This window comes from Periplaneta americana, chromosome 15, assembly GCF_040183065.1.
Source record: "Periplaneta americana isolate PAMFEO1 chromosome 15, P.americana_PAMFEO1_priV1, whole genome shotgun sequence".
NCBI classification, from domain to species: domain Eukaryota; kingdom Metazoa; phylum Arthropoda; class Insecta; order Blattodea; family Blattidae; genus Periplaneta; species Periplaneta americana.
The window spans coordinates 179,727,660-179,955,255 of NC_091131.1; the positions used below are offsets into that span (position 1 = coordinate 179,727,660).

The 227,596-nt window shown below is 35.3% G+C and overlaps 2 protein-coding genes and 1 long non-coding RNA gene across 5 annotated transcripts; 2 read left to right on the forward strand and 1 right to left on the reverse strand.

Annotated features, from left to right (window-relative positions):
* Positions 1-5,189: 5,189 nt before the first annotated feature.
* LOC138715559 (delta-like protein 3) lies at positions 5,190-47,912 on the reverse strand. 2 transcript variants are annotated; one of them, XM_069848629.1, is made up of 5 exons: positions 47,701-47,912; positions 43,979-44,212; positions 36,336-36,512; positions 21,297-21,427; positions 5,190-5,966 (listed from the first exon to the last, which is right to left on the reverse strand). In XM_069848629.1, exons 2-5 carry the CDS (start codon positions 44,187-44,189, stop codon positions 5,955-5,957), a joined length of 531 nt encoding a protein of 176 aa, XP_069704730.1. In that variant the 5' UTR covers positions 44,190-44,212; positions 47,701-47,912; the 3' UTR covers positions 5,190-5,954. The 2 variants fall into 2 exon arrangements, with proteins under 2 accessions (XP_069704730.1, XP_069704729.1); XM_069848628.1 differs by lacking the exon at positions 47,701-47,912 and adding an exon at positions 46,215-46,422.
* Positions 30,319-31,196, forward strand: LOC138715699 (uncharacterized). The gene is made up of 3 exons (XR_011336553.1): positions 30,319-30,456; positions 30,557-30,807; positions 31,071-31,196. It is a non-coding gene; the product is annotated as an uncharacterized lncRNA (long non-coding RNA).
* A 12,535-nt stretch (positions 47,913-60,447) lies between the features above and the next one.
* Positions 60,448-195,449, forward strand: LOC138715560 (uncharacterized). Of its 2 annotated transcripts, XM_069848631.1 has the most exons (9): positions 60,448-63,978; positions 81,876-81,920; positions 103,950-103,994; positions 110,154-110,198; positions 119,539-119,583; positions 125,237-125,281; positions 143,998-144,042; positions 162,527-162,588; positions 189,378-195,449. In XM_069848631.1, exons 1-8 carry the CDS (start codon positions 62,737-62,739, stop codon positions 162,581-162,583), a joined length of 1,569 nt encoding a protein of 522 aa, XP_069704732.1. In that variant the 5' UTR covers positions 60,448-62,736; the 3' UTR covers positions 162,584-162,588; positions 189,378-195,449. The 2 variants fall into 2 exon arrangements, with proteins under 2 accessions (XP_069704732.1, XP_069704731.1); XM_069848630.1 differs by lacking the exons at positions 143,998-144,042; positions 162,527-162,588; positions 189,378-195,449 and adding an exon at positions 129,100-129,794.
* The last annotated feature ends 32,147 nt before the right edge of the window (positions 195,450-227,596 follow it).

The following is a 227,596-nucleotide window of genomic DNA, read 5'->3' on the forward strand; positions in this document are numbered from 1 at the left end:
ATTAGTTTCACTAAATATAGCCCAGATATTAAATGACAAGCTATACTCAATGCAACCAAAGCAAAGCACCTAAAGACGGATGAATGTATTCGGCAGAAGAAAAATAAATATTTTTTTTTACTTCGTCACAAATTTAATTACTTTACAGCTAGTCTAACCTAATATGAAATCATGTAATTCAGTGCTCACCAGGTGATTTCAAGAGAGACGACGTATGTAACTAATAGGAGTAAAATATAGGAAAGGTAGTGGCGAAAATTAAAAAAAAAAATCCAATAATTAAGTTATTGAGAAAAATTCATTTGAAATTGGAATTAACACACAGAACTTTTGAAAACTGCAATTATTAAAACTACAAATAACCTCTCAGGATGCAACATAATAATTAAAGAATGGCACTAATAGAAAGTTACTCATGATCATAACTCACCACATTTATTGAAACGATAAGATATTTACGATTAACATTGTTATCAGAAACAACAGGAGCCACAACTAGCTACACTTCTTTTCGCGTGATGGAGACGTCATGTAGTCTAATATAATTTGAAACAAATATTGATCTCACACGTGTCTCGCAACTAAGCAGAGGCTTTTGCAGAATAAAACTGTTCTTACATTATTTTGAACAATAATGACAAATTGTGTGTGATGCAAGTGCTAACTTTCCTCTTTGTTAACAAAAAGAGCCCCACGCATTAATAAAAAGAAAATTGGAGTAGGCCCTATAAACACAATAAATACTAAACTCTTGATGGTACAAACTTATTAATACAGATATTTCGCTTATGCTCAGTCCGTCTTAACTTATAATTCTCTGGGGCAGTGGTACCTGTATTGAGAGGGTTTAATTATCCAGCAACGAATATTATGATTTACGGTACATTTCATTTAAACCCGAGAGAATGAGACATGGAATGGAAATTTTAAAGTATTAATTATTACTTTTTCATTTATAAATCAGCTTTTTACAAAACCTATAGCGAAATGTTTAAATTAAATATTGATGTATCCGAAAAATATAATAATTTATTTTATCCATGACCATAACGAAAAATATGCCTTTACTAAATACTTTTGCGTTTGTAAAGTAGGCTTTTATTCAACATTACTTTATTTCACTAGTGAGATAAAGACTTTACCTCATAGTTTGAACTTTATCCCACAGTTCATTAGTATTTTCCTAGTACCCGGGTACACACGTATACTTTTCCATTGAACTGTTACTCAAGAAGTTAATATATTAGTTACTAGATGTCACTACCTCTACTTCTTTATTACCATTTCTTAAATATACATACACTCAATCCCCTTCTCTTTTCTCTATCTGCTACGTCGTAATTTGTACATTACATCTATATCTAATATGCATCTTTTTAAAATTTTGTAATAATTTACCGTTTGGGATGCGAGGAGACTTGAACCTACGAAGTTGGCTTTATAGGATTTTAAAACAACACGCGTTAGCCAACTGAGCTAAACAGACACCATTAATTATGTTTTAATATTCCTCTTAAGTTTACAGAAGTAAAATGTGAAATTATTTTAATCACATTAGTCCCATGAACACTTCTAAATAATTCCTGAAACTTCAAAAAGACGAAAATACACGTTTAAAGTGAAAAAATATATATTAAAATTATATAATTAATTATAATTTGCTATTTATCCAACGCCTTAGATACCATTCTTTACTAATCATGGCCTCCTACATCATGGCCTACCTAGTACACGTATTGATTCTAAAATCCATGCCATGGTATGTGATTACATGAGGACTTATTTTCAACATATTTTCTTTTATAAAACAGAATTTTTCGTTATGGTCATGGATAAAATTACGTATGGTACTTGCGAGCGTGATCTTTATTGCACTCGTGTAATTTAAGCACTCAGCTGACGCCTCGTGCTTAAATCTTTCCACTCGTGCAATAAAGATGCACTTACCTCACAAGTACCATAAATAACTATTATTTTACCTGGCAGAGTTAAGGCCTGCTCTTCCACCGACCCAAGTCTACAATTAACACAAATACATAATAATAATAATAATAATAATAATAATAATAATAATAATAATAATAATAATAATAATAGATATGTTGTGAAATATTATTATTGAAACTGTATCATACAAGAATATGAAATAAAGTATTTATTGGAAACTACGGGACAGCTTATTATTCAAAGTCTCCCGTTGTTTCCGTTTGCCACATTATAACCAAATTACTACTTGACATAATTTCAAACTTGTAATAAGTTTAAGGTGGTCCCTAACCCTCCATCCCTTTGCTATGCGACTGTTAGTATAAGTAGCATGATTATTTTGTTAATTGTAAGTTGTGTACGACCCAGCAAAGATTACAAAAGAAAGAAAATAATTTGAAGGTTAACACAGATGAACCTAATCTACAGTAATTATTATGCAAAGCTGGTGTTAATGTAGGTTACTTATATAGGCCTACGTGATTTATTTAAACTTACCTGTAGGCTTTAACATTCTCGGTCGTTTCGGCTTTATTTTCATTAAAGCTGCTCGAAAATCAGGAACAAAATCGTCATCTTTAAAATGATCAGAGCATAATCTGCCTGTATCAGGAGTGAATTTATCCTGTCCTTTGTACGCAATTACCCATTTTTTTCTAATTCATAAATCTTTAGGAATGGTAAAGAGAGACAACTCTTTATTTTTATCGTTAGAATTGTTGCATAACGCAACAGCACACCTTTGACCTGGCATAATGCATTCAAAACAACATAAACAAGAAAAAAACACGAGATATTGCTTTGAAACATTTGAGCTTTGGCGCGCTCAGTTATCTTGTAACGTCAGAATCGCTCTCCTTTCCCCGTCGATCCCTCGCCATCAAGTTCGATAATAATGCAACCTATGAGAAGTTTAGAAGCCTCGACTACTATTGAATATTAATAATATTATTACAAAATTAGGTTATAGTACAGAAGCAATTTTTGCTAAGACCTTTTCAATATAAAACTCACTGTGTATTTTGAAACATTAATGATATTGGTTATAGTTAGTTGAAAAGAGCCAGTATCATAGAATCAAGAGTAAATAATAGGTGCTCTTTCTGTTTGTAGTATATTGAGGTCTGGTTTAAATTTCTCGTAAAATTTTGAGGCCTACTTGTTTTGAAAATCTATATTGTCAGAAATTGAGTATCATGCATAGTATATAAATCATCATTCCTATGTATATTCATCTCTTGCAACTTGCAGTTTATGGGAACATGTTGTCTTGCAGTATTCGAACATATTTAAACTTGAAATATGTAACAGACCTACTAAAATCAAGTCATCCATAATTAAATATTTAGACAGGACTGTAATGGACTTTAAATAATAATGGATGCGAGAACTATTGGGATTAATGTAAGGCTGAGGGATGACTTGTTAACACGGTGGAATTTGTTTATTTATTTATTTATTTATTTATTTATTTATTTATTTATTTATTTACTTACTTATTGTTTGTTTGTTTGATTATTTATTTATTTACTCCTAATACAAAATATAAAACAGACTACAGAATACAATTATAACAATAGAAATAGAATAAAATAATACATAAATATAAAAAAAGAGGATACAATAATATTAATAAGTTTGAGGACCGAATGAGCAGCGCTCATGTTCGGTCGCAGTTCGGATATATTATTAATATAAGAGGACTGTATAAATAAAAGAAAATAGGAACTAAAAGTAAAATTACAGTTACAATGAAATTACATAATATAATATTATCGTAGAGAAGAATAATATCGTACGTGAATCAAGTAGGACAATTTATGAAAAATATATATTCCGAAATTATAGAACATTAATATAATACAGGGTGATTAATTCATACATATAGACTATAATATTTATTTAATCAAACTGAATACATTAACACGTCTTTAATTTTCTTATATTTTAGTGGGTTACATTTTAGAAGTTCATTACATTTTTGATATTCTAGTGATATTTATCTTATTTTATCTGTTTTTGTTTTCATCATATTTCCCGATAATGGTATATATCTATAATATGGTCGACCTGGTTGGCAAGTTGGTATAGCGCTGGCCTTCCATGCCTACGGTTGCGGGTTCGATCCCGGGCCAGGTCGATGGGATTTAAGTGTGCTTAAATGCGATAGGCTCATGTCAGTAGATTTACTGGCATGTAAAAGAACTCCTGCGGGACAAAATTCCGGCACATCCGGCGACGCTGATATAACCTCTGCAGTTGCGACCGTCGTTAAATAAACCATAACATTTTTCTATAATATGATGACTTGAGATCATAATTTTCCTTGCTGTGTGTATGTAAAAATAGTGTTCATTATATAATTTGTACTTCACTATTTATTATTATTATTATTATTATTATTATTATTATTATTTTCCCTATTTTTATTATTATTATTATTATTATTATTATTATTATTATTATTATTATTAATTGTTTCATATTTTTATACTTCGTATGTCTAATTTATTTTGACTTACTTTTCACATTTTATTATGCCTTTTCCTTTCTATATGTTACATAATATTATGTCTCATTTCTACTGACTTCTTGTTCACATTGTATGACTGTCTACTTCAGTTTGTGTGCGTGCGCTTTGTAAATTTGTAGTGTTTTTTTTGTATCGCAGTTTTACTTCTGGTTGAGTGTTGGAGAAGGCACTACAGTCTTAACTCTGCCAGGTTAAATAAACCATTATTATTATTATTATTATTATTATTATTATTATTATTATTATTATTATTATTACTACTACTACTACTACTACTACTACAAAGTGCGTTTGTAAATATTATTGCTCTAAATAACTGTTTATAGATCTAAGAAAAGTGATATTTTTCTACACCTGAGAAAAGATAATAGATTGTATTCCATCCTACATAATGTTTATGTTTGTCGTTCAAGCGAAGGTTTATTTTTTTTCCTTGCTAGGTCTGTATTACCCATTACAACAACTCCATTGGACTGACAGGGTATGTGTACGAGGGCAGAGGATTACCTTGCCAGTTGCTTTTGTAAACACTTCCGTCCTGTGTTCACATAACTTAAGATATAATGTGCCTCAACTTCGAACTCTAGTTATAAAGGACCAGTGGTAGTGGTGGTGGTGGTAGTAGCAGTAGTAGCAGCAGCAGCGTAGAATTCAAGAAAACACAATTCAGTACATGTTAATGTGTAATGTTTCATTTAATTACAATTTTGTTACATTAAAGACAAATTACTATTAAAACACTTTTCTAATTTGAGGTTATGAGAATCATCTATCCACTTAGAGAAGTCTCTTTGGCTTCACTTAACGACGATTTTAAGACGCAAAACGGATGAAGTCGGGAGATCCTGGAGCTAGAAGTAAACTATAAACTAATATGACACTTGTTCAGAAACAGCAAAAGTAGTCAACATTGATTCATCTCTCCATTTTAAAAGTTCAATGAATTGTACAGAAGACTACCATTACCTATTAACTACATTAGACTAGACACGTCTGCACTTTGAATGACAACTGGCAGTACAGTCCAAAGTCTGTTATATTTGCCAGTGTGTCTATGATAAAATTGCATTGCTGTGAATTCCTGCAACATTTTCAGTAAATAATTGTAACACTTAACACACAGTGTCAGCCATTTTGATCACAACCAGTTTGAAACAATTGAACACATCACTGATGTACGAAAATTGGCTACATGTATTAATTTGTTATTCACGGCGGAAAAGTATTGTTGTAACTGATGTTCTTGAAATGTTTCAGTAGATGACATTTCAGATGTTATATTCTTTGGGTGAATAATGTTGGATGATGCAGACATCTCTAATCATCATGTAAGATATTAATAAACATCCAGAGAGAGTGAGTTTCATTTGTTATTTCCTGTTCCAGCAGGATCTGTTGTTAAATGTTCTGGTCGATTTCGGTGCAGCCCTGGAGACTAGCTTGGAGCCTGCAACAATAAAATAAAATTGCAGAGTTTAGTTCGTGTACATTGCGGTAGAATATTGGACTATTTATTCATATCTACTCGTTATTCATGTTAAGTATGAATAAATGTCGTTTATAGAAGGTGTTAAGTTAATTCTTCCACAAACGTTGATGGTAGAGATAAAGAGGGATGCTTTAGACCACACGGGAAAAGCGAGGTAGGTCACCTTTTCTGCGAAATTGATATATTGCTTTCATTGTGTTCTCCAGTGCCTAATTTATCGTTCCATAGCAACTACTTGTTGAAAATGAGGTTAGTCTCTTGTACAAAATTTATATTAAAAAACTGCACACGAAAAGAAAGAGGTAAGTCGTCTTAGAACATAAGAATGAGGTAAGTCACTGCAATGGTTTCTGTCATGACGTGTTATTGGTTATTACGACGTGCATATGTAACAATGAACTATTAGCACTGTTGGCAATCCTACTAAGAGAATCTGCGATACTTTTATAAAGCAGGTTTTCAAAATGGGCTCTTTTCAATTAGCCTACTTAAGAAGTAATTACAGTAGATGAATAAATTAAAATATTGAGAGAACGAACACTATTATCAATTTTATAAAATATTCAGATCTACAAAATAACCGTACTTTATTTTAATTTTGGATATACTTACTTACTTACTTACTTACTTACTTACTGGCTTTTAAGGAACCCGGAGGTTCATTGCCGCCCTCACATAAGCCCGCCATTTGTCCCTATCCTGAGCAAGATTAATCCAGTCTCTATCATCATATCCCACCTCCCTCAAATCCATTTTAATATTATCCTCCCATCTACGTCTCGGCCTTCCCAAAGGTCTTTTTCCCTCCGGCCTCCCAACTAACACTCTATATGCATTTTTGGATTCGCCCATACGTGCTACATGTCCTGCCCATCTCAAACATCTTGATTTAATGTTCCTAATTATGTCAGGTGAAGAATACAATGCCTGCAGTCTGTGTTGTGTAATTTTCTCCATTCTCCTGTAACTTCATCCCTCTTAGCCCCAAATATTTTCCTAAGCACCTTATTCTCAAACACCCTTAACCTATGTTCCTCTCTCAAAGTGAGAGTCCAAGTTTCACAACCATAAAGAACAACCGGTAATATAACTGTTTTATAAATTCTAACTTTCAGATTTTTTGATAGCAGACTGGATGATAAAAGCTGCTCAACCGAATAATAACAGGCATTTCCCATATTTATTCTGTGTTTAATTTCCTCCCGAATATCATTTATATTTGTTACTGTTGTTCCAAGATATTTGAACTTCTCCACCTCTTCAAAAGATAAATTTCCAATTTTTATATTTCCTTTTCGTACAATATTCTCGTCACGAGACATAATCATATGCTTCGTCTTTTCGGGATTTACTTCCAAACCTATCTCTTTACTTGCTTCCAGTAAAATTCCCGTGTTTTCCCTAATTGTTTGTGGATTTTCTCCTAACATATTCACGTCATCCGCATAGACAAGCAGCTGATGTAACCCGTTCAATTCCAAGCCCTCTCTGTTATCCTGGACTTTCCTAATGGCATACTCTAGAGCAGCGGTTCCCAAACTTTTTCAGCCACGGAGCCCTTTCTGAAGCAAAAGTTTCTCGTGGAGCTCCAAGAAATGATTACTTTTTAGTTTTATCTGTCTACGTTCTATGAAGCATATTTCACTCGGTACATAAACGGAAGTGTGAATATAAATATATATATTATATATATATATATATTAATAAAGAATAAAGGAAACAATAGTAAAGAAGTACTGGATATAATTTATTTAAATCTACAAAATGATATTAACAAGTAGTTAAGATATTTAAAAAATGTACAATGTTACATGTACACCAGAAGGTAATGTGAAGAATATGCCTGTTTCTTGCGACTGAGTGTCCGGTGTCATAGAAGTCAATTGAAGACGTATATCGTCTTCTGTGTCCAAACAAGTTCGATATTTTGTTTTTGTAGCCGTGTACCTCGAAAAGGTCGTTTCACTGAGGTACACAGTACCAAAAGGCAGTGAGAGAAATTTAACTTTTGAACTTAATATCGAAAGATTCTCCCCTAACTTAGCCCAAAATTTAGGAAATGGTTTGCTTTTAAATTATGCCTGACAGTGGCTGTTCGAAACCATGTCTATAAGGACCTCATATCTGAAGCAGTGAGGGCTGCTGGTTTTGACATCACTGGAAAAGGATCTACAATCCACTCACATTTCTTTAGAATCGATTCCTGAGTGTCCCTTGGAAAGTATGAATTGATATTTTGAAGCAAATTGACAAGGTGTTCTTTCATTATTGCTATGAATGAGACATTCATTGTTATGTTATTTTCTTCTATAAAGTTTGAAGTCAATGAGAAACGTAAGATCCTTATTGTCGACGCTTTCTATGTAGAACGCTATCTTTTTCTTCAGTGTGACAATTCCGTCATCAGCATCGAATATAGTCTTTCGTTTACCTTGTATGTATGTATTATTTTAATGTACCGAAGTACATATGATATTTCCATGCAGATATTCTGCGTCATCATACGATGAAAGAGTAATGGAACGGAGAAAAATTCTCTCCGGCGCCGGGATTTGAACCCGGGTTTTCAGCTCTACGGGCTGATCCTTTATCCACTAAGCCACACCGGATTCCACCCAAGAGTTGGAACTTAATCTGAAATGATTCTGTCCGACGCCGGGGTGGAATCCGGTGTGGCTTAGTGGATAAAGCATCACCACGTAGAGCTGAAAACCCGGCGCCGGAGAGAATTTTTCTTCGTTCCATTACTCTTTCATCGTTGTATGTATGTGCTGAATTCATTTTTGAAACATGTCTGCCAAGTAACATAATTTGTGCGAGATCGTGCGTATTTTCTTGTTTTCCGCACAGAACCAATACGCGGTAAGTGTGAAATACCACATTCAGTATTCCCAACGTAACACACATAACAATTTCCCTCTTCTTACCGCTTAAGCGCGACATTCATTTTACTGCTTTAGGCTTTTAACATATTATTTTTAGAGACGTTTAACATAGTAATAATTATAAATTGGAAACTTACCACTGCAATTTCACCTAAATTGCAATGTTAATTATTGTTTTTAAATATTTGCAAAAATTAAGTAAAGCCTACTACTCCACGAAACTTATTGCATTCCTGATACAAGTAACATTAAGGAAGCCGTGAAAAAATCAACAAGATTCCAGATGCCGATGTTATTACTGCAATATGTTTTATATATGTATATATATGTGTGTGTGTATATATATATATATATATATATATATATATATAATATTGTTAAAATATTAAAATGAAAAATAAATCATTACATAACCTTACCGTTTGTTTTAAGTTCGCATTTATAGACTGGGGGGGGGGAAAGACAGACGTATATCACGGCCTGCTGGAGTATAGTAAACACAGAAAACATTTTAGAGCAACAATGTTGAAGAAAGATATTTTGGTTTTCCGAAGTTGCCGTCATTGAACAGAAACCAACATGGAGATTTCATTGCAACTAATTAGAAATTCGTCTTTCAGGTATGTAATAAACGATCTTCGCACAAAATAATGTACGATACACGAGCGGTATGTTTGTTTTCATGTTCTCGGAAATTAAAAAAGCTCAACTACGTTTCGCTTTTTCAATCTTTTCCTCGACCATGAAAACGTCAACATATCGCTCTTGTAACGTATATTACTATTGTACAATCATTCCTGATCATTCAAATAATCTGCTAGCAAACTGTTCTGGTAATTCAAAAGCAGTGACGGTTCGTGAACTTGTGGATTGGGGGCGCTGCAGTAGATTTTGGTATATACAAATTTCACTTCAATCTTCTCCGCAAGAGAAAGTTGAGAAAAATTAATATTCTGTAATTCACACACTCATGCTTGCACATTTGCACTGGTTAAGTTACGGTATTAAGATGTCACACCAAAGCAACACTCGGATATACTTATGGTCAACAATTTTCTAAAACTGGAAAGAGGTCTCTTTCGTATTTTACATGCTATATCAAAAGGATTCTACTCGCGCAAACATTTTGATTTAAGGAGGCTGGATATATAATAATAAGGCAAAAGAGGATATTAATTTCGTTATATTAACTCGATAAGATTCTACAACAATAAGTATGTGAAGAGAAAATAAAAATTTTGTCATTAAGTTTCAAGGGAATAGAGAATCCATTTGACGCAGCATTACAATAGCTGTGTGGGAAGGGAGGAAAGATCTTCCATTGTAGCCTGGCTCTGCAAGCCACTGCAGCGAAATATAGGTTTTAAACAGCGGCAGTTTCCCTCTGCTTCCCTTCACCTCTCTACCCCCTGAACATGCAAGACACACTATCTATGATCTGTCCCACCCTGCAGATCCCAGAACGACTTTGAATGCAGTGTCAATTCCAATACAGTCGACGCGCAAAAATATTATGCATCAGATAATAGTACATATTCCCGGTCAGATGAAATATAAAGCAATTTACTTAAGAAAGGCTATAAAAAATTATTCTACAAATTAAAATTAAAATTAGTTTTATTTTCTTGACAAAGCAGGGAGTGCTGCAGCTCCGCAGCTCTTATGGGCGAGCCGTCCCTGTTCAAAAGAGAAGAAACCTCCGTTCATGCAATCGGGACAACGCTTTACCGCGCGACAACCATCGCACTTCTGTGTGTAATATTACTAAAATTGACTTATGTATACTACCCATATCTTCACACAGGATTTTAAGTAGCCTACACTGCGAAGGTCGTGCCTTAACAAAGTTGATAATTTTGACGGCGTTGTCTAGTACCTGCTTTAATAAAGCTGGCATTTTTTTTTTCGTTGCGAGGGCGTGTCGGTGTAGTGCACAATGACTACTTGTTCAGTTTTTAAAACTTTCTTGATCCTTGTAACAGCGCCAGCAACAGGACCTACCATGGCCTTTGCGCCGTCTGTGCACACGTCAATGCAATTGTCCCACGGTATCGAGTTTTCAATGAAGAAAAAATTTCAGTACCACTTGTAGAGGATGGCAATGGCTGCAGAACAAAATATTTCATGAAAGAACCCGAAAATTCATACCGCACAAACATCATTAACATAGCTAATCCGGCAAAGACCGTGGATTTGTCAAGTTGTAACGAAAATTTCGTTTAACTGATACGGGAAATCATGATATTTTTTACGTCTTTTCATAGATTCTGGATTCGATTATGCAGTGTTATTTGATAAGGACACACTGGAAATCAAGTTTGCAGTTTTCTCGTTCATCATGCACTTCACTACCTTCATAAGAGTTTCTACAAGGGTGAGGTTTACCACCAAGAGTCTGGTCATGACTAACCAAGTACGACGTTTTCAGTGCTTTCTCTTTGTTTGTTTTTACACGAGGTAAAATTATGTCTGAACTGCATAGAGTTCGTCACTTTTTCTTCGAAGTAGTTTGCAGTTTTATTTGTGAATTTTTGAATTGAGAAATGCCGTCTAAGCTTGGCAGGGAACATAGAAGTATTGGGAAAAACTTTGTTACATATCACACACTGTGGACGTTCATCAGCAAACTCAGTGCATCCCATGTCCAAATATAAATCGCAATGAAATACATTAAAGCTGATATGATACAGTTGTATGAACACTACTTATTAGTGTTCATACAACTGTAACATTCACCTTTAATGTATTTCATAAAATCAATGAACACTGTATTATTGACCTAATATGTGTGTTTTATTATTAAATATAAATCACAATATTTTCGTTTGTTACATTCAATACCTCTGCACTAGGCATCGTAGACCCTGAGACAGGATCATGTTCAACATATTCCGAACTCAATACCCAGGAATTCGCACTATCTTCTTTGAAAGTAATGTTATAGCTGTTGTTATCTCCCTTTGACTGAGCACTGGTTGATGGCTAATGACTCTTCGGTCTTAGGGAGCCCGTCTTAAGCCACAGTTCCGGTTCAACGAAAGTTTAGCTAACACATCTGCTATCAAATTAACATGCAGATATACAGTATATATATATATTTTTGAGGTAACGTAACAGTCAGTAGATTGTAGATTCCACGTACCACTAATAACAAACGCTGCCTCTCCAGGATATAAAAAATAATATAAATTTCGAGGATCATTGAGTACTTTGCAAGCAAGAAAGATCGTGATAGTTCCAGTGACGAGTAGATCTAATATTAATGCTTCCATATGGCAAGAAGAACGCAAACTACTTTCTCAGAAAGTATTTTTCGCTTGATGGAAGTAGTTTCCGTTTTCCCCGCTAGAGACTAGATGAAATTAGAAATTTTTGTCATCTTCATAACTTCCGCAGACGGAGCCCCTGAGAATCATTCGCGGAGCCCTTAGGGCTCCGCGGAGCGCACTTTGGGAACCGCTGCTCTAGAGCAAAGTTAAAAAGTAAAGGTGATAGTGCATCTCCTTGCTTTAGCCCGCAGTGAATTGGAAACGCATCTGACAGAAACTGACCTATACGAACTCTGCTGTAAGTTTCACTGAGATACATTTTAATTAATCGAACTAGTTTCTTGGGAATACCAAATTCAATAAGAATATCATATAAAACTTTTCTCTTAACCGAGTCATATGCCTTTTTGAAATCTATGAATAACTGATTCACTGTACCCTTATACTCCCATTTTTTCTCCATTATCTGTCGAATATAAAATATCTGATCAATAGTTGATCTATTACGCCTAAAACCACACTGATGATCCCCAATAATTTCATCTACATATGGAGTTAATCTTCTTAAAAGAATATTGGACAAAATTTTGTACGACGTTAACAAAAGTGATATTCCTCGAAAGTTACTACAGTTAGTCTTGTCCCCCTTCTTAAAGATAGGTACGATTATGGACTCCTTCCATTGTTCTGGTACAATCTCCTTTTCCCAAATAGCAAGTACAAGCTTATAAATTTCTTTAGATAATGCGCTTCCACCCTTTTGTATTAATTCTGCTGGAATTTGATCGATACCTGGAGACTTATAATTTTTCAGATTTTCTATCGCAATTTCGACTTCAGAAAGTGTGGGTTGGGGTATAAATGGCTCAGCAGTTTGTATTTCAATTTCGTCCCGATCATTTATATTTGGCCTATGTATATTTAGGAGTTGTCCAAAATAGTTTTTCCATCTGTTAAGGATTGAATGAGCGTCTGCAAGCAAGTTACCATTCTCATCCTTGATCACATTTACCCTTGCCTAATATCCATTCTTGAATTCTTTTATGCCCTTATATAAATCACTAATGTATTTATTTTTACTATTTGTTTCTATTTCCTTCAGTTTTTCCTTCAAGTAATCTCTCTTTTTATTCCTAAGCATACGATTTGCTTCCCATCTTTTATTGAAATAATTATCTCTATTCGCCTCAACTGGATCCTGTAAGAATTTCAATTTTGCCTGTTTCCTTCTTTCTACTACCATGCAACAATCTTCATCAAACCACGGTTTCTTTTTCTTAGTTTCATAATAACCTATGCTCTGTTCAGCTGCAATTTTGATATTATCTCGAATATTTTCCCACATGCTATTAACATCTAACTTTTCCTCAACTTCGTCGGAACTTGCTAATACGTCAAACCTATTTGAAATTTCGACCTGATAATTTTGCTTAGTTTCCTCGTCCTTTAATTTCGGAATATTGAATCTTCTAATATTAACTTGTTGCTCTACTCGCTTGGCTACTGATAGTCTTTCTCTTAGTTCACCAATTACCAAATAATGGTCAGAATTACAGTCTGCCCCCCTGAAGGTACGAATGTCTACTATACTAGTATGTCTTCGTTTATCTATCAAGATGTGATCTGTCTGGTTATGTGCCAATCCATCTGGAGAAGTCCAAGTATATCCATGTATATCCTTATGGGGGAATGAATATACTGAAAATGTAATTAATATGTTTGAAGGAGATAATGTTGATACGTAATAAACCTTTCTTAAACTAATTTTGTGTAGGCTATACTGGTAATATTAGAAAATTTAATTAATGTTGCAGTTTATAGACAAGGGAACCAAGATTGTTAAAAACGAAAAATTGAAGAATATTGAGTTTAGTAATAAGGTGTAATTAATAATTCTTTCTTTGAGCGCCTGTCCTGGTCGAGGTGGATTTGTTAGATTAAATTAGACTGTGTTCTGGAAACCATTCGCAGTAATGAGGGCTTCTATGCCCAGATCATCGATGATTTTGCTGCTAAAGAGAGGAGAATTGCTTTAGTCTTCAAATATATTTAGGCAACTTGGCTGCTATCAGTTTTGTACTATACATATAAACAATTTGTATTATTCCTTCCCTCACATAAAATTGCACTGCACGCCACTGGATGCAAGAAATCCCAAATTCTTGTATAATATGCCATGCCAGAATTTTTAAGATTGCGTAGAAAATGAAGAAAATATGAGGAATTAAAGTTATTTCCTACTTTTGAGAAACCCTAAATATGTGCATATTTTGTACGTTGGTGCATATTTCGATGTTAAAGAGTTAGATTTCTTGCATTCGAAAATAATGGCAACATAGTTACTGTTTCACACTAAATTTATTCAGATTACATTTGACATTACATACTTCAAATACGGTATAGTCTCCTGCCATGTCAACAATACTGTACGCTGCCAAATTCTCGGAAGACAACGGACTCCATCAGCAGCAGAATTTCTGGATATCTCTCACACTGATCAATCTAAAGCTCTTCGGATGTCAACTCTTGATTGAAAGTGAATGCCTCGCTTCCACCCTGTTCAGTATGGTAGGATTTCTCTCCCACACACTTCTTGTAATGCCCTAAAGCAATGAGTTGCATGTTTTTCTCTTTCAACTTGGATTTTTATGAAGCACCTTTGTTCGTACCTTTAGGGCTGTATTGTTTACTACAAATCAGAAACAGCCACTGTATTTGCAAAATATGTCTACTTCGAGACTTTCAATATTGCAAATCTATGAAACAGTCGCTACTCTATAATGTAGTACAAGATTTCAATGATCACCGCTAGAAGCACTGATTTACAGCATTATTGCCATTACTTATCGAATGCCATAGTATTTGTAATTTTTAAAAACGAATGTTGCTTTCTACGGTGTATGGATTTTTAAAGCATTTTGTGGGCAAAGAATGGATGTGAAGGAGGGTTAATCGTGCTATTAAATGATTCAATCCCTGTTATGGTGAAAGGTGCTGGTATCCCTAATGACTTAAGGCTGGTTCACAAAAAACCGGAAATGAGAATCGGAACGAAAACGAAAACGGTAAAATTGTTAAAATGTGTTCATTTAAATGTGAGCATTCACAATTAACGAAACGCTTGCCGAACCCCGGGAACGGAGAGTTGGTTAAGACTGGTTCACAATGAAACGGGAACGGAAACGACAACGAGAACGAAAACGGAAATGTTAAAATAAATGTATTTAAATGTGAGCATTCACAATAGATAATTGAGAATGCCCACATTTAAATGCATTTATTTTAACAATATTTCAGTTCTCGTTCTCGTTGTCGTTTCAGTTTCCGGTTTATTGTGAATCATCCTTTAAGTTTCAACTTTGGCGTTCACGTTTCCGATCACAGCTCACTAGATTCATTTTATTGCCATCTAAAAGCTATTTCGTCGTCGTATATTTTGTAGCAAGAAGACCGTGACATAACCTATGCATTATTTTGTTCTGGGCTGTGCATCATGGAGCAAGTTTTATTTGATAAGATTCTAACATTGAGTGTTGAAGAAAAACCTCACGTTTAAGATAAGCGGCGCACCTCGTATAAAGATGAGAAAATGAAGGAGAATACGTGGCTTTCAATAGTTGCATCTTTGAATACCCATCGTAAGTGAATCATATTTTATTACTGTATTGTTGTATTACACACTACATATTCATGCTTCAATTCAATAGCTACTGTTGTGTTCTATTATAAATGTTTCTTCTCTAATTATTTTACGTTATGGTAGACTTAAAATAGGTTGTGATAATAAAGATGCATGGGCATATCTATAGTACCGTACCTAATGAAATGTTTCAGTTGAAATTTCGAAGTTGGTTAACCTGTGTTTATAATAATAATAATAATAATAATAATAATAATAATAATAATAATAATAATAATGATTTATTTAACCTGGCAGAGTTAAGGCCATACGGCCTTCTCTAACACTCAACCAGGAGTAAAAACTGCGTTATAGAAACACTACAAATTTACAAAGTACACACAAAACTGAATAAGATAATAATAATAAAATGTAAACAACAAGTAAGAAGAAATCAGACATAATATATAACATACAGAAAGAAAGAAAAAAGCATAATAAAATGTGAACAGCAGGTCAAAAATAAATGAGGCCTACAAAGTATAAAAAAATAAGACAATTATTGATAATAATAATAATAATAATAATAATAATAATAATAATAATAATAATAATAAATAAGAATAGTAATGATAATAATAATGGTGATAATAATATTAATAATAATAATAATAATAATAATAAATAAAATAATAATAACAGGCCTAATAGTAATAATAATACTAATAGGTAAAGGTAAAGGTAAAGGTAACCCCGTAACATGCCATGAAGGCACTTGGGGGGCATGGAGGTAGAGCCCCATGCTTTCCGTGACCTCGGCACTAGAATGAGGTGGTGTGGTCGGCACCACGCTCTGACCGCCTTTTACCCCCGGGAAAGACCCGGTACTCAATTTTATAGAAGACTGAGTGAACCTAGGGGCCGTTCTGAATGTTTGGCAACGAGAAAAAATCCTGTCACCACCTGGGATCGAACCCCGGACCTTCCAGTAGTAATACAATAGTGCAGTACAGAGCATACAATGAATACAGTATTTTTAAGTATACACAGTAAGGAAAATTATGTTTATATATAGCTCAACTTATCACATTAGAGATATATCATTATCGGAAAATATGAAAAAAAATATATATAAAATAAGTTAAATATCACTAGAACATAAAAAAAAATGTGAATACGTGGAAACATGCAATACAACACTTGTCATAATAGTAAGTTACTTTGGCAACTCGTCATAAGATAATTTTCTAACTTGGATTTGAAAGATTTCAATGTTCGGCAGCCCTTGACTTCAGGCGGCAGAGAGTTCCAGTGACGAGAGGTAGCAACAGTGAAAGATGAAGAATACAGAGATGATGTGTGAAGTGGAATTTCTAGCGTGTTATCGCGTTGTGATCGAGTATTAATATTATGATAGCGAGAGAGAGTATGAATACGAGCGAATAAATAATAGGGGGATGAAGTGTGCATAATTCGATATAGGAGAGAAAGTGAGTGCAGATTTCTCCTCTCATGTAACCTAAGCCATGATAACTTCTCGAAAGAAGGTGAGATATGATCATAGTATCGAACATTACACATGAAGCGGACGCACAAGTTATGAACACGCTGTAGTTTCTGAGATCACTGAACAAAACGTCGCAATAATCGAAGTGAGGTAGAATGAGTGTCTGTACCAGGGTCTGTTTTAATTTAGATGGATAATGATACAATCTTTTTAGTGAATGGAGAATAGAGAATGCCTTCTTACATGTATATTTAATATGCGTATCCCAACTAAGATTAGATTCGAAATGCACTCCGAGATTTTTTACGGTAAAGCTAAACGGGATGATTGTTTTATCCAGTTTCACAGGTGGAATATTCAGGTCGTTGACTTCAGGAATTAATCTACGGTTCGCGAACAGAATAGCCTGTGATTTACATGCGTTTAGGTTAAGCCCAAATTGTTGAGACCAGGAAGAGATGGAATCAAGATCTTCATTAAGACTATTAATGCTATCATTTAGTGCATCAGTACGCGCTGAAATATACAATTGAACGTCGTCTGCATATATTTGATATCTGCAGTGCTTAAATGATTTAGAAATTCCATTTATATAAATAGAGAAGAGCAAGGGGCCTAATACTGATCCTTGAGGAACTCCTGTATCTACAGTACGCCAGGATGAGAAACGATTATTAGATATGACACGCTGCTGGCGGCCAGTAAGGTAAGAGTACATCCAGGTGATAGCACTATCAGAAAGGTGTAGCGTTTGTAGTTTAGTCAATAGTAGATCGAAGTCAACAGAATCAAAGGCTTTGCTATAGTCCAATAAAACTAGTACAGTAGCCTGTCGTTTATCCATGGCTGCGCGTATGTCCTCAGTAACATTCAACAAAACAGTAGAAGTGCTATGGCCATTTCTGAATCCTGATTGTAAAGGGTCTAAAAGATTAAATTCTATTAGGTAGTCTGACAACTGCTTATGAATGATGCGTTCCAGGGCTTTGGATAAAACGGGAAGAATGGAGATTGGCCTATAGTCTTTTGCAGAAGTTGGTGAATTTATGTTGGCTGCCTTGTACTCATGAGAGAACGCCATTGGTCAATTATACACAAATAACATCAGAATGCGTAATATCGACTTACATACCGTAAGCAACGTTACATACCGTAATTTCACACAACTATGGTCCAAACACACGCGCTCACGAAAACAGTGATATCTCAGTTCCTAGTGATAGTTAGTGATTATTTAAATACTAAAGCATAGAGCATAGATATAGTAATATTGTGAGGGTTATGAAACGCATCCTGTCTGCCATGTTTTGTCGCTAGTCAACTGTCAAGTGGAGTTAGGTTTTGCATGTTACCTCGTCCACTGGAAACTTTCTCTGCCATCAGTTACCACAACAAGAATTTCTGTGTTCTTGATGGTCTATATGACAGGTAATTTAGTATTTACATACATTTAATGAATATTTTTACAGTTGCATATGTATTTTCATATTTATTGGAAGAATAATACAAAATGGTACTTGGAGTTCAACTATGGTCCTATCATTTTTGTGGACCATAGTTGTGTTCCGACTTCAGGTTTCGGTTCTTACATTACAGAATGTTTTTATAGCTTCTGGTGGTGCCACCTAATAAAATTTTTCGTAGAAAGTTGGCAGGAAGGTCCTATAAGCTATATGATGACAGAAGTATGGATCTTTGTATAAAATATATCACCAACAAGGTACTGACGCAGCGGGAAGCCGCAGAAAAGTCCAAAATACCTCGTAGTTCTATAATACCTAAATCGAGAGCACTGCATGAAAATAAACTAAACTCACCTGATCAACAATGGTTCTTCTTTCTTCAGAAAAAAAGCATTCGTGCATTCGTTGAACATGCTATATCCATGTCCAATCTTGGATTTCTGATAACGTTATTCTACTTCAGGTGTAATGTGAAAATGTACCTGGATAGCCAAGACCGCAAAGTACCAGCATTCTCTAAGAATCTACCTGGAAGACGTTGGGCAAAATGCTTTTCAGAACGTCACAAGAATGAATTATCACAGGTTTTGCAGTCTCCAAATGTGACCGATCTGATGCAACCACTAAACAGAACTTGTTTTCGAAATTGAAATACCATTGGCGGCAAATACTTGACGAATGAAAAGGGACACCAGATGGTAGAAGCATGCCAACAGATTCCAAAAATGTATTTCCTCCATTATTAAATAAGCTCTGGAATAAAGTTACTGTATTCCAATATCGCAAGCAAATTTGCAGTTGGATTCAGGAAAGTTGCAATCTTTCCTCTTTGTGCAGTTGAAGTTCTAGGAAATATGCCATCATGTTCTGATCCTAAAGTCAGAAACCCAGAAGGAAGTGCTGTTTCAGACACATTCATAAAATATATAGAAATGACAACGAATCAAGCAATAGAACAAGGAACATCATAAAGAGGAGAAAGAAGAAACTTGATGTTGAGTCAAGTAAAAGTAATTCAGCAGCAGATATTGAAAATTTTGCATTACCATCTACCTCCAAAATTGCAATTTGCTCAAGCAGAAACAAAGGTTATTTGCAAGGGGAATGCAGTAGAGAGTTCTACCGTGAAAAATGAAGATGGATATTCCTTGCATCAAATCTTCATTGAACTTGTCAGACATTGAAGAGACACTCGAAGATACTTCAAATCATCCTTAAAAGATATTAAACGATCTATCATTTTAAGCCAAAGTAGCGAAGTACGAAAAGGAAGCTTTTCCATGTGCCTGAACTTGAAGGTCTATGGAGTTAAACAAAAAATTAACCAACTGATTATGTACCTATCTGTTTGAGAATGTTTGATTTTGATTAAGAATGGTTGTCTTAATTTTTTTTTTGGGGGGTTTTATATTGATTTCATTATTTGATACAAATTGTATTTTTCTTAAAGAAACAGCGGTTATGTTAAAATTAAGAAATAAATAATTTTTCTCACTGTCTTCTGCAAAATCTGTATTTTATATTAAAAATTATTGACTGCTGTATGACACAGTTGCAAAACATCCCCTCAACTGTAGTCCATGAGCGATTTATATTAGGATATATTCAATGGACAGCCACCGGCGTGGCTCAGTCGGTTAAGGCACTTGCCTACCGGTCTGAAGTTGCGTTCGGGCGCGGGTTCGGTCCCCGCTTGGGCTGATTACCTGGTTGGGTTTTTTCCGAGGTTTTCCCCAACCGTAATGTGAATGCAAGGCAATCTATGGCGAATCCTCGGCCTCATCTCGCCAGATATCATCTCGCTATCACCAATCCCATCGACGCTAAATAACCTAGTAGTTGATACAGCGTCGTTAAATAACCAACTAAAATAAATAAAAAAATATTCAATGGACTATAGTTGTGACTTCATAACACAACTATAGTCCACAGTTTATGAAAAGATGTTCCATATACCAACTACATTTCGAATAACAAAAGTGTTTGATATTAATTCCTGGCCTTTCTAAAGTTGATATCAGCAAAATAAATTCTTCTAATAGTTTTATTTTGTAAATTACATTGAGAAATCTAAAAAGTGATGAGATATTGGACCATAGTTGTGTGAAATTATGGTATCGTTATTGACATGCATATCGATATGCACAGTCGTCTACATTCTCGGTTTATTGTGAATAAAACATTTTCATATTCACGTCCTCTGTTTCTCGTTTTCATTCTGGTTCACAATAAATCGGGAATGGAAAGAACGAGAACGGAAATATTGCTAAAATAAATGTATTTAAATGTGAGCATTCACAATTAACTATTGTGAATGTTTACATTTATATAGATTTATTTTAATATTATTTCCGTTTTCGTTCTCGTCGTTTCCGTTCCCGATTTATTGTGAACCAGCCTTTATGCAGCACATTGGCTCCAAGGAGACTCGATGAAAGGAAACTGCTATAGAAATGGATCGATATACTTTATATGAATCGTTGTTTCTGTTTTCAGCAGTAAGAAACTTTTCCTAGTCAGATGTTACCTGGCTATGTCAACTGACCTGCATATGCTGGCACTTGGGCCCTGTGAACCCTGGCGGGCAGTAGCACACGGCCCTGTCTCCCAGCACCATGCAGCGGCCTCCATTCTCGCACATCTCGTCCTGGCATTTAGCACGTTCACAGAACTCTCCTGCACAGACAAATTACACCATCTACATGTCCAGTTTCTCAAGATTTAGACATGGAGTGAAAGTCTTGCAAGTAAGTGAAGAATCGTTCTTAATTGTTACCATGCATGAGGAAGGTTATATGTTATTGAGATCGGACCCAACCAAGACAGATGAAAGTCGTTGGTACAAAGTCTTTTAAAAGAAAGCAAATATTTCATTTGTCACCGCTATCATCCTCCAGTAATTTTATCCATCATCCCTAAATAATTAATCTATGTTTAATTTGTATTTCAGTAACTAGTCCTTTTTTATATCTATTAAATTGAGAAAAATTCGTTCAGGCACCGGGAATCGAACCCATGACCTCTCAGCTCTGTGCGCTGAGCGCTCTTTCCAACTGAGCTATGCCGAGATACGATCCATGGCGCCAGCCAAACTCTTCTCATTCATATCAATAGCCCACTACCTGCATTTTTAAGACATACAAGTCACGTATGCATGAGCGCATATTTAAATGACTCTCTGGCCATTTTCGACAATATTTTATAAAAACTGTTAACGTTTGACATGTACATATATATAGTATATTTAGTGCTGTCATGGAGGCCATATGAGGACATACATTGTATGGGAACCTACAATTTTTTAAATTTATTTATTTATTCTGGTGTAGTTAAGGCCATCAGGCCTTCTCTTCCACACAATAGGAATACAAATACAATAATAGAAATAAACAGAAAAAAATACACTATATACAAAGTAAAGCTACACAAGAAATAAAGAGAGAGAGAGAAAAAAAACACTATAAACAAAGTAAAGCCACACAAAAATATACACAGGTTGCAGTCACACAAACTTTAAATGAGTGATTAAGTATCATAATTAATTGTATCCTAACTAATTTAAAAAAAAAAATTTTTTTATTGGGCTATTTTACGACGCTGTATCAACATCTCAGGTTATTTAGCGTCTGAATGATATGAAGGTGATAATGCCGGTGAAATGAGTCCCCCCGGAAAAAACCTCAACCAGATAACTTGCCCCGACCGGGATTCGAACCCGGGCCACCTGGTTTCACAGCCAGACGCGCTGACCGTTACTCCACAGGTGTGGACCCTAACTAATTAACTAACATAAACAAGAAACTTGCAATTTTAATCTAGATTAAAAAAGAAAAAGAAAAAAAAAACACAAATAAATACTTCTAGCAATACCTAAAAAACATTAACTAAGACAAAATTTTCCAATTTAATTTTGAATTGTGATAAAGTCCGGCAGTCCCTGACGTCATTAGGTAACGAATTCCAGAGGTGAGGTACTTCTACAGTATAGGAAGATGAGTATAAAGACGTTCTATGATGAGGGATAGAAAGAAGTGCTTGATGTCGGTTAATCGTATGGGGAAAAGAAAATTTTGTCTGTATGGAGCCACACGGCATATGGGTGCCTAAGTTTTGTACGCGGAGATCTGTACAGTTCTTAGATCATCTCTTCCTGTTCCTAATGTATTTTGTTTGATATTCATGAACAAAATTGTCCACCTCTGTAGCACTGGAATACAGAATTATATAAAATAATGGTTGGAAAAACTAGAAGTGCTGCAAATACACACTCCAAGATTCACCGAGACAAGTGTACATCTATGGTGGAGCTACATGGTGTATTCTTTAAATCAAACTTGTTGTACAATTAAAATGTAAAGCAAAACAATTTCTTTGCTTCTTCTTTAATATTAAAAAAATCATTAAATAACAGTCAGAGATAGAGAGAGGAGAGTAAAATAAATTTCAAAGGAGAAAACAAGGGGTGGGACGTATGGCCAAGAAAATATTTACCATGACAGCACTGAGTATATTCATATATGAGGTCTCGCTGTCCTCAGTGAATACATTGACTGCAAGGGTTACCTGGTTAAGGTTTTTTTCCGGGGTTTTCCCTCAACCCAATATGAGCAAATGCTACGTAGTTTTTCCGTTTCCAGCATATACTGATTCATTACTGGTAATAGCACTTCTCCCTACTGATGTATTATTTCCCTTCAACAGGGACAGCGCCTTCTAGAAACATTTGAACGTCATTCTGCGCAATGCTGTTATACCAGCTCTAAAATGTTTGATGCTTTCTATATCAAATTCAAGTCTTTGTACTTAAGTTCTTGTTCCAGGGAACGCCTCAATTGTAATCGTAAATTTAATATTTGTAATTATACAGAATTAACAATTGAATTGATCAGTAGAAAAAGGGTTCATCTACACATTTTTCTGAAAATGATTTTATTACATTAAAATACAGTTCATATGAGACGCACACATTGACCAAAAGAGAGGCACACTAAGTCGATTCCAAGCCTTTTACAGTTTGCAGAAAGGTGTGCTGATGCATAGAAAATAATATGTACTGCTTTCAGTTTTTTCTCTCTCCTGCACATATTTACTTTTGTAGACGGATTCTTTTTCTACTGACCTATTAATTTGTGTACAAAGCACGAGGTTTTACTTTTCGGCTCCAAATACTTTCCACAGAGAACCTACAGGGTGGCTATAAAATCTGGACCTGTGTATTGGACATGTTTCCTGGACGTTGGATTGGGAGAAGGAACTCTGTGGAATGGGCTGCATTGTCACCCGACCTCAACTCCATTGACTTTGCTGTAAAAATGAGGGATCTGGATCATTTCCGGGAAAGAAGAACCACTGCAATGGCTGATGTGGACATTCACATATTGAAGAAAATTCAAGGAAACATGGTAAAACGTTTGAGGAATTGTGTTGAAAATGATGGGAACATGTGGAATACGTTCTATAGTAGAGAAATGCGCTATTCATTTCTCCTATGGTTTCAAACTTTATAGCCACGCTGTAGCTAGAACTATTCACCTGTTGTAGGCCTACATAGTAATGAATAGATGTATCACAACCATAATGGCAGGTGCTGTTGAGACAAGTAATAATTTAATTACCATGTAATCTTCATCTTACGATGTTTGGGTGACGTATATATGTCCGTTGATGTGACATATTAATGAATTAAATACTATTATAGTCACAATCATGCCATGGTATGAAAGAAAAATTTCACAACCTCGAGCGGGAATCGAACCTGCGACTTCCTGGTCTCCGGTCAGGCGCCTCACCGGAGACCAGGAAGTCGCAGGTTCGATTCCCGCTCGAGGTTGTGAAATTTTTCTTTCATACCATGGCATGATTGTGACTATAATAGTATTTAATTCATTAATTACCAGTACTTAATACTGCTCGAGAGATCCAGGGCAAATTTCTGGACAGTGGGTGTTTGGGAGCTTAGACCGCACAAGCAATGAAACATTTTTAGTGGCAGTGGAGACAGGTTATTGTTAAAAGAGGTCGTATTTCGACATAATTAACAATTATGTTATACATTTAAATGGTGGTACTTTCGCTCGTGCTATCTGATATGGACAGTATGGCGGTGGTAAATCTATTTATTATTACGTACAACAGGTGAATAGTTCTAGGTTACTTTGTGGAATGTATTGAATACCGGAAAATAAAACCACATGCTTAATGCTGAATACTTCAGTATTCGTAGTACGCAATCATTGTTAAAGAAAAATGGTACCAACTTTGGCCTTGTTTTTCTGTAGAATTATCTTAGTATTATCCTAGATCATATATATAACAGATTGCTCATCCTTATGTTAAAATCGGTAGCACTTTGAAGAGAGCAACCGCCAGGATCGCCACCTGTCCGCCATAAACGAACACGAGATGGCAGTACAGTCGATAATGCAATTCAAATTGGAGTTATGACGTGACTCCTTATGTAACAACTAGATGGCAGCATAGTATAGGGAAGACCAGAGTCCGTGGATATCCAGAGTACCGCAATCGTTTGAGCCGGCAAATGCCGACAAATCCGCCATTGTTAGTCCAGCGCGCGCTATGCAGTATACAGTTGCATAGGGAAAGAATGTAATTTAAATGCGAGAAAATGCAGTGCTGCTGTGTTCAGAACTGTTCACAAAGAACTGAAAAAAGAGCACATTTGTTCTCTCTGTGACAAGGTGAAAGAAATAAGGAAAAAGGAAAGAAGTGACTATAAATATAAAAAGGAACGATCCGCTACCTAAGCGAGCATACATTGTGAGATTAATGAATGACTATATTTTGATATTTATTTTTTCAAAATTTGGGCCCAAAAATATTTTTATAAAACTAATCTAGAATATAAGTTGTTTCAGCAATGATATTTCTACATCAAACAAAGGAAAATCACGTACCAATTAGGTTCAATGTCAAATTTTTACCATCTTCTCCCTTTCAAATCAAGTATTTCTGATTTTAATCCTATTTGCTATTTGCAAGAATGACATAATATATTTGTGAAGTTCTGAATTCATTCTTGAGACAACATTGTATTGTTTGGCTCGATTGGAAAATACAAAGACCGTAGAAACTAGAAACCATATTAAGGTTAGACTGATGTGAAATTTCAGTTTTCTAAACTACATATTCTGGGTAGATCTATGAAATTTTGTACTTTTAATTTGTAATTTTAAATTGTGTAAATTTAGGTTTTCAAAAATTGCTACTATTTTGGCCAGAATTTTTGTCTACATATGTGTCAGAGCTTCAGAAACGAAACTTAGTATACAATTTTCCTCTTTATTTTACTAAAAAAATAATTTAAAATATTTAATGCACTAAAAGTGTAAAAACAGAAAAAATTCAACTCGAGCGTAAAAAAATTGATATTAAAAAAATACCTCTTCTGGCTGATACGCATATATATATAATCAGGCAGTACATCTCACTTGACGATATGTGTCAGAGGAAGGACAATTGTTTGTAAGCATCTGAAGTCTGATTAGTGGAATATGTAGCTAATCGGCGAAGTATACATTGGAGGGGGAAAGAAACTTGCCTCCCTACCCCATTATCTCCTGACCTAGTTATCTCATGAGTGATGCCTTATTCGTGATACTTATGAGGTTCAAACCTGTCTTTGGACAGTTGACTAAACAACAAAAAAAAAAAAAAAAAAGAGTGTTCGATATAATACTGATAGTAAGTTTTGTCAAGAACATATTGAAAAACCTCTACAAAAAATCATGCATGTAGTAAAGAATCTGTAGAAAGAGTAGTATTTTAGCAATGCAAAATTTACAGAAAATTAAAGTGGAGAAAATTGACTTCAAAAGTTTGGGATAATAATAATGAACCAGGTCTCTGTCTTTTTTTTTATTTTCTAGGCATTTTGAAACATATAGAACTAGCATATTATATACAGAACTTATCCTTATATACACTACCACGCTGTGCACACCTAATCTATACTAGTAAATAAAGATGACTAAAAAAAATATGAGGAGCATCGTTTCAAAACGTATTAAGTCCCCCAGTTGACGAAATTAAATTTATTACTTTCTATTTATTTATCTTTCATGCTGTGAAGTCTGATGGTTCCAAGTCGTCCTATTTGTAAACTGTTAAACCAGTACTTAAAAATGGTTTTGTGTAGTGTTTTGAAAACTTCTCTGGTTTACGAGTAATCCAGTTTTTCGTCGTTCGTGTAAAAAAATTGTAAGGGGCACATAATACTTTTTGAAACTATGCTCCTCATATGTAATCTTATGAAAACACTATAATAGATAAATATTATTTACAAATCACTATGGACTGTAGACACTATTATAACACTAACAATAAAACTGTTAGAAACTTGCAAATATTTCTTGTATCACAAACAAAAACCAAGCATGGAAAACACGTTGTTATGGCTAGTGGAATTTTTCTTTAAACAAGAGTTGTGCTCTCCTTTGTAACTGAATATCTTTTAAAGGAAAGCAGCCTTTGAAGAGGTCTAATGCCTGTTGGATTCAATGAAGAAATATTTCGAGAAGTCGAGAAGCTACACTGGCTCAATCGGAAATCTAATATAATAAATAATGTATGAAATATAGCGTAATTTCCAAAATGGTTGCAGAATTCAGTGTGGAGGTCGTGGACGGAGAATTTAAATTAACAGTCAGAGGCCGCAGCCTTTTAAAAATGTGACCCTAAACAGCTGATAGACCAGTCGTATGGTCATGAAAATTGGGAGAGGGCATCTTTAGATCATAAATGAATTTTTAAAGATAAAAACAGAGAAACGATTTTTTTTTTACCAAAAATGACAAAATCTCACATCAGAGTATCCTTGGGGACATTATACTGAAATTACTAACTTCCATATTTTTAAAGCTATATTCACAAAATGTTTATCACTAGTATATCTGGTTGATAATAACACATGTACAGAATTTCGTCTCTCTCTATGATAAGTGGTTTTGCATTTTATTAATAACTTATTATATAGTGTATTTCTTAATGCAAAAAGTTCCTTGCGTCACAATTTACATTATTTTTCATTGATATTCACTTATAAAACTCTTTATATACATTGGAACAAACATTACTATTGGAATTTTCTGTAAAGCGAATGGGTAAATTACTTGAAATTTTTATGAGTATTAATTTTTCTATTTTTTATAATAAAAATTTCTAGTAATTTACTGATTAACTTTACAGCAAAACCTTATAGTAAGCTTTGATTCCAAATATGTAAGGAGCCATATAAGTGAAAAACACTTAAGAATAATGTAAATTGTAGTGCAAGCGACTTTTTATATAAAGCGGTTCAATATTTTAATAAAATAATTAATAAAATGCAAACCATGTAACATAGGCGGATGCAATTTTGTACACTTGTCCACTATTAAGCAGATATACCAGTGATCAAAATTTGGTGAATCTAGCTTCGTAAGTATGGTAGTTATTGATTTCAATGTTGTGAACTCTTAAAACTAATGAACTTCGAGAAATTTCAGTATAGTGTGCGCTTAAATGCGGAAGCCGGAGAGTTTGCACGAGGAATGCAGTTGGAAATGTTTAGATTTTATTGTTATTTTATTTGCATCATTGTTGTTTTCATTTGTTACTTGTAATTTATTAAGTTCTTCTTGCTGTAATACCTATGACTGTAGTGTTTATGAAGGAGTGTATTGAACACTTAAATGCGTATTTATGCTGTAATAATTATTAAATGAAGTTTTTATACATTAGTATGTTGACTGACAATAATGTTCTATAATGTAAGAAGATCCTTTAGACGTTTTTGCCCTTCAAATTAAAAATATCTGAGTTTTACTTTAAATATTCTTATCCCTAGCGTGCTGAAAAGGACTAACAATGGCGGCTGACTCGGTGATTGCGCTACTCTGGTATATCCACGGACTCTGGGGAAGACCAGATAACTTGATACCCTAAGGGTGAAACCTAACTATTTTTCCCCCATTACTACATATGCTAGTGGATTGTGGTGATTTTCTAGTTTGAAGGTTGAATTTTCTTTTGCCAACTTCGTTTCGAATTTCGGTACTGACAAATACTACAACTGGTAGTGTTTTTGTAACTGTTATGTTGGTGTTACTGTCGTACTCGTTTTAAACGGCGTCAGTAGTGGCGTTCTTGAAAATTTAATAGTTACTAGGTTTCTGAGTCGGTTATTGGAAAATAGTGAAATTCGAACTTATTCTTAATTAATTAATATTAGTATTAATATTAATGCATAATAGTTATTTTATGTGTTGCGTTGTGGTTATAATTCCAGACTAGTCAGATAAGTACGAATAAATATAATATGCTTGGGCGTGATAATGCACGTGGGTAATCGATAGAAATATTATTTCACATTTTAATGAATTTCTTTCGTGTTTAGATTTTTATTACAATGTCAAAAAAAAAAATGAAATAGTGTGGCAGTGACTCCTCCAAGGAAGAAAAGTGTGGCATTCAGAGTACGCTTCAGAAATCTGTAGTTCACATGTATAATGAGTTGAAGAAAGAAGATAATGAAGAAGGAATTATGCTAATGGAGACAGCGATTACACCCAGAATAGCAACATTATTAGGAGTAAGTATTCTTAAGCATACATTTCAAAGTGGTATTCAGTTTTAGGAGTTTGCACTAATAATTTCATGATTGTGATCAAACAAAACAAATTTTTAGGTTAGGCGTAGATGGTTAATCAAGTCAGTGATTTTCTTTTTTCCAAACTAAATACATTTAAGATACTGTAATACTGCAGTAGTTGATAGCTTAAATACATTTACAAATTAGCCTAGACGAACAAATAATCAAACAGCACGGAAGTAAATTTCCAGTTTTCTCTTTTGGTATTAAATTAACCGTTCAGATCACAATTTACATGCCACATCGGCCGAAGAAAATACAAGTCATATTGTAATTATTAACTTGATATTCCAGCAAATATTACATGAATGTTGGCCTGTTATGGTGCTTAAAATAATTCAGTTTTATATAATAACTATATAACATACTCTATAAAGCATAGGAACGTTGACTCTGGCTGAATAATTTATTCATGACTGGTCTAAGTAATATTAAATATGGTGTTTCTTCAGAAAAGCTACCCCATCCAAAGTACTTGTTAAGATATAACACTCGAGAGGACGAGAACGCACTACTGGGAAACTAACCATTTCTCTTCGTCCTGGACCTCTCGCATGTTATATTGGTAATTAGTAACAAGTTTGAGGGAGAGACTACAACAGTGCATTAGAATATACAGGTAAGTGTCAAAGGATTTTTGTGCTGAAAGTATTTGTGGCTGTGAACTAAAACCACGTGTTTATCGCTATGTAAATATCACAGAAATCAATTAAACAAAATAAAATTATGCTTTCTTTGATGTAGCTTTTCTGGAGAATTACCTAAATATTAGCCTACTTAAACCTATCGTAGACCCTACCTAACATGTTGATCATTTTCTATTCATATAGCTGTAAATGTTGGTATCATGCATGAATTTTATGATATAACAATTTTTAGAAGTGTTATGTTAACTTATTGTTTGTTATTACAGCTAGGAAATTGATAACAAATTCACAGAAGGGGACCCCACTTGTGACACCAGGAAAACATAGACTACGTAAACATCCAGTGACTGATGCTGATGATTTTACGAAAGATGCAATTGCGAGATTTATTTATGACAAGTTACATAAAGGTAGGGAAGTTACAGGAATTATTGTGTTGATTTATGCGATGTAATTCTGATATTAGTCATATGTATAAAAATATGGCATAATTTTCATTTATTTTTACAGGGGAAGTACTAACAGCAGCAAAAGTTCTGGAACATATGAATGATAATTATGAAACATATTTATTTAGAGGATCCTTATCATCTGTGAAAAAAATTTTGAAAGAGATGAAATTTCTATGGAGCAAAGGGGATCCTTATACACATGTACGAGAAAGTGATGTTATTCGTTTTTGAGAGAGTATATAAGAAATGTGGAGCGTGAGAACCCTAAACCCGTAGTATTCTTGGATGAGACTTGGATTTTTATGAATGGTAAATTTCAATGTATTGTGAGACATTGAGTGATTGAATTTTTTTACTAACAAATAGGTTAACACTTATGTGGAATATGAAATTGCAATTAATATAGGCTACTAGTAATGAATTCAGGTGGGAACAACATGTTTTGCAATTAATAGTTTCATATTGTAACTAGAGGTTAGTTATAAAATTCTTGAATGGTTTTCCTGTGTTTAAAATTTTAGTGTCTCTTAGAGTGTCAATGTGAATTGCTTATCTCTCTCTGTTTTTTTAAGTAGGATCACCCACTTATTCATGGAATAAACCAGGTGAAGTTTCCAGTGACGTGAATGGTGTTATTCGTAGACCAACAAATGAGGGTGGAAGATTAGATGCCGGAACGAAAGGTGGATTTTTACTCGGTAAGTTATATTGATTTATATTTTACATAAATTTGGCAAGAGTAATGTTTTAAATCAGGGTACAAAAATATAAAAATTGGTGACTAAATAAAAACGTGGGAAAGCCTTTCACCAAAGAGGATCTCATGTCATGTTTTATTTTCTTTATTTAAATGCTGTGAATTCATGTGACGTAATTATATGCCCAGGTATAATTTTTATTGCAAGTGCTGATTTAATTTTTTCATGCACTTGAAAGAAAAGTCAGGACTACCATAGTGCTATGAATGGCCCTGTAGTTGAGAAGTGGGTGCAAACACAGTTGTTGACCTGAGAACATTAGGGCAATGCGTTATTGTCATGGATAGTGCTGCATATCATAGCAGACTTGTGGAAAATCAGCCAACAACAAAATGGAGGAAAGAACAGCTACTGGTGATTGCAACTGAATATAATAGATTTGTTGTACTAAATGATAAGAGTTGATGGTGTGAAATCACCTTTTGATATTACATTGCAATATTAATTTCCATACTTTACAGTCATTATTATTATTATTATTATTATTATTATTATTATTATTATTATTATTATCATCATTACTATCATTACTACTACTACTACTACTACTACTACTACTACTATTATTGCAACTGTTTCTCTTATTTCTCATGATTAGGCATACATATAGATGGTACTTTTTTCTTTCAGTTGAAATTGAATCTACAGTACATAAGAATCCTAAGACAACAGAGCCTTGCCAATTACTGTCCTGAAGCGGCCTTGTCTTATGTGTTGTGTCTATATACAATTAATTCTTTCAGTTTTTTTTCCCCCTTAATGTAATGAAGTTGTTGGTTGATTGATACCAAGTGTTCAGCAGTTGATGTCATTTGTTATCTTGCACTCCAATATTTAACCAGATGATTGAAATCTGTGTAAAGTTGGACAGTCAAGACAATGATCCATATCTTCATTGAGATTTCAGAAATGGCACTGGGAGATTCTGAAATATGAGTTCTTTGTAAATATTTGAGACAATCATGGCCTGTGATAATATGAGTACTGCCACTGTAGATTTTCATAGAAGTTCAGTTATTAAATTAGGTGTATTATTTTTACTATGTATTGTACTATATTTTTGTTTCGCTTAATTGATGAATTATATATGCTGTAAATTGAATAGTAGACTGTAGGTCTATAGCTTAACTGATGAATTATATGTGCTGTTAATTAAATAGTAGGCTGTATACCACAAGTGATGAATTGTTTATGTTTGTAATTTGAAGTAATTTGCATGATATGTATTATCAGTTTCTGTATATTTCAACTGATTGAATTGTTTATACTTTTAAATTGAATTAACTTGCTTGCTATGTATTATATTTTATAGCTTAACTGATGAATAATTGTTTAGATTTGACAATTTAATAATCTGAGTGCCATGTACTTCATATTTTTAGTGGAGCCACCAATGTAGCTTAGTCGGTAGACTCGTTGGCCTGCAAATTCAGAGCTGCACTCGAGGGTAGGTTGGATCCCCCATTTGGTCTGATTAGTTGGTTTCTTCTGAGGATTTTCCTCCATCGTGGAGCGGATGCCGGATGGCCTATTGTAATTTTTTCATTTGCTTTAGAATCATTCCGATTTTTGTTACCACATTGTCATGTTCTGATCTTGTTATTCTTTTAACATGTGGTAAGATGCAGGTATAGATAACCTTACAGTAATTTTGCTACCTTTCAGCTACCTCATTACCTCCCACTCCATAAAGTTCATGGATCCACGGAAGTACCAGTCGTCGATGTAATTCGACCATTTTGCTTAAAATTTTAAAACACTGTAAAATATTGAGATTTCATGCTGTTACGTCCAATACTGCAGCAAGAATATCTGATTTTGAATCTGATAGTATGACAGCCTTCTCAGATTTATGAAGTTGATACTGGAGATTTTGTAAGCTTAAAAGTGTATCTAAATTTTCACTATCAAAATTAGTCAGTGTTTGAAGTTAGTTAGTTAGTGGCGTTTAAAAAGGGCGCGTCAGCTACTATGGCTATTTGCGCCCTTATCTAAAATCTTTCACTAAACACAAACACAATACAATAACCAGAATGTTTAAAAGAACTAAAAAGCATTGTCACGGTTAAAATGGGGCAAACAAGTGTTTGAATATAATTCCCTGTAAAAGGGAATATACTGGTATTGTACTACAAACCACTACATCTATGGCTTGGTAAACAGGATCCATCTATAAAAAATACTGTATGTAGTCACTCACTGACCAGATCATTTATCGTTTCTAATGATTTTTAAAATGTCTGGAGAAGTATCACATTTCTTAACATCATCTGTTAAAGTTAACTTATATACTATTCATTTTGAAATAACTTGGGATTGTGTTTTATTAGTAAAGTTTCCCTTAATTGAGCAAGTTTGAGTTCTCCAAGTAGAGTCAAAAAGTCTGTTGGGATTTTGGCTCAGTTTATTAATATTTGTGGACTGTGATTTTTTGTTCTAGACAACTATATTATCTGCAAATGATGAGATTATCTTAAGATCTATTTCTTTAGTTAGACCATCGACATTAATATTGGAAAATGTATTCCTGAAAACAACAATGTGGGAAGCCCAGATGAATCTGTCTCTATTTACATATTTGTGACAATGAATCAAATAATCAAGTCACTGACCCAGTGTAACACTTTATCATGGACACCCTAAGTTTGCAATTTCTTAAGTGATTTATATCTACAGAGCCATATGATCCTTGAAAATAAATTAAAATTGCTAAGGTGTTTTGTTTTCTGTTTAAAATATCTTTAATATCTTGACTAAAATTTAAAATCTGGCCATTTGTTGAATGTAATTCTCTAAAGTCAACTCAATAAGATGAAAGTTAGTTACTAGATTCCAGGAACCAATTCAATCTATGAAATCATCTCTTCCATAATTTTGGCTATCATACTAGTAAGTGGTATCTGTCGATAACTCGAAAAGATATTAGTTGAATAATTGCTTTTAAAAATTGATGTTATGATAGATTTTCTCCAGACAGATATTGTATTTTAGATGAGATTACAAGATAAAAGTAGTGAGTTTGCTTGTTAGCCAACATGTTTAAGAAAATCAGCATGTGTATTGTCTGGACTTGGAGATGTTTTGGGTCTTATGTTATTAAATTAATAGTAATATTCAGTTCTTGATTAAATATTGTTATATAAAGAAGATAGTAGATTTAATATTTCTTTCAGTTTTTGCTTAATAGTCTGACGTACACAGATAAAACTAACAACCACACCACCAACTAATCTAATAGAAATTAAAATATAATTAAATGTAGAAAAAGTAATTAAAATTATAAATACACGTAATAAACTATAACCCCCTAATTTCAACAATATACTATTTTATTCCCTTTTACAGCTTGTAGATAATTATTAATTATAGTTATTACTTATTTTCTATTTCACTTCGTTTGAAAGATGTTATTGTGTACAAAAAGCATTTTTGGATGATCGTTTCATGCTGTATGTGGTGTATAAATGTATGATTTCTGGCCATCTGTTCTGTGTAATCCATCTTTTGTATAGAATTAATAAAATACTCTTTTGGTAGTAATTATTTTATTAATTGAGTACTTAATTTTCACCAACTCACATTTCTTGAATCATTTGTTTTTTCTTATTTAAATTTAGGACACAAGAGCCAAAAAGAGACTTCACAGTTATGTATCATACATTTTTTCAATGACAGACGTGGAGTTGCAGAAATAATAAGTGTAAGTGTAACATTATTAAGAATTTACAAACAAATGAAATCTTTAAAAAGGTATCTAGAAGTGAAATTACTTATGGCTTTTAAGGACCAAAATTATTTTTGTAGGTTGATTTATTATTATTTCAGTTTTAGCCTAGCTGTATTATCCATTTCCTTACTAACTTCAAAAGATAATCAGAAGTTCATTCGAATTCCAACCAAAAGTCAATTGGTTATTAATTTATCTACCTTTAGGAAGTACAGTATATGTACGCTGGAATCTTTGAAGTGAAGTGACAATAATTTAATTGGTCTTGGAGCAGATGTGATTCTTGAATATTATATTATATACTATACTTTGTTGTATATTTACGTCTAGTAACCTATTAATGCTAATACTAATAATAATGTAAAGGAATAAAAGAATAGAACATAGCAATACACTTCTCATGTGATTCATTTCCTCCATTTCTCATATAGTTTGCCTACGAAAATATATTAGAAATTATTATTGAAACTATTTAGAATAACCTTCCAACATAAAGGTAAAGTACGGTGAGCAAAGAAGTCATTCAGTACATAGGATCGTGATTTTACTACATGTGGTGATATCTGGTAACAGTTGGCAACACTGACAAGACGGAAATATTGGCTGTTTGGGAACTGAACTTACGTGATCCTCACTATAAACCTGACAAAAGTTTTTACCGTCAAAGCCTATAAGGCTTAGCAATCTGGGTATATATGATCTAGGGTATTATTTATAGTCGAATTGTAATTTTAATTGTATTCATAATTTTGTAGTTGCAATTCCTTGGTGAAAGGAAAGAGAAGGCATCATGGCCTTAATCACTAGAAGGTTAAATAAATAAATATATATAAGTAAATAAATAAATAAGTAAACACGTAAATAAATAAAAAATAAATAAACAAGTAAAGAAGCAAATAAATAGGCCTAAATAAATAAGTAAATAAGCAAGTAAATAGGTAAATAAATATATAGATAAAAGTAAATAAGTACATAAGTAAATAGATAAATAAATAAATTAATTAATGGATGGATAAATAAGTAAATGAATGGATAAATAAATGAATGGATAAGTAAATAAATGGATGGATAAATAAATGGATGAATAAATAAATACATAAACGGGTAAAGAAATAAATATTTATTTACTTACCAACAATATGTTACTTGGTCAACATAGATATGGTGACGAAAAAGTAACTAATATTTCAGAAAAATAACGATGGCTATTTTGACAAAGTAATTTCTTGGAAACTTCTTATGACACTTATTGAAGTATTCCATTTACCTCCGCAACCTCCCCTTGTAAGAATTTCACGTTTCAAACATAGACAAATCTGTGCTATGAGAATAACTGAGTGTATTGTGTGTACCTTCTCTGTCAGGGGGACAGATGCAGAGCATGGGTCTGCTGGGATGGGGACCGTTTAGACAGGTACCTCCTCCCTGACAAGGATTGGCCCAGCACGGGGCTCTCTTCCTGTGGTGTCTCAGAGGATGGCGATACTCGGCATCTGCCAGAACCAGCGATGGTAAGCTTCCGGCTTCAGCTGTAACATGTAAAATATTGTAATGGGACAGTCAAATCAATAATTTAGGACTAACATAACCTGGTGGTGGCAATGAGGCAACATCAGTGATAATTACAATGATAGTAGGATTGGTGGTGATATAGTGTAGTGGTATTGTGATGACACTCATGGTGATAGTGTTGGTGCTGTAGGGAGCAGCCAGCAATGGTGATGGTGGTGGCGGCGGCGGCAAGGCAGTTGAGAGTAGTGATAATGGTGATAGCATTGATAGTGTGGTGATGAGGATGACTATTGCGAAGATAGTGATGGAAGAATAGCCGATGAAGTATACTAGACATGATGCAAAACCAACATCAGAAATCCTTATACTGACTGATTGAAAATCGTGTAATTATTGTTCACATTGAAATGCATGTTGTGTGTTTGGTAAAATAGTTGCTTTAAGTAAGAGAGCTTCTGCATACACATCATTTTGAAGAAATACTTTAATTAAGCCTATATTACACTATACAATTTCTGTGTCATAGAAGTTAGATAAAATATGTATATTAAAATCTTTTACAATGTAATATGTTGTTGTTTTCTAATGCAGGCGTTTGACAATAAAGTCATTTGACCTCTTGCACTCCAATATTTTTCAAAGATATTATCATGGTCAGCCACTGAAGCACAGATTTTGAGGTGTTCCGAATCCATTTCTTGGTTTGAGTTGCACAATGGGCAGTTAGGGGACTGATATATTCCAATTCTATGCAGGTGTTTGGCCAAACAATCATGGCCTGTTGCCAATCTAAATGCAGCTACAGACGATTTTCGTGGTAAATCGGGAATTAACTGTGGATTATGATGCAGAGAGTTCAATTTTTTCCCTTGTGATTGTGATATCAAATTTTGTTTGTTGAAGTCTAAGTATGTAGATTTAATAAATCTCTTCACAGAGTAATACGTAGATTTAGTAACAGGTCTGTAAGTAGCAGTGCTGTCCTTCTTTGCTAATGCATCCGCATTCTCGTTTCCCAGGATGCCACAGTGGGATGGTATCCATTGGAATACAATTCTTTTATTGAGTGATATTAATTGAGAGAGCATTTTAGTTATTTCTGCTGTTTGAGATGAAAGTGTGTGTTTAGAGACTATTGATAGAATAGCTGCTTTGGAGTCTGACAATATAACTGCATTCTTAAATTTATTGATGTGGCGTAGAAGATTCCTGATGTAATATAGCATCTTTGATCACATCTAGCTGTGACATAGTTCTGTGATAAGTTATGGTCATCTTCATACCTTTGATAAAATCTGTGACTAAGAAGAAAGAAAATTGCGGACATTAAGTATTGTACTCGCCAAACTTAGACCACCCCAGCTCAGAGGAAAGAAGTCAAAGAAATCACATCAACATGCTCTCGATGTTTATGTTATGCAGCTGGCTGCGTCCGATAACTGAATTGCTTTATAACAGCGTTGCCAAACATAGATGGCCTCAGCCAGAGTAGAGAGGGCAGCTTATCTTGCAGCAAGAGATAATTACAAACTTCTCTGTTAAAAAAAAAAAACATTGTAATTGCCTCAGCGCAGCGGCTGGGTTAATTCAGAGCAGTGGCGGCTCCTGCATATTTTTTAAGAGGAGGAAAGAAGTTAACAGCACTAAATGACACCTTCTTGAATGAAACATGCTACAAATTAGCCTACATGCATACATGTAAGACCAGGTAGTGTTGGGGTTGGCCTTCCCTTCTGTATAGTAATAATCTGTTCTTGTAAACTGAGTTTCCTAAATTGTCCAAAATATATTATGATTTCACTTGCATTCATTGTTGAATAATTGCACAAATTAACAATTACAAGGAAATTCACAACCTCGTAGCATTTTTCGAGCACACTACAGCATCACACATGTTGGAAGAGACTAGCTACTATCTTGTAACCGGAACCGTTTTACGGAAATGGAAATGGGAATGGGAAATAATCTGAGGAAAGTGAGAACACTGCTCCCACCCACGTGGTCTGTGTTGCCACATGTACATTTTACAAGTTCAGTATCACATACTTTTGAAGAATGTCAGTTCTTGTAAAGTCATACTATCATTATTGTTCAAAGCTGCCAGTGGCCGATTATTTTTTATGATAAAAATGATGTAGTTTGGAGTACCTACTTTCAGTTTCAAATATATTTGTACAAAACTGACAACTTGGCTGTTGCCCTGTCTAGTAAACAATGAATAGAAGTGAATTTCAGGGGCCAACTATATAAAACTACTTCCTCTTTGTTTCACATAAACCAGACTTTAACTTTCAAATATCCACGAAAGTTTCAAACCATGAATAGTAGCCTATATAAAGTGCAATGAATAATATTTTTTATTTATAATTTAAAAAAAAAAGTTTACATGGTGTCTTTCATAGCTTTGCGTTAAAACAATTTTTGTTGTGTCTCCTCCTATATGTGTTATAGTCCGGTTGAATGCAACATTGTTAGGTGGCAGCGGTAGCGAGCTTGCTGCACGACCATTCGGTTTCTATTTCCCGCCCATAACTGATACAGAGGAGGATCTCCTCCCTCTCCATTTATTTACTTGCTTTAAAACTCTGCTTCTTTCTCTGGCCGCTAGTGCGCTGTTGTCTATGTGTGTTAACTGCAGTAGAGGAGGAATGGAGTGCCTTTCCTCTACACAGACAATCTCGCATCTTTATCACAGTTTTCTACAGCACTTGAGCGCGCGTCGTTTAAAACCCGATTAACCGAGTTTTTCTTATAGCTGTGAACTTAAAAATTATCGAATCTTCCTCGAATTTCAAGGCACATATTTTATTTGATACTTACTTTCAAAAGAAGAAAATGTTGTTGTTGTTTTCTAATGCCAGGCGTTTGACAATAAAGTCATTTGACCTCTTGCACTCCAATATTTTTCAAAGATATTATCATGACCAGCCACTAAAGCACAGATTTTGAGGTGTTCCGAATCCATTTCTTGGTTTGAGTTGCACAATGGGCAGTTAGGGGACTGATATATTCCAATTCTATGCAGGAAAGAAGAAAATGTGAGGAGGACGTTCCTCCCTTTCCTCCCCCGAGGAACCGCCACTGATTCAGAGTCATAATGTGACAATGCTGCATAACTAACAGGCATGCACCGTATGATTTATTATGTTTTGGGTAAGGCACGAGTCAGCAGAGTGGTGTGAGTGAGGTGGTCTGAGCTTGACGAGAACATTACACATGGTCTGTGAAAAACACAAAACTTTTAATATCATATTATGAGTCACATGAAATGTTTCACACTTATGTTCTCTCAATAGAGTTTGATGGATTCCTTTTGTATATTTTCTCTAATCCAAATAAATTTTTCTTTAATTTATTCTTTAGTATTATTGCAATAACCATTACTCCACTTACAGTTGCAACATGCATAGAACTGTCTTGGATTGATTTATTAGAACTGTGATGAAAGATATGATAAAAGATTTGACATAATGTAATATACTCAAAATCTGATATTGAATCATATATGTTTGATAAAAATTTTTATCATATTCTGTGACACAGATAGTAACAGTATATTCCTATTACAAAAAAGAGTAATTCGAATAATAATAGGTGCGAAATCTAGGGAACCTTGTAGGACTATTTTCAGAAAAATACAAATAATGGCCATGGCTTGTCAGTATATCTCTTCATTAATAATCTTCCTCTTATATAATCGCGAAAACTTTGTAACTAATTCAACAGTTCATAGCATAAATACACGTCAAAAATGACTTTCATACTCCATCGGCAAGTCTATCATGCTATCAAAAAGGAGTGCATTATATGGAAATTAAAGTTTTTAATAGCCTCGCTATCGATATAAAAAATGAAGCTCAAAACATAAGATTATTTAGGGCCAAATTAAACAAGTACCTAATTTCTCACGCCATCTATTCTGTAGGTGAATTCATGACAGTCAATAACGCTTCATGAAATTGATACTAAAACTTTGTGTTGTACTAGTAGACTATATTGTAAATCTCTTCTGTATACATTTCATCTAGACTGTGACTATAAATTAAGACTTTATAATAGTATTAAGCAGTGGCGAGGCGTGACATTTCAAATAGGGGAAGCTCCAGGTTATACAATATGATAGAGTATGATATATTTCATGTAATTAATTACATCTATGTAAAGTGGACCTCACAATTTTACTCCAGGTTATACATATGTTTCACTGTAAAAATTCTTAAGAGAGCATAGTGCTTGAGGTGACGGGTGTCCTTCAGCTCGGAAACAAGTAAATAATTGGATCTAAATTCGTGCACATTAATAATGAATAAAATATGTGCATAATTAAAAATAAATTAAACATTATCGTACCTTATTTTTTGTACACCAGTTCAATCCTCCTGTTTTTTCTGGCAAAGATGTCAATCACCTCATCGTAGAAGGATGGTCTCTGGCGTAATGTAGCAAGCAGGGACTTTTCGATGCTCAGAAGAGCTAGTGAAGATAGTCTCTCCTGACATTGAGTGTTCCGAAGATAGGACTTAATCCTCTTCATTGCTGAGAATGATCTTTCCGCAGATGAACTAGATGCGGGGATGGTGATTATTAACAGCACAAGTTTATGCACTTCTGGAAAAACTGACACTAATCCTTCTTCTGTCAAGTACTGATGTAATTTCACAACAGTGTCCTTATGCATTTCACTATCTTTGTATAATACACTCAGTTCACCTCTCAGACTTGAAAAATCAAAGAATTTGCCATAGCTCTGCTTTAAGCTCAAAAAGCCCTCTTCTGGAAATTGTTTTGCAAACTCTTTAAAGTGTCTTGAATCTAAAATACTGAGGAATTTGAGTGTACTCAAGTCAGCAAATCGATATGCAATGTTTGTTTTCATTACGTCAATAACTTCCAAAAATATTCTTTTATAGGACATAGATCTGCTTTCTCCTGAAATAGCATCAATTCTTAGTCTTTTACTAGGAGCAGGCTTATTACTGTTGTATGAGACTTTATTCCAAATAGATTCAAAATCTTCTCTGAGTTTTGTAAGATGGCTAGAAAATATCTCAACTTGTTTACTGCAGAACTCGATATCAACAGCCTTTTTCTGAAGAACTTGAAACAATATGTCAGCCTGAGGAAATATGGAATAGAACACGTTAAGGAAAAAATTGAAATTAAAGTCATGTACTGTTGAAAGAAGACCTCGAGCACTACAGACTGTTTCTGGATCCCAACTATCTGAATTTTCAACAATTGAAGTTAGCAAGTCTTCTATTTGCTGTTTGTGTTCGTACACAGTTTGTAACAGCCTGTTACTGTAAGTCCATCTTGTTGGAGCTAATGTAGGAAATCTTTTCTTTATCTCATTGTCTAGTGCTGCCATTCGCTTTGTCGATTTTGAAAAGAAAATTCCAAAACCAGAGAGAGTGACAAAGAATATTTTGCACTGCTTAATAAAACTCACTGCTTGTAACAAAACTAAATTCAGTCTATGTGCATAGCAGTGCACAAATATAGCTTGTGGGCATTTTTCTCTGACCCTCCTCTGAAGACCATTGTGTTTGCCTGACATTACTGCCGCCCCGTCATATGTCTGTGACACCAATTTTGTTTCACAGTTAAATTCATGTAAGACATTAAATACATTGTGTGCTAAAGAATTTGCCGTTCTGTCGTCACTGACGTCTCTGAAATACAAAAATCTCTCCTCAATATTTCCAGCTTTTGTCACATACCTCAGTATAACAGATAATTGTGGTTTTGTTGCATAATCTGTCGCTTCGTCCATAATAATGCCAACAAAAGGAGTGTCAGAAATTTCCTTCTTGATTTCTTCTGTCATTAGCTGCAAAACAGAGAAGATAATGTCATTCTGTATGTCACTGGACAACCCCGAAAAAACCGTCGAATTTGACAAATGATGAGATAACTCTACATCAAAATCTCCGAATTCCTTCAACAGTTCGACATAATTCCCTCTGTTCAAAGAACCTTCGGACTTGTCGTGGCCTCGAAATGCAAGCTCTTGCTTTCCCAAAAAACATACTACCTTTATCATATGAGAAAGTATTCTTCTGTTTCTTCTTACATTCTCATTGTGTTTCTCTATTGAAAGCCGGAATTGTTCACTTAAACACGATTCGATCCTTGTTTTCCCGAACTATGTAAATTGTTTTAGACACATTATGTGATTTTGTGTGACTTGATGTCTTTTCTGAGATTTGTGCAAGTTATTTAAGTCGTCAAAGCCATTGAGACTCCAAGCGCTTTTCTCTTGCGAAAATAATAAGCATGGCCAGCAGAACAATTTTCGCAATCTATGACATCCACATAACCATGGAACTGTATCATACATATTTTCATTAAAATTACGCACAAACGCTTTAACACCTTTACTCTGTACACCGAGGTCATTATTAAGAAGTTTTTTTGGTTTGTCACTTTTAATTATATTCAGTTTTTCCTCGTAAGGGAGAGAACTAAACCCACTTTTCAGTACTCTTTCTATTGCACAGTCACACGTAGGCCCTTCTTCCACTGCAACGCTGCCCACGCTGCTGTCAGCAGCCATGCTGTCCAAGGGGTCCAAAATTTCACGGAGCTGGCATTCGCCCCATCAACTCGCAACCTAAGGTGGAGTTAATGTGTATTTCCTACACTTTCACCAATCATTAGCAACTTAAAAAGAAAACCCTAGTTTTATCTACTAAACTCTAGTGTACACATAATACGAGAATCACTACAATTAAAAACATACTTACAGTTCTTTTTAATAATGTCACACAATATAAAAACAATAAAATATTCTATGCCACTACAAATATTTCAGCGGGCCGATTTCTGGAGTCGCTTCCCGTTACCGACAACTCCCGAATTTTTCCGAGCAGCTACAATTGTGTCGAGTCCAGCTTACCACGACATGCTCAGTTGTCAATGTGCACTGGTCACTTGTTCCTGTGCTGCCGTTCGCTGCCTAACATGAGGCTGTGATCTTCAACACGGCTAATGTTCCCAAATGAATTTAAAGATATAAAATGAATATTATTTCTCCTAAAATTTAAGGGGAAGCAGCGCTTCCAGCGCTTCTAAGGACGCTTCGCCACTGGTATTAAGTTTTTTGACTTGTTCCACATTCTAGCTGTGAAGCAATGTATGAATACCATGGAATGTTAATAACTACAATGCAATACAGTAGTGTAATATGGGCCTTACAAAGCCATTTCAAACTTAGATTGAAATAGGCCTAATTTTCAATTCCTGTAACTGCTCAAAAGGCGAAGTAATTATTTTGTCATGGATCCGTATGATGTATCATTTCGAATATACACTCTTTTATCTTTCTCTGATTGATTATGTTTAATTTATTAAGCCTATTAACTTCTACAGTTATTCTATGTATTTGATGTATTAATAAGCAATACATAGTTTCCCGGTACTGTAAATAAATGTAACTCTTGACACAACACAGAAATGTGCGTAATTTGGGAAGATCACTCACACTGACAACTTGGATCTGTGGTGCTGTTCCAGAAGTGTGATTGACATCTTATCACCGATAGATGCAACTGTGACTGTGGAACGAAGTACCCAGGATCACAGTCGTAGCGGCAGGTGGTTCCCTCTTCCAACAAGTCTCCACTGCTGACGACTTCAGTACCTTCTCCACTACCAGGTGTTTCACAGCTCAGGCGGCCATGTTCCGGACTCATGGGTAGTGGACATCCCTTCACAGCTGCCAACACATCGTCACATTTGTCTGTACTTAGTACTGAGTAATTTATTTATGAAGCAATTTTCTTTTTGGTAATATATTCATAAACTTCTGTATGAACCAGTCTGACATAGAAGAAATACCGATAATGTTATTAATTTCAGGGTGTTATTCTTTGAGATATTTCAAACAAAAAAAGGTAAATTTACTTTTGCTCGTTTTTGCTTCTTTTTCGAGATAAAAATTGTTTTACTATATGAAACATTTCATAGCATCTTTTGGGCAAGCCATTGATTTAATTTCTGATATGCTCAGTCAGTTTAAAAGAGCAATGTTTTATGATAATGAATGATTGAAAGAATTTTAGTTTTGTCCTAAATGTGCAGAAATTTGATCCAAACAAAAATGTTACATCGTAAAATTCCTTTACAGAGCGAAAAGTTACATTTGTTCCGACCAATTTTCTGCACATTTAAAGGACAAAACTAAAATCTTTTCAATATTTTATTATCATAATGCACTGGTGTCTTAAATTACTGAGCATTCATTCATTCATAGTGTTCTGCCCAAGGGAGGTCTTTTACTGCAAACCCAGCATTCTTCAGTCTTTTCTGTTTTCTCCCTTCCTCTTTGTCTCATATGATCCATATATCTTAATGTCGTCTATCATCTGATATCTTCTTCTGCCCCGCACTCTTCGCCCATTCACCATTTCCTCCAGTGCATCTTTCAGAAGGCAGTTTCTTCTCAACCAATGACCCAGTCAATTCCTTTTCCTTTCTCTGATCAGTTTCAGCATCATTCTTTCTTCATCCACTCTTTCCAACACAACTTCGTTGTGGAAAGACTCATCATGCCATGTTTGCAATTTTTGCTGGGAAAGGTAAATGGCTTTCCCAAAATACTCTATGAAATGTTTCATATGAAACAATTTTTACTTGAAAAGGAAGCAAAAACAAGAAAAATTACATTAAAGTTTTTGTTTGAAATATTTGAAAGAATAACCTTCTGAAATTAATGACATTACTTAGAATTTACTCTGTATATTACCTCTGATTTGAGGTTCTGGTTGATAGGTAAGCCTACCTCTATTATCTAAGTTGACGATATGTGTTAGAAGAAGAACAATATATTGCTTGTGTGCAACTTAAGGGGAGGCAGAGGTGAAATTTTGAACAAAACTGAAGAAAATTTGGTTCTTTCCATTTTTATTATCTTTATGCACTATATTTTCATATTCCGATGTTAGTTTTTGATTTTGTTCCCTTTAAAGTATGAAATTAAAACCAAGACAACTGTATTACTATATTATTCCCATAATAAACTAATACTTATCATTATTTATATACCTTCTCTGAACATATAAATAAAAATAAATATTGCAAATTTCTTACAATATGGTGCATGGAGCATTTTATATCAAACGATATAAAGTTTTATAAAATTATTAATATTTACAGAACTATTGTACTTAGAAAGTTGAAACTTGGTATGTCCATTACTAATAACATACTTAGTATCCATGATCAATTTCAAACAAATCGGATAAATTTTGTGGATTTTGAAATATTCACCTCTGCCTCCCCTTAAGTCTGATTAGTAAAATGTGCTATTAATCAGTGATGTATTAATGGAGGGGGAAAGGAACTGGTCACCCTATCCCATTATCTCCTGGATTAGTTTCCTTATCAATGATGCCTTATTGGTGTCACTTATGAAGTTTAAACCATCCTGTCTTCGGACAGTTGACTAAACAAGTAATCAGTCATTAGGATATTCTAGAAACCTAAAGATGTCGAATATGAAGCAGAAACTAGTTAACTAGGGTAAAATACCATAATAGTTTAACTTAACACAGAAAAGTTGTTTATATAACAAATTTTATCAAATCATTAGTGATAAAAGTGTGTAATTAGAATATATAGTGCAATTTTGAAGATGTAATCTGTTTTATATTAATTTAAAGACTGCATGCATGTTACATTGAAGTAATTTCAAGTTATCAACATTATTTATACCGTACCCACACAGCGAGGCATGGGATTCGTCCATTTCGTTTTGTCCCCACATTCAGTGACATCATGACCCACAAGTTGGTGTCCTGGACTGCAGGTCAGCTGACATCGAGAACCCCAGGCATTGTTGAGAGAACACCTTAAGGTGCGTACACACATAGCAAATGAACAACGAACGAACGACAAAGGAATGCATTCGCTGATTGAAATCGGAATGTGTGTACGTTGCAGCAAAGGCAAACCAAACGATCGGTTTGCCTTTGGAAGTGATCCGTCGCTTGTCGGTACATCAAAGGAAGTTGGTATTCGTTGTGGATGCGATTTGCCACCAGTTTGTAGTTTGCAGCAGAACGCGGCGCTTAGTTTAATTTCCCTATCAGGATGTCGAAGCTCGAGTGGACAGAAGACGCCGTTATTAATCTTATTAATGTATATAGGGAACAGGAAGCGTTATGGAATCCCAAGCATCCTTTTTATCATAATAAATTAAGAAAACATGATGCTTGGGAAGCTATTGGGAAGATGTTCAGCTGCAAGGTAGGCGAGTCAAATACGTGCAAAATTTGAAAATTATTTTTGTTCATTTATTCTTAGTGGATACATATTTGTTGTTTATTGTAGGCAGAAGAAGTCAAAAAGAAAATTGAATCCCTACTTACGTCATTCCGGAGGGAAAGGCAGAAGTCTACGAAAAGATCTGGAATGGGGAGTGACGAAGTATATGTGTCGACTTGGTTCGCATACAAATATATGTCCTTCCTTTTGGAGAAATTCACGCCCAGGAAAACAATTGACACATTTGTAAGTATTACCAGTAAACGTATTTATTTATTAATGAGTTTTTCTAAGATTTATTTGCTAATTCTCCAGAGACACTACACCAAAGAACACGTGGTTCTAGTTTGTAGTCACAAATAGGCTATACTTTCAACATAAAAAGAGTTGATCTTTACTTCTATTGTTTTAAGTATTAAGCTTACTTATCATTAATTGAGGGGCTTAGAACAAGAAGCAGGTAAGTGACATTATTAAAAAAATGATGTAAGTGCGTGTTGTGATAGCCTAAAAAGATGTTTCTTTGGGATAAAATCAGGTAAGTGATCACACTGTGCAGTGCTGCTATATGGGCATCATTTCACCCAACTAGTGTATAATATTCCATTGCATGTAGAACTTTAACTGTAATTTCCTCAAAACTAGGTTTCCGTCACTTACCTGCTTTTTGTTCTAAGCCCCTCAATTAAAACCACGTGTTTATCACTATATAAATCTCATAGCGCCAGTCAAGGAAAAGGAAATATACTTTTTCTTTTTTGGTGTAGCTTTTTTGGAGAATTTAGTTACAGTATATTAAAACCTATTTTAACTTGAAAGCAAAAAATCACAATTGAAAATGTTTCACATTGCTACATCTCTGTTATTTGATAACAGAGAGGATTATCATAAAAAATACCTCCTACTATTACTACTATTCAAATGTTTCTTAATGCTTACAAACAATAATAAACAACACTGTAGGCCTAATCACTGTTATCACGCATGACGCGACTTAACCTCATTTAGAATCAGCTGACAACCAATAATATTATAATCTTAATCTTAACGTTGTAAGTTAATGGAATTTATGTTGTCAGCAAACAGCTGGATACATTAAGAAGATTGATTAATATTATTAATGAAGCTTATGTATTGTATGAGTTGTGCAAAAAATTTTTGAAACAGAAGTTAGTGAAGTAATAAAATTATTTTATAAGTGTAATAATATTAGGTTCTTACTTCTCGAGTGTTATATCAGCAGCATTGAGAGGCTGCAACAGTAGAGATAAGGATCAAGGATTTTTTTTATGTTGAAGTATATTTGTGACTGCAAACCAAAACTACGTGTTTATCATTGTAGGGCCTATACATCTCACAGAAACCAATGAAGCAAAAGAAAGTTATGTCTTCTTTGGTGTAGTTTTTCTGAAGAATTACCTTACCGTATTTGGGAAAATTTTAGAACACGGATTGCACCTACCAAATTATGTCTTAAAATACTAAAAAGAGCAGATTTGTCTGCGTTTGTCGAATGCGCATCATTATATTTACGAAAAGGCACTTTTTAGTGCCAATAATTTATTTTGTGTGCACAAGGTTGGAATTTTGAAGTAAGAGGGAAAGGGTGCAATCCATGTTCTGGAGTTTATCTGAGGTGGGATATGATGATAGAACTTGGATTAATCTTGCACAGGATAGGGACCAATGGCAGGCTTATGTGAGGGCGACAATGAACCCCCAGGTTCCTTAAAAGCCATTAATAAGTAAGTAATCTTCTCCTGAACAAAGGTTGCCTATAAAGAATACTATACATACCATTACATAAGTTAGTTACAATATTAAGAATTTGGGTATAAATGCAAAAATTATTTTGCAAAATTCAAAGAAACAACGTTGTTATACAAAGGATGGAACCAGACAATTAATCATTTCTGTTGTTTGACACAGTACATCTATTATAATGTGATGAGACATTCCGTTTTGAATGCGACAGTCCCATTTTAGACATTCCGTCCCAATGTCTCCACCATTTTTGTTGGGATGCCTATTAGTCACATTTTATTGGAAAATGTAAATGTCCCATTTTGAGCTTCAGAAATTCTGATCACATTATCCAATAAATTGTTGACCATTAGTGTAAGGAAAATAAAAGTGACTGAAGTCAATTTCAAACAAATCACTAGTTTGGATACTTTTATCTATAGGTTTCTAATAGGCATAAGCTAGATTTCATGCACGTATTTTCTGAATGGAATTTATTAGTACATACTGCTTGTGAACAAAATGAAGCCAATAATTTAGCAACAAAGGATGCCAACAAAGAAAACAGAGGTGGATGAGACAGTAAACTTACAGATAAACAGATTACCTAAAACCATTTTATTTTTGTTCGGGAGGAAAAACACGTATTGCTGCCAAAATCTACAGCAATTTGAAACTGTTGGTTTCAGGACAGTGCTTCATTCCTTGCAGTGGAATGTTCCAACATGTTACCAATTATTCTCCCAAGCACATATGTTTCAAAATGTTATCTAAATCTCTCATTGTTTCATATGTTTATGTATAATTATAATATATTCTTCGCCTAAAATTTCTTGGAAGACAAACATGCACTCCCTCTTGTCGCTATTTCAGTCGGAATGTTGTTTCCACAGTTTCCACTGTATGTATTTTTCACCAAAATGGAATTTAGTTAAAGATACACTCATGGAAATAATTCTAATAATGAGTGATTTCTATTGCTTGTGCTGTTTTGTGAAACATTTTACTGATATTATTAGATTGGTTACTGATATTACGAGAATTTTGGCAATAATTCTGATTTATTAATTTTATGAAGCAGGCCCCTGAGGATGCAATACTAGGGAAACTGACTATTTCCCAAGTAATTCTTCCTGGACTTCTTGCATGTTACCGGTATGTTGGTAATTGGTAACAAGTGGGAGTAGGCTGCAGCTGTGCAATAGTATATATAGGAAAATATCAAGCTACTTTTATGTTCAAAGCAGGGCTTGAGGTGGGGCAAGGTGTGACAGGATGGCATCCCTGTTCCTTTTGAAATGGCTTAAAACCATCCTGTTACTTCTTAGCATTTCTTAGTATGTAATGCATATGTGACTCTATTTTAACGCATGCTACATAAACTACTGTAATATGTTTGTAGGTCTAAACTGCACATCACACAGTATATTTTCATAACTTATGTCTATGAATAAAAAGGGAGAAACCATCCCGGTTCTTTTGTCCATTCCACCTCAAGCACTGGTTCAAAGTATTTGTGGCTACAAACTAAAACCACGTGTTTATCACTATATACATCTTACAGAAACCAATGAAGCAAAAAAAATTGTGTCTGATTTGATGTAGTTTTAATGACAAAATACCTACGTAAAGATTAATTTTTGGTCTTACAGAATGTATCTGTTATGGTAACCGTTGAAGAAATACCATTTATTTCATTATTGGAATAGGCATACACAATATAAATACAAATAGAAATGTAATACATTTGCAAATATGTTGAATACAGAAGGTAATTCAATAAATAATAACAATAATAATACCAAAAAAACGTAAAAGGAACTTGAAAAAAAAATACATACTAAAAATAACATAGTGACATAAATGCAATACAACATAAATCTATTACGTGGCTAACGAGAAAGACGGGCTTCGGCACAAATCAAGTCACATGGTTATCATGGTCTAATCATGGCCACCATGACAATCGCCTAATAAAAGTACATGTTCAAAGTTCTAAAAAACAAAGGAATTGCTATATTAAACTCATGTTAAACGTACATTTATATATAAACTTGTTCAATGTTGGCCTTGTTACGACTAAGAATGTGATGTCGCGCTGTAGCCTGTCTTTCTCATTAGCCACATATCTATTACTACTATAAACAAGATACACAGATAGTTTTGCCTACGTTATATAATTCTCAATGTGAGCTATTTGGAAATTGAATGCACTGTATATGGGAAATCAGGCAAATATGGGCACTTTTAAGGGGTTAGGTACAGCTTACAGCAGTAAAATTTTGGAAAAATTCAACATTTTTTTCCTCCATTACTGTATCCTGTACAATAATGAAAATTAGCATGTGTAAAACACTGTCCTTCTGCTATGTGAAAAACATATTTTTACGATTTAAAAAAAAACATTATTTATTTATTTTCCAAAATTCAGTTCACTGTGCAGTGATGAAGCATTTCCCACATAACTCAAAAACTATCCAACATTCTGTCATGAAATTTTTTGTGTGTATTTATGCATGTCGTATCTACAATATGATGCAAGATCACTTCTCTATCTTTGATAGATTGTCTGATAAAAAAAAAATTCATTAAAAAATGGTCAAATATCAGTATTTCCTTCTAACAAAAAATGTAGTTGAAAGAGCATGATATTGTACACATGAGTTTCAGCAATAAAATAAAAGAGAGAGAACATGAAAAAGTTATCAAGTTTATGAGTTATGAGGGAAATGCTTCATCACTGCACAGTGAACTACCACCATTACGAATTTTGAAAAAATATATATATGATAATTTTTTAAAAATCTTAAAAATATATATTTTTTTTTTCATACAGCAGAAGGACAGTGTTTTACACATACCAATTGTCATTATTGTACAAGTTACAGTAATGGAGGAAAAAAATGTTGAATATTTCCAAAAATTTTACTGCTGTGAGCTGTACCTAACCCCTTAAGGTAATGCCCATGTCATCTAATTCTTCGTGAGTTAACGAAGCATCAAACAGTATATTTGTATAACAAACACTTTGACATTCTCTTAGGAATACTTTCGCTGCCATGGTACTTCTCCCAATTCTGTCGTGAAATAAGTAGCATACTCATCTCTGATCGACTGACTACTTACTGCCGACTTCCTTGGGACCCTCCTAAAGGGCAGGAATGATGTAAGTGCAGTATCATTCCTCCAGTAACATTTCCTGCAACTTCAGCATCCAATGTTCCATTAGGAGTGTAGAGATTCCTAGAAGAATCACTTCTACGCATAAAATTATGCAAATACAAGCAACACCATACTACAGTGCATGCTTTTTCTGGCTGAAGTAACATTGGCTTGCGAAGAACCCTAAATACAGCAGAAAGAATTCCAAATGCATTCTCTACTACACGATGTGCTCTTGATAACCTGTAATTAAATATTCGCTCTTTGCTGCCATTTTCTTGTACACCTGGGAAAGGCTTCAACAAATTGTTCTGTAGAGGGAGTGCATCATCTCCTATGAATACATATGGGACTTTCTCCATTCTGCCTGGGAGAAAGTCATCAGATGGAATTCCAAGTTCATTGTTCTGCAGTTTCCTGTAGAATGAAGTATTCCTTAAGACCCCACTGTCTGAAATTCTTCCTTGGCATCCAACATCAGCATATATAAAGGAATAGTTAGCATCCACAATTCCCAACAAAACTATACTAAATGTCCCTTTATAGTTGAAAAACTCGGTGCCACTATTAATCTGTGATTGTAGAATGCAGTGTTTACCATCTAATGCTCCCAAACACTGTGGAAAATTCCAGTCTTCATTGTAGCGTTTTGATACTTCACGCCATTCTTCAGGACTAGACGGCATCTGAGGGAGAGAAAGACATCCATAAAGACATGATGTTTTTTGAAATTCTAACTACTATTATTTTTATAGATCTTGATTACACAACTTTTAACACTATATCACTTCGGAATATATAGTTTATATTGCTTTCACGTGTTCAAATACTAAATTACGATAACCCACAGGCTGAAACTAGTCAACAAGGTATCCTAACCTAGTATTTAACAAAAAAAGCAATATAAACTATATATTCCGAAATTATTTTTATGTTTAGGAGTTATTAAAGGCATTTCTAAGGGGAAAAAATTGTAGTTGCGTTTTTAAATTTGGAAACTCGTAATGATATATAATAATTTTTTTCTTAGGAGGTTTTAGGTCACGCGAACGAGGATGAAGGCCAGAATAACAATGTGCCTGATGAAACGTCGCGAGATTTTTTTGATGACATGGATTCAGCTTCAACTCAAGTGCCTTCTACTGCAATTCCTGTTGCATCTGAGGGATTGACATCATTCTCAACTCCAGTGTGTTCCACTGCAAGTCCTCTTACATCTGGGGGGTTGAGGAAAAGAAAATCAAAAGAGGACACAAGAATATCAGAGGCCTATGCCATTTTGCAAGCAACAGTAGCTAAGCACCAAGCTAAAGATACAAGCACCATCTTTGGAGACTTTGTTGCCACAAAACGTCGCTCATACAGCGAAAGAATGTGATGCATTGTGGAACACATGATTGGCAACATTCTGTTCCAAGCAGATATGGGACAGTTTGAGCTAAGTACACAGGAACAAGTTAGCTCCAACGCCCATATTCTGCCGGAATACATTGACAACCCTGTAGAAACTGAATCTGGGAATGTAATTTATGTAATAAAATCTCAGGAATGATTAAGGCTAAAATTAGTAAAATCAGAGAAAATGAGATAGGCCTATGTTTCCCAGATAATTTACATTATGTATTTAATTATTATTTTTTTATATTAACTTATTGTTAATGTGTAGATTGATATTACATAACTGGCCACGCGATTATTTGAAAGATGATTTTATTTTATTGTACATTTTGTATCATAATGTCAGTTCTGTGATTCATGATTAACCTTCCTTAACAACATGAAAAATCCTACATGCTTTTATTTCACTCCTATACTAGTTTATATGACATAACTCTTTCAATATTAAGGCAATTGGTTGTATCTGTTGAGAAAGAAATAACGAAATAAGAATTGTAATAAATCCCACAGAATCGACAAAAGACAAATTTGAAACTGGATAGATCCCCCCCCCCCCCCCCAGCACAAGATCTAGTTAATTGCATTTAATGCAATGTTTGATCAATATTTTGATATCTGTAATATAACCTTTCACTGTTCATTCCTCTGTATGAGTTGTCCATTGGAAGTATGTAGTGTCTCCTCGATTGTGTAGATCAATTTATATTACCTTTTCAACTACTTCCGATTTTTGTTGTTTTATGAACATTTTTTTTTAATCTTTGTTTTAATCTAAAACCTCTTGTATTTTTCTTTTCTACATTTCAGTTTTTCCAATTCTTCTTGTGAATTTTTCAAATCTCTATAGGCTTTCAATTCTCCCTGGTTTTCCTATCTGTTATTTTTATAATGTTACGTGCTGGAGCCTTAGTATATCTCTTCTTTCCTTCGATGTTTCTTGTTGTTTTGCATTGTAATTTTACTTGTACTTTCCACTACCCTCCATTAGATATTTGTAATGTATCTTGGGTATTTTCTTCACTTTATATAATTTTCTTTAACTTTCTCACTTTCCTTTGTTCTTCATTCTTTAATGAATATTTTACCATAGCTTCCTTCTTGTCTTTTTTTTTCAATTTAGCAATTAACCTTTCCTTTTTGACAGAATTCATTGTCCAGATATCAAGAAGTGTGGAAAGTGTCAGTGTAATGTGGGCTTATTACAAACGGGTCATTTCAATGCCAGAAATGTCACTTGTGAGACACATGGTCATTTCTGTGACACCGTGTAATTATCTGTGACGTCTGAGAACTGACGAAAATCATTCTCAATTTGTAATCCCTCTAATCTCATGTTGATTACTGGCTTTAAGATTGTGTTGAATATGCACACCATCATATCTGACTGTTAACATAAATTTACAAGACATACTTTACATATTTTAGACATCCCAGAACTGACTAGTAATAAAGATACTCTCAGGAAAACAGGCACTTATGTTTTCTTTTCTCTAATGTAAAAACTACAAATCACCCTTTCACTGCAAACTGTCACACTGTGGTCCATACCAAACAACTGAAGAGCTGTTCAGGACTTGTGCTACCATCCAGTGGATAGTTTTATTGCTTGTAGTAAGTGTCACAGAACATATTATCCATTAGGGACTGATGTAAATAATATTTGGAGCATTAAAGAAACAATTCTATGATTATCTTTTGCAATAAAATAATAAATGGCAGGGGCATGCTACAATTTTATCCTGTTAAAATATATTTCGTTTCACTTTTTAATTTCTAAATAACAATAAAAATGCTTTTGAAGATGTGGTCAGAGACACGTCACAGAACTGACATCTTCACACTCAGAGTTGCTGCTCAGGCATAATAATGGTTAGTTACAATTGAGGGGCTTAGAACAAAAAGCAGGTAAGTGACATTATTAAAAAAAATGATGTAAGTGCGTGTTGTGATAGCCCAAAAGGATGTTTCTTTGGGATAAAATCAGATAAGTGATCACACTGTGTAGTGCTGCTATATGGGCATCATTTCACCAAACTAATGTATAATATTTTATTGCATGTGGAACTTTCACTGTAATTTCCTCAAAACTAGGTTTCTGTCACTTACCTGCTTTTTGTTCTATGCCCCTCAATTGTCCAAATTCATTTACAACATGGCTTTAATATTGTAATGTTTTGTAATGTATATTTTTCTTTGAAATATAACAGATGTGTTGATTTGTGTAATTAATATTCATCTTTCCTTTGCTCTTACTTACATGTTTCCCTTTTTGGCGTATTCAATTGAAGAGTAGAGGAGAAAAACCTTGATATGTCACGTTTTACTATTTTTACAGGAAAGCAAATTAAAAGTGTCAAGACACATTAGGCCTGCAGTCTATTTTCTTTGGGTTATCATTCTTCCAATGTCTTTGGACTAATGAGGTTGTTATTCTGTGCAGTTAAACTACTATAATCTACACTACCTGAGCTATTACATGGACTTCTCTCGTTTTTCCCTGTGCTATTCAATTGCTTTAAACAATTTGCTCAGTTTAAAGCAGGGGTCGTCAGCACAGCACGCTGGGGCTAGCCTCTCTTACCCGCAGAAAACACAGTGAACTATAGTGCTCTCGTAGCTGCTAGCGGGTATGCTATTTATCTCTCTCTGTTGCATGACGGTGCACACAGGACGGCACCGCGTACCCATTGTACATTTCAGCGAGTGCTGACGACCACTAGTTTAAAGGATCCTCTACAATTTAGATGCATTACTTCTCTTGCAAAAATCATTATCATACAATCAGCAGTTTTGTAAACACAAATTTGAAAAATAATGCGAAGTTATAAAATAAAACACGTGATTGCATAAGCAACATTTTCATTATTATTACTTATACTGTCTTGGGTTAAGTTTCAGAACACGGATACCTTCCTTTCCCTCTTACTCCAAAGTTCCAACCTTGTGCACAGAAAATAAATTATTGGCACTGAAAAGTGCCTTTTCGTAAGCATGATGCGCATTCGACAAACACAGACAATTCTCTCTTTTTAGTATTTTAAGATAATTGTCAGTGAGGTATCCGTATATTGAAACTTTCCCCTGTCTTGCAGTCTTACCTTAATAAAATCTTCCAGTTCCTCAATTATTGCTTTGCATACTTCTGGAACGATCCTGGTAATCAGCTGTTTAGACACTTTGAACAAATACATTAAACTTGTATATGAATCTCCTGTAGCGAGATATCTAAGTGTCAATGCTAGCCTTTCCTGTATAGGTATTGCTTCTCGCCAGCTTGTATCTTTCTTCGAAATTTTCGGCCCTATTTTGCACAGTAATATTTCGAAGTCAGTTTCTGAAATCCGATAGAAGTTGTGAAACTGTCCTGATTCCATTCCACGCAAATCATGAAGCAAGTCAGTGCCTCTATATTGTTTGCGATTTTCGTAGAGTGGCGTCTGCCACCATCACCTTTTCTTTTTTAACTTTTTTTTTGTTAAACTGCCTATAACAACAACGGCTGCACTTGCTATAATTATATCTTCGTCCGCCATTATTCCGGATAATCAACGAACGTGAATGTTTTCTGATCACTTGCTGATGATTTGTACGTTGCTCCAAACTGTGAACGAATAACGAAGTTTCGCTTCATCATTCGTTCGTTGTTCGTTCGCTATGTGTGTATGCACCTTTACATGAGCGTGTTGAGGAAGATGTAATGGCGGGCACTTGCGAACTGTGAAATGGTAACAAAGATTTGTAATTAAGTTGGCTTTACAGAAAGCACATGTGAAGAGGAGGAGGAACAATTATTGAGGAATTAATAAACCCTTTTTTTGGACAATATATTCATCTAGTGTACACTTTCATTTGCAATACATTACTTCAGGAGCATTGCTTCAGAACGGTTTTTCTCAATTCTTAAGAAACTGAACATGCAGCATTTTCTGTCCATTCTATGAAAGCAGAGCTCAAATCTGCAACGATAATGTAACAAAACGAATTTTGTCCCATCTTAATGTGATGTTAAAGAAGAAGTGTTGATCGGAGGAGACTGGATTTTTTTTCATTCCACAGAAAAAATACAAGGCTGGAGAAAACTATTTTAAAATGATGCTCCTCATTTATAAACCTTTCCAAACTAGATAAGTGTCGAAATTATACTTGAACAAAACCATTGTCTTTTAGAACTGTTAGAGGCTGTTCAGATGCTATGTTTACTATTAATTATGGCAGATAATAGAAAAAAGAAGAGAATATACTCGTCCAATGTATGTGTATTCTTTTCATTGAGTATATTATTATTATTATTATTATTATTATTATTATTATTATTATTATTAGATGGCTAGGTAGCATAGTTGATAGAGCATCTGGCTACAGATTAAAAGTCCTGGGTTCAATTCCATTGCCAAAACTTTCAGAACAGCAAGTACCGAACTGGGGTCTTTTTCGAGAGTAAAAGATGATCGGAGTGTGGTTTTTTCTTGTATCTTAGCTGCTAGTATGCAATAAATTATGTTCTTTTCTTGAGAGTATAGTGTATGTGAACAAAAATATGAATGAATATTCATGCTAAATTGTTGAAATTCAAATTTATTTAATAATATGTAATGCTTAGTTTACCTAAGTTTTCCACTCTAAGAATACAAATATTGTCTTTTTCTTGAGCTGTTTTTTTTTTTTTTTTTTTTTTTTGATAGAATATATTATAAGTGGTGCCCACATTCTCATTTAAAGACCTTCCCTCTTCTCGTACTCTCATTGTCCCCCTCACATAAAATTTTCTGGAAGAAACATTAACAGAATGAACGATAATAATAATAATTATCTAACATTGCTCTTTATGATGAATGAAGAGATTGTAAAAGACAGAAAAAGAGAATGCTTGAGTTTTATGGGATAAGAGTAATTTTCTTTTTATTAATGGCGGACATTTGACTTTCTTCATTCACCCAAGACAGAAAAAGAGAATGCTTTAGTTTTATGGGATAAGAGTAATTTTCTTTTTATTAATGGCGGACATTTGACTTTCTTCATTCACCCAAGCTCCCTGTCTAGTGGGTGAAGCACTGAAGCTTGTATGTCTCTCTCCACCGCAAATTCCAGTTGGACCCACCGGGATCATTTCTTTTTTTCTTTCTTTCTTGCTTCCTTCCTTTCTTTTCTGGTTCCTTCCTTTTTTCTCTCTCTCTCTCTTTCTTTCTTTCTTTCCTATTAGGGCGATTTAGTAGACATTACAGTAGAACCTGGTAATATTTAACTTTTGATTTGTGAAAATTTCCTTCTCTTTCTTCTCCTCCTCCTTATCATCATCATCATCATCAGTTGATTCTCTTGATTGACTTTTCAAGGACTCTTTAAATCTTTCAACCAACGTGATACCATGGAAACCAAAGGCTGAAGCTGTAAAATATCTTGGAGTGCACTTAGATCGCCGTCTATCATGGAAACATATCAACAACAAACTTAAATTGGCCTACTGAAGACTCACTAGAGACTCTAAAAGCTTTTGCCATCCAGTCTGCTCTCAAGAAAGCTGCAAGATAGAATTTATAAAACAGTTACCGTATATTATCGGTTGTTCTGTATGGTTGTGAAACTTGGACTCTCATTTTGAGAGAGGAACAGGGGTTAAGAGTGTTTGACAATAACGTGGTTAGGAAAATATTTGGGTCTAAGTGGGATGAAATTACAGGAGAATGAAGGAAGTTACACAACACAGAACTGCACACATTGTATTCTTCACCTGACATAATTAGGAACATTAAAACCCAGAGATGGGCAGGGCATGTAGCACGTACGAGCGAATCTAGAAATGCATTGTAGAATATTGGTTGGGAGGCCGGAGGAAAAAAGACCTTTGGGGAGGCCGAGACGTAGATGGGAGGATAATATAAAAATGGATTTGAGGGAGGTGGGATATGATGGTAGAGACTGGATTAATCTTGCTCAGGATAGGGAACAATGGCGGGCTTATGTGAGGGTGGCAATGAACCTCCGGGTTCTCTAAAAGCCATAAGTAAGTAAGTATATAGATGTATTGAATAAAAATATGTTACTACTTTTATTTTATTAATGCGAGTAATTGAAGCCTGGCACATTTCCTACGTAGATCACAAATAATGAAATTATTATTATTATTATTATTATTATTATTATTATTATTATTATTATATTTTGTCACAGAAGGTCTGGAGTAATATTTATAAGATAGACATAGCAACGAAGGTTTAAGACCATGATTGTCCTAGGGATCTTACAATACAATAGTTGCTGTGTTTTCAGGGTATATGAAAGTTGTACCACAGTCTAGTATATACAGTCATGAAGCTCAAAACGTAGGGAATATGCATCCACATATATACCTGGTAAGGTTTATCTTGTCTCAGTAGCAATAAAACCAAGTCCCTTCAAATGAGGGTGGAGATTATAAGAGGGTTGTAAATTTTCAGTATTCCTTTCAAAACCTTGTTATTGTGCAGACTGCCGGAACTCAATTTCTTGAAAGACAAGCTCAGAGACGGAACTACACAGTACAAAGAGAGATATTTTGTAATTTTATTTTGCGCTACAGAATGTATCAACTGGTCCCTTCCGCCACAGGATGGATGGACGGCACCGCTCCACTCGCCCATTGCCATAACAGTACAGACGAAGTAAGACATATCTCCTTTCTCTTTTCACAGTGAGACAAGATACATCACACAGACTCTAGTTGCTAACCACTAGGAACGATAATATCGTCTCATTACAGACAATGCGAAATAGTACCTGCACAGTCTATTGTTCCTAGCAACCTCACAACTCAAGCGTCGCCGTGACTGTATATACTAGACTGTGGTTGTACTATAAATTGTGGGACTATTACAGTATATTACATCTGATAGCAAGCTCTTTGTGTAACCAGAACCTAGATGCGACTATGCTGAGATTGAGGTTGTCACATTGTGGTTTCCCTATAGTCCCTTCATCCAGTATAATGTACTTAATACGGCATCAGTTGTTCCTTGTTGTGTACAAGGCGAATCAGCATGTTGTAGCTACCCTCACCAACAGTGGTGCCTGGTCGGGGCCCAAAAAGGGAATCAACTCGCACCTCCGACATTTTGGCCCTGAAAAATACATTGAGACATTTTATCATCATCATCATCATCATCATCATCATCATCATCACTCTTTTAAGTCATAGGTTTATTATATGTATTAGCGCTTGGGCATGGGTTCGAATCCCGCATGGTTGAGATTTTTCCCTTTGTTTTTACCCAATTGTATGGAAGATATCAGGCAATTCTTTATCGAATATTTGGACCCTATCAAAATTCCATCTTGCTGTTACATATTCCAGCAACACTAAATAACCACGAAGTGGACGCAGTGTTGATAAATAAGCGATAAAATCATTATTGCCATATATTCATGTTTTCTAATGTTAGTAGTAGTCTTAAGCAATGGAGTCTTCCGGTCATGGGAAAAGAATGAAAGAAGAGATGGGCAAAAGAAGTTTGATAATAGACGTTCATTACTGGTTAAATCAGAGTGACCGGTGGGGCAGAATTCTCTTTCCCTCGCATGGATTTGAGGTGTAAACAATTTAATTTCGAGCATTTACGACATGTTTAACATCAAAACAACGATTCTTTTATCGCTGTCGGTGGTATACTGGCTACCATGCTTGTTAATAAATGCAAACAATTTTTTTTCACGTGTAACTATGTCTTTCTCCTAACTAGGTTTGCGGTTAACTTGCGAATTGACCTTGTCATAAAAATTTAACTCCACCTTGTTCTCCTTGTATTCCCCCCAGTTCTCCTCCTCTTCCAGTTTGTTTTTCTTCCATTCTTCTTGTCATCTTCTCGTTCTTCTTTATTCCTTTCCTTCTATTTAATCTGTTATCCTTCTACTCCCCTTGTTCTCCTCGTATTTCGCTTGCTCTCCTTGCGTTCTCCTTGTTTTCTTCGTCTTCCCCTTGTTTTCTTTGCTTGTCCTCCTTGTCTTTCTAATGTTCTTCTTGTATTTCACTTTTATTCCCCTTGTTCTCCTTGCATTACCCGTGTTCCCCTTTTCTTCTCCTTGTTCTCCTCGTTTTCCTTGTGTTCCTTGTCTTACCCTTGCTCTCCTTGTCTTCTCCCTTTTCATCTTTCCTTATATTCGCATTCCCCTTTTCCCCTGTTATTTCTCTTATCTTTGTTCTCTTTGTATACTCCTTGTTCTCTTTCTCTTCCCCTTCTCTATGTATTCTGCTTATTTCCCTTGTTCCCCTTGTCTTTCTTTCGTATTTCTCTTTTTATCCTTGTCTTCATAATGTTCTCCTTGTATTTCACTTTTATTCCCCTTGTTCTCTTCATACTGCCCTCGTTCTCCTTGTCTTCTTCTCCATGTTCTCCTTGTCTTTTTCTTGTTTTCTTCGTCTTCCCTCTTTCTCCTTGTTTTTCTCTTTTCTTCTTTTCTTATACTCGTATTCCGCGTTTCCCAGTTATTTCTTTTCTCCTTGTTCTCTTTCTCTTCCCCTTCTCTATGTATTATGCTTGTTCCACTTGTTTTTCTTGTCTTTCTCTTATATTTGCATTGTTCTTATCTCCCTCATGTTCTCATATTTTACTTTTATTTGCCTTTCTTTCCTTTGTTGCCCTTATATTCTCCTTGTTCTTGTAGCCTATTCCTCTTTTCTTCCGGCACAACGGAGTTTCATATGTAATGATTGTAATGGTACCGTACATAACGAAGGCAGTGTCTAAACCAATCGGAGGCGTGATTTAATTTACGCTGTATTAAGCAGTTGTCCCGCGCCGTGGCGTCGTGTCCTCATGGAGGAAGAAATTTTATCATGAAATTTCGGGCAGTGTATGGGACCGGTACCCACCCAGCATCGTGATGCACTTGGGGAGCTACGATAGGTAGCGAAATCCGCTTGCAAAAGCCAGCTATTACGACTGGGAGGGATCATCGTGCTAACCACACGATACCTCCATTCTGGTTGGATGATCGTCCACTTCTGCTTCAGCATGTTGACGTGAAACCAGTAGCCGGCTGGTCGGTCTGGGCCCTTTATGGGCTGTAGCACCACGGATTATTATATAGTGTTAGACAGTTGCGTTAAAGACCAGTAATGTAGTTCGTTTGAGTCATCAAAGATAGGCAAAACAGATAATACATTTTAATATACCGAAAATTTCTCTCTCTTTGCAGCACTTCAGAAACAAATCAGTGATGCCATAATGTATCATGTACTGCCCAGTTGGCTTTTAGCGAAAAATACTTAGCATCTGAAGATGTCAATATATTGGAAGTTCGAATATACGTATATAATTATGCAGAAAATATCAAGAACTTAAGAGATCGTTTTATAAATAATATAAATTCGATCAAGATAGTAATTTCTTAGTAACAAACTGTAGGTTGCGGTAGTGGCGTTACTGAATGTTGCGACTAGTCAATTCTGGTCAGACATCTGTTCAGATCAGAGTAATCTTACATCAGACGTAAGTTAGAGGTGATACGGTAAAGTTGGATTCTCCCAAGAACCGCTTAATTGTGTTTTCTAGCGAATACATGTGTTTAATAGAAGTGCTCGTAATACTGATACTTTCTTTGAGTGTTTTGTAACTAATTAGTGACCCCACTCAATAGTTTTGAAGGTTCAGGATATTCTTGCGGAGTTATCCCTCCGCAAGGTGGTAGGGGAGCAGGAAAATGGAGGTCGATGTTTACGAACAGAAAGAGACTTGTGATCATGTAGGGTCATCACGGGTAGTGGAAGGGAATAAAGCAGAATGTAAGATGAGTATAGGACCTAATGTATTAACATCAAGTCAGGGAAACATAACATCAGTGGTTACAACAGATAGGCAGGTTTCCGGAGATCATTCTAGACCAGATAAATCGGTGCAACAACCGGAAGAGATGAAATTGACCCAGGCAACACTTGGACAGGAAATATCACCAACCATAACCTCACAGAAAGAATTATACTTGTACAAAGACTCTGGCCCCTATTTAGTGATACTTAGGGCTCAAGAGGGACTAATTAGTAATATACATCCTCTCAAACTAGGTAAAATACTTTTTGACTATAATATACCAAACATTCATGTGGTTAAACCTGCGGGGAAAGCAAAATTCGAAATACATTTCAAGACTTATTTGGACGCCAATAGATTTCTGTCGTCAGACTTCGACAACAAATATAACTGCAACACATTTATACCAACATATCACATACACGTGAAGGGTATTCTGAAGAATGTAGCAGTAGAGGTTACAGAAGAGGAAATTAGGCAACATAGTATGTGTTCAGAGAACTATTCTATTAAATCAGTGATCAGATTTAATAAAAAATGCCAAAATGAAAGCGGCGAAATAGAATGGCGCCCATCCACCACAGTCATGGTCACATTCAGGGCGCAAAGATTACCAAAGGAAATAAAACTTTTTTATATGGTATACTCAGTACATAAATATAATAGCACAGTATTACAATGTAGACAATGTTGGAAGTACGGACATACCAAAAAGTTTTGCCGAAATGATGTAAAGTGCCTAAAATGCGCGGGAAGTCATCAAATTCAGAACTGTACAGAGGAAACTGCAACATGTGGAAATTGCACACTAGCCCATAAGGCTAATAGTGCTGACTGTCCTAAATACAAAATAGAACTTGCAATAATCAAAAAAATAGATGAACTTAAGATTTCCAGGTATGATGCAATAGCAATACACCAAGGTAAAAAAACTTTTACAGAAATCGTGGCTCAACAAACTCTGGTGAAAGACTCCATTGGGGAGGCATTCCCAAGATTATCACCGGAACGTGAGTATACCAAGGAGCAGCCCCAGGATGTCCATCGCCCCAGTCAACGAAGTACCACAACACAAAAATGGGGAGGCCACCCCCAGAAGAGACGATATGAAGCTCAACAATCGACGCCATTAAAGGTAAAAATTACACAAGATAAACCTAATTTATCCCCTGAATTTAAGAAGAAATACGTGGCAAACTTGATCCCAAATCAAAGAAACCCCATTGTGGTTCCAGCAAGGTACGGAGAATCGGAAGCCCAGCAGACAAATAACCACCAGAATAGAACGTTAGAAATCCCAGTCTTCAAAATGATAGAAGATAGCGTTTTAAAAAAGACCCCAGCATCATTGGAAGTAATTATGACGACATGTGCGGAAACTGAGAAACCACAAATTAAAGAAATTATCCAAAACTTAACAGCACCATTCAACCTATAACATACCGTTTATTACAGTGGAACTGTCGTAGCATATCTAACAAAATCGACGAAACCAAAAAACTTATACATGATAACAAATTAGATTTGGTCCTTATTTGTGAGACTTGGCTCACACAAAATATCAAAACTAGGTTTCCCCCATATCGGCAGATCCGTTTGGACCGCCCTGAAAAAGGAGGAGGAATACTGGTGCTCATATCCCCAAAATTAAAGGTGGAGAAATATAGGACAATTACAAACTATAACAATAAATTCCAAGCCATTGAATTAATCTTAGCCACACATGGTCTTCATATAATATGTGTGTATAACGCTCCACAAAATTATATATCAGAAATGTTCTGGACAACTCATTTCCCGCATGGTAATACCCTAAACTACATAATTTGCGGAGATTTTAATCTTGGCTACTCGCCTAGCTACCTAAATAATAACCTGGGTAGATTCCCATTTCTGGCATCACTGTATCGATCAGGGATGAGTATTATAAATTCAACAAGGCCCACACGTCTAGGCGCGGGTAACCAACAACACTCAGCACCGGATTTAACACTAATATCCAGACCGCTAATACCTAAAACTCAATGGAGTATACATATGGATACAATGGGCAGCGATCACTTCCCGATAAGCATTACCATAAATGCACAGCAAGAATATATCCAGTGCCCACATGGAACTACTCAGAAGAGGAAGGTTGAATGGAACAGGGTAGCAGCTGACCTACAAGATAAACTAGTAGACTGTACATCTATAGACGAATTTCAAAACACTATTTATCACCACCTAGATGTAAATTACCCGCCTACGACCACGAAGAAAATCGCAACGAAATTAAAACCAAAGTGGTGCAATGGTAACATCCAAAAAGAAATTGCAATAAGAAGAAGGTGCATACATATGTTTCAGAGACAGCCCTCCTTATCTACATTTATGGCCGTCAGACAACAATACGCTAAAGTTAAAAGAATAATAAATAAATATAAACGATCAGCCTGGAGGGCCTACATGACCCAAATTACGGCGCACACATCAACAACAGACATATGGAACAACATCAAATGGTTTACTGGATATAAAGCACGGAACACCTCACCTATAATGCTCAACACAAAACTACAATATGACTTCCTTAAACTTATAGCACCAGATGATATAGTACAAGTATATGACTATCCTACAAATAACACTCCATCAGAATTATTACAGCCTATTTCCAGTACAGAAATCCATAATATACTAAAAGCCCATAGAAGTCATTCTGCCCCAGGACCCGACAACATCACATACAACAGCCTAGAGATATTTCCGGAGCAGATAATACACCACATGGCACACCTATTTTCGCAATTACTAGTTCAGCCGAGCATACCGGAAAGTTGGAAAGACTTCAATGTACTGCCAATTCAAAAACCTAACACGGTAGGGGACCAGGTAACACATTATAGACCCATAGCTTTGGGAAACGTTATCAGAAAAATCTTCGAGAATATTCTGGCAACAAGATTATCCTTTCACCTGGAAAGATAGGACTATGGCCGTCCAACCAATACGGTTTCCGAAAAGGGTACAATACAATTTGGAACGTTATCACAATCAATACAGAAGCAAAAATAGCCCAACTTTTAAAGAAAAAAATGTCGGTTGTCTTCCTTGACTTGTCTAGGGCCTATGATTCGGTCAACATAGCAATGTTAACACATATACTACAGACCATACATCTCCAACCGAGGTTTATTAAATTAATAAATTTACTAATGATTGACAGAAAGATAAGACTACAACCAGTGTTTGCGAATACAGAAACAAGGACATCTTCCACAGGCTTACCCCAGGGATCAGCCCTAAGTCCAATCCTTTTCACTATATACATAGTATCTTTGAGCACATTACCACTTCAAACTACAAAAATGATATTATATGCTGATGACATAGCCTTATATTACACATATCATAAAAATGAGTTTCAGGAAAAATCAAGTCAACACCAAAGTGATATAAACAAGGTGATCTCAGAATTAGAGAGATTAGGATTGGATGTTAACCCTAGGAAAAGCCAACATCTACACCTGACACCAGCTAAGACCCGACAAGAAGAATGCCATTACATCAAAATGGGGGATCATATTTTGCAAACAGTACTAAAATGTAAATTCTTAGGGGTGATCCTGAATGCTAGGCAGACAGGATCCGACCACTACAACTTTGTTATCCAAAAAATTAATAATAGGAAGAGGATTTTCCAACATATTACAGTCGGAGATGGGGAAATCACCCCAAAACACTAAAATTACTGTACAGTAATATGATACAATCGGTCCTAGAATATGGCATAGGGGCACTCCCTCACCCAAATAAGTCACTTCAGAACAAATTATCGACAATGATCTATGGAATAGCCAAACAAATACTGGGAGTGAGAGGGAAACCCAAAAAAATAAAAATATTTCAGGAATTACAACTGGCAAAATTCTACAACCAACAAATAAGAGCCTGTCACCAGATTATGAGAACGGTATTCTCCAACACAGAGTCTTATCTATACAAAAAGCTCAAATGGCTGTTCCTATTACTAGTACGAAGAGGGGGAGAGAACAGGATAGGGAAGAGCCCGCAATACATCAAGATCTTTGGGAAATATTATACTTCCTCGATAATTTATACATCTCCCCAATTCCCAGTTTACTGTACGAGCTACCAAGTTATCATAAATAATATACCAGAAGAGATGATACCGTTCACAAATCGATATACTAGTAAGGCAGAATTCCTAGAATATTCCCAACAATCGAAAAGGAATCATCCAAATGTACAGGAAATTTTCACTTATGGATCGAAAATGGATGAAGGTACGGGAGTGGCATACTATAATAAAACCAATGGAGAACAGAAAGTTATTGGACTACATAAATATTCCTCTATTTTTATGGCAGAAATTAGGGCCATGGAAGAAGCACTGCTCTCCATACGTAGTAGCCAAGAAGCCTGTATACGGATACTCATCGATTCAAGGAGTGCACTACAAGCCATTAAAAACACAACAGTAAATACTACTAGATCTATGGCCGAAATACATTGCAAACAGCTGATATCAGAATTACAAATAGCGAACAATGACATCCAATTGGTCTGGATCCCAAGTCACACAGGCATACAAGGAAATGAATATGTTGACACGCTGGCAAAATCCGCGACACACATAGCCTCAACCACCAATGAAAGGATAACGACGAAGGACTTTCAACTACTACATAATCAGTCAATACAAAGAAGGGGAGGAAAAAAACAGAAACCGATATATTTATCAAAAGCACTAACCAGATATGAGATAACAACCATAATGAACATCAAACACAAGGTAGCACTGACTCCAGCATACCAATATAGAATACAAAGGGCGGATTCAGCAAGATGTGTATGTGGACAGTGGGGGGACATTAATCATGTCCTACTAGGATGCAACCTTATCTCCTCTCAAGCACACAAATTTATATCGGAAGTTAGTTCAATACAGGGGAATGGTCCATTTTCAATACCAAACCTAATAGATACTAATAAGATCCCAATATTGAAAGCACTTCTACGACACATACGTAGATGCAAAATTAAGTTATAAGTTTTTCATGTACAAATAACTCGATAAGAGAATAATTCAGATAAGAAACTAATGCTAGTCCATACGGACGTTGAAATTGCCTTCCAGGAGAAAAGGCTATAGGACGTCCTTAAAGAAATCATAACAACAACTAATCTTACATAATCTTGTTTCGTATGGATCTTTTACGGATTTTTTGGTATTTCAATGTGCGTAAACTAAAAATATATTTATTAATGTCTTACGGTAGTGTGTTTGAAAGTTGAAACATTGTACCAAGAAGAGTTTAAAAGATGTGAGTGTTGGAGATGGGCTTCGGGGAAAGTGCAGTTGTCCGAGAAGTGGAGTCTATGTTGGAGGCCATCTGACAGTATTACAGTTTTCAAGTTTATTTGCTAGAATACAAGATTCAGTGTAAATATTATGGTGATTGGATTCTTGTTATATTTAGGCCTATTGTGTATTGTTATATTACACGTTTCTCTAGATGTTAAACATTCAAGGAAACAGTAGAGAGTCGTAACTTATTGTGGTTCTAAAATAGTAGAAGACTGATTTTATTGCTAACTATTGGGTTGTGGTTTGATTTTGTACTTGACAGATGTACACAATCTTGAACAAGCTGCATTTTTCGTTAGGATCTCAGGCACTATGCGGAATGTATCAGAAGAAGCAAAAGAACATGCGTGATGCAATGCTATTATTTTTTGAAGATTTTGAAATAAATTTACAGTGAATTTTTAACCTTTGACATTTGTGTAGTTTCATGTGATTTACATAAACTTTTCATGATCTTGAAAGACAGGAAGACTTATTTTGTGTTGAACTAGTGGATCGTAGTAGAATGTTGGATAAAAACAGACGCTCTCGATCAGCCCTTAACGTGATGCATAAACGTTACGGGTTTCGTATAGTGTGTGTCGGAAAACATTACAAACAGTTCAAGTTGTGGTGATACAACATAGCCACGCAGTGTATATCGACAATAAAACAAGGAATAATTAATAATGCAAAAATAATAAATATTGTATGCTGTGATACACGAACATTTTCTTGCCACTAGATTTATTACCAAAATGGAAAATGTTCATATTATTGTGCCAAATGACATAAATGCATTCATTTGTTTTCCAAACAATGAAGACCCTTGTGTAGTACATGTAACTGCTAAATCACGAACTTAAAAAAAATTAACAGTGCCATTAAGAAACAAAATATTGCAAATATGTTGTGACACACGAACATTTCTGTTATGTTGGTTACTAATTGTTTTAAATGCACTATAAATATATCGCTTCTTGTGGAAGACTTATACACTATGCCTACAGTTCTTATTATACAAAACAACACTAGATTACACTAAAATACACTTTTAAATTTAAAATATTCACAGTTGTTTACAACCATATGTGGTGATATTTCCTGTGTGATGTCATGTGACGAATATACCAATATGTCAGCCATTTGTAGTAGTGTATTTTCCTTCCTTGGACATCACAGACACTTTAAATTCTTCACCACCACAAGATTTTGTAACTTCACATGTAGCCTATATTTGACGTCTTTTTTTTTTTACTTGGTCATTTAACGACACTGTATCAACCACAAGGTTATTTAGTGTCAATGGGATTGGTGATAGCGAAATGGTATTTGGCGAGATGAGACCGAGAATTCGCCATAGATTACCTGACATTCGCCTTATGGTTGGAGAAAACCTAGGAAAAAACCTAACCAAATAATCAGCCCAACTTAAATTCTTGAAAATACTATCAAAAAATGTTCAAAATATATTAATATTTATATCAATAGAAAAAACTAATATAGATTTAAAAAGGCCTAACTTTTAGAATTGCTAAATGATACCTAGGGTAAATTAATTAATGTTATTAAATAAAACAATTTTAAATTAATATCAGAAATTTAGTACCATTTACCTAATGTGCAAATAATTACACCAATTTATTTATACATAGGCCTAGTATGGTGGCTACCTATTTACGATATAAATGTACTACATAAGCTTGTTTTTTATATGAAATAAATTAACATAAACCAATTTTTGTAAGTTTTTAATGCAAGCAATTAAAAAAATAATAAATATTTTCTTATACGAACTTTAGGCATAAATTGTGTTATGCTAATTTTAGGCCTACACACTATATTTTTACAACAGTTGTTGTTTAATTTGTCCAAAGATAGGTGTAAATCTCACAAGTGATACCAAGAAGGCACCACTTATGAGGCAACTAGGCCAGGAGATAATGGGATAGCGTGGCCAGTTCCTTTCCCCGTTACAACAGTTATGGAACACATATTTTCAAGAGTGTTTAACTTACAGTTTATGTAGGCCTACATTGAAAAAAAAAAACGCACAGGTGCGTGTGCACGCACACACAATTATCTAAGTCAACAATAAGTATTTGAAATTCCACTACTAATTATGTTTAGACGTAAAGATTTCCAATAACAAGAAAAATTGTAACTGGATTTTAGGATAAACTTTAGTGACACACGAACATAATGTTTTTGTTCGTGTTTCACAGTCATTGTGTTACGTGTGTCACGTGTTTTCCTTGTAGAATACGTGCATAAATCAAAATGTTGTCCATATAAGAAGTTGATTGTTATGTGATGTTTCTCACTTACATTTATGAAACATGAAAAAATTAAATGGGTTTGAAGAAATATAAACAAATGTCCATTTGAGCGTGACACACGAACTCTCAACCTTTCCTTGTAATAATTGCAATCAAGCACGAAATAATCATTGTATTACGGTTTCTATGCATTGTAATTATTAACAAAGGTCCGCACTTCATTATTAATTGCATTTAATATACAGAAGTAATGATTTATTTGCCTGAAATGTGCATTCAAATATGTGATTTCTAGTAGATAATTTCGCGCTCTTAAACCACAGACTTCTTGGTGCTTTTTCTCCCAAATACGTGTTGTTACACAATGAGTGTTAACAGATTCAAAAAATTAGGATGATAACGAAAAAAATGACATATACTTAACAAGGAGACATTCGTGAAATTTTTATTTTTCGTGAAAATGTCGCATTTTCGTGGAATGACCTCTTATAAACAAAAGTGCAAAGTGCAAGGAGTGTGGAGAAAATGGAAGTCTTGAGTTGGTTGAGGTCACAAATGGAAGGAAGGGAATTGCATCAGAATTAATCGTCAAATGCAATTCCCGTAGGATGAATGAATCAGGTTATTCATCAGGGCTAACCAGGAAGAGAATCTACAACACAAATGTGAAATTAGCTTATGCTATGAGATGTATCGGAAAGGGTCACAAAGCTGCACAAACCTTCTGTGCTGTCATGGACTTCCCACCACCTCCACGGTTTGACAGGTACAATAAAACCTTACTTGAAAGCTTGTTAGAAGTTGGCAATAAGAGCATGAAAAACGCTGTTCAAGAATCTGTGGAAATTAATGGTGGTGACTTTAATAATATAAGTGTTGCATTGGATGCTTCTTGGCAAAAAAGAGGACACACCTCACTCAGTGATGTGGTCACTGCCACATCTGTAGACACTGACAAGGTAATTGACATGTAGTGTCTATCAAAATACTGTCCTGATTGTAACTTGGGAAATAATACTCATGAGTGCATGAAAAACTTCAATGGTTTCAGTGGTGGAATGGAATCAGAGGGAGCATTGAAAATATTTCAGAAGTCAGAGGAGAAGTATGGTGTGAAATATACACAGTATCTTTGGGATGGGGATTCAGAAGCCTACAGAACTGTGTGCGAAGCCAAACCCTATGGTAAGTTCAAAATAGAAAAAATTGAATGTGTAGGCCACGTCCAGAAGAGATTAGTCCCACGTTTGAGAAAACTGAAAAAAGATCTCAAAGGAAAAAAGCTTCCAGATGGAAAATTTATTGGTGGACACGGCCGGCTTACCGATGATGAAATAGATAGGCTGCAATATGATTATGGTCTAGCCATAAGAAGAAACCCTGGTAATCTAGAATCAATGCATAAAGCCGTATGTGCTACCTTTCTTCACAAAGCATCCACTGATAAATATCCACAACATCAATTTTGTCCAAAGAAACCTTACACTTGATGCAAATACAACAAGGCACAGAGTGAAGGTACTGTGTACAAACATCAACATTCTCTATCAAATGATATTTTGGAAGCTATTAAGCCTATATATAGAGATCAGTAATTATGCATAATGGCTACAGAAGCGATTTTAAATTTTATTCTTTCCCAAAACCCTACATTTTTACCCCCTTTTTAAAAAAAAACTTAAAAACAAAAGTAGGAAAACAATGTAAACCGCAAAAACTTAATGTAATATTTTTTTATCAAAAACCTTAATTTTCACTCCTTTTTCAAGAGGACAAATATAAGCAGCAGTAACCTAAACTAACCTAACCTAACCAAAATAGCCACACAAAGACTGAATTAATTTCATAAATTCGTCAAACATGATGAACCTTACCTTAATAATTCGGAGGATACAGGGCTGCAGCTGCTCTAAGGAATGCACACACATTCTCTCTTCCATTAGATATTTACACTTAAACATATATTCTCCCAAATATCCAAAGACGCAACCAAACGAAAAACGTTCACAACACTAAGTTTACTATGTGCCAGAAAGGTACCACAACGACCAACTTTCTTCTCTTTCGCATACTTCCGATATAACCTCCCACAGCGGAAGTTCAGATCTGTCTTATTTGCTCTCAACTCATGGCAACACTCTTCGCAAATCATGCAATCCTTACTAATACCGTGATTCACGAAATAATCTACAATATCCTTCTCTCTCAACTCTATACAGATAACGAAATTCTACATCCATTACAACTCACAGCGATAGACCACCTGCAAGATGAGAATAATACACACATCAACTATGACAAACTACAATCATACAGCCAACGACTTAGAAAAACTATAGTTCGTAACATACAGCTATCACTTAACCACAACCATCCAATCATACCGGAAAAATCATCACGCAATAACAACACACAACACTTTATGACTTAACCACAACCATCCAATCATACTGGAAGACATATCACCCAATAAGAACACACAACACTTCAGCCAATCAAATCACGATACATTAAAAGTTATGCACTCAACAACATACGTGGTGCGTCTAAAAAGTTCGGTGAATGGTGTCATATCTGAACGGCAACTTGGCGCATGTGCTTGCGCATGCGCATGGTTCTTCAGAGACTTGGGGAGAATTGATACACAGCATGCAATGCATGTGACTGGCAGAGTAAACAGACTGCGACCAGTTGAACGTAGTCAGTGTGAGAGGAAGTGTCACAGCGCAATGGAGCAACGTGTAAACATCAATTTCTGCTACAAATTGGGGAAGACTGCAACGGAGACACATGGAATGTTGGTGCAGGTGTACGGGAGGGAAGCCGTGAGCAGAAAATGTTTTTACGAATGGTTTAAACGCTTCTGTGAAGGGAAGGAAACAATTAAGGATGAGCCACGTTCAGGTCGGCCATCGACAAGCAGAACCCCAGAAATGATCGAGAAAGTGTGACAAATGCTGGCACAAGATCGGCGACTGACTCTAAGATTGACTGCGGAGGAATTGGACATTAGCAAGGACACGGTGCACACCATCGTCCGCGATGATTTAGGTAAGCGTAAGATCTGCTCCCGATTTGTGCCACACAAACTCACAGACGAGCAGAAAGCAAAACGGATGGAAACTTCTGGTAATTTCATTTCCATGTGTGACCAGGATCCATTGCTTCTGAAAACCATCGTCACGGGAGATGAGACCTGGTGTTGCCAGTTCGATCTGGAATCAAAACGGCAATCGATGTCATGGTGTTCACCGACTCTTCCACGCGACCAAAAAAAAAAAAAAAAAAAGGCGTCTGCAAAAATTCAAGGTGAAAACACTGTTGATCGCCTTCTTCGACAACAACGGCATCATCCACAAGGAATTTGTTCCTGCAGGTCAAAGCATTAATGCTGCAATTTACCAGTCCGTTTTGAACCGATTGCTACAGCGTATCCGGCGGGTTCGGCCAGAGTTGCACAGGACTCGAAAATGGATGCTGCTCCATGAAAATGCCCCTGCACACTGTACGATCCGTGTGCGTCAATTCCTGGCTCAGAAGATGGTAACTGTTCTTGAACACCCTCCGTACTCCCCTGATCTGGTTCCTGCGTTTCTTCCCCCTAAGCTTACATATGGAGCATTTCATCTTAATTTGAGAATCCATTTTCCACTCTGATATCTTATAGGCCTATATCTTATTTTATCTTGCACAAGTTTTATTTTAAGAAACTCCAAGCACACACACACATGCAAATGCACACACCCACACAAAATTACTCTCCTCACTTGTATATAATTGGATATATTATACTATAAAAGTTACTAATGATAGTCAATGCACATGACCGTCTCAAGATTAAAATGTATAACTTCGTGATTACTGACTGTGTGTATGTTGTACGATAGCTACAACCTTGAGCTAACGCGGTGCATCAGAACGAAACAACAGATATCCACCCTTTCCTAAATCATCCTAGAACTAAATGAGCCACAGACTTGAGGTTTGTTTTAAAAATAACTTCCATCTTCGAAGGACATGTCTTCCACTTTGACTGCTTGTACCAGTCAACACCAAAAAAAGTTCTCCACTGGCAGAATGTATCGTGTTTCGTGTAAAAATTTCTGACTATGACTGAAACGAAAGAGACATTCTGCCTTTTCTTATCATTCAAATGTAGATTTAAACTTATGTATGTGGAGAGTGAATGTTTTTTTACCAAGTGTAAAATAAAAAAAAATTCTGACGGATTTAATATAGGATTTATGACGTGATATGTTTTGTATACCGAAGATTTTGCATGTGGGGTAAATTTTCATTATATTGACATTTTAACCCTTAATTACTATATAAGACATTTTTCATTAACGCCAACAGATGCAGCTTCAAGTTCTGTACATAACTATATATTCACGCGTTTTTATCGATTACGGAAATATGGCAATCTTGTTTGATTCGAAAAGGATAGTGCTTATGGTGAAATTCGTGAGAAGGTAATAGATGAATAGATTCCATTCTCTGCTCTACTGCAATTTAAGATCCGAATACTCTATAAATTCAGAAAGCAATGGAAACATCTCAAGAATATTCTAAAGGTTTGTAATGCATGTGTGACTCAATTTTATGAATGCTATTTAAACTACTGGAATGTTTGTAGGTCTAGATGAAAAACAGACTGTACATCACACGATATATTTTCGTAACTTATGTCTGTGAAATAAAAGGGGCAAACCATCTTGTTTCTTTTTTCTTTCACCTCAATCACTGTGTGTGTTTTTTCTTTATCCGCATGCTGCATTACATCACGTAACACTACATGTTTTCTTATACAATTATACACTTTTATAATTCATCAAAGTTAATGTTGTGAACGAACTGTACAAAATCCTTGAGATATCTCTGAACTAGTTCTTTGTTTGTTCCTGGCCAGCGGCCTCTTTGTGTTATTATGTTTCTTTCCAATATTTCCCTTTGGTTGTTTAGGAGTGTGCACTTAAATAACAAATGGTTCACTGTCTGATATTCTTCGTCACATTTGCACAATGGACTGTCTAAAAAAATTATGGTTTATTTAACGATGCTCGCAACTGCCGAGCTTATATTAGTGCCGCCGGTGTGCCAGAATTTTGTCCCACAGGAGTTCTTTTACATGCCAGTAAATCTACTGACATGAGCTTGTCACATTAAGCACACTTAAATGCCATTGACCTGGGCCAGGATCGAACCCGCAACCTCGAGCACAGAAGGCCAGCGCTATACTGACTGCGCAACCCAGGCCAACTGGACTGTCTGTGATTCCAAAGCAATGGTAATACTCCCTTGTCTTCCCATGTCTAGATATTATGGCAGTTATTATTTGTAGGTTAATTGGCATCTTGTTCTTCAGATGTTCCTTCACTGATGGGAAGAATAGTTTGCAGCCATTCCCTTTGACATTGTCAGGTGCTTAATCCTTTTTCTTTTGCTTCTCTGATTATATGGCTTTTTGGTATTTTGTTGTATACACTATCTAGTATATCTTCCACGGCTGCCTCCTTAGCAAGTCTATCCACCATTTCATTACTGTGAATTCCTACATGAGCTTTAACCCATTTCATGTGGATTGTCCATCTATTATCTTTGAGTTGTTTAAAGTTTTGCTTTATTCTTTCTGTTAATTCAGTTCAGTTTTCATTACTTTTAAGTAGGGCTATGGTTATTTGACTATCAGTATATACTGCAGCCATTCTCTCTGTGATGATATTTTGTGGATTTTCTTCCAGTGTCTGAAGAGCTTGTAAAATTGCGATTTGTTCCGTTCGGTTATTGGAACAAATATTGTTTATTTTGCAATTCGTTATGATTAATTTTCAGAAAAGTCTATGATATATAATACGAATATTTATTTTCAGTAAATGACTTATTAATATATGTAAGGTGCGAGTCCTTACATTACAACCAACATCCAATGAATACACACGCTCATATACAAGTAAGTTTCACATATTTGTTTTCTCAAACTGACTTCTCTTTAGATAACACATTCCAAAAGCTTGATTTATGTATCCGCTAAAATTGTAAATGCTTTGTCATTATTCAATAACTAGCCGTACCCGTGCGCTCCGCTGCACCTGTTAGGAATAAGTACGAAGTAATTACATAATTCAAATAGGACGTTTGATCCAGGGAACATTCGTGTTTGATAGAAGGTTAAATCGTTTAATATGTTACTTAATTTAAATTGTAATTAAGTAATTAAAATGCGGTCATTTTGGTCCAGAGAGCAATTATTTGGTGCAATGACAATTCCTTTAACATGTTTCTTAATTGTTATCACATGTAACCATAGTTTAATGAAGATTGACATATCATTTAGTTTTAATGTGTATACTTTATATTACTTGCTATACGTTTCAGAAGTTACTGTAATAACATTGTAGAATTATGTCCATATAGAGAAACTACACTTTCTAATGGTGAAATAATAATTAAACAATTAATTAGCTTCCGATATTACTTCATACAAACACAGAAACATTCTCTTAGGCTATGTTTAATAGCTTTCGATTGTTGTTGTCCAAGGCCCCTTATAGACGAAGCCGTTTGTTTTTATTTCAGTACAACGCCTTAGATGGCGTTGTTATTGTAATTTTAAAACTCATTTATCTCAATCAAAATTTTGTATAGAACACAACTTATCGGAAATTATTTTTAAAGAAACTTTTGTTTCATAATGTTTTTCATGAAAATCAATAATAAGCGAGATATTTCGATTTATTTAATTCAGGCCCCCTTATAACCACCTTTTAAATAAAGTATTTTGAATGCCATATAGCCCAAAATCTAAGTTACAACGAACTTAATTTATATTCCAGTTTTCATATAAGTCGTTCAGCCATTATCGCTTGAAAAGGTAACAAACATCCAGACAGACAGACAGACATACAAACAAAAATTTCAAAAAAGCGATTTTCGGTTTCAGGATGGTTAATTATACATGTTAACACCAATTATTTTTGGAAAATCGAAAATTACCAGAAAAATTTTGGCTACAGATTTATTAATAGTATAGATACACGTAACTTATCTACTATTGTAACATAGCTAATTATCCAATTTAACAGCACAGAATGCTCTTATCATTTATTATTTATCCTAACTTAAATTACATAGACACAAACCCCTGATACATTTATTTGTCTTATCAATGTATTAATATTAATTACTTCACATTTTATCTTATTCCAGCTAAACTTGAATGCTGACATTCACCTTACTATAATAGTCCACAACAATTACAGTATTTGGATACCATCCGTAAATTAACTATGTAAGTTTCCATCTACTCAACACGTCACATGAAATTTAATTAATCTCATAAAATTTTCAATAACGCTTCATTTAAAGTTAAGTCATCAACTTATTGATAATACACATTATTTAATTTAATTACATAACTCTATTACTTCCATTTTAGATTGAAGAGCATCACCGTTCATAATGCACGTTCAAGTATATGCTGCAAATCAACATCATAAGACAACCTAATATTGAAATATATCGCCGGATACAAATGATATCCATAACAACTTTGAATAATTAGACTCAAGGCACAACCTCAGTCTATATATTAGGACGTACATACATTTAGAAGGTGAAAAAACGTGCAGTAATGATAAAACAAGAATACAGGCATGAACAAATCAGTTAACATAGTTCAAAGACTGTAATGCATCTCTTCACATAATATAGTATACAGATTTAATTTAATTTTTTATTATTTTATCAGTGAAGACCTGCAAACATATTTGTACAAGTATTGTAATCACACGTGTGCTTTTTAATCATTTGACAGTAGGGTGTAGTCACACAAGAAAGACATATTTATGTCCTAATTATGTTGGTTTTTACCATGTTTTTTATCATATTGTATGCTTATTAATATATATTGTATTTTGGTTGTAGAGACATACTGTATGTACCTGTTAGTGATGATATTGCTATATAGAATGTTGTATCTGAGGATGTTGGTATGAAACCAGCGAAAATGTTCATACAATATTAAATCATGTAATGTAAGGACTCTCACCTTACATATATAAATAGTAAAGTCATTGACTGAAAATAAATATTTGTATTAAATATCGTTTAGTTTAAATTTCGGTTTGTGAATTACTTTCTCGTTTTGGAAGATGACTGCTGCAGCACCAACTCTCTCATTAATTTTGCTGCCGTCAGTGTAGATTTCTTTTGGGTATTTTATGTTATCCTGTGCCTCTTGAATGGTCACCCTGTCTGTAGGGTGGGGCCAATGTCTCAGTTGAGAGGGAGCCTCAATTTGTGAGGGCATACCGTGTACATTGTGAGTTGCCTTGTAGATTTCTAACATCTCTTGTATTGTAATGTTTATAGGTTTGGTTGCAGCTAATATGCATGATGCTTGATGGGAAATAGTTCTGAAAGATTTTGATATCTTAATATTCATTAGTCTCTGCACTCTTATATATTTCTGCATATTCTTTTGTTTTAAGATGCCAACTTGCCACACCAGAGCAAATATACAATAATAGTAGTGGAAGTATAGGACCTTTATAATTTGTTTTAAGGGCCTGATATCCAAGTCACTAGTTCAGTCTTGCTGATCTCGCCAAAACATTGTTTAATGTTGTGCATTTATTACTGACATATTGAATGTGTTTATCAAATTACAGTTTATTGTCAAATATTATTCCAAGATATTTTGTCTCTTGAACTTGTTCCAGCATCCTGCTATTTAAATAGATAGTTACTTGGCTTTCGTATTCTCGTGTTTTTCTTGTGATTAACATAACTTTAAATTTAGTGTCGTTAAATTGAATTTTATTTTCTTTTGACCAAATTTCGATCTTCTTTATGTCTGTATTAGCATACATTTCAGCTTCTGTCATGTTGTCGTCTGCAGTCAGAAATATTAAATCATCCGCAAATGCTATAACTTGACTGTGGTTTGAATAGTCTAGATTGAGTAAGGGGTTGTACAGACTGTTCCACAGTTCTGGTCCACAACAGGATCCTGAGAGCAGCCTTTGGTCACTTCTCTTTCTGTCTTGCTGTAGTTTTATGGCTAATGTAGCTGTTCTATTATTGAAATAGCTTTGAACTAGTTTATTAGATTTCTTGGACATTGGAGAGTTTGCAGGTTATTTAGTATCCCAGACCAACATGCTGCATCAAATGCACCTTTTACATCAAGGCTGATTAAGATGACGCTCTTTTTCTGATGTAGATTATTCTATATGAAGTTTTTAATTGCCAAGGCAGCTTGAACAGTATTTTTCTGAGGAATAAATAGGCCTACTGATTTGTATTTAACAGATTGGTGTAGTATATGTGATGATTTATTTGATCAATCATGAGTTTTTCTAAAATCTTCCCTCCAACATTGAGTAGACTTATTGGTCTAAACGTCATGACTTATTGACTCTTCTCTTTTCCTGGTTTTACTACTGAGATTGTTGTCGATCTTTTCCACTGTTTTGGGAAACATCCTTGCTTTAAGCATAAATTACAGACTGCAGTAAGTGCTTGGGGGAACTTAAAGACTCTTATTATTATATTACTGGTAATCCCATCGTCCCCTGGTGCCTTTGTAGGATTAAATTTTGGGATCATTGTTGATATTTCTTCTTCTGTAAAATCTCTGTCATCAAGCATGTTGACTGGGTCCTCCAGTTGTCTTCTAAACTGCTGGTGTTGTTCACTGTTACTATTTTAATCGTCTTTAGGTGTAAACTGCTCCAGCATGTGTCTCATTGTTTTTTCCATATCTCTGGTATAGGTTCCATCCGTTTTTTGAAGAGTTGTCAAGCTGGTTTCGCTTCTTTCCATGGGTTTGCACCATCGTGAATAGTGCAGTATTTTTTCCAAGATTTCAATTTTTCGTACTGTATCTGTGACTGATATGGTTGTTTTCCTTCTATGTATGATGATTTCCTCTCTTGTCTGAGTTGTGTATTGTTTATTGTCCTCTGATACAGTACCTTCTTTCTTAATATTGACAGTTGGAAGTTGGTCAGTCTACCATGGTACTGTTTTATCTTGAATTTCCTTATTAAGGATAGGTAAAATGCTTTATTAAGCTTACATGCTGTTCTTATGCTCGACTGAAATAGTTGTAGAACTTCTTCAGAATCAGAAAAGTACCTAACCTTCGTGATGATTTCGTTATCTATCTCGTTGAAGTCCAATTCATTATGTACACATTTAAATTCTTTAATCAGATTGGAGAGACCGTATCATTCCTGCTCTACTATGTACCTTGTTCCAATGAAGTTTTCCTTTGTGCTGCGCTGTTCCAATCTTGAAAGAAATTAGTGCATGATCTGAACAGCTTTAAACTGCGCTGCACTAATGAAGCACACAAGTTGGTGGTTAGAGATGGTGAGATCAATACAACACTATTACCTCGTCCAGTCTCGAATATTGGACTTTCTGTGTCTTCATTAATTACGAAAAGGCTGTTAGTAAATATGAATTCTTCAAGGAGTTTTCGTCATTGATTAGACAATCGGTCATATCACATTTTGTCCCTTCCATTGCTGTAAACTTCTAATATTAATTTGTTCCCTCTAGTGAAGTGTATAATGTTTTCCAGTTTTCTTATATCCATTGCAATATCTCTATCAATGTCAAAATATGCTGAAACAACATAGACTTTGTGAAAACGGTTTTTTATTTCTAATACAGTGCAGTCTTCGCCCTACAATTGATTTACAATTTGTGTGTGTGTGTTTGCGCGTGGTGTGTGTATGTATGTGTGCGTGCGTGCGTGTGTATGTTTTTTTTTTTTCTTTTCTTTTTCATGGTGGAGGTTCTGACGAAAGAGGGCTGTGGTTTTCTTGATTGGTTCTTATTAGCATTAGTGCTACATCACTAAGTATTGCTGGCAATTACTGATGCTGTGTTATGCTTTCAATATGTATGTATGTATGTATGTATGTATGTATGTATGTATGTATGTATGTATGTATGTATGTATGTATGTATGTATGTATGTATGTATGTATGTATGTATTTTTTTTTTTAATTATATTGTATGCTCCGTTACATAGTAACACTACATACAATTCTTTAACTACTTTAAACTCTTTGAATTACAATTTGGATTAGGATTACGTATTAACTATTTGGATTACAATTATCATTACAATTCCTCTAGTTATAATAAGAACCAATATTGTCATTTTGCCTTAAAGTTTGTCAAAGTCGATTCTGGTAACAAATGTTATAAATTCTTTCAAGTAGACCTTGACGTGTGTGTGTGTGTGTGTGTGTGTGCGTGTGTGCGTGCGTGCGTGCGTGCGCGTGCGCGCGCGTGAGAGAGAGACCAATGCCTACCCACTTCACTTTACCTGATTTGGGTTCCGAGAATATAATTTTTAATAATTTCTTTTCCTTTTCTAGCTTGTGCAACGAAAGAACTTCTCAATTGTGGACATCTTCCAATTGGTAAGGAAGTAAACAATGTACATAAGTAATAGTATATTATGTTCCTTAGATTGCTCTTTCTTAATTGTATTATCAGTGGGTCTCATATGAAAAGTATTTATTGAAAAAAGAATGTGTTTTTGCAAAAATAGATTTGAATTTAGAACAGAGATTGATAGCGGTTTCGGACTGTATGAACTCCATTTTGTTCCATCTGCGTACTATGAGTTAGTAAATCCTTTTTATCCACCTTCCTTAATTCATAATCATTCATAGGCACACATATTACCTTCAGTTACAATTTGTTATTCGAGCATGAATTGCCGGTAATTGAATTTTGTTTGTTGGAAAGGCATGTGACAGCAGTACTGATAAAAATTCTCTAGGGCCTATAGTGTTTAATTTAAAAATTAACCCTAAGTTACAAGAAAGACGATTCTTCTTATGCCCAGTATTGCAAACATACAATGCAGTTCCAGTTAATCATATTAAATGTAGTCAGATAATTTAGATCTTGTTTTGTAATATATTCCAAATTCAAAATTATGTCAGTTTTCCAACATTATAAGTTACCTCATTAGTCAGTAATACAGTAATTGTTATTTTGATTGTCGCCATCATCGTAATTATCAACATAATCAAAAATATTACGGTTTCTGGACAATCTTAATTTCCTGTTTTTGTTTTCTGCTATGAGGATAAGTACAGGGAGACTTCAGAAAATGGTTTACTCAGTGACGTTATCATACTACCCCAACTCCTGTCATATATTTCTCGTTGTAACACTGGGAAATCATTCACTCCTTTCCAATCGAAACTGATTAAACATTCACCTTTCCATTCCTCCACTGAACATGAAATCACTCTCTTTCAGGGGAGTGCTAGAATTTTGTATAGTACAGTTTCTGTGTATATTTTTCTAGTAATAAACTTTATTATATTATATGAGGTGTTTAGAAACAGAACATACCAAATGCAGTTTTTTACAATTTGAATTTATTTATTATGTTTTGTTTATTAACACTCGGAACTGCGTCATGGGTGCCAGAATTTTGTCCCGCAGGAGTTTTTTTTACATGCCATTAAATCTACTGACATGTGTCTGTCGCATTTATGCACACTTAAATAACATCGACCTGGGCTGGGATTGAACCCACAAACTCGGGCACAGAAGGCCAGCACTCTACCAACTGCATCATCCAGGCCGACTTCACATTTTGAATTAAAAGTTATTTTGTAAAAATGAAAACAAACACCACAAAATGTTGTAGCTATGATTTTCTATCTTAACCATTTGCATACAGTATTGATGGTGGCAAAGTGACCTGGTTACGAAATGAACCATATGCACTGAAAATTTCTCCTAAAGTAGAAACAAAACATACCATTTGCATTTGCAGTTGTATTTATCGTGTCAATCTTTTGTTTAGTAGTTATGTGAGCTAGCAAGTGATTATGTTAATCCTTCAAAATGTGAAATGAATGCTGTTGTGGCAGAGGACTAGGCATTCCAGACCATGACAAGAGTCAGATGTAATTTTTTCTCAGTTCAAGCAAAATTCCAAGTTATTTTGAACGCTTGTCCTATGTAATCTGTTAGAGAGACAAATTATTCAGAATTTTTGTTCTTTATGCAATGTTTTAAACATTAAAATCGATAAATTTGAGTTTCAAAGTATGTAATTTCAATGTTTTGGCATCAAAACGTACCAAGTGCAAATGTAAATTAAAAGTTTGAGTATTTCTGTACGCAAATTATTTCCAGAAGTAACGATATTTCATTTGTATCACTGAAATCTATCAACATGGAGAAAAAGCAAATTGAAAATATTTAAACACAAAGTCGTAGAACGTTTTTGTATTTTTCCGAAAAAAAAAGAAGCTATTTTGTATGTAGTACGTTCTGTTCCTAAACACCTCATATACCTTTCCCACCAAAACCCGTCTCCATTCATAGACTCTTATAATAAAAAATAATGATTCATATAAAATGAACACATTCCTTTATTTATTTGAACAAAAATGATGCTAACCACAGTTTGTTGGAAGATTACTAACCTGTATAGAAAATGCTGACAATGACCTCCTTTCTGTTCAAGGCACAACTGAACATGTTGTCCCATATTATTCTTACTGGTCGCTCATTAGAGGACTCTGTTGTCAATACCATTAATCTCATGTATAATATTCTGCTTCAAATCCTCCAATTTTCAGGGTCGTGTGGCATAAACTCTGTCCTTTAAGTAATCCCATAGGAAGAAGTCTGGTGTTGTCAAATTCAGAGATCTCAGTGGTCACAGTTTTTTTTTAATTACCCAGTCGTCAATTAGACATTCTATTAACTTCATGATTTTGTTGGTGCCGTCTTGTTGAAAACATCCAAAATCCACATATCATTAATGAAAGATCTATACTCCCAGTGACCTATCGGTTTCGTGTGCAATCTCCACACACAGAATATCGTCAAAGGGCCCCACAACTTGAATCACTTTAGCTCTCAACTGCCATGGTGCACGGCGTGCAATGTCGCATTTGCTCCAGGCAGAAATTCACGAAGTGTTACGAAGTTACCATTAGGAGTATATGCTTCATTGAAGCCCATCCAAGCTGACCTGTGTGATGGACGGAAGCAACCTGTCATAGATATTTTTTCTGTACGAGTATATGCTTCATTGGAGCCCGTCCAAGCTGGCCTGCGTGATGGACAGAAGCAACTGTCGCAGACGCAGATATTTGTTCTATACGAGTATATGCTTCATTGGAGCCCGTCCAAGCTGGCATGCGTGACAGACAGAAGCAACTGTTGCAGACGCAGATATTTGTTCTGTACGAGTATATGCTTCGTTGGGGCCCGTCCAAGCTGGTTCGCGTGACGGACGGAAGCAACTCTCGCAGATATTTGTTCTGTGAACAACTGCACAGCTAACAGTCTGAGCAAGGTTCAAAAACAAAATCTACAACCTTCCAATTTAGAAAATGAACTCATAACTCAAGCATATGATGGTACTGCAGTAATGAGTGGAAACCAGGGTGGGGCCCAGACTTTGATGCAGAAAACATTTCCTTATGCGAAATTTGTTCACTGCTACACCCACGAACTTAATTTAGTTATAAAAATACATGTTCAAAACGCATTAAATTAGTGAAGTTGTTTTTTTGCAAATATTACTGGATTCATAGCATTCTTCCCCTCTTCACCTAACGCAGTGTCCTACTGCGATCTGTGTACAGTAAGCGCATATTAACCATTTCAGCAACACGATGGAACTTTCAGTCTTGAATTGTATTCTCTGTTAAGGGAAATAAAGCGGAGCTATTGAAATGTTTCGAAAAGATTGAAGAAGGAGATGACTTAAATGAATGGAATGATATAACAGTGAGAGAAGCTTTTGCTTAAAAATCTTGTTAAATAATAATGAATTTTTATTTTTCTAAATTTCTTTTATGACTTAATGAAACATGTTGATACTGTATATTATACAATATAATATAGATGCAAACTGCAAATAGATTGAGAATATCTGACGGATTACAACATTTTGAGTCAGTTGTAATGGAAATAAAAGAGAACACTAACAGATATGAAATAAATGTCGATGATGAAGAAGAATGTTTGTTTCCTCCAAGAAAATGGCTGAAACTCAGTAGGCAAGTAAACCTGTCGACAGATGCCAAAGAAATATGCGATATCATTATCAGCCATTTCAATTACGTTTTCTGCAATCACATATATTTGGCAGCTTTAATATGCTTTATCCAAAGAAATTTGCTTCATATAGTGATAAGTTCCCCACCGACCTGGCTAATATTTTCGTAAAAAAATTACTGTCCTTTAATTTTGAAAGAAAAATTTATTAATGAACTGTCAGTGATCTATGGAAATGATACATATAAAGAAATTTCCTCTGTGTGTGATTTGTTCAGTTTTTTTATGGATTACTCCTTTGAAGATTCAATCTCTGAAGTGGGAAAAGCCCTTCGAATCGCACTAACAACACCTGTTTCAACAGCTGAGTCAGAACGGAGTTTCAGCACATTAAACAGGATAAAAACATTTCTCAGAAACACCATGGGTCAAGATAGGCTGAATTCGTTGGCTTTCTATTTTATTCTTAAGGAGCATCTCCATCAAATTCCCAACTTAAGAACAGGGTCATCGAAAAGTTTGCCAGAAAGGACAGACGAGCACATCTTCTTTATAAATAATTCTGCAAATTGGTGAGTTTAATGTTGAATTTGCGTTGTTATGTAGGTGGTAGTTTTAGTTATATTATTTTAAGTAGAAACAATTAACTAAAATGAAATAAAAAATCTTGGTGCATTATTTAACCCAAATCGCAAAATTTGTGAAATATCGGGCCCCACCAACAAAAATGATTACCAGCCGCCACTGGTGGGGCCAATTTTTTTAGATCAAACTCTGAACACTACAAAGTAACCTCGCATTTTCATGGAGTTTGTTGAGCAACTGGAAATATTATGTTTTATTTAACGACGCTCGCAACTGCCGAGGTTATATCAACATTGCCGGTGTGCTAGAATTTTGTCCTGCATGAGTTCTTTTACATGCCAGTAAATCTACTGACATGAGCCTGTCGCATTTAAACACACTTAAATGCCATCGACCTGGCCCGTGATCGAACCCGCAACCTCAGGCATAAAAGGCCAGCATTATACCAACTGCGCCAACCAGGCTGATGAGCAACTGGATGATGTAAAGCTAGGTCAAGGATATTTTCAACAAGATGGTGCCGCATATCATACTTCAAGCGAATTCATGAAGCTAATGGAAAGTTTCTTTGACGATTGGATAATTTTGAAGAACCTGTTGCCACCGAGGTCTCCGGATTTGACAACACCGGACTTCTTTCTATGGGGTTACACAAATTACAGAGTTTATGACACATGGTTCCAGTCATCGGACGATTTGAAGTAGAATATTACACACGAGATTAATGATATTGATAACAGAATCCTCTAAAGAGCAGCCAGTAACATGAACTGACGTGTTGAGTTGTGCCTTGAGCAGGAGGAAAGACATTGTCTGCATTTTCTATAGAGGTTAGTATTCTCTACATTTGAGGTAAAACAAAACTAGTGGTTAGCATCATTCTTATTGAAATAAAGGAAGATAGAAATGTGTTAGTTTTTTACGAATCACTCTGTAGTTCTATCACTAGATCTAATTATGAAAAGCATTTATTGAAAAATAATTAAAAATAGAAAATAGATTTACCTTTTGGAACAGGGATGTTGATATCATTTTTGGATTATATACTTCGCTTTAAGAAATTGTATTTTGTTCCACCTACACAATAGATACCGGTAGTATGAAAATCTATTTTCTTTTTACAAACACTTTTTTCATGGAGATGTTTTGTTTTTCTGCACAAATGGGGATTAATCTTCCTAAGTGACTCCAATTAGAAGAAAATGTCAAAATTGCACATTTACTATTTTACTTCAGTGCGTTATGATTAACAATTATAAAATAATCTGCTGGGATACAGTCTCCACTCCAGCCTTATTAGAGTGTTTGTGCGTTAAATATATTGCAGATTTGAAATTATTAATATCCTTTCAACCAGGTATTCACCAGAAGGCACTCTTCCATTAGGGGGCTGCAACTTTGAGCAATATATGGGACAGATATTTATAGGGGAAGCTGTTGTACTTAGGGACAGTTTTTAAAATTTCAGTTTTTTTTTTAATTTTTGTATAAGCATTCATAACTTTTTATTATTAACAACAGTAAGCTATCTTTGAAGTGTAAAGTATCTTTGAAAAAAATAAGGTTTCAATTAAATAACTTTCTGTATAGATGTTTTCAATTTTCATAAAGTGCTACATAGAGTCCCTAGGTACATCAGGGTAATGTACCTTGGGGCACAGGGTGATGTACCTTGGGACATAGGATGATATACCTTAAGGCATGGTTCAACATAATATTAATGTAACTAATATTTTATTAAGTTTATAATTGTACAAAGTACAGACAATTTACTGTTTTATAATTATTATTAATGATAGGTTTTGCTTTTAAATTTAATATAATAACAATAGTGATAATGTTGCTAAGTTAAAAGTTTTAAAATAGTTCACAATTTTCTTGACAGAAAACAATATTAGGCTTTCCAATTAAATGAATTTCTTATTATCCAAGGGCATATCCATCAAATGACATTTCGAAAACATATTCCTTAGTGCCCCTTAGGCTTGAACCTTTTGTTTGAGAAGGTGGGGAAGTTTGATCACAATATCCTCTGAAGGATGCTCAAAAATGTCTGATTGCTCATCATGTAAAAACAAATAAATTGTCATATTTAGTAAACTTCTTTAGATACTTACTTACTTATGGCTTTTAAGGAACCCGAAAGTTCATTGCCTCCCTCACATAAGCCCGCCATTGGTCCCTATCCTGAGCAAGATTAATCCAGTCTCTTATCATCACATCCCATCTACCTCAAATCTGTTTTAATATTATCGTCCCAGCTATGTCTCTGCCTCCCCGAAGCTTCTCTTCCCCCTGGCCTCCCAACTAACATACTATATGCATTTCTGGATTCGCCCATACATGCTATATGTCCTGCCCATCTCAAACGTCTGGATTTAATTTAATTATGTGCAGTTCTGCGTTGTGTAACTTTCTTCATTCTCCTATAACTTCATCCCTCTTAGCCCCAAATATTGTCCTAAGAACCTTATTCTCAAACACCCTTAACCTCTGTTGCTCTCTCAAAGTGAGAGTCCAAGTTTCACAACCATACAGAACAACTGGTAATATAACTGTTTTATAAATTCTAAGTTTCAGATTTTTTGACAGCAGACTAGATGACAAAAGCTTCTAACCGAATAATAAGAGGCATTTCCATATTTATTCTGCATTTAATTTTCTCCCGAGTATTGTTTGCATTTGTTACTGTTGTTCCAAGATATTTGAACTTTTCCACCTCTTCGAAGGATAAATTGCCAATTTTTATATTTCCATTTCGTCTTCTTTAGATACTGAACTTCAAATTATGTTTCGCAAAATATGTTCTTACAAATTCTACTGACAAAAAATGTATAATCAGTCTCTCTTTCCTGCCACACTTATGAGAACAAAATTTTCTCCTCTTATTTCTTCTAAATCAACTCAGTGTCATTTACAGTTGAAATGGGATTGGCTGTTTCAACTTCTTCCATTTCTGAGTTTTATCCATCATATTTCTTCTATCTCGGTTTTTTCTGGCATATCTGTTAAAACGCATGCCTTTCGTTTTTAGGTCTATGAGTTATTATTTTCCTTGGAGGAGCATAATTTACCTTTGCCGGGGTTTGTCTCTTGATTTTTAATTTGCTGCATGGCATTTCCACTGAAGCTGAAACTCCATGAAAGTCATTACGAAGTACTATTTTTGATTATTCATAAGAGTAACTTATTTACAAAATTATTTAAAATATAATGAGATCCACCTGAAAACAGTTGTCCCCAGGTACATCATCCCTAGGTATATTAGGAATTAGTAAAATATATCTCGGGAAGTTTTCAAGACTGAAGTATGGAAAACAAGCCAATAACCACATGGATTCATAACTGGAATAACAGGGTTTAAAAATGTAGATTTAAGTTTTTAATCGTGTATGTCAAGAATTAATTAAAAAAATATTTAATTAATTTGTAAATTACTTAATTTTCGGTTCAAAAACATATTTTTAAAATAAAATACCCCCCCCCCCCACCATTGCTTCAACAAAAAGTAAATCATTCACAGAACAGCTGAATGATGAAATTAAAGTGGTCAACTGGGAAAACAAAAATTTCACCACATAACCTTGAAAATAAACCAAGTGTCCCCAGGTACAACTTGTCTCTAGGTACAACAGCTTTCTCTGCTAGCAGAATGCTTGGTTTATCTATAACTTCTTCTAGCTTTACACTACAGTGTAGCCAAAGTCTATGCTACCATATAGTTGATGCTTCTGCATTCTGTAATGTGTTCCTTACTCATGATTGAGTTATCTTTATTACACATGGTGTACTCTACTCATTATGTTTGTTTGTTTCTTTATTTATGTACTTATTTACTTATGCATTTATTTATATATTTATTTACTTACTTACAAATGAATTTTAGAGAACCAGGAGGTTCATTGCTGTCCTCACAAAGCCCACCATCAGTTCCTATCCTGAGCAAGATTAATCCAATCCCTAGCATCATAGCCCACCTCCCTCAAATCTATTTTAATATTATTATTACAATGGTACTCAAACTATATCAGATCTTCTCCTTGTATCCTCAGATATATTTTCGAACACCAAAAGAATGATCATTTTACATTAAGGTAAATTCTAGAAAAAACTATTGAATTTGGAGTTGGTACACACCATCTATTTTTTGACTTCAGAGCTGCTTATGATAGCATTAATAGAGAATATTTGTATAATGCTCTAAGAGAACTAGATATTGCTGAAAAGTTGGTGAGACTGGTAAGAATGGCAATGACAGATATCCAAAGCAGTATAAGGGTCAGAGGAATGTTATCAGATCCATTAGATATTAAGAATGGTGTGCATCAAGGAGATACGCTGGCGTGTCTCCTTTTAATGTTGCATTGGAAAAGCTGGTAAGAGATGCAAACCTACTTAGCAGAGGGACCATATTTTATAAATCAGTGCAAATACTCGCATATGTCGATGATATATAGTGGCAAGATCTAGAAGGGCAATGGAAGGTGCATTCCTGAATATAGAAAAGGCAGGAAGGAATATGGGACTGACCATTAATCATGGTTGTGAAAAGACAAACCTCAAGAATATACCATCCTCAACAACAATAGGCAGATATGACTTCGAGAGAGTGGATGAATTTAAATACCTGGAATCAACAGTTACTTACTCTAATGATATTTCATATGAAATAAAACAGAGGTTAATAGCTGGCAATAGAGCTTACTTTGCCTTAAGAAAATTACTTTGCTCAAGAATTTTATCTTGTGCAACGAAGTAACCATCTATAAAACACTTATAAGACCTATACTAGCATATGCTGGTGAGATGTGGTCCCTAACAAAAAAAAAGACACTGAAAATTTGGATGCCTTTGAGAGGAAGATACTCCATAAAATAATTGGCCCAGTATATGAGAGAGGAAGATGGAGAAGGTGATATAATAATGAGTTGTATTCCATCTATGAAGATCCGCCTATTAGAAGAATGGTAAAAGCAGCAAGATTGAGGTGAGCTGGGCATGTGGCACAGATGAGTGATGTAGAAATTCCTAAAAGGATATTAAATGAATATGCCGGGGGCCAAAGAAGCCGTGGACAACCAAGAATGAGATGGTTGGATGGAGTTGAGGAAAACATATCGTACGTAAAATGGGATATAGGAATTGGAAAGCAATTTCGCAGGATCGAGAGAACTGGCGGAAAGTCGTTGCAGAGGCCAAGGTTCACATTGAACTGTAGCACCAAGAAAGAAGAAGAAAAGAATAATCATAAGATCAGGACACAGCCATAATCAAACTTCCCTCACAGAGAGGGCAACTGAAAACTAATATCGTGGAACATCAAAAAGGCAGATTGGTGTAAATTTACATCTCTTTTAGAAAATGAGTTATCCACAAGTAACATTGATTTTTCACAACATCCTAGCATAATAGGCAAGTATATTAATAAAACAAATAATCATATGTGCAAAACACTTCATCCCAAGAGGTAAAGTTGGACTTTTCAAATGTTTCTGGAATAGTAATCTTGAAACTCTAAAACAAGACTGTGAAGCCCAAAGAAAATTAGCTGAAGCTACTAAGAGCCAGGAACATATAATGAGATGGAGACAAGCAGTAGCAAAGCTCAAGTGGGCAATTTCTGAAGCCAAAAGACAAGCATTTCATACATTTCTTACACATGCAAACTCTCAAGACAATAATGGGTTTATACATAGATTCTTCAACAAAATTTTAAATAAGACATCAGCCACGTTAAAGCAACCCATTAATCATAGAAATAAAACTCTTACCTCTGATTGAGACATAGCAACCACTTTTGTAAAACATTACTCCAGTAGTCAAAAGGAGAGTTCGTATGCAAGAAAGGTGTCAAAAGATATCAAGAAATAACACAGAGAAAAAGGAATTAGGCCTAAATGATTTCAAAAGTCCAAGTTCCAATGCAGTCTTTGTTGCTGACTTCTCTTACCAGGAACTCTCATCTGCTATAAAGGATTTAAAAACCAGAAACTCTCCTGGTGAAGATGGAATTCTGGTGAGTTCATCAAACATTGGGTAGTGAAGCTAAGAAGTCAATTCTTCTATGGTTCAACAAAATTTGAAAGACAGGCATGATCCCATCTCATATCTATATCAAAGAAGGGTAAGGATGCATCACACATTCACACATATCTCTGTTCAGCATAAAGGCAAAAACTATGGAAAGAATGGTGAATAAAAGATTTAAATGACTCCTTGAAAATCTGGTATACTATCAAATGAACAAGCAGGGTTTCGAATAAATAGATCCACAAGCCAGCACAAAACTAAGGCAGCATATCAAGGATGCTTTAGATAAGAGCAAAGTTTTGACAGCAGTTTTTGTCGACTTTAGTAGTGCCTATAATTCTGCCTGGAAAGAAAACCTTATTTTAAAACTACATAAAGTAGGTGTTGCATTAAATATGCTCAAATGATTTGAATCTTTCATTGGTGAAAGGTATTGTTAAACATGGGAATTCATATTCTCATTGCAAGGTCTTACAAACAAGGTGATCTGTGGAGTAATGGTTAGTGCGTCTGGCTGCGAAATCAGGTGGCCCAGATTCGATTCCCAGTTGGGGCAAGTTACTTGGTTGAGGTTTTTTCCGGGGTTTTTCCTCAACCCTATATGAGCAAATGCTGAGTAACTTTCGGTGGTGGACCCTGGACTCATTTCACCAGCATTATCACCTTCATCTCATTCAGATGCTAAATAACCTAAGATGTTGAAAAAACATCGTAAAATAATCTACTAAAAAACTTGTGTTCCATAAGGTGCTGTATTAAGCTATACATTGTTTAACATTTACGTGAATGATTTAATTGCAGATCTAACTTCAGTAAAGGGAATTAAATCCTTAGTGTATGCAGACGACTTAGTTCTATGATCAGAAACATCGAAAAATAGAGCCACAAAAAATACTGAGAATGTATTAAATAAGGGATTAAACAAACTCGCAAATTGGTGCTGTAAAACAACATGAGAGTTAATCTTTCGAAAACTAAATTTCAATGTTTTTCCCTTGCCCATCAAAGCATTACTCCCAATCTTAAATATAATAATATCGCCATTTCACAGATTGATTCTTTCATATATCGTGAGTTCAATTTTGGTAATAAGTTAAGCTGGAAACTACAAACCCAAAAAATTGCATCTCGAGCTTCTAAGCATCTTAATATTTTAAAACGACTAGCAGGAAGTCAGTGGGGCTGTGCACGGCATACTTTTGACGCCCACCTACAAATCATATAGGCTATTGAACCATGTATTACTTACTGCTGTGAACAGCCTTGGACAATACACTTAACAAGCTTGAGTTGGTTCGATGCTGATTCTGGGAAAACAGATAGAAAAAAGAGCACTTCTTCTTCTTGAAAAACTTCTTAAGAGTTCAGATGAATTTTGGAGCAGTTATAAAACAAATGAAAGACGTCCAAAAACTCAAGTAGGCTTTCTTCAGTCAGTAAACAAGCTGAAATCAAACCTCCATTTAAAAATAGCCAGACAACTGTTACTAAATCTGTAAAAACCCTCTCGAAATTACCACTGTTAGGTCCTCCATAGATCTTGACGAAGTTTTCACTAAAAGTCAGGCTGACAAGGAAAGTTTAAGGCTCATGACTCTTGAGACTATCCACACCAGATAGCCAGGATCCAACTGGCTACACATCTACACTGATGGAGCCAAAATAGCTAGAGCTGGAATCTATAGTAGCCTGTTTTCATTTTATACCCCTGTAAGCCAGAATACATCAGCCTTTGGTGGGGAAGTCCAAGCAATTAGAGTGGCATTACAACTCACAGCCCGCTTAGGTAAATTCAGTAATGCTGTTATCCTCTCTGACTCTAAAACAGCTATCCAATGAACCAGTTATACTTTGTGGCCTGGTTCAATAGAAATAAAAGACTGCCAAGATATGCTAAAAGAACTTGCAGCAAACAATAAAACAGTTGCTCTACAGTGGATACCTGGTCACTGCTCAATCTATGGAAATGATCAAGCAGACTCCTTGGCTAAGAAGGGAGTTCAGCTCCCACTAACCTACTCAAAACCGATGTCATTCCAGTCTGTGAAAACAGCTGTAAAAGAGCTATTCAAGACATAACACCTGCAAGACCTAGCCTCAAGAACATCTGAGAAGCACTGGAGAGAGTCAATTCTGAAAATACCAATTCAGCCAAGAAAAAGTGCAGTCGCACTCTTTCGTCTAGCAACAGGGAGAAGCATATGTTTTGAAAGCATAAGAAAGAAGTTAAAATCTTCTATTAATTTTACTTAAATTAATACACCTAAATCAACAATAGAAATATATAAATCGTAATACCCCCCCCCCCCCCAAAAAAAAATTAATGACAAGGGCAAAAGCCCTGCATGATTTGCTGGCAAAACACCTTTTTGTTTTGGAATAACGGAGACACCATCCTGCAAATTGTGCAACTCTAACACAGAGATGCACCGACATCACCTTTCAATATGCCCTGGCTTACAGTCACTCACAGAAGTGGAATGCTATTGGAAACCAGAAAGAAGATGTTTTTTTCTATAAAATTGTTTCTTAAAGTTTGTTCACTTGTTTTCTTTGAAGATTGATGATTCTATAATCAATTTATCAGCCATTAGATAAATAAATAAATATTATCCTCCCATCTACATGCCGGCCTCTCCAAACGTCTTTTTCCTCGTGCCTCCCAACTAACACTCTAATGCAGTTCTGCATTCCCCATATGTCCCACATGTCCTGCTGATTACAAACATGTGGATTTAATGTTCCTAATTATTTCGAGTGAAGAATACAATACGTGCATTTCTGCATTGTGTAATTTTCCCCATTCTCCTGCAGCATATTCTTCTTAGCCCCAACTATTTTCCTAAGTTAATATTTGAGGAGAAAAATTCACTCTGGCGCCCGGAATCGAACCCGCGTCCTTGGTTCTCATACCAAGCGTTCTGACCACTGAACTACGCCGAATTCAATCCACAGCACCAGATCGAACCTTCCTCCTTCAGTATGTTTTCCTTTGTGGCCTGACTCCAAGTTAGGCATATATGTTGACATATGTCTAGTGTCAACTACCATTACACTAGGAGCGCACTCAGTTGAGTGACTTATTTGGCCGGGATTCCACAGTTATGATGCACTGCTAGCTGTGAGAATATTATGGATTTATTAATTTTTCTTCTCAAACATTACAAAGATTATTCTGTAGGATAAATTAATAAATCCACAATATTTTCCTAAGTGCATTATACTCGAACACCCTTAATCTCTGTTCCTCTCTCAAAGTGAGAGTCAAGTTCCACAATCATATAGAAGAGAACAATCGGCAATATAACTGTTTTATAAATTCTAAATCTCAGTTTTTTTTTTAAAGTAGTCTAGATGACAAAAGCCGGCAGTAGTGTAGCTACTGGCAGGGTCTCCCATGCCGGACAGGCCAAAGATGAGAACCCAGACAAAGAAGCAACCCAGAAGAGGATTCCCAACGGTTCTGAAGGTGGAAGAGGATTGAGAATCCCAACAGCGGATGAAGCGGAAGAGGCAATTCACGGGTAGATCAGACTCGTAGCTGTGGTGGAAGCAACTGATCTAGGGGGTGGAAACCCCAAAATCAAGTGACCCGGTCCTCCAGGTTGGGGGTTTGGCGTGTGGCTGACAACCCACCCTGTAAAAATCTTATCGTTAGGAAACCTAAATGGCCTCGGAAGGACTGCTCTACTGGACACCGACCACAGCAAAGAAAAAGGATTAATGATATTAATTGTGCGACTTGGAATATACGCTCTTTATACATCACTGGAAGAATGAAAGAATTAGCAGAACAATTGTCCGTGTACAAAATTGATATATGTGGACTACAAGAGATGAGATGGCCAGGTAATGGGGTAATACATAAAAAAAAATATACAATATTTTATAGTGGTAATGGAAAGGGGAAACATGAGTTTGGAACAGGTTTTTATGTGGCTAAGAGAGTGGCGGATAATGTTATTGATTTTAAACCATATAATGAGAGAATCTGCATGCTAAGAATTAAAACCAAATTTTATAATGTGACACTTATATCAGCCCACGCACCAACCGAAGACAAATTAGAGGAAACTAAGGAGATATTTTACAATCAACTAGAGAATGTATTTGACAGTATTCCCAAACACGACATGAAAATAGTTTTAGGTGATTTTAATGCCAAGGTTGGCAAAGAAGCCTTTTTAGCTCCAGCATGTGGACAACATAGTTTACATGATGCAACAAACGATAATGGGAAGAAAATGGTAGAATTCGCAATCGGAAGAGATCTAACAGTCGGTGGAACATGGTTTCCACACAAAAACATACATAAAGAGACATGGCACTCCCCAAATGGCCAAATATCAAACCAGATAGACCATATATTGACGGATAGAAGACATAGTTCAGCTGTAAATGATATAAGAAGCCTGAGAGGAGCAGATATAGGATCAGACCACTATCTAGTTAGAGCAAAGATCAGAGTAAAAATAGTAAAGGCAAACAAACAGGAAAGAAGAGAATGGATTAAATGGGATATAGATAAGCTTGAGAACAGAACCACCTCAGAGGACTACGCCAGAGAAGTCACTAACAACTTAGACTTAAATATATTTAATGAGAATGAAGATAATATAAACGATATGTGGAGAGAAATTAAAACTAGTATCAATAAAGCAGCTGATAAGATACTAGGTAGACAAGATAAACCAAAAAGAAATGACTGGTTTGATGAAGAGTGCTTATTGATATTAGAAGAGAAAAACAAAGCATATAAGAAGATGATAGGAAGATATACTCGGCAAAATGAATTAGAGTATAAAAATAAAAGAAAGGAAGCAAACCACATGTTTAGAAATAAGAAGAGAGCATTGCTACATGAGAAACTGAGCAATATAAGTATAGAATATAACAATCAAAATGCAAGAAACTTTTATAAGGAGGTTAATTACTTCAAGAAAGGATTTAAACCTCAAACTAAACTGATTAAAAACAGTAAAGGAGAAATTATTAGTAATGAAGCGCAAGCTTTGGAAAGATGGAAAGAATATTATGAAGACCACTTTAAACTAAGAAATGAAAGAGAAAGTGAGCAAATGGAACAAGAAGTATATACAGCTGAACCTTTAGTAGAACCACCTGAGATGATCGACGTGGAAATGGCAATAGAATAACAAGGCTCCTGGGTGTGACCACATAACAACAGAAATGATTAAAAAGGGTGGCAAAGAACTTAAAAAGACAATATTATATTTGATACAAAGGATATGGGTAACCGAGACTATTCCTGAGAAGTGGAGAACAGGGATGATAGTTCCGATACATAAAAAGGGTGATAATATGATGTGTGAGAACTATAGGGCAATAACTTTACTGTGTACAGTATATAAAATTTTGACTAACATCCTATATAAAAAAATGTTACCATATATGGAAGGAATAGTAGGGGACTATCAGTGCGGATTCAGACCGGGAAGATCGACGGTGGACCAGCTATTCATAATGAGACAAGAGACAGAAAAATGCTGGGAACAGAACATCGATTTACACTGCCTCTTTTTAGATTTTGAATCTGCATATGATAATCTAATACTTAGGACAATATGGGGACACATGGATCAACTCGGTTTTCCAAGGAAACTGATAAATGTATGCAGAATTGTGTCATCTGAACCAAAGGCAACAGTGAAATTAGGAAAGATCACAACTGAAAATTTTAAATTGGAGAAAGGAACCAGGCAAGGAGATGGGCTGGCACCTCTCTTGTTTAATATAGCCCTACACATTGCAATAATAAAATCAGAAGTCCAAATTAATGGAACTATTTTTAATAAGACACAACAGATTTTAGGCTATGCGGATGATGTCATCATCACTGGAAGAAGGATACAAGATGTTGAAGAAGCCTTGATAGCATTGGATAAGGAAACTCAGAAGCTGGGATTTAAAATAAATACAAAGAAATCTAAATTTATGTCAGTCACCAAAAGACAAAATGATCAAGTGAAGGAAGTTAAAATGGGAACATATAAGTTTGAAAAAGTAAAAGAATTTACATATCTCGGATCAATATTGACAGCAAATAATGACCTAAGGAATGAGGTACAAAGAAGAATAAATCTGGCTAACAGGGCATATTATTCACTTTTACCAATTGTTAAAAATAAAATAATATCTAGAGAAATCAAAATCAAGATTTACAAAACCCTAATAAGACCCATTATAACATATGGTACAGAAACATGGGTTCTGAATAAAAATACATGCAAACAACTAGCAGTATTTGAGAGGAAAATCTTAAGAAGGATATTCGGAGCAATTGAAACAGTGGATGGATGAAGAGCCAGATATAATAATGAGATATACGAACTGTACAAGGAATCGGATTTGGAGGCGCACATAAGATGTCAAAGACTGAGATGGTTGGGACACGTCACAAGGATGGAAACAACAAGGAAAGTGAAGATTGTCTTCAATAACAACCCAGATGGAACCAGATTAAGAGGAAGACCGAGAACAAGATGGTGGAACTGTGTACGAGTGGATGTGAATAGATTAGGAATAAGGAATTGGAGGGAGTTGGCGATGGATAGAGAAGGATGGAAGAGAGCCATAGAGGAGGTTAAGGCCCACTTGGGCTGTAATACCAAATAAGAAGAAGAAGATGACAAAAGCTTCTCAGCCGAATAATAGCAGACATTTCCTACATTTATACTGCATTTAATTTGCTCTAAAGTGTCATTTATATATTTTGTTACTGTTGCTCTAAGATATTTGAATTTTTTCACCTTTTCAAAGAATAAATTCCAATTTTTATATTTCCATTTCGTACAATGTTCTGGTCGCAAGACATAATGATGTACTTTGTTTTTTTCGGCATTTACTTCCAAACTTGTTTCAAGTAAAATTCCCGTGTTTTGCCTAATAATTTGCGGATTTTTCCCTAACATAGATCTTCAAGGTTTTCACAGCTGTTCTGACAAAGATGGCTGTGGATTGTATTTTTGGTTTGTTTTGATTAGCATTAATGTAAAATTGAGTAACTGCTATAGCAATTATTGACGCATTGTTATGTTTTTAGCATAATTTTTTCTTTATTGACTTGTTAGATCCTATAAGTTACTTGTTAAAACTGATAAACTTTGTATATTACACCATCTATAACTTATCATATGTGGGTAATCTAATTCATATTCATATTTATTATCATCATACGGCTTTCAGGTAGTGGTTTCCCTCACATTTCTGCATACGGTCCACCACTATCCTTGCTTACATTCAATCACACATCCTAATATATTTCTCCTATCATCTATATCTTCCAATTACCTAAAGTTAAACCCTATTTCTTCCTCCATCCTTTCTGATGTATGTACAGTATTTCCAACTTATCTCCCCTCAATCCCATTCCTGAATACTATGCAATACTGTCTACCTTTCTCTTACATAGAAACATTTTCGTCTACATCTACTCATCCATCTTTACTACCATCATTGTCATCTTTCATTACTGTTATCCCTAATTTTCTGTTTATCTTAAAACCTTTTTATCTCTGACTAGTATTCACTAACTTTTCTACTTTCTCATCTACATTATCGTATTATATTATTTGTCTCATTTATTGTTCCAGTGTTCTAATGCAGCCTTGCTATTACTTGTTCAATTCACTTATCACTTTTTCACTTTATTGGATAACTTTTACGGTTCACTCTCACTACTTGTACTCACCTTCTACCTCCTCACTTCCCATATTCTTCCTCTCTCAATTATATGCAATCCTAAATGTTATTTACTTACTATTTCCAACTCTTATTAGCCCAACTACTTTATTGCTTTTCTTCTCACTGTTTTATTCAGTTTATTTTCTCATTAACATTTCACTACTTATTCCTCTATCTTATTCACAGTTCCACTTCAGTTACACTAATTGATCTAATCCTCACATTTTTGACCGCATCTAATACCACAGACTGTCAGATTTCTCCTCTAGTTCACTTATTACACTTCACATGTCTTTGTTTACACTTACTTGTGTAATCTAATCATAAGATGCATTTTGGTTAAAAAAGACGAACGTTTTTGACTTTAATAAGTCATCAAGTCATGTAATGACATTTAGGAACACTTCAGTTTAGAGTGACTACCTGTTTCGGTATTGACAGGAAAAGTTTACAATTTGATGGTTTATTTGAAATAAAATTCAGTTAAAATTTGTAAAATCAATTTGAAGGTCTTGTTTAAAACACACAGAATGTATAATTGGGGTCACCCAATGACAATGCCTAATGTGAACATTATGTAGTTAAAATTAAGGCCTTTGTACAATTTACTTCATTTTGGATTGTTTATTGTTTAGTCAACTGTCCGAAGACAGATTTGAACCTCATAAGTAACACCAATATGGCATCACCCATGAGGCAACAAAAGCAGGAGATAATGGGGTAGGGTGGCCAGTTCCTTTTCCCCTCCATTGCATACATCACTGAATAGGCATATATTAGACTAATCAGACCTCAAATGTATACAAACAATTCTTCTCCCTTTGACACACATCATCAAATGAGATTTTTATTTATTTTATTTATTTATTTAACCTGGTAGAGATAAGGCCATTAGGTCTTCTCTTCCCTCTACCAGGGGACTACAACTACAATATTAAGAATACAATTACAATTATAATTACAATTAATATTAAATTTACAAATACAATAAAAATCAAAGTACTAAAAGATTAACTGATTAATAAAAGCTAGACAGTTTATTGTAAAAATTAAGAAGAGAGAAGCATTTCTTTTATTGATTAAATAAAAATTAAACCTACTCTACGCAGTAAGAAAATGCTTAATAAGCTTGCTTTTGAACGCTACTAAATTCTGACAGTCTCTGATGTCACTGGGTAGGGTATTCCACAAGTGCGAGAGTGAGATTATGTATGATGATGAATACGATGATGTCTTATGTGTTGGTATGGCTAGTATGCGGCTATTTTGCGTGCGTGTGAAGAGATTATGATATGATGACAGGTAACTGAAATGGGAGGCAAGGTAGGTAGGTGTAGAAGTGTGAAGACTTGGAAAAGGACAACAAGAGAATGAAAATTTCTACACTCGTTAAGCCGTAGCCAGTTTAGAGTTTGGATGGATGGGGTAATGTCAGCGTGATGGACATCGCAGACGAAGCGAACACAAGAATTATGAACACGTAATTTTTGCTACTGGTTGACATTGAGGTCAGTCAGTAGAAAATCATAATAATCGAAGTGGGGAATTACTAGTGTTTCCACTAGTATTTTCTTGAGTGATAGTGGAAGGAATTTTCGAATGCTGTTTAAGGAATGTAGTATGGAAAGCACTTTTTTGATAATATGGGTTACTTGGTTATTCCAGTTTAAATGCGTATCAAAGTAAACTCCAAGATGTACTGCGTGATAATACAGAGTGATCCGAAAGTCGCGCACATTAAAATTATATTGTCTATATTGAGTAGTGCAGTTGGAAAGTACTATCAGCATCATGGATATTAACAGCAACAAACCTAGACGTCATTGAGCAACAAACCTAGACGTCATTGTGATGTGTATGTATACACTGACGCTTGCAGTAGTCCTTTGTTTATTGCTGGGCAAACATATCGGTTTCCCAAGAGCAACGACTTTTCATTGTTGAACATTATTTTTCTAGTCATTCTAATGCACGTGTTGTAGAAGAATCTCCTAGGAATTATCCGGATGTGTCAGTGCCTAAAAACTCGACCATAATGAGATTTATCGCCCGTTTTAGAGAATGTGGATCAGTTGCAGTCAAGAAGAGAACTGGGAGACCAGCTATTTTAACTCCTGCTAAACTGGCTGAGGTGAGAAATGTGATGGAGCGTTAGCCTTCAAAAAGCTTCTGGAAACTCTCAGCTCACTCTTGATTTCCTATGGAAGTGCTCAGAGAGCGATGAAGCCATTACATTTTCGTGCTTATCATGTGTGCAGTGTTCAGGAATTGAAGGAGCCGGATAAACAAAAGCACGTAGTGTACTGTATATGGTTGCGGTCATTGGTTGGCAACCATGGAATTGCAGAGCTTGACCGTATGAGGCATGGTTTCACCTTAGTGGTTACGTGAACAATTAAAACTCTCGAATTTGGTCCACCGAAAATCTACATGTGTTCCATGAAACCACCTTACACTCTCAGAAAATTGGAGTGTGGTGTACTGTTTCACGTCGTCTTATAGTGGGCCCCATTTTCTTTGAAACTGCAGTGAAGAGTGTTGTGTACATAGACATCACTACACAGTTTATTGAGCTTCTTGACAATGATGAACGTGATTGTTGATTCCAGCAGGACAGTGCCACATGTCACACGTCTAATGAAACCATCCAGTTTTTTGCGAGTTTTTTGGTGAACTTATCATTTCTCAATGATTATGGTTCCCATGTTCCCCCGATTTGATATCCCCAGATTTCTTCCTGTGGGGTTATCTTAAAGAAAGGGTTTACAAAAGCAGGCCGCACACTGGAGGAACTAAGGAGGAATATAACAATGGAGATTAACAACATCAGTGTACGCAAACATGGTAAAAAGAATTTGTAAGTGCATTACTGAACAGAACTGTCATTTTTAGCGTATGTTGTGAAAAATGATGTAACTCATGTGAAAACTGATGTAAGTAAACATATTATTAAGATATGCGTGACTTTTGGATCACTCTGTAGATGTATGTATCAGCCAGAACCTTAATCAGAGGAATTCATTTTGAGTAATTTCTTGAAATCGTGTGTTAAAACAAAACTGAATAGACTACAGTGGACTATAGTGGACTTTATGTTGTCAGCAAACAGCTTGATACATTAAGAGGATTGATTGATCGATCGATTGATTGATTGATTGATTGATTGATTGATTGATTAATTGATTGAAATTATGTGGCAATAGATTACATGTTCAGGAATTTGTTATGTTGTGAACAATTCTACGTAAAATAATATATATTGTGCTGAAGGAATAGCCTCGACATGCCAGCAACATGAGGAAATCTGGAAAATTATACTTCATTTGAAATTTAAACTAGATGTGATAGATCTCTTATGTGGAAGTATCTGTTCGATTTTTACTTACATGTATTGTCCAAAGAAGAATGGTGAAAACTGGGGCGTTACTCACATACTGGATGTCTGAGCTTTACAGAAAGGTTGTCTTCTGAGACAAAACAGATCTTGCTGGTAGGAACTACTCACTAATCTGCATATATGTGCAATTAATATAACGAGTTATTGACTTTCGGCATAAGCTCAGTAAGTAATAGAATGTTTTGTTACAGGATTTAGCAATGTAATACTGCATGCATTGTATTCTTCATTTGACGTTATTAGGAACATTTAAATCCAGACGTTTGAGATGGGCAGGGCATGTAGTACATATGGGCGAATACAGAAATGCATATAGATGTGTTAGTTGGGAGGCCAGAGGGTAAAAGACCTTTGGGGAGCCCGAGACGTAGATGGGAGGATAATATTAAATAGATATGAGGGAGATGGGATGTGATGGTAGAGACTGGATTAATCTTGCTCAGGATAGGGACCAATGGTTCTTTTCAGCAGTGTTAATAATTGTACTGTTATTGGTTAATTTCAAAATTTTAACTGTGTTATTAATGTTAGTCAGTTTGGGGCCCTCTTCTATTAGATGAAATGCAATTTTTTTTTTCGATTATTACGAAAATCTGCAACATGCTTACTGTAAGTGATTCTGAAATTATTTTTGATGTGACTTATGCATATTTTGTTGTAATTTTTGTGGTTTGTTTTCTTTTTATAGGATACAGACCTCTTCACTAATCTCGTGACTCTGAGGAAATATATTGTAAGTACCTAACTAAACAGTAGGGTGGAGTGAAAAGTATAGGGAAATTTTTTATTGTTGAATTTCAAATCGGCAGGGTGTGCAAAAGTTGTGTATTGATATAGCTATTATTCATTTAAAATCTCAAGTTTCTATCTCAATTCTTTGATGCATCCCAAGCACTGTGAAGTACAGAACAAATATCGGAACATCAAACGGTTAAACATTTTTTATAATAATCTACAAATTACTATTTCAAAGCATATTTCAAGTCAGTTTAAACATCTAATGCATACACTTCACTTACAAATAGTAATTTAGGTAATTACTACTAAAATGCCCACTTAAAAAAAAAAAGAATAATTAAATTTTAATGAAATAATTATTTACTTATAACAGCCCTTGGACAAACGTGCATATTACAAATGAATAAATGAATACATTATACCATGTTTAGTTAGTGATACAATTTGCGTAATGTTTTGCAACTTATTTTCCAAATTTCAAGGAGTATATTCAGACTTTGTATTGAATGATTTCATTAGAGACCTTGATTGTAATTCTGCAAGAACAAAACCATGTCGACTGTCTTCCCCGCAAACACTTTTGGATGTTTCTGTTATAAGATGAACATAAATGTCAGTCGCTCGAGTGTGACATGGAAATTTGAGTATGTCAATGTTCATCTCCTGTCGTGAATGAATTACATCTAATATTTCTTCTTCTTATCTACATTCTTTGTTCTGATGGTTCGTGTCTCTGTGTTTCTTGCCAGTGAATGAGTTCAGTATAATCCTTAGCTTAAAAATTCACTTCTGGAACACGGAACATTCTTACCCTTGTAAAAGATTTCGAAGAATGTCTTGCTGCTATAATTCTTCTGAGTGCTAGCTGCTGAATGTCTCTTCTCTCATCAGTTATCATCGATGAAAGAATGTTTTAAGAATGAGCAAAGAAGCTCTTTCTCTGAATAACTGGATCAATAATGGCCTTTATTTCGAGACAGATTTATCAGTTTCCAGAGATGACGTGAACCTTCTGTTGATTTTGGTTTCATTTTAATAGAAAACCAGACTGGTTAATAACATATGTTGCAAGTATTATGAGTTTTTCAGAAGGTTTTTCTTACTGATATAGAGTCTCAATATCCTGCTTGCTGTAGTCAACCATCTGGAATGAAGGACTGGTCCTGGCTTCCTTGGCGATAATTCTGTGGAACAGACATCAGTTGATATAACTTGACATACATCATTCAGGTATTTCTGATGTGTACTTAGATCAGATCTACCTTTATACGATTATATTTTATAAGGGGAATATCTTCACATTTCTTTATTGCTTTCCCAATTGGTCCAGGCAGAGACATTAGGTTTACTGTGTTACCATCCATTCTGTGAAATAAATGTCTTAAGGGCAGGTGATTATTATGAAGAAGACAAAAAAAACCATTGCAAAGGCTGATTTAGTTCCACTTCCAATAGATGTATGACTCCACTTTTGACTCCAGCATTTACATTTGTTCCATCACATCCTATTACTTTGAGGTTTTCTAAGGAAATATTCTGTTTACGGAAAAATTATAAAATCTCTTGTAAGATAACTTTTTATTCACCATTTGGAACTGTAATGTGACCTATGTATCTTGAATCTGGTTCTTGAACAAGTATGTAATGATCTTCCAATTGAGTAGATGCATGGAATTTGTAACCCTTCTTAATTTTACTGTTTTAAGACCTTTTCTTCCATCGAAGTACAACCCATTAAGAGGGCGGGAATTTTCAGCAAATCTTTCCATAGCTTTCTGTCTAAACTTCTTCCTTTCTCTGTGTACTTTATTACAATCGATGACATTACTTGTCTCACCATCATATCCAACACCAATGTCTTGTGAAAGAGCACTAGCAATAGAGGCAGCTGCTCGATCTGAAAGGTCACGCCTTGCCATTTTTGGAACATGCAATCTCATTTGATTTTTCTTTGTTCTGGTTATTGGTTTAATTCTACTTTTATTTCCTTCCTCATCTTCTAATCCTGAAATGCTTTCAGATGCAGTATTTATTGGATATTCTGTTGACACTCACCTCCAGTCTCCTTTGTTCCTTCACCTTTCGTTGCTCTTTTTTCTTAATATGCCAGGTCATTTTAAGGCCAATACCACCAATTACCATTTTCTTCATGGTTCTCTGGTCAACAATGAACTCTCGCTCATTACTTGGAATCGTCTTGTCTTTTGGACACTTGCATTTTGAAAAGTCTGTACATTTGCAAAAGGCAATATCGAATAATTGTGAATTAGTAGTTTTGCAGTAGTTTTCAATTTTAGTTTTGTAATTCGTATCACTTTCTCTACCTTTGAATGGTTTCAATATGTTTCTGTATTTATTGTGTAATTGAATGATGTTTCAACTACACGTTTGTGAGAAATGTGAGGAATAGATGCTTTCCTCCACATCTTCTCAACATCTACGGAAATTATTTCTGCAATATCACTGATGTCTGGTTCTTTTGAATGAATATCAAGTTTCATCAGCACTGGTGGAAGTACATTTTCTGATATTTTTGCTGGAGTGTCAGATAGGCCTATTGGGCATTCTGTTGTGCTCCTTGTACTTGGGGTACCCTTACCCCTTTCCAATATCTCGCTACAACTGTGATCCTTATCCTCTCTCAAACTGAAAATGAGATAATATAATCAATTAAGTAATAAGAATAAAACAAATGCTCATTTTTCTTATTTTTAGCTATAAGGAAATTTTCGAAGCCTCTGAAGTGCATCTAAATATTAAAATAAATCCAAAAACTTTCATACACGATCATTTGACATTAAATGACAACTTTTGAAAGCACTGCGGAATTTAAATTCTGAAATTAATTTTTTCATTCCATCCTACTAAACAGTGAATTTAAGTAATTGCATAATATGTTGCTTTCGGGCTCTTACTTAACAGTAGTACCGCTGGGTCTTGATATGGAAAGTGTTTATCAGTATTGATTTTTTTTAATTAGATTAAATTTTAGAACGGAGATGTTAACAGTTTAAGAAAATATACTTTACTTCAAGAATTCTATTTTGTTCCATTTCCAAAATGGCTATTACGAGTTATTGTCTCCTTTTTTCGGCTCTACAATAAGAACTGCAGAGCTGCATAACCGCCACTTAAATGGACCTGTAAAATTAAAAATGTAAAACGTGTTTTTATGCAATCTAGTTCATTGTTTCGTTTATTTTTATAATTCACTCTCCTTCGATTCGAGATTTTACTGTCTGTAAGAGCCTTGAACTGCTCGAGAATTTTAGCTATAGTATACTTTTCGAATCTGTGATCAATTCCTGGAGCTCAACGTAGGGTAGTCAGCAGCAGGCAACTGGTTTTCTTCACCGTCCCATAAGACTGCATTAGAGCTGCAACCGAAGCAGCCCTCTCTGAATGTACAAAAGAACTGACAATAACCTCATCTCTTTATGACCTGCATTACAACACATAGGCTTCTGGACTAGCCTACTGAATATCATTACAGTTCCAGTGTGTTATAGTACTGTGGGTGGTGTGATGTGATTAGTCAGTGCGTCTAAGAAACTATTTTATATTAAAAATGAATGAAATGAAAACCTAATCTACCAACCCTTTTCGAAATTAAAAGAGAAATTGCACGTTAACTTAGGAATTTAGGACGTCCTACACCAAATTTAAATACTGAAATTTCTGGAAAAAGTCGAGGAAGTCATGTAGCCTACTAGTCATTTTAATACCGAAATGTGTAATGGAAACGATTGGTTTTTTGCTGCACTCATGAAAACGCTTTCTCCCCCACCCGTGTCTTCTGTTTGGAGGAGAAAATACATGGACAAAGACCGGAGTGAAGGATTTAGTTAATTTGACTTAAAAAAACTAGAAAAGCATGAAAATTCGAAAACTCATTTCAAGTCAAACAGATTTATCACTGCTAGAGATATTAAAATATTCTAACACAGCTTGATTCTGCGTATTGAATTAACATTCAGAAACAAGATGAAAATGTTTCTAAAAATAGATATGGTCTAACTAAAATAATTAACTGTGTGAAATTGTGTGCCGCATTTGAATCGGCGATGCTAGGACTTCCTGAATCAGAAGATTCAACAAACTGCGGTATATTTCGGATTTTGACAGATTTTACTCCACATTTAGATTAAACTTTTAAAGATCATTTATAGGGAACTACGAAAACAATTCAAAATTAATTGCTGGATAGCAATAAAATTATTGGAAATTTCTCTTCACTGCCACCAAAACATGATGGTGAAAGTTTGATGCAGACTATCTTAATGGAATATAGGCTTAATGGAAATTCAGTCATAATTGAACCATATGAATTAATTGTGCTGGTTAATGGTGGGGGCTAACGTAATGAGTGGGAAACACGGAGAATTTGTATTGTGTCCCACAGCTCATTTCTTGTGCTGTTATGCCAAAGAATTAAATTTAATAATGCAACAAACATGTTCACAAACTAGTCAAGTTACGATACTTTATTGCAAATCTGTAGAAACTCCCAGCTCTCTGTTTTATAATTCCGGCTGCCGATATGGGTGTAGGCTAGAAAAGTTGGCGTAATGAAATTTGGTAGGAGTTAAAAGGATTCGAGCAATAGCAAGTTCCTGATGGTTGTTCATTCAGGTATCGACATGTGGGGGATATCTCCACTACGTGACTAGTTGTGCCAGGTGGGAGAGGCGTAGCGCATGGGGTGGGCAGGGCACGCAGATGGTTGGAGTACAATTTCGAGTGCACAGTCAACTTTGAGAAGGGGTTGTAATTACACGTGTTATCCGATTTAGATGCAATAAACAGCATTTGTTTGCTAAATACACTATTTTTCATGCAGAACTGCCAACCTTTGCAACTGCGGGCCACTACTGCCTTTTATCCACCTTCCTTATTTCATAAGCACACGTCATATTCCATTCAGTTATAATTTATTATTCCATCATATAATTAAATTGTTTGATGAAATGGCAACGATCTGTTGCAAGTTGTATATGCCATGCACTATAATGCAATACCAAACAAATAACATAAAAATAAACATGCTTCAGTGTATAGAATTTGTGAAACTGTATCATTGCCATTGCAATAGCAATACTGCTGTGCGAAAATACAGTAGACCTTTTAGAATGAAGTTTCAGCAGAATCACTCCTTTAATTTGTGCTTCGACCCACTCTTGTTACTTCCGGAAAAACGTTAATGAAAGGAGTAAATCTAAGTATGTAAAGTGTGTAATCGTGGGACAGATTTACTCTTAATCTCGGTTATGTTAGTTTTAGGAATTGTAAAATTATGCAATATGCATGTGCTGTCGAAAATAGTATTAATCTTCTACTGTAAATTGACTAATTTTTCAGATACTGCTGTAACAGGGTAGAAATGAAATAATCTTGCGGATTTCCAGAGCGTATAGATCATGTTGTATCTAACAAAAAACTATAATACCATATTGATGGAAAGTTCATAGCTTTTTTTTTTTTTAGAAAAAAAACGGTTTTTTCTAAATGTTTAACAACTTGGATCGTGATTTTTGTCTATATCAATAGAAAATGTAATAAAGAATCATTTATCCCTCTGGCGTGTTTCAGTAATGTGGACAGTTTTCATGTAAATTTAATTTTAAAACCGCTAATTTCAAGTCACTGAACGATGCAAGCAGATTGTAACGTCGCAACCAGAGAGGAGGTGGAATGCAGCTCACCTAGGGAGACAGATCTGAGTTCGTTGACCTCTTACATCTGTATCACAAGAAGAGTGTGTTAGCGGCAATGTTGTCGGACTGCTGAAACTTCCAACTTAATTTTCTAATTAACTGTGCATTTAGTCACAAAACTTGTTACAGGTTTTCTATTCATTTAAATGTACCTTATCGTCCTTTTCAATCTGCAGGGTTATGTCACTTCCACCCGGTAGTTAGGGTTTAAGGAATTGTAAAAGCTGTGTTGGTCCTCATTGTTATAGGCTTACTGTTCTTGGAATTATGTAAAACGTGACATTGGTATAAATCAGGCCACTAAAGCTTAATATCTACTAAGAAGATTAACAAAAACAGTCTAGATTTGTTCTTATTAGCATTGGTGTAAATGAATAACTATTACTGACACCTTGCTATGTTTTCAACATAATTTTTACTTTCTTATTTTCTCTTTATAGGCAATGTTGTACGATGGGCGAGCAGTGTACAATGTACAGGAACTTGTAAGTAACTGATGAATTAATATAGTTAATAGTATAATATGTTGCTTTCAAGCTCTTCCTTAATCGTGGTATCCATTAGTAGTGTTCACCAAAAAAAATAAAGTTTTCTCAAAAATAGATTTAATTTTAGAAAGATGTTCATACCAGTTTCGGACTATACAGGATGTTTCTAAATATTTGTAACAACTGCCGGGAGGTGATTCCTACAGACATAACAAAAAGTAAATGTCCTATGAATATATTATGTCCTACAATGCGTTGTTACTGAGTTACATGCTAAAGCGTTACAGGACGTACAGTGGCCACATCACAGGAGATGCTGAAAGTGTCTGCCATGAGTAGCAATGCATGCAATGCAATGCCTCAACATGGACTGGTGAAGCCACTCAGTGATATCTGCGCCTTGTCGAATAGTTGCACAGACATTATGGATACACTGTTGCAAGTCGTTGATCTTGTTAACCGGAGTAGTGTATATCACACTTTTCATGTGGCCCCACAAGTAAAGGTCCAGTGGATTAAGGTCAGGAGACCAGGCAGGTCAATGCACTGGACCTCCATGCCCGATCCACCATCTTGGGAAGTTGTCCAAAAACCAGCATACATCCAAACTGAAGTGTGCTGGGACCCCATCATGCATGAACCACATGGTGGCGAACTGTTAGGGGCACATAGTCCAGTAGTACAGGCAGCATGTCCCTCAAGAAGGTAAAGTATGTTGGTCCATTCAGTCGTCGGAGTAGCATGCATGGGTTGGATATCATACCACACATTGAGCCCAAATCGGCATTGATGACTAGCAACAACCATAACATGGGGATCAAGATGTGACACTTTCAGCATCTCCTGTGATGTGATGTGATGTGATGTGGCCACTATACGCCTTGTAACCCTTTAGCATATAACTCAGTAACAACGTATTGTAGGACATTTATTTTTTGTTATGGTTGTAGGAATCCCCCACCCCCCGACATTTGTTACAAATGTTTAGAAACACCCTATATACCTTACTTTAAGAATTCCATTTTGTTCCATCTTTGCAATGGATATTACGAGTTATTTGCTCCATTTTGTCTAACTTTCTTAATTCCTAATCATTCCCTTCAGTTACAGTTTGTTATTTGAGTATGAATTAGTGGTGATTGAATTTTTTTTGTGCCAAGGCATGTAACAGTGGTATTGATCAAATTTCTCTAGGGCTTATTGTCTTAAATATGAAAATAAACACTAGAAGAAAGTCAATTCTCCTTATGCCTGATAAGAAATAATATGATATATATTAAAAACCATTTTCAAGTTGAACCAAATTGTGACTAGTTTTAACATGACAATATCTCTGAATAAAACAGAAACAATGGCTTTTCTAGGACCTCACCCAATTAGAGCAAAAATAGTTACAGATGGTAAAATAATAGAAGAAGTTAATACATTGAAATATTTGGGTTGCTCTATAACTTATGGGAAGAAGTTTTAAATCGATAATAAACTAAATATATTTAACTATTTTTGTGGTACATTTGCCGTACTTTGGATAAAAAGGTGTGAAAGGAAACTGTTGTTGTTGTTGTTATTATCTAATGTCGGGCTTTGGCAACGAAGCCATTAGCGTTCTTGCTCTCCAATATTTCTCTGTGGTGGATCCATCAGGTAGAACGTCACAGGTTTGTAGATGTTCTACAGTCATTTCTTCTTCTTTGTTGCATAGAGGACAATTTGGATTTGTGTAAATTCCTATTTTATTCAAGTGTTTGGCCAAATAATCGTGTTCTGTAAGCAGTCTGAATTTTGCTACTGCAAATTTACGTGGGATTTCTGGAATAATTTCTGTTTTTTTTTATTAAAATACTCCATTTTTTATCTTTGGCTTTGGTGCATAGTGCTTGGTTTTGCTTGATTTTATATTTATTTTTAATTAGTCTTTTGATGGATGTGAAAGGTAGGCTTGTATTTGTATTATGAATTAAATTGGATCCTTTTTTGGCAAGAAAGTCAGTAGTTTCATTTCCAGCAATTCCGCAATGTGCAGGTATCATGCAATTGAATTCTTTTCTGTAGTTTTTGAAGTTGTTGGATCATTTTGTGACATTCTTTAATTTGGATTGACATCATTTTATATGAATTTATTGCATATAATGCTGCTTTAGAATCAGAGAGAATGACAGCATTTTGAAATTTATCTATTCTGTATAGTAGGTGTTGGAGTGAGATATGAATAGCCATTATTTCCACATCAAAATTTGTTGTATGATATCCTGCTGGTTGATAAAATGAGAATAACGCACACGTAATTCCTGATCCTGAGTTGTTATCGATAGTAGACCCATCTGTGTAGATATGTAACCATTCTTCTGGTGGGTATCTATTGTTCACAGTTTCTAATGCCAGCGCTTTTAGTACAGGTTTGGAAGTTTCAGATTTTGTAACTGGTTCTTCTAAATCTAGTTGAATGTTAATTGGTTCCAAGGTTAGAGGGTTTTCTCTGCTTAAAATGATTTCTTTAGATTTAGGGAGATTCAATTCTGTTTTTATTTCCGTGACTTTGGACAGGAAACTTGTTTGTGTTTTCAACTTGGTTGGTTGTAACAGTGTTTTTTCCCATTTTGTTGTTGTTAACCATAGCATTTTTTCATGGTGTGTTAGTGCCTGCTCCTCTAGAGTGAGATATATTGAAGGGTTCTGGGTTAGGGCTTGCATTGCCGTGATTGGGGTTGATTTTGCTGCACCAGTTATTAGTCGCGGGGCCTGATTTTGGCATACTTCTAGTCGATTCAGGTTGAAATTATTTGCTGTAATTAATACCTCCGCATTGTATAGAAGTATTGGCTTGATGAATGTTTTGTACGTGATGTTCAAAGTCTGCCGATTACTACCCCACTTGGCTCCAGCTAATCTCTTTAAAATTGGAAGTCTTTTTGTTGATTTGTTTACTACTGGTTCAGTATGATTTTTCCAAGATAATTTTGAATCAAAAATTGTCCCTAAATATTTCGCTTCATATGTTTGTCTCAGGTTTGTTTTCTTGAACTGTAGATTTAGTTTAGGGATTTTTTTCTTCAAGCTAAATATTTGAAACGTCGTTTTATCAGTATTTATGGCCATCAAATTGTTGTCAGTCCACTTTTCTAATAGGATCAGAGCCTTTTCCATTGAAGTTTTGGATTTGACTATTTGTGGGGAAGATGTCCACATGACCATGTCGTCTGCAAAAAGAGCTGTCTTTATTTCTGGGCTTGAAACAGCTGGGGGAGATCGTTGATGTAGATGTTAAACAAGGTTGTACTCGGTACTGCACCTTGTGGGAGGCCGATTTTTATTTGTCGGAATTTGGAAGTACTGTCATTGTATTTTGTAGCACAGAAACGCTGGGAAAGGAAGTGAGTGATCCAGTTTAGCATGTTGTTTTGAATGCCTATTTTTGTGAGTTTTTCAAGTAGTTTATACCGCCATACTGAATCGTATGCTTTTTCAAAATCAATGAAAACTGATAGCGTATCTTGATTTTTGTTGAAAGATTCTTTGACATCTTGGGAGAGCTGAATTGTATTTTTTTTTTGTAGATAGGTGTTGTCTGAATCCTGTTTGTGCTGCTGTTAGTATGTTATTACTTTCTAAGAACCAATTTAACCTCGCTGAAATCATACATTCTGCTGTTTTTGCAATGACACTTGTTAAAGAAATTGGTATGTAATTATTTATATCATCACCTGTCTTGCCTTTTTTTAGAATAAGGATAATTATTGCTTTTTTCCACTCTGTAGGTACAGTAGAAGTCCATGATAAGTTAAATAATTTCAGTAATGCATTTCTTCCCTCTTGTCCAAGGTGTTTCAGAAATTCTGCATGTATTTTATCAGGTCCAGGAGATTTTTTATCTTTTAACTCATGGATTGCAGAATCTAGTTCTCTTATGGTGAATTCTTTGCGGAGTATATCGTTTGTTTGTTCTTGACACTTCTTAAATTTTTTGAGATCTTTTTTGATCTGCCTTTGCTTCTTTTTAGCTTCAGGAGAAAGTTTATGTTGAGAGCTATAATGCTTATTAAAGGCTTCGGCAATAGAGCTGCTGGAAGTGAATGTTTTCCCATTAAATTTGAGTGGTTCTTTCCTCGTTTCTCTCTGACATGTGATTTTATTTACATATCTGTATACTTTTTTTGCATCTTTTCTATAATCAGCTTTTTCGATAAATTCACTGAATGCGTTTTTCTTGGCTACATAGATTTCTTTTTTTAACTTTGCTGCCTTTCTTCGCCATTCTTGTGTATCTATTGGGTTGTTGGACAATTCTGCTTTTTTCCTTGCTATGTCCCTTTCTTTTTTTAACTTTGATAGATCTGCATTCCAAAAGGGTTTATAGTTTTTAATTTGTCCTCTTGGAATCCAATTTTTTGCTGCTTCGAGAATTATGTTTGAGATTGTATTGTTGAGTTTATCTGTACATACTTCGTATTGAATGGAGTATAATTTTTGTTCGGTCTCTTCTGTAAATTTTGCCCAATTAGCTTTTCTAAAATTCCAAGAGTATTTTGGTTTTGGTTTGCTATTATTTTCTTTGTCCTGATGTATTATGGATGCAGTAACTGCTCTATGATCTGATCCTAGGTCTTCAATGATTTCACATGTAGTCTTATCTTGCAAATCTGATGATACTAACAGGAGGTCTGGGTTTGTACACTGACCATTATAATGTAAGTATGTAGGACAATCGTCGTTCCTGTAAATAAGTTCTAAAGTGCTTGAATTTAATAGATCTTCAATAGTTTTGCCACTAGCATTATAGTCTTTGTATCCCCATTTAGGTGAATGACCATTAAAATCGCCAATCAAAATTGTTTTTCGGTGTATATTTATTATATCCAGACAAGGGTTGTTATTAGGTGGATTGTATATTCCATATATGGTGTAATGTGAATTTCCTTTCCAGATTTCGATTTGGATAATTTCTACTTTGTCTTCTTGTTGCATTTCCTTTATAACTTTAAATTTTGATAAAATGTTTATTCTAACACCTGCAAGAATTCCACTAGCTACTTGACGTGATTTGGGGAGAATATATATATTGAATCCAGAAATTTGAAAGTATTTCAGTTGATCTCTTGATACATTTGCTTCTAATAATATGTATAATAAATACATCTATCCCTTTTTCCTCTATGATTGTTTGTAGTTCGGCTTTTTTGCTCTGTGCAAGTCCTCCTGCGTTCCATTGGAGAATTTTAAGGATGTTTTGTAAATGACGTCCTGCAGATGTCCCCGCCCGGAGATCAGAAAGGGGGACCATTTTACCTCCGGAAAACTTATCTGAAGGATTTGCCATTAGGTTAATTAGCATAAGTGTAACCGTTTTTTAAGTGGGCACCAATTTTTTGTTTGTAATGGTGGTTATATCATCCACTCACGTAAACCCCCAGTATGACTGGAGGGCCACACCTGTTGTTGGTTAATGGGTCCATCGGACCTGGCCGGGAGGAGTTTTAGAGTCCACCAACCTTTCTCACAAGCACCACTTGTGGAACATTTCTACGGCGTGGCAGGCCAGCGTAAGAGATGAAATAGCATTTTCTCTATTTCTGATGTTGTGGTTATACCGCCAATACTTGGTCCCCAGAGCCTCATCTGTAAAAGCAGGTTGCACCACGAGCAGGTTGAGGTTGGGTTTTGGATAGGAGAGGTTATGGAATGCACTTCACTGTCCCTTGCAACCTGCGAAAGGAAACTTTATTGAAGTTGTATATGGCCATGGCAATCCCTGCATTCTTGTATGGTTGTAAATGCTAGAATCTAACAAAAGACCATGAACAAAGAATCGAAGCAGGAGAAATGAAGTTTTTGAGATACGTAGCTGACTATATAAAAAGAGGAATGAAGACATAAGAAAATAATTAAATATACAAGGTATAATAGAAATAATAATTAGAGCAGGACAACAGGACTGGAAAGAACACATGCATAGAATGCCAACAACACGTATTGCTAGAGCAGCCATGGATTATAATTAGAGCCCAGAATTTTAGGTGCTAAAAGTTAATATTGGTCCTTGCTATAGTTTACAAATATAGAAGCCATGCTCCTACTTCTTTGAAATGTCATTCTTGTCATTCAGTACTTTTCTTTTGGTACCGTTAAAGGTCTTACTCCTCTTAGCCACCACTTACAAATTAGCACATGGTTCACAAGATCCATTGCCCAGTCCTTGTGACTCTGTTGTCTATTATTACATATCTGACTCTTGCCATCTAGGCAAGTTCTACACAGTTCTGTGTATGGTGGACCTTCATATTTCTGCGTATGGTGGACCTTCATATTTCTGTGAATGGTGGATCTTCACATTTCTGAGTATGGTGGACCTTCATATTTCTGTGTATGGTGGACCTTCACATTTCTGCATATGGTGGACCTTCATATTTCTGTGTATGGTGGACCTTCACATTTCTGCGTGTGGTGGACCTTCACATTTATGGATTTCAGTTCACCATTACTTTAGCATTTTCAGACATTTGCACATCAGTTCATTGTTTATCATTTCCGCTCTATTTCATTTTTTTTCTTCAAATTTCTTTAATTTTCGTATCTGTTTTAAATATGTCTTATGTTTACAAATTTATTTGCTAATTACTTTCTCATTTATTTCTGTTACTCTGTTCTGCTGTTTCACTATCCATCCCTCCCTAATTCACCCTCTTCTACTTTATCCCATTCCTATACTGTCTCCCACTTACCAGCTCTCTATAATAGTTCTATCACTGAATCTTCGTATGAAAAAGTCTATTGAAAGAATTAAGAAATAGATTTACCTTTTAGAATAAAGATGTCGATATCAGTTTTGGATTATATGCCTTTCTTCAAGAAATTTTGTTTTATTCCATCTACACAGTACATAATGATTTTTCTCAATTGTATCTATCTTCCTCCTTCCATAATAATCATTCATTGGCATAGAAAGCCTACAATTACAATTTGTCATTCGAATATGTATAAAATGAATTTGGGTAAATGAAGAGGCAAGTGAGAGCAGAATTGAATTTTCTTTGAGTATAAAAATAAAGTCTAGGAAAAAAATATTTGATGCCTAATATTGTAAACAAATTATTGGCTGCAGGAATTAGTTTTAAATGTGCTGACACAATTATTTTAAGATTTGCCTGAACAATGCATAGAAAATTCCTTAAGAAACTTATGTCCATTTACCATGTTTATAAGATACCTCATCAATAATCGTTATTGTCATTTTCATTGTCATGGTCATCATGATCATCGCCATCATCATCTTTCACAACTTTAGTGAAGGTAATCTGTTCGTCTGTTTTTAATGTATTTATTTCTAAATCTCATTTTGTAAGCAAAAACATTTTTCATCATGATATTTTATTTCTCTGCATCAATTCTCCCCAAGATAAATTATTTGATCATCTTTTTCCAAAATAAAGTTATTAATGTTTCTGTACAATATTCCATTCATATTATCACTGAAAATCATGTCGGTGTCATTTTATAATGAAAGAGGTTTGAATGTCGGTGTTCAATGTCTGACAACTTGTGTGCATGCCTTTGTGTAAATTAAACACCAATTGGACAAATATTGAAAGTAACAGAACTCATTTATACAAACCAGGATACAAAAGCTTAATACCTACTAAGGAGATTAATAAAATCAGGGGAATATTAATTTTAGTCCAGTGATATCTGGGATATCTGGTGTCTAATGGCAGACTGCTTAGTTTATGATCCTCAGTCTTCTGGCTTCCCACTACAATGTGGCCAAAATCTGTGCTTCATGTTGTTTAAGCTTTCACATTCCATAATTTGGTCCATATTCATGACTGAGTTACCCTTTATTGCATATGATGTACTCTATGAATATACAGGATGGTCCACTTAACACTTTCACTTCAGATAGCGTGTAACATATTTCAGATATACACAAACCGACAATTACAATTCAAATTACATCGAAGGGGACATCTGATACATGTAATGCATTTTTTTTTTTCATGAAATAATTTTCAAGACATTAGTCAACTTTCCTTTATTAAATGGAAACGAACAATGTTTTGTATTGCATATGTTGTATTAGCTCTGTCTAATAACAACTGACTACTTTACAGACTGTTTGAATGTCACCGGTAAAAGTAAACATGAACAATGACTGACACCCCTTCCTTATGTCTAGTTCATAATAATGACGTAACTGAAGATCGAACACACCCATAGTACGCTACCCAATACAACCCTTATTTCTTTAGTTCTGTGCTAGACAATTGAATGATAAGACATCAGCAAGAAATCTGATTGTACGCTAGGGATTTTGTGCATTGTTTTTTTTAGAATAGTTGTTTATTTTTTCTTGTACACTACTTTTATGTCTCACTTCGCCATGTGCAACACATCCATAGTATTAAAATGTACAGTACATTGTAATTGTGATTTAATTGACACACAACTCTAACCAGAATTGTCCTCCCTCTGTTCGACCCTTCGTCAGACATTGCTTATGTTTACTCTTATTCAAACAGTCAGTAAAGTAGTAAGTTATTAGACAGAGCTAACGCAACATTTTCAATACAAAATATAGTTGGTTCTCATTTAAAAAAAAGAAAGTTGACTCTCATATCTTCAAAATTCTTCGATATACATAAAATACATTACATGCATCAGATGTCACTGATGTAATTTAACTTGTAATTGTCAATTTGTGTATATTTTAAATATTTCACACACTATCAGAAGTAAAAGAGTTAAGTGGGCCACCTTGTATAGACCTATGTGTACATAGTGTACATATGAAGGGGTGAGAATTATAGTCCAAAGCCACATCTCTAACAAAATTGTTTTTTGTACGAATTCATTCTTATACTGTACATATGGGGCACCTACTGGTAGAATATTATAAAATTTACATAACAAATGATGTAAGTGTTCATTGAAGAAATTGTGATAGTGCACCTAATAGCATTGAACTCGGAACTTCCAATACACTCCCCTGTAAAATTTTGTCTGTGTGGCTTAGGACTATATCATTCTCATCCCTTCATATATAATAATTCTAAATTATAGACATCAGCTCAAAGAATTTTGAGTGACCACAAGGGTCCTGAATACAATAAACTTGTACAATAATGTGATGTGATACATTAAAGAAAAAAGAAAGTTAATTGTTAATTTGTTTATTTGTTTGTTTTGTGGAGATGTGCAAGGGTTTCATGACATGTAATCTGACTAAACGCAGCTGTAGACTATTGTTTTCTTGGTTTGTTCTTATTAGCATTGATGCTAAATGAGTAACTGCTACTGGCAATTACTGACTCAGCATAATTTTTACTCGCTCATTTTCTTTTTATAGGGTCTATTTGATCAGGGAGAAGCCCTCTTCCATCGTGGACAGCTTGTAAGTATCTTTATTGACATGTTGATTCCTTTAAGTTATGAATAATATTAATAAGCTTTATTTGAAAACCGTCTGTAACTTATCTACTAAGATTTATTGGTTTTTAAATGAAGCTTATTGATGTTAAGTTATAAGTAACTGATGAATGAAGATAGTTGATATTATAATATGTTGCTTTCAAGCTCTTCACGAAAATAGATTTAATTTTAGAACAGAGATATTGATACCAGTTTCGAATTATATATCTTACTCCAAGAATTCTGTTTTGTTCCATCTCCACAATGGATACGAATTTCTTTCTTAAGTCATAATCATTCGTGGACACACATATTCCCTTCAGTTACAGTTTATTATTTGAGCATGCATTATCGATAATTTAATTTTGTTTGATGAAATGGCATGTGACAGTGGTATTAATACAAATTCTCTGGACAGAGACATTGTCAGTAAAACCGAAATTCCAATGATCTTTAAAATCGTAAATCATGTCATTGTAGCAGACTAAATATGATATATCACAGTCAAACACAATGTTCTATATTAATTGAACAGTGTTTACCTATCCGAAACAACACTTGGAACATAGAAATCATATATATTTGTTTCACAGAACAGTATTATTTATGTGTATGGTATTTACGAAACTATTAAGCCCTTGAATAAGAGGAGTTTTAGTTACCAGTACCATAAAAGAACGAACGAACGTAATTGGTGTCGTGTTCATCAGACCCAGTGAAGATGAGTAGCTATTAAACCTGATCACATGTAACAGATTAGCTGCGATATAGGATTTTTTTGGCAACAACATGAGTAGTTCTACAGACCGACAATATATGACACGATATGGCTGAACAGCCCATAACTGGACATGGTAGTGTTGCCAATCATGCATAAATGATCGCATTATGTGATACATGATAACACTTACAGAATAATGCGGTTTTTTTGGGGTACTCAAATTATATTGTTTTTCTGTACGATACAGAGAGAAAAGGAATTCGTAGAATTGACACAGAGTAATAAGTATTACTCCATGGAGCTTGCAACTATTCTTCCATCTAGTGGTCATTACCAAAATTTCATTTTTGACAGTGGAGATCCTAACAACTGTTCTCTTTTATATATTGTCATTTTATAACATGGGAATGACCAATCTGATACATATGTGATCAGACCACTAATATCACGTGTTGTGGCTTCCTTGAATCGTGTAAGTTTATAAAACATTCAAATAACAGTTTTCGATATTTGTCACTGCTATTGTTAGTTTTGAAATTATAGCACAGACGTCAATTGATCGAAGATTAAATATCGGTTAACACTCAAACTTCCCAGTAGAGGCGCTGAGTTCAAAATAAGACTACAACAAATAATACAAAATTAGAGATATCAAACAGCTTCGTACCAGAAAATTGGGGGCGGAGGTCCACATCCCCCAATCCACACACCAGGCATGCCCATGTTCTCCTCAACAAATAGGCCGACGTTTCTTTGAAACATTAAGCTTCTAAGAAATTACACTGTATTTGAAATGAGTTGTAGTAAATGAAGATATTAAAATGAATAATACCAGTAATGATAATTAACACAGCTACTACTTTACATCAGTTGATTAGGTGCTCAAAGCGACGTCCTTCAAAATCTAAGCATTCATTAATTATTTTGCGAAGATTTCTAAAATTTGCCAATGTCCAGGGAGCAATAATGCCACAATCTTAACGTATTTCTTCTTTCATATTCTCTTTTTTGGTAAGTGCTGTAGTCACGACTTGTCCCTTGATGTACCCAATAAAAGTTACCATTCGGGGTGATATGAGTAAGCAGACCATATGACATCTATCTCCGAACTTGTTTAACAATTCACGTGTACGTCAAATCACGCCATATTTCTCTTTCTGTAAGGTGTCCTAACCCAATAAGTTTTGGAAAAATCAGTATTTAGTTTTTATTTATCAATATAAGAGAAACTAACCTGCAACATTTTCATAAAATTGTACGCATTTCCTAATACTTGTATGTATATTTGGTATACTTTGTCCTTCAGGGCAACCCCTATTTTAGGGATAGTTTGTTTACATACATGGGGAATGCTGTGCATTAAGTATCAATTTCTTAATAATCATATTTTTTCACATATAACCACATTATATCCCCTTATTTACTCTATGCTGACTTCTGTGCCTCCTTGGTGAATGTCAAATGTACACCCCTTCTTCATACCTGCTTTCTGTTGCGGCGTTCCCAGCGTACTCTAGCTGTGTGCTGTGCTGTGTATTCGCAACAGTTTGATGTCACTGCTATAATGACACGAAATTACATTAGCTTAATTGATTCTGGAATGCTGAGGACTAATATTGAGATTACTTTTTTGAGATGATTCCAATTAAAAGAAGATGCTACTTTGCTACGTTTACTCTTTTACTTCAATACTGTACATAATGGTAACAACAATAATGTAACCTGCTGAGAAGCAACCTTCAAATCATCAGCAGCCTGTTCGTAACTCTACTGGCAGCCAGGAGTGCAGCATGGGTCCCAGCTTCCCCTCTTCACTGCTGTCTAGTTTACTTGTGTATAGACTAGTTATCATAATGCCTAGAATGGCTTTATCATAATTTTTCTGCCTTGAACATGTTGGTTAGTTAGTTAGTTAGTTAGTTAGTTAGTTAGTTAGTTAGTTAGTTAGTTAGTTAGTTAGTGGGGTTTAAAAAGGGCGCGTCAGCTACTATGGCTATTTGCGCCCTTATCTAAAATCCTTCACAAAACAGAAAGACAACACAATAATCAGAATGCTTAAAAGAACTAAAAAGCATTGTCATAGTTGAAACGTGGTTTGAACATGTTGGAGATTTGAAACTGTCATTATCTTTTCAGTCAGGTATATTTACCAGAAGGCACCACTTCAGTGAAGGGCTGCCACTTTGGCCATTGGAATTGGACAGATATCGAATGTATTAGCATTCAGATATAATAAGCAGAGCACTAAAGTTTAATATACACTATAAAGATTAATAAAAGCAGTGAAGTATTACATTTAGTCCAGTGATACGAGGGGGGACCCAAAAATAACTGGAATTTTTTTTTTTTTTTTTTTTTTTGCGCTCTACATTCACAGTACTTTAGTCCCCTTCAAAGTATTGTCCATGTGCATTAATGCACTTGTCCCAACGCTTTTGCCATTGCTGAAAACAGTGCTGGAACTCTTGAGGCAGGATACTATTCAAAGCTGTTAGCGTGTTTTCTTTGACGTCATCCACATCACTGAATCGCTTTCCTTTCAGACATTTCTTCATCTGTGGAAACAAAAAAAAGTCCGACGGAGCCAGATCGCGTGAGTAAGGTGGATGAGGCACAAGCACCACGTTGTTTGTCAAAAACTGTCGGACCGTCAGAGCTGTGTGGGCTGGAGCATTGTCGTGGTGAAGCAACCAGTTCCCATTTCTCCACATTTCAGACCGTTTTCGTCGCACACTCTCTTGTAATCTTCGTAACACATCCAAATAGAAATGTTGGTTCACTGTTTGTCCTGGTGGAACGATCTCTTTGTGGACAATGCCATTCACATCAGAAAAACAAATCAACATTGTTTTCACATTGGATCGCACTTGACGTGCTTTCTTGGGTCGTGGTGAATTTGGAATTTTCCACTGGCTCGATGCTTGCTTTGATTCTGGATCATACTCATAGCACCAAGACTCATTTCCAATCTCAATTCTTTTAAGAAAATTTGGATCGTTCTGCACTTCACTCTCCAAGTCGCGGCAAACTCTCACGCGGTTTTCTCTTTGGTCATCTGTGAGCAAGCGAGGAACAAATTTTGCAGACACCCGTCTCATGTGCAAATCTTCAGTTAAAATTCGCTGGACCATGCTCCATGACAGGTTTGTTTGCTCAGACACTTCGTCAATGGCCTTTCGACGATCTTCATCAATTGCACGTTTGATTTTGGCAATGTTTTCGTCATTTCTTCTTGTCGAAGGACGCCCAGAGGGTGGCATGTCTTAAGTTGACATGTAGACCTGTGATTTCCCCAAAGCATCATCATTAAAGGATTGCCAAAGCATCCCAATGGTCTCGGCTGCAATTTTCCCTAACAGAAAACAAAATTTCACACACACTCTTTGTTCCTTGTGATTGGTCATCTCACTAATCGTCAAACGGTTGAAACAGGATTGCAAACAACACAGCAACACAAACCACTTAACTCAGACTGATGCCAGATCACTAGCGGTCGCGGGAGACCCCAAACTAACACCACCTAACAGCACAACTCGTAACTACAAAGCATGGGAATGCAACAGTTTGGTTCCGGTTACTTTTGGGTCCACTCTCGGATATACACATTGTGGAGATGGTATCATAGTGAGTGTTCAGATGAAAGATAGCTGTAGATTCTTTTCTTTGTTGTTATTAGGATTAATGTTAAATCAGTAACTACTCAGTTAAGGCAGTAACTTCATGAACTTCGTAACTGAGAAAAACGTGTTCAAAGTTGAATATACTTCGCGTTGCTTTCTCATTTCTTAAAAGTGTAGTTGTAAAATAAACAGGAAAATTTATTTATGGTATCAGAAATTTAAATTTTCCGCAAACTGATTACAGCAGATACTACCTTTTACAGAGCATAAAGGAACTTTGATTGTTGAAGTAGTAAGTGGAAGTAACTGCCTTTTTTTGTTGTATGACGTATTTCTTACTTTGATTGTACAGTACTAGAAATAAATACACTTTGAAGGATGGTTTTGGATTTCAATTTTATTATAGTAGAATTAAATTACAGAATTTACAGATAAAAATACAATCAATTTTTCGCGAAATGATTGCCAGCCGGAAATACACTAGAAATAAAGATTATTCATTTCTGCTTTATTGAATAGAAAATTTAAGAACAATTCAACTCGCGGCCAAAACATAACGTGTTGGTTATTCACATTCAGAAATATTTTACCAGAATGACGTATTTTCAACATTAGCAAAGTCAGTTTTTTTTATTGTTATACCTTCACTTTTTGTTTGGAGATTTTCTCAAAACTTTGGAAGGTGGACAGGTTGCACATCATGTTTAAAAAAATGAAGTTCAAAGTGTTTACTTGATTCATATATTGTTTTGTATCCAAGATTATAATTTGTCTCATTGCACTGGAAGCCCTAATCATTGCAAGTTTTACATTCAGAGTGCCAGGAGTATAGAGAAAGATACTGTTTTTTTTATAGTGTAGCCTATACTTACTGCTTTCTGTCATTACTGAGGTTGAGGGTTGGGATTCTAATACAGTTTAAGAAAGTTGTATAGGTACCGACACTGCTCTCTTAGAGTGTAGTCAGGAGGCTACATACTGCTTTCTGTCATTACTGAGGTTGAAGGTCGGGATTGTAATACAGTTTAAGAAAGTTGTGTAGTCTGTAGGCTACATACTGCTTTCTGTCACTGTTGAGGTTGAAAAAACAGCAAAGCAGTAAGTGATTTTTCGTTTAATTCGAACAAAAATAAATTTGTATTGCAAAATATTGAGACGAATCCAACGATACCAAACACGGCAAATTTATATTTTTTGTAGTTACTGCCATCTTCCTTAGCATGGCAGCACTGGCAATTACTGACCCATAGATATATTGTCTACATAATTATTTAAATTTCATTTTCTTTTTATAGGAGTTGGTACAACTAGAACTAATTCCAATGATCTTCTCCAACTTTGTAAGTAACTCCATGATTTACCAATTTACAGTACAGTATAATTTATAGTAACTACATAGATCTTTAAAAGCTGTATCATTGGATCACTATATGAAAAGTACAGTGGTAAAGATTATAAATTAGATTTAGTTTTAGAACAGATGCTGATAACAGTTTTGGTTTATACCAGGTGTCTCAAAAGACTGCTGTCATAGGGCAAATCGGAAGTCTAGATGTAATGAATATTGTATAGACCTATTTATAATATTGATATCTCAGTCTTTGAGATAGAAAAAGCATTTCTGTAAAAGATGTTCAAATTGGTTTCTCTCATGAGCCTTGCAGATCGGGATACGAGCATGGAAAGATCTTTGTACATTGTAAAACATTGTTGGTGTGACATGCAGCACTAATATCTTCTTTGAGATTATCAGTTGAATGTGGACAGATTTAAGGTGTTGCCACAGGAAAAAGTCAAGGTTTGTGAGGTCTGGAGAGTCATTCTATAGGTCCAACTGAACCATAGTCCAGGCATTCTTGTACACGTACACCAAAATGCAGGGGAGCTCCGTCTTGTTGGAATTAGACTCTCCTAATTCCTGCTACTACCATATCGCCAATGTACTGTTCCAACACATCTTTTACAAGCTGCAGACATCGTTCAGCGTTGACGCATCCTGCAAGGAAAATTCGTCCCACTATCTGTTGTCCATGTACACGCACCACACTGTTATTCTGGGTATCAATATATTGTGCTATGTGGGAATTCTCTTGCTCATTACACCATGTTGTGTCAGTTGACATGACCATGATACTCGCACTGTTTATTTCATTATTAGTATTTTTATTAGATTATTTTATGACGCTTTATTAACATCTTAGGTTATTTAGCGTCTGAATGAGATGAAGGTGATAATGCCAGTGAAATGAGTCCAGGGTCCAGCACTGATAGTTACCCAGCATTTGGTCATATTGGGTTGAGGGAAAACCTCGGAAAAAACCTCAACCAGGTAAATTGTTCTAACTGGGAATTGAACCCGGACCACCTGGTATTGCAGCCAGGCGCACTAACCACTATTCCTCAGGTTTGGACTCATTGTTAGTAAACCAATTACAAATTCTTCCCAATATCACCATGCAGTACCTGCAAAAGTTTGTTTTATAAGAGTGACATTTTTGATATTGCAGAATACTTTGCACAGAGGTTTTAGGAATTCCAAGTTCCTGTTCAATCTTTCGCAATAATCGGGTGGGACTTCCTGTTACATTGATCAAGTACTGCAACAGAACTGTTATTACCATGGGACACCCTATATGTGGTCTCTCTCCTACAGAACAAGTCTCGTGAAGGAGTTTGAAGTTTCGACTGACGGTTAATTTTCCAGGTCTCTTTGATTGGATGGCAACAGTGAAATTCATCCCATGTTTGTCATTGACAGAGAAAGACCCGAGACATGCTGAATTTTGGCTTTATCTTGCATATTGCATCCATTTAATCTACATTCGCTTAACTGTAACAAATTATTGTCATTACATCAATTACTTCCTGTTTTTCCCATGACACCAACCTTTGGGACACTTTGTATACTTTACTTTAAGAACTTGATTTTGCTTCACCTACACGAAACTTACTATGAGTTATTTTCTTCTTTTTATTCATCTTCCTTAGTTCATAATCATTCATTGGCACATTCTCTTCAACAGTTTGTTATTTGACCACGAATTATTTGACTTTTTTGAAGGCCCATGTGACAGGAGTATTCATAGAATATCTCCATTGTCTTCAAACATGAAAATAAAGTCTAGATGAAAGACAGAATTCTTCTTACGCCTAATCAAATGAACCATTCATAGTACAGTACCTTCAGTAAGCCTATGCAGTTTCAAATGTGCTGTCATAATTAGAATATGTTTGAAGAATACATTGAAAATCCTTTATAAAATATCTCAACGATAATCTTTATTGTCATCTTCGTTATCGTCGTCGTCGTCATCATCATCATCATCATCATCATCATCATCATCATCATCATCATCATCATCATCATCATTCTCAATAATATTGAAAGTGACTCATTTGTCTTTTAAATATTTGTCCATTTTTAATATTCTTCCAAATCCTGTTTTGTTAGGAAACACATTTTTCACCATGATATTTTCTCCCTTTACATCAATCCTTCTGCAAGGTGAATATTAACACAGATTATCGATTTGAGTCAGTTTCTCCCAAAGTTCCTATTGTTGCTGTACCTTATCCGAATCAAATTAGTCAAGGTATGTCAAAGGTAGTTCATGATACAAAAGGATTGTAACTCAGTGTACAATATTTTACAACTTGTGGTCATATCTTTGGGTAAATTATAGAGCAGTGAGTTTCTATGTATTGTGTACGTGAATGTCAACAAACAGAGTACCACTTGCTATGACTTTACAAAATTATAATGTAATAAGTATTTAAATATAATTATGTTATGTAAAAAAAATTTGGAATGTATTCCGTAATGCCGCGATGACAAAGAAATATTGGATAAACGAATTTTAATTCCTTGATGTGCTACCCAGTGCTTAAAGTGGGTCATTATGTATGGTATGCATGTGAAATATATGAAACAAGCTGGTATGATATTAATAAGACTGATAAATATGAATTTAGAAATTTGTATACAGGGTGTTAAAAAGAAGGTCTAATGTTGTGAGGGGTGATAGTACACATCACAGCATTTATCGTTATCCCATACTGCTCACAGCTTTCATGTAGCTCCAGTAGCATATTCCTTAGTATTGTCTCCTCTTCTGTTAACAACGCCATACATACATACATACATACATACATACATACATACATACATACATACATACATACATACATACATACATACATACATACATACATACATACATACGTGTTCTGCCCATGGGCAGAGCTTTCACTACAAACCCAGCATTTTCCAATCTTTCCTATTTTCTGTCTTCCTCTTAGTCTCCGCATATGATCCACATATCTTAATGTCGTCTATCATCTGATCTCTTCTTCTGCCCTGAACTCTTCTCCTGTTCACCATTCTTCCAGTGCATCCTTCAGTAGGCAATTTCTTCTCAATGACCCGACCAATTTCTTTTTCTCTTTCTGATCAGTTTCAGCATCATTCTTTCTTCACCCACCCTTTCCAACACAACTTCATTTCTGATTCTGTCTGTCTACTTCACGTGTTCCATTTCAAATGCTCCTAGTCGTTTCTCTTCATTTCGTCGTAATGTCCATGTTTCTCTCCCATACAAAGCCACACTCCACACAAAGCACTTCACTGGTCTCTTCCTTAGTTCTTTTTCCAGAGGTCTGACGCCATTATACACTTTATTATTCTTCCTCCTATTATCACCCCTCCGATGTACTGAAAACAGTTCTTCACTAAATCCTCCAAGTAAATGTTCAACAGTGTAGATGATAAAGCGCATCCTTCTCGTACTCCTCTCCCTATTTCACTTCCTTCTGACATTTCTTCTATTGTTTCGAAAAATGAGATAAAAATAATTTTCATAATTTTGCTTTAAGCGCAAAAATTCTGCATCAGGAAAAGCACATTTTTATTGAGAGAAGTGTTGAGAGTCAAGAAGATTAAGAAAGAAAAACTGTGAACTATTACTGAATTTCTTGGTAATGCAAGGTTCATCCAGCAAGTAAGTTCCAATGGCCGATAAAGAAAACAAAAACATCAATAAGGAAGGAATATTTATTGCGGTATTTACAGAGATTCACTGGCTACTTCTCAACATAGTCACCACCGTTATTGAGGCATTTATCATACCAGTACACCAACGTTTGTATGCCCTTGTCATAGGAATTTGCTGCCAACATCTGGAGCCATGAAGTCACTCCCAGCATCGTTGTGGAAACGTTTTACTGCCAGAAAGTGCTTCATGAGACGGAAGAGATGAAAGTCACTTGGCACCAGGTTGGGACTGTAGGGTGGATGGTCAAAGATCTCCCATCCAAACCGAAGCAACAGATTTCATGTGGTGTTGCCTGTATGGAGTCGTGCATTGTCGTGCAAAAGTGTAATGCTTCTTGTCAGCATTCCATGTCTCATATAATGAAAATTTTAAGTTCAATCTATAAGATTTATCTATTTGCAAATGTTTATTTGCTACAACATTGTATATAGAATATTAACATTTTCGGCTTTTTGGCATCATCAGATATGTTAAGAAACACGTAATCTAAACCTTGAACAAATTAACAAATGTACATTGTAATATGCATGACAAATAGATTTTCACGAGTTTTATGTAGTATTCTTATAAGTAAAAAGGTTAATGTAGAAAAAGATTTCCAGGAAAATATAAATTTGGAAGGTCGATATGATTGCAGATACATATAACTCATGTTACAAAACACATATGAAATGATTAAAATGACAAGCATATTATATTATATCTTGCATTAATTATTAACAAAATACAAATGTTAGCAATAATTAATATTGGTGGGAAAGACTTAATTGTTGAATTTTATTAATTATGAGTAGAATGGTGATGTAATATCAATATATCAATATATTTAAAAGACCATTTATAAAATCAATAATAGATTATTAATAAAATTGATAATAAATAATGATAAAATTTGATAAAATCTTATGTGTCGTATATTGCCATGCTGTTACAATTGATCCTTAGTAGTTGTATTGCTAAACAACTTTAGCAATTTCTTCTAGACTTTACAAATTTGCACAATTCTTAGTGTAATGCATGTTCAAAGTGCTGGCCCTCAACTTGAAGACATACCTGTGCTCGCCGCCTTAGTGATCTCTGAACGTTACACAGCCTGTTCAACTCATTACGAACAATTCCACACGCATGTTCAATTCGCTGTTGTAGTACTTCTACGTTAGGTGCAGCAGAGGCATACACTAACGACTTCAGGCGGCCTCAAAGATAGAAGTCCAGAGGGTTCATGTCCGGTGATCTGGCTGGCCAAGGAGTTGGCTCTGCGCGGCCTATTCATTGATCTGGATACACAGCATTGAGATAGCCCTTACATTGCGGCAGTAATGCTCAGGAGCACCATTGTGCATAAACCATAAGTTCACTCGCGTTGCAAGAGGGATATCATGTAGCAGACCATGCAATTCGGGTTCCAAGAATATGCGGTAGATTTCCCCATTCAACCGCGGAGGTAGAACTCGAGGTCTGAGTAACTGATTCCCCACAATATCACACTAAATGTGTGGGAGAACAGTAATGCCTATGCAGTTACTTCGACGTAGGTGCCATCTCCTGGAACTCTGGCATTAAAGGTTTTGAGAAAAAGTTGTATAGAACGTTTTAGTCTTAGTTTCACCTCTACAATACACATACAAAGTATTTACACGTAATAATGAATCACCCTGTATACACTTTTAACACATATATCACTGATTACATTTCCAACTTCTTTACTGTGTTAATATTTATAATTTACCTTGCTTGACTAGTTTGACAAGGCATTGGACAATGAAGCACAAGACTTCGAAACTAGTCAATCAAGGTAAATCCTAAATATTAACACAGTAAAGAAATTGGAAATTTAATCAGTCAATACTATGTTGATATCAGCAGTGACATATGTTCACGTTTGTAAAAGTTCGCAAAGACTCATAAGAGATCAGTGCACATATTCCTTTAACATAAGGCTCTATTATATGATATTTCCCGCTTCATTAAAGATTTATCATGTCATAGCTTCCATGATAGTCAGTCAATCGCGCTGTAATTTCTTTAATTGATAGCTCAAAGTCTAAGGAAAACATACAAACAAATTCGAAATGAAAATCTTTTTTGAAAAGTGTGAAAAAATACTAACTTCGATGTGATCTGTTCAGAATAGACATTTACACCTTCAAAAATTGGTAAGCGCAAACTTTTTTATTTTTTACGTTAGATGGGTGTCAAAGCGAAAGAAATGCTGAGGAAGAATGGAAATTACTTTTAAAAGTGGTCGCTACTGAAAATCTTTACCGGTTTCCTAGTTATGGCGAGTTAAACAAAGGAGTGTTTTCATTTGGTAGAATACTCATGACTCCAGCTTCTGTCTATTGGAATCTCAACGAAAAATTCTTTCTTGAGCCATCTGTGCTTCAGTGGCTGGTCATGATAATATCTTTGAAAAATATTGGAGTGCAAGAGGTCAAATGACTTTATTGTCAAACGCCTGGCATTAGAAAACAACAACAACAACTTTGGCCTAAATAATTTTGTCCATCTGGAGCTGTTCTAAATAGATGAATATCATCCACAATGGTAAATCTCAAACGAGATGTCATGTTTTAATACTGAAGTAAGCCTACAGTAAACTTTATTCATGTCATGTAACATGTGGTGAATGGCTCTGATTGGCTCTTTCATCAGTGATGTCAACATAGCGTTAACTGTTTAAAGGATCTGGAGGGTTCGAAATCTTTCTATTAAGGCAAATCACATCAGTTATTTCGCAATAGAGGTGACTGTAACATTGTTTTCTATCTTCACCATTCCTGCTGTCAAGACTCATTCTTTTTGATCGAAAACAACATTCTATGTCGAGAATATTTTCCATTTTATTTCACAGTTTGTCAAAATTCTCCCTCAAATATTGTAATGACATTAGAAATCGGCAAGTTTTTAATTGTAGAAACTAATATCGACCTGTTTAGTTTGAAGAATACTGAAGCGCATTGCTAAGTGCAGAAATATCGAGAAAAAGGTTTCCAACAGTAAATTGAAGTCGGAATCATTTTGAAGACTAAGACAACCATGAGCTGAAGAAATAGTATCTTGATTCCATTTCTGTCAGTTTTCAACAATAGAATTAACAAGATATTTAATTCCATCTTTTCATAAATGAACAGTTTCTACAGGACGACTTTGATATTGTCATCTAGTTGCTGGAACAGATGGAATTTTCTTCTTTATCTCAATTGTAAAGGTTTTGGTGTTGATTTTGAAAAAGAAAAGTTCCAAAACATGGCAAGATAGAAAAATAACTTTACTTTCTGAATGAAAGATGCAGACTGGTAGAGAAAGATATTAAATTTGTATGCTTAACCAGTTGCATACCCAGGATTTGGTTTTGTGGAGGACTTCAGATACTGGTAATATAGGTACTGTACTTGTAATGTTAGTTACCTTCAGAGCACATAAGCTAAATTTAGTTTAAATGTTAATTTCATTTGTTACAAATATTTTCAATCTGCAAACACAAATATATGCTATGGAATAATATGAGCCTATTGAAAATGTTTAGATCTTCTCGTAGTTGTTCTAAAGTCCATTACTTAAATCTCTTTTTAGAGTATGTCAAACTTTAAACAATTGGGTCATGCAGAAAGTCACATATATTTAAAGTACAAAATCAAAACGTTCTTGCACCCTCATAGCCACAGTATAATATCACTGCCATATTGAAAGCAGGTAACTTTATAGATATAATGTCTGGAAAGAAAATTATCTATTGATTTAAGTATTGCTGATGGAAAGAGAACTCAGGTTTTGGAAAATAGGAAAAAAACTCAAGCTAATGATGGGAACATTCATACTATGTGGACGATGGTTACATGGTCATAGGGACCATGGTGAGTTTGATATAACTAAACCCCAGTAGAGAATGAAGGAAATGTTATAGTTATTCTAAGAGCTCCAATAAATGCAGGAGACAGTGAGTTAAACTATTTTTCGAGTTGTGATAGAAATGCTACTGATGTAAGTTGGAATATTCAAAACCAAATCATACAATCTTTTGGCTACTGAACATAGTCTTTGCATGAAATTATCGTACATTTTGCACACGAGACACCCTGTTTTCGCATACAAACTATCGAAATTCATGTAATTCAGTAATTGAAAGAAAAATAGTTTCAGATGTGAACAGTGCAAGATGTTTCTCACAAGGGACACCTTTGACCTCGAATGATTGGAACCGCACAAAAACATGCTTATAATAACAATCGATCATAAACAAAAAAGTGGTGTGTGTCATTTCCATGCAAAACTCCGCACTTGTCTGTTAGCACCATTAGATGGTGGTATATTGAAGCTGCACTAACCAGTGCTCCAGTTGCGTGAATGGTATCGCTGCAGTACGTTTTTGTCTCTTGGAGTGTTCGCAAGTGGGTTACTGTGTAAACTATGTACAGTGCAGTGATATCTTGAAGATAATTAATCCTACGAATGTGGTCCATATATTAAGGACAAAGTTGCGATGTGCTGAATATGGAAATGTCATCGGAGCCGAGGGTATGGAGTTTGCGGATATATTATATAACATAATTCAGAAATATAATGGGGATGACACAGAAATACATGACATTATGCTGGATAGATATATTAATTTTGAAGGAGAAGAGAAACCTGAACCTGAAGGTGGCTGTTCAAGCAGTACATGACATTCATCTCCAGAGCAACAGGAACAGTCAAGTCAAAGTGAGTACAAACTCTCTCCACCCAAATAGTCGAGGTCCAGTGTATTAGAAGATATTGATATCAGCGTACTAGAGAACATTTTTGAAGACTATTACAATTGTGGCTTCAATTCCTATAGCAAACTAATGAAGCGCTATAAGTGCATTAAAAGTAAATCAAATTGCTCATTAATTCTATATTATGTGTCTAACAAATGGCGAGCAGGAGCTCGTTTCAAAGGAAACAGACTGTCGCAATTACAAACTATAAAACAGCATGTAATATCGCAACTTGATAGTGCAAGGAGGTATGGATCTACAGTTCAGTATTGGCGTCTGCAGATGTGGGCGCTGGAAGCGGCTAAAATGGTTGGCTTGGACAATTTCAAAGCTTCCAATTCCTTTATCGACCATCTCAAGCGTGAATATGGCATTTCATCCAGGCATATTACTACATTTGTCACACGTAAGGACATAGAAGACGATAATAGTATGCGTCAGAAGGCACAACAATTTGTGGAGGAAGTGAACATGTTTATAAGAGAGGAGGGTGTTGAGAAAGGTAATGTTTGGAACAGTGACCAGAGTCAATTCCAGTATGAAATGTCTTCAGCATCAACACTGTCCTACAGAGGAGAGAAAACTACAGCTAGTGTGTTGCAGTCTGTACATAGCTCTACCCACAGCTACACAATTGATGTGGCTTTATCAATGACAGGCAGACTAGCAAACAAGTTGTACATCTGTTTTCAAGAGATGCAAGGCACTTTCGGCCCAAATATTTCAAAGAAACTTGAAACAATCTGCCCGCGAAACATTCATGTGGAGGCAAGCAAAAGTGGAAAAATGACTAAAGAACACATGAAACGTTTTCTAACTTCAGTCTTTGGCGAACATGTAACAAGTAAATAGAGCTATTGTTGTGTGATTCCTGGTTAGGTCGTACAGCTCGTACCCTTCTAGATACAAGTTTTCCAAACAAAGATGTTATGCTGAAGATATTGCCACCGAAAACAACAAAATACTGCCAACCCCTTGATGTTTACTTCTTTCGGCAATATAAGCTCTATATCAGAAGGATTACTGATTTTGTAAGACTACAATGTGCCAAACCATAAGTGAAGATACATGATCGTTATTTCATCATGAAACTTCACTCTGTGATTTGCAATCAATTTGCTGCACCTACGTATAAGCCTATGTTGCAATATGCTTGGCGAAAGCCAGGTTATGACATTGACATACCAACATCATCATTTGAAAATGTAATTAGTGTGGCTTTTGATATTGGTCTGCAAAAGTGATTTGAAATGTGATAACGTGGCCTTTGTGAGATGTGCACATTGTTCTCTTCCACTTTGTTTTAACCACTTCATTAAAATCCTGTTCTACACTTTGAGGACTAATATAAGCACTATCAGCTGTGTGGTACTGCTGTATATGTGTGTTTTGCGGTATTATAAGTACTTTAAGCAGAGAGTTTTTGGCACTGTTGATTGAAAATGTAATGATACACTGACGTCATTGAATTACGTATAATTTCCCCCCTATGGTATTGATATCTTGTTACTTGGTTTCTTTCTATTAAAATGTCACTTGAGGTAGAATGCAATGTTTTGCATGGAAATGATACACACCACTGTTTTGTTTATGATAGATTGTTATTCTAAGCATGGTTTCGTGTGGTTTCGATCGTTCAAGGAATGACCACTCATATAAATTGAGGGAAAGAAGACAGAGGATGGACACTGGAAAGTTTTCTTTTCTCAATCGTACTATCAGGGACTGGAATGCTTTACCTGCAGACTTACTAAAGGCTTTACCAACAACCAAAAACGTATTTAAAAATAGGCTTAAGGACTTTACTAATAGACGGTAATTATACACAGTATGTAAAGGATGTAAATGATATTTTCTTATTGAAGTGTTGTATCAGTGAAGAATTATGTTGTATCAGTGAAGTGTGTTGTGTCAGTGAAACGTGTTCCTGTAAGGGAAGCTTTATAGTTTATAGTGGCAGTGCAAAGTATTTGAACAGTGAAATGTTTTTGAAGTGTTAGTGAAATCAGGATAGAATCAGTGAAATGTGTCGTAGTTCCAGTGCAGTGAGTGAGTTGACAGCGAAATGAGTGTAGTGCTGAAAGGTACTTGTGTAGATATGAACATATCATACTCGTGGGGTTTAGTTCGAACTTAGATTTAAGATACAAATTAGATTTATTTTAAATGTTATTTTAAGTGATCGTGCTTCATTTAATTTAGGATATTCCCTATTATTATTATTATTATTATTATTATTATTATTATTATTATTATTATTTTTATTATTATTATTATTATTATTATTTTTATTATTATTATTATTATTATTATTATTATTATTATTATTATTATTATTATTATTATTATTATTATTATTATTAACTGTATTTTTAATTAATAAGTTTATTATTGTCATTATTGAGTGTAATTAGTTACCACTGCCACTGGATGTATACCCATTGCAGTGTGAATAATACATACATACATACATACATACATACAAAGGTGTCCCTTGTCAGTTATTTCAGATGAGACTAGTGATGTGTCTTTTGTTGAACAATTTTCTCTTTGTGTATGCTACATAAAATATGATGGCTTGAAAGGATACATTATATATATATATATATATATATATATATATATATATATATATATATATGAGACATTTTACAATTTATGCCTCTTAGACCTGTTACTAAATCTACGTATTACTCTGTGAACAGATTTATTAAATCTACATACTTAGACTTCAACAAACAAAATTTGATAACTCAATCCCAAGGGAAAAAATGGAACTCTCTGCATCAAAATCCACAGTTAATTCCCGATTTACCACGAAAATCGTCTGTAGCTGCATTTAGATTGGCAACAGGCCATGATTGTTTGGCCAAACACCTGCATAGAATTGGAATATATCAGTCCCCTAACTGCCCATTGTACAACTCAAACCAAGAAATGGATTCGGAACACCTCAAAATCTGTGCTTCAGTGGCTGGTCATGATAATGTCTTTGAAAAATATTGGAGTGCAAGAGGGCAAATGACTTTATTGTCAAACGCCTGGCATTAGAAAACAACAACAATAATTTATGCCTCTGGAGAATGTAAAAGGTGAAAGTTTAGCACAACCAATTGAATGTGCGAAGAGTGTAATATCAACACAGAATATGTAAGAAGTCAAGGGTACAATGCGGCTGCTGCCATGTTCTCGTGCTAGTGTCAGGAGCAGCGTTGCAGGTACTTTCAGTCAGAATATATAGCGCACAACAGTAAAAAAATTCTAAATTATAAATATCACTAAGACATCACTCAAATCACATGCAAAAATGAAAGTATGGGAACTTAGTTTGAGAATGAAAAATTCTTTCCATTTTACTGGAAATATGCAATAAAAATCTGATTCTTGGAGGGCTTGGGCCAAGGTGACCAGACTTCCCAATTTGGCTGGGACATTTTCGGTTTTCAGAGCCATGTCCCTTTGTCCCTGCCTGGTTCGGCCAGGGTGCTTGTATGTTCCGGTTTTCCCAAGTAAAATGAAATGACCAATGAGTTGAGGTTGTAAATGTAATTGCTTACCTTTCAACACTAGTGAATAGTTATGATTGTAGGCAGAGTTACCATTAGGTTAAGCAATGGGTAACAAAACTCGTGTCATGACTTAACAATGTATTCAATTACAAAAGTGAGTCAATAGTAAAATTCCTAGTATGTTAGATATGCCAAATTATAAATATCATCCTGCATTTAATAATTTAATATGACATTGTTCAATCAGCTTTACAAGTCATAAGATCATTCGCATTTTCATGGCTCATAAGTTGATGCCCCTGTACCTGAAGAAGCACAGAGGAAGCAGGAAGCTGTTACGACCACATATATATATATATATATATATATATATATATATATTTTGTATCTGATTCGCAGAATTATCTAGGGAGAGGGGAATTGCGGTACTTACGTATTTGGTCCCAGCTTCGACTCTGAGGAATATGGTCACCTTAATTGAGACCCCTTACCCTCCCCCCCCCTCGTGAGTGCGCCACTGTGCTTAACAGTGCATAAATGTGGCAGCATCACATTTCTCACGAATCTGTGGTTGGAAACTCCTATGTTGCCCTGCCATGACTAAGGCACCATCGTAAGTTTGGGCAATTAAATTTCACTCACAGCCAAAATTGTGTATTACCTCAATAGGATGGTAAAAGAAACAATTGGCAGATCGATCGGAACTCATGTCCGAAAATTGCAAGAAACCGTTCCTCAGTTTTACATTTCCATCTTTAGACAATGCCGAAATGTTGATGGCATTTCATATTATTTCATTGTAATATCAGAAGTTTCGTCAAGAATCAATACAAAAAAAAAAAAATGAAATGAAGAGAAACTTATGTGCAACCTTTTATATGAGGCACTCTGTACAGCAGAGATCGGCAAAATATAATCGTGATTGCTAGCAAGAGTGATGTCGCAGGAGCAGCGCAGTAAACTGTCTTTGCTCCACTGCCTCCCTTCCATTCAACTCCCCTCCATCTCCAGTACATAGTCATCTATCAGTGGCGGGTTACCTGCTTAGATTTTAGGTTGCTTCTTTCTCAAAACTTTCAACGTCTGTTTGGAAATGTGTGTTTAAGGAAGAATGGGAGGAAGAGTATTTGTTGTGCACATTGTGACAATGTAGACGCCTCTTGTGTTCTAAAATTATAATAGGCACTTATAAATCAAACATCAAGCAACATGTCCACATCTGTGGAGTAACGGTCAGCGTGTCTGGCCGCGAAACCAGGTGGCCTGGGTTCGAATCCCGGTCGGGGCAAGTTACCTGGTTGAGGTTTTTTCCGGGGTTTTCCCTCAACCCAATACGAGCAAATGCTGGGTAACTTCCGGTGCTGGACCCCGGACTCATTTCACCGGCATTGTCACCTTCATCTCATTCAAATGCTAAATAACCTGAGATGTTGATACAGCCTAATAAAATAAAATCAAGCAACATTATGACACGTCTTAATGATTATCACGAAATTGTAGGTAAGTGTGAACTTTTCTAATATAATTTTAAATGGAAATGTGCACGGTAGAAAATAAGGATAAAGATAATTTCCTTTTCATAGGGTGGACAGGGCGAAGCAATTAAAACTAAAAGTTAAATTCAAATAACAGTTCCGGTACTAGAATATGGTGAAACAAGATATGAGTCAAAGGGAACTCCATGCAAGTTATGTTATTGCTTTGGAAGTAGCAAAATCATTAAAGTGCTATAAACATGCCTGCAATAAGGTTGGTAACATAATTTCTCCTGAATAATCTGATGTTTTTAACATCCACACAGACAATACAGAGGAGGATAAGGGATATTGAAATACTAGCTGAACGAGAAATAATTCAAAGGTACATCAATCTGTGGTCTATTCTCTCGCTTCAGGTGGAAACACATATAAGATTGATACAGTAGAACCGGTAATGTTCACCCGCGGAGTTACGAATGATCTCTCTGTATAAGAATATTTGTTCAATGTCATTGCACTTAAAGGAAATACAACAGGAGAAAGTTATTCCAAGTATAAAGAAAATATATAGAAGAAATTAATCTGAACATAAAGCAACTTGTATCTCTAGTAACACATGGGACTCGAAATATGATTTTAAAAAAGTCTACTAGGTGGATTAACGTGTTATTTAAGTGAGCTGGAAATAAGTGAGACCATGAAATGTTGCCATTGTGTAACACACCAGACTAGCTTCGATTTGAATAATTTAAAGGGAAAAATTGTTCCAGGGCCGGGTATCGATCCCGGGACCTCTGGTTGAACGTACCAGCGCTCTGCCAACTGAGCTATCCGGGAATTCCACCCGACACCGTCTCAACTTTTCCCTTTATATCCACACAACTTGCGTGGGCTGACAAAAAGCCAGAGACCCACATCGAGTGTACACAATCTCTGTGTGACTTGAAATTGTGGTTTTCTGTTAACGTACACAGTGACGTATATATTATGCAAGAGTTGAGACGGTGTTGGGTGGAGTTCCCGGGTAGCTCAGTTGGTAAGAGCGATGGTGTCTCCAACCAGAGATCCCGGGATCGATACCCCGCCCCAGAACAATTTTTCCCTTGAAATTATTCAAATCCGCTTTACAGGGAGCCTTACCTGAAAGGCTAGATTTGCATAATATATACGTCACTGTGTACGTTAACAGAAAACCACAATTCCAAGTCACACAAAGATTGTGTGCACTCGATGTGGGTCTCTGGCGTTTTGTCAGCCCACGCGAGTTGTGTGGATATAAAGGGAAAAGTTGAGACGGTGTCGGGTGGAGTTCCCGGGTAGCTCAGTTGGCAGAGCGCTGGTACGTTCAACCAGAGGTCCCGGAACAATTTTTCCCTTGAAATTATTCAAATCTGCTTTACAGGGAGCCTTACCTGAAAGACTAGATTTGCATAGCTTCGATTTATTTAAAATGCTCTAGAAAAATATCTGTAGTTCTATCTTAGGTCGCCTGCCACTATCGTACATAGCTACTATGTTTGGCTGTACATTCTGTATATTTCCGAACAATTGTTTTCTGAATGATAAGTTGCAAAATCTAAACAAAGATTGTGACTAACAGACGAAACTTTTCTAGTTGATTAAGAGTGGCAAATTCTGACGTATTTTCCTAGATTGTTGTGGCACAGTAAAAATTAAGATGAGATAAAACATAATTTGTCCAGCTATAAATCATTATTGTGTAGTCAGTCATATTGATATTACGTTATATGTGTTGCGGCTTGCGTCCAGTGATGTCATCATGAGTAGCGATGACTGCTGTACAGCATCAGTTTGAATATTGAACAGTGTTGCATGTTACATTACAAAATCAAAAACATAATAATCCCGTACACCTACAGAACTTCTAAAAATGCACCATTGTAATTGTAACAGTAATATTGCTACCCAAAATAGACCATTTAACAATTCGTTACTCACGTTAAATTTCGTAACACCAGTACTCACCTGGATTACAATGGTAATGCACATTTGTTTTTGTTTACAGACAAGGTTTAAACATTGCAATTAGATTTAAATGTTAAGAAATATATTGTTTTCAGTTATTACAGTAATGAGAATGGATATGTTATGCATAACGGAAGTATTAAATATAAATAATAATTAAAAATATAATATACAAATTGCATTCAAGTGACATGTTTGCATAATATTTCCACACTGGACGTGTCTTTGAGTCATAATTTATTGTTCCACCATAGTTATGAGTTAGTTCACTATCATCATAATTATGTAGGATATCTAGCATTGTTGCTCACTCGCTGTTTGAAGGTCACCTGAACTCTTGATGTAATCTCTCCTGCAGAAACGCAAGTTCACTACTGCTGACCTTTGTTACGTCATATTAGATAACTAAATACCTCACTCAGGGGTGTAGCAATGACAAATTTCAGGGATGTAACAATCATTCTCACTTCACTTGTAATATTTTACAGAAGTTTATGTGTATTGTAAGAAGGATATTGATGCATTTTCATTTTTATGTTTACTGTTCACACTTTACACACGTGAGTCTAATCTACATCTGATTCAATTATCTGAGTATACCTATGCATTTCTTCTACACAGTTCAAACTAATTACATCTGAATGAGTAGGACAAATTCTCTTCAAGCACTGGAAACAAGATTGTCTTGTGCTCTTGTTTTTTGTTCTACCACACATGTAGCACCTACCAGTACCTTCTGGCTGTGTTCCTTCTTCTTGACTTGTTTGTGGAATGCCTAAAAGTTGCTCTCCTCTTCTCTTTATTTCTCTTGAAATTGTCTGTTGGGTGATACGCTCGAAAATTAGCGGCTTCATTAGGTCCAGAGCAAGGGTTTTAGGAAGTTTTTCCGTATAATTTTTTTTTTTGTTTGTTTGCAGAATAAACAACAAGAGCATTGACACTCCTATGTTTAGTAAGTCAAAGAAAATAGTCAGAGGTCAGTGTCGTGAATTTCTGCTTACATCTTAGGCTGAGCATAACTGGTCCAGGACATCTACAGCACATTTAGTTCTATTATAGAATGATATTATTTCAGGCTTCTGGCTTCCTCCCGTTTCCCTATGCATTGCCTTATCATAATGCGTGGTTGATAATGCTAACACTGTTTTGTTTTTCTTTGGTACATACGAAATAATTGTGCAGCTTTCATTGAATCCAAACAATGTACTGTTAACTTGCCTGTCTTGACTAGTTGTGAAATGGGGAGGGATTTCTCTTTTGTTTTTTTCCAAGGTTCCTACAAGTATAATTTTGTCATTTTCTAGAAGATCGAAACACAGAGGTATGCTCGTGAACCAGTTATTGGTGGTCACATTTCTTCCTGTTCTTCGATGGGATGAACCAACCTCTTCACCACTGCATGTGCACTGGTACTTTGGTGAAATGGACCATGTGGTTGAATACCAGCATAAATTTCCAAGTTATGAGTGTAATATGTTTTCACATCCACCATAGCAAAAATTTTGATCCCATATTTTGCTGGTTTAGTAGGTATATACACTTTCATGGGACATCGTCCTCCCAATGCAACCAACTGCTCGTCTATAGTTACATATTCGCTTGGAATGTAGCACCTTTGTGACTTCTGAACAAATAACTCCAACACTTCATGTACAGCAGCCAGTTTATCAATTTCTTTCCTTTCCTGCCTGTCATGAATGTTATCAAAGCGTAGACATCGTAACAAAAATTGGAATCTATTGTAGGTCATAGTCAGGTAAATTGACTCTATACCTGTGCCATTTTACGTTCAGTCTTCCCAATTTCAAAGCGCCAGCAAGATACGAAATACCCAAGAGTGCTCGAATTTCAACATCATTTGTCAATTTGCAATCTCTGTCACGTCCGTAATTAAGCTTCACTTTTTCAATATAAATATTAGTACACCTTACTATTACATTGATTATTGTCTGATCAGTAAAGCAGTCAAAACACTCTGTATGTGTCCGCGCATTTTTTGCAGCTCTTTTAGGGCCCAGTAAATGAATTACTATAGTTTGTGCTCATCTTCTCCCTCGTTGAGCTACTGGTTCTTTCTGCCAAATTGTCGTGTTGTCTCTGCCCGTATAGCAGTTTCCGTCATTTATAGACATTAGTCTTTCATCATCATCACCATTATCATCATCATCCTCCTCCTCATTGTCTTGTTCTGAATTAGAATCGTGAACTTCATTCAAAAGATCTTCTCTGTTGCTTTCATCATCACTTTCATTTTCAATACCATCATCCAGGTGTTCATCTAGCCACTTGCAAATATTGCTTGTATTTTCCGTACCCATTGCAGCCAACTACAAAGAGGATGGAACGATATCACACATTTTTTTCATAAAGTTACTGCATTGTATCACTCAAAACCATATACGTCAGTACTCGCGTGGATTACAATGGTAACCACTCGGAAAAATTGTGTATCACTTGATAAAACTCCGTATAACTTTGCAAAGCGTTGCGACAAATACGTCTGAACACCAGTAATGCCTCACTTAGACTGTGACAAGAAATTGCATTGACGCTCAACTACGCAGTGCTGCAGGTGGTGACGTAATACAGGATTAAATATCAATGGATTACTATTGTAATCCACGCGAGTACTGAAGGGTTAAGATAAAGTTCACCAGAATCTATTCTTTGATTTCTGCCTCGCACCAATCTGGTAAAATGTTACTTGATGAAACGAGTCTAAGCATAGCACACATGTTATCATCGGACAAATTGACCATTAATCTTGGCTTAGTTAGTTTCTTCAATTAAAAAAAAAAATGTTTCATGTATGTATGTGGTACTGAAAATCAATAATTGCACAGCAAATTTACGAAACTTCGGATTCTGTTCAGGGTTTAAAGAACTGTTAAAGCTACGGAAGTACTAGTGATTTTACTTGTTTTTGAATAGTGTAGTATGTGAAAAGTCAATTATTTCCAGCTGCAACTATAGTGGCAAATTTTCTGGATTTACAGGATGAGGGAACAGAAGGGCTGTAATTTGGATTGGATCCTTTCCACTTAATGTCTCTGATTACTGTTTTTCTTAATACTCATACATTCTCCACATATTAACCACATTAAATCTCCTTTTTTTTTTACTGAATGCAGACTTTATCTCCATGGTGAATGCTAAATGTACACTCCTTCCTCATACTAACCAGGCTACTGAAGCTTAATATACCCTATTATAAGAAGATTAAGAAGAATATGAGATATTTAGTCCAGTGATATCTTTTCTGTATAATTATTACTGTTTTTGTTTTATAGGACAATGGCAACGACATCTGCTACCAGGTTCAGCAGTGGGCTTCTGTAAGTAATTATTCAGTATTCATAGATCATAGTGTATATTGATTACAGACTGTCCATAATAGTTATATGACTGACTTTTCATATGAAAAGCAATCATTGAAAAATATTTTTGAAAATAGATTTACTTTTTTATAACAGAGGTGTTTATATCAGTTTCGGATTATATACCTTACTTTAAGAACTCTTATTTTGCTATATCCATACAAAAGTTGCTATGAGTTTTTGTCTCCTTTTATACACCTTCCTTAGTTCATAATCATTCATTGGCAAATTCTCTTTAAAAATTTGTTGTTTGAGCATGAGTTATTTGATTTTTTGAATGAAAAGCCATGTCCCAGGAGAACTCATAAAATATCTCCATTGTTCTCAAATATAAAAATAAAGATTAGAAGAAAGAATTTTTCTTATGCCTAATATTCAAACGCACCATACATAGTACATCCAGTAAAAAATTTTAAATGTGCTGCCACAATCAAGATATGTTTCAAGACTACATTGAAAATTCCATCTTAATAGGATATCTCACCGATAATCACCATTGTCATCTTGGTCATCATCATCGTTCACAATAATTTTAGTGGCTATGACCCGTTGTCTGTTAAATGTTTGTCTATTATTAAAATTCCTTCAAATGCCATTTTGTTAGGATAGACATTTTCTATTGTGATACTTTGTCTCCCTGCACTAATCCTTTCTCAGTGTGAATACTAAGAAAAGTTTGGGAAACTTCCACGTCAGTCTGGAGGGAATCAGAAGGTTCTGGGGAGTCGCAGTGCTAGGATCTCAGCAACAGGCACTGGATTTGATGGCATTCCTATTGACTCGTCAAATGCGTGCCGCACTGCTTGGGAGAGGAATATTGGAGGCGGGTTGTGAGGGGGCTCACAGGTAGGAGGTGGTGGGCTCCACTTGTTTGGTGCATACAAGCAACTGCAGCACGCGTCCAACTTAATGGGTCTAATGACCTTGGGGTCCTCGGCCTTTGGAGGTCGATTCCTATATGGGGGGGGGGTCCCTAAGCAGCACACTGTTCATGTGCACGTGCCTGCTAGGCCCCTCTCACACTAAGGGTGGAAGCCTAGCAGTTATACCCAACTAGTCACCAAAGACTAGCATGGTTAGCTACTATAGCAAGTGCTGTAGAGCCCGTTGGGTACTGCCAATGTGTTCGCTTATTGGCTAGGTCCTGATAAGGGCTGGACGAAAAGTAAGCATAGCCCTAAGAAGGGCCAGGCAATAGTAGGAGAAATGGGGAGGGTGGAAAGTAAATTAGCCCGAAGGCCCGCCTTTGGGCAGTTACTCTGTTGTCAGTGCCTAGTCATGCCAAAGGTATGAAGGCACCAGTGTTGTGCGGAGTCTCTCTCTAGCAGGAAGCCTGCCTAAGGGCCAAGGGTTGCCTCAAGAGGATCAATCCCTGACTGGAATCTGCCTGGCCTAGGGAAGATTGTGCACACAACCGTCCATGGCCGCTGCTGCACATTGACCAATAGGCCAAGTAACTATCACATAAATATCCCAGCGAACTCTCTGTCTTACACAGACAAGAAATCTGTTGTCAGCTGCTCGAGTTTTGCTTGGTTTCTGCATTCCCCGTGTTGTGTAGTTGTCAGTGCAATAGCTGACTACTACACCTGTTGAGGACGCACTGTGTAGATGCCACTCTGGCTGGTTGCATCCACTGTTACTGCTGGATATCTCCACATCGCTGGTTAACTGAAGATCTGTCTGCTAGTTCTCCTCTCTAACCATGTCTTAGCTTCGTCACGTGCTCATATGTAGACTGTGACAGTCTTACTAATAAAAGTTGCTTATTTATGTGTTAAACAATGGTACAGTTGTACATAGAACAAGACTTGCATAAGCCACGCATACTTTTCTTACCAATAAACGCAGTATAACTGGGGTTTTACTATATCAGTGTTATGCAGTATACGTCATAATTTCGTCATCATTTTATTATGTTGTAGCTCTTTTTCGTCACCTATCGACTAAATCTCGTTCGATTCCTGAAATGTGACAATCGATATTATATCAGTATTGACTATTTCCGCGGCAGGTCGCTGTGGATTTAACCTCGAAACACATCAAAACAATGGAAAAAATTAACGGTCTTACTAATAAAAACTCTATATACAGACGTTTAACTGTCGTATACTTATACAATGAGTAGCTCGTTTATAAGTCGTGTGTAAATTCCTTACTAATAATCACTACATACGTCGTGTATAACAGTATAACTGTTACACAGCTACGTCATAGTTTCGTCATTACTTCGTTACGAAAGGTAATAGAATATCTGAGGTTATCTACTGCATCCGGTAGAACGCTCTAGTGTGGTGTGTTAAATATCGATAGTACAACTGGCTCTAATCGATTACCACACTACATTTTGGTCAAAGAGTACAAGCTACAGCAATATTATTCTAACAGTCTTACTAATAAACCGTGTATAGTTTTTATACGAGACTTATGCAGAGTTGAGACAGAAAACGTTACTAATAAACCGTGAATAAGCTATGGACGTATAAACAGGCTGTAACTATACAATGGGAATTGCTTTGCAGTACTTATATACACGAAACCCCTTGTTTAAGCGTTGTATATAGAGAAAAAATGGCCGCCCCTCTAACAGCTGTTCGTGTCGACTGTCATTTTATGATGATGGATGCCTTGTAACCAAAGAAGAACAAACCAAAGATCACAGAATTATTAGAATAATATTGCTGTAGCTTGTACTCTCTGATCAAAATGTAGTGTGGTAATCGATTAGAGCCAGTTGTACTATCGATACTTAACATGCAACACTAGAGCGCTCTACCGGATGCAATATAGAACCTCAGATATTCTATTACCTTTCGTAACGAAGTAATGACGAAACTATGACGTAGCTTTGTAATAGTTGTACTGTTATACACGACGTATGTAGTGATTATTAGTAAGGAATTTACACACGACGTATAAACGAGCTACTCATTGTATAAGTATAAGACAGTTAAACGTGTGTATATAGAGTTTTTATTAGTAAGACCGTAATAATTCTATGATCTTTGGTTTGTTCTTCTGTGATTACAAGGTAACCTTCATCATAAAATGACAGTCGATACGAACAGCTGTTAGAGGGGCGGCCATTTTTTCCCTATATACAACGCTTAAACAAGGGGTTTCATGTATATAACTATTGCAAAGCAATTCCCATTGTATAGTTACAGCCTGTTTATACGTCCATAGCTTATTCACGGTTTATTAGTAACGTTTTCTGTCTCAACTCTGCATAAGTCTCGTATAAAAACTATTCGCGGCTTATTAGTAAGAAGAAAACAAGATCTCCAAATTGGATAAATATAGAAAAAGTAAGTGTAGATTAACACGTCATTGTGTATATTAATATTAAAATTAAAATCTATTTAAATATAATAATGTATTCATACATTTTCAGGCATTGCTAAAAGATTTAATTAAACAAGAAGTTGGAATATTGGAGTCTAAACAGACAGACACAAACGCCAATAACCAAAAAAATAAAGCATGGCAGAGAATAAATACATAATAGGTAAGCATGAACTTAATAAGCTATGGAAATACTGAGTTTATATTTTACAATGCCATGAATGCTTGGTTTGATTATAAATAGGAGCGCACGACATAACCTCAAATCAGTTTTAATGTTACGTCGGAAAAAATTACGGAGGAAATGGCAAATACAGATTTTATTCTATTGCTTTTCAGATTTTGTGAATTGAATGAGAGGGAGAGAAGTCTCCAGGAGGTGAAGCAGCAATGGCGTTGTATGAAACTACATGCAAAGAAGTCATTACCTTTACATAGGCAAGCCATTTCCAGGACTGGTGGTGGACCCAAACTGCCGAGTCCATCAAAAGAAGTGGTGTAACTTGTTGAATTGATACCTTTGAATTCCAGGAAGATTTCAACGAATATGACAGCAACGGACCACCCAAAAACGTGAGTATAAGCTCATTTCATTAACTAAGTACAGGAACACCATATCATAACACTTTGTAAAATCACTCGGATAATGCAGAAAATGAAACTGGACAACGCCAGTGAGGTGCATGGTAAAATTCTAATTTTTATACCAATTGTTATTTAATTTTTTGGTCCATGGAGAATTCTCGTAAAAAGAAGAGTGTTTTGTGAAAGATTAGTATTTTCCCTGGACCAAAATTGCAATATAAGTGGAGTGAAATAATATTTTACGTGGGTCATATTAAATTTGTGGTAAAATAGTTAAAGTACATATTACCGTTGCTCACCGGAACTGTTTCTTTCATATTCTACGTTATCAAAGTGATTTTGCAAAGTGCTATGACATGGCATTCCTGTGTTTATCATTTACTCCAATGAATGCTTACTGCAACAGTTCTACGTTATCAAAGTGATTTTGCAAAGTGCTATGACATGGCATTCCTGTGTTTATCATTTACTCCAACGAATGCTTACTGCAACAGTTCTTGAGTAGGCCTATATATTGTAGAATGTAGATCATCAGTTATTGACATTTTGGAATGACTCCAAAATAGTTTGCTATGATCTCTCTGCCAACTAGCACTTTCACATTGAGTGGAAAAAATCATGCTGTCCTGAGCCGAATAAAGCCAACAATGATACATTCCAACAGATTCTTGGATATCGCCAGAGTAATGTCTTAGTGAATGTAATGCTAGCCAAAGCTGCATTTGTGATCATCTTTCGTTGTTTCATTAATTTAGTACAAGGGCATTTAATTATTTTTCATGTAATTACGAATATGTATCGAGTTACTGTCGTAACAGAATGGCACTAAAGGCAGCAATATTTTTTGTGACTGCCACATTGTTTATTGTTAATTATTTGTTGTCCCCATGTTTTTTTCTCTGTGAAGCTCGTAACAGAATGGCTAATAATTGCTGGATAATCCTTAAGTTCAGTGGATTAGTGGATATTTCTTGAATTTCAAATACTTTCTTTCAGAACCAAAACTGACTAGCATTTTTGTGAAACAGGTCATGACTGAAGTTCCTGAAACTGAAGGAGAGCAGTCTTATGAAGTTCCTTGCAAGCCTGAGTCTACTTCTGCTGTTTTAATCGAGGTATGTTGTTTGCTACTGAAGTAACCATACATATACAAACTTAAGACTAGCTGATCCGTACGAATAATTTACTCCGGCATGGATGTTTTGGTTAGAATAAATTTGATTTACTATTTTTTTTTTTTTAATTTCGGAAATAAATTAGGAAAACAGTATTTATATACACAAAATCTGGATCATAGGCTATATCACTTTATTAAACCCTAATCATAAATATATTTATGCACATAGACAAACATATCTAATAATTATTACAAGCAGTGGCGGCTCTAGAAGGGAGTAGCAAGTTAGCGCTACCCCCAGAAATTTTATAAATAAATAATGCGTATAATAATCAGTGATGACTTACCAATATGCCTACATACTCTTTTAAACATAATAAGAAATATCCCTATTATCTGTAGAGGACTTGTATGTACGTCTGCACTAGCCTTGTTAACTCTGTGTCTGCTAAGGGACTTTGGGTGCTACAGGGGCAGGTGCGGGGAGAGACTCTGGAGGTGTGGCTTTCGCTAGCAGACAGATTATAATAATAATAATAATAATAATAATAATAATAACAACAATAAGGTTCACTCGATTGAGTATTTGTGATTGAAATTGTTCACTCTTTGCTGTATTCAGATAGTGTTTTTTTCTTATTCTTGCACTTCAGGAGATAATATCTGTCACATTTGTCGTTGCACAAACTACATACACAGTTCTCCTCTGGGCTGTGGAATCTTGTCGTTGCACAGATCTTGTATCTGGTGATTGTATGTCTCTGCTGTTGGTTTTCTTTGGTCCAGTTTCTTTCTATCATTGCGTCGACTCCATAGAATTCCAGGTCAATCTCGGCTCGTTTCCTTTCTAGCTCCTCCCGTAGTGTTTGGCAAGCTTTGGTGTTTGGTAGTGTCATTCTCAAGTCTTCGACGTAGTAGTTCTCTCTCGCTAGGACGTATACCAGTCGACTTAGAGCTGTTGTTCCAACTCCTAGCAGTCTATTGAGAAATTTCGCCTTCACTTTTCCTATCCTTTGCAGATCCGTCTTTGATAATTTTTCCCATATTAGGTCAATGCTGTATGTGACTATGGGGTTGATTGTGATCATGAATAATTTCATGGCCGTTGTTAGGGATAGCAACGTTATATTCTTTATATTGTGCATTGCTTTGATTGCTGCTGTCGTTCTGTCCAAGATGTGGTTGCTGAAAGATTTCATGGTTGGCTGTAGTGTTACACCCAGATATTTGAATTTGTTTACTATTTCTAGCGGTTGGTTCTCCAGTTTTAATTCGTCGTTTGCTGATGTTCTGCCACCTTTTCTGAATACCATCTGCATTGTTTTTTGTTTATTTATCTCGAGGCTATTTTCTCCTGCCCATTTTTCTAGTTTTGCTAGTGCGATCTGTAGTTCTGTCTTTGATTTTGAGCTTAGTGCCATATTGTCTGCGTACATGCTTAGAATGGTTGATGGGCATTCTTGCAATATGCTTGTGACATCCGCTGTCAGCACATTGAATAGCAGGGGGCTTAATGGGTCCCTTTGTGGGACTCCGTTTGTTTGCCTTATCCTTCCAGATGTGGTTACTCCGTCGTATATTTCTATTAGGTTGTATTCCAGTATTGACTCGATCACAGTTGTGAGGGGTTGTGCCCCGATCATTTGTCTTAGTTTTGCTTTGAGAGTTTCCCTGTTGACGAGATCGAACGCTTTTTTGTAGTCTACGAATACTACGTAGTATTTTCCATTTGGGTGTCTCAGTGCCTCTTCTATATTTTCTGACAGGTATGTTACGGCTTGTATGGTGCTTTTCTCTTTCCTAAAACCGAACTGTTGTTCTGGAATATATTATGACGTGTATACACAATCGCTTCGTGCCTTGAAATCACTGCCTCCTTGATCGTATTGCTATACGGTACGCTATACCACGTTTTATGCTTCGGGTGTTGTGTGAGTTTCTCTTGTCTTGTTAAAAGTGTTAATTATAAGAGAGTAAGGAATTGCTAGTGTACAGAAATGAATTCCATTAGTAGTTTACACTCACAACCATTTTCATCTAGGTCATTAGAGGTGAAAATAGAAATAAAAAGGCTTGGTAGACCAACACCTGCTATTAAGCTTTCGCAAACAATTTCTACGAAAGGTAGGACTTTCAACAGAATTTTTAATGCTAATATGTTCGAAAAACATGACTGGTTGTGCAGCTGTGATGTCAAGAATGCTCTATTTTGTTTTCCGTGTGTGTTATTTGGTGGCGAAGAAGTTTGGACTAAAACAGGAATGATTGATGTGCATCATTTAAATGAAAGGGTTAAGAAACATGAGTCATCGTCAACCCACGTAAAAAATATCCTTAGTTTAGCCCTCATGGGAAATGTAAATATTGCTGCTCAGTTGGACGGTGCCTATAGAAGAAACATTGAACTTCACAACTGGAAAGTAGCCAATAACAGATACGTGCTAAACATCATCATCAATTGTATTAGATTTTGTGGCTCCTTTGAATTAGCACTGAGAGGTCATGATGAAACGGATTCGTCTTCTAATCCAGGCGTATTTCGTGGTCTCATAAATTTCAGTGCTGAGCTAGACAACTCTCTAAAGACCCACCTAGAAAATTCAACAGTTTTCAAGGGGACGTCAAAAACCATTCAAAACGAGCTTTTGGCGGTTATGCTAGAAGTCTGTCACAAAGAGATTTCACGGCTGATAAAAGCTGCGGACTTTCTAGCCATTATTGCAGATGAAACAACAGATGTCTCCAACAAATTTCAGATGGTGGTTATTTACAGATATATCCACAACAACAAGCCTGTTGAGAGATTCTGGGATTTCATTGTTCCTACTGGTCATGATGCACCATCTTTGGCTAAAAGCATAACACACGAGCTTGATCATCATTTAGGAGCTTGTCCCAGGAAACTGATCGCTCAAACATATGATGGTGCTTCAGTCATGAGTGGCTCATTACGTGGTGTTTAAGCATTGGTCAAACAAACTTATCCAGACGCAGCTTATGTTCATTGCTATGTGCATCAGCTTAATCTGATCATGCAAAATGCCGCATCAGCGAAACGCAATGTGAAAATATTTTTTTGCTAACCTTCAGGGCCTCTGTACATTTTTCTCATCTTCTCCACAGCGCACAGCAGTTTTAGATGAAGTAGTGAAAAAACGACTACTAAGATCTGTTCCAACTAGATGGAACTTTCAATCAAGGAGTGTGAATACCGTATATGAATACCGAGATGACTGTATGAGGGCAATTCAGGATGAAAATACAATATCAAACCCTTCTACCATTTCACAAGCCTGTGGTTTCGAAGAGATTCTCAGGAATGGAAATTTTGTATTCTGGCTGTCATTTTTCCATCGAATAATGCCTCGTATTGACATTCTTTTCGATCAGGTTCAGAAGAGAATTTGCGAGCCATCATATCTCCATAAACAAATCCAAGCATTTGAGCATGTAGTTTCTAGCATCCGGGATAGTGTGGAAGTTTCTTTTGTGCAGGAGAGTACAGTGAAAAAAATGAGGATTGAAGATAACTCGAAAACAAAAAATCAGGAGGCCAAAGAAATCTGTGATATCATAGTACAACAAGCTAAAGGCCGTTTTGAATTCAAAGGTCATCTTTCAGCAGCTATGCTATTTCTACCTGATAGATTTTCAGAATATAGTACTGCTTTTCCTGAAAATCATCTACAAACAGCATACACTAATTATAACTTTTTGGATATGAAGAAACTCTGTACCGAATTAACTGCTATATACGAAAGAGAAGAGTTTAGGAAAATTACGGGTGCATTGTCCATGTTTGACTTCATAAATGAGAATAACTTAAATGAAGCATTTAGTGAAAGTGTAAAACTCCTGAAAATATTACTCACCATTCCCATGACCACATCCGAGGCAGAACAGAGTTTCTCTACTCTGAAGAGAATAAAAACATTTCAGCGCAACACAATGACGCAGGAAAGACTTTCAGCTCTTGCCATGCTTTCTGTGGAACGAGACCTTATTATGCAAATACCTGATTTCAACCAAAGAGTTATTGACAAATTTGCATCCAGGAAGGATAGGAAAATGGATTTTCTCTTCAAATAGGTGAGTCATATAGGCCTAAGACTAATTTTGTTAAAGTGAAGTAATTAAGATATTTACTAATCAAACTGCATGGTGCTCGACAACCACTTAGCGTAGTTGTAGTGCTTGAGCAATTTTATGAAAGTTTACAGTATAAAAGTACTGTCACCAAAAATATGCTACCCCCTTTATTTCAAGTCACCGACCGCCACTGATTACAAGTGTTTTGAAGCTGGTAAAATTGATACACGTAAGCTACACAAACATTATTTGAGGAATGTTTAAAGTGCCAAACTGTTTTCGCACAAGGTTACTAAAAATAGCTTTCCAATGTTACCACATTTACACAATTATAGAGATTGGTTTGTTTGTTTGCTTACATATAGAGAAAACCTGCCTCCAACCTTAAAAATAATTATATAGCCTACGATTGGTAATAATGAATTCAAGATTATACAGGGGGTATTTTCCAAAAAGTGCCGAAAGTGTGAATTTAAAACATATAAATTAATGCATTAATTCCTCTGTTACAACTTTCTCCATGTAATTTTCGAAGACCTCACTTTTCATCATTACCAAGCTGTAAAGCATCTGACTGACAACATACAGAATAAGCTTATCACTCTGAAAGTTGACCTGTGTCATATAACATTTGGCTGTCCCAAATATTTAAAGCTAGATTAACAGGCTTTTTTTTTTTTGACATGGTGATTAATTTTAATGTGTAATTCGGGAAAACATTTTTAGCTGTTTGATGAGACATCAAAGTATACCTATTTTATTTTTGGCCAGTATTTTATTATTCCCTAAATGGGATTTTCTGAACCTAATTGATGTTATTCCTTGGTGCCTAAAATAATAAATTAAGAGCATTTAGTTATCACTAAGTTCAAGGTGTACCATTACCAACTACCTATTGTACAATTTTTAAATATAGTCCATAAAATTCACATATATCATAAACGAATTTGACCAGAACCTATTAAGGTTAGTAACACTAACTGATAAGAACATCTAAACAAAAGCAAAAATATAAAATCAGAGCATGTTGAAATTTACATATTCTTTAAATCTAAATTTGACACTTTTGTGAAATTCACCTACATATAAATACTGTATGTGAAGTTACTGAATACTGCTAAGCACTGTTTTCTATCAACAGGATGAAAGTGTTGAAATCCTCCTGACATCAGCACCCGCAACCCCAAAAGTTGTGAATGACGAGAAATGCAGGAAGAGGAAGATATCGAAAGTGTGTTGTAAAATATTTATTTTTTGTTATTGCTTTATTTTACATGCTGTACCAGTAGCTCAGATTATTTAGCATGAAACATTGTAAGATAAATGTGGGTATGTTACCAAGTAAAAATTCAATGTAGAATACTGTATTTATGTATGTATGTATTTATTCACACTGCAATGGGTATATACCCGGTGGCAGTGGTAACTAATTGAATCGCACCTTTTAGAAAGGAACTAAGTCAAAATGTTCTATTTTTCAGGAGAGCAAAAGAACTTACTTTCATGAATAAATACCAGTGTACCAGTGCCGTAATATAAACATCAACTTGATGTTAGAGATACAAGGAAAGGTTTGTTTAAGTTCCTTCCTTTGTTTATCTTTGCGTCTTGGAAGTATTAATCATTTCATCAGAAGAAATAAAAATTACAAATTTTGACTTAGTTCCTTTCTAAAAAGTGCGATTCAATTACACTCAATAATGACAATAATAAACTAATATGTCATTTTGTTACACAGGATGAAGATGATTCCAGAAAAAGAATTGCAAAACTGGCTGGAGAAAGGTCGAAGGTCTGGCTAGAACAGCAAGAAGCAGAACACAAGAAGAAAATGGAGATTTTAGATGCAGGACTGAAAATGAAAATTGATGAACACAATGAAAGAATGAGAATTTTAAGACAAGAGACTGAAATTAATTCTATTAAACACGAAATTTTAAATATTAAAAAACAATGTTTACTGAAAAAATTGTAAAAGTCTTGCCTTAGCTAACATAAATGTAACCTACATTATTGAATAGAAAATATTATACACAGTGCATATAGGAATAATTGTTTATTACTGATGGTAACTTCTTGGAGACATAAGTAATGATTAGGTTTCGAAACTTAGTACCAGTGGTTTTATAGAGAGCTCCTTAGAGATATATATTGCCTTTTTCATTAATTCGCTTATGACTGTGTGTGACAGGACACATGATTTGTTAATTCTCAGGTGTTTTTATCTTAACTTGGATGCTCCTCCTTATGACATAGCTGCTGACCTGCACACAAAGTCACATGCTTTATTCTATAATAGTATTTACTAAACCATAATAATCTATAAAGTAATAGAAATTATAACAGCTTACCCTTTTTTAACACGTGTTTGGAATAAGGTGAACAGTTCAATGTAAAGTGCACTCTTACCAATAATATATAGGTATATTTCGAGAGTTGTGTTTCTTTTTTAAATTTAGTAACATTAAATTTTAATTAATTTATTTAAAAATCAAATCGCAAAGATTTAAAAAATGGCTCAGTTAACAATAAATGCAAATAGTGTAATCATTTATTTGATATTTATACCAGACAAAAGTGGCAAAGATGTTGAGAGCATTTTTTTAAATAAAAGAGAAATACTGGAAATCTGATGAATGAAGTTATCGACAGGATTTTATAAGCAAGGATGGTTGAAATTACAGTACTAGCGAGTTTGGAATCCCACTGAGGACGAACAGGTACAAAGTTTCGAAGCCTAGACTAAGAAGAAATACTAGACTTTCAGAAATAAGTATTTATAAAAGCTTCCCGAGCAGCTTGACCATACAAATTGCAGTTGCCTGCAGCCATTGCTGGAAGTTGATCGACCTCTGCAGGGGCGTATTTTGCGGGCTACCGGGGGTAGCCCAAGGAAATTACAAAAGAAAAAGTTTATAATATAACATAATGTAATAATTTTGTATTATTAGTTTTACCATAGTAATTAAAATTAAAGTAATTGTTAGATATATTTTGTGTAATAATAGGGTCAGCGGTAGCCCAAACCCTTTAACCAGTATACGCCACTGGACCTCTGGTATAGGAGCAATGTCATCTTCCAGAACTTCCCCCATGTCTACAGCAATATTATGCAATACTGCAAAAGCAACAATGCATGTTTTGGTGTGATCAAGATTATTATTAAATCCCTTTAGCAGGCATCGAAATCTTTGTTTCCAAACACCAAAACATCTTTCCACAACATTTCTTGTATGGACGTGACATCTATTGTAATTTTCTTCTTTTTCTGTGTTTGGATTGAGTACTGGTGTAAATAAATATGGGGTGCAGGCATAGCCAGAGTCTTCCAAAAGACGACCTCGAAATTCTCCAGCTTCAAGTCGCTCCTTGATTCTACTTTCTCTAAATATCCTACTGTCGTGGGTACTGCCCCTCCAATGCGCAACAATATCTCTGATGCGCAGAGATGCACATTGAGAGAGTAATACCCCTTCCTATTTATATAATACTGGGATGCTCCCCCAGGCACTTGTCTTATTTTAATGTGTGTACAGTCTATAGCACCAGTGACATTTCGGAAGCCACAGATTTTCCTGAAGGAAGACGTGGTGTCTTTCTGTTCTGCAGGTGTTACAGGCATTTGTATATATCCACTTGGCGAGGGCAACAGCAACTCTGTGACAAATGCGTGCTACAGATTGCTGGCTCATGCCATGAATGTCAGCAGCATCAAAATTCAATGTTAAAGTGATTAACAGATTTTTTTCACATAATCTACAAATATTATTCTTAGGTACAGTGACCATACATCTCGAATTTCACAGGTCTGTCCCAGTGTCCTGAAACAATAATTAAAAAATCCCTAATCTTATCTAGATTTAATTAATCACTTGCTTTATACATGAAGGAATGTACTATAGGAGACGACATTCAAAACTACAAATATATTTTAAATAATGCATTATGGATGTTTTGTTAATTTTTGGAATCAGTGCTTCTGTAGAAAGGGCATTTTTGATAATCAATATTTATGGGGATAAGAGAAACCGTCAATGACAATAAATTGTGTTAAAGTCTTGATGAAATGATTCATTCAGAACCTTGCATAGAAATATACGAAAAATTAATCAAGAACAAAGTGCTCATAAAGAAGTTGTCGTCGTCAGAGAAGTGAGATTGGTACATGCTACACACTGGCAATGTTGTCGGCCAATTCAATGGCAAACTTAAGCCTGCCACACCCACAGTCCTGTTTATGGATTTACTTGTACAGTCTTTTGTTGTAATGCAAGATGGAGAGAGAGAGGGGGGAGAGGGGGAGGGGAAGAGTGTGTGTGTGTGTGTGTGTGCGTGCATGCGTGCGTGCGTGTGTGCGTGACAAGTTATTGTGTTCCGTTAATTGTTTGGCATGAACACAAACAAGCTCTGCCTAAAATTTTGCAGCATGTACTGTACATGTAAATCGCTGAGGAAGATCGAGTGTAAAAGTGGTGATTACGATTTAAATCTAGTCATTTCAAGGGACATGATTGATTCAAGGTTAATTTCAAGGGAGTTTTTGATTGAATTTATTTTTTATAGAAACAACCCATGTCTTTGGAAGATAAAAGATAAAGTCCAATGAATATTCAGGTAAAAAAAGAAACATGTCAAATTTTAATTGATAAAATGAAGGTGGTCGACGCTGAAGCCAATAGAGATGACAAGAAGATACAGTACATTCATTACGAACATGCTACAGAAAATGTGTAAAAAATTATATTTTATCAAAGAAATTTGGTACTGGAATTGATGAAATATACAAACAATTTATAGTACAAGTATATCGTTCTTACATTTCTCTCGAACCAGGAAATGCCCAGGTAACATGGACAATTTAGAGCTACATAGGTGAGAGAGAGAGAGTAATATAACATAAATGATTATGGTTAGTTCGGCAATTTTCCTATAAAAATTAGTTTCATTAGAGTTTGTAGAAAGTACCAGTTCCATTTTATTCCGAGCCTGCCACACACACAGTCTTGTTCATAGATTTACTTGTACAGGCTTAAATTGCAATGCAAGATGAAACATGGTGCCGCCTAGTTTTTCTGTCATTTTCCACTTCAGTCTTTTGTTTATATGCAGCATTTTTATTCTGGGTATAAAGTCAAAAAGGAAATATTCCATATATAAATCTAAATGATCTAAATAATGGTTACTGGTACTGAAGAGGAGCCAGTTTGTTCGCATTACAATATTACAGTATTTATTATAAATAGAAAGTTTGTTTCCTTTGTATCTACCTAACTCACTGAAGAAAAACACCAACCTTTTTAAATTCACAGTTACCATAAGAATTTGATTTCCCACTCGCGCCGTAATCCTGCTTTCAGCCGCCATTTCATCATCATCACCATAGTCTTCCCACCAAAACAAAAATTAACTTCTGTAAATCAAGATTACTTTCATCCTAACAGTGACAGACATGAATTCCATTTGAAGCATTATTCTTATTTCCATGAAAACGTCAAGTGAATTTGTGCCCTCTTTGATGCAGCTCTTCTGGAGAATTACCAATAATTTTAATTCAAACTATCTTTGATTATTATTATTAATATACAAGACAACCTGCTACCATTGTTCGATGATGACTTGTGTGTCCTTTATGATCTTTGATTATTATTATTAATATACAAGACAACCTGCTACCATTGTTCGATGATGACTTGTGTGTCCTTTATGTGAATCACTTTGTGGCATAACATAAAGTGCAGAAATCGATCTATTTCTATAAAATAATATACAGTAGTAAAGTGTAATTATTCAACAATATGCACATTAGTGCGCTCTTCCTCTCATCATTATTATTATTTTTAATTATTCAATTGAGAGACGAATATTTTAGTAATAAGATTTAAGTGTGGTTTACTTTAATCACTACCGTAACAGGTCAGGGAGAGGAGGTATTAAAAAAGACATAACCCATTAATTGTTTCTAATTCGGACTCAGAATATATTATGTATGGTCACTGTATTCAAAAGCCTACAGTATTTAAAATTAAGTCAATACTTACTTCGTTTCTTGCCCATGTGCGAAGTGCTATTAAAACTTGAAGTTCACAACTTACAGATCCACGTCGTGGATCCTGCTTGAAATCTTCTTTCACGACATCAACAATAATTCTTATATACTGCTACGTGAATCTATATTTTGCTTTAAAATCCTCATCGTTTAACGTGAATGGATCAAAACGAGTTTTGTATTGGTTCATTTTTCTATTGCCACCATTATTTATAACATCAATGTCTTCAGTGTCCTCTATATCTGCTAAATAATCGTTGAAATCTTCCATTTCGGCTATATAACCTTCTCTACAAAACATATTTCGCTCAGCTTTCGAAGTATGTCACAGAACAAACGATCAGCTGTTTATGGAGTCGGCCATATTGTCCATCTGTGCAAGGTTTATACTACCGTAAGAGGTTGTATAACGATTACTACGTATATTTGTACACCTCTTGTGTACAGGATAGCTTACACACAGTTTATTAGTAACATTTTGAGTTACAACGGTGTACAAGTCCAGTATTACTTTTATACATCGTTTATTAGCAAGACTGTCAGGTGTTATGAACATAGGGAACAACAGAGACACCAGAAGGTCCACTAGCTATATTCATGGGACAGCAGAATAGGGAAGCCACCACCATCCCCAGGTTTATGTAGATGAATACTCATCTCCTAATAAATCAGCTTGAATAATGCAACTGTTGTGAAATAACCTTGTTCTAACTCGGGCTATAATATCAGCTTCCAACTAGTACCCTCTCACTGATCGAGTCCTAATTTAATAGAGTCACCTAAGAGCCAATTGGCTAGTCTCCTATATTGATGCAACTTATTCTGCCCTTGAGTCATAATCCAATAGAATCACATCACTTAAGAGCCATTTAGCTAGTCTCCTAAATTGATGCAATTATCCTGTCCTTGAGTCATAATCCAATAGAATCACATCACTTAAGAGCCAATTGGCTAGTCTCCTAAATTGATACAACTTATCCTGTCCTTGAGTCATAATCCAGTAGAATCACATCACCTAAGAGCCAATTGGCTAGTCTCCTAAATTGATGCAGCTTATCCTGTCCTTGAGTCATAATCCAATAGAATCACATCACTTAAGAGCCAATTGGCTAGACTCCTAAATTGATACAACGTATCCTGTCCTTGAGTCATAATCCAATAGAATCACATCACTTAAGAGCCAATTGGCTAGTCTCCTAAATTGATGCAACTTATCCTGTCCTTGAGTCATAATCCAATAGAATCACATCACCTAAGAGCCAATTGACTAGTATCCTAAATTGATGCAACTTATCCTGTCCTTGAGTCATAATCCAATAGAATCACATCACTTAAGAGCCAATTGGCTAATCTCCTAAATTGATACAACTTATCCTGTCCTTGAGTCATAATCCAGTAGAATCACATCACCTAAGAGCGAATTGGCTAGACTCCTAAATTGATGCAACTTATCCTGTCCTTGAGTCATAATCCAATAGAATCACATCACCTAAGAGCGAATTGGCTAGTCTCCTAAATTGATACAACTTATCCTGTCCTTGAGTCATAATCCAGTAGAATCACATCACCTAAGAGCCAATTGGCTAGTCTCCTAAATTGATGCAACTTATCCTGTCCTTGAGTCATAATCCAATAGAATCACATCACCAAAGAGCCAATTGGCTAGTCTCCTAAATTGATACAACTTATCCTGTCCTTGAGTCATAATCCAGTAGAATCACATCACCTAAGAGCCAATTGGCTAGTCTCCTAAATTGATGCAACTTATCCTGTCCTTGAGTCATAATCCAATAGAATCACATCACTTAAGAGCCAATTGGCTAGTCTCCTAAATTGATGCAACTTATCCTGTCCTTGAGTCATAAACCAATAGAATCACATCACTTAAGAGCCAATTGGCTAGTCTCCTAAATTGATGCAACTTATCCTGTCCTTGAGTCATAATCCAGTAGAATCACATCACCTAAGAGCCAATTGACTAGTATCCTAAATTGATGCAACTTATCCTGTCCTTGAGTCATAATCCAATAGAATCACATCACTTAAGAGCCAATTGGCTAGTCTCCTAAATTGATACAACTTATCCTGTCCTTGAGTCATAATCCAGTAGAATCACATCACCTAAGAGCCAATTGGCTAGTCTCCTAAATTGATGCAACTTATCCTGTCCTTGAGTCATAATCCAATAGAATCACATCACCTAAGAGCCAATTGACTAGTATCCTAAATTGATGCAACTTATCCTGTCCTTGAGTCATAATCCAATAGAATCACGTCACCTAAGAGCCAATTGGCCAGTCTCCTAAATTGATGCAACTCATCCTGTCCTTGAATCATAATCCAATAGAATCACATCACCAAAGAGCCAATTGGCTAGTCTCTTAAATTAAGAGAACTTATCCTGCGTGAGGTTTTTTGTAATTTTCCTGAGATACTAAGACAAATGTCGGACCTACATGACCTTCCTCATAAAGATTCAGGTATTTTTTAAAAACATCGATGTTCTGTCTTATCTTTCTTACATTACCCTGTTACATGAACGAGGTTACTTGACTCTACTCGCACTGCAAAAGGACAAAGTAACTTTCAATGTGCAGACTTACAACTCCCAGTGTTTCTTCTTCTGATCCTGCAGGCTGTTTGTTGAACGCCTCCTTTTACTTCTCCCCCCCCCCCCCATTTTGTGGTAGCTATTAGGTTACGTCCATTTTTTGCTTTTTTCCCTTCAAAATTTTTTAGAGCTCCTTCAGTGGAGCAGCAAAACCCGAAATGAGACCTCAGTTTTTCTGTCCCAAACTCCCTTGCAAGGAACCTTTTAAAGTTTCTCTTCCCATTTGCCTCTCTTTCAATTCATTCAGCCCTTCACGTCCAGGGACAAACTCTCGATCTTCACTGTCATGGACAGCCAGGAGCGCAGCGTGGGTTCCCATCCCCCTTTGGCCTGTATACCTCTGTATTGATTAATTATCAAAATATCTAGCTTGTGTTTATCAGATGTTCTCTGCCTTGAACATTTTGGAGATTTGAAATTATTAACATTGTTTCAACCAGCTATTTCCCAGAAGACATCATTTCAGTATATGGCTGACACTTTAAGCAAATGGAATAGTTCTTGGGTATTGAATGTAACTGTGCTCAGTAATACCGAACTGGCTACTAAATCTTAATGTGTATTAAAATTATTAATAAATGCAGTCGAATATATAATTCAGTGACAATTTTTGAACATAATAATTACTGTTTTTTTTTTCTTTTCACAGATGGAATCTTCAGCCTCCCGAACATCAGGAAGGCTTCTGAAGATTATCCACTGCTAAAGCCTGTAAGTAATGAACTCTTCGTTATACAAAGATCACTGTAATGCATACACAGGGAGTTCATTTCAAAACTTCCTACTTTAAATAATATCCAATACAATGGCCAACACCTTCCTAGGACTTATGAATCCAAATATCTTGGAGTTATTTTCGATAGTAAGTTAACATGGAGCAACCATTTGAAATACATTTCTGAAAAAGCTCGTAAAAGATTCTCCCTTCTAAAAAGACTAGCAGGAAAGAAATGGGGATGCTCTAGGAATACTTTGAACACTACATACAAAATGTTTATACAACCAGTGCTGACATACTGCAGAGAAATTTTAATTACTTCACCTTTCATAAACGAAATAGAATATGTTCAAAACCAAGCTCTCAGACTCATTATTGGTGGAATCAAAACAACTCCAATAGATTCTATGAGATTCCTCACTAATATTAACAGCATCAAAATGACAATAGAAGAAAAAGCACTGATTCAATATGAAAAACTTATTAGATTACAAGGAAACAATTGGCATTCATACAGTCCTCTCTGTAGATTGAAAACTCAAAAAAGTTTCATATCCATTGTTCAAGAATTAAAACAGAAAATCAATATCCCGAATTTAAAAGAAAACCTACAAATTAAACCAAACCCTTTGACTCTATTAAATATGGAATATAATCTAAATTTAACAGAAGAAATACTGAAATCAGAAGTAAACACTGAAATACTAAAACAATTGTCTTTAGAGACAATTAATATTAGATACCCTCCACAAAACTGGCTTCATTTATACACTGACGGATCCTTGATCTCCAGAGAACAAGGTGCCAGTGCAGGTGTTACGTGCTGTCTCTTCTCACTTTATAGATCTCTTGGGTATGGAACAACAAGTTTTGATGGAGAAATCATTGCAATAAGTGAAAGTCTCAGGAATCTTCTATGCTACATCAATAAATTTAAAAAATGCAGTTATATTGTCAGACTCCAAAGCAGCTATTCTATCAATAGTCTCTAAACACACACCTTCATCTCAAACAGCAGAAGTAACTAAAATGCTCTCTCAATTAATATCACTCAATAAAAGAATTGTATTCCAATGGTTACCATCCCACTGTGGAATCCTGGGAAACGAGAATGCGGATGCTTTAGCAAAGAAGGACAGCACTGCTACTTACAGACCTGTTACTAAATCTACATATTACTCTGTGAAAAGATTTATTAAATCTACATACTTAGACTTCAACAAACAAAATTTGATAACACAATCCCATGGGAAAAAATGGAACTCTCTGCATCAAAATCCACAGTTAATTCCCGATTTACCACGAAAATCGTCTGTAGCTGCATTTAGATTGGCAACAGGCCATGATTGTTTGGCCAAACACCTGCATAGAATTGGAATATATCAGTCCCCTAACTGCCCATTGTGCAACTCAAACCAAGAAATGGATTCAGAATATCTCAAAATCTGTGCTTCAGTGGCTGGTCATGATAATATCTTTGAAAAATATTGGAGTGCAAGAGGTCAAATGACTTTATTGTCAAACGCCTGGCATTAGAAAACAACAACAACAAATAATTATTTATTTCAGTTAAATTAAATTTAAACAAGAAACACGTCAATTGTCACTTTAGATACCGAGAGGATAGTTTAAAACTAATGTTAATTGCATTTTAGTTTTCACCCACTCACACCTTCCGAGGGCCATTTGAAATTTCAAATGGCACCCCTATATTATGATACTTAAATTTGAAAGATTATTCAATATTGTTTATACATACGTTTCATTTATTTTCATATCTTTCGTTTTCTATCATCCTCTGGCAACATGGTTTATTGTTATTGGTGATTAGATCTTAAGAGAACAAAACTACAAAGACTATATTGCTAGGGGTGATGATTTTTAGAAATTTAGCATTTACGTTCTGTGGCATTTTGAAGGAAGACATGAACTCTACGTCAATATAGGAGGGTAGGTCATGTCTTTTGAAAATATCACGGATTAAAATAATCCCTACATAGAGATACTAATTTTATTTATGACCCTGTTAATCATGTTCATGAATTCGTGACAAAGAAATCATAGAAGGAACATGCCTGTACATTTTCTTCTGTCATTTGTGTTCTCTTATTACTTCCTACATTAAATTGTATTTACTGAAAAATCTTTCAGCATCTACACTGCTGATAGGACCCAAAATATATTGCAGAACTCCTTAGGTGCTACTTAAGCTTTAAAGCCAATGACACTTACACCCAGTCCACATTTTTTTGTTCTGAATATTTTGAACAATTTTGGTATAAAAATATTCATAACCCTCAAGAAACTGTTCATGTTAACATACTGGGAAAATTGTTTTTATTTTGGTCTCACATAAACTTTCAAAACAACTGATGATAACTGGCAAATAAAGGTGGGGTCAAAAAGTTTAGCAATGTCTTGCCAAAATATATGTCTACCATATGTGTACTAAACTTTGTTACACTTAGCCATACACTCCATAGACAGGGGGAAACTGCAGTATTTATTCCTTTTAAGTCGAAGGATGTGACACAGCACATGTACAATGCACAGTTAAGTGAAGGAACTTGCATGCCATAGGTAAAGCCAGTAATCAACAGTAATATATGCTTAAATAGAGTTACAGCCAGAGCATTCTTATGTTTGGCAACCCTGAGTGGAGGCCAAGGTGGATGCTAGCTAGATGGAGCACGAGGTTTGAAATTGGTATTGACAATTTGACATAATAGTGCTACAGTAAATAAATAAATATAGTAGAACCCCGATCATCCATTACCCTATTAACCGATTGGCAGATTATCCGACTGTCTTTCTTTCGTTCTTTCCTTCCTCTCTTTCTTTCTTTGGTGCGGGAAAAATTGTAGTACTATATCTTATATTATTACTTATTTTTTTAGAGTGTATTATTACAAGCCTTTGCTCTTTGGTGCTGTGAAATATTCGAATTGCAACAATGCTATCTTTATTATAGAAAGATGTACTACCTAGTACTGATGTTGTAATAAAATGAAGCTGACACAATAAGAAATTAAACTTGTGAAACATATTGAAAAAGTAGTTTTGACAGTTCCGTAGTGTAGGTGTTGTAAAATATTGTGCTTTATCGACTTTAAACTCATTTTAAGAGTGGTATTCACTTGTTCGTTTGAGTTCTGACTTTATTGTGAAATGTCCGTTTAATATTTTATGCATTTGACAGTTCATACTTTTAATATAAACTTCATATTATCGTTCCCGATTCTCTGATATGTCTAAATGACCACAAACTCAATTTTACAATTTTTTTTAGCAAAAAGTTTGGTAAGATTCTCGCGCGGTTAGTAAAAATTTTACATTGGCAAATGTTTCTATGCAGCCGCAGCATGACTATGGTGCCACGAACGTTCTTCCCAGAACTGCAGTTTCACATCCCTTGTGAAAACTCATGTTATAATACATGAAATTTCAAATACCGATAATGTAAATTGTACACAATTTTAATAATGACTCCCCTTAACAAAATACTGCGTAGGCCACTGTAACTGATGGTAATGGAAATAATGGATAAACTCTTAATAAAGAAAACTGTCCAAAATAAAACTTCAATTAACGGGAACAGGATGACAAATTGATTTGCAATAGCTCACATTCATCATCACTGCGAGGATCAATGAAAGGTGTACAAAGCAGTAAAAGAGAAAATATAGTGCATAAGGACCGGTGTCCTACATGGGCTGACACGCCATGAATTACTATTAGTGTCTTAATATATAAACACCTATAAATAGAGATAGAGAGAAGTATTCTTGTCCACTCACTCTGCTACATAGTACTGTCGTGCCCCCTGCCATGAAAAGGGCGGATGGCTTATCTTTGAGAAAATCGCGAGTTATATCCCACTTACGAAAACCAAAATATTTTGTTGTGCCCTTTTTGGCATAGCAACAAATTTATCAAGACAACACATACGAATTAGGCACTGCATTGTACTTCCTAACTCTGACGATTTATATACTGTACTTCCTTATGGATAGGAGGGATTCCATATTTAGAATGTGATCTCAGGCTTTCTAAATAATCACAAGTTTAAATATTCACTATTACTAAGTTTATTAACAAAATATCAAATTAGAACAGATAAGTTAAATCTGGAGTATTGATATGGAAGGATTATTTCTGAAGTATCATAATGGCTGTTAATTGTAAAGTATGAGAATTGAATAGTTAATTTTACTTACAGTTTCTGTAGGGCGAACCCTGGTGCTAGTCAAAGATGATGCCATTTTCCTGCCTTCTTTCTGGACGTCTGGAAGTTACGACCGCTATTGCATGACCGCTATCTTTACCAAAGACTAATGAGCACAATTTGGACGGTTCATGTCCATTTTATAAGTTCTCGAACCACGCCCTTGCGACATAACAAAGTGACGCTATTTTGCCCGTGAATCTTCTGAAAAGACAGTATTGCATTGACTGAACACCACACTTCCGATTCCTAACCATTATTTCGGATCGGCATTTCCTGTTGTCACTTGGAACAATACAGATTTAAGGAACTCTCACGATTGAATCTCTGTTTTTGATTGAACCAATAGAAAATCAGAATTTAAAATGATCACCAATTAGAAGTCTCGCGAGAGACGCGGTTTGTTAATGATTACTGCATAATCTGTGTATTTTTCGTTATATGTCAGCTGTTGCGTAAGAATGGCTTTGCGCTAAAATGCAAGCATACACATTTCCTATCTTGTTCAAGGACTGGACTTTGCTTCTTGCTGACTTCACTAAGATGCACAACTGTAATCGCAACAGAAACCTGCCGCTTGTCGAACCATGTCTTCAATGATTAAACTGAATGTTTTAATAAGTACGATTTCATTACTTTCAAATAAAGTGAAAATATATTGCTTATGGCCATAACAAAGTTATGATTGCGTATCATAATCCTTGGGGACAACAATGCCCTCTTCTTTTTAAAAGATGATGCCGTAATAGGCACGTGCTTTTACTCCTAATCAAATGAATGGCAAGACATGTCGGATCCTGTGAAGTATGACTATCACACAAGTCTTAGTAGACCTTTTTCTGTTAGGCTTACAGGGTGTAGTTCCCTCGCCAGTGGCCTTCAGAATCATTCAGGCTTGCAGGATTTTAATCCATTCTAGAGGCCATCATTCATTCTTATTGAGGATTTGGATCGTCTGTGTCTTGTAAGCTAGTGTTTTATCATTCACATCACAAATTATAAGAAAAGTCTTTATGGAGGGCGAAGTGCCAAAGATTTTGATTTTCATAAGCAATAGATCGAAATTGATATAATTGATGACATTGATATCATAATGGCGGTAGGACTGCTGCTATTTAATAAATCTGATGTATCTATGCATTAAATGAGTAATCCATTTACATGACGAGGCATAATGTAATATAAACTGAGTTCCTGGATATTTTAATTTGTAACTTTGCAGGGTGTCTGTCATGTAACTCGATAGTACTTACGAATTTTTGCATGCAAAGTGATATGCTGATTTAACGTTATGGATTGCTTATCAGTAGTGTGTTATGGCATGTGTGTGGCATCATCTGAGACTTAGCACTTACATGTTAGATACAAGAATATTGATGTCATTCACAAAAATGATCGGTAAAGAATAATCTTCTTCAATACAAATTTTCTTCATTGAGGCGAAGAGGTGCGTGTTGCATAACGAAGAGTAGTATCTAGGATCTTGAGACAAATCTAGATCCGGCGAAGACTATATTGGTTGAAGCTGGGCCAGCGCGGACATCGGTTGATATATCTGCTTTCCTTGCAGTACGGATGGGAGTTCTGGTTTCTTGCACTGGGCCAAGCTCAGTCTCATTCTGGCCTTCTTGTAAAGCTTCTGCTGTCTCCGGTTGTTTGCGGGTGAGCTGATATAACAAGACACCATAAAGACGTCTGTAGCATACAAGCAAGACACAATATAACTCCTGTTATGGTTAAAGCAATTAGCCAGGGGTTTGCACTTTCTTGTGTGGAGGATTTTTCTACTTTAGATTTCACACCTTTAATCTTCTCTTGTAATCATAGAGGAATTAAAAATCATTATTAAAATCTTTAATATTTGGAAGCATATTCTTTAAAGTAATGACATGTTGTTCAGATAGATTTAGATCTGGATTAACTATTTCGGAAGTTATGTCAGGAACAATAACATCGTTAGGCTCATATATTGGATACAGATTTCCAAAAACATGGGGAAACAGTTTAAACTGATCAGAATAAAAATGACAGTTTGTAGATACATTAATAATACCTATCCCTTGGATAATAAATGTAGAAGTTGACGGTCGTGTAGCATTTGGGTTACAACAACATCCAGTCATACGTACGGTAGCTGGTACGCTGTACACCCAATAATTCTTCTGGTACGGTCTGTACCATACAGGTGACCTGTGTGGTCCAACCAGCCGTCGGTCACACAGTCTCATTGCTTCCTGGGATTTTCCAAAAAATAGAGCTGCTAAACAATGTGATTGCAAGGAGGCTGAAAAAATAACATCTGGGGGACATAACATGCACCTTTCACTTCTACATTGAGATAGATCATTCTCTTCCATGAGAGCATAAAGTTGCCTATCACTTGTGAGGACAAAGTAAGAAGCTTGTCCATAGTGGTTATATAGTTCAATAAGAGTGCTTTCAATTTCGGTTACTCTCTGCATTACCTTATTAATTTCTTTTAACTACTGAATCACAAACTACTATCGTGAGCAGGAGTGTAGTAGCTAGTGTACAGCCTGAAACGAAATAATCTAATCAGTTGCTCTGAAATGTAAATTATATCTATGGGAGGACATTTCATCACTATTCTGTCCTACGTTGGGTTCACTTACCTCATCATTATCTAAGTTAGAACTATCATAATCATCATCATCTGGGTTCATATCTTCACGACGAGAGGAAACATAGGAAGGAGACGTCACATCAGAATTTGTCATGGTAGGGTCATTAGTTTGTGCGGTTACCTTTCTTGGTGCAGCTTATAGTAATACCTTAGCTGAGCTAGAGGTACGTCATCTTCCTCATCGAAATCATCACTCGGGGGAACATGTAACTAAGAGGAATATCATCTTCCGAGGACCATCCGTCATCACTATCCACTGCTGCTGGTTCCTCATGGGGAGTTTCGTACGACTTTGGGTCGTCTCTAATTATTTCGATGGTTTCTGCTTCACTGAAACTACTGTCTTCGTCTGCTTGCCGGGGACGAAACTTGCCTTCTTTAATTTCAGACCCTGGGACATGATTTCAACCGGTTTAGGTGCACTACCTGTGTTCTACCATATTTGAACTTAATTCTGTAGTTCACTTCATTTAATTTTTCTACAACCTGAAATGGACCGATCCATGGTTTCGACAGTTTTTTCGTTACGCCTTTCTTAATTGCTGGAGAGTGTAGAAATACAAAGTCTCTTACCTTGAGACAACGAAACTTTACATTAAGATCTTTGTTGTACTGCTTTGCTTGTGCAGTCTTACTTCGAGCTATTCGGTTTCTTACTATCTTGTAAACTTTTTCTAGTTTATCTGCTAAAACTTCGACATGCTCATCGGTTATGTTACTTCTTGAAAATTTCGGTACGATATTGATAGGAAATGGGAACTGCATTTCACTACTGTGAAGCAAAAAATGTGGGGAATATCCCGTTATGGAGTGCGATGTACTCCTGTACGCCATCTGGACTATTGCTATCAGTTTGTCCCAATCTTTCTGATCTGCACGTACAAAATGTGATAACATGTTAGTGAATGTTTGATGACTGCATTCCACTAAGCCATTCAACATAGGGTGACATGGACTCGTTTGTATTTTTTTAATTTGTTGCAATTTACAAACTTCTTTAAATAATTTAGACAAGAAGCTTCTACCCTGATCTGCAAGTAGCTTTTTCGGAGTGCCATGACGTGCTACTATCGTTGTAACAAATTCTCTAGCTATTGTTTCAGCAGTTTGATCAGGAATCGGGATTGCTTTGCTATACTTTGTGAAAGCGTCCATAAAAGTCAACAGATATGTGTTACCTGAAGTTGTTTTGGGAAATGGACCAACTATGTCCATACTTGATAGTACAAAAGGCTTTAAACAAGCAGTAAAGTTCTGTAACGGAGCTATAGGGTGTCTACCCATCTTTCTCTCATTACAAGATACACATTTCGTGATATAATTTTCAATATCAGTTTTCATATTCGGCCAGTAAAATCGTTGCCTAAGCAATTTGAATGTACGTTTTTGACCTTGATGTGCACCAACAGGAGTATCTTGGTAAGTATTCAAAATTAAATTTCTCATAAGACAAGGAACAACTAACTGTTGCTTTGAGTTCAACTGTTTTGTATTGAAACAAAACAGAATACCGTTCTCGTCTAACTTAAATCTTTCTCTATCTGCTATCCATTCTAAGTACTTTGGTTCTGCCATCTGAAGATTTCTGAGTGATTGACTGTCTGTTCACTTTTTATAGTGAAAACATTGTGCATTCGGGATAAAGTGTCAGCATTTTGTGGCGTTTCCCGGGTTTGTATTGGACTTGGAATTGAAATTCAGAAAGTCTTGAAAGTCCAACGAAGTAGTCTAAAATTTGGTTCCTTTGAGCTCATTAACCAGCTGCGTGATTGGTCACGGCTATGAACTCATGACCTATAGATAACAACTAAAGTAATCTTCATCTTACGATGTTTGGTGACATATATACATCCGTTGATGTGACATATTAATGAATTTAAATATTATTACAGTCACAATCATGCCATGGTATGAAAGAAAAATTACACAACTTCGAGCGGGAATCGAACCTGCGACTTCCTGTTCTGCGGTCAGGTGCTCTACCACTGAGCTATCGAGTTTGTCTCACGCCAAAGGCTTGGAATTATCCTTTCATACTGGCGACTCTGTTATAGAGTATGTCCATAGCGTCTGATCTAGTCAGCACTGCTTATGGGTTGTTATAAAATGTTATGTTTTATTTAACGACGCTCGCAACTGCAGAGGTTATATTAGCGTCGCCGGATGTGCCGGAATTTTGTCCCGCAGGAGTTCTTTTACATTTTTACATGCCAGTAAATCTACTGACATGAGCCTGTCGCATTTAAGCACACTTGAATGCCATCGACCTGGCCCGGGATCGAACCAGCAACCTTGGGCATAGAAGGCCAGCGCTATACCAACTTGCCAACCAGGTCGACTTCTGCTTATGGGTGTGAAGAAACTTTTTACAAATGTAATCTTCATCTTACGATGTTTGGTGACATATATACGTCTGTTGATGTGACATATTAATGAATTTAAATACTATTATAGTCACAATCATGCCATGGTATGAAAGAAAAATTACATAAGCACGTCTAAATTTCTGCGATTATGTAATGTATTAAATGCCTTTTGTGTAAAATTAATTAGATTTGTTGTGGTAGACCTTAATAGAAGAATGTAGGACGAAACTCAGAAAACTGAAAACAGACAATTGGATCATAGAATTCAGCTGGATTAAAGCACACGTAGGAGAATATGGCAATGAACTTGCTGACCAACTAGCGAAGCAAGCATCTCAAGACAGTGAACTGGTAATCTGTTACAAGAAGATTCCAAAAACCGAAATACTACGTGACATGAAACAACATATGGATAGTTTATCGAAATGGGAAAGCTTGTGGCAAACTACGTCAAAAGGGCAAATTACAAAATCGTTCTTTCCAACATGAGTCAAATACAATAAACCACGGTGTCATTAAAGTAAATAATAAACTAATCTAACCTGTCACAGATTCGTATATGCAAGGAAAACAAAAGCCTTTAACTAACCTAACCTAATCTAACCTGTCACAAATTCGTACATGCAAGGCATAGCATGAGTGTACACTAGCATGAAATGTCACCAAAGTTACGTTGGTATTGCAGAGGAGACAGCTGAAGGTGTGGGAAGCAGAGTACGAGCAGCGCTAGTTTAGCCTAAATAATCACGGAAGTCCCAATATTGCAAGGAAGAAAAAAAGATGGGAAACTCCAAAAGATGAAGTATTATTCACTTCTCTGCCAAATTTATATGGGAACAGCTAAGCAGCCTTAGGTGTGTGACAAGGTTAGTGGGCTAGTTGAGATATATGCCTATAAGTGACCTTGTCACATTAGTAGGCTAGTTATATATCCCCCCAACTAACCCACTAACCTTGTCACATAGGTCGGCTGCTTGGCCATTCCTACATAGGCCTAAATTTGGCAGATATAAAAATAATTACCATGATGTTTCGTGTTTTCCGCGTTTATTTTATTTTTCAACATGTTGTAAAACCCCCTAAAATTGGGGAATTTTGAAGAAAAAAAAATAATTCTATAAATCTGGAACAGAATGAAAGGGAAAATCGCAATAAGCAGAACGTAGAAGCTCCACCCACCACCCCTTCCCTACTAGCTCATCAGACACACTACATGATACTTGAGTGTTATGTCGAATGCAAATTTCATGTGGGTGAGGATAACTTCCCCTACTGGCATTCTCTTTATTGCGATTTATCCGGACGAAACAATTACGTAAGTTTATTACTGATCCCTTACTGCAAACGTTAAACTTCGAGGGAAGTTTCAGTCATGTATTGCCAGTATAGGAAATTAAAAACAAACACTGAAAATACCTCAGTTTTGTAGTGTGAAGTAGTAGAAACTCGATGTGATCTCTCGGAGAGCTGTGGTCCCATCCAACCCGACCTAAATAAGTTCCTTACTTATATAGGAAAATCGTCCTGCTTGGATGAAGAAGGCGGCCATATTTCTTCATTGTGACGTAATTTGAGGTGGAGTGAGAGAAAGATTGCAGTATCGCCAACTGTGGTAACCATTCATATAATCTTACACACCTAACCTAACCTAACCTAACCTAACGTACTACACACCTATTGTAACATTCCTCACGTTTAGCACACCAGCTGTAACATTCCTCACATTAGTTTCATTTCGTTTGCTGACATTGGCATCCCTGCTACGTCGTCTGCTGGAAATCGAGGGTTATCTAGTGGCAGTGAAGTGAAAGTGTGTAGATCATCATGGCGGGAGGAACATATTCTGTGTTATCTGCAAGAATTATTATTTCATCATAGTGATAATTGCTTATATATTGTAGAATAAAAATTGAAATGTGTCGTGGCTGTGATAAAAGTGATAAAATTGATTTCCAGCACCACAATCCCAGTGATAAACGTGTGAATATTCGTTAGGAGTCCGTTGTCAGTGGCAAGAGGAAAATGAAGGTTGACCTTTGTCTATTTTTATTTTATTAGGTTATTTTACGATGCTGTATCAACATCTCAGGTTATTTAGCGACCGAATGAGATGAAGGTGATAATGATGGTGAAATGAGTCTGGGGTCCAGCACCGAAAGTTACCCAGCATTTGCTCGTATTCGGTTGTGGGAAAACCCCGGAAAAAACCTCAACCAAGTAACTTGCCCCGACCAGGATTCCAACCCGGACCACCTGGTTTCACGGCCAGATGCGCTGACCATTACTCCACAGGTGTGGACCACCTTTGTCTGTTGTGGCATAATTTTGTTGTTCTGTGGTTATGGCTTGTGTGTGGTAAAAATCTGGCTAAATATCCTATTTCTTCCTCTGCCTGTCTGGTAAGAGGTTTGCCGAGTTCTTCGTAGGTCGTAGGAGTAACGTAGGGATGGTTCTTAAGTTACCAATGGAAAAGTTCTTTTCGCTAACTCATAGACGAGTCTGGATGATGTGTATTTAGACATACAGGGTGCAACTTTAGGGATGTGCCATGACTTTTCTAATGTTTTTAGATAATTTTTGCTTCTTTCCATACCAGTCCTAGGCCATAGCTGAGGATGGGCATAATCTTTGCATGAATAAAATCATGGCTGTGTCTAATGATAGTGTTGTGATGTCGAAAATCTGTTTTGGTCTCGTCTTGAATATGGATTCTGAATGATTTGGGGTTATTTCCAAGAAACCGTCGCTGAACGATTCACATTATTTCCAGGTTAGTTGAATCAACTCCTCTAGTGAACGATATAAATCTTTAAAAATTTGTCAAACCTTTTCTCTGTCACAATCAGCTAACACCGGCCATAATCTACAACAATACACAACTGGACAATGTCCATACATTCAAGTATCTGGGCATCACTCTTGATAATAAGCTCACAAAGAAAGATCATTGCTCCGAGATAGCTTCAAGAACCTGTGGTAGATTATCCTTACTAAAGTGACTTGCTGGAACCAAATGGGGATGCACTTACAAGACATATGTGAAACCAATCATGATATATTGCTGTGGTGCCCTTATAACTGCATCTGATCAGACAATCAATAAGCTAGACTGTCCAAAATCAAGCCATGAGACTGATTACTGGCGCTGTAAAATCAACACCAATAAACTCACTATTGCTCCATACCAATAACATGGACATCAAATCAGAAGTAAGACAATCAGCGTTAAAACTTCATGAAAAACTCACTGGTTTGTCTGATATTGAATACTCCCCTTGCTTCTCACACACCAACTGCAGATTAAAAACCCAAGAGGGTTTCCTGCAAAAAGTAATCATTGAAAGGCATAATCTGGATCTATCCTGGAAACCCCAGCAATTGATACTACCAACCAACCCACTTGCTTTATATCATATTGACTATGCACTAGAGCTTATTGCAATAGAAAATAAACAGGACGAATGTAGTGAAGTTCTCCGTCTTTCTGCCTTAGAAACATTACAAATCCATTACCCACAAGACAAATGGCTGCATGTGTACACTGATGGCTCCCAAATAGAAAAACACAGGCCCACTGGAGCCGGAATTCATTGCCAACTGTTCTCTACCTATCTCACTCTAGGCAACAACCATACACCTTTTGATGGAGAAGTAAGAGCCATATGTACTGCTGTGAAACAACTGTTGTGCAGGTCCTTCCCATTTCCAAACATTGTCCTCAGTGACTCAAAAGCAGCAATATCTGCAATTGGAAACTACTTACTACAACCAGCTAATGATGACATTCAACAATGCAGAGAAGACATCAAGAAACTAAATAAAATTGTACATCTGCAATGGATACCTTCTCACTTCGGTATTGCCAGGAATGAAGCAGCAGACTTTCTGGCAAAGAAAGGAACAACTATCCCCCTTTCATATTCTAACATGCTGCCATTCCATAGAGCATCTACAAATATAAGCAGTCGATTGAGACGGTGTTTCCATAAGAGTTTGGAGGACCAAATTAAAGATAAACACTGGAAGGACGCACTAAACTCCACTCTCCCCGAATGACCCAGAAGAGAAGCTGTTGCGACATTCCGCACCGCAGTAGGTCATGACTGTCTGGCTAATCACCTCCACCACCTGGGTGTATTATCCAGCCCCCACTGCATGCTCTGTGGATGTTCCGACAACATGGACTCAAACCACATTAAGACTTGTCCAGCACTTTCATCTGTCAGCTTTGTGGAAGGTACTGGGAGGCCAGAGAAAGAATGCAGCAGTGCTGACATCCTCTCCTTCATAGTTTCACTTGCACATTGTTCACTTTATTTCATTTTCTTTCCTTTTAGTTTTTATCGCCATTGTACGGCCAATGACTCTAGTGAAGTGGCACTGCATTGAATAAAAAAAAAATATTTCTCTTTTTGTCTGCTAGGTGTCTCTCCCTTCTCTTCAAATCTTTTCTTCTTTTATACCTCACTCTACTCTACACCCTTTTTACTCCAATTCTGCCATCTAATGTTACGTAACTCGAATTACATTATAGCCTACATTACATCATATAAATGCAGCTTTTTACTTAACGAGACGAGACGAGATTCGAACCTGGTACTTCCTGGTCTATAGCACCATCCCTTAGGTTAATCGACCAAGTTAAACAGCAAATTCGATGATAGTGCCTTTTTGGAAATTGAAGTACGTATTTTAGAATTTATTGTTGTATTGAAATTATTTCCGATGTGGCAGAAGGACGAATATACAATATATTTAGACGAAAATTTTATGAAAATTGTATCATCATAAGACAATATTGAATGAGCAATTCTCGTGACGTCATTGCTATAGCAACCTTATAAACATGCATTGTTAGTAGAAGTGCCACTTTCAAGTCATGGCCTTTAATTTACGCAAATTATATGAATGTTGTAGAGATATTGAAAGTTGCATAGAGTTCTGTGTAGTCCACAAATTATTGCCCAGCAAAGAAAATATCAAGTGTATTGATTGTGGAGCCAAGGGAAAAGTGGTGCAGCAGGAGAGAAGTAAGAATAAAAGTGTGCCGCATTGCTTGAAGTGCAGTAAGTTAGTTGTCACAAAGAAAGTGCGATAGCAGTCAAGATCTTGTTTGAATGTAATAAACTGACTCTTGTCCAGAGTTTAACATTCATTTATCTCCAGCTACTCCATATAAAGATCTTTGACGCTGCAATCAAAGCCGAAGTCGGTGCCAAATACTGTTGTGGACTACTATAGATTTTACAGGGAAGTTTGCTATGTTATCATTACTAACAGTCAACAGAAGATTGGTGGTGTAGGACCAGAGCTGGGCAAAATACTGACATCCAGGTATTTCAAATATAAATACAAAATAGCCTACTTCAAAGAATAGTATTTGAAATACAAATACAAAATACTTTAAAAAAATTAGGCCTAACCAAAATACATTTGTAGGCCTATTTTATATACTCAGAATACATTTGTATTTCAAATAATCAATGCAGTATATAGGCCTAAAGAAATAATATTACTGAAAATCTAAAATATTATATTAACATTAAAAGTATTTTTACCTCGGAAGTTTTCTATAAACACTGTAACTGAACAGTCAGCAATGAAAGTAGCTACATATGAATAATTACTGCTCCCTTTCAAAGAAATCAGTTTCTCAAGAAGTTTATCATATAAGGATCCCCTTGCTTGTGCAAAACAGTCTTTCTATAGGTGCAGACGAACTCAAACTTGTATTATACTTTATAAAAGCTTGTTTCACTGTTGGGTAATTCTCTAGAGTGCACAGGGTTGTCCCTTTGTTGTTTAAGAATTGTATGAAAGCTCATACTCCGCAGTAGACAAGTACTTTTCTTTTTGCTTTTCAAAGTCTGTTGCACTTGAGTTGAAAACATAAGAATTGTTTTCATCATCTGAACTAACCAAAGGTGTAGCAGAGAACTGCTCAGCTGATTTCACACACATATTCTGTATCCTCTTCTTATCATTTGGTGAGGCAGTGTCAGGTAGCCATCCATTTTAAATGATGGGTGGAAGCAAGCTGCCAAAATAGCTCAATTGCTTCTGGGATCAGATCAAACATCACTTTAAATCTTGATGAAAGCGAACTTATTAGATTTGGAGTTACTTGGAATAGATGGTGTAGATTACTAGGTAACAGAATATGTAATCTGTTTTTGAGGGAAATTAATGTGGAAAAAAGTTGGCCGTAATAGCACGTCTTCTCATTTTGCATTAAATCAAGGGCTACGGCAGTTGGTTTCAGAACTGCACAATATTCTTCAAGGTACTGAAACTCAACATCTTTGAAGGTTGGCAATCCCAGTGTTTCACATATACTATTTGTATCATGTTTGAATTGCAATATTTGAGAGATTGAGTCATGAAGAGAATTCCATTGAGTTGGGCAAGGAAACTTTAATGAATATTTCAAGACATCTGATATAATTTCTGAGGATTTGGGTCTCCTAGACGCATTCCATAATGCTGAACATTTAGCAAGTGTTGGGTGATGGATCCTTGGTGCTGTTGGAGATTTCTTTATGGCATTAACACTAGGAGGACCGGATCCGTCATTCTGCTGGGTACCACGTATTTAAATAATTATTATTCAAAAGCTTTTCATCCTACTACTCCCACAATTTACGACTTTTATTTTATCTTTGTGATGTATGATTCCTAAAAATATTGGATTTTGATGACTTTTCTAAAAGATGTTACAAGCAAAAAATATTGGATTTTTATGACTTTTCTAAAAGATGTTACAAGCAATTACTACTAGTAGCACCATCACCCGTCATTCTGATGGGTTTCAAGTTTTAGACCGGCCATACCTACATACCAGATGGGGTTCAAATTTCTATTGTTGCAGTAATGTTTAGGTTTCATGCGTCCTCTGCGAGTGGTTTATGACTTCGGCAGGTCCTTTATGTATGTATTTATTTATTTATTTATTTATTTATTCTGGTGTAGTTAAGGCCATCAGGCCTTCTCTTCCACACCACCAGAAATACAACTACAATAACAGAAATAAAAAGGAAAAAAAAAAACACTATAAACAAAGTAAAGTCACACAAAAATATACACAGGTTGCAGTCACACAAACTTTAAATGAGTGATTAAGTATAATTAATTGTATCCTAACTAATTAACCTTTGTCGGTATCTAAAAATAAAATATTGCTCTCTGAGTGTGTGTTGTTTTGACACATGCGCGCTATTTTCGTCGGCGAAAATTCAGTTTCCCAATGGCAGCCTCTGGAGACAAATGTTATTTGTCAGAAGAATAAATCGACTATTTGATGAATATGTCTGGTAACGAATCGAAGATGAAGATCTCCGTAATCTGTGCGAAATTGACGAAATCCACGAATGATGTGAAAATCAAGGTACAGATCATGCTGATAAGGACGCAGATTATGTTCCTAGCAGAGATGAAACTAGTGACTTTTCAGATGGAGATTCATCGCATAATGTGAGGCAAGATAATGAGCAACCAGAACAGCCAGCTGATACTTCATCTACAAAAGGTAAGTTAGACTACATAATTTATTATTAGGTACTTATTATTATTATTATTATTATTATTATTATTATTATTATTATTATTATTTATTGTTATTATTTATTCGTTGTATTATTATTATTATTATTATTATTATTTTCATCACCATATTTTTTATAAATACCAGTAATATGTTACTTCAATTCTAATTACCACAACAGCAATATGAAAAAATCTTTGTAACTCTATTTCCTGGATTGAATTGTGTCTCTAATATAAAAGTATATAATTTATTAATTATGTTTTCAGCTGCTTCATTACCACTGGCTCCTAATGTTCCAACTACCAGAGGTGGCGTAGCAGAGGCTGAGGACGAAATTGTTCTCAGGTAACAAACAATCCTGTCCTAGGAAGTGTTGAGACTGCTGCTGATGGGACACAATGGACTGTTATTCCTCCACAAGCTGCACCTGGAAGAAGAGCACGACAGAATATCGTGACAGAAGTCCCTGGACCTACAGGCCATGCGAAGAGGTCCATAGTAAATTGTGAGCGTTCAAGCGCATGGAAACTTCTAATTGATGACAGCATGCTTCTGAATATAAAAAGATGCACTGAAAAAAGAGCATGTCAGGAATTACAAGATGACAGCTGGACCATTAGTATTGAAGCATTAGAGGCTGCTATTTCTCTTATGTATGTGAGAGGAGTATATGGCGCAAAATCTTTCTCCTAAAATTATTATGGTCGCAGGTTTGGGGACCAGCATTTTTTCGGAGCACCATGAGTAGAAATCAATTTAGTGAAATTTTGAGATTTCTGCAATTTGACGAGGAAGCCACACGATCTCAAAGATTACAAACAGATTGCTTTGCAGCTGCTACTCCTATATGGAATACCTTCATTGCCAATTGCTTGTTATGTTACAAACCAAGTGAAAACATCGCTGTGGATGGACAGTTGTTTCCTTGCAAGGCTCGCTGCCCATTCATACAGTACATGAATAGCAAACCAGACAAGTTTGGAATAAAGTTTTGGCTGGCTGTTGATACGAGCTCTAAATACTTGGTGAACGGTTTTCCTTACCTTGGTAGAGATGAGGAGTGTCCTGCAGGTGTACCGTTAGCAGAACATGTTGTAATGCATCTGGCAGAGCCCTACCTTTCTAAGGGAAGAAATATTACATGTGACAATTTCTTCACGGCAAAATCTCTTTGAGAAAATTTGAAACGCAAGAGTACTAGCATAGTCGGTACACTGGAAATGTCTAGACAGGAAGTTCCTCCATCAGCAAAATCACCTACAGCGCCCTAACCTCCTATCAGTGTAAAAAGAACAAGAATGTGGTACCGTTGAGCACAATACACAATACAGTTACCATCAACGAGCAGCATAAAAAAAAGCTACCTGAAACAGTGTTGTTCTATAATGAAACTGAGTGTGGTGTTGACATCATAGATCAAATGGCTCGACTTTACACTGTGAAATACGGATGCTCTAGATGGCCTATGCATGTGTTTTTCAATGTGTGGACCTGGCCACAATCAATGCATGGATTCTGTACAAGGAGGTAACAGGTGACAATGTGTCTTGGCACCAGTTCATATTCAAGTTGGGAGAAGAACTAGCAGCCAGATATGTAACCACTAGACCACCAGCCCCTCTTTCTGAAAGAATTCTTCAGCAGAGCAATGTCCGCAAGACATGTCAGAATGGAGGATGCAGAGGGAAGAACAGAAGTGAAAATCAGTGTGCAAAGTGCTTCAAGTACGTGTGTGGACCATGCTTAGCAAGTTCCAAGTGTACCTGTGTAAGGTGTTATGATGCAGCTGGTGGCTTTGAATAAACAATCATGAAAGGATGCTTATTTTTGTGTTTCTTGTTAATAGTTTTTTTCTTGTTTATAGTGCAATGCATAGGTTTAAATGTGGAAATTATTTCTTTCATTTTTGTACTTAGATTTTTTAAGATGAACTCAATAGTTATTGAAATTTAAAAAATATCATATCCTAGAGAAAAATCATACATATACTTTAAAAGCATTAAACAATTATATAAATAAACATTCCTATTCAAAAGTGTTAAATATTTGGAAAGAAAACCTGTTAAACCTGCACCCGTCAAAATGACGGGTCTGGTCCTTGTAGGTAGACAGTATCTCTGGTCCTCCTAGTGTTAAGGAAATCAGTTGTGGCAAGAAACGTAAGTGTATGGCTAGCACATCTGAAATGGGTAGGCAAATAAGACAAAAATTTCATTCTTCAAATCCAAATCCAAAACTTGAAGGACAATAAGAAGAAGAAAGTATTTTGAGTATTTGAAATACAAAATACATCAATTTTATGTATTTAAATACAAAATACTTTCGAAAATCCTTACAAATTATGAAATACAAAGTATTTCAAATACTGGCCAGCCTGCGTAGGACATATAGTTGAGGTGAATGAATTACACTTATTTGTTAGAAAATATAACAGAGGGCGACTCACAAAGCACGAAAAGGAAGGTAGGACACCAACTGTTTGCCCTATGGCCAGGTTGTCATTCACTTGGACGTATGCTCCTCATTGTGGCTGTTATGTAATGGTTATCTCCGATGGTGTGGGTCAACTTCTGCAGCATCTTGTGGCGATCTAGATGGTCGAAGGCTTTGCTGAATTCAATGAAGATATGATACACAGCTCCCTTTCTGGAACTCTTGTGAAATCTTTTGTAACAGGGTGTTTACAACCTAGAGCATATTCTTACTATTCCTCTGATTTTAATATTTTCGTTAGCAGTGTGAAGCTGTTGTTTTCCAGGGTTTCCTCTGTTTGTGTTTGGATCATTCACGTTGCCTTTGCTCTTGTACAAGATTTTGATATCACAGTGTCTCCAGTCTTCTGGGATGGTGCTAGATGAAAAACATTCCTTCAGCAGTGATGTCCGGGTGTCTAGGAGTAGCTAGGCTGATTGCTTTATGTGCTCATTTGGACTGGCTGTCTTTTTATTTTTCAGTTGTTTGGTAGCATCCTTCACTTCCATGTAATGGGTGGGATGATTTTGAGTTCCTCTCTCCTATTTTCATTTTTGTGTTCAGTCTGTTGCTTTCTTGCCATTTTGTGAGAAGTGCATTTCCTGTATAGGATGTGAATTCCTTTTGTAGGGGGCAAGGGTTTTCTTTTCTGGGCAGAGAAAGAGTTTTTTAAGATGTCTTCTGCTGCTAGATTAGCCTCATTTTCGCTATACTCCGATTTAGTTGTCTTCAGTAGAATCTTTTTTTTTTTATTCAATGCAGTGGCACTTGACTAGAGTCATTGGCTGTACAATGGCGATAAAAACTAAAATGAAAGAAAACGAAAGAAAGTGAACAATATGCAAGTGAAGGAGAGGATGTCAGCACTGCTGCATTCTTTCTCTGGCCTCCCAGTACCTTCCACAAAGCTGACAGATGAAAGTGCTGGACAAGTCATAATGTGGTTTGAGTCCATGTTGTCGGAACATCCACAGAGCATGCAGTGGGGGCTGGATAATACACCCAGGTGGTGGAGGTGATTAGCCAGACAGTCATGACCTACTGCGGTGCGGAATGTCGCAACAGCTTCTCTTCTGGGTCATTCGGGGAGAGTGGAGTTTAGTGCGTCCTTCCAGTGTTTATCTTTAATTTGGTCCTCCAAACTCTTATGGAAACATTGTCTCACTCGACTGCTTATATTTGTAGATGCTCTATGGAATGGCAGCATGTTAGAATATGAAAGGGGGATAGTTGTTCCTTTCTTTGCCAGAAAGTCTGCTGCTTCATTCCCGGCAGTACCACAGTGAGAAGGTATCCATTGCAGATGTACAATTTTATTTAGTTTCTTGATGTCTTCTCTGCATTGTTGAATGTCATCATTAGCTGGTTGTAGTAAGTAGTTTCCAATTGCAGATATTGCTGCTTTTGAGTCACTGAGGACAATGTTTGGAAATGGGAAGGACCTGCACAACAGTTGTTTCACAGCATTACATATGGCTCTTACTTCTCCATCTAAAGGTGTATGGTTGTTGCCTAGAGTGAGATAGGTAGAGAACAGTTGGCAATGAATTCCGGCTCCAGTGGACCCATGAGGAGAATCTTATGTCCTGTGTTTATTCTCATAATTCAGTAGGTCCATTTTTGGAGGCTCTGCCTCTATGAAGGACGTTCAGTTGGCCTTACGTATCTCCGAACACTCTTTGTTGAACCAATGTTCGAATTTTATCTTGCAGTTGACTGTGGAGATACTCTGAATGTCTGTTGTCATCTGGGTTTACATGTATGACAGCTTGCAGGATCGTTGCTATAGCATCACAGTAGATATTGGGCTGATGTAGATTCTGACAATTTGATATACGGTTCGTTTTAATTACGACGACGTTTTCTTCTGTATGGATTTTTATTGGTTTCCCAATCCTCTCGTAAAAGCAAGAAACTTCACTGTTGGGTTCTGTCGGTGACACAGATCATCTGCCCTGAACCTTGGAGAAGTTAGGGGTGATTGTTTTGAGGGGTGTGAGGCTAACCTTGGAGCAAGCGGCTGGCCAACAGTACTTTTCAGGCGAATACACTGTGCTTAATGAGTCATTCCATGAAAATGCGACATTTTTACGAAAAAGAAAAATCTCACGAATCTCTGCTTGTTATATGTCATTTTTTTCGTTACGATCCGAATTTTTTGAATATGACAACAATGATTGTGTAACAACACGTAAGTGTGAGAAAAAGCACAAAGAAGTCTGTGGTTTAAGAGCGCGAAATTATCTTTTAGAAATCACATATTTGAATGCAAATAAATCATTACTTCTGTATGTTAAATTCAATTAATAATGAAGTGCTGGCCTTTGTTAATAATTATAATGCATACTTACTTACTTACTTACAAATGGCTTTTAAGGAACCCGGAGATTCATTGCCGCCATCACATAAGCCCGCCATCGGTCCCTATCCTGAGCAAGATTAATCCAGTCTCTATCATCATATCCCACCTCCCTCAAATACACTCTAATATTATCCTCCGATCTACGTCTCGGCCTCCCCAAAGGTCTTTTTCTCTCCGGTCTCCCAACTAACACTCTATATGCATTTCTGGATTCGCCCATATGTGCTACATCCCCTACCCATCTCAAATGTCTGGATTTAATGTTCCTAATTATGTCAGGTGAAGAATACAGTGCGATTATAATGCATAGAAACCTTAATATGATGATTATTTCGTGCTTGATTACAATTATTACAAAGAAAGGTTGAGAGTTCGTGTGTCACGCTCAAATTTACATTTGCTTATATTTCTTCAAAACCATTTCATTTTTTAATGTTTCATAAATATGTAAAAGTGAGACACATCACACAACAATCAACTTCTTATATGGACAACATTTTGATTTATGTACAAACGAACAAAAACGTTATGTTCATGTGTCACTAAAGTTTATCCTAAAATCCAGTTGCAATTTTTATTCTTATTGGAAGTCTTTACGCCTAAACATAATTAGTAATGAAATTTCAAATACTTACTGTTTTTTTTTTTTTTTGAATGTACATATACTATAGGTTAAACACTCTTGAAAATAAGTGTTCCATAACTGTTGTAAGGGGGAAAGGAACTGGTCACGCTACCCCATTATCTCCTGGCCTAGCTTCCTCATAAGTGGTGCCTTCTTGGTATCACTTGTGAGGTTCACACCTTTCTTTGGACAGTTAACTAAGCAATAACAATTGTTGTAAAAATATAGTGTGTAGGCCTAAAATTAGCATAAAACATTTAATTTATGCCTAGAGTTCGTATAAAATATTTATTATTTTTTAATTCCTTGAATTAAAAACTTACAAAAATTGGTTTATATTAATTTATTTCATATAAAAAAAAGAAGCTTAAGCAGTACATTTTTATGGTAAGTAGATAGCCACCATACTAGGCCTATGTATAAATAAATAAACGTGATTATTTGCACATTAGATAAATGGTACTAAATTTCTGATATTCATTTGAAATCGTTTTATTTAATAACATCAATTAACTTACCCTAGGTATCATTTAGCAATTCTAAAAGATAGGCCTTTTAAAATCTATATTAGTTGTTCTATTGATATAAATGTTTATACATTTTGAACATTTTTTGATAATATTTTCAAGAATTAAGTTGGGCTGATTACTCGATTGGGTTTTTTCCCCGAGGTTTTCTCCAACCGTAAGGCGAATGTCAGGCAATCTATGGCGAATCCTCGGTCGTATCTCGCCAAGTACCATTTCGCTATCACCAATCCCATTGTGACACTAAAAACCTAGTCGTTGATATAATGTCGTTAAATAACCAAGTAAAAAAATAAGACATCAAATATTCAGTAGGTGAAGTTACCACCAATGTAGAGAGGGTATTATAAAATTGAATAGGTTTTATGACCAAAGAGAGATGTATTCATAGGCGGAGTTATGATGAAGGGGCATGGGGGGGACACTGCCCCCCAAACTTGTCTAAACTCTTTCTTTTATTAACGTTACAAAATATTGAATTTGTTTTTGTTTATGATTAAGTTTTTGTTGCTTAAATTGACGAATTAATGTCTTCAGATCATTGTCTGACCGCCACTTGGAGAAATATGAGTAACATACTACACAAAAATGCAGAAAAAAGAAAAGTGATCCGGGTATAATGTGTAAACTTAAAGACGAGATTAAATAAAATAATTCTGTGGTGTTCAGGTAAGTCATTTTTTTGTGCAGATGAAATTTTTTTCCCAGATGAACACTCAGTTAAATTATACAAGTGAGTGTGCAAAAATCAAAAGAATACTAGCAGTTGATGTGTTTTATTTGTGTAGAAAGTTGTTTGCAATAAGGGCTCCAAGTTTAATTTTAATTTGTCTCAAAACTCATTTTTATGACTTGTCTCCCTTTACCCAAACAACACAAAATTAGATATCTTCAGGAAAGCTTAAGATAAAAATATTTCTTTTAGCAGTGATACGTAGTTTTATTCATGTATATGTGTTTCTGTACGAGAGAGAAAAAGAGGGAGATTGTTTTAAATTATGCCCTATTATAATTTATAGCAGATCTACAGTTCAAGCCCTATACTAATAAATGGTCATATTCTGATACACTGTACTGTACCACGGTCAAGCTACAATGAGGGGAGGACGTAATTTTTTTTTAGTAGGTTATGTTACGAAGCTTTATTTAGCATCTGAATGAGGTGAAGGTGATCAATCAATCTTCTTAATGTATCCAGCTGTTTGCTGACAACATAAAGTCCACTATAGTCCACTGTAGTCTATTCAGTTGTTGTTTTTCACGAGAAATGAGGGGTATTTTGATCGGTGTTCATTATAGATGCCTGTTGCTAGTAGCCAGAGGTGGGGTGTGGTCAATATATACTGCAGGGCTGTGTCTTCTGCAACTGGTACTGATAATTTTAATTTACTTCTTTTGTGATTTATGGATGGACAGTATAGAAGAATGTGTTCCAGATCTTCATCATGATTATTACACCACAGACAAGTAGGATTATCAGAACTGTGAAATCTGTGTAGGTACAATTGAGTGACAAAAGAGGTGAAGGTGATAATTCCAGTGAAATGAGTCTGGGGTCCAGCACCAGTAGTTACCCAGCATTTGCTCATATTGTGGGTTGAGGGAAAACTCCGGAAAAAACCTCAACCAGGTAACTTGCCCCGACCAGGAATCGAACCCGAGCCACCTGGTTTTGCAGCCAGATGCGCTAACCATTACTCCACAAGTGTGGATTAGGTCATAAAGTGCCACACCACCTCAAAAGCCACTTTGTATCCCTAACTTTTAAGTTTTACGATTGTGTAATGGCCCTATTAATGAATTATCTATGCATTGCACATTGTCTGTCGTAAATCAAAATGTTTCTTCAGTTTCTGTTTTCAATTTGATAAGTTAAAATGCCTCTTATTTGAGACGACATTGCGAGAGCTGTCACTTTGGTTGAAGATGGATGAATCATTCTTTTTGCGGTGGTAGATCTACATCAACCAAGGAGGACAGGTTTCTGATTCTCTGTATCTTGCGATATCTCCACACGACTGCGGTCCAGGCCAGAAAGCATCCCGAAACAGTGAGGAACATCACTGTGAGTGAGAGAAATGTTAGACGAAGACTCCAGGAAGCCAATTTGTCCTCAAAAAGACCTGTAATTTCACCATCACTCACCTCCAGCATAGGGCAGCGTGATTACAGTTCATGCGTCAACACCAGAATTGGACTGTGGACTAGTGGTCAATGGTGCCGTTCACGGGTGAATCGCGATTTTGGTTTCGGTTATCTGATGTTAGAGAAAGAGAGTATTGGGAGAGAGTTGGGAGCAATATTCGCCTTGAAACTTTCCCAAAAGATTGCTGGAGTGGTTCTGTCATGGTTTGAGCGATATCAGTTTTTGAACTCCAACAAAACTTCTTTTCGTCGATGGAGGCACCTGAATGCGCACAAATATATAGTGGAGGTGTTAGCAGACCATGTAATTCCCTTCATTCCCTTTGCATAACCATCCCCCTCCATGCTGCTCGCTGCATGATGGACTGCCTTCATGACATCGGGATGCAGCCGGACTTAAATCCTATGGCATATGTAGGAGAAGTGGAATCTCAGAATCTGGTGGTTAGCATGGAGGACATCATCTCCACTAGGAGTGATAACACAATATTAGGGCAAATATGCGCACAGTAACAGTTACAGTGGCATAATCATTTGTTAATGTAAGCCACAAAATGGATTACTTGAAATTTTGTGTAAATTACAACACTTTAGAACTTAATAGTAATATGTGTTACAAGAGTGGTATGTTGAAGTTTTCATGTTTGAGGAAAAGTTTTAAAAAGCTCAACTACGTTTCGCTTTTTCAATTTCCGAGAATTGAAAGAAAACATACTGCTCGTGTATCGTACATTATTTTGTGCGAAGATCGTTTATTACATACCTGAAAGAGGAATTTCTAATTAGTTGCAATGAAATCTCCATCTTGGTTTCTGTTCAATGACGGCAAATTTGCAAAACAAAAATATCTATCTTCAACATTGTTGCTTTAAAATGTTTTCTGTGTTTACTATACTCCAGCAGGCCATGATATACGTCTGTCTTTTTTTTTCCCCCAGTCTATAAATGCGAACTTAAAACAAACAGTAAGGTTATGTAATGATTTATTTTTCATTTTAATATTTTAACAATATTATTTATATAACATATTGCAGTAATAACATCGGCAAGTTTGTTGATTTTTTTCACGGCTTTCTTAATGTTACTTGCATCACGAATGCAGTAACTTTAGTGGAGTTGTAGAGTTTACTTAATTTTTGCAAATATTTAAAAACAATAATTAACAGTGCAATTTAGGTGAAATTGCAGTGGTAAGTTTTCAATTTGTAATTATTACTATATTGAATGTCTCTAAAAATAATATGTTAAAAGCCTAAAGCAGTAAAATCAATATGTCACTTAAGCGGTAAGAAGAGGAAAATTGTTGTGTGTGTTAGGTTGGGAATACTGAATGTGAAATTTTTTACTTTCCACGGATTGGTTTTGTGCGGAAACCAAGCAAATATGCACGATCTCACACAAAATAAACTGCAAACAAAAAGCATTTTGATGACGGGATGAAGTGCACAGGTTACATGTTTTTTTTTTTTTTTTTTTTTTTTCGTTTTACAGTATGCCTTAGTCAGAATGTAGAAAAAATAACCTAAAGCATAAGCTATAAAATGATTATAGTTCTTTAAAATCTTAAGTGATCCACTTTTTTGCTGGTCAGTGTAACTAAAAATTGGAAAGAACTGATCAGTGTAGGTAACTTAAAAGTGACTGTTTAACATGTAAAATAAAGAGGCAGAACGCTTAAAAATGAACTCAAAACGTACATTTCACTTCACTTAGTATATGCAAGGCATACCAAAAGCCTAAACTAACCTGTCACAGATTTCCACACTACAGAACTTTAGAAAAATGGAAGTTGGAAATTTCAGTGTCACGTGCTATAGAAAAGCCCTCGTGTCTATGCAGACTAATCTAATCTAATGCTTTTTTTTTTTTTCAGGAACAGATTGTGCTTGATAAACCTTGGAAGGAAAGATTTAATGAATAAGAGTGTTGACTATTTATATAACATAAAACTGTGCTCTAATCATTTCGAAGATGGGCAGTTTACGTACACTAATAGGAACAAGTTAGTGTGGAATGCTGTTCGAACACTATTTGATATTCCTAATCTCCCTTCTCCAGTAAAAAGAAAATTGAGACCCAGAAAGTATGAAGTATTGCGGAAAAAGTTACTTCAATCCTTTAATGGTGACTCTATACTGCAAGATTGTGCATCAACTGAACTTGATGACTTTACCAGTGATCTCTCAAATAAAATGTGTGATGCTTCCACACAAACAGAGCTTTCTTTGAATGAAAATGACATGCTAGGTATGTTACGAGAAAAGTATGAATATAAATCATTAGAAGTTGTTTGCCTCCGGAAAAAATACAAGGACATCAAAAGAAATCGGTGTGTGCGTGCAGTTTCAAGAAAAAGTATAGAAAAATAGACAAAAATGCAGTGCTAGTGGATAGTTAATATTAGATGTAAATGTATTACATTTCATTTATTGATCAGCATTATAGCTTTGTGATACAGAATAAGTCAAAAGATATAAAAAATTATATGTAGGCCTACATAGCAGCCTGTGTAGGTTAATACAGTTTATAAGAATAAACAAGTCATGAGCTGGAGGGGTGTACAAAATCTATTCTGCGCTTCTAGGGTTGGATTAAATAGATATTTGGACATTATAAACATAGTTAGAAGAACGAAAAGAACACAGTTATTATCAGTGTCTACATTTGACAATTGTAATACAAGAAACTTTAGGCTTACTCAGTTATACTTCACAAAGTAGTGGTTTGTAAAGCATAATTTGAAGAAAAAAAATTGCAGTAATTTCGAAACAACAAGAAACGAACAAGTATTTCATTTTACGTAGTAGATACTAATTAATTTAAAGTAATAGACCCTACTCTATCATTGTTCGTCAAGCATTATTATTTACTGTGACCATTGGTGCACAAATGTTGAAGAAAATATTATACTCCCAATTAATTACATGCAGTAGGACATTGTGAAGTTTTTTTATATTGAACTCATTTCTTTGCTGTATGTCAGTATAAATTAATATTAAATATTAATAAATATAAATTAAGCTTAGAATTTAAATTTAGAAAATTTGAAAACGTTGAAAGCAAGTATTGAAAGGTTGGAAGCGTTACTCAAAGAAATTAAAAGTGTAGTTCACAAGCTGTGAAGCGACGATATTCTCTTTATGTCAGATTTAAAGATTTATTAATATAAGTATATTGAATTAATATTGTGACGTGAGATGGAAAATGTGCCATTATATATTTTTCCAGAAAATTTTTCCGCCTTGCAAATAGTTGTTTTTTTTTCTCTTCTTACAACCTCAAGAGCCTCACATGTATTCCTCACTATTTTCTCATCACTTACCAGTTTATGAAATGAAAGTCGTAAGTCGTCTAACCTTTGATGGCTGTGTTAGTACAGACTCCAAAACAACACCATTGTCAAGTACGTTTTGCTATGAGAGTACTGATTAAGAAATAAGCGCTGGCAATATCATATTTTGGGAACTTTACTAATCTGATCTAAATTGTCATCTCACAACACTATTACCTCGACATAGGCTGATGAAAGCCTTTCATTTTAAAATAATTATTATTGTTGGCTGAGGAAAATATTATAACAATTATGTTATATGATTCGTAATTTCTCTTCTTCGTTATCTGTGAACTCCTCACTATTTATCATAACTCATTCACAGAACAGCCAAATCGGCACTCATACTGAAGCTGTATTACTGAAACAAAAGCTGCTGCAGGTATTGTATAGCCCTGTCGTGTTCCCCTCCAAGGCGATTCACTCCCTCCAGGTAGAGGAATAGAGAGTGCACATCGCACAGAGACAGTTGCACAATGTGCGCGACTGCACAATGTGCAGGGTTTTGACATGCCTGTAATAGATTCTTTTTTTATGCTTTTCTTTTTATTATTTAATGAAACTGTGAAATTGTGTATTTTAACTTGTATTTTTAATTTTGTGTTTTTTTATTTATTATGTAATTGACATGTACATCCATGTATAGAATAAACAATCAATCAATCAATCAATCAGTCTGTTCTGTAATCAATTCTATTCAAAAATGTTTCAAAAGACTGTTTTTTTTGCATACATTACTTCCTTCCTAAGAGATGCTGCTGCTTTCCTCCAATTTTTTTACTCTTCTCAGCTTTTTCCTTGCGTTTTCCCGAAGTATTTTGTATTCTGAGAGTTTTCTGTTCCAGAAGGGTTTATATTTAAAAACCTTTCCTCATGGGATATTATGACTTGCTGCTGATAACAGCCTACTATATTACAAAATTTCCTATTTTATCTGGAGGTTCTGTATCCTTAATTTGAAATCGTAAAATATTTGAGTCAATGAATACTAATACTGGGCAATTCTGCAAACCATTGCCTATGGTAAGTGTTGTCTGAGCAGTAGTTTTGTGTTGTGCTGACCATCATGGAGACGTGCAATGTGTAGGCCTACCTGTCTTTAGTTTGAAGGTAAGATGGTAGGCCAAAATTTGGGAGGGGGGGGAAATATCAATTTTTTTTTTTTTTTTTCATATTTAAATTGTCTGTTCTTTTCTGAGCATTTCTGTGTATGATTTATTACTGAATTCCAATTATAAGTGCGTTATTTATTTTTTTTTAAATTTTGACAGCTGTCAGTTTTTAATAAAATTATACACCCTTCCACATAATGTCCCATATCTTTGGTTCTATTTCAGTTAGAAAGCTGGTTTTTTTTTGTCTTGTAGTGGAGTTTCTATACCACTTATTGATAGTGCTGTCATCGCGTATTTCGATAATCGAATGTCTCGATATTCGCTTCTGATTGGCTTGTGTTGGTAACAATTTGCTCTTTCGTGTGAAAGCATGGCTGGTTGTACTTCAAAGCGTGTGTCTTGTAATTTTTGGCGTGTTACAAAGTTTATTATTTATAAACTGTGTTATTTTTGTTTCCTGTAATGACGAAACCAAAAAGAGTCTTCAAACAACAGAACTTCAATGGCAATCAACATATTAGAACAGGTCATTAGCTGTTCAAAATCAAAACAATAACAGTAGACCTCATGTTAGTGAAACTCCTAGTGCCTCTAAAAGGAAGATAACAGGCAATGTAAACACATTAGATAATGTTTCTGATGTGAATACTAATGTTATAATAGATATAGGCATACTAAAAACAATTCTGTGTGACATGGTATCCTGTAATTTATGTGGAGGTCAGGTTACTTTGAAGTTGCAAGTGCTTGAGTACGTTTAGTTTGTAAATTGAAAATTATGTGTAATAATTGCAACAGTGAGAAATCATTTTATACCTCACACAAGTGTAATAATAGTGCCTATGTGAGACAAATGTGAGGTTAGTGTATGGCCTTCGATGCATGGAGAAGGGGCTTGCAAGTGGTAAAGTACTGTGTGGTATGATGAATTTACCAAATCCTCCTACAAAGTGTTATAGGTATACCAATGGGAACCTTTCGCTTGTAGTAGCAGAATTCACCACCAGAGCGCACCAGGGGCTAACCCGGTCCCACATGGCGCGCTAATGTGCTTCTGCTTCGTTGTTACATGACGATGACATTGCTGGAAGTTTATTTCCGAACATAACTTTACGCTCTCTACTCATTTATGCAAAAGTGTGAATAATGGAGAATTACGATGAATGGAGTTTAAGTCAATTGAAAAATGAATTACGCCGAAGGAAAGCGAGAATTCATGGCAAGAAAGCAGATCTTGTACAGAGGTGTGTTCCTAGACCTAAAGTTTTATATTATTACATTTACGTCATTACTAAATTGAGGATTGGATTGAATTTAAATTCAGTGAAAATATTTCTTATTTAAAGTCTGATATGTAGGGCCTAACATTTGGTAAAAAAAATTCTTGTTTCAGGCTGAAAGATTACGATGTAACCTTCAACCAACGTGACATCATTCCTAGTGAAGATGGTAGGCCTACGTTCGAAATGGATTTGCCACATCCTTCTTTGTATCGGGATATTAATAGCGATACTGTACTTCCTGCCATATCAGACGACTGCATTAAGGTTTATTTGCAGCTGTGTGAAAAACGAGACTGTGATATGGGGATGAAAATGTATAACGAAAAATATTTATTGTGTGTTCGTATGGCATCAGTTAATACGTTTTCTTTTGTAAAAAGCAGAGTTGCATCTTCATATAAAAGTAATATAATTTATAATGTTGATGTGAAAGTGAAAGACTCTTTAATTGACGAATGTGAATGTGAATGTGCAGCAGGAATGGGACCAAGTGCGCATTGCAAGCATGTATGCACAGTATTATGTGCTTTAATGGACTTCACAAAAACAAAAACAATGAAAACACAAGAAACATTCAGGCATTTCACAAAGTGAAAAAGTTCAAGGATTCACCAATGAAAGCGTCATGTTTGAATATAAGTAAGACAAGCACTTCAAAATCATTTTCTCAGTTTGACCCCAGACCACATAACCTACGTTCCTCTGAGTCCTATCCCAGTTACTTTAGAAACTTATCCATTAACTTTTCTGCTAATTTTCCAACTACATTTCCTCCTCCTATATTGCAACTTTATTCCCCAGCAAATCTAAGAGCATGTTATAACGACCATGACTACTGTCAGTCACCTGAAAAATTATTTTTCCTTTCACATAAACTGATCGACCTGAGTGCAGATGAAGCAAGGAAAATAGAAGAGGCAACAAGAGGTCAGATATCTAATCATCTGTGGATTGAACATCGATCAGTGAGAATACCTAGTACAACATTTAAGAGAATTTGTCATTTAACTGAGAAAACAAACTTGTCGAATCTTTTGCAAACCATGACAAATTGGTCAGAAATGTTTTCAAAGCCCACAGACCACGGAAAAAAATATGAATCTGTGGCTGTCAGAGAATTTGAAGACAGATTTGGAATTGTAACATCTCCCTGTGGGTTGTTCATCAGCAGTTCACATCCATTCATTTGTGCTTCACCTGACCGAGTGATAAGTGAAGAAGAAATACTAGAAATTAAATGTCCATATTCCGCCAAGGACAGTGTGATATCCCCAGAAACAGTGGACTTTTTATATCTTTGCGATGTGAGTGGACAGTATGTGGTGAAAAGAACTCATCAGTATTTTTATCAGATACAGGGACAGTTATTTTGCAGTGGCAGAAAAGTATGCAGATTATTTGTGTATACATTCAAAGATTTTAAAGTAATTCATGTATATAGAGATGATGCTTTTATTCATGATATGGTTAAGAAACTGTGCAATTTTTATGAAATGCATTTCAAAGAATTTTTGCTCACAAAATTCTTATATAAGGAATGAATCATTTCCTCACTGTACAATATTTGTTGACTTACTGCCATTTTTATTTTATTCCATTCAGTAATACTCTCACTTTTAAAAACATTTGCATTCATCATATAATTGAATATAGTATTAAACATGGAATATAAAATACTCAAATATAAAACAATATCATTTCCAAGCCTATATATCATGTATGTGTAATTATTGCAAATAGTGAAAATACTGCTAGGCCTATAGTTAAAATTAGCATTAGTATTGCTACTAGTATTAGTATTCAAGTCACATGTTAAAATAATTATAATTCAGAAACTTTACTCAGTCAATAGGCTTCACAGCAATATAATTATTGTAAATAGTGAAAATACTACTATAGTTAAAATTAGTACTAGTGTTACTACTGGTATTAGTATTCAAGTCAGATGTGTTTAAATAATTATAAATAATTCATAAACTCTATTCAGTCAGCTAACTTTACATCCTCGTAAATATTGTAAATAGTCAAAGCACTACTATTGTTACAAATAGTTTAATATTACTTTTAAAGTTCAGACAGAAAGTAAAAGTAGTGTAGCAACAAATCTGTGTAGTATTGCATTACTGCAATGGAGCATACTGAATAAAAAGAAAAAATAAATCATGCATGTTTACCAACAATTCCCTTCTTAAAATTGCATAACATAAAGCAAACAAATATTATTTCACTAGACAATAAAGTATGAGCTTGTATCATAGGAGAGCTTAGAATTTTGTATGTCTTTGCTAAACCAATGATTCGTTCAATGTGAACTCTCTTACTAGCAACTCTACGGTCTCGCTTTACAGTTTCACACAATAGTTTGTTAGTCTTCTTGAAGAAGGATGGGATATTCAGCATTACATTATGAGGTACTAGTAAATCTTGTAAGTCAAATCCCTTGTCTGCCATGATACTGTCCCCAAGATTACATTTTCTTCCAACATTGTTTCTTTCAAATATTTGTCTGTCACTTGTAGCACCACCATAACTTGGACTCACAAATGAAACCAGTCCACCAGGTGTACATCCTACCACAACCTTAACTGTGTTCCTGTTTTTATAAACAGAAAAACTTGCCTGTTGAGCTTTTGGAAGGGAGGGTTTCTTAATGGGGCATTCTGTGCCATCAATAATTATATGAGTACTTGGAAATTTTGTGTAAAAATCCCTTGGAGAGAAAAAATGGGTGTTCATTGTTGGGCCAAATATCTATCTCTTGCCACTGAAGATACATGAATCTAATCCATGTGATGAAAATATTGGAAACTTGTCCTTCTGTTGTTGAAAACGAGAATGCTACCTCCTGATATGTTTTATTCTGTCTTAGAATTATTAATGTCATGAAAAACATATTTTTAGGATCTAAATGTGCTGGAGGAGGGTATTTGAAATAACTCAGAGTGTAAACTGCAGGTCCTAAAGAAAAAAAAAAACATACAAGAATTTTTTAAACGTTTCTAAGCCTGTGTAGAAATGTATCATTTCATCATTATTCATCAAATGCACGATGTCTAAGGGAATGTGTCTGGTTGTTTGACATTTGCTGTCAACTAAATTTAGTTGACAGTTAGTGGTCTGAGTTTCTCTGTCATGTTTTTCATTTTCTATATTGTCATCAGTGGGCACTTCACTTTCCACCACAATTTCACAACAGTTCAATGTTTCAGGAAATTGTTCGCAGTTTTCCTCATCTTGTTGATCTTCTGCTATAGTCTGGCTTTCTAACAGAAGTTGGCGTCTGTGTATGCGATTCTCTCTCTCCTTGTCCGCATCTGTTGATCTTTTGTTCCATGGGAAAACAGACGGGACAGCATCTCTCTTCAGTTTTCTTTGCAGTGGTTTGTTACCCCCTATGAAAGAATAAAAGTGAGGCAGTATTATCAATTTTCGCTCTAAAATGGTTACCCAAATGAAAATTATATACGATATGTGTGTTAATATATTGCACAGTTCACCTAAAATGTGCTTACCTCTTAACGTAGATGAAATGTAGTCGTCGGGAGTGAAATGATTCGAACAAACAACACTAGTTTTACTTAACGTCCATTTCTCTCTCTTTATATTCAACAACCACTTTTTTCGTACAGCAGTGTCTTTAGGAAACACGTGTCCACCTCTGTTTGCGCACAGGGGAACGCAACAACATGTTTTCGGCATTGCAATTGAATTACTTTTCAGTGCAAGCAGACAGCCTTGGATACAATATAAACAAAGCTGGCGCCATGCTGTTGGACCTGGACCGGGTTAGCCCCTGCTGCCATCTGTCGGGACACCATGACAAAAAGGTTCCCATTGTATATTAAGGGAATGAACAGGTGAAATATTCAAATTATGCATTTGTGATGCTAATGGACTGAAATTTTTACCACAGAGTGCTGATATGTATTTAAAACATCCCTATAAATTTCATCAATGTATCTTAATTAGTTTTGAAGAAATTAATTATTTACCAATTAATACTAATTAATATTTAAAAAATGCTGCATGATGAACGCTTAACATTATGAATTTAAAAAAAATATAGAACAGTTCCTCTAACAATAATAAAACATCTATCACATGATTTTTAGTTAGCACTTCTTAGTTACTGAGAAAAAAATTCAAAACGGGGTGAGTGCCAATTTAAAGAAAAAAATTAATTTCATGCATCTTAATCAATTTATATCTTGGCAAATAATAAATATTTTAAAAATCCATGTGACAGTCTTTTTCCTTTAGGTAATGTGGGCTTGTGGTAAAAATTTCATCACTATTGGTTAAGAAATGCATCATATGGAGCAATTTGAACATGTTAAAATGTAATAAAATTTAAAAGGGAGAAAATCAAGTTTTAAAGTACAACACTATGTTTGAGTACTTACACATTATGGAAATTGCTTAAAACCCTTCTGCCTGATATGTTGACCCCTCCTGCTGCTTTTTCCTACTTTCAGTGACACTTTTTGACAAACGTAGCTTCTTCCTGCTTGTTTTGAAGTTCTCACTGGTTGAAGTAGCCGCTTGCTGCAGTCGACGCTTGTCTCTCCTATTGCCAATTTTGTATGCTGCAGGAGATAATTTCACTGTTGACACTAAATCTCTCATGGAAATGTTTGCTGTACAACCCATGTTAAATTCAGTCACAGCAGAAGTAACAGCCACTTCAAGTTTTTTTTTTGATACAAAAATTTCTTTTGGGCACTTCCGCCATATCACACTATGAACACTTTCATTCACATTTTGAGTTTTTCCTGCAGTGCACTTGCTAAGAAGTTCATCACTAGCTAGTCTACAGTAGACTGGCATGATTTTAGCCACAACATCAGGTCGCAACACTGTCTTCATGGTTTTCAAGTCATGCTTCGGAACAGCTTCTTGCTTCGCAATGGCCCGGTTGAAGAAGCACCATGACTTTTCACCACTAGGGCATCTTGAATGCAGGGGCTTGTCATCCGTGGACATTGCATGGTCAAGTGTTGCATAGATGGCTTTCTTCATCTTGTTTACATCGGGGATATTATCAATAATGGCCTTTCTGTAGTAATTTTGCAGTCGAGGTATCATTTCTGCAGTCAGACTTCCCTTTTTTTTGCCTCCGATTGAGGAATCTGTCCCTCTCCATTCCCTAACAATATTCTGTAGACCTTTACCTACTCTCTTAGCAACGTGGTTCACACATTCTTCTTTTCTAATGTCAATGCCTTCACCATAAACTTGAAGCTGCTGAAGGTGATGGTGTGTTTTTGCATCCCCGTCAGACAATAAGGTTGTGTACCTCATATTACACAACCTAATGGACCGGGTCCAGAGAATTTCTGCAGCTTTCATCTCCATGGCATTTGAAGATCCATCAAAATTTTTCTCACAAACACCAGCATCTTTGTGACTTTGATACCACTGTTTATATTCGTCACTTGCAACATCCATTTTTTTTTCTGTCTTTTCACAAGTACTGCAATATTTTGACATTTCAAAATCTAACACTAGCCCTGTTAAAATATCTATGACTAAACCTAAACCATACTTTGATGTATGTCCACGCTTCATCCATGTGCCATCGTATGACACACCAATATTTATAACATCACTATCACTAATAGAACTGTCCACTTCCATGTGAGCTCGTCTAACTGCAGAGTGAGCATTTCTCAACACATGTTGTCTAACAAGTTTGTTTTCTTCCGTCAGTTTTATCAGGTGAGAGTTGAAGGATGGTGAGCTCAAACCTGCCATACCCATAGCCATACAATGTTGTTCCATAGCAGAGTGTCCTTTTCCCATGGTAACAAAGGCGTTGACCATTCTCCTATTTACATCGAAGGGAGGTCGAGTTGACTCAGTGTTACCTACCTTAGGGCTTGTATACATTTCATTCAACACTGTGTTGCAATTATAACACTTCACTATCACTTTAAATGCAAAGCCTGATGGTTCAGTAAGCTCAGCTTTTGCACTATCCATTCCACATTCACCACATTTTACTCCTTTATACAGTTCACTCCACAAACTTACATGCACTAATGTGTAGTCTTCACTACACTGGGGGGCACTTATATTTGAATTCTCCTGCAAGTTGCCATATTTTATCAACTTTATCTCACTAGCACTTTGTTTATTATTTGTTTCTTTTGACACTTGATCTTCATTATCACCAACTAGGCCTAACACATTTTCTTGTTGCACACATTCCACAATAGTTTTGGCATTCTTCCACCTTATATTTGCTAAATTTTTAGCCCTATTAGCATATTTTGATCGTTTCTTGCCCTTATTATGAATGTCACTTAGTCTATTCATGTTTAGAAAACTAAAACTATGCCTAAAATGCTAAATGTTGAGTTATACACGTGGTCTTGAATGTTATTGTGACGATTCCTAACCTAATGCACTTATACTAACTTATTCACACTAATATATACAACTAATTGAATACAAAATTAGTGTAAAACTTTAATAACATCCTAAATAACACGAAATCAGCAAAACAAGTATGAATATTCACGTACAAACGCACAAACTCGAGAAGAAACGGTCCACAAACAATATTTTGCCGTTCAGTTTCAAAACGAAGTATTTGCAGGGCTGACAGGCAAGCTGATAGTATATTCAGGAGTGACAACAAACTTAATTTCACTAGATACACACCAGAAAAAAAACGCCCGCTTTATTCAAATTACAAAGCTCAACATAAACTTTAGAGCTGACAGCTCGTTTAAAGGGCAACGAAGCACGTGCAAGCAGACATTTAAACGTCATGTGACACGGTTTAAAGGGCTCCCAAATAAAAAATGAGGCCATATTATGAAAGTAGAAGGTTTAAATAAAATTATGAACATAAAAACAAAAATTTGTATTTTTTTCCATTTTTCCACATTTTTCACCTGTTCTTTCCCTTAAATGGGATCAGTACAATAGCAGAGAATTCAATGAAATCTGCTGCTTTAGAAGCAGCAGAAATAAGTGAAACTGACAAGGAGATTGCCATTGCATTTAATGGAAGCTGACAGAAAAGGGGACACACTTCAAAAAATGGTTGTTCAACAGCAACGAGTGTCGACATGGGAAAGGTGGTGGATTTTCAAGTTCACACTAAATACTGCCATGGGTGCACAATGGTAGGTAAGAATGAACAAATGAACCTGCATGTCTGAAAAATTATTAAGGTTCTAGTGGGGGCATGGAAGTAGCTATTTTCAATAGGTCTGAGGCAGAACGAGGTGAAAGATGCACCAAATATCTAGGCAATTGTGATAGTAAAGCCTTCAATGCTGTTTGCCAAAGCAATCCGTACAGTGTCCCCCATAAAGAAGTTAGAATGTGTAGCTCATGTGAAAAAGAGGATGGGTACACATCTTCGAAACTTGAAGAATAAACTTGGTAGACAAAAACTTTCTGATGGCAAGTCTTTGAAATGTCGACTAACCGACAAAATTATTGAAGAACTCCAGAATTATTATAGAAATGCAATTATGGAAAGTTCTGGAGACTTGGGTGCAATGAAGCAAGCAGTTTGGGCCACCTTCTACCCTCATATCCACTGATGTGAAGCCAATTCATGCACTGTGTCCTCGGCCACCTAACACAGAAAGGCAGAAGCAGCTGGCACCCTCGACAAATTCAACCATAAACATTCCATCCCTGACGCAGTTATGCAAGAAATCAGACCAATTTACAAAGATCTTGCTCATCCTGAATTGTTGAAGAAATGTCTCCATGGCAAAATGCAGAATGTGGATGAAGCTTTCAATAATACCATCTGCATTCGAATTCCTATAACTGTCTTTGTTGGCTTCAAGACTCTTCAAATAGGTGTGCCAGATGCTGTGATAACATGGAATAATGGCAATATTGCAGGATTCAAAGTGCTCCAAGAGTTAGGTATGTCAGCAGGAACTAAGGAACTTGACACGTTACGTATTACCAAGCCAGAATACGCTGCTTTGCACAGTCTAAGGAGGCAAGAAGGATCTGGCTGGCCTACAAGATGATGAAGACCCTGATTATGGAGCAGGCTGCTTCTACTCACCCTTCAAGCAAAAAATTGTAAGTTTTTTTATGCATGTAAACTTTAAACCTTGTTTTCTCGAAAATTAAAATTTTCAAACATTTGCCCCATTTTCTCAGAAACTATTAGAGATATTTGCATGAAATTTTTACAGATAGTAAGTACAACTAGTTGTACTAAAGCTATGGAACCTCCGATCATGATCACTTGCATAGATCCCCAATTAAGATATTGTTTAAGTGGTTTTTTTTTTTTTCCAAAAAAATTGTGACATGTGGGGAAAAAATTCTATAGGACCTTAGTATGTAGATACAAGTTTCACTGAGGTGCAGTGGTCTTTAAAAGCACCATAAAATATACAGTAAAAATGTCATTAAAATCCATTAAGTATTTCCTGAGAAAATGGATTTCAGATTTTCTTGTTTTAATATTGACGGGATAGGGCCTACCGTCTTACCTTCTTCCATAGATAAGTGCACAGCACATAAAATAATCTTCACACGCAATTTATCGTTCACGTCAAATGTGAGCTCTGCTAGACATATTTTCACTCAGAGACACCAAGACCCTAGGGGCTTTCGTAGCACAATCAAAATTACCCCATACCTACCTATGTGCCACCTACTCCACACGAATATAAAAAAATGAAGTTTTTTTTTTTTTCAGAATTCTATCCATCCTATAATTATTACTTTAATAAATTATATATTCACAAGAGAAACGAGTGGGAAAAATCGGGATGTGACATAACCATTTGGCTGGACAGTACCTATTTATCCTCTTTATAGTTGGCAATCAGTGTGTTACGAAGAATTCAACTCAGAACTTTCTGCCTTTTAGCTCGACATGACAAGCTGATGGTGGACGCTGCCACCCAGACCTTGAGCAACTTCTTGGTGGACTGGGATAGCTGGTACGTCAGACCTGGTGGTAGGCGAGGGTCATGCGGGAGAGTTGTCGGAGGATGAAACAGCTGGGATATGCATTGTATTGCTACCAATTCGAAAACTACAAAGGTATAGTAACTGTTTACATCCTATGTAGTGGTACTTTTATCTATACACAAGCAGAGTCACATCGTACTTCACGAGCACGTGCAATACAAATAGTGCAGGAGAGAATTTAAATTATCAAAAGACAATAATGACCTTAGCCGTTGATTACTGTGAGCATGGCACCAAGCAAAGCCTCTTTCGTTCACTAACAATATTATTTGCACGGTTCTCAATTCCAGCATCAAGATGGCTGGCAGAGTTCTGCTTGTTAACGTTTTTAAAATAATTATACACCTTAAACACATTTTCCGCTCCTGCTTGTGTAGTACTTGTCTTTTTACAATCTCTTCTTCCATTTATTTACCTTACATACACACAGTAAATGTTAGTTTTACTTATTCAATGTATTGAAACACTCGCACGTGAACAAACGAACTCGGGAAGTGCTTGTTATAGACTGATTCTGATTGGTTCTACTGTACAAGCTTGTGACGTCACATACCAGAAATGCTATGGCGCATATAGAAGCTAACTGCCTTCCGAAATGCTGTCTAGTCTAGTGTCCCTAAAAACATATTCGAATCACCTAAAGTAGTCAGTGCTTTGGATAGAGTCAGTCTTCCAGATCGTGGAGCAGTATTTATAGCTGGAACGAAGCATCTCTTGGTATTCAAAGTCCTTGTAATGACATCAAGCTTCTTATACTCCATAAGAATTATTCCAACCAAACTGTAGCTAAGAAAGCACAAGCTATTATGGCCTTTTGTCAACATCTTTGGTTTCTTCTGAGCATCTGGTTGCCCTAGCCCTTTTTTGATGACCGAGTAACCACAAAGAAAAAGAAAAATCATCATCATCATCATCATCATCATCATCATCATCATCATCATCATCATCATCATTATTTACTAAACAGGCTTTAGATAATGTGATTTGTTGCCAACTCAATTCATCGTTTAGCTGGCAAAAAAAAGGAAAATATGGTGACAAACTTTTGTAGCATCCTCAGAAATCTGGATGACAAGAGATTATGGATGAATCGGAAGATCTGAAATTGGAGAATTCTGCGACATTAAAAACCAGTTATTTATTTTAACATTGACAGAGGAAGAGTCAAATCTCAATCTTTCCTTCAGAGAACTCCTACAGTGTGTTTTCAAGGAACTTCGTGATCACTCCTCTTAGACGAAAGTAGTAAATAACATGGCATAACGCACTATCAACCTAATCCAAAAGTACGTACAATGAGACATTGACGAAGATGAAGAGCAGAAACAGTTTCTTCTTCAACTTTTATCCAAACACCGATAGGAGTTCTCTACTCCTTCAAAAGCTGCTCTGACTTTTTGTTTTACTATGTTACAAATTATAAACTCTCAGCCCTGGAGCGACATGTAAATGGTAATATTTTTTTAATGAATTTTTTGTGGTTGTTTTATACATTAATCCCCTTGTGGGGATATGAATTTTTGAAAGCTAAGTTTTTTTGGGCCACACTACCATATCAAGGCATTTGGAAGAAGATTACTGGATTACTGTTTGTCTTCGAAAAATGTCGGAAGTGTATTCTGTTGAGTACAGCTAATTCACTCAATCTTACTTCAGAATATATTAAATTGGAATTCCAATAATAATAATAATAATAATAATAATAATAATAATAATAATAATAATAATAATAATAATAATAATAATAATAATAATAATAATAATAATAATAATAATAATAATAATAATAATAATAATAATAATAATAATAATAATAATAATAATAATAATAATAATAATAATAATAATAATAATAATAATAATAATAATAATAATAATAATAATAATAATAATAATAATAATAATAATAATAATAATAATAATAATAATAATAATAATAATAATAATAATAATAATAATAATAATAATAATAATAATAATAATAATAATAATAATAATAATAATAATAATAATAATAATAATAATAATAATAATAATAATAATAATAATAATAATAATAATAATAATAATAATAATAATAATAATAATAATAATAATAATAATAATAATAATAATAATAATAATAATAATAATAATAATAATAATAATAATAATAATAATAATAATAATAATAATAATAATAATAATAATAATAATAATAATAATAATAATAATAATAATAATAATAATAATAATAATAATAATAATAATAATAATAATAATAATAATAATAATAATAATAATAATAATAATAATAATAATAATAATAATAATAATAATAATAATAATAATAATAATAATAATAATAATAATAATAATAATAATAATAATAATAATAATAATAATAATAATAATAATAATAATAATAATAATAATAATAATAATAATAATAATAATAATAATAATAATAATAATAATAATAATAATAATAATAATAATAATAATAATAATAATAATAATAATAATAATAATAATAATAATAATAATAATAATAATAATAATAATAATAATAATAATAATAATAATAATAATAATAATAATAATAATAATAATAATAATAATAATAATAATAATAATAATAATAATAATAATAATAATAATAATAATAATAATAATAATAATAATAATAATAATAATAATAATAATAATAATAATAATAATAATAATAATAATAATAATAATAATAATAATAATAATAATAATAATAATAATAATAATAATAATAATAATAATAATAATAATAATAATAATAATAATAATAATAATAATAATAATAATAATAATAATAATAATAATAATAATAATAATAATAATAATAATAATAATAATAATAATAATAATAATAATAATAATAATAATAATAATAATAATAATAATAATAATAATAATAATAATAATAATAATTATTATTATTATTATTATTATTATTATTATTATTATTATTATTATTATTATTATTATTATTATTATTATTATTATTATTATTATTATTATTATTATTATTATTATTATTATTATTATTATTATTATTATTATTATTATTATTATTATTATTATTATTATTATTATTATTATTATTATTATTATTATTATTATTATTATTATTATTATTATTATTATTATTATTATTATTATTATTATTATTATTATTATTATTATTATTATTATTATTATTATTATTATTATTATTATTATTATTATTATTATTATTATTATTATTATTATTATTATTATTATTATTATTATTATTATTATTATTATTATTATTATTATTATTATTATTATTATTATTATTATTATTATTATTATTATTATTATTATTATTATTATTATTATTATTATTATTATTATTATTATTATTATTATTATTATTATTATTATTATTATTATTATTATTATTATTATTATTATTATTATTATTATTATTATTATTATTATTATTATTATTATTATTATTATTATTATTATTATTATTATTATTATTATTATTATTATTATTATTATTATTATTATTATTATTATTATTATTATTATTATTATTATTATTATTATTATTATTATTATTATTATTATTATTATTATTATTATTATTATTATTATTATTATTATTTATTACTTAAATCAGAAAGAAATATCTTACCTACTGATTCATAAAGAAGATGGATTTAGCTAAATACTGTCTAACAACTTTCTTGTGCAGGCTCACATTATAACTCTTTGCAGTATAGTGACACCTAATCTTGATGTACATGTCAATGGTCAACTTAACAATTCTCAGGATATGATTTTCTGGAAACTCGTTTTCTAATGCATGGTCATGTAGATGCAAAACATGTTGGACAGATTGAGGTGTTTCATTACCTCCTTTCTTACAATACAAGATACTGGGCCTTTGGGTGGCACACCATTGTTTTGCTTCAGCAACAGTCTAATTGTAGATTCACACAGCCTACATACCCTTACTATATCATCAGATGGAATCACAAGACCTCCATTATTTTTTCTCAGCAAAAGTGTCAAATTACTGCCGGAGTTGTCTCCATAGAGAGATTCTTCACATTTGTCACAGAGCATCTTTTTACTTATTTGTTTCACAACAAACCCTGCAATATTCAGATATTTGACAAGATGAAAAGAATAGTGGACTATATACATAATCTACAGTGGGACTTTCCATTGTATCCAAATGTCTCTGATTTTCAAAACATTGGGGATCATGTATCGGCTGAAATTTTTTTATGTCCCAGGACAACAACTTTGTGAAACCAGTTTCTGTGCAATTGCCTGTGCGTTTACATTTCACTTCATTAGCAACTAATAAGTTCTTGTAGGCTGCCTTGAACTGCTGGGAAGATGGATTATTGTTATATCCTAGTCTACTCCTAATCATATTGAAAACAAGTTCAATGTGATCTTGGCTAAACTTGTATGTTGCAAGATAATTCAGCTTTTCTGACTCAATCAATTCATAAAAAATATTTCTCATACCCCTACACAGAGACAAGAAGCCAATGATAGCCATCTTCCTAGGTGTCTGATAAATAGGTCTGTCATCACTATTTTTAGGCCAAGCAAATATGATTCAGCTTAGTCTAAGAAATTCAACAATACATTCTTGTTTGCTTTAGAAAATACACTTTTGTAACCCTTTGCAAGTGGGTTCTTTGAATTAAAAACATCAACGAGCTTATCAATAAACAAACAGAACTCAGCAGTTGCTTCTGCACCCTCAAATTCTTTAAGTTTTATATCACAACACAAAAATAACAATGCATTGCCAACAGAAGAACTTAAAACTTGTGCTGCTAAACTGACTTTCATTTTCTGTTGTTTGTATTGAATGTGGTGCTTTGTAATTTTGTTGGCCAGGACTAATGATTCAGTATTCTGAATTTCTTCAAGTGCCTGTATGTACTTCCAGTCAATGATTCTGTTGTTATGATCTTTCAGAATTTTCATTTCCCCAAATAAATTTCCCATTAATTTCAGTATGTGACAAGCATCGAACATAATCTGTATATCATGGTCTCCTATACTAAATGCTGTATTTAGCTCCTCAGCACTGAAATTGCAACCTAATTTATTACCCATGACTATGTTACTGGACAGACCGTCACATGTGACAGATACAACATTTACTTCAATAGCTTGTAAGCGGCTTATACATTCACTGATTATGTTGCCTTTTACATCAGCTGACATTCCATTGATTAAGAAGTAAGCGACTGGAATCTTCCAGGAAGCATTTATAGCAACTACCATAATAACAAGTACTTCTTGGCTTCCTCAGACATATACCAGCACCTAAATCCACATATCCCGTGAATCAATGGCTTTTTTTTATGGACATTTCGTCAAATGTTACACTGGCATAAATAGGATATCTTGAAAGTGATACACGTTTCTCTAATGCCAGGAAAGCTTCAGGAGTGAAACCAGGACTTCCATCAACTGAATTATGCCACTTTCTTAAGGTATTTACATGTGGTAAAGACATATTCAGACACTTCCTAAGGTACTGATAAGCACTCGGTGAATAAAAATGCATTGTAAGAGCAAATTTTTTTAAACTGTCTGGGTACTCTGAATTAGGGGATATTGTAGCTGTCTGTATCAAATCAAGCATGAGATCTGAAAAATTGTTGTTTACAATATCATGCAAATTTCCATTAATCAGGTTTTTTTCCTTCAGTTCTTTCGTCAAGCTTTTTAAGTTAGATATTATAATTGCATTTCTGTCACATTTTCGTTTAGAAGCTAGGTTTTCTTTCTTCAAACTTCTAATCCGTTCATTCTTTTTCTGTAATTCGTCTTCTATTAATCTCAATCTTTTCTTCGGACTGAGTGTATAATTGTGTTCCAAACTAATATTATCAGGGGCGTGTGAACAGTTGGTGATAGCAGTTACATTATCTGGTTCTGAGAATTCAATACTTCTATTCAAAATCCTCCTGGGTGGTATTTCGACCTAGAAAGTAATATTTTACCATGAAGACACGATATGCTATCAAATACTTTTAATGGATGTAGTTCAGGTCAATGAAAATTAGGCCTATGTAAAGTGAACTTGATTAAACAACGAACCTACTTTCATAAGATGTTTTGGAAAGTTAAAGAGAGATGGAACTGCATCATCTTTCAAAGTTTTTTTTAAATGCGTTTTCCAGAAGCAATCTTCTGTGAAATGTTCTGAACACAGTTTATGATACTTTGTTGGAATAAAATTATCTCTTTTAATGGCAGACAGCCAGTTCTGCTTTTTTGAGAGGAAAGCTGGAAATAACACGTATTTTATTATTATGATACTCTTAAGTGTCATATTTAAAAATAATTACTACCAATACGTTCGTCGAAATAGTTTTAATGTTAAATTATTTGTCTTGCCACATGCTGATAGAATAATTCAATCTATATGGAAGTGCTGTTTACTGCCTGCATTAATTCAATGTTAAACTATTATATACAATTAAATATTGGTATTTACCTATGAAAAGTGATACTGGAGTCTTTCTTGAAGCGATTTGTGCAGTTAAAAGCCGCACAAGAATGCACCATTATGATATATCATCAAATAAACACTGGATACACTAGAAATCACTATCACACCCACGTGCTAAATGCCACAAGTTGCCACAATAATGACGATGTGTGAAGGGTTTCAATTTTGTACAGCACAGCAGCGCTCGCTGTGTGTCTAGGTAAGTAACTACAATGTCATTGGTGCTTGTGTGTGTTTACGTCTTTGTCATAATTACAAACAGGTACAGAATTACTTTTTAACAAATTCCGGTACTCCTGATACATATCTAGTAGGCTTTATTTTCAATGCAATTCAGACATTACAGAATGTTGGCCTTAAGGTAATAGCAACTGTATATGAGCATAGGCTTAATAATCAAAAAGCTTACATCTTGCTTGGGGTAAAGCCAGATCAAACATTTTATTCAGCAAATGGCCAGATAATTGTTGAATTTTTTCCACACAAACCATCTCTTAAAATGTACACGAAATATGTCGAAAAAGTATAATGCAATAGTTCAAGACTAAAATAGCAAAATGGAAACATATAGGTCTGTAGTATACAAATTTGATAAAGATAACCAGTTTCAGTTAATGATAAACATGTGTATGCAAGTGGATTGAGACTGATGAGAGTAAGAACTGCAGGACGGACATTAAGCCATGCAGTAGCTGCAGACATTTCTTGCTTGTCAGCAATGGCAGTACATGCAGTGCAACATGGACAAGACATTTGATTCACTGAATGGAAGTACAGTTTTCGAGAATAGGAAGACAATATGTGTGGCAGTGAAAGGAAAGTCTATGCATGTATTCACCTGGGATGAAATGTTGAATTTTTAGTACTGTCAAATTTATAAATAGTGACAAACTGTGCATATGCCATCCACATCTGGTTGGATTTATGACTTAAATGGAGCAAAATTACTATGGGAAGTTGTTAAAAATTTACACTGATATGCATTCACTCTTAATTTGGAATATTATTTACTTACTGGCTTTTAACAAACCTGGAGGTTCATTGCCGCCCTCACATAAGCCCGCCATTGGTCCCTATCCTGAGTAAGATTAATCCATTCTATATCATCATATCCCACTTCCCTCAAATCCATTTTAATATTATCTTCCCATCTACGTCTCGGCCTCCCCAAAGGTCTTTTTCCCTTCGGCCGCCCAACTAACACTCTCCATGCATTTCTGGATTCGCCCATATGTGCTACATGCCCTGCCCATCTCAAACGTCTGGATTTAATGTTCCTAATTATGTAAGGTGAAGAATACAATGCGTGCAGTTCTGTGTTGTGTAACTTTCTCCATTCTCCTGTAACTTCATCCCTCTTACCCCCAAATATTTTCCTAAGCACCTTATTCTCAAATACCCTTAACCTATGTTCCTCTCTCATAGTGAGAGTCCAAGTTTCAGAACCATAAAGAACAACCGATAATATAACTGTTTTATAAATTCTTTCAGATTTTTTGACAGCAGACTGGATGATAAAAGCTTCTCAACTGAATAATAACTGGCATTTCCCATATTTAGTCTGTGTTTAATTTCCTCCCAAGTATCATTTATATTTGAAATTTATTTTGGAGTATTAATCAAGATTATTTACAGATTTACTTTTGTATAATCAGAAATAAGGATAGTAGAACAAGCCAGATAACTCTTCCTGCAATGATATTCAGAACAGTAATCGAGCATTGCTGCTGAAAATAATGTTATGTTGTAGTAACAAATGCAATTGTTAATAGCTGGTGAGGGAATCTTTTAATTTCTCTGTTGTTGGTAATGAGCTCGTGAATGCAAAATGCATTATAATGTATTCTTGGTTATATTGCTAAGAAGGCATGTGATGCTAAACAGTGTGTTTATTGTTGTACAGCTCTTGCAGACAATGAGAAATACTTACAAGAGGGCATAACATTCATGTTCAAAGAATATGAAAACGTAAACGAAGATCCTCAGTTGCCATCAGCGCATTTATTAGAATGTGTAACACTGATGACCAAAATGTTTCATAACAGCTTAGAAAATCTGCTGTCAGAGAATGATCTAAAGCAATTTAATGAGCTTGATTCATAATAGTGTTAATTTTGATTTTCTTTCACACTGTAACTTTGAGTGCAAAAATTATTTTTTTTCTCACTATAATGTTAAATCAATGCAAGACTCACAAAACTGAATGGAAATATGTCTTCTGATAATGTCAAAAAAATAAGAAAACAAAAATCATCTTGTACCAATAAATTGCTAACATTAAATAGCATAAATATAATCTGAAATTATATTACATAAAACTCCATTTTATTGCTGCAGGACTTTTTTCATTTTCTTTTCTTCCTTTCTGTTATCATCATTTGAGAGCTTTTCATTCATTCTCCGTAATCTTGCATGAATCAGCACTCTTGTGAACAATGAAACCAAATATATTTTACAATCAGAATTACAAGTAGGTGCAAGGAAATCAAAACAAACTTCATCCAGAATGAGGCTAGTAAATCTCTGTACTACATCAAGCTTAGAAATCAGGTTTCCAAAGTTATTATCAAACTTATGTGTCATATCTTCAACACATTTAAGTAAATTCGCTGAAGGATATTGGAGACCATTCGTAACTTGTTCATATTCCTTAAAAATAGGAAATGTTATGCCACCTGGGAGAACTTTTTCAGAGTCAAGAACAGCTGTGCAACAGTAATTACAGCACTGTTTTGCAGAACAAAGCTTTTTGGCAAGATAACCAGCAACGTAAAACATAGCATTGCTGTTAACAAGATCATTACTCAGATCAGAGAAATTACAACTGTGTTCAATGAACTGATTCACCTCAGAGTTTGGTGGGTTAACCACCGTCTCATAACTAGTACCTGTTGACCCTATAGATGCTAGGACAACATCATAGTCAATTTCACAATTTCCCTTGTCACTACATATTAGCATATTCTGGGCAGCAACTGCTCGGAAAGCATAACAGAAGTCGTTACACGAAGGGTTGTCTCTGTTACCACCTTTCCTACTGATTATACAAAATGTATTTTCCAAACAATTTTGGTTTATCCTCCCCATCAAAAGTGAGTGCATGCTCTCTTTCTTAGCAACTTCCCACAACAATTTTGCAGAATAAAAATTTTGTACCCAACCATATGTGGATGGTGCATGTATACTCTCTTTCCTTCAGTATTTATAAATTGGACAGACTGAAAAAAACTCGCCATTTCCTCCCAGACTTGATGGTGGCTGGTACCTTCCTTCACTGCACCACGTAATGGCTTCGTATTGTCAGTCATCACTCTGCCATTTAATGAATCAAAAGCTTTATCCACATAACCTACGAATTTTCCAGTGTGTACTCCTCCTTCAAGCATCCCAAAAGATGACATCGTGAGAATGGCTGCAGCAACCGAATGACTTAAAACTCTTGCTGCTGTGCGCACCCTCACAACTCTGAAACCAGACACATAAACATCTTTATCAGTTAGTTTAGTCACACGAAACTCATTATCTTTATCTGAGTTATATAACTGCACAGTGTGCTCCCATTTTGCAGTGTAATTATCGTAAAACTTAGCAGAATACTTTTTGAACATGTTTCGTGTACTTTTAATCAAGTGTGGACTGTCAAAAAATGCCACAATTTTCCTGTCATTTACTGTAAAGGAGGGCTGATCTGTAGTAACTCCCAATAAATGATACGCCTTTTGATTGTTAGAGCTCTGGTCACAAATAGTAGCTACTACTTTTAAACCAATGCTTCTCAGCTTCTCTATTGCTTTGACAATGAGTTCAACTCGTGCATTGCTAGGGGTGCTTGAATGTGCTAAGAAATAGCCCAGAACTTGTTTGTAATTATTTCAAATATCTCTAACCATAAACACAAGACCTTGGTTGGCAATTCTATCTGATGAATAATTGCCAGAATACCTCTCAAAGCCATCTACGATGTCTTCATTACTATTGTAGCACAAGTTTGCTTTTAAAGACATTTCATCCCACATAAGGCAACACAGTTTGTCAGTCTCAGTTATCTTACTACTGGCATTCCTTAGTATGTCAAATAGTTTATCACTAAAACCAACATCAGTGGTAACTAAAATTAATGACGATCTGGACTCAATCTGGACATGGACACGGAAATTCCGACTTAAACTAAATCCAGAAAAATCATAGTCAATTAATGTGGGCCATTCACGTTTGTTAAGCACTATTACCATACCAAATTTGTCCCCAATTAAAATATTCGGCACCGAAATTCCGTTCAGTGAATCAGTAAAGAATCTAGGTGTTTATGTGGATAAAAGTTTAAATTTGAACATTAAAGTTTCAGAAACCTGCAAAAAAGTATTCTCATTAATCCACTCGTGTAGGCGATTGAAGAATTTTCTACCCTTTTCCATGAAAAAAATGTTAATGCAAACACTCGTGATACCCCACTTCAATTACTGTGATATTCTATTTACTGACCTAAGCGTTACTTCGGCGCAGAGACTACAACGTGTTCATAATATGTGCGTCCGTTTCGTCTGTAATATTCGCTGGGCTGATCACATAACACCATCCCTCGAAATGTTGTCCTGGCTCCGTCTAGAAGATCGTAGGAAAATCCACTGTCTTTCCCTTCTCTTTCACATATTGCATTTCTCCACTCCTGTCTATCTTGCGCCTCGTTTTCAGAATTTATCCACCCATCATAACTTAGACACACGATCACAATACTCCTCAATATTATCCATTCCCTCCCACCGAACATACTCATATTCATCTTCTTTCACTGTGGCTCTTCCTCGGCTTTGGAATTCCCTACCGAGTAATGTCAGGGACTGTCAGACATCAAACCAATTTAAGAATAGGCTAACAAATCTTGTTAACAATAATAGCTGTTTCAGGTTTCTCAATGTTTAATGGTTATATATATATCACAAATAAATATCTAAATTATCTCATTATTATTATTATTATTATTATTATTATTATTATTATTACTATTATTATTATTATTATTATTATTATTATTATTATTATTATTATTACTATTATTATTATAACTATTTCTTACCAATGTTTATTATTGTCACACTAACATTACTTATCCAACTTTAATTATTTACTTTCATGTTGTTTTATGGTCTAGATATTAATGTAATAACTATGTAAGCAATTGTATTCCATTAGAATTAGAGTCTGGCTGGGCGGAAGAGAAGGCCTACTGGCCTTAGCTCTGCCAGATTAAATAAATAAATTATTATTATTATTATTATTATTATTATTATTATTATTATTATTATTATTATTATTATTATTACTTTTGCAATACTCTAAGCAATGGAGGCTTTGAAGGGAAATTTAATAACTTCCTAATCATCCTATAGGAACTTGGGCTCTGTAAATAAATGTTAAGAGCCTTAGTTTTCATTTCTAGTGACCACCAATTCCTCTGTACACACCGTGCATCTGAAGAGATGCAATTTCTTACCAGTTCATATAATGACCCAGGAACGTTACTCTTTATACATGCAAGGGCAGTGTGTATCTTCGGTTCTTTCTGCGTAGTCTCGAGAACTCTTCCTTTCGAACGATGCAATTGTACTCAAAGACTGCGAATCTTTCTCCTCTTTGGTGTTAAGTCCCGCAGAATCTGTATAAAACGAAACAACAGAAAATATATAATTATAAACTAACAGTAAGAGTAAGCAGGCCTATAACACCACGAATAGAGGTTGCAGTTATGGGGTCTACTAAGCCCAATACAGGCTATTTATCTTTTCCTATAAATAACAATTACATAATCTTCAATTTTGACAGAATATACTGTATGTGTGTAGTTCTGAAGCATTGAAATTGCATATCATTGGCTTATTTTAAAAAATCTTGTAACTGCATTTCAGAAAATTGCACATAAGAACTTTTTATTTTTATACCCAGCTAACAATTGTTATGCATTTGTTGTATACAAAAAGTAGAAGCATTTTCATACTAACGAGGTGCTATCAGGAGACGCATTTTAAAAAATAATAAATTTTGACTTGGTTTTAGAAGTAAGCCGATGATACCTAAGAAGTATATGGTTACCTTGACCGATGGAGATAACCTGAACTTTGCAAGATATGGCTTCTCTATTCAAATGTGTGCGGAGGGTACTTGTGAAGTACTTATCTTCAAAATGGTCCACACACATCGAAAGCTGTTATGCAATTTCTTGGGCAGATTCACCTTTAGGTCTTCTCTGCCCATTGCTTTTAGCCATCCCTTGTATCTGAAATAAAAAAGGGAAATAAAAATAATAGGATAAATATAAATAATATAATGTATCTATAATACAATATAATATAATATAAATATAAATGATGAGCACAGGAACACTATTTCGTGGTACCTTGTAAAATCACTGGGATATGCTAGAAAATGAAAAGAAATTGCTCCAGTGACCTTAAAGGTAAAATATAAATTATTCCTCCATTTGTAATACTTTTTTGGTTAGCCTTTTTATAAGTTGAAAATTTGTAGTAAAACGGTTTAAGTATAAACTACCATGTCTCAGTGCATCTGATCCCTTCGATTTTCTGCTTTATCTGAGTGATTTTATAAAGAGATACGAACAAGCGTTCCTGTGATTATCATTCAGTACTTTGCCTCATCACACATGACAGAATAAAGTTACTTAAATCACTGAAAATAACTTCTAAAATTGTAGCAAACCAGATAAATCAAACATCAGTGTCGTGTGCAGTAGGGTACCGGAGTTTCAGTACAAAGAATAACTGCAATAGATCCTTCTCTTGAAAAATATCCACCACGTGGTATTGTTAATTTAGATGAATACATAATACAGAAATTAAATATAATACATATATGTATTATGGAATGGCCATGGAATGAGATAGGAGAAACAGAACAGTTTGACGTTATTTATGTGAACTTATTAGTGTCATTTAAGGTGTTTCGACTTATTTTATGTAAGATATACATAGTAATTATTCTTTTTTAAACAAAGTGGTATTCGCATAATGATTTATTGAATGACTTTTGGAAAATAGTGACTTTTTCGCCTTGTTTCCTGCAATATTGTGTGTTGCTATAGACATTTTATCAACAACGTCCAGGTTTTATTGGTTTTGCATATCGTGATATGAAAGTTTTATAGTTCTGTGCTGTGTCTGATATAAGTTTTGGAATATACTGTAGGTGAGACTATTGCGATATATGAGACTTTACAAATACCATATATTATTATTAATTTATAGACCCTTACTTGGTCAAGTATAAGCAAATCTTTTATATTTCTTACTACATGGAGGCTGCAACAGAAGAAGAGTCAACCGACATAAATAATATTTCTTTAGATACTTGTAACACAACGCAGAGTTCTAATCAAATTCAGTGTGATTATTGTGAAAAATGTTTCTTAAATTCAACATACATATTAGTAAATCCCACCCAGATATTCATCGAGAACGTCTCATTCGTAAACAACCCCGATGTTCAACCACCGTGTGGAAGAACAATTCCAATAATTTAACTAATAATTCTGAAAACCACTCTACTGCTAATACAAGTCCTTTATCCTTCTACAAACAAAATCTTTCTACTTGGAAGGATAAATTTAGCGCACAGTTATCCGACAATGTGTTTGATGATGTGGCACAGCAATTCCTGATTTTCTTATCCGAAGCAATTGATTATCTACCCGGACCCAAACATCCAACCAGGAAATATTACGAAGCAAGAAAACTAAAGAAAAATTTAAATAACCAGAGGACTTACAGCAGATCCACTAACCCAGAAAGAGCCACAAAACGAGACCGACAGAAAAGAAAAAACAGATTTCTCTATGAGAAAACACAATTTGATTACTTCAATCAACGGCGGAAAGCAATAAGAACAGTACTGAGTCAAAATAAACCAACGTGCAAATTAGATGTCAGCGAGGTGCAACAACTATACAGTTCAAATTTTTCTCAACCAAATAACAATATTCGATCAGAATATCCATCCCATTACACCAAAGCAGAAATACTCGAATTAATTAAACATTCTAGAAATCTATCACCAAGTCAGAAGTTGCGCTTTCAATATCTCGAATCACGGTGGACACTGCTCCTGGCCCAGACCACGTCCTGATGAGAGTTCTGAAGGATGATACTGCTGCAGAAATCATCTCCTCCATAGCTACAAGAATGCTTCAGACTGGTCACGTACCTCCATGCTTCCAGACCGCAAGAAGTGTTCTCATTTATAAATCTGGTGACGAAAATGACTTTAAAAACTGGAGAGCAATCACTATTTGTTCCGTGTTACGTAGGGTAATTGAATGCGTCCTCGATAAACGCCTTCGGGAATACATAAAATTCAATCCTCATCAGAGGGGATTTACACATTCTCCAGGAACAATAGTTCATACATCCCTTCTCAGGTCCACTTTAATGTCCGCAAAAATCTAAAAAATGTGATGCAACTCTCGTTTTCCTTGACATCAGTAAGGCATTCGATAATATCGGGCACTTGCACCTATCAAACACATTAGATAGCTTGCTTATTCCAAGCTTGTTGAAAACGTTAATTTTGAATCTTCAACTAAATAATTCCACTAGAGTAGAAATCAATCATAAAAAAACTAATCCCATTGGTTTGCGAAAAGGAGTTATGCAAGGATCGCCCCTTTGACCCGCATTATACAATCTATGTACTGATCACATCCTTAATGAAATGTCAGAAGACTTGATCGCTGCCGAATACAGTTTCAATCTTGTTTCAGGTTTAAAACCTATTACTGTACTTGGTGTTGCAGATGATACTGTTATCATAGCTAAAAACAAAAACTCTGCTTTAGAACTCACAAGGATGGCTATTGATCGTTTCAAAGCTATTGGTTTAGATATAAATGTAAATAAATCTGTAGCTATTAATATTTCTCGCGATAAATTGCATCCAAATCAACTAAACATTTCTGATGACACTACTATTACATGCTTAACTGCAAATGAGCATGTACGCTACTTAGGTGTTAATTTTTCTGATGTTTGTATATTCGATTTCCAAACCATTTTAAACGACCTGAAAACTAGATTAGATTTGCTAATTTCGTCTCCTTTATTACATCCTGATCAAAAGTTTTGTATATTAAATTCCTCAATTTGCCCATCATTAATCTACACATTTCAGACAATACCCTTGAAAACAATACCCAGTACTTTTTTAGATAACGCTGATAAAATTATTAAAAGCACTCTGAAAGAAATTTTGCAACTACCAGCTGACACACCCGATTCTATGATATATACACATCGTAAATATAAAGGTCTTGGTCTTTTTAAGGTATGCTGGGAATCCATGCTACAACACATTAACGGCTTAAGGGTATTACACAAAACTAATGATCCTTACATTACTTCCACTAGGGACCTTATTGAGGAGAGTAAAACATGTTTAAAGAGCCTTAAATTAACTCCTGCTAATTCTTTTTTAAATAATCGTGAAAATTTTGTGGACTCTCGAAAAGTTAGAGACGCTTTAAGAGACAAAGAATTTGAAAATTGGTGTACATTGCAACAAAAGGGTGAAGGAGTGATTCTTAACAAAGAGTTCCCCCCAGCAAAGAGCTGGATAAGAAATCACAAAGGTCTAACCCTCTCGGAATGGATAGATGCCCTTAAAATGATAGGCTATGTCGCTCCGGTCCGAGCTGTACCGGGTAGAAGTCGGGATGGTACCCACTGTAGGCGCTGTCTCAGCGAGATTGAAACTCTTCCCCATATCCTTGGCTTCTGCCCCTATAGTGAGGCCCTTCGCAACATCCGTCACCATGCTGTCCGTTCTATGCTGGCCGAGGCACTGAAGGAAGTAGGGTTTACAGTCCATCAAGAGGTGCAGGGACTAGCCACACAAGGAAGTGTTCAGCGAATTGATATCATTGCCATTAAGAACAACTCGGCATACATTCTCGATCCCACCATCAGATTTGAGACACATGCAGATCAACCGCATGAGGTGGACAGTGAAAAGAAACGGATCTATGAACAACAATCCCATTCTATAAAGATAAATATAGCCTGTCCCACATTGATGTGATAGGTCTGATGGTGGGAGCACGAGGTACCATACCCTCCTTCTTTGCCAACAAATGTAAAAACTTGGGCCTAACACACAGCATTGTGAAGGAAATAGCCATTAGTGCCCTCAAAGGATCAGTTCAGATATTGAGAAATCATTTGTATGGGAGTGATAAAGGAAATTTCAAGTTATCTTAACCGATGGCTGTTGATTGGTTTAGACATCAATGCCAATCAATCCGTACTATTATTTTTCTCACGGTATATGGCATTCAAATCATTCTAACCTATCTGATGATATTTCCCCCCCTTTCTTAACTGTAAATGAGCACAAACTCTACTTAGGTGTAAATTTTTCTGACATTTTGCATATTCGATTCCAAAACCATTTCAAATGTATATCATTTTATCTTTTAGGTGTGTTTCCAAATTGTATGTAATACGCTTTGTCAAATCTGGCAACCTTCCCATAAGGGAAGCTAAATTTATTATTATATATAGATATTATATATAGATGTGTGTATGTATATATATATATATATATATATATATATATACACACACACACACACACACACACACACACACACACACACACACACATGAATAGTATCCGGTATCTTATATAATTTATAATGATGCACGTGACTAGAAAAATCTACAGTACATGAAATTTGTTTAAGTGATAAAATTACTATTATTGTAAATGAAAACTCACCGTTCATTATCTCGCGATATTTTGAAGAAACACTTATTTGGGTGGCTGTCCTTATTTCTATAATTCAAATATTCACACTTCACATACGATGGCATCTTTCACAGTACACGACAGATACAAGACAAATCAAGATGACTTCCTTCTCCTTCGGTTTTTTCTTTCACCTTCCTACCTTAACAGGACTGACAACTTAAACCAAAAGCACGCATGCTCATTGTCCATTTCTTGGCGTCTGAATTCAGTGCCGGAATGTTGGTAAGAAACGATGGTAGCGTTCGTAGTGTCGATTAAAAGAGTTAGCGGCGATTGAACCCCTCTATTATATTTAACTCCTCTTGGTCTGGAATCAATACTCCATTTCACATAGAAATATGAGAACAACTGGATGAGCCATTTGCAATGTATGAGATCCCCTAGAATCCCAAAAGCTGTGCTTCACTATCAGTGCCATTGGAAGAGATCTCTGGTATGTCCCAAAAAGAGCTGGGGAGAAAATTCCTCTTTATTATGAGATTGTAATGGCCTACAACTTGTATGAATGATGAAGTAGAGGTGTTTGGGAATGCTTCTTGTTGTGCAGTAACAAAAGCATAGTGTGGTGGTTTTGGTTTTTCCACACCCACACTGCATATGCAAGGAATTTACCGCCATTGGGTACAGTTTAAGAGAAAAATATTATATGCTGACAAACATTTCAGAATATTATTGTTTTACAAAATATCTTAATTTGGGGCTTTATGCCACTAAGTCCTGAAAATGTGCTACATTGCATGCTCAGCAGTCTCTTATATACAGGAACTCCTGGAATATGCAAAAATATGTAGAATTAATTTTGAACATTCAGCATTACAGCTGTTTAAAATGATTTTATATCACTTGAAAATGGACAGTAAAATATGCAGTTGCATATGAATCCTCACCCTATTAATATGCCATTCAATGAAAGCCTGTGAATGCAGTTTATTTTGCTTGCAGGCTACCCAGGACCATTCGAGCCCTTGTGTGTTATCCCGCCAGCTCCCATACCAGCAGCAGAAGAAGAAGAAGATGAGGAGGAGAAGGAGGAAACAATGAAGAGTTGCTGCTGTTCATGTTTGAGATATATATTTTGTGGGCTTTGTAGTCGTTTTATGCGTAAGTAGTTATAAATTGTATGTCTAAGAGCCATTTTTCAGATAGATCGCCCTCAGCATGTTCTTATATTTCCCTCCCCACTTGTTCAAAGTTGAGCTGTTACAGTAGTAGTGAATTATGTGCACTCCTTAATGTTACCAACCATTAAATCTTTCATTTTGTTTGGCGATCTCTTTCTTTATGTGCTAAAAATGTCTGAATCCCATGCTCCGTCCCTTGGTTCCACTCAATGCGGCGATAATTAAGCACATGTGGTCGCATTTTCCATTTAATTCCTTCGTTTTCTGATAGGCACAACATGCTTAGAAATGTTTGGAGCTGTAGGCATATTATAAATTAATCATATTTTTATGGCCATGCAACAGGAAAGGGGTGTACGTTTTTCTTGGTTCTTCTTTTTTTAACACTTCGTGCACTGAATTTAATCTGTAAATGGCAACAGACTTACTAAACTCATGCGTTTGGTTTGTTTTCTTGAATATAGTTAGTAATTACGAATGTTCTAGAATTTTTAAAGATTATGTGGTATTTTGTTGGAAACTATATTTAAAGACCATGTTGGATCCGATATGCTGTGAGAAATTCCAAAAGTTTTATTAATATGGCTATCAAACTTATCCAATTATATTACAATAACATAAATGTTTTATTTTAACATTTTGAGGAATGTTTTCGGTTCAAGGAACCATCATCAGATCCCCAATTAACCTACAAAATCTTATGAACAAAGTATTATAAACAATCGGTGAAACCATGGGTATTATAAAATAGATTCGGATGCATAATGAATTATGATATCACATATGGAGTCACAAGTAAATGAGTAAAATTCATAATAGTACCATAAAACAGTAAAAACTGTATGTACAAGAATAGAATTGTTAAAAAGTGAATGATCAGTCCAGTTTAATGAGTATAAGATTAAGCTATATAAATAGCATAAGCACCATTCAGTGTGACTGCATAACAAGATTAACATGAAGGCTGCATTTACAAATGTCAGATCGATATGCTGATGCGAATTGGCAGAGTAGTGAATATGCAGCTTCATGTGTGGTGAGACTGGAGACATGCGTGGTCTTGTAATCTGAAAGTATGTAGGAATTCTTAAGGATTAATAATGAAAATTATTTATGATTTGTAACCAAATGATGTTAATTCACGAAACACGAAAAGAAGGGGGGCAACCAATTAAATAAAGAAATTACTTACCTAGACGGAGCAGAAGAAAATATATCCGTTGTTGTATAAAGTTCAGCCACAAATGTTGACGAACGTTACGCTTACAAAAGGACTAAGTAACATCAAATTGAAGGGTGGGGGGGGGGGAAGAAGCATATTGGAGTATCGGAAGTCATGTGTGTAAGGAGAATTTAAATTATAAAGCAGACTATGTATGTTTGGGAATTGCTCATTCAGAAGGGATAAACCATTATTTAATGCTTGTGAAATATAAAATTCTTCAGCAATATGTATACGTGGATTGTTACCCATAGGATGAATGACCTGTAGTGTATTATTTATATTGGTTAATTCATGACCTTGTTCTATCAGATGGGTTGCAAACTTTGATATTCGTTTATTGTATTTGAAATCGGAAACATTTTCATTAAACTGGGATGGTAATTTCTGTGAGTTTGACCAATGTATTTGCTAGGCCAATTTTTCCATTGTAGCATATATGCCACTATTTTGAAGTCGATCTCTGTTATGAAATTTTTTATTAGGTATGACGTTATTTAATTTATTATTAGTGCAGAAGGTAATATTCATATTGTGTTTTTTGAAGAAGTTGTTCAATTGGTTAGAAATCGGTCCAAAGTAGGTCATGCTTGTCCATGTTTTTAGGGGTTATTGGTTCAAGAAAAGTGTGTTGAGTTTTTTGTAATTTGTTCTTACGTTTTTAGAGGAGGCTGTCTACTGTATGTTTTTGGAAACCATTATCTTGGGCTAAACAGATAATATAATTATATTCTTTATTATAATTAGATTTACTTAGTGGAATAGTTAATAATCTATCAATGAGGAAACGAAATTTACTAATTTTATGAGTTTCTGGGTGGTTAGAAAGGCTGTGTATAGAATGATTAGTGAAGGTTGGTTTCCATTATATGTCAAAATTAAAGCGGAAATGTTTTATAAAAATTTTGAGGTCTAGAAAGTTTATTGATCGGTTAACAGGGTTAACAGCTGACTCGGAGGTGAACTTTATGATGGGGTGTAAATCATAAAAGGAATTGGTAATATTTATTTATTTCGGCAAAAACATATTACGGCGAACGCCAGTAGGGGAAGTTATCCCCACCCGCGCCTCTCGGCACCTCGCTCGCCTGCTCTCTCTCTCTCCTGTCTCTCTCTACTATATGTCCCGCTTCGATGGATCACTGCCTACCACATTGTAATACGCATTAGACAATACGCATTAGACAACTGTCCACAACCACAATGCAATACGCATTAGACAACTGTCCACAACCACAATGCAATACGCATTAGACAGTACGCATTAGACAACTGTCCACAACATTTACTGACACAACACAACACAACACAACACAACACAATGTAATGTGGTTTTCATTAAACAACACTCACCTGTTAACTTTTCACGTCCTCGAAGTAACACAATAGTCTTTTTTTCCCCACAGGTTGGACACTCGTAATGAGTACACGTCTTCGGTACGGATCATCAGTACACGTGGTTACGTCTGTACACGAAGTTGGACACGGACACAATGAAGCCACCCCCGTAGTCAACCCCTATCAAGCGACATTCACAAGCCCACCAGTTTCTACCCACACTATTCGGTCATTGTCCCCTTCTACAATACGTTATGGCAGTTCCCTTAAACATAAATAGATTCATTTTCCCTTCTATCGCCAACTCGCCTCGGTAGCCGAGAGGTGTAAAGCGTGAACAAAAAGCGTGCGTTTAGGTTTAGGTACGAACTTTCTCGGATCGAATCTCCCCTCCTGCGAAGTCGTAAGAAAAAGAAAAAGAGAGAGACATGAAGCTAGGAACAGAGAAGGAGAGAGAGAGAGAGAGAGAGAGAGAGAGACCGACAGGATGAAGTTCCTCTTTTGCTTAGTAGATGTCGTTACTCTTTTTGTTCCACTTTCCTACACTAGATGTCACCCCTATTTCCACTCTTTCCCGCTAGGGTGTGTGGTGAGCTTGTAGGGGAAAAGTTGAAAGGGGACGTGGGCGGAGCTTTGCGTATTGTTCCTTCATTTGTAGAGTTTAGAGCAATGGTATGATACTGATTTGAAGCAACTAGTGAGCATGGCAGCTTTCTTCCTAATGAATCTGCCTGTTTATTGCCAGAAATTTGACAGTGTCCAGGGATCCACAGGGAGCTAATTTGAGTTTCCTCAGTGTCTTACAGCAGTCATGAATCTCCACTGATGCAGCAGGCTCAATTGCACCAATTGATTCTGTGGCAGATCTTGAATCACTCAGGATGACAGTCTTGGAGAATTTTTCAAGATGCAGTAGAAGTTGGTTTAATGCTGTTTGAATGGCTTTGATTTCTCCATCGAACACTGTTTTGAATGATCCAATGGATTTATAAAAAGTTGTTGTTTTCTAATGCCAGGCTTTTGACAATAAAGTCATTTGACCTCTTGCACTCCAATATTTTTCAAAGATATTATCATGGCCAACCACTGAAGCACAGATTTTGAGGTGTTCCGTATCCATTTCTTGGTTTGAGTTGCACAATGGGCAGTTAGGGGACTGATATATTCCAATTCTATGCAGGTGTTTGGCCAAACAATCATGGCCTATTGCCAATCTAAATGCAGCTACAGATGATTTTCGTGGTAAATCGGGAATTAACTGTGGATTTTGATGCAGAGAGTTCCATTTTTTCCCTTGAGATTGTGTTATCAAATTTTGTTTGTTGAAGTCTAAGTATGTAGATTTAATAAATCTTTTCACAGAGTAAAACGTAGATTTAGTAACAGGTCTGTAAGTAGTAGTGCTGCCCTTCTTTGCTAAAGCACCCGCATTCTCGTTTCCCAGGATTCCACAATGGGATGGTATCCATTGGAATACAATTCTTTTATTGAGTGATATTAATTGAGAGAGCATTTGAGTTATTTCTGCTGTTTGAGATGAAGGTGTGTGTTTAAAGACTATTGATAGAATAGCTGCTTTGAAGTCTGACAATATAACTGCATTTTTAAATTTATTGATGTGGCATAGAAGATTCCTGAGACTTTCACTTATTGCAATGATTTCTCCATCAAAACTTGTTGTTCCATACCTAAGAGATCTATAAAGTGAGAAGAGACAGCATGTAACATCTGCACCTGCACCTTGTTCTCTGGAGATCAAGGATCCGTCGGTGTATAAATGAAGTCAGTTTTGTGGAGGGTAGCTAATATTAATTGTCTCTAAAGACAGTTGTTTTAGTATTTCAGTGTTTACTTCTGATTTTAGTATTTCTTCTGTTAAATTTAGATTTATAAAAAGTGAAGATGTAGCTGTATATCCCTGCTCCTGCATTTGGGTGACCATGTATTTGTGAGCCGTCTGTGTATATTCTGAGCCATTCGGGTTCTGGGTATTTACTGTTGATAGTCTCTAAGGTCAAAAGCTTTAGACTAATTGTGTCTGTTCCTTTTTTAAAAACACTTTGGTTTAAGTCTGTGAAGCAGTCATGGGATTCTATTTCAGTTCTATTCTGTATCATGGGTTGAGGTTCATTTGATATAATTGAATATTGTTCTTTTAGCTTATGTACTTTCTTCACAAATCCATGTTGTGTTTTGGGGTTTCTTTCTTATTTTCGTATTTGTACCAGTATTGACCATCCGATAGTCTGATTAGCTCTTCATACAACAGCATGGATCTCTCTGAGGCCTGTGAGGGTCAACATGGAGTTATAAGTCTTAGAGCCTGATTGTGTGTTTTCTCAGTTTTCCTAGAGTTTTATCTGTTTACAGCAGTATAACGTTCCAGGAAGAACACACTTTTGATATGTAGTGCTTAAAGTTGAGCGAGCACATCCCCATTTGCATCCTGGAAGGTGTTTTGGGATCCTCAGTTGGTTTGAAGTTTGTGAGCTAATTTTCTCCACTTGTTGTTTCCAGGATAACTTATTATCAAAGGTTACGCCCCAGTCGCCTCCCAGTCAGCTGTTAACCAATCAATAAACTTTCTAGACCTCAAAACTTTTATAAAAAATTTCCGTTTTAATTTTGACATATACTGGAAACCAACCTCCATTAATCATTCTATACACAGCTTTCTAACCACCCAGAAACTCATAAAATTAGTAAATTTCGTTTCCTCATTGATAGATTATTAACTATTCCACTAAGTAAATCTAATTATTATAAAGAATATAATTATATTATCTGTTTAGCCCAAGATAATGGTTTCCGAAAACATACAGTAGACAGCCTCCTCCAAAAACGTAAGAACTCAACACACTTTCCTTGAACCGATAACCCCTAAAAAACATGAACAAGCATGACGTACTTTGGACCAGTTTCTAACCAATTGAACAACTTCTTCAAAAAACACAATATGAATATTGCCTTCTGCTCTAATAATAAATTAAATAACGTCATACCTAATAAACTTCATAATAATAATAATAATAATAATAATAATAATAATAATAATAATAATAATGATGGCTTTATTTAACCTGGCAGAGTTAAGGCTGTAAGGCCTTCTCTTACACTCAACCAGGATTAAAACTTGCTTACATAGTTGAACATACAACTGAATCGGAATTAAGTAATTACATACTGATACATAATAGAGATCAATTTCAAAATAGTGGCATATATATGCTACAATGCAAAAATTGGCCTAGCAAATACATTGGTTAAACTCACAGAAATTACAGAACCCGGTTTAATGAACATGTTTCCGATTTCAAATACAATAGACGAAAATGAAAGTTTGCAACGCATCTGATAGAACAAGATCGTGAATTAATCAATATAAATGATACACTACAGGTCATTCGTCCTATGGATGACAATCCACGTATACAATAATTTTATATTTCACAAGCATTAAATAATGGTTTATCTCATTTGGAACCTGTGAGCAACAGTAACAAATATGAATGATACTCGGGAGGAAATTAAACACAGAATAAATATGGGAAATGCCTGTTATTATTCGGTTGAGAACCTTTTATCATTCAGTCTGCTGTTAAAAAATCTGAAACTTAGAATTTATAAACAGTTATATTACCGGTTGTTCTTTATGGTTGTGAACTTGGACTCTCACTTTGAGAAAGGAACATAGGTTAAGGATGTTTGAGAATATGGTGCTTAGGAAAATATTTGGGGCTAAGAGGGATGAAGTTACAGGAGAATGGAGAAAGTTACACAACACAGAACTGCACGCATTGTATTCTTCACCTGACGTAATTAGGAACATTAAATCCAGACGTTTGAGATGAGCAGGGCATGTAGCATATATGGGCGAATCCAGAAATGCATATAGAGTGTTAGTTGGGAGGCTGGAGGGAAAAAGACCTTTGGGGAGGCCGAGACGTAGATGGGAAGATGATATTAAAATGGATTTGAGGGAAGTGGGATATGATGATAGAGACTGGATTAATCTGCTCAGGATAGGGACCAATGGCGGGCTTACGTGAGGGCGGCAATGAACCTCCGGGTTCCTTAAAAGCCAGTAAGTAAGGTATCCCATTTGAATGAACAACTTCCGAATATATATATAGTCCGCGTTATAATTTAAATTCTCCTTACACACGTGATTTCCAGTACTCCAATACATTTCCTTCCTCCCCCCCCTCCACCTCTACCTTTCAATTTGATGTTACTTAGTCATTTTGTAAGCGTAACATTCATCAACATTTGTGGCTGAACTTTCTACAACGGATATATTTTCTTCTGCTCCGTCTAGGTAAGTAATTTCTTTATTTAATTGGTTGCCCCCCTTCCTTT

Excerpts from the sequence above, each read along its gene's own strand:
- LOC138715559 (XM_069848628.1), bottom strand. The coding sequence starts at position 46,365 with ATGTGTGTACGCACCTTAAGGTGTTCTCTCAACAATGCCTGGGGTTCT. Across the intron at positions 36,513-43,978 it reads CACAGATCCAAGTTGTCAGT|CTGAAGCCGGAAGCTTACCA; the intron begins GTGAGTGATCTT and ends TACATGTTACAG. Across the intron at positions 21,428-36,335 it reads CTGTCCCCCTGACAGAGAAG|GAGAGTTCTGTGAACGTGCT; the intron begins GTACACACAATA and ends TTGTCTGTGCAG.
- LOC138715560 (XM_069848630.1), top strand. The coding sequence starts at position 62,737 with ATGGAGGTCGATGTTTACGAACAGAAAGAGACTTGTGATCATGTAGGG. Across the intron at positions 110,199-119,538 it reads TGTACAATGTACAGGAACTT|GGTCTATTTGATCAGGGAGA; the intron begins GTAAGTAACTGA and ends TTCTTTTTATAG. Across the intron at positions 119,584-125,236 it reads TCTTCCATCGTGGACAGCTT|GAGTTGGTACAACTAGAACT; the intron begins GTAAGTATCTTT and ends TTCTTTTTATAG.